The sequence below is a fragment of the Macaca nemestrina genome, chromosome 3 (genome assembly GCF_043159975.1).
Source record: "Macaca nemestrina isolate mMacNem1 chromosome 3, mMacNem.hap1, whole genome shotgun sequence".
In the NCBI taxonomy this organism is placed as follows: domain Eukaryota; kingdom Metazoa; phylum Chordata; class Mammalia; order Primates; family Cercopithecidae; genus Macaca; species Macaca nemestrina.
Genome location: NC_092127.1, coordinates 164,894,698 through 165,183,055, shown reverse-complemented (window position 1 = coordinate 165,183,055; position 288,358 = coordinate 164,894,698). Strand labels below are relative to the sequence as shown.

Sequence of the window (288,358 nt, the reverse complement as noted above, 5' to 3'; positions counted from 1 at the left end):
CACTCTGAGTGAAAAGTGGGCCTTTGTACCAAAAATGGATACATTATTACTTCTTTTCCTCTTCTTAATTGTATGCTTTCCACGCTGTTCTTCAAATGCAACAGACGAGCTGTTCTCTCCAGAAATATAGTCATGCACCACATAACAATATTTTAATCATTAACAAATTACATATATCATGGTGGCCCTATATGATTTTAATGATGTTGCAAAATTTCTATGGCCAAGTGATACTGTGCCCTAGTAGCATTGTAGCACAATGCATTATTTTTTCTATGTTAAGATATGTTTAATAAGATACTTACCATTGTGTTATAATTGCCTACAATATTCTGTCAAGCAAAATGCTGTAAAGTTTTATAAATTAGAGCAACAGGCAGTATCATATATCTTAGGTGTGTGGTAGTCTATACTATGTAGATTTGTGTAAGTGTGCTCTACGATGTTCACATTATGACAAAATTACCTAAAGATGAATTTCTCATAAAGTATTCCTGTTGGTAAATAATACATGACTATACTTGCTTTTCCCTCTGCCTGACATTCCTTTTCTTTATAATTGCATGTCATCTTCCCTCACTGCCTTTCTGCTCAGACAAGATATTATAAGTAGACATAACATCCCAATATGAAAGAAAAATAACCTTCCCCTCGGTGTTCCCTACTGGCTTTTACCTTGCTTTATTTTCGTTTGTAATACTTATCACCATCAGCGATTTACTTACTGTACTATTATCTGTTTAATTTACCCTTGCACTCCAATAGAATGTAAGCCCCTTGATGGCAGCTATTTCAGATGTCTTGTTCATTTCTATATTCCTGGAAGGATAGCTGGCACATGGTAAAGGCTCACTAAATATTTTTAAATACAGTTTTGTCATCATTGTTGAGCTCCTTTGTAGGCTCTACCTGTTACTTTAGAAGTATATCCTTCAATTGCAAGTGGTAAGAATAGAGTCTTGTTGCATGTTGAAATGAATAAAACCTTGTGTTAAATAGAAAATTTTGAAAGCTAAATGAATGGCCCTATACTAATATATAGGGGAAAAGAGAACACACTTTCTGCAATTTGGTAGCGACTCTTTTAGAGAATTTCTTTAGAAACCTGAACTAATGTACTATAATGAGTACTTGTACATTACAATTATACAAACAGATTGGTAATTTATATCCTCTTTGTGATTCATGAATAGATCATTTAATTCCTTAGGAGCATTATAGCATTTCAAGTTTTCATGCTCAATAAATCTATCGAGATTGCTACCTTTCCTATTCAAATGGAAAAGTATTATCTTGTTTTTTCATCCAAAATTATTTTTTCTAGGAATAAATTATATTAGGCTAGTTGCAGAGTTTTGTTAAATTTCCAAGTCTCTCACTGATAAAAGACTTTTCATAGAAGACATAATTTTATGCAAAGCACAAAAGTTATATAACACTCAATTATCATACTATGTGTCTCTATTATACAGTGATAACATTCACCTTAACTCTATCTAATATACATAATTGCCAGATGATTTTTCTACTTGTGTCTTATGAAATTCAACAAAACAAAGTTATTACTTTTGCTAGTGTGAAAACTGGTTTAGAAAAAATGTTTTGAATGAAAGATAACATCTTAAGGGTGGTATGACAATTCCAAACTATATATACTTACTGTGTTTATTTATATTTTCTAAAATTTTATTTAAACCATCTACAAAAGGAAAGAGTAATAAAAAAATAAAGATTTGCTATTTTTATAAAATTGTAATTATATATATTTATTTTTCCTTTTTTTTTTTTTTTTTTTTTTTGAGATGGAGTCTTGCTCTGTTGCCCAGGCTGGAGTGCAGTGGCTCAATCTCGACTCGCTGAAACTACTGCCTCCCAGGTTCACACCTTTCTCCTGCCTCAGCCTCCCGAGTAGCTAGGACTACAGGCACCTGCCACCTCACCCAGCTAATTTTTTGTATTTTTAGTAGAGATGGGGTTTCACCGTGTTAGCCAGGATGGTCTCAATCTCCTGACCTCCTTATCCACCCGCCTCAAGCTCCCAAAGTGCTGGGATTACAGGTGTGAGCCACCGTGCCCAGCCTTATAGTTAATAAGTTAATCATGTAGGTAGAAATATTTGCTGCATTGAAACTAAACTATTTTATTAGGTATTTTGATGAGCATTCACAGTAATTAATATTAATACTATCAATAGATTGGTAAAAGTATACAATTATATATATTATATGCATGTTGCATGGTAAGTACCTGCCTGATAAATTATATTTACCATGATTTTGAATGAGGAGTGCCATCTGGCCCTGTTTAATTTCTAACAACCCTTTTACCTTAAAATTCTTGGGTAAAAATTCCTTCTTTAGGACATTACAACTTCCTTGTAGACTTTGCCTAGGAGTAAGGGCACAAACCTAATTTCTCTCAGCATCTACAAAGCTATTTTGAAAATTTCCATCTACTTAGTTATCTTGTAAGTGGTTGTTGAAACTTTTGTTTGGAAACCATGTCGTTTCATAGACTCTTTGCTTTTTCAAATCTTTCTTTTCATCTTGTTCTCAAATATCTATGCCAACACTGCTCTCCACTTCTCTAGAGAATTTAGGATTTGAAAACCAAGGACATGAAAAGATTCTCTATTTATTTTACTGTTTAAACATTTTCAACCTTGTTTGGGGCCAGATGTCTTAGAAAATAGAACTGAAAGCTAAAGCACATGTGCTAATGTTTTAGTGGCGAGTGTAATTCCAGGAAAGCAAAAGTGAATGAAATGAGGTGTAAGTCAGGGAAAGAAAACAAATACAAGGGGAGATCACAGCTTTTTACAAGTGTAGTCATTTTGGAACTACAGCATCTCTGAACTGTTGGAAGAATGAGGTTTAGGGCAAGGTAAAGCATTTATTTATTGGTTACCTTCTGCTCTCATTTGCCAAGTGTAGCCCCACTTCTCAGTTGCGAGTTGCTTTATCTGCTTCCATCAACAGCCACTGGGGAAGCCAAACCCTAGCCCTACATTTGACCTTCTGAGAAGGTCAGTGGGGAGGGACAGGAGCACCCTGACTATGACCACATTTGGGAGGGTGGAGGTGTCCTCATGGCCTGCTGTGGCTGAACAGAGATAATGCAGAGTCTTGCAGAGTCTGCCTGTAGCAGAACAAATCACGAAGGCCCAGAGAGAAGTCAGATCTTGATGATCAAAGTAGGTGCCTAAGACATACTAGAAACATCCCCCTGGACAATGCACATCAAAATGTCCAGCTGCTGGAATGCTGGAAAATCCAAGTAAGGGAGAAAGAATATTATCTATGAAAAAAAATTAACAGAAATTAATAAATTTTACAAACTACTGCCAGAGTTTGTATACAATATGACCCAAAGAGAGGCCAACATATACAAATAGTCACTACATAGTAATTACTATTCATTATTACATTTATTATGATTATTTTTTCAAAATAAAGCCTTACAGTAGGATAACAAAAAATGTCCACTTTTTAAAATGTTAAACACCTGAACGTTTGGAATAGTTCTTATGTTCCTAGAAGTATAGTAGAAAGCAAAGTGTTTAAAAAATAGAAGTTGAAATCAGGAAAAGAAAAAAAAAGATTTAAACCACAGTTGAACTCCTTTTCTTATAGTGGAAAAATACACTGCAATGTATATCTAACACAGGATGACTTGCAGTATCTGGCATTCTAGGAATATAGAAGAAACAAGTATATCTGTCAGTAAAACTTCAATAATGCTTCATGCATTATTACAAGTGTAGTCATTTTGAAACTACAACACCTCTGAACTGTTGGAAGAAAGGGGTTTAGGGTAAAGCATTTATTTATTGGTTACCTTCTGCTCTCATTTGCAAAGTGTAGCCCCATCCCTCAGTTGTGAGCTGGTTTATCTGCTCCCATTAGCAGCCACTGGGGAAGCCAAACCCTAGCCCTGCATTTGGCCTTCTAAGAAGGCATGGAGGGACCAGAGCACCCTGACAATGACCACAGTTGGAGGAGTGGAGAATGTTTCCTCATGGCCTGCTATGGCTGAACAGAGACAAGGCAGGGTTATGCATAGTCCACCTGTTATTATTTTAAAATCATCAGTCACCTATCAGCTTCATTAAAATACCTGCTAAGACATCGGAACAGCCTTTTTGAGCCAGTCCTGTGGTTATAAATATCTGAAAATGTTCAAAGTCTTGATTAAGGTGCCACAATATCTCCGGCCGTCAGAATGCCTGTAAAGGTTCCAGAAGTGAGCAAGACAGTTGCTACTTCTTAAGGTAACAAAGCATGGCTTCAGTAATTCCATCTGTTGCACGTGGAGAATCAGATAATAATTTTGATCTGTAAAGCAATTAACTTGATCTCACATTCCTCATTCCACATTATAATCATAGTCTTTTGTTAGAAAAGAAAACTGAAAAATAGGCTTTTGTCTTCAACGGAAAAGTGAATGTAAACCTTATGAGGAGCCTAAAATAATGTTGTCAGAACATTTCTAGATAAACAGTTGTGTAAGAAAACTATATTTATTTTGTATAGCAAAGAAATAACAGGCTGAAGATGTGCTAACTTTTAAAATGTCTAGTTTCTTTCATTTCCCTATTAGCTCACCACCTTATGAAATAGAATGTGAGCATGACGGTTGTGGCTATCTAGGTACGTATCCTTAGTCAATCCTCCTACCTCCCCACCAAAGGTAGCCAAAATATACTAATATACTAAATTTTTTGTTTGCCATTACTTTTCTTGGTTTTATTAACATCTAATATACAACAGTATTCCTAAGTCACCTATAGTTTAGTAGAGTGCATATAATTTTTCTAAAAATGCATCATATGTATGCATCTTTTTGTTTTACTTTTCCTTACTTTTAAGTTTCTAAGATGTATCCATGTTACATTGCATAGCTATAGTTTATTTCTTTACACTGCTCTATATACTGTGTGTTTAATTTTGTATGCATTATTTTCAACAATATCCTAATTATATAATTTTTCTTATCACAATTAATACCCATTACTTCTGAACTTATCAGATGCTATGTAGTTGAGAAGAACAACTCTGCCAAACTGCAGTGGCACTTTTCTAGATATAATGGCTCACTGGAAACCTTTAGCTTGTATTAGATGGGCCTTGCTCTGGTGTGTGCCATTGTTCATAGGTAAGAAAGTTTAAGTTAATACTCCATAAATAAAGCAACTTCTTATTGTTATCGATCCAATAAATTACTGGATATTATAGTAACAGAATATTATTCTATTCTATTATAGCAACAGAATATCTGAGACTGGTTAAATTTATCATGAACATAAATTTATTTAACTTGTGGTTCTGGAGTATGGAAAGTCCAAAAGCATGTCGCTAGCTCTTGGGACAAGCTCACAATATCCTTATGTTGTGTCATCTCATAACAGTAGGCAGAAAGTCAAGAAAGTATGTGTGAGAGAGGCACCAGTAGCCAGGCTTGCTTTATAATAACACACTCTCTTGATAACTAATCTACTCCCATGACAATGACATTAATCCATTTATGAAGTCTTATCATTCATGATGCAAATACCACTTATTAGGTTTCACTACCAACATTGTTGCATTGGGTATTGTTTCCAACATGTAAATTTTAGGGGATACATTCGAAAAACAGCAGAATGTGTAGGAGATCTTTGCTTAACCTATTTCTATCACACAGTTCTATCCACATAACAGCACTAAAATGCTTCTTGAGTTAATTACCTAAACTTCAAACTGTGTATCAATAGAAATAAAATGTAGGATTCTTCAGAGATACATAGCTTTGGACTATATTCATCAATTCTACCAGTTAAAGAGAATTAAACTTCAGATTCAATATGAAATTTCAAATTACTTCACATTCATTGACTATAAGAAAGCATTGGATCTGTTGTTTCCTGACTTTTTAATGATTGTCATTCCGATTGGCATGAGATGGTGTCTCATTGTGGTTTTGATTTGCATTTCTCTAATGACCAGTGCTGATGAGTGCTTTTTCATATGTTTGTTGGCTGCATAAACGTCTTCTTTTGAGAAGTGTCTGTTCATATACTTTGCCCACTTTTTAGTGGGGTTGTTTTTCTCTTGTAAATTTGTAAAGTTCTTTGTAGATTCTGAATATTAGCCCTTTGTCAGATGGATAGATTGCAAAATATTCTCCCATTCTATAGATTGCGTGTTTACACTGATGATAATTTCTTTTGCTGTGAAGAATCTCTTTATAGTTTAATTATATTCCATTTGCAAATTCTGTTGCCATTGCTTTTGGTGTTTTAGACATGAAGTCTTTGCCCATGCTACTATAAAGACACATGAACAAGTATGTTTATTGCAGCACTATTGGCAATAGCAAAGACTTGGAGCCAAACCAGATATCCATTAGTGATAGACTGGATAAAGAAAATGTGGCACATATACACCATGGGATAGTATACAGCCATAAAAGGGATGAGTTCATGTCCTTTGTAGGGATATGGATGAAGCTAGAAACCATCATTCTCATCAATCACAAGAGCAGAAAACCAAACACCACATCTTCTCACTCATAAGTGGGAGTTGAACAGGGAGAACACATGGAAACTGGGATGGGAACATCACACACCAGGGCCTGTCAGAGGTTGGGGGTCTAGGGATGGGATAGCATTAGGAGAAATACCTAAGCTAGGTGATGGGTTGATGGGTGTAGCAAGCCACCACGGCATGGGTATACCTAGGTAACAAAACAGCATGTTCTGCACATGTACCCCAGAACTTAAAGTATAATAAAACCAACAAATAAATAAAATAAGCACCAAAAAAACAAAAGAAAAAAAAAAAGCATTTGAAACAAGAAAGCAAAAAATATCTTCAAGGCAGTAAAAAAATAGTAATTAATCAAATTTGCTCAAATTTCAGAAAGGGATTACAATATTATAACGGAAATTTCAATGTTCAAATATTCATTATATTTAGCCACATCCAGAAAATAAGTCTGGAGAAAATATACTTGCCTTATATAAGGGCAAACATCAATCTGTGAAAGGGCAATGTAGTTAAAATTAATGATAGCTACCAAGTAAAGATGCTTGTCATACAATTCAAATATTTTAACTACTAAAAATTATAAAAATACTGTATAGAAAAGTGTAATAAATTATACACTGTTATTAAGGTATAAATAAAGTTAACAAAGTATAAAATAAATTAACATATTTTTAGAGAAAGACACATGCACTATTTTTTAAAAAAATCATGGTATTTAATACATCCAGTAAATATTATTTAAATTATTTGCCATCAGCCAGTTTCTAAATACTGTGAGATATCTATGGTCATTCAGAATGGTGCACAGAGCATGATGCAAAACAATTTTTCCACTGACATTCATCTTTGCTGCTGATGTGAGTCTATGGTATTTAGATGTTCTGAGATTGTCCTATATGCAGCCTTTTGTTCTGTGAATATATGTATGTGCATATCTGTGTGTTTTTAACTTTTAACTGTGTCTTAAGTAGACAACATCTGTTAGCATGGAAGACAGGCTGTATAAATCAAAAGAGAGGTTATTTGCTTTATTAACACAGTAATTTGATCACAGATATTATCCCCATTTTTTATTCCCATGTTTTACATTTAAGAATTGCTCAAACATGTCAGTTAATCATTCATTTAAATAACATCTTTAAATGTATTGGATGTCCACTCTGCCAGCAATTGTCCTAAGATCAAGGAACATAGTTAATACACAATTCACGTTTCGTAGCTCCTTTTTCACATTTTTCTTACTTTCAAGGCTTTTTTTCTCCTCTCTGTATGTACTTTAGATAGTAATTCACGTAAGTTTTTAGATATCCTAATTAAGTTTACAGTATTATCCTTAATCTTAAACAAAATATGTCAATGAATAGAAACTAAATTTGCATTGTTTCACTAATCTTCTTAACACTGGATACTAATAATTCCAATAGAAAAACACACATTAGGTTGGTGCAGAAGTAGTTGAGGTTTTTACCATTGAAAGTAATGGCAGTATTTTACACATTATTTAGTAGAGCTTTGTCTCTATCTTTAAGGCTGTGTATTTAAATCCATGGCTTTTGTGTTGGCAAAATGACTCATGAGTTTTAAGATTTTAAAGTATCTGATGAAATGGGCAATATCATTGTAATATTCCAATTAACTTAAAAAACTGAAATTCTAAAATAAAAAAAATTGAGAAAGTCATGTTATATCAATGACAAGAGTCAAATGAATTATTGAATGACACTGTATTATCTACTTGTTTTGAAGAAACTCCAGGAGCTGAGAATAAATACCCAGCAGAGAGTAAAAGGGACTACTGAATCACTGACAGCAGAAAATAAAATTACCCCAAAGACATTAGATAGAGCATCAGACCCTGGCAGCTGTAGGCTTCTGGGTAATACAGAATGGATGACTGGTTAAAATCTTATAACATAGACTTTTTCTGAAAGAAGACAGAGAAAAGGCTAAGTCTGAACTCATTTAAAAGAGAAAGTAGCTACTGGGAAATATCTTGTTTTCTTTGCATATTTTTGCGAATTTTGGCGGAACTTAATTTGGAGTTCTGCCAAATTTGGAGATTTTGTTATTCGCTTTCCAGTAACTAGGACAACTGTACACTGTTTAAAAACAAATATCTGTAGGAAAGAAGCACATGAAAAAATGGAAACTTATTTGTTATATACTTAAATTTTGTGCAGTTATTTGCATATTTATGAGCACCATGGGTTTCTGAAATGAGGAAGGGCTTTTCATTGGAAAAAGAAGAAAATTCAGAGTCAGGATAATTGTGGGCAAAGAGTATAATTTGCTCTCTGAAATTAAAATTTTTAAAATTGAAATGCTTACTGAAATTGCATGTAAAAGTTCTAATTGTGGAAAACAAAGAGGAATTGTTAAAAATTTAGTATATGTACATAAAATAAAGGCAAAAAGAAACTATATTATATTTTAATGGCAAAATATTCTGTCTTAGGCATACCTTGATAGAATATTAGCAACATATAAAAAATACTTGTTGGATAAATCCCCAAATGTGTTAGATATAATGCAGATTAAAGTAAATTCATGAAGCAAAATCTCATAAAAACAATAAAAAGTGGCCGGGCGCGGTGGCTCAAGCCTGTAATCCCAGCACTTTGGGAGGCCGAGACGGGCGGATCACGAGGTCAGGAGATCGAGACCATCCTGGCTAACACGGTGAAACCCTGTCTCTACTAAAAAATACAAAAAACTAGCCGGGTGAGGTGGCGGGCGCCTGTAGTCCCAGCTACTCAGGAGGCTGAGGCAGGAGAATGGCGTGAACCCGGGAGGCGGAGCTTGCAGTGAGCTGAGATCCGGCCACAGCACTCCAGCCTGGGTGACAGAGCGAGACTCCGTCTCAAAAAAAAAAAAAAAAACAAAAAAAAAACAATAAAAAGTTTATATTTTCTAAAGTAATGGTGCCAATTCAGTAACTAAAAACTAAAAAAGTCATCATAATATATTCATTTTTTGAACCTGGTATTTAGACTTATGGACTTTACAGAAAAACACAGAAACACATATACAAAAAGTTTCGTCTCTTCTTTACATCTTTTAATTATCAAACTTTCTGCCTGATGTTGAGATAAAATTTTTTTAGAAGTTCATCTTTTATGAGGTTTGTCAAGATTGTCGATAAATACAGACAAAATCTTGACAATTTTCAATACCTTGACTTTTTATTTATAGCTTTGAAGATATGCTATATCATGTATCAGAAGGTACAATCATTGATTTGAGACAATTTTTTTTTAATGTAAGAATTTAATGCTCTAAATTTTCCTTTTTTTAAATTATACTTTAAGTCCTAGGGTACATGTGCACAACGTGCAGGTTTGTTACATATGTATACTTGTGCCATGCTGGTGTGCTGCATACATCAACTCCTCAGCACCCATCAACTCGCCATTTACATCAGGCATAACTCCCAATGCCATCCCTCCACCCAACCCCCTCCTCATAATAGGCCCCGATGTGTGATGTTCCCCTTCCTGTATCCAAGTGATCTCATTGCTCAATTCCCACCTATGAGTGAGAACATGTGGTGTTTGATTTTCTGTTCTTGCGATAGTTTGCTGAGAATGATGGTTTACAGCTGCATCTATGTCCCTACAAAGGACACAAATTCATCCTTCTTTATGGCTGCATAGTATTCCATGGTGTATATGTGCCACATTTTCTTAATCCAGTCTGTCACTGACAGAGATTTGGGTTGATTCCAAGTCTTTGCTATTGCGAATAGTGCTGCAATAAACATACGTGTGCATGTGTCTTTATAGCAGCATGATTTATAATCCTTCGGGTACATACCTAGTAATGGGATGGCTGGGTCATATGGCATTTCTATTTCTACATCCTTGAGGAATTGCCATACTGTTTTCCACAACGGTTGAACAAGTTTACAATCCCACCAACAGTGTAAAAGTGTTCCTATTTCTCCACATCGTCTCTAGCACCTGTTGTTTCCTGACTTTTTAATGATTACCATTCTAACTGGTGTGAGATGGTATCTCATTGTGGTTTTGATTTGCGTTTCTCTGATGGCCAGTGATGATGAGCATTTTTTCATGTATCTATTGGCTGTATGCCTGTCTTCTTTTGAGAAATGTCTGTTCATATCCTTTGCCCACTTTTTGATGGGGTTGTTTGTTTTTTTCTCATAAATTCGCTTGAGTTCTTTGTAGGTTCTGGATATTAGCCCTTTGTCAGATGAGTAGATTGCAAAAATTTTCTCCCATTCTGTAGGTTGCCTGATGCTCTAAATTTTTCTTGTAAACATTCCTTTAGAAGCATTTCATACATATTAATATTTTTATTTATTTTTATATGTTTTCTAGTATCTATTTTGGCTTCCACGTTAACTTATTTAGAAAAGTGGTGTGTAATTTTCAATTATTTTGAGATGTTTCAGACATCCTTATGTTATTTAATTTTAATTGAATTATGTTGTGGTCTAAGAAAACACTTTGTAAGATGTTGATTCTTCTGTACTAGTTTCCAATCACCATTTGTATTATGGTAAAGGATATGGTGTATCTCAGTGAAGGTGCTGCAAGAACTTGCAAAGAATATACTGTCAGTTTAGTTCAGCGTGTTCTATCAGTCAATGTTAATTAGCTCAAGGTGGTGAATAATGTCAGTGTCTCAACATTTTTACTGATCATTTGTCTATTTTTCCCCTTCTAATAATGAGAGAAATGTATCCTTTGAATATTTACACCTTTTATTCTTATGCTGTTTTTTGTGACTGTTTTCTTTTATTAATTTGAAATATCATCCCATGTCATTGGTAATATTATGTTTTCTGAGTCGATTTTTCATGAAATTTCAATTTTATTTAGCAATTTCATTTAGCTATTTCAGTTTTCTTTTGATTAGGATGAGTGTGTTATATCTTTCCACATTTTTTTCTTTATCCCAAATATGTTAATACTTTAAGTAAGATTCTTAAGTCAAGCCTGTATTTGAGAGGTTTTTATTTAATTCAATCAAGTGCTTTCTGTCTTTCATTGAGGTGCTTTCAACATCTATATTTAATGTAATTATACATATGACAGATTTAAATCTACCATTTTTATTATATTCTATTTTTGCTATTTCTTATTTATTTTTTCTGTTGTCTGCTTTTTAATGGAGAAAATTTTATAATTCAATTTTATATTTATTATTGACTTGTATTTATATCCCTAATTTTAAAGTGATTGTTCGGGATTTACATTCTAATGGTTTTGAATTGTCTCAGTACTATTTGGAATAACATTATAATATAACTTCTTACTTCTAGCAGAAACCTTTTACTAATATTTCAATTTATTTTCTCTATTTTTTTTCCTTTGGTATGTGTGCCACTGTGATTATCAGCACAGCAAATTAAATCTATCAATATATTACATGAGTAACACATCATGAGCAAATGATGCTCATCCTGGAATTACAAGGTTGGTTCAACATTCAAAAACTAATCATTTAATTTCCCATTATCAACAGACTAAAAAAAATCATAACATTATTTTAATAGACACATACATGTGTTTAACAAAATACAATATCTAATTATAATAAAAACTCAGAAAGCTAAGAAACAGCATCAAACAAAAACCTGCAACTCATATCATACTTAATGGTAAAAGATTGAATTATTTCCTTCTAAAACTAGGAAAATCTGAAGATAAAACTCTATTCACATCTCCTATTAAACATGATACTTGGTGTTATCTTGTAATACCCTCAACTCTTCATTCTACTAAATTGAATTTATCTTGATTTGATTCATTTTTCCTTCTCACATCATGATTGCATTCCAACAAAATAATTTTTTTCTAAACTTTCACTTTGATTTTCTCTCTGCAGATAGAACATACATTCTCACATACGATTATCTATCTAAACATTTAAATTTTCAGTCAGTTATTTGCTGCTGGGTGTTTCTGCGGCATTGTTTTTATTGCTGGAAACAATATTATAAAGGCTTCTTATGAGAAAATATAGTCATTTTCAAGTTTCTATTTAGGTGTCACCTTCTCATCAAAAATTTCTGTTGACCAATATCCTAGGTCTCTATCTCGAGGAGGCAGAGGGAGATGGTTTAGTGGGAAGGATATTTATTAGAGAAACAAAATTTGTGGAAGGAAGGAAAAGGAAGCGAGCTTGGCCAGAGAGAGAAGTTGAGCTGCAGTGCTGCCTTGGTTCACTCCACAGGGAGCTCTGGAGCTAAAATTGCAAATCAGAGTTGCACTGCATCAATTGAAAACTTTTAGGTTTTTATGTCCCCTATATTATCCCATTTATGCAATATTCTCCAAACACAAAAACAATTGGGGCAGAAAACATTCAGTCATAGTCAGGTGCTTGGGTTGGGAGATAGGCAGGAGATTAACAAAAAAGTTGCATTAAATAAGTTTTTGAGGTAATGGAAACCTTTTATATCTTGGTTGTGTGATATACTATATATTTGTCAAAATCATCAAATTGTACATCTAAGTCAAATTAATTTCCGGGTAGCTAAATTATTTCTCAATCCACCAGACAAAAAAATAAAATTGAATGAGTTTTAATGACAATATTAAAATTAGTAGACAAACATCTGGCATATCTAACGAAGACTGAAGAGAGAAAATTCAAGTATATAGCATTTATAATTAAAAACCTATGAAATAGATTTTTTAACACAAGTCACACAAATTTGATAATTCTTTAAAATTTATTCTTAAAAGTATATATACACATATTTCTGTGTGTGTGCACATGTGTGTGACTTCATAAAACTATTAGAAACTATCAAAGATAATAGCAGGAAAAAGTAAAATCTGAATAAATACAGTAAAAAATGCTGTCAAAAACTACTTTCACTAAAGATTTCACTGATGATTTACTTTTAAAGAAGAGATACCTTCTATGGTCTTGTTGCTTAGACTTTAATGTACATTTATACTGTTGGATAATTTGGAAAATGCAGATTCTTCATCACTACATCTTGAATATGGTTGAAGAATCTATGTTTTAATAAATGCCCAGATTACTTCAATGTTACTTGTGTTTTAATTTTCTTTCAGTAGCAAAATCCTATGATACTTAAAGTGCTTTATATCTAGAAAATGATAATGTTTGTAAGAATTTTAAAAAGTATCATCACAAGATGAAGCTAAAATCTTAGGAAATTAATTTAGTCAGTAAGTTACCAAAAAGAACATACATGTAGACACACACACACACACACACACACACATAAAAGTGCACGTGAGAATTTTTAAAATCAAATTTCCAAAACTGTTGTAAACGTAGCAGCAAAAATAGTAAAGTCTGCTTGAAGAAAACCAGCAAAGCTTAAACTGTTAAAAATTAAATGTCTGAAAAGATTCCTTTTTTATTTGTGGTTGGAAAACTCAATCTTGTTAAGTAGTATCTGTAATGTTATAAAATGATACAAACATCGTCTGGAAGCCTAAAAAATATGGGAATTGAAAGTCTTAAAAAAAGGGAAAACCTGTAGAGCTTCAATTGAAGATAACATTTTTAACATTGTAAAAGTGACAACAAATAGAAGACAAATCAATGTACTGAGAAGATAATCCAGAAACAAAATTGTAGTGGTAAAAACTTAGAAAGTGTCTTCTCATGTCAATGGTAAAAAAAAAAAATCCAGCTCTATATGTTAATATAAATGAATAACTACATCTAAGAACAATGTCTGGCTGGGTGGTGGCTCTTGCCTGCAATCCCCGCACTTTTGGAACCCAAGACAGGTGGATGGCTTCAGCTCAGAAATTTGCAACCAGCCTGGGCAACATGATAAAACAAAAACAAAAACAAAAACAAAAACAAAAACAAAACAATAAAATTTAGCTGGGTGTGGTGGCATGGACCTGTAATCTCAGCTGAGGTGAGAGGATCCTTTAAGCCCAGGAGGCAGAGGTTGCAGTGAGCTGAGATCTTGCCACGACACTCCAACCTAGGTGACAAAGATCCAGTCTAAGAAGAACCAAAAAAAAAAACAAAAAACAAAAAAAAACAAAGACTGCAGGTAAACTTACACAAGTTCTTTGCTGTGAACCTCCAGAGTTGCTATTTCTATTACCATCTATTTAAATGGTTTTCTCTCTAACTGTAGAATGTCCAGCGTGACTGTGCCTACATTATAAATTACAATAAACTACAAATCTTTTACAAACTAAATACGGATTTGTGATAAAACCACAAAAATCCTGAGAAGATTTTCTGGAGCAAATTCTCTGGTTTACATCATCATGAAAAATGGAAGAGTGAATTAGAAGAAATTTTAACATCAGAAACTTACCAGAGATAATCATTAAAAGTTCAGACACTGTAGAAAGCAGTTTGGAGATTTCTCAAAGAACGTATGAGAACTGCTGTTCACCCCAGCAATCTCATTACTGGGTATGTATCCAAAGGAATATAAATTATTCTACCATGATAACACATGCATGCACATGTTCACTGCAGCACTATTGACAATTGCAAATACATTGGAATCAACCTAGATGCCCATCAATGGTGGTCTGGAAAAAAAAAATGTGGGGGGTGTGTGTGTATATATATAGCCATATATATATGCGCATATATATATATGCATATATATGCAGCCGTAAAATAATGAAGTTATGTTCTTTGCAGCCACCTCGGTAGTCCTGGAGGCCATTGTCCTAAGTGAATTAATATAGGAACAGAAAAGCAAGTACTGCATGTTCTTGCTTATAAGTGGGAGCTAAACACTGAGTAAACCAGGATGCAAAGGAAAGAACAACACACACTGGGGCCTACTTGAGGATAGAGGGAGAGGACCAAAAATATACCAATTCGGTACAATGCTCATTACCTGGGTAACAAAATAGCCTGTACACCAAATTCCTATGACACGTAATTTACCCATGTAACGAACCTATACGAGTACCCCCGAACTTAAAATAGAAGTTGGAAAGATAAAAAAAAGTCTTAAAACAAAGTAATAAGGATAATAACAACAAAAAATTAAGTGGACAATGTCAAGTCTTGCTTATTTTAAAATCCTTACCCTGGTAGCATCAATGTACAGCCTTTACTGTAAGGTACATGAATTAATGTTTTGTACTTCGGTAAACAGTCTATATTTTTAGATCTCTGGTTCACTGATCTGAGTTACTAAGTTAGTTGTGACTGGTGTAGATTGATGATGTTATTTATTCTCTAAGTGAATTGTAAACCAAATGTATGTCTTATGAAAAACAGTGTGTTATGTATGTATATGTACCAATTTTTTTATCTGTGAGCCTGTGTAGTTTATCAAACCAATCTTCAAATTTGAGATTTCTAAATACCAGAGGCTTGAGAGTTTTGTTTGACCCTCTTCATGCACTCAAAAATCCCTATATATATTTGCTCAGTAAATATCTACCCATGTCCCTAGAAAAACACAATTATTTACTCCAAAGATATATTCTATGTAATAGTTATATAGCATAAATAAGTCTAGAGATCAAATGTACATCACGAAGACTGCAGTTAGTAATGTTGTATTGTATACTGGAAATTTGCAAATAATAATTTTAGGTGTTTTCATCACACACAAACACAAACACACAAACACAAAAGGTAATTGTGTGAGGGCATGGATATGTTAATTTGCTTGACTGTAGTAATCATAATTGTTAGGCAGGAATCTAGACCCAGCATGGCGGTATCACCAAGCACGGCAGGCCATTTGTTAGGACTCCCCGCCCTTCACTTCCTGCTAAGACTCTCAGCGCGCGAAAAGAGCCCGCGCCCGCCAAAAAAAAACCCCTGCTCTGCGCAAGCTCCTGGACACTTTATTCCTCAGAAACCGAAATCTACAAACCCCACCTACCTCGCTGTATAAAAGGCCCCCCATACCCGCCCCAAGGGCGACCTCCTCGGCCCTTCCCCTAGAGGACCGGTGAACCTCGCCTTAAGCCCAATAAAGGCTACCTCTGTTCTCCTCTGCCTTGTGTCTTCTTGCTGGGCTCCCCATTTACATTACAATAATCACTTTACTATGTATATTTATCTCAAAACCTTATGTTGCACATCTTAAATTTATATAATTAGAGAAAAGGTTTTACAGTCATATAATCTCAGTTATTCATGTTTTGATTAATAGGATCACATTTTTATCATTTTACATATTCATCAATAAAAAAATAAAAGCATTGTTCTGATCATTAAAAGAAGACATCTGTGTCTAGCTGAGAGTTTATTGATATTTAAAAATATTTCCTGTATTACCTAATTTATAATGTTGCATACATAAAACTGATATTTAAAAACAAGATTTCTGATTGCATTACTTTTGTAATCAGAAAAGAAAATAAAGCGATGGTTTCCTCCTGTTTATTAAGAGCCATTAGGATAATGTGTTAGTTATCTACTGCTTCTTAACAAATTGTCCCACAATCTAGCATCTTAAAACAATATACATTCACGTAGTTTCAGTTGGGTGAATATTTGTCTGTGTCTGGCTCAGTGTCTTGAGAGAATAGTTAGTATGTTGATGTCATCTGAAGGCTTAACTAGGGCTGAAGGGTCTGTTTCTAAACGTGCTCACTGAAATGCTTGGCAAGTTAATACTGGTTGCTGGTAGGAGGCACCGTTCCTTGCCATGTGAACTTTTTTATAAGGCTGTTCAAGTTTGCTTATGGGTTGACTTTTAATTTTACTCAGAGCTAGTGATCCAAGAGAAAGCAAGGTGGAAGCATCAATGTCTTTTAACACCTAACCTGGGAAGTCACAGTTCATCATTTCTACAATATCCTATTTTACGTAAAAGTGAACCTTACTTAGTATGGGACAGAACTCCACAATGATGTGGATCCTAGGAGGAAGGACTCAGTGCGGGGATATGGAGGCTGGCTACTCTTTGAAAAACTTTGCTTACCACACTGATTTTATCCCTTAAAAATATAAAATACTATGAGCAATGCAAATATTTCATGTACCCATTTCCATGAAACAACATGAATAACAAACTTGTCTTACAATTTGTAAAACTGTTTTTCAATATCAGCAGTATTTTATACTAAAATATTTATTATTTTTCAATGCCGTATGTCATTAGCTATTTACCTCATAAACCATCTTATTTACTAACAATGTTTAAAATAGGTCAATTAAAGAAGATTAGCAAAACACCAGACAAAAAAAGAAAAGGAAATATTAGCAAAAAAGTATCCAGTCTCCCTTAAATGCAACTCTTCATACTAATGATCTGAGAAATGGCAAAGCGATAAAGTCAGGGATATCATTGGCCAATATTTTCTAATGACAGCTTGTGAAATTAGGATTAATACAAATAATAATAATAGCATGGGAATTACAGTGTGGAAAATTAAAAATGTAAAAGCTTCTTGATGTAACTGCGAATTACTTTAATATATGCAAATTATTTTAGTTTGAGATTTCACATTTTATAAAACATAACATTTTTTACAAACTTTCAGAATTTACTAGGTTATTAAAATGTAAATTGGACTTTTATTTTAGAAAAGAGAAGGTGAAGATGGATCCACCTGTTGTGTACTCTGCTCATAACCTGGGCGATGGCATCCTTCATACTCCAAACCTCAGCATCACACAATATACTCATATAACAGACCTGCAGCTATACCTACTGAATCTAAAATAAAAGTTGAAATTATTAAAACATAATAATAAAATAAACTTAGATGGTGAAGTCACGTGACATCTCACGGTTCAATCAACCATATAGTTTTATGAGAAAATAAGAGTTTTCATCATTCTAATTCCCCCATTCTAAGTCTTATTCCAAGCAAGGTGGCAGATTTAACTAATACCTAGGACGATAAAACATTTTATGATTAAGTTTAAACCCAATACTTTTTAGTATTTTTTTTTTTTTTACTAATGAATTTTTACCAATGAATTTCACTGAGAAACAGAAATCCTGCTCATTGAGTTAAGATAATAATCAATTATTAAATATAGTTTTAGGTCTAATTCTTTCAAACTGGTTATATCTCTAGGTTAAAAAAAAAAAAAAAAGAACTCGGATGTGAATTCTCCTAAGGAAAAACGAATAACTGAACCATTCCTTAGGACAGTACTTTCAAAATATAGGACATACTATCTTGATAATACATAAGATAAAACTGAGTAAAATGTAATTTAATAAATACAATTAAGTATTTGCTAATTTATGTTGATGGCAATGACTTATTTAATATTTTATGGCAGTTATATATTTTCTATAAAACTTTGTAGGGGTAAAAAAATGAAACAATTTATACAAAATACTTAATAATTGGAACAGTCATATGTGAATACAGTACAAAAACAGCTTCAATTTTGAAAATAGAATTTTAAGACTTAGCTATTACAGTGTGTAGGTTTTCTTTTGGACATTTAGTGATGATGTGCTCACCCCAATATGGAACCACAGACACCCCAGGAAAAAAAAAAAAGACTATATTAAATTGATTGTAAATTATTGCAATAGAAAATTTGAACTAGGGATGTCTGATAGGTCAGTTATGGCAATAAAGCTCTTCAGTATTCAGTATCAGCTGTCAATGATTTTCTCTTCCTCCTGTCACTCATGCTCATGGATGTTACTTGCTCATTGATGACCCTGTAATGTTTAAATTATGAAGTCAAGACAAGGATTCTGTGGAGTAGGCTAGCTGTTGGAGTAAAACTCACAGGCTGGCTTGCATGATATGAGTACCCTGAGATGGCCCAGTTCCGGTTCCAGTAAAAGTTCTTGAAGAGAAATTGAAGAACTCAAAAGCTAAATATATTCATATGCAAATATCAATCAATCATAGAAACAAAAAGAAGCACTTAAGAAAGCAAGAAACTGAGATGAAAATAATTTTCCTTCTTGGAACCAACAGTCCAGTTTGGCTACTCAAACAGAATTTTGTGGCTCAGGTCCACACATGAGTTTATAGTTTTAGACTTTATGAATTTGCAGCCTTCATGATTCATAGGCAAGGCACGTGGAAGATTCATGTGTCAAGCTTCCATCCAACCTGCATCTTTGCAGTGTGACACGAAGCAATTCTCCTTCATTCAAAAAAAAAAAAAAAAAAAAAAAATGGTGGATTTGATACTATGTTCCTGGCATTTTGTTATGTCCAAAGTTTAAATTGAGGGAGAAGTTGTCTTTGTGGAAATTTAGAGAATAATGATAGGTTTATAAAACGGAATTTAAAAATGCAGTAAGGTTGGGAGAAACCATGAACCAGATAAACACAGCATGATACTGAAAGCATGAAGAAGCCAACCAATGTCTCATATTTTTTAAACTAATTATATTTTGATATTTCGAGCCACAGAAAATTACACTGAATACATAAAATACCACCCAAACCTTGCAAATCCTAATTTAATATTATAATGGATTTGTCAAACTTCATTTTATTTGCATAAAATAGTACTGAAAAACCCTAAGACCCCTTTGAATTGAGAAAGAATATACAAAAACGTGCACTGATCCCACTTTTAATGTCTATGGAAGAAGTCATGATGTGTCACTCAGCTCCACCTTTAAGAAAGGACATGTGAATGTTGATGAGATTGCCATTGTCAGACAGCTGGGATCCAGCTGTCAGTCACTTTAGGGATTGCCTAACCTTCAAGAGCCACATTGTCCAAGGTCAGTCTCCTCCCAGGGCAGCTGATATCCAATGACTGATTGAGGTGGCCATAAAAGCGATGAGACATTTTGAAGTAATGCAATATGATTCTGATTGACCATTTAAGCTATGGAGCTCCCTTTAGTGTCAGCTAAGGCAGACATCAGGACAGCATCATAGATCAACTTCTCAATCTCCTTGGTTATGCTTCCATCCCCTCTCTTCCAAAGGCATTGACTTCAATTAATACTGTCAATATCATTTAGCCCCCTAAACTCCACCACATTGTGTTTTTCTCCTTGAAAGCAACCTGTAACAAGGGTCAACAACATTTTTCCTACATCTTCATTTCATTAATTATATTTTACTAGTTGATCTCAATTAATTAATCATTAGAATTTAGCATTTTCCAATATTAATGGGAAAGGACATATATATAATTTTAAACAAAATTTAAGTATAAAATATAGTCAAGTGTCTACCTAGCCATATACAAAGGGATTCAGTGTTATGAAATATTAAAGTTTAAAAATATACTAGTTCCTCTGTTTCTGGCTTTCCAAAAAGTGTTAATTTGGTTATTTGTTTATGCTTGTTCATTTAAAGTGAATTATAAAACCAACCACCTATTCTACAATTAACAGATTATTTTAAGCATATTGAGATACCTTTGAAAAATGGCTTATCTTCTTCTATTACATAATAGACAAACAAACGAATGAATGAGATGTAGAAGCTCTACCATTGCTTTTATCTTAGTTATAAACTTCATATTATAAAATCAGTAATCACTCTGATGGGTAAGTAGTAACCTGAAAGAACCTCATTGTTTCTCTTTCAGACCTCTCGGCAAATGAGTCTTGCTATCAAAATACACTTTATATCTGCTTTCTCACAATACTTAGTAATTTAAATTCCATGAGGACCCCTAGGTACATTTTGAAAGCATGGATCTTTTTAAAGGCTATTATTATGTGACATGCAGCCATATCACCTCAAATTATTAGATTGTCTGTATCCTTGTATTCTTCTAACAGTTTAAATAAACCATCCAGTTAATGATATATTCAAATGTAAGTGTTAAATAAAAATGACAAATTGTGTGGAAGACAACATTTTCCTCAAATTAAATACACTAACCAAATAGAGGTAATCCTGACCTCCACAACAGAAATACAATTGTTTTGGCAGCTATGACCTCAAGCCTTGATAGATGTTTTTGCCCTCTAGATATAGATTTTGAATTATATTTTCTGATTTTCCTTTATGTTCAGTTTCTATCCTAATCCAAGTCCAAGTCCTCCAATCTTAAAACTAGCTATGTATAAACTTTTAATAGATGAATTTTAACATAATTTTTGTAATACCAACATTATCCAGTGTAAACCACTTCAATTGTAGGTTTAAGAATATTTTTAATGGCATCCTTTAGTTTTTTCCCACGCTCATTCTTGTCCATCTTTCAAAACTAAGCACATTTTCTAATTCATCCTAATTTTATCACATCCTCCTTCCAAGAATCAGGTACAGATATTTCATCACAAGTTAAAAATCTCTCTTCTCTTACTAGCTCTCTGACATTTGCAAATCTGTTACAAAATCTCTTCTGTCAAAAGGGGAAGAACAATCAATCTAGTTTTATCCTCCTTCAAACATCATTTTCACTCTTTCTTATTATAGCTAAATATCTCAAAATAATAAATTACAAATGCTATTCCCAGTTACTTTCTTTTAATCTTTCTATATTATGATTTCAAAGCCACTAAACTAAATATTTAAAGCAAAAAATAACCTTTTAATTTTCAAATTCACTGGCATCATTCAAGTTTTAATTGTGTCTATTAATTGAGCTTCATTTGGTTCAAAGTCTCTATTGTCCGTCACTTTCAGGCTTGCTTCTGTTCTATGGTATTTTACTGGCTCTTTACCTGTCACACCAAACAAACTACAAATGCAGAATTCAGTTTTAAAAGTTATCCCTCAGATATAACAAACAGTTGTTGCAAAATATCATGCAATTTATTTTACCAGTCAATTATTAAATTTCTATGCCTCAAGTATTACTTATATCATCCAAAACTTAAATGTTGAAATATTTTAAACTTTGTCTTCCAACTGTATAAACCATTTATTTTCATTTAAATGTAAATATTTTAGTTACTGAGCTAAAATTATCAGTTGTATGTGATAATATTATCTTCCCAGCCCAATGTTGATCCAAATCTCCCAATTTCAAAAAAGGTGCTAGTCACATTCAAGCAGCCCAATGATTCTCTGTTTTAATTCATATATTTTATTCTTATTTCTGTTTCACCTATTTAAACATAAATTATTATGAATGACAAAATGGATGAAAACAGAATAGTAGAAAAAAATATGTACATCATCATGATTCAACAATCAATATTTTCTCTATATTTCATATTGAGAAACAAACCAGATGTGAGTATATGTGTGTATATATATGTATGTGTGTGTCTATATACACACATTTACACACATATATGTATATATACACATGTGTGAGTGTGTGTGTATATATATACACATATATATGTATATACTGGCTTTGTTTCTCAATATGAAATATTGATTATTGGGTTTGATTTTGTCTTTTCTGGAATATTTTTTTAAAAATGTAAGACACTGTGCCATTACATGTGTAATTACTCCAGTAAATATCAAATAGGGAGATTTTATTTCTAATATTCACACCAATTTACATTTGTTGCATTCTATATCAAACATGTAATTATTTTAAACATATATAAAGCATTAAAATCAAATTTTATTCTCATAAACTCATGTTGTTATTTTATAATCTACTTTAAAAATTATTCTTTCCCATTTGTTATTTTATATTTCCTATTACATGTGTTATATTTACTTACAGTGAGAGCTACAGCTATTAAAATAAAGAAGTCAGTTTTACTTTTCCTTTCTGAAAATAATTTTATATGTATCCAAATGACATTATTACCTATCAGTAAAAATACCACAAACATTCAAACGTTTGTATAAATGCACTGAAGATTTTTATTGCAACTAAAATGGAGAGACTGGAGTGGAATTACTTTTTACCCAGTAGCAATTAAAAATTTGAAAGAAATATATTCAACAATCATTTTAGTCATTGAACGTCAGGAAATACAGAATAAGGATTCATGAAAGCAGAGAAGTATACGAGGTCAGCCCTAAGATTACCCAGTTATAGGCTAAATGGCTTACTAGTCTTGTTAAGCTGAAAAGATGATTTGGAAGTTTGGCAAGACCGGAAAGTCTAGGAAAGGCAGCGTGTCAGATTTGGAAAGCTTCACATAGAGAGCTCCTGAGATCTGCAAGGGTTCCCTTTGAATCTTCAGCTGAGGACTGGTTGGCATATGAGTGAGAAAACAAAACAAAACAAAACAAAAAACAAGAAATAAACTTCCCAAGGAAATGACATTACAAAGGTTATTATAGCCATATTTCATAAACCAAGATGGTAAAGCTAGACCTTGTCAAGCAGATACACAGAAGATGGAATAAAAACTCAAATAAAACTCTAACAGTGAAAACTACAATATCAGAGATAAAAATGAATTAAATGGAATTAAAAACAGATTAGACTCTGTAAATGAACATTAGTTCACTGAAAGCATAGCAATAAACATTTTTCAATGTGAAACAAATGAAAATAGAGACATAAAAAATAAAAAAAAGTCAAATCTGTAGGACAATTTTAGACAATCTAATATTTGAATAATTTGAGTTCCAGAAGGAGAGATGAGAGTGAAAAATACCAGAAGAAATAATAGTTAAAATTTGCCATGTTGGCAAAATTGGTACAAAATTTCGTAAAAAATATAAACCCAGTGTTCCAAGAAGCTCAACAGAATCTAAGTATAATAAAATGCAAAATAGAGCACCACTCGTATCAAAATGCTATTTGTTAAAATCAGTGATAAAGAGACATTTTGAATCCTCAAAAAATTATGTGTTACATACAGAAGAACAAAGAGAATGACAGACATTTCTCACTAGAAAAATTCAAGGCAGAAGAATGCAATTTTTAAGAAATATTTATTTAAAAGGCAAGAAATAAGAAAACTGTCAACATAGAATTCTTTATTCAGTGTGAAAAATCTTTCAAAAATAAATGTAAGATAAAATTGTTTAGACATACAAAAGACAATGGAAATATCACCAGTAGGAATGCAATGAAGGAATATAAAATGAAGTATTTTCAGGAGTAGAAAAAAGTTAATCTATGATAATCTGGACCTACAGAAAGTAATGAAGATGTTTGGAACTAGCAAAGTTGTAGGTGAATATAAAATGCTTTTTATAAAAAAATTGATTACTATTTGAGCAAAATGATAGTAATGTACTATGTGGTTTTAATATATGTATAGGTAACAAATGACAACAATAGCAGAGGAAGAAATTATAATTAATCATTCTGCTGTAAATGATTATAGTTGACACAATGATGTATATTGTTGTTTAAAGTTAGACTGCAAAGAATGCTCTATACAATTAACACTAAATCAAGTGCTTTTTAAATATTTAGAGATAATCTCAAAGGAGGTTAAAACTGAAGAAAATTGCTCAATAAAATAGATACAAATTAGGAAAAAGGAACAAAGTTACAAAATAAAAAACAAGCAGAAAGATGGTTTATAGCTAATCACATAAATATTCACATTAATGTATGTTGTCAAAACATCAAAATCAAGCCTGTTCATATTTGATAAGAAACATAAGGTTAACTCTATGTTGCCTTCAGAAATCCTACATTAATATAAATACACAAATAGGTTACAGTAAATCAGTGAGTAAATATATGCCATACTAAAACTAATCAAAGAAAACTGAAAGGGCTATGTTAACATCAAATAAAGTAGATTTAAGAGCAAAAACATTATCTGGAAAAAAAGAGTCATTTATACTGGCGAAAGATTTAATTCATAAGAAGAATATGAACATCCTTAATATTTATGCTCTTATATACCAGTGTTTTACAATATTTGAAGCAAAAACTAATAGAAATGAAGTAGGAAGTAAACAAATCAACAGTCTTAGTCAGTGATCTGTTGGTAATTGATTTTAAAAAGTGGTAAAAAAGTTAGTAAAATGTGGATATTTTGAATAACACTATCAGCTAAATATGCCTAATTGACATTTTTGGAATATTCAATCCAACAATAACAGAATGCATATTGAAGTCACATGTAAATGGCACATTAACCAGAAGAAGTAAAACAAAAAATTTTCAAAATAATATTCAGACTGGAAAATCCAAACAAATAATTACTTTTTAGAAAGCACAAAATAATCTTTAGTGAAAGAAAGCATCTAAGTGTCTGTTGAAAAGGGCCAGGAAGTGGCATAAACTATTACATGTGGTAGATATATTCATTATTTACATTGTTTTGTTTTTTAGAAGAGCTATATGTACACATATCTATATAAAATATAGATGTATATAAAATAGCTGTATATTCAAAGCTTGTATAATTGAATACTTTTCATACAATCAATTTGGCATACATAAATTCTGCTGTGAAAGCCTTTAAAATTAAAATCAACTGTATATGGAATATATTGTAAGTGGTGTGGATATATATTTTAAATTATACAATTTTGGCATTTCTTCTCTCAAGGTAGTTTTCTTTTTTTTTTTTTTTTGCTGATATGGAGAAAGTTTTTTTGTTTGTTTGTTTGTTTTTTTATTTTTATACTTTAAGTTCTAGGGTACATGTGCATAACATGCAGGTTTGTTACATATGTATACTTGTGCCATGTTGGTGTGCTGCTCCCATCAACTCGTCAGCACCCATCAACTCGTCATTTACATCAGGTATAACTCCCAGTGCAATCCCTCCCCCCGCCCCCCTACCCCCTCCCCATGATAGGCCCCGGTGTGTGATGTTCCCCTTCCCAAGTCCAAGTGATCTCATTGTTCAGTTCCCAACTATGAGTGAGAACATGCAGTGTTTGGTTTTCTGTTCTTGTGATAGTGTGCTAAGAATGATGGTTTCCAGCTGCATCCATGTCCCTACAAAGGACACAAACTCATCCTTTTTTATGGTTGCATAGTATTCCATGGTGTATATGTGCCACATTTTCTTAATCCAGTCTGTCACTGATGGACAGTTGGGTTGATTCCAAGTCTTTGCTATTGTGAATAGTGCCGCAATAAACATACGTGTGCATGTGTCTTTATAGCAGCATGATTTATAATCCTTTGGGTATATACCCAGTAATGGGATGGCTGGGTCATATGGTACATCTAGTTCTAGATCCTTGAGGAATCGCCATACTGTTTTCCATAATGGTTGAACTAGTTTATAATCCCACCAACAGTGTAAAAGTGTTCCTATTTCTCCATATCCTCTCCAGCACCTGTTGTTTCCTGACTTTTTAATGATCGCCATTCTAACTGGTGTGAGATGGTATCTCATTGTGGTTTTGATTTGCATTTCTCTTATGGCCAGTGATAATGAGCATTTTTTCATGTGTCTGTTGGCTGTATGAACGTCTTCTTCTGAGAAATGTCTGTTCATATCCTTTGCCCACTTTTTGATGGGGTTGTTTGTTTTTTTCTTGTAAATTCGTTTGAGTTCTTTGTAGGTTCTGGATATTAGCCCTTTGTCAGATGAGTAGATTGCAAAAATTTTCTCCCATTCTGTAGGTTGCCTGTTCACTCTGATGGTAGTTTCTTTTGCTGTGCAGAAGCTCTTTAGTTTAATGAGATCCCATTTGTCAATTTTGGCTTTTGCTGCCATTGCTTTTGGTGTTTTAGACATGAAGTCCTTGCCCATGCCTATGTCCTGAATGGTACTACCTAGGTTTTCTTCTAGGGTTTTTATGGTATTACATCTAATATTTAAGTCTCTAATCCATCTTGAATTAATTTTTGTATAAGGAGTAAGGAAAGGATCCAGTTTCAGCTTTCTACTTCTGGCTAGCCAATTTTCCCAGCACCATTTATTAAATAGGGAATCCTTTCCCCAATTCTTGTTTCTCTCAGGTTTTTCAAAGATCAAATGGCTGTAGATGTGTGGTATTATTTCTGAGGACTCTGTTCTGTTCCATTGGTCTATATCTCTGTTTTGGTACCAGTACCATGCTGTTTTGGTTACTGTAGCCTTGTAGTATAGTTTGAAGTCAGGTAGCGTGATGCCTCCAGCTTTGTTCTTTTGACTTAGGATTGTCTTGGCAATGTGGGCTCTTTTTTGGTTCCATATGAACTTTAAAGCATTTTTTTTCCAATTCTGTGAAGAAACTCATTGGTAGCTTGATGGGGATGGCATTGAATCTATAAATTACCTTGGGCAGTATGGCCATTTTCACGATATTGATTCTTCCTATCCATGAGCATGGTATGTTCTTCCATTTGTTTGTGTCCTCTTTTATTTCACTGAGCAGTGGTTTGTAGTTCTCCTTGAAGAGGTCCTTTACATCTCTCAAGGGAAATTTTCTATATCCCTTTCCCTATTATTCAGATAGTCTCTTGGTTGCTTCAACCTTCTGTGTATGGTACAAACAATATTTTGTGACTTATTATATCATGTAAGGCCAATGGTATTTAGATTTTCTTTCTGTCTCTTTTGGCATCTGATTGAGTTTTAATCAGCCTTTCTTGGAAAAACCACACTCATAATGCATTTGTAGATTTGAATTTGTGTCTTCCATCTTTAATATATTTGCAGGCCGGGTGCGGTGGCTCAAGCCTGTAATCCCAGCACTTTGGTAGGCCAAGACGGGCGGATCACGAGGTCAGGAGATCCAGACCATCCTGGCTAACACGGTGAAACCCCGTCTCTACTAAAAAATACAAAAAACTAGCCGGGCGATGTGGCGGGTTCCTGTAGTCCCAGCTACTCGGGAGGCTGAGGCAGGAGAATGGCATAAACCCCGGAGGCAGAGCTTGCAGTGAGCTGAGATTCCGCCACTGCACTCCAGCCTGGGTGACAGAGCAAGACTCTATCTCAAAAAAAAAAAAAATATATATATATATATATATATATATATATTTGCAAAGCAATCTGATATAAAATCCTTCTATCTTTTAAAGTTTCCCTCTAATGAGTACACTTTCTGTAACAAATAATTTAAGAGAATATTGTCAATAATTCACCATTAATAGCTCTTTGTAATTATCCATCTTAGTTTTCATAAAAAAAAAACTCATTTTACATCAGCATTAAAAATATCAGATAGGAAATAAAACCAGATGATTACAATAACAGCTACAATTGGCATAGATATGCTTAAGAACAAATGTGGATCAACATTAGTGAGTTTACAACCCAATTGTTGTAGCAGATGTGTGAATATATGCAAGACTAACCAGTGCTGATTAGTCAGCAAGCCTTTTTTCAGCATACTTTCTTTTTTCTGTATACTTTTCCTGAGGAAATGGACAGCATTGGTTTCTGACTACTTAGTTAATTTTTAATCAAGTAAGATATTTTCTTACTATTATTGATGGTATTAAAATATCAAATAGATGGTTGTGGCAAATGTCCTTTAAGTCTTTCTAGTAATGTATTTTATACACGTATTCAAACAAAATTCAATTTATTATTGATGAATGCATTCCAATATCACTGTTTCATAAGAAATTATATGAAGTTAGACATTAATGTGGCTTTTTATTATAAAATAATAAAATACTGCTATTGTTTAATTGAACAGAATCAGCAATGAAGCAAAAAAGGGCAATGGATAATTGCATTTAATAAATTGATTTGATTTAGTAGTTCATGATTTTTAAAGCTTTTTAGTTTCAAGGATACGACAATATAAAATGCATGTTCAACTTCTATAAAGTGCTATTTTGCTCTGAATGAGATAATAAATCATATTTCTACTTCGGGTAATAATTTTTTTTGTTTTTTTCTCATAAAATATGAAATAATAGAGTAAAACTCATTGATAATCAGACTATCATTTTCAGTTTGGCAATCTTATTTTCTGTGGAATAATGTAAAGAGAAATGGGTACTACTCAAATATATCCACTCTACAAAATAAGGAGATTATCCCCAAACTGTAACAGTTTACCTTTTTTTTTTTTTTTTCATTTGATTGGCCTTCATTTTCACATTTTGTCATCTTTAAACTTTTAGTCCTTTGAAGAATTCTGAGAGTGGAAAATAAATGAAAGGATTTTTCAAAGAAGGAAGTTCTTGAGTCTTGCTCTTTTCCCCAGGAGGGAGTGCAGTGGCGTGATCTCGGCTCACTGCAACTTCCTCCTCCCAGGTTCAAGCAATTCTCCTGCCTCAGCCTCCTGAGTAGCTGGGATTACAGGCGCCCGCCACCACGCCAAGCTAATATTTGTATTTTTAGTAGAGATGGGGTTTCATCATATTGGTCAGGCTGGTCTCGAACCCCTGACCTCGTGATCCACCCACCTCGGCCTCCCAAAGTGCTGGGATTACAGGCATGAGTCACCGCGCCCGGCCAGTTTACCTTTTAAAATGAGGAAGGTAATTATCTTACTAATTTCAAAAACAATAAAATAGTCTAAATCATTTATTTCCCCTGCAATGAACAAATGTATAAAGTAATGCAGCATGTGTGTTTGTGCATGTGTGTGTGTCTGTGTGTGTGTGAGATAGAGGCAGAGACAGAGAGACAGAAACAGAGATTCAATATATTAGAGAAGCACATGTTACGCCAGTACAATTTTTTAATGTCAGTCATTTATAATAATGCAATTTTGGATTTGAAAGATAAATGAAGACTATATATTCAAACTTACTTGTTTTCAATAAGAAACTGAGGTTGCCCGTGATGAGTAATCAAAACTAGAAGGTGTATCCTAAGTAACAAAATGAGATTTTGAAAGTTGGTACATTGTTTATTCTAAAGGGATACAAGTTTCAAATAATGAGTAACTCAAGGCAGTGAAATGAGGAATTGATACAGGTTTTGTAGAGGGAAGAGAGTCCTTCCTTTCAGTTAACCCAAATGTCCAGGGCCAGACCTCTCCAGTTCAAATTTTGGTTGGTTTTGGTGTTTGTCTTTTATAGTCATAAAGAGAGTAAGTATGAGGAAAGAAAGGGGCTGTCTTAAAAGGTACAGCAAGGTCTTCTAACCAATTATTTTGACCTAGTCATTCAAATTTCAGACCTTTAGAATATTTAAACAAAAATACAAGATTACAAGTATTTGAAAACAAGTTTAGCTTTGATTCAAAATAAAAATATAATTGTGCTTAACCTTTCAGGGTTGGAATGTACTTAATTTCCACAGATGAGTTTGTGCTATGAAACCTATTTGAGAAAAAAAATATTTTTGGTGAGTCGTTTCGGCTTTTTTGTGTTGATCAATACAATGATTTTATGTAAAATTACTTTTTGGTGTTCAGCTTTCCATGACATTTTAAAACATCCATAAAAACAGTAACCAGACCTTTGCATAAAATAAACAACTTGGCAAAATTTTCTAGAAGGGACATTGAGTTAAATCACCTGCACCCACCCATCACTTGGTTTCACCCAAACTTTCTGAAGGTGTCAGGTCACAATCATCACTGTTGAGTGCTATGGTATATCTCTATTATTCTTAGAGTTCTATGATTATTTTCCATGAATGTGATTTACAAATTTCAGACTCCCCTTCTAAGAATGTACCATGATTTAAATTTTAAAGAATTTACTAACACAAGCATAAATTCTAATACTAACTCAATTTTTTTGAGTTGTTAAAGTGTACCATTGCAACAAGCTCTGAAAACATTAAGCAGTATCTATTTAAGCTTTATAACAAAACCATGAGGTATTTATCATTTTACAGGTGAGGACATTCTGTCTCAGCATAGTTAAGTAATCTGATTTGTATCAACTAAATTAGTATCCCTCACTGCCGCCATCCATCTTCCACATCCTTTTTTAATAGTAACCATGATTATCATTACAGTAGGCCCTCACTTAACATGTGGAAAAGTTCTTGAAAACTGTGACTTTAAGTGAAACAATGTATGATAAAACCATTCTTCTTTACATCAATGTTTTAACCATATGACATTGAATGAAACAATGTTATTTGTGGACCTGTTCTACGTTGTTTCACTTCAAGTTGCTATTTACAAGAACTTTTTCGCAACATTAAGTGAGGACTTATTGTATACAGTTTACATGTACATGTGTTTATGCATACATATAGATATGCAGGTATGAAGGCGTGCATCCTTCCTTCTCTTTCTGAACATTTGAGCAGAACCAATAGAATCATCATTGCATACAGCCATGCATTAATATGTTGGTAAGCTGGATTTGTTATATAAAGAACTTGCAATGAAGTGCTAAGTATACAAACTGGTAAACAAATACCTATTTACATTATAATCTCTATAGCTTGTTATATTTTAATTTCTATCTAGAAATTCATTGTGAAACTCAATAATTTGAAGCTTTATGCTCACCCTGCCCTTCTCGTCTGCTGGTGAAAATTCTGCAGTGAGAAAATATTAGTTTTCTTTATCTTCTAGCAATGAAGAGTTTTTTATTTATTTTTAATGTCATATTATAACAATCTCATATTTATTCTGTGTAACTCATATCCTGCTCTTGATATTTTTACTTTATGTAATGGTCATGAGGGTTTATTTTGGTTATTATATCCCCAGTCCTTATTGCAATGCCTGTATCATAGCAGATACTTGGATTTCGTTGATAGACTAACTGACTGACTCTATGCACCTTTGCTTATACCTCTTTTTTCTTTTTCCAGTCTGGGAAAAAAATCACTTGTCTCTTATACTCTTATATTCTCAAGTAATTTGTGTGTGTGTATATATGTGTGTGTGTGTGTGTATGTGTGTATATATAGTTTCCAAGAATATGTGTATGAATATATTATATTTGTGTGCATTCATATAGGTGTCTATACATAGAAGTGTGTGTGTGTACACAATACATATACATATGCTTATTTTTAAAATTTGAAATAGGAATAAATAGGCCCAAGGATAATAACACATGCAACATTGCAAGTTCAGAAACTTAATCAGACTAGTTAACACATTTCACCACATTAGAGCCATATATGTCCTATGCCTAATTATTTTCTTTTCCATTCTGTTTAACTCGTGGCAAAACCAGCCAAAGTAAGAGTACTCAGGGAGTCCATTCTTTGTTTCTGATTTGATGCACACACACCACGGAGTAAATTAAATTATTTTTAATTTGTCTATCTATCTATGTATCTATCTCTAGCCAGTTATCTAACTTAGTATATATTTGTCAAATCATGTTGTTTTACGTTGGTTCTGCATCTCCATCCAAATCTCATGTCAAATTGTAATCCCCAGGTGTTGGAGGAGGGTCCTGGTGCGTGGTGACTGAATCAAGGGGGCAGACTTCCCCCTTGCTATTGAGTTGCATTAGTTCCTTACCTATTTTGCCTATTAACCCATTATCAGAGATTGGTTCACAGAGTTTTTTCCCATTATGTAGGTTGTCTTTTCTCTCTCTTAATTTGTGCAAAATATTTTTAATTTCTTAATCCATTTGTTAATTTTGGCTTTTTCTGCTTGTGGTTTTGGTGATATATCCAAAAATACATTGCCAAAACCAATGTCACAAACATTTCCCCTATGTTTTATTCTAGTTTTTTAATGGTGTCAGATATAACACTTAAATCTTTATGTTGAATTAATTATTGTATATATAGTGTGAGATATTGGTTCAATTACATTTTTCTGCATGTGGATATCTTGTTTTGTAAGTACCATTTATTGAAAAGACTGTTATTCTCCCATTGTGTCTTTTAATATCTTTTGTTTTGAGGGTAGATCTAAAATGTTCTTTACACACACACACACACACACACAATGTGAAACAAGAGATATCTTAAGTGATGTTTAACAATTCATACTGATGTCAAATCAAATTGTACAACTCATATATATGTTAAAGTTATATATCTATTTATATGTTGTGAACATATGCTAAATGTATATATCTGTATGTTTCATACATATTTGATTATCAATTGTACCTCAGTGAAGTTGGAAAAATTAAAAATAAGTAAAAATAAAATAACAATTCAATAGAAACTTTCACAAACAAAATGAACAGATATTTCAGGGAAAACACCTAAAATTTGCACAAATCTTCTTATCATGGGAAAATGTTCTGAACCTCAATTAAAGAAAAATATATATAAATTAAAATTATACTACACTACTGTTTACCACCTATCATATTGGCAACAATTCAAAGTTCTGAAGTTCCAGAAAAATAAACTACTTGATATTATATGTTAATATTTCAAACATAGGGAAATATTTACTCAGTAGCTGTACTTACACAATTTTTTAGTACCAAAATACTCACATAGAAGTAAAATGCTCTATGCATGAAATTACTTTTATTTCATTGTTTTTAAAGTCTGGGAAAAATCTTAATGTTTATCAGTAGATTAATTGTTTAAAATATTTATTTATACACATGTAATTAAACATGATATGCATCTCTAAAAATCAATAAAAATATAAATTATTCACATTAGAGAATTAAATTCTCCTACAAATAGGTGTAGGTATGAAAATTATATATTATCTATCTATAGGTAACTCAAAACCTCTCAACAAATCACAAAGCTTTTTTCAAAATTAAAATACATCTAGATTAGCATTTGAGTAAAGATTAAATAAATGCACAGTGCAAATAATGCATTGAATAATTCTAAATATTTATTAATTCAAAATATGAAAGCAAATAAAATACAAAAATTAAAGCATAAAGAAAATATGAATTGAATGTTAAATAACAAGGGAGTTAAAGTCTTTCAAACTTTAATTTATAATAATAAAAATACTAATTATTTCAACTACATTTGAAGAGAGAAGCAGTTTCATGTTAATGGAAAATGGGTAAAAAGAAAAAAAAACTCAGAGGAAAACGAAAAACAAATAATTTTGGGTGATGTGTAATGTGTAAAAAAATGGCAAATCATAAAATATAAAGAACTTGTCAAAAATAAGAGGGAAAAATGAAAGGGAAAAATAGAATACAAACAAAAACCTGAGCATAATAAGTAAACAAACACTTTATAGAAAAAAAGTAAATATAAATCAGCTAAAAATATTAAATACTAAGCATATTGATATTAAGAGAAAGGTAAATTTTAGTACACTGAGAAACAACTGTCAAATGGATTAAAATAAAAGGGCTGCCAATCTTTAGAACATGTTAAAATTCTACATAATATACTTATAAATAAAGATAAGTGAAAATCAAATCACAACACTTATCTAAAACTGAAACAAATAAACCTAACTGCATGCTATAATTAGTAGAATAAATAACACAAAATTAATGAGTATTTTTATTAATTTGACTGTATAAAAATAACTTCTGTAACAAAAATTGAACAAAATAAAATGCAATCAGGGTACCTGGCAAGATGGCCAAATAGAAACAGCTCCAGTCTGCAGCTCTCAGTGAGATCAACACAGAAGGTGGGTGATTTCTTCATATGCAACTGAGGTACCCAGTTCATCTCATTGGGACCAGTTAGACAGTGGGTGCAGCCCAGGGAGGGTGAGCCAAAGCAGGGTGGGGCATTGCCTCACCCAGGAAGCACAAAGGGTTGGGAAACTCCCTCCCCTAAACATGGGAAGCTGTGAGGGACTGTGCTGTGAGGAACGGTGCACTCCAGCCCAGATACTACACTTTTCCCAAGGGCTTCACAACCCACAGACCTGGAGATTCCCTCGGGTGCCTACGCTACCAGAGCCCTGGGTTTCAAGCACAAAACTTGGTAGCCATTTGGGCAGACACCAAGCTAGCTGCAGGAGTTTTTTTTTTTTTTTTTTTGCATACCCCATTGGTGCCTAGAGTGCCAGTGAGACACAACCCTTCACTCCCCTGCAAAGGGGGCTGAAGCCAGGGAGCCAAGTGATCTAGCTCAGCGGATCACACCCCCACAGAGCCCAGCAAGCTAAGGTCCACTGGCCTGAAATTTTTGCTGCCAGCACAGCAGTCTGAAGTCAGCCTGGGAGGGGTGTACATCATTACTGAGGCTTGAGTAAGCAGTTTTCCCCTCATAGTGTAAACAAAGCCACCAGGAAGTTTGAACTGGGTGGAGCCCACCACAGCTCAGCAAAGTCACTGTAGCCAGACTGTGTCTCTAGATTCCTCCTCACTGGGCAGAGCATCTCTGAAAGAAAAGAAACAGCCCTAGTCAGGGGCTTATAGATAAAACTCCCATCTTTCTGGGACAGAGCCCCTGGGGGAAGGGGTGGCTGTGGGCACAGCTTCAACAGGCTTAAATGTTCCTGCCTGCCAGCTCTGAGGAAAGCAATGAATCTCCCAGCACAGTGCTCGAGATCTGCTAAGGGACAGACTGCCTCATCAAGTGGGTACCTGACTCCTATACCTCCTCACTGGGAGATACCTCCCAGCAGGGGTGGACAGATAACTCATACAGGAGAGCTCTGGCTGGCATCTCGTGGGTGGGCCTCTGGGATGAAGCTTCCAGAGGAAGGAACGGCAGCAATCTTTGCTGTTCTACAGCCTCTGCTGGTGAAAACGAGGCAAACAGGATCTGGAGTGGACCTCTAGCAACCTCCAGCAGACCTGTAGCAGAGGGGCCTGTTCGAGGGAAAACAAGCAAACAGAAAGGAATAGCATCAACATCAACCAAAGAACAGCCCCCAAAAATCCCCATCCGAACATCACCTACGTCAAAGATCAAAGGTAGATAAATCCACGAAGATGAGGAAAAACCAGTGCAAAAAGGTGAAGATTCGCAAAACCAGAATGCCTCTTCTCCAAAGGATCACACTTCCTCACCAGCAGGGGAATAAAACTGGACAAACAATGAGTTTGGCAAATTGACAGAGGTAGGCTTCAGAAGGTGGGTAATAACAAACTCTTCTGAGCTAAAGGAGCATGTCCTAATCCAATACAAGGATGTCAAGAACTTTGAAAAAAAGGTTAAAGGAATTGCTAACAAGAATAACCAGTTTAGAGAAGAATATGAATGACCTAATGAGCTGAAAAGCACAGTAAAAGAACTTCATGAAGCATACACAATTATCAATAGCCAAATCAATCAAGTGGAAGAAAGGATATCAGTAATTAAAGATCAGCTTAATGAAATAAACGGTGAAGTAAGATTAGGGAAAAAAGAATTAAAAGGAATGAACAAAGCCTCCGAGAAATATGGGACTATGTGAAAAGACCAGACCTACATTTGATTGGTGTACCTGAAAGTGACAGGGAAAATGGAATCAAGCTAAGAAACACTCTTCAGGATATTATCCAGGAACTTCACCAATCTAACATGAGAGGCCAACATTCAAATTCAAGAAATACAGAGAACACCACAAAGGCACTCCTCGAGAAGAGCAACCCCAAGACACATAATTGTAAGATTCACTAAGGTCAAAATGAAGGAAAAAATGTTAAGGGCAACCATAGAAAAAGGTTGGGTTACCCACAGGGGAAGCCCCTCAGACTAACAGCGGATCTGTCAGCAGAAACCCTACTAGCCAGAAGAGAGTGGGGACCAATATTCAACATTCTTAAAGAAAATAATTTTCAACCCAGAATTCAATATCTAGCCAAACTAAGCTTCATAATTGAAGAAGAAATAAAATCCTTTAAGACAAGCAAATGCTGAGACATTTTGACACCACCAGGCCTACCTTACAAGAGATCCTGAAGGAAGTAATAAATATGGAAAGGAAAAACTGGTCCCAGCCACCGCAAAAACATACTAAATTGTAAAGACCATCGACACTTTGAAGAAACTGTATCAACTAACGGGCAGAATAACCAGCTAGCATCATAATGATAGGATCAAATTCACACATAACAATATTAACCTTAAATGTAAATGGGCTAAATGCCCCAATTAAAACACACAGACTAGCAAATTGGATAAAGAGTCAATACCCATCAGTGTGCTGTATTCAGGAAACCCATCTCCCATGCAAAGACACATAGGCTCAAAATAAAGGGATGGAGGAATATTTACCAAGCAAATGCAAAGCAAAAAATAAATAAATAAATAAATAAATAAATAAATAAATAAATATAAAAACAAAACAAAACAAAACAAAATGAAACACCAGGAGTTGCAATCCTAGTCTCTGATAAAACAGACTTTAAACCAACAAAGACCAAAAAAGACAAAGAAAGGCATTACAAAATGGTAAAGAGATAAATGCAACAAGAAGAGCTATTTTTGATATAGGTGCACCTAATACAAGAGCACTCAGATTCATATAGCAAGCTCTGAGGAACCTACAAAGAGACTTAGACTCCCACACAATAATAATGGGAGATTTTAACACCCCACTGCCAATATGAGACAGGTCAATGAGACAGAAAATTAACAAGGATATTCAGTACTTGAACTCAGCTCTGGACCAAGCAGACCTAGTAAACATCTACAGAATTCTGCACTCCAAATCAACAGAATATATATTCTTCTCAGCACCACATCCCACTTATTCTAAAACTCACCACATAAATGGAAGTAAAACACTCTTCAGCAAATGCAAAAAAAAAAAAAAAGATATGATAACAAACAGTCTCTCATACCACAGTACAATCAAATTAGAACTCAGGATTAAGAAACTCACTCAAAACTGCACAACTACATGGAAACTGAACAACCTGCTCCTGACTGACTACTGGGTAAATAACTAAATGAAGGAAGAAATAAATAAGTTATTTGAAACATTGAGAACAAAGACAACATGACAAATCTTTGGGACACAGCCAATGCAGTGTTTAGAGGGAAATTTATAGCACTAAATGCCCACAGGGGAAAGTGGGAAAGATGTAAACTTGACACCCTCACATCACAATTGAAAGAACTAGAGAAGCAAAAATAAACAAATTCAAAAGCTAGCAGAAGACAAGAAATAACAAGATCAAAGCACAGCTAAAGGAGATAGAGACAAGAAAAACCCTTCAAAAAATCAATGAATCCAGGAGCTGGTTTTTGAAAAACCGTATCATATTTTGAAAATAGATAGACTGCTAGCCAGACTAATAAAGAAGAATAGAAAGAAGAAATAGAAACAATAAAAAATGATAAATGAGATATTACCAGCGATCCCACAGAAATACAAACTACCATCAGAGATTACTATAAACACCTCTACACAAATAAACTAGAAAATCTATAAATGGATAAATTCCTGGACACATACACCCTCCTAAGACTAAACCAGGAAGAAGTCAAATCCTTGAATTGATCAATAACAAGTTCTGAAATTGAGGCAATAATTAATAGCCTACCAACCAAGAAAAGTGCAAGACCAGATGGATTCACAGACGAATTCTACTAGAGGTACAAAGAGGAGCCAGTACCATTCCTTCTGAAACTATTCCAACAATAGAAAAAGAGGGAATCCTCCTTAATTCATTTTATGAAGCCAGCATCATCCTGATACCAAAACCTGGCAGATACACAACAAAAAAGAAAAATTCAGGCCATATCCCTAATGAATATCAATGTGAAAATCCTCAATAAAATCATGGCAAACCAAATCCAGCAGCACATCAGAAAGCTTATCCACCACAATAAAGTCGGCTTCATCCCTGAGATGAAAGGTTGGTTCAACATGCACAAATCAGTAAATGTAATCTATCACATAAACAGAACCAACTACAAAAACCACATAATTATCTAAATAGATGCAGAAAAGGCCCTTGATAAAATTCAACCCCCTTTCATACTAAAAACTCTCAATAAACTAGGTATTGATGGAACCTGTCTCAAAATAATAAGAGCAATTTATGACAAAGCCACAGCCAATATCATACCTAATGGGAAAAAGCTGAAAGCATTCCCTTTGAAAACTAGCACAAGACAAGGATGCCCTCTCTCACCACTCCTATTCGACAGAGTATTGGAAGTTCTGGCCAGGGCAATCAGACAAGACAAAAAAATAAAATAAAATAAAATAAAGCTTATACAAATAGGAAGAGAGGAAGCAATTTGTAGATTCAATGCTGTCCCCATCAAGCTACCATTGACTTTCTTCACAGAATTAGAAAGAAACTGCTGCAAATTTCTTATGGAACCAAAAAAACAGCCCATAGAACCAAGAGAATCCTAAACAACAACAACAACAACAAAGGCTGGAGGCATCATGCTACCTAACTTCAAGCTATACTACAAGGCTACAGTAAACAAAATAGCATGGTACTGGTACCAAAACAGATACATAGACCAATGTAACAGAAAATAACCACAAAATAACACCACACATCTACAACTATCTGATCTTTGACAAACCTGACAAAAACGAGCAATGGCAAAAGGATTCCCTAATTAATAAATGGTGTTGTGAAAACTGGCTAGCCATATGCACAAAATGGAACTGGACTTCTTCCTTACACCTGATAAAACAATTAACTCAAGATGTATTAAAGACTTAAACATAAGACCTAAAACTATAAAAACCCTAGAAGAAAACCTAGGCAATACCATTCAGGACAGAGGCATGGGCAAAAGCTTCGTGACTAAAACATCAAAAGCAACGGCAATAAAAGCCAAAATTGACAAATGGTATCTAATTAAACTAAAGAGCTCCTGCACATTAAAAGAAACTATCATCAGAGTGAACAGACAACCTACAGAGTGGGAGAAAATTTTTGCAATCTATCCATCTGACAAAGGGCTAATATCCAGGATCTACAAGGAATTTAAACAAATTTACAAGAATAAAACAAATAACCCCATTAAAAGTGGGCAAAGCATATGAACAGACACTTCTCCGAAGAAGACATTTATGTGGCCAACAAACATATGAAAATAAAGCTCATCATCAATGGTCATTAGAGAAATGCAAATCAAAACCACAGTGAGATACCATCTCACACCAGTTAGAATGGTGATCATTAAATGTCAGGAAACAACAGATACTGGAGAAGATGTGGAGAAATAGAAACACTTTTACACTGTTGGTGGGAGTGTAGGTTAGTTCAACCATTGTGGAAGACAGTGTGGTGATTCCTCCAGGACCTAGAATCAGAAATACCATTTGGCCCAGCAATCCCATTTCTGGGTATATACCCAAAGGTTTCTAAATCATTCTACTATAAAGACACATGCACATGTATGTTTGTTGCAGCACTATGCACAATAGCAAAGACTTAGAACCAACCCAAATTTTCATCGGTGTTAGACTGGATAAAGAAAATGTGGCATATATACACCATGAAATGCTATGCAGCCATAAAAAAGATGAGTTCGTGTCCTTTGCAGGGACATAGATGAAGCTAGAAACCATCATTCTCAGCAAACTAACACAGGAACAGAAAACTAACACCACACGCTCTCACTCATAAGTGGGAGTTGAACAGTGTGAACACATGAACACAGGGAGGGGAACATCACACAAAAGGGGCCTGTTGTGGGGGTGGGGGGCTGGGAGAGGGATTATTAGGAGAAATGCCTAATGTAGATGACGAGTTGATGGGTGCAGCAAACCATATGGCATGTGTATACTTATGTAACAAACCTGAACGTTCTGCACATGTATTTCAGAACTGAAAGTATAATAATAAAAAAATGCAATCCACGTTCCAATCAATAATAGTGAATATATAGATAGCCACCAACTGATCCTATGTAAAGATTATCATAAAGAAAATGCATGGAAGAGTGACTTTTAAAAATAAGCACTTTTATGGAGAAATAAATTTAAACTAGTTAGGATAAATAAATTTTAAAAGATATAATTTCACAGTCATGATATTGGCAAAAAATATAGTTTTAATATATGCACTACTGCCTACATGAAACCTTATATAATATGGTAGATGTGTCAAGTAGTAAAAATGCTTGGGAAAAATTGGAAAATATTTAGTAAATGTAAGGCATACCCCAAGTTAGCCTTTTATTTTATTTTTTTTGAGAGAGACAGTCTCGCTCTTTTTGCCCAGGCTGGAGTGCAATGGCATGATCTCGGCTCACTGCAACATCCACCTCCAGGTTCATTCAAATCTCCTCCCTCAGCCTCCCTAGTAGCTGAGATTATAGGTGCCCAACACCACGCTCAGCTAATTTTTGTATATTTAATAGAGACGGGGTTTCACCATGTTGGCCAGGCTGGTTTAGAACTCCTGACCTCAGGTGATCCACCCATCTCAGCCTCCCAAAGTGTTATGATTACAGGTGTGAGCCACCACACCTGGCCAGTTAGCTCTTGAATATACATACGTTTGGCCATACACTATAGAATGACTTAATGAAAACACAAGAGTGACAAAAACTTATTGCCTACAAGGAGGAACATGGAGGTATAAAATGTGACTTCTCATACATTAAAATACTCTATATCATACTTTGGAATAAACTAAGCAAATCTACATAATTCAATGTAAAACTATCTTAAAACACGATATTGACTTTTAACAAAGAGACATTGAATGGTGCAGGGCCTATAATATGTTTATATAAATTAAAAATGAACACATAAAAACTATTTTTAGCTATGAAACTATAATAACTGTCTAAACCTTGGGTAGTAACTTCTAGTGAGGGAAGTAGAACAGTTAGATAATGGTGTCTGGTAGAGATATAATGGAGCTGAAATGCTATCTGTAATATTTAATTCATTTAAAAAGATCTTAAGGATGCATGATAATATATTAAGATTTTAATATAGGGTTTATGTGTGCATGTGTGTTCAGCATATTATTTTATGCTATTTTAGAAGATGTAATAAAAATAAAGATAACTTAAATTTTCATTGACATTTCTGGGAAGATAGAGTCTGGAAGTGCTTTATGGAGATGTCTGAATAAAATACCCACTAAACTTAGAGGGTGAATTTCAAATTAATTATTAAAAGCAACAGGAGCTGATAAATGAGATGAATTTTAAATATTTTATGGTACCATGCAATTTTGTTACCTTGTGGTTCCAAGCTCTTTGATGTGTTGTGAAAGCTGTTTCTTGTACTACTATCAAATATTTAGTTATTTTTAAATGACAATTTTCCAGACCTTTAAAATGTTTTTCTCATCTTAAATATTATGGGCTTCAATATCCTTGTGAAAATTAGTGCAAACCTAAATTATAAATCTTTACAAGAAACTACCTTATTTGGCTTTTATTTCATTCTTTTTTGATATGTTGTTGCAAATGGTAGAGTCTCCTCTTTTTTCTTTTAGGCTGAATAATATTTCCTTGTAGGTATATACCACATTTCTTCAACCATTCATCCATTGATGAATATTTATGTTGTTTCCCTATCTCTTCAATTGTCAGTAATACAGTAATGACCATGAGAGGGCAGATATCCCTATGAGGTGATGATTTTTATTTCTTTTGAACAAAATTTTTATTTCCAGAGGGGTTGCTGGGTTACATGGTAGTTCCATTTTTAATTTTTTGGTGGAACCTCCATACTGTTTTCATAATAGTTGTACCAATTTACATACCTATCAAAAATGTTCTAGGGTTTTCTTTTCTGCTGACTCTCAACAATTGATATTTCTTGTTTTTGAAGTAATAGCCATCCTAACAGATGTGTGGTGATATATCATTACAGTTTTGACTTATAGTTCTCCAATGATTGAGAGAACCTTTTCATATAAGTGTTGGTAATTGCATGTCTTCTTTCAGGAAATGCCTATTTAAGTCATTTGCCCATTTTTAAATTGAGTTTTTTTGTTTAATTAATCAATTAATTGCTATTGAGTTGTACAACTTCTTTATATATTTTGAATATTAACCACTTATCAGACATATGGTTAACAAATATTTTCTCCCAATACATAAACTTCATTTCATTCTGTTATTTGTTTACTTTCTTGTGGAGAGCTTTATAGCTTGATGTAACTCCATTTGATTATTTTTTCTGTTATCTGAGCTTTAGGTATCACGTCCAAAAAAATCATTGACAAAGTCAATGTCAAGAAAATTTTCTCTGATGTTTACTTGTAGAAATATATGGTTTCAGGCCTTATGTATAGGTCTTCAAATTATTTTGAGTTGACATTTGTGGCATTAGATAAAGATCCACCTTTATTCTTCTGCATGTGGATGTCCAGTATACTAATGTCATTTATTGAAAAAGATTATCCTTTCCCCATGTGTTTTCTTGGTGTCCTTGTCAAAAATTAGTTGACTGTACATGCATGGATTTATTTGGGGGCTCTCTATCCTGTTCCATTGGTCTATGTGTTTGTTTTTATGCCAGTATTATACTGTTTTGATTATTACAGCTTTATAATAACATTTAAAATTAGGAAGTCTGATGCCTGCAACTATTTCTTTTTTTTCCAGTTTGCTCTCTGGCTATTTGAAATCTCTTGAGGCTTTACACAAATTTTAGAATTTTGTCTATTTCACTGAACAAGTTCATTAGAATTTTGATTGGGATTCCATTGAATCTGTATATTGCTTTGGGTAATATAGATATTTTAACAATTATTTCAATCCATAAACATAGGAATCTTCTCATTTATTTGTGTCCATTTCAATTTATTTCACTGGTATTTTATATTTTTCAATGTACAGATATTTTACCTTTTGGATAAATTCATTTTTAAGAATTTTAGTCTTTTGAGGCCATTATAAGTGGCATCGTTGGTTGATTTCAGTATTTTACAGTGATTTTTTTCTGTTATTGATATAACAATAAATGCAACTGATTTTTGTATGTTGATTTTGCATACTGCAACTTTACTGAAATCGTTTAATAATTATAAATGTTTTTGTGTATTCTTTAGGGTTTTCTACGTGTAAAATCATGTGATTTGCAAATAGATATAATTGTATTTCTGCCTTTACATTTTGTCTGATCTTTCCCCTTCCCTCCCTCCCTCCTTCCTTCCTTCCTTCCTTCCTTCCTTCCTTCCTTCCTTCCTTCCTTCCTTCCTTCCTTCCTTCCTTCCTTCCTTCCTCTTTTTCTTTCTCTCTCTCTCTCTCTCTCTTTTTTTTTCTGATTATGTTTGCTATTACTTCCAGTACTATGTAGAGCAGAACTGGTGAGAATGGGCATCTTTGCTTTGTACTACTAAATATCAGAGAAAAGGTGTTCAGTTTTACCTTTATGGGAGTACAAAGCTGTGAAATTTTTATAAATGCCATTTATCGTGATTGAGAAAATTTACTTCTATACTTAAATTGTTGAGAGTTTTTAACAAAAAATCATGCTGACATTTGTCAAATGATTTTTCTGTATCTCTTCAGATGATCATGTGATTTGTATCTTTTATTCTGTTAATGTGGAGTATCACATTGATTGATTTACACGTTAATACAACCTTGCATCACAGGAATAAATTCCAATTGGTCATAATATATAATCACTTTAATGTTTTGTTGAATCAGTTTGCTAGAATTTAATGGAAGGTTTTTGCAAATCTTTTTTTCAGAGATATTGGGCTGTAATCTTTTTCCTTTGTGGTGTGTTTGTTTGACTTTGATATCAAATTGATGCTTGCTTCGTAACATGAGTTTAGAAGTGATTCTTTCTCTTCTATTTATTTGGAGAGCTTAAGCAGGACTAGTACTCATTTTGTAAATGTTTGGTAGAATTCACCAGTGAAGTCATCTGATGCTAGATTTTTAAAATGTTGTTCGGAGGTTTTTAATTGTTTCACCATCTTTATTTGTTGTCTTTTCAGGCTTTCTACTTTTCACTCATTTAATCTTGTTAAGTTGTATGTTTCCAGAAATGTATCCATTTCCTCTAGTTTATTCAATTTGTTGGGATATAATTGTTTGTATTAGTCCTCTATGTTCCTTTTTATTTCTGAGGCTTCCATTATAATGTGCCTTCCTTCATTTATGACTCTATTTATTTAATTTTTTTCTCTCAATCTAGATAAGGGTTTGTCACATTTGTTTCATCTTAAAAATAATTGAGGTTTTTTTTTTTCAGTTTTTCTATTCTCTATTTGATTTATTTCTACCCTAATCTTTATTATTATCTTTACTCTCATAACGTTGGGTTTCATTTGTTTTTTGTTTTGTTTTGCTTTTTTTTTTTTTTTTTTATCTTCTTGGGGTATAATATTATGTTGTTTATTTCAGATCTGTCTTATTTTTTAATGCAGACATTTAGCACCATAAACTTCCCTCTTAGAACTGCTTTTGCTGTATCCCATAAGATATGAAATGCTGTGTTTCTATTTTCAGTTGTCTTAAGATATTTTGAGCTTCTTTTTTGATTTTTGACCTACTGACAATTCAGAAACATGTTGTTTAATTTCTACATAGTTGTTCATTTAGTAGTATTCCTTCTATCATTGATTTTCAGTTTCATACCACTGTGGTCAGAAAAGATACTTGGTATGATTTCAATCTTCTTAAATTGTAAGACATGTGTGGTGTCCTAATATATGGTTTATCCTGAGGAAGTAAGTGTCTTGTAGGCAAGATATTGTTAGATTATGGTTTTTATTTATTCAGCCATTCTATCACGTTTGAGTAGATAATTTAATCCATTTATATTCAAGGTAATTATTGATGAGTAAGGTTTAATACTGTCATTTTGTTTATTGTTTATTTGTAGAAACTTCCTTTCTCCTCTTTTTCTATACTAGTATGCTTTGATTACTTTCTCTCTTATTGTATTAGTTCACTTTCAGGCTACTGATAAAGACATAAATGAGACTGGTCAGTTTACAAAAGAAAGAGGTTACATGGACTTACAGTTCCATTTGGCTGGGAGGCCTCACAATCATGGTGGAAGACAAGGAGGAGCAAGTCACATCTTACATAGATGGCAGGAGGCAAAGAGAGAGACCACGTGCAGAGAAACTCTTGTTTTTAAAACCATCAGATCTTGTGAGTCCCACTCACTATAATGAAAACAATATGGGAAAGACCCACCCCCATGATTCAATCATTTCTCACTGGGTCCCTCCCACAACACATAAGAATTAGTGGAGCTACAAGATAGATTTGGGTGGGGACACAGAGCCAAATCATATAGGTTATGATGAGGACTACATAACACATGATGTAAATATAACAGTGTATTTCAACTTAATAGCAATTTTGATTTTACACTAAAATTCTACACTTCAAATCTTCCTTCCTTTCATCCTTTATTACATTAAACTTAAAATCTTTTTTTGATGTAACAACTTAAAATCTTTTTATATTATGTAGCCATTAAGGAAATGTTGTATCTTTTGTTACTTGTAATGCATTTGTCTTTTAGTCTTTATTCTGTGGTTTAAAATGATTTGCACATCACTATTACAATATTATTCTAAACTGAAGAATATATTTTCCTCTACTAGTGAATTTCATACTGTCATATTTTTCATGTTAGTAATTCACATTATTTCATTTCAACTCGAAGAACTCCCTTAAATATTTCTTGTAAGGCAAGTCTAGGACTGATAAACTCCCTTATCTTTTTTTTTTTGTTGTTGTTGTTGTCTAGGACAGTCTTTATTTCTCTTTTGTTTTTAAAGGACTACTTTGTCAGGTAAAGTATTCTTATTTTAAATATATTTTTTTTTCTTTCAAGGCTTTGTGTATACATTAGTCCCTCCTTATCTGTGGTTTCGCTTTTTGTGGTTTCAGTTATATGTAGTCAACTGTAGTCAGAAAATATTAAATGGAAAATTCCAGAAATAAACAATACATAATTTTTAAATGGCACACCATTCTGAGTAATGTGATAAAATCTTGCCCTGTTGCACTCTGTCCCATCCTGAATGTGAATCATCACTTCGTTCAGTGGATTCATCCTCTATACACCACCCATCTTCTAGTCACTTAGTAGCCATCTCAGTTATCAAGACAGACTGTCACAATATTGCAGTGCTTGTATTTGAGTATCACAAATTTTACTTAATAATGACCTAAAAGTGCAATAGTGGTCATGCTAGAAGTGGTATATGCCAAAGAGAAGCCATAAAATGCTGCTAAGTGAAAAGATGAGAGTTCTCCACTTAGTAAAAAAATAATAATAATGTTATGTTGGAAGTTGCAAAAATCTATGATAAAAAAATGTATGTTCTATCCGTTAAATTTTGAAGAAGGAAAAAATATTGTGCTAGTTTTGTTTTCCCACCTGAAACTGCAAAGTTGCAGCCACAGGAAATAAGTGCTTAGTTTGTTAAGATGAAAAGGGCCTTAAATGTGTTAACAGAATAAAAGGATATTTTGAGAGAGAGGGACCACATTATGTAACTTTTATTACAATATGTTATTATATCTTTTCAATTTTATTATTAGCTATTGTTAATCTATTGCTGTGCCTAATTTATAAATTAAACTTTATTATAGGTATGGATGTATGGACAAAAGATAGTATATGTATAGTTTCATACTATTTGGAGCTTTAGGTATTCACTGAAGGGTCTTAGAACATATTCCCTATAGATAAGAGGGAAGTACTGTATCATTCCATTCACTCTGAGCCTGTAAGTTTCTCCTCTGAAATCCACTGACTGCTTTACAGAGATTCCAAAGTACGTAAAATACTGGATTTTCGTTGTCTAATTTTCTTGATATTAGACAGTTTAATTATAATGTGCCTCAGAACAGAAATCTTTGAATTGATGCTGCTTAGAAATATTTATACTTCATAGATATGAATATCCATATGTCTCCTAAGATTTGGAAAGTTTTCAGCCATTATTTTTTGATGCATGCTTTCTGCTTCTTTCTCATGCCATTCTCCTTTTGGAACTACGATAATGCATAATGGGCTCACTTACTGGTGTCCTGTAAGTCCTACAGGCTTTCTTCATTTGTTTTCTCTTTTCTCCCCTGAGTGGGTAATTTCAAAACTTGTTATGTTTGCGATTATTTTCCTTCTGCTTGATCAAGTCTACTGTTGAAGATCTCTATTGCATTTTTTTTTTCATTTTACTTAGTATATTCTTCAGCTCTAGGATTCCCATTGGGTTCTTATTTGACACTTCTATCTGTTTGCTAAACTTCTTGTTTTATTCATGTAGTGTGTTTCTGATTTCATTTAGTTTATTTGTGTGCTGTTGTATCTGAGTGAGCTTTTTCAAAATAATTATTTTTAATTTATTTATAGACAATTTATAGATATGCATTTTTGAGGAGTTAAGTACTAGATAATTATTGTGTTACTTTGGTAATGTATTTTCTTGATTTTTTGTGTTTCTTGTTGCTTTGTGTCTGTTCATTTGATGAAGTAGTCACCCTTTTCAGACTTTACAGACTGATTTCAGTGGGAAATAATTTTAGCTGTAAGTGAATGTCATGACAATGGTTGAGTAGAGCATAGTGACTCCAGTTCTGGGGAGCAGAGCAATGTAGGCTCTGCAGCTTCTGCAGCTGAGGTCAGTTTTCGTAAAAACTGCAGGGACTTTGTAGCCAAGGCTACAATTATTTCTGGTGGTAGCAATGGTAATATGGGTTGTTGACGTCTTCAGGTGCCTTCTTCTTGACAGGGAGAAGTCCAAGCCACACGGACTCCTCTTAGCACTAGTTCTGGGATGATCTGCAGGTAGCTTCAGAGGTACCATGTTCTACAGCATAGGCACTTATATCAGCTGCAGAGCCTGTTTCCTAGGCTCAGGGTCTCTCACAACTACTGTAGCACCTGAATCCTGGGATGTGGGCATACTCATTGATGCATGGACATGTACAATTCATCCATGAATTCATGTTCTGAGACTCTGAGGCAGGCCCTGGTGTCTCAGCCCCACTGGTTAGAGTCCAGAAAGTTATAGCAGTGGTCAGACTTCAGGGGGCAGGATACAGCAGTAGCATGGCCCTAGGGGTTAAGAGATAGTCTGGTGGTTTAGGCTTCAGAGGAAGACAGCAGGGGCAACTTAGTTGCCAGAGATGTATGAGTGCAACTGTGCTGAGGCCCTGAAGGGCAGGAGGCAGCCCTTGGATCCCTGAGGTGCTGCAACATTCTGGTCATTCAGACTCTGGTGGGTATGATGCCACAGCAGTGAGGCCCTAAGGTTGGTGGGCTATCATAGCTACTTGGGCCTTAGGGTCAATATGGCTCCACAGCAGCGCAGCCCTGGGATTGTGACACAGAGGTAATTTGAGCCCCAGTAGGCAGGGCCTTGCACAGTGGTGATTTCATTCCCTAGGATATCAGACACCACAGCAACTTAGGCCACAGCGGGAGAATGAAGTGGCAGTAAGGCCCTAGGAATGTTGAGGCACAGCTGTGGCTCAGTTTCCGTGGTGTGAGATACAGCATGATTAAGCCCCCAGTAATAGCAGGGAACAGCTGTGACTCTGCCTTTGAGGGTTGTGGCTCTAAGGTTAATATGACTTTGTAGCAGTTCAGTTTCAGAAAGGGTGAAACCGCAACTCAGGCCCTGGAGGGTGGGGCACTGCTCAGCAGCAATTCTGGTCCCTGGGTAAGTGGGGCACTAGAGACCTGAGTAGCAGGGGTGCAGTGTAGCAATTATATCAGTTCCTGGGAATGCTGATGCTGCAGCAGCTCGGCCTCCCTGGATGGGGCAGCACAACACAGTGAGGACTCCCGTCCTGGGACTACAGGCTCCATTGCAACTCAGGCTCCAGAAAGGGAAGGGCATGTATTGACCCACGACCATAGGAGGGGGTACAGTAGCTACTCATGCCAGGGATATCATGCATCCCAGGCAGGTAGGGTGGAGTGTAGTGGCAGCGAGGCCCCAGAGATGCAAAAGTGCAAAAACTACCCTGGTCTGGGGAGTGGGGCACAGCACAGTACATCAGCAGCACTAGTCTTTCTAGCATACTCTGGAAAGCTCTCTCAGTTGGGCTCAGTGCTCTTGAAGATGTAGGAGTTCCCAGTGGCAAAAGGCTACAGGTATTCTCAGTGGGAGTTTGGATCATAATCTTGAAAGACATAATACCGAACGCCATATTCTCTGATGTCGAAATCTGGAAAAGTCGTAGTCCCTAAAGAGCAAAGTCTTTAAATTATAAATCTCTAATGTCTAATAGCTTGAAAATCATAATCACAAGATAGTTACATCATGTTAGGCTGGACTAATAGTACCTTGTTTCTATCTTTATGCAGAGGAAAATGAATTTCAATTGAATCCCCAAAATATAACAACAGATTTGGAATTAAGTGCTATCAAGTCTTCTAAAAGTAAATTTCAAAGTGTTACAAATAAAGATCATTTTTTCCATTTATTCTGATGCGTTTGGTAGAAAATTCAGATAAATGGCTTAGTCATGTGATATGGAAACTTCAGATTAAAAATTCATCATTTGCCTGCATTGACATTCCTCTCAGCTGATGACAATTTAGGAGCTCTTAATAATTTAAAGGTGCATTTGCCTGAAGAAGCCACTGAAGTTACTGTTTTGTAACTAATTTTGTACATGGTAGGATAAGAAGACACTCAGGCAATGGTGTTTGCTGTTAGATCACCATATTGCTTCCATCAAATTTGTGCTCTTCATATGCATGGAGTGTGGATTTCTGCATACCCCAAACAACAAGGAACCATGGCACATAAGAAGGAAAAATTTGATAGGAAGGGTCATGTCAGTGTATATTACATCATAGAAGAACTGAAAAAATAGCAATGTCACACAGAAAATTAATGTAAACATATGTTCTGAGGAGAGCCATGTCTTAAGCAAATAAAGCAGGTATTCATCATGATGAATGCAAGACTTCAATATATAGTTAATGATCATGAAAGCTGTCCTTTTCTTATGTATTATCTCTGTAATACACATTTTTACATGACAAATTTTCTTTTTAGTTTCTTTTTTTAGTTTTTTAAAAAATATTTTATATTGTCAACATTATTTTTTGCCATTTACTATGCTCTGTGGTTTATATTTTTGTCATTTCTCATAGTAAAGGTATGAATCATATAAAGACTTTTACAGAGTTCTAATACATTTTACGTATTTTTTTACAAGGTGATTTTATAAAAGTGTATTATCACAATGTTTACTTTGTGAACATGTATTTTGCATGTACGTAAAGACATTGAAACTTCCTCGATTAGCTGAAGAGGTTTTTGTTGTATATCTGCTTTTGTGAAGTATAAAATTTTAAAAAATCTTGGGTCTTTGGGCAATTGGTGTGGTGATGCAGTGACCTATCATGGATTTTTATCAATCTTTTCAAAATACTTAGATTGCCCATCACTGTATTTCAACATTTCAGATGACTGCAATTATAAAGATGGGTGCACACAACCAGCAACCATAGTAATATTTGTTTATACACTTTGAATTTTGACTTATTTCTTTATTAATATGGCTTGTCTACTCATAACTGTTATACCCATATAACTGTCATTGGTATACCTAAATGTTTATGCAAGAATATATATGTTATTTTGCTTATTTTATTATGGATATGGTTTGGCTCTGTGTTCCCACCAAAATCTCATCTTAAATTGTAATCCCCATGTGTCAGGGTAGAGATCTGGTAGGTAGGTGAATGGATTATGGTGGCGATTTCTTCCATGTTGTATTCGTGATAGTAAGTGAGATCTCATGGGATCTGATGGTTTAAAAGTGTGGCACTTCCCCCATTGCTATCTCTCTCCTGCTACCATGTAAGATGTGTGTTTCTTCCCCTTTGCCTTCCACCATGATTGTAAGTTTACTGAGGTCTTCCCAGCCTTGCAAAACTGTGAGTCAATTAAACCTCTTTTCTTTTTAAATTGGTCAGTCACAGGTAGTTTTTTGTAGCAGTGTGAAAATGGACTAATACACTTGTGTAAAGTGGCCTATGCTCTCCTGTGTTTTAAGTTTCCTGTTGTAAAAACAAAAAATATCTTTAAATATTTTTTCTTAATTACATTTTCCAGAATTATGTTTTCAATAATTTGATCATTTGAGATTGTGATTTTTAGGGTTTTAGACTTCAGGGAGTTGAATCTTTTAGCATTTCAATATTTGGGATTATGATGCCCCTATATTTTATAAGCACACAACATTTGGCATTGTGTGCTTTGGAAATTATGATTAGTTCCCCCACAGTGGTGGTGAGGGCTACTAAGGCCCTCTTGCTTACCTTTTTCTTGGATGAGTGAATCTTTCTCGGATTCCTGTTGATCCCGACTGGAGAGTGGAGTGTTTGCTGCAGACAAAAGGTTTCTTACTCTTCTATTTGGTCAGCCTTTGTTTCTATGCTCCATGGCATTTCTGCTATTTTTTTGGTGTACTCTGGAGCCCTCTGTTATATTCCACAGTTACATTCATCAGCATGTAGTTGTTTCTTTATTGTTTTTGTTGTTCTTATGTGAGAGATAAGCATGGGCACCTGCTAGTCTGCCATCTTGTTGATTTCACTGGTTATTTGTTAATGATTGTTTCTCAGGTCATTCTAAGTGACAGAGCAACACCCTCAGGGTAGCTCTTGCAGTACAAAGGAAACATTCTAAAAAAAAAATGTGCTATTAAGTAACCATATTCCAGAGTAAAGTGTAATATTCTAATTTGTGATTATAAAACTTTTTTTAATTTGTAGAATTGAGTTCCTTCTCTATGTGAATAATCAGTTGTATATAGAACAAAATTTACATCTGAAAATATAGCGATTACATTCATTGTGTAGAAAATATTAGCAAAACACTGAGCAAAAATAGTATCAATTTTTATTCAAATCACAATTGTTCAGATAACACATTATTTGGTAGATATTTTGAAAGCTGTATTCATTGCCTGATAATCAGGTGCAATAATGTAAAGATTACTTTCTGACATTATAATTTATTATTTATATAAAGAATATTATTATGTTCCAGTCAAATTTTATAAAATTGGTTAGGCTTTTTAGGTTGTGTTATACAACACATTATTTTCTTCCCATAAGATACTAAAAACCTTTCAATTGCATATTTTTGTATAGAATATCTGATTTTCAAGGTAGAATATGAGATGCCTATTTACTTATGTACAGTCATTTTTCAGGGCACTTCATCATGTTCGTTTCATCTGGATTCAATTCACGTGTTGATGACTGATTTTGTGAGCAATCCTTGTTAGTGGTAATGTTTTTCAGCAAGTCATAGAAACTGCTAGCTGCTGCTCCCTGAAATTCACATCCTTTGCTTTATACAGCTAGATTACATTTCTCTGCCTTTCTTGTTATTTGTCACTTGATTCTAGTCAATAGATTATAGATGCAAAATTGACACTATGTTCATAAAAACTTCCTATAACCACACCTCCATGAGCTTTCCTCCCCCTTCTCTTGACAGCTAGAATGAGAAATATGTCCAGAGTAAACCCCAGTGCAAAATTAAGAGCTTTGTATTGAAGAAGTATATGAGTTTTGTAATTTCAACTTGAACAACTTTGGTGAGAAGGGTTTGTCTCCATCTATCACAAAAAAATGTTGTTCAGAAACATTGGAATACAGCAAATACAATTATTAAAGAGTCTAAGTTTTGGTCGGGCCCCATGGCTTACGTCTGTAATCCCAGCACTTTGGGAGGCCGAGGTGGGAGGATCACTTGAGGTCAGGAGTTCGAGGCCAGCTTGGCCAACAAGGTGAAGCCCCATCACTACTAAAATACAAAAATTAGCCTGATGTGGTGGTGGACACCTATAATCCCAGATACTCAGGAGGCTGAGGCAGGAGAATCACTTGAACCCAGGAGGAGGAGGTTGCAGTGAACTGAGATCTTGCCACTGTGTTCCAGCCCAGACAACAGAGCAAGACTCTGTCTCAAAAAAACCAAAAATTCTAAGGTCTAATACAGGACTTGATTATGAGGGGCATGCTGATATATTTAAGCCACATTGTCATTAGACCTGTGACATATATACGTGTTTGTGTGTGTGTGTGCGCGCGCGCATATATATATGTACTTCATTGCTTTAATTAACATGGGGCACTTTTCTTTCCATTATTCAGTTAAAGTGGATCTTAGGTGATATTTTACTTTATATGAACCTACAACTCAAAGAAAAGTAGCTTCAGCACCATTCACTGTTATGTATAGTTTCTTTGAGGAAATAATTTTGTGCATAATAATTTTTGAATATTAAAATATTAGTTTATCTACCATTGCTATGGTTTTGTCACAGCAGTGTGCAACAGAGGTGGAAGAGGCAAAAATGATGTCTTACAATACCATCTGGATCAGAAATACAGCATTTATTTAGTATAATTAAGCATTCCCATTCAAGTATTAAATATCATAACACAACCAAATGAAATCCAACAATACTACTGAATACATCTAATTGCTATATCTAAATAGAATATGTGAGGTTTTTTTGATTACATTTTTTCAACAGAGTATAGATTTGCTGTTACAAATACCATATTGGTAGGCAGATGTAAAAACTCTTTCTGTACAAGGTCCTTAAAAAGTACAATCAAAGCATTATTTGGATAATGACTTAAGAGTGGCAGGGTTGCTAATCATATCTATTTTACATGTATCCAATTACTGCAATAATAAATGTAAGATTTGATGTGCAGATCCAAATAACAGTTCTTGGTATGGTAATAGTAATTTTAATTTTTGATGTTTAATCAGATGTTTACAGGAATATAGTCATTTAATATTTGTATTGTTTATACAGATATGTAATTTCTTCTCATTTTTACTCATTCCGTGATCTGCAGTTAAGCATATTTAATCATCACTGCCGTAATTCTTTTCTATTGTATGGATTACATTATATGCTTTGAGCATAAAGCAAGAGAAAATAATGGAGCTTTCAAATAGTTATGCCTCTTGTCTCCAATGAATGTAAGATAATTGCATTAAGAAAGGAAGCAAACTGTTGTGCTTTTGCCAACAGGAAATGGTTATCATTGTCCAACAAAGAATAAAATAAACTATGTAGATAAAGTCTCTGCCTTGATCCAACATAAATCATGGAAAACGAACACATTTATCCTGCCTTTGAAAATGGATAATGGATTCCTTGTTTGAATTAACATGAACTGGAAACAGTTTAAACTGTATTGTTGTATCATATAATTATGGCAAAATAAGAATCTCTTGTCAAGAACACAAGTTATTCTTAACTTCTTTGAGACAGGAACAATCTCACGGCCAGGAAATAGATCTGAGGAAAATAACCAGACAGATAAAACATGCATAAATTAGGTAGTGACATATAGGCACACACACAACCACACTTTAATTCATATAGATATTAATAAATATAAAATAGACTTATAAAAAAATTTTATTTATTTACACAAATATTTAGTATATACATATTTTATATAGGGCATTGAGCTAATTTATTTGCATATATTATTTATGAATTAAAGGTATTTAGTTTAATCAGCAAATGTGTTACATTTATTTATTTATTTATTTATTTATTTAGATGGAGTCTCGCTCTGTCACCCAGGCTGGAGTGCAGTGGCCGGATCTCAGCTCACTGCAAGCTCCGCCTCCCAGGTTTATGCCTTTCTCCTGCCTCAGCCTCCCGAGTAGCTGGGACTACAGGTGCCCGCCACCGCGCCCGGCTAGTTTTTTGTATTTTTTAGTAGAGACGGGGTTTCACTGTGTTCACCAGGGTGGTCTCGATCTCCTGACCTTGTGATCTGCCCGTCTCGACCTCCCAAAGTGCTGGGATTACAGGCTTGAGCCACCACGCTGGGCCTACATTTATTTTATATTTTTATATTTGCTTTATGCGTTTATTTACTTAGTCTCAGGAATAAGGACTAATATATTTTACCAATGTGGCACACTGATATATTTTACCAATGATTTAGGTGGTTTTAGTAACCAACTCAGTTGGCCAGCTGATGCATGACAAAGGAAGAAGTTAACTCAAGTTTCTGTAAGCATTCAACATATGTTTGTGAACATTTTTGTGTAATGTAGAGGTCAGAATATAGTCTGAGAACACATGCAAGCTTACATAGTGCTTATTACATGAAGGAAAACCCATTCTCTTGAAATTTCATACATCAGTTCAGTAAAATATTGTTGTAAAATTAAAATCTTCAAAATTTTCAAATTTGATTAAATATCTTTTAACACTAATCTAACCTTTAATGAGAGCTAAGCTTTAACTAGAGTTATATGCTTCCTTTACTAGGTTTAAAGAAGTAACAAACGAATTTTACAAATATATTTATATTACAAATATTTTTATGTCTGCCTATGATTGAATGGTGTTTTAAAATATATGTATATATTTATTGTCTCTCTGCATTGTACTTTCATTCCACCATACTCCATTCAAGAAAGTAGTTATTTCTGTAAGATGTTGGTTCAGGCAAGGTCATATGTCTAAAAGCAAAATTTCATACAAAATATTCTATTTTCTCAACACCTAAGACTCTGAGGAAAGTCATTGTATTGCAGAAGGCATGGCAAGTAGTGGCAATTTTCTTGGAACAAGCAGAACAGTTTGAAAGCAGATAAGATGTGTGTAATTGGTCAGAGTTCTCTAGAGGGACAGAACTAATAGGATAGATATATATATAAGGGTAGTTTATTAAGAAGTATTGACTCACACCATCACAAGGTAAGGCCTCACAATAGACTGTCTGCAAGCTGAGGAGCATGGAAGCCAGTCCCAATACCAAAACCTCAAAAGTAGGGAAGCCAACAGTGCAGCCTTCACTCTGTGGTTGAAGGCCCGAGAGCCCTTGACAAACCACTGGTGTAGGTCCGAAAGCTGAAGAACTTGGAGTCTGATGTTCGAGGGCAAGAAGTATCTAACATGGAAAAAGATGAAGGCCAGAAAACTCAGCAAGTCGGTTTATCCCACCTTCTTTTGTTTGCTTTATTCTAGCTGCACTGGCAGCTGATTAGATGGTGCCCACTCAGATTGAGGGTGGGTCTGCCTCTCCCAGTACACCAACTCAAATGTTAATCTCCTTTGACAACATCCTCACAGACACACCCAGGAGCAATACTTTGCATCCTTCAATCTGACCAAGTCGACCCTCAGTATTAATCATCACAGTGTGTTTTACTCCAGTAATAGAGATTGGGCCAGTTTGGAAGAGAGGAAAAAGAGCTGTGAGAGCTTTGTATTGATACTTTGCTCTGCCTTAACAATGTAGTAAAACTCCAAAGAGGAATAGCTACTTGATGCATATAGACAAATGGTATTCTAAACAGTTTTTTAAAAATTTCCTCATGAAAGCATGGCTCTAGCACTGCAATAACCACTAGATTTCTAGGGGATGGAGAGAGGCTCCACATCAAATTTTTTACTAACCCCATTAAATGAGAACTAAAAGTATAATTAAATTGGTTTTTTAATGGGTTATATTTCTTGCATATGTAAGTACTTAACACTGTGTACCTATATCTATATTCCTACATTTATACATCTACACACATCTGTTCCTGTCACTAAATTTTCTAAGAAAGTCTAAATTTTGAATCTATACATATTTTATACATATAATTTCCTAATATCAGTTAATTAGTAGTTATGGTTATCTTTACATGTATATGTCAAATTTAAAAAATAGTTTTATATATGATATATATTTATATGTATATATTTCCATATATTTATGTTTTATATATGATAAATATTTATATTTATATATGGAAATATTTGTACATGAGGCCTAAATTCGAAAAATATTTTTACATAGTGTCATATATTCACCTACATTCTCACTTGTTTTTTACTTCAATTGTTCACAATATTATGAAAAATAATATTTTAGCAATAGTATGTTTTATGTTTTTATTTTTTTAAAAAAACATTTTAAGTTCAGGGATACACTTGTAGGTTTTTCATATAGGTAAATTAGTGTCATGAAGGTGTGTTGTACAGATTATTTCATGACCCAGGTACTAAGCCTACTACCCAATTGTTATTTTTTCCCCTCCTCTCTCTCTTTGCACCCTTTACCTTAAGGTGGGCCGCTACATCCTGCTGAAGCTGACAGGGGTACATCCCACCACACTGCAGCTACATTTGCTACTGGCATATGTGAATGAGGATGGATCCCACTGCTACCACCCTATGAAGTGCTGGCACCATCCCTTGGAATCTTGTGACCAGCAGTCCAGGAACACGTCAGCCCTTCTGGTGCAGCAGGTCCCTAACCTCAAGAAGCCAAAGAACAAAGCAGGAACTTAATATCAGTCCCCCAGAGTTAGATAGAGTATGTAGTCCAGGAGTCCTGAGCTTGGCTCCCTAACATCTTCCTGAAATGAAGCCAGCTGACTAAACCCACCTTATACTGAAATCAAACTCTCAAGGTCATCATATAGGAAAAAATAAATAAATAAATAAATAATAATAAAAAATTAAAAACAAAGACAGCAACTTGAAAGATGGATGGAATATCAGCCCACAAAGTTGAGAAAAAACCAGCACCAGAACTCTATCAACTTAAAAAGCCATAATGTGTTATTTCCTCCAAATGACCACAGTAGTTCTCCAGCAAGGTTCTTAACCCAGCTGAGGTGTCTGAAATGACAAGAATAGAACTCAGAATATAGATAGGAACAAAGATCATGGAGATTCAAGAGAACATTGAAACTTAATCTAAAGAAGCTAAGAATCACAATACAATGATGCAGGAGTGAACAGATAAAATAGTCAGTACAGAGAAGAGTGTAACTGACCAGATAGAGGTGAAAAACTTACTATAAAAATTTTATAATGAAATTGCAAGTATTAACATAAGAATGGACCAAGCTGAGGAAAGAACCTCAGACCTTGAAGAACAGCTTTCAGAAATAAGACAATCAGAGAAGAATTAATAAAACAATATTAAAAGAAATGAAGAAAACTTCTGTTAAATATGGGATTATGTAAATAGACAAAATCTATGACTCGTTGGTATCTCTGAAAGAGATGGGTAGAATAGAAACAACCTGAAAAACACATTTTAAGATACCATCTATGAGAGTTTCCCCAACTTAGCTAGAGAGGCCAACATTCAATTCAGGAAAAGCAAAGAACCCCTGCAAAATACTTCACAATAAAGTCATCCCCAAGACACATAATCATTAGATTCTTCAAGATCAAAGTGAATGAAACATGTTAAGGGCAGTTAGAGAGAAAGGACAGATCACCTACAAAGGGAAGCCCATTAGACTAAAAGTGGACCTCTCAGCAGAAACTCTACAAGACGGAAGAGATTCAACATTATTAAAGAAGAGAAATCCCAACCAAGAATTTCATATCCAGCCAAACTAAACTTCTTAAGAAAAGGGGACATAAGATTCTTCTCAGACAAGCAAATGTTAAGGGAATTTGTTACCACTGCAACCATACAAACAAGCTTATATAATAAGCAGTTAACATGATGACAGGATCAAATCCATACATATCAATACTAACTTTGAATGTAAATGGGTTAAATGTCCCAATTAAAAGGCACAGAGTGGCAAGCTTGATAAAGAAGCAAGACCCAATGGTATGCAGTCTGCAAGAGACCAATTTCACATGCAATGACATCTATAGGCTCAAAGTAAAGGGATGGAGAAAAATCTACCAAGCAAATGGCAAAGAGAAAACAGCAGGAGTTGTAATTCTAATTTAAGACAAACCAAACTTTAAACCAATGAAGATGAAAAAGACAAAGAAGGATATTGCATAATGGTAAAGTGTTCAATATAAATAATAATTTATTGACTATTGTTTTTCCCGTCATAGGCATTGACTATATTACAATATTGTTATAAAATGATTCTTTATAATATCAGAAAAATGAGCAAGTTCATATTGATTTAATGTTTTTACTTGGTATCTGAACACTTGTTTTATTCAATAGTCATTTGACTATCTTTTACCTGCCTCAGAAAATTCTACATGTTAGATATATGTTACAAAACAAAGCCCCTGTTCTCTAAGAGCTTATGAGTGGGGATGGGATAGAGAAAGCAAGGAATGTAGATCATTAACAAATAGACAAAATAACATTCCATGTGGTTACAAGTGCCTTGAAAGAGAATAAAGCATGATAAGGAGAGACAATGGCAATGAGGGGCTCTGTTTTGCATGTGATGTTTGGGACAAAATATTTCTGTTGAAAGGTAATATGTGAGTACAACCTATCATGATATAGTAAAACAAATCCTAGAAAAATAAATATGTAAAAAAGTGAAGAGTAGTTAGAAAATAATTGGAGAAATTAATTTTCTATCACTAAAATTTTTCTCAATAATTGAAGGCTGCATGGCTCATACAATTTAATACGTTAATTTTTTGTTTCATTTTAAAGCCTGATCTGATAATGATCATCAGATCAAATGAGCCATACGTCCTCCTTTATTCTTTTACCACAGGAAAGATCTTTGTCAATTAAATCAAAGAAACAAAATTTTAGAGATATAGCAAAAAACAGTAATTTTCCCCAAAGAAATATCACTTTTGAAGAAAAACAATATAACAATATTTGTAGGATATCCTCCACTTTAATATATTGTGCTTTCTGTTTGAAGGTATAAAAATATGGAAAGTGTTTAAATCTCATTTTAATAGGTGTCTTTGGTATTTGATGCAGTAATTTGTAACTGTAGCCTATAATTTATTATTTCATTAACTACAAAGACAGAAGATAGAGTTGTGATTTGGAAGTCCTTGATATTGTTTATCTTTTTTCCAGTAGATAAACTAAATGTAGCAAGAAGTCCACAGCTTTATAGTATGAAATTGAAGGTTGTTCTGTGAAGTTCCAGTGACCTTTCTTACAGAAATCTATCAGGATGAAAAAGAAATGCTTCTATTTTAAAAAATATACGAAGTTGACTAAATAAACATTTCTTTGAAATAAAAGGAAAGGATTATATGATAAATTTAATATTTAAACATTTATAACAGCTTTTCTTTCTATATAAAAACAAAACAAAGAAATAAATTCCTAATCTTAAAATATTTTCACCTTTTACTGGTTATTTGCTGGTGAATAAATTTATGCTTTGGAAAATGATTTTTCCACTCTGCCATTATCTTTTCACTGCAAGTTTACCCATATAGGATATTTGCCAGGAAATTCCAGGGTTATCTCAGGCATTGAAGATTCCTTACCTTCTCTACATGAAGATATCTATGTGAAGATTCTGTATGTGGCTTATAATGAACAGAAATTAAAAAAAAAAAAAAAATCATGCCCCAGAAAATCTCTCATATACTTAACAAAATTCTACCTAAAGTTGTATAAGTTGGTTCCAATGCTTTAGGAGAAACTCGTTGAGTTGTAATATTATCTGAAAATGTGTAAAGATTTGAATAGGCATAATTAGCAATGCTGCTAACGTCTAAGGAACTTAAACCATCTGTCTGTTACCAAGTGCTTTGATATGCTCTCATTGCATTAGATGAGAGTACGAGGAAAGACCGGCTCAATCAAATCTGACATTTTACACTATGCTTGTTTTATGAAAGTTGTTAGAAACAATAATGCTCATATTTATTCAGTGAATGTGACATGTATTTTGTGAGCACTTACTTGGCAGATGGTAATGTACTTAGCAAAATAATCCCAAAGAAATATAAGATAAGGTTACTGATAGGCAGGTGCTTACAGCTGAATTAAATATTCTGAATATTTTGAATATACTGATGTGCATTTTTACAAATGAGATATAATGTACTTTCAAACAGTTTTTGCCATTTAACACAATTTTATCCCATATAATGACAAAATTAAAAATAATTTTAAGTTTACTAAGTACCATCTAAAAGTTAGACTCTGGTCTAGATGCTTAGAAGACCTAAAAAAAAAAAAACCAAAAAACAAAAAAGAAAGATCCCTAAATTTATAGAGCTTACATGCTAGCGGAAGAGACAGAATAAGTAATGAATAAATCTTACAATGCATTAGAAGTCATGCTTATTGCAAGGAGACAGAGATCAGAAAAGGAAAGAACAAGATTTCTGTGGGAGGCGATAAGTAATTTAATATTGAGTGATAACAGTTATGTCTCTTTGAGAACTTAGTTGTGCAAATACTTGAAAAAGGTAAAATAGCCATGTGGATGTCTAGGGAAACAGTGTTCTAGAAAAAGAAATCCAACAGTACAACTGTTCTGAGGCTCAAGAATATCTCCGATGTTTAAGGAATTGAAAATAGGACAGTAGGTGTGGATGGGAGTTAAAATGTGTGGTGGGGGGATAGTGAATGAGATTGAAGAGCTAATAAGGGATTCAGATCATGCCAGCATTACCAAAGGACTTTGTTTCTGACACTGAATTAATTGTGGATCCCAGGGTTTTGTGGAGTAACATGATCTCACTTGCATTTAAAATGATCACTGTGATTGTTGAAGTAAATTCCCACAGCACTGTCTATGGGCACTATACAGGTTATAAACATTCTTTCACATTAGATTTTAGAATTTGTCTTTAAAAATAATTATGAAGACCTAATTTATAGGATATTGAGGACTGAATTTCATACTTTACCTCCCCAGAGTGTCTGCTGGTGCCAGACATGTAGGTAGAAATTCAGAAAACTATAGTTAAGTACAAAATAATCCTTTCATCTAACAAATATTTTTTAAATTTCCCATAACAACCTGGTACTAAAGATACAACACTGAACAAAAAAACACAAATGCTGTTGACTTCAATATGCTTTGCATTTCCAGGTAATTCATACATCCAGTGAATATATACAGTCAGCCCAATATCTAGATGATAAATAAACTTGCTTTTACTAAATTATTCTTACCATAATATTCTTATTCTAGTGTTAGGAAACCAGCACCCAAACATAAGAGTTCTGAGGAAAAAACAGGCAGATGAGACTGTTCACATTACAAAATTCAACAACAGTAATAGTTGCTCATTGAAGCCTTTTTTCATCTATACAGCTGACTCAGCCGTCACTTGGTTATGCAGTGTATAGCAAAACCTCCCTTCCTTGCTAATTTGCCCTTGTGTAGGCTTTTGGTTAGCTCCCCGTGCTTGTATTCTTAGGAATGGGGAACAGTCTCATCTTTGAATCCTTCATTGTTCTGCTCCAGCAAACTGAAAAAAAAAGTAATTATTTAAGATGTGATTACATATCTGAAATTTTTTCCCATATAATTTTGAAAGTAATTAAAAATGTAGATAATAAAGTATTTGCAAGTATTAGAAGCTAATTTTTGAACTTCAAATCTCCCCATCAGTAAAAATGACATAATAATAAGTTACTTTGCAAATTACTGTAAGAATTTTTAAAGATAAAGGTGTGGTAGTTCCCTGATTAAACTCAGTTTGCATCTTATTAATTAATTATAGGTATTATTTTACCCCCAGTTGTAATTTAAATTACAAAAAGGTTAAGGGGCCTAGGTATTATAAAGTAAGCTACCTCCATGAACTGAATTTACCAATTTTTCAGCTTTTATAATGTGCAGAATGAAATGTAAATTAATGATTCCCAACTCAACTCATAAACCCTACTTCAACAATCCAGTGTATATCTCAAAAGCTTTCCCAATAGCAAAATACAATTTTAATTAGTTCACATAATTCTAACGCAGATTTTATGTAAATATATATATATATAAATTTGCTCAAAATATTTTTAATGAATAAGCATAAGACGAATGAAATCCAATGGACAATATAACATGTATATAATAAGTATGCAACAAATATATTTTATTTTCTAGAATTTTTATTTTCTAGATGATGCCAGAGCTAACATCAACCACTTAAGGATCCATCGGTATAAAGCACATGTGAAGGCAAAAAGGCAGATTTCAGTGAAAACTTAAAGTGGTTTTAGAAAAAGATAACATTGAATTAATAATTAACTAATTCTTTTTAAAAGGGCCTGATTTGGCAGGTTTGAAAAGCAGATGGCTCATCGAGACTGACAGAAGCTTATTAAGATCTGAAAAAAGTGATTTTTCTCTATTGGTTTTGTGGTGCCAGCACAGTTTAAACCATAAGAGAAGTCTAGTTTGTTGTAAATGATGGTGCATTATTACTGATGAGAAAATTAACTGTTTTACTTTTCACAAAAATATTTTAAAATTATTTATAGTATTTACTTTAGAAATAAATATAATTGCTGCAAAGTGCAAAGTCCTTACCAAAGAGTGAATTCAGGATTTTTCTTGGTCTGTGGCCAACCTGAACTCCCTCCTTTCAGTAAGTGATGCACAGTTGTCCTGTGGTACGCACAGAGATTGGTTCTAGGACCCCCACGTATACCAAAATCAGTGCATAATCAAGATATTCAACCACCCCGTGGAACTCGTGTATACTAAAAGTCAACCATTCTCATATACATCAGTTTCAAATCCCATGAATACTATATTTTGATCCACTTTTTGTTGAAAAAAAAAATCTATGTTTAAGAGGACCCAGGCAGTTCAAACTTAGGTGTTGCCTTGCGCCCACCAGAAATTGTGAGAAGCTCATTATTTTGTGAGCCCTTTTGAAATCTGAAGAAATTATATCCAACATTTAGAGACGTTAATTGGTCCAAACTACCAAATAATTGACATAGGGTCCATGCAATATTTTCTTTACAAAATTTTCTAGAGTGCCAAATTCTACTGTTTTGGATTATACTGAGTATAAATCACTTCCATCAGTTGTTCTTACTTTGAGGAAAAAAAAAAATAGTTGGCGTTATAGTTTCTCCTACAGAACTCCACAAGGAAGCACTAACTAAAGCGAGCTCATATATTCAGGAACAGGGCAAGTACAGTAGGAAGGAAGATTGGATCACGTTCTATCTTCTGACACTCTGACCCTGATATAGTGAAACAGGCATGATCAACAAAGATTTTCGTTAATAGATACAAGTACTAAAACAACTGAAAATAATAATTTTGAAAGCTGTTGCAGAACAATGTATCAATAGAAGGACAGCTCTCTGGCTTTTTGGCTAAGTATCTGTTAAGAGAATTCTTTGAAAGGAAAAACATTGACTCATTGGTAATAGCCATGTGGTTATGGAGCTAAACATAGGGAAGCAGAGGTACTGCAATATGGCAGCAGGAGCTGTGGGAATTGCTGTGTTCCTAGCACACTAAGAGTTTTTTGGACTATGTGTATACTTAAAAATATGTTTCTCAAGGTGGTTTGACTGAGTGTCTGGAATACAGGGGTAGCTTTTTATGAGTTATGGACGTAAAAATAAGATGCATTAGATGATTGGGCATGGGAAGCCAGATACCATGTAGATATGAGATGACTGCCCTTAACAGTTAACAAAGCCGAGGCTCACAGTTTTGATTCCAAAACTCACCTGCTTTAGAGACTAAGACTCCCCACCAGTGAAATTTCTGAAGGGCAGCACCTTGAATTGTCGTGTTATATGAATTACTTTCAATTTACGTCCATGGCACCAGATGAGTTTAAAGAGCACTGTCCAATAAAAAAATTAAACAAAACAAAACAAAACAAAACTTTTCTCACTTTGTTTTTGTGGTTCCTGTAGATAAAATAATGTTGAATGGCTAGGAGCAAGTAATATATTTGTTTGTTCTTTGTCAGTTTGTAACTCCTTCTTAGATCTCTGAGCAAATGCTTATACAGACTCCACAGGTTAGGAGCACAAAATGCCATTTTATAAAATATTCCTTTTCTGTCCTTTTAGATTTCCACAGCAGTGGATTAAATGAAAAATTGGACTGGGCGGTCAAAGCAATTTTCAAATAAAATGAGTGGACTTTGCCTGGGCTATGAACGGTTGACTCTTGAATTAGAAAAATGTGTAAAGACGGACTGTGGAATGAAAGCTTACGAAGTGTGCAGTATTACATGAAGATGTTAGAAAGATGTTATAGAAATACCTTGTCTGTGACATAGTATGCTCTCAGAAAAACACTTACCAAATCACCTTCTGAACAACCATGGCTCTTTGTTTTATTTTGCCTAATATGCATTGAATTGACTTCTGTGAGAAACAAGAGACACAAAACACTGAAGAAATCGAACAATTGGTGGGATAAAAATAGAGTAGTAAACTAATTATATAGTGAGTATGGTTATAATAAGCATATGGTTGTTCAATGCATGAACATTCATGAACGGATGATTTTCAGGATATCAATGTAGAAAATCTAGATGATGATATAAAGCATTGCATAAGGCCCTTTGTATTGGTTTAACAGCCTGGTCTGAGAAGGTCGTTTCGAAAAAAATCACCTGTGTAATTTTATTGGTTAGCAGTTAAGCACAGAGAAGCATGGCTGACATCAATGATGAACCCTTATAATTTAATCAGTTCTTTTTTTGTTGGTGTTTTTAATCCTTTAATTCCCACCTCGTGTTCATAATTTCCTAAGTGTTTGTGGATTGCCAGAGCAAAACTTTCCATGAAGGGGGGAAAAAAAAGTATCTAGTATATCTTTAAAAAAAAAAAAAAAAAACTCTGGGCACCTTTCTGTGGTTGTTTGCCGGCCTTTCTTCACCGTTCAGTGCATTTTCATTAACACTCACCACACACTCACAGGCAGCCATCTGTGTCCCTGTCTTTAAGAAGTTCTATCCTACAAACCTTTCCTCATGACACTGCTGCCTATTACATAAATCACAGAGACACTCAACTCCTTGGAATCAAATCAGAAACTCACAAAGCTGACTGCTGTCAGGACTCATAAGGAGCGCAATTAATACATGTATTATTTAGGAGTAGAGCAGTTTTCATTCCAAAAACTCATGCAAAATTGGAGTGTTAGAGTGAATGTCATAGTAACTAAGCTAAAAGTGTCTTTTCATCTTCGGGTTCACCCATTTGACAGTCATTACGTTTTCTGCTTCATCTCGGTTTCTGTCAGCTCTGCTACTGGCAGACACATAATTCATTCATTCAATCAACAAAGATCCATTTAGTGCCAATTATTTGTGTCATGAACAAGACAAATCTTTGCCATCATGGAGTTTATGTTCTAGATTTTTAAATTGACTTTGTGGCTGACGTCACAAATGTAGTGGCATTTATAAAATTAAAAAGGAAATAGATATTAATAATTATTGTGTTAAAGAGAAAAGAAATTTTAAAAACAGTCAAACTGACAGCATCAGCAGATATAAAATACAATATGATCCAATATAAGCCAAAGTAAAGTTTAATAAATATTTGTTTTTGTAGAATTACCTTTATTATTTTCAAAAAAAGTAAGTGAAGAAGAAGAAACAGCAACTAACCATGAAAAACTATGGTACAAAATTCATTTAAATTATATATATTGTGAATGCACATATTATTTAGTTTAAGTTAAAGCAATATTTACGGTGCATGGGGACAGACTGCAAATAATGCTGAAAGAACTTGGCTTTAAGGTTTAAATTTTAAATCTTTTTAAAAAATGCTAAAATGACCATCTGGTCTTTTAAAGATAAATGTATTAACTGTATGAATTTATTTCACACAATTCTATAATCTAATTTTATAAGAAAGCATAATACAAATTTGGAACAAGGCAGGCTTATTAAAGCTTCTCTGTATTCAACAGTAAAGGATTTTGCCTTAAAAATAAATGTAAGAAAAAAATCAGAGTATTTACTATATCTATTATTAATCATAATGTGGTCTGTATTGAATTATGGAATTTATTCTAGAGTAAACTAGAATCAAATATATCTTGGTAAATGTATGCTTATAGTCAACCAACTGTCCCATAAATATGACAATTTATTTTGAACAACTGAATTACCATTATTTAAATAATTAGGTATATGTATAATGTTAGCTATTGTTTTAGCATCAAATGTGAAACTTTTACGTTCTATGGTTCATTAAATTCATACAACTCTGCATAGTATTATTAGCACCATTTCATGAGTCAGAAAACTGAGATTAACGACATTTAGATAACTAGTTTATGGTTACATGGCTAGCAAAAGGCACACTCAAAACATAACCCTAGGCTTTAGAACTTCAGAACATTACTCTTTACACTGCATATTCTATAACAGAATATAAAGTTTTTGGCTTGTTTTCATTTTTAATTGGGTTCATAAGCCAATAGCTTTAAACATCATAAAAAAAAGCTGTAGAAAATTTATTCAACCAAGAGCTCCACAAGAATTAAAAGAGACATGCATTTCATAGGGTAGAGGTTGATATAATTAGTTAATGGGTACAACTATGCTTAATTCTGGTGAGATAACAACAGATTATTTTACCAAGTTTTAGGGAGTAAGTTTTGAAAAGGACTTTGGTAGAATAGGATAATCTAGACAAAAGTGATCAAAATTCTAGATCAGGTCAGTTTAACAAAATGTTAGAAAACTGAGGAAACAAATGGAAACTTGAACACTGAGGTGTAATCTGATATATATATATATATATATGCATTTGTATATTTATTTTATATAAATATATTTCATATATACTTCACATGACATATATATTTCAAAAATAAATTGAAAGCTTATATAAATGACGTCTTGAGACATACAACATAGCACTATAGAAGACCTCTTCCTGAAACAAATCTAATCCCTTCTCCCAATTTGTTAATGTGAATCACTGTATAATATACAATTGTATAAATATGCCACAATTTATTTGACTGTTATGAACAAAGCTGCTATAGTCATCATCCTTATGCATACTTAGTTGTAAAAGTACATTCCATTTTAAGGTATATTTTTAGGAGTGGACCAGAGGTTATAAACATCTTCATGTTTTCTAAGTATTTCCAAATTACCTAAGACTCTTGTATCAGTATGTATTCCTACCAGCAAAATAAGAACATTGTCAGTTTTTCCACATTCTTCTTAGACTTTTTACTCTTGACCAATATGATGGATATATAGTAGTGTCTAATAGTAAGTTTTCATTTATATTTCCAGTTATCTAGTTAAGATAAACAATTTTTATATTTGAGGAGGCAGTTGAATCACCCTTCCTGTGAAGGGTGTGTTCAAATCTCTTGACATTTTAGTACAGTGTTGTCTTTATTTATTTATTTATTTATTTATTTATTTTTAAATTTTAAAAGATCCTTTTACATTCTGAGTGAACTTTTTGCTTTGCTGGCCTTCTCCGTTTTATTTTTGTATGTGTTTTTTTGTTTCAAACTTTCCACATTTATTTTTATAATTCGCTTTGTGTTTTGTTTGGTTTAGTTTTAAAATCAACTATCATATCTTTAGCTTCTAGAATATCTATCTGGTCCTTTTATAAAAATTTGACTTTGACATCATTTTTAGTTTTCAGTTTTCTGTTAATATTTTCATACCATAAATTTATTATTTTGTGTATAGTAAGTATATTCTGCTTTATAATCTGTGTCAGATCATTTTTATATCTTAATTCTATTGCCTCTACTAGATTTTACTAATAGCATCTTCTTTCCATAAGAACCTTATTTCCCTTGGCTGGGTCTAAGACGTATAGGAAACAATTTTGTTGTTGTTGTTAGAAATCACTATGACCTACAGTCATGCTTTCACCCTCCTGAAATATTTTTTTTTTCTTTTGCACCTGGGACTCTACTTTGCAATCACATTATAAGTTCAACACTTGACTTCCTCCGATTACACAGAAATCAAGCTAGACTGTGTGGATTTCTTTACTTTTGCATCTGGTTCTACTTTTGGGGTCTCCACTTAAATTTGGGTTAAGCCAAAGTCCTCAAATTTGATTGCTTCTGAATTTTGAGGTTTGCCTCTGAAGAATCTATCAAAGGCACAGATCAGTGTGCCCCAGGTGGTTCTTCAGGATGGACAAGTGCTCTCACAGCAAAAGTAGCTTTTAGGGCATGAACCTCTAAGTTCTTATCGTTTTCTGTCTCTTGGCCCAATAATGCTTCACTTATTTTTAACATGTAGCATTTTTAAATTTAAATTTTTTTTTCTCTATTTTTGGTACCTTTTAAATTGTCCTCAGCAAGAGGTGTTGCACTAAATATTTAAATCACCATTACTGGAAGCAGCAGCCAACACACATCAAAACATTTGCTTTTTTTTTTTCCACACCTTGTCAGCTTTGTGCCTCATATAGTCCAGGCATCTTCTTTAATTAGTTTGGAAAACTCCGACTTATGCTTGAAAACACAGCTCAAGAATTTTCATTTAAGATGTTCATGGATTGCTCATTCTCCACGATTTTATTGACATGCCTACGAAATCGTGACTAACTGCCTATTGTTTATAATCCTTCCCTTCATATAAACACTTATTTCCTATATGTATAATTGTCATCGAAATTATGCTTTGTTGTATTTTTTGTTGATTTTTGTTGTTTGTTGCATGTGTATCTGTCTATATTTTGTTTGTCTTGTGGAAAGTGAGGTTCTTGAGGTCTGGGACTGTGAAAACTAAGTCCAACTTATTCTTTTTTTTTGTTTTTTCTTTTTCTTTCTTTTTTTTTTTTTTTTCCGAGAAGGAGTCTTGCTCTGTCGCCCAGGCTGGAGTGCAGTGGCGCCATCTCTGCTCACTGCAAGCTCCGCCTCCCGGGTTTACGCCATTCTCCTGCCTCAGCCTCCCTAGTAGCTGGGACTACAGGCGCCCGCCACCACACCCGACTAATTTTTTGCATTTTTAGTAGAGACGGGGTTTCACCGTGTTAGCCAGGATGGTCTCAATCTCCTGACCTCGTGATCCACCTGCCTAGGCCTCCCAAAATGCTGGGATTGCAGGCGTGAGCCACTGCGCCCGGCCCAATTTATTCTTTAGAGCTCAAATTATTTATCAGTTGCACAGGGAGTCAGTCATTTATTTTCAAGCCCCAGTTAGTTATGTCTCTTTGTTCTTGGTTAGAGTTTTCCTTGTTATAGAAACTTGCAGTCTGTATTTGGACTTCAGAGCCTTTAAAATTCTTTTTTGAGGTCTTGTTTTGTTTTGTTTTTGTTTTTGAGGCGGAGTGTTGCTCTGTTGCCCGGGCTGGAGTGCAATGGCGGGATCTCGGCTATTGCAGCCTTCCCTCCTGTGTTCAAGTGATTCTCCTGCCTCAGCCTCCCGAGTAGCTGGGACTGCCACACCCAGCTAATTTTTCGTATTTTTAGTAGAGACGGAGTTTCACTAAAAACCCCTCCCAGAGATCTTTGTATGGCTTTATATTTGATATCATTCAAAAATCTATTCAAAGCTGATTTCCTTAGAGAGGTTTTTTTTTGGACACTCAGTTAAAAGGCCCTCCTCAGTCACTGCTATCCTTGTTATCTGCTTTATTTCAAAATATGCATCACTATTTTAAAAACTGCATTTTTTGTTTTCACACTTGGCTTTTCTATTATATGTTCCTCCCATGAAAATGATTCTTTATCAGGGCTGGGAAGTAGCTTTTCACATCTTCCATTTTTATTCCCAGTATCTAGAATTTTGCTTAACTAGAATTGTGCTCAACCCACACCAGGCATTCATTAAATGAATGAATGGTTTGACTCCCTCACTAGACTCTCAACTTCCTGAAGATAAGAAGTGCCTGCTAGGTTCTATTTTATCCTCAATGGCTATTATATTGTAGTCACTCAACATGTTATTGATAAGAAATATACTAGAAACAAAGGTTTAAGACTATTAAAAATTATATAGGTTCAATATTATGAAACTTCCTCACGTTGGTACTGTTCAGAAGTTTAAAAATTTATTTTGTATTAATTTAAAAAATAATAACAGACCTTAATTTAAATGAAAATATCAGATGTTAAAGTGATGGAAAATCATAAAAGTAAACTGTTTCTCACAGTGAGAATTACCTAGGGATTTTTGCTAGAAGCAAAATTTTCGAAGGTCAGACATCTAAAGGCTTAGAAGTAGAAGTAAGAGTATGAGTGATGCTTCAGAGGCTTCCTTTTGTATTTGGCAAACATCTTCATTTACATCTTTCTTATTTTTCAATTCTTTTGACAAACGCTTCAGAGGGCTACTGGTGGCAATAACCTTGACAGACTCAAGAAGAAATTTTATAATGAAAAAAGTTCAAATTGATAAAGACATTTTGAGAAAAAATAAATTCAAAGAAGGAATATATACGTAAATGTGATATTTAATAAGGACTTATTTTTTATAGTCCTTTACAATGCTTTTTTTTTTTTTCTTTTCCCCGAGATTTAGTCTTGCTCTGTCACCCAGGCTGGAGTGCATTGGTGTGATCTCGGATCACTGCAACCTCCATCTCCCAGATTTAAGCAAATCTTCTGCCTCAGCCTCCCAAGTAGCTGGAATTACAGGTGTGCACCACCATGTCTGGCTAATTTTTGTATTTTTGGTAGAGATGGGGTTTCAACATGTTGGCAAACCTGGTCTTGAACTCCTGACCTCATGATCCGCCCACCTCAGCCTTCCAAAGTGCTGGGATTACAGATGTGAGTCACTGCGCCCAGCCTACAGTGGCTTTTATATAGTCGCTTTACCGTTTTCAGATAGTCTGAAACATTACAAAAAAGAAGCAAATAAACCACAATAAAAATCCCAGGGCAGAGGGGGGAATTTATTAGCTAAAAATTGCATATGTTCACAAGGTGCACATATCCAGAGTACAATCAGAAGCTTCCAGTAATAGAACAATAGTAAATATCTGATACAAACTGATATTATTATGCCAATCGAATCATTAGTGGATATTTCATCATAACTCCTTGTCTTTTGAATCAAGCAAGTCTTTGGGTGCTGCTGCTATCTTACAGAACTCCTATGACTGCCTTTTATTTTTCCACCTGGGATGTGTCATTCATTCCATTCTTTCCTCTACAAAGCCAGCTGATCAAAGCATTGATTCCTGATAGTAGTCACTTCCCTGCAATACATTTTAGCACCCCACATTTTGATGACTCTAATCATCCTCTATCCTTCCAGAACTGTGACGACATTAAAATGTTGAGACAGTCTGCTTTGCTTGTGTTGGGACCTTATGGAAATAGGAAAATAAAGTAGATGACTTTGCAGAGTGTTTTGTTATTTTTAAAGATGTACGTATCATAATGTACTCATATTTGAAAGAGTAACAGCACATTCTGACTTTTAGAGGAAGCTGTAGGACGTGGATATTGAATAATACACTGAGATTTGGCTCCTATGTAGACCTTACCATTCCTCTAGTGTTGTGGTAATTTTTCTCACCAGTGGAACCAGGAAAAACCTTAGTCATTAGGCACAAAGAAAGCTCGAGATGCATGCATCCTTTAAAACTCAAAATTATCACTGACCTCTGGTTTCTGAAATTTCATCACTTTACTTACTGACTTACCTTGACCTGTCTCTGAAATCAGGATACCTGGAATCCCCTGTCTTAACAACAGAAATCACCTGATAGTTTGCTAATTGTAACTCCCATGAAGTTTCTTAAGTTTTTATGCCATACACCCAAATCTTCTTTGCATCCTCAGCTCAGTTTCTTATGATTTCAAAACGAAGATAGAGTTCTCACTAATGACACACCCAGTAATCTATTGTGTAATTCAAAGTACTTGGAACTAGAGTGTCATAATGAAAAGAGTTTCTTTATGATGCGAGTGATCAAACTGCCGCTGAAAAACTGATCAGACCTCTTGCATCTTAACCTCATAACCTCTAAAGAACCTAAGTAACCTCTTTACTCATGTTAGGAAGTGATACACTGAGAAAAGAATGAAGAGTAATATTGGTATTGAGTGGGTGAAAAAAAATCCTGTTGTTACAAAGAAAAATTTGTGAAGCAGTATCGTCGGCTAGAAATAATCTTTTATAAAATGATGTTGTAATCATTTCTTGAGGGCTTACAAATGCATGACACTTAGCCTTGCATTCATCATCTTATTTAACTTCCAAAACATTCCTCTCATTTAGAAATAATCATTGTTCCTATTTTACTGATGAGGATTTTCAGGCTTAAAAAGGTTAAATAACTTGTACTAAATAACACAGTTAGTAAGATCTTAAGCCAAGGTATTGATATCATAGACTGAACACTTAAACATAATTCTAAGCTACGTCCCCAAGCCCTTAAAGGCATTGTAGAACTAATTTTAAATATTCTTTTGAACAAATGAGAAGAAAAACAGACATTTCTATGTGGTATCTTCCTAACAGAGGAATTGTAGCTCATATTCTGTTTTCCTAAATCTCAGTTTTCTCGTCTGCAAAATATAGACTATGATCTCACAATATACTTACAGTTTTTTTGGTTAAAGTGAAATTTATTAGCATAAGCAATGCATTAGAAAAAAAGTGTGGTTTATGAAAACACCTCATTTAATGATGTAGCATTAACATTACTAGAAATAAAGAAAATATATATAATACTTCAATATATTAATAGATGATATAAATGCTTTCCCTTACTTTCTGTCTCATTTGCCATTTTCAAATTTGATGTATTCAAATGTGCTTTCTCTACCACTGGGAAGCTATTGTGTGTTTTTGTCAGAATTGTTTATAATAAATTATTGTCATGAATTACTTACAATGTAGTGATGATCATAGAGAGCTTTGAAAATGTTAATAATGTTGTCTTAACCAGTTAGGGTTTTCAGGTGTTAATAAGAAGCACTGACTGGCAAACCAATCTGAGAACCACTCACAGAAATAACAAATTAGTCAGATACTGGGTTGCTCATAGACTCAAGGGATGGACTGAAGGACTAGGCTTAGAAAATGGGTAGAGACTATGATTTTTTTTTTTTAAATTCCAACACTTGGGCAAAATAAATTCCAGGGTTTTCTCTTCAGGAAATAGAGGGCATTGTCTAGCAGGATCTCTGGGGATTATCTGATTCTATAGGGTGCTTGCTATTGACAAGGCTATTTACAACGCTGCAGCGATAGAAGTTATAAAAACTGATTGCAATGCAAATAATTCCTGTTAATGATAATGCTATTAAATTATTTCCACTAGAAAACATAAATTTCTTCAAGTCAAATTTTCATGTGAACCAATTTTAACATCTTACTGGTTATCTCATTAAAGAGTTGAATAAAACTTCTTGACACGAGTATTTTATATTTTTATGATAAATATGCATTTATAATTTGGGAAAACCAAATACATTTTAGCATAACCATAGAATGAAGTCATAATCCTCACCAATTTTATCACAGAAGTCACCTTAATAGCACAGCAGTGCTAATACTTTTGGGGAAAATGATAGAAAAAGGTAGAATATTAGCATGTGATTGTTATCTATTGCCAATTTGCACTATACACTGTTTAAAAAGAGAAAAAAAAAAACTTGAATTATAATTAGCAAACAGAAAATAAAATAGTGCTTAGAGGAATACTCTCACCCTGTAGCCTCTCAATGTAAATTGATTGAGAGTGTCCCATCATTTGGTTCCCTGTATATTTAGGCAAGTCATAAATTTTTGCCACTTAAATTTAAGTTGATTCTCCAGTACTGTCGCAAAGGTTTTTCCTTAAGTATTATTTCCCAGGAAAAGGAATTTTGTACATTAAAATAAGCTGATTTTAAGGGTGTTACTGTCCCATTGCAGCTTTTTTTTTTTTTTTTTTTTTTTCCTGTTACTTTAAAGCAGCATGAGTAAAACATGAGGCTCTTAGGCTAAACAAAAAATTAGAGAATCATTAGTATTCAAGAGTTCCAGCAGTCAAGATCATTGGCTTTATTAGCACACGGCAATTAGAAATGGAAAATAAGTTAGAGTTCTACTAATTTTTGTACAAATTGAAACCCACTTCAAATTAATTAAAAACTGATATAGTAAACAAATTCTTAAAACAATCCAGTGTCCCCACATTTCCTTCAGTAGTAATGTGTCTGTGAAAACAGGATCACCCCAAGGGAAGACATCATCTACCTTACTTCTCAGCTGTGGCATTCAAGTATCGGGGGAAGAATGAATCCTCAGCAGTCAGAGTCAGGGTCGCCATATTGTCCGGCTAATGGGCAAAAATTCTATGCTACTCCTTACTAAAATAACTTAAGAATTACTATAAACTACTCTTTTTAGGTATTTTTGGTGGTCCCTTTTTCTGAATAAATATTGTATGTTTTTTCCTTATATCTCTTCTGCAATTTTATCTGGGCATATTAGAGGCAGACAGACTGTCTTTTATTTTACAGGTACGCAGATGATAAGGAAGGACAGTTGTCCATATGGGGAGAAACAAGCTTCATTGTGATTTTATCTTGATACAAACTGGAGATGACATTGTGTATGTTGTGACTATCTTCTTTTCCTGGGAAGACAGCATGTAGAGATTTTGGCTACTAAAGAGGAACTGGCAGATATTGATAGACATCAGGCCAATATTCTTCCCCTTATCCTTAATATTAGAACCCAATGGGAGATTGGCAACAGACAGTCCTAAAACAAGAGCAAATGTTTTCCTGACTCCTTGTGGTTAGATCATGGCCTTATGACACAGCATTAATCAATAAAATATATCTTTCTCTGATATCTTTATCTTTCTTCCAGAAATCTGGGCTTAGTTAAAATTCTAGCAGCCATTTTTGCAGTCATAAGTAAAAGGCCATAAAAATCCCCAAGACATTTTACTTGATTTCCTTAAGTGTCTGAAGCAACATCAGAAATTATTCTCTCCAATCCTTAAATTAGAAAATATAGTTAAACCACTCTAGTCAGTTTATCTTGCATGCAGCAAAATGCAAATCCTAACTGAAATACCTATTTTCAAACCAATGATCTCCTGAAAGGCAAGCGAAAAGATATTTTATTCCCTGAATAAGTTAAGGAAGAAAAATCTGAGCATTTAACTGTACCAAACAAAACTCATCAAGCTGTCTTCTAATTCATTTGTCTCCAAATGTCCCAACACACAGTTCCTCCTGTCCATTCCAAGTTTTGAGCTTCCTAGGATTCCATATGGTATCATAGCTTATCATGTATTTAAGACCTTGTGAACTAATATCTTGTTTTTTTCTGTCTCAAAGTTCACTGTCTAGTTCAGCTACCACTGTGTAGTTCAATTACCATTTTCCTCAAAGGTGTTGACTCTTCTTATTCGATTATTGTTTTCTCTCTCATATTCTCTGTCCTTGTGGATTTGTATGTTATTTACCCTCATCCACCCTTTACAGCCATTATGTAATCAGATATAATAGTTTCTTGGAAAATGTTTAAAATTCCTGCCTAATCATCAGAGGACTGAAAGTCAATGATTTTTTAGCAAACCTTTAAAGATGTTCGGTTATCTCCTCATTTCAGAAAATCCCCATAGCAGCATGAGTTCTTCTCACTCATTTTTGACTATAAGCTTCTTTGCTCCAAAAGTCTAGCAAAGAGTTCTTTCAGTTAAATTTTTCTCTGACAATTAAATATTAAGTCAATTGATGTAGCTTTTTGCACATTTGCCGTAAAATACATGAATAAAAAATAAAACTTTTCTATTTATAGATTTATAAGTAAAGCTTTATTTCTTGAGGTCTTTAAAAATTTCAAATACAGTAATTATCTTAAAATGATACCATCACAAACATCTATAATGTCACATCCCAACCTTTGACTTTGGCTATACCTGTGGTGATGGTACCATGGGAAATTACACTTACTTCACACTAGTAGTTTCTCAACTCTTATTTCTCATCTTAGGACTTCTCCAAAACATAAGTTTGTGAAGGCTAACCTAAGCACTGCCCAGTAGTACAAGGAGTTAATATCCTCTGAGGACAAATCCCAGTAAATAGAAGATAGGAACCATTGATAAATGTGTCAGCATCCATATCTTCATGGAGATAACGTTGGGAAGCTATTCAGAAGATTCCAATGAAGCATGCCCCCATTGTTTTCCCATTACAATAAAATAAATAATGTACGTCTATGATTGATTTGCTTCTTCTCTGTCACACTCTTCCTAGTTTCTCACATTTTCTACCTTAAATAATTTCCCAAATAAGTTATCCCTACTCAAATCCTTGTCCAAGTCTTTGGTGTCAAGAGAAACCAAGCCAAAAGAGGTATCGATAACCTTATATCTAGGTCTAAAGGTGCTTTTGGAGCCACTGCTGTCCAGATTCTCATAAACAAAGGGACTCTACTTATCAGAAGGCTATAAATAAACTGCAAATGGAGGGTATAAAATCATAAAGGAGAAAACTTTATATTTTACTCAGGTTTAATAACATTTATTGATTATTTAAAATGTTAATATATGTATAAGACACTGTATAAGATTGGTATAAGACACTGTAACAATATAAGAAATGAGTTGTATAGTCCTTTGGGGAACACTGAACAGAATGTCTCGGAACTATCTCATTCATTGTTCAATCAAAATATTTGATGTATCTTAACCTAAGGATAGAATTTTAGAGTCTAGACGGGATAATGGAAAAATGATCAAAATTCATATACTCTTATATTTATATTTTTGTTGTAAACTTAAAGTGCAATTGCAGGTGTAATATGGTAAAAATAATGATCATTAAGAGTATAATAATACTTTCATATTATACTGGATATTGAAAAGAATCCAGAAAACACACAGTTAATTGGTACTTAAATTCCCGAAGAGCTAAAGAATCGTGTAGTGACATGTACTGAATCAACAGCATCATAATAAAACATATTATCTGTGTGGTTAATGGATATTTCCATGAATATATGCTAGCAGGTCAGCCGATACAGAATGATATTAGGAAGGAAAATTACTCCCAGTTGTGTTTAATAAAATGAGAGAAAGAATTGTCAAATGACACTAATAATAATAATAATCCTACAGCAGGCTACATAATTCCATAATAATTACAAGTATTAATCTCACCATAATAATTACAAGTATTAATCTCATTTTCTTCACTGATTATGAATCTCCTATCTTTTCAATGTAATGGGGGTGGCAGATTGTCTGCAATGAATTGTGAAAACCCAGCAATGACTTTGGCAGTGAAGGCCTCTCATCAATTTTGATAAATTAAAATGATTTTGGATTTTGGTTAGCTCTTAGTCTTGAGTAGATTCATCAACTTTATTTTTGCACATGTCTTATATAAAAAAAAGAACCATTGTAAATTCTTGTTGTCATTTCATGGAGCCAAAATAATTATAGTGATAATAAAGGGCAGTTGACAGCATTAGAGCAGGTAACTATCTTCAAGTACTGGAATTAGAAATAAAATTCCAAAATTTTATATAACCTTGCTTTTTTGATAGAAAAGAAATTATAATATTGCTTACATTGTAGATTCCTGCTATTACGTAGTTATTTTTAGCATGTCTATTGTATAATATTCTTTTTTGTGTGTGGGTAACTAATTCACTTAGAGATCAAAGATTCACTTAGAGATCAAGTGGGTTGCAAAACCACTTTTACTGGTGGATTAGGTTTATAATTAAAAATAGCTGAAAAAGGGAAGGAAAATATTTCACATGAAAACAAACTTAAGTTTGACCAAAATGTTTACTCACTATAATGGTGATTCTTAAGGTACAGAAAAACTTTTTGAAATATAGTTATCAATTGGTATAAGTCTAGTTAGCTATTTTTCATATTTGTCTAGTGTAAAATGTGTCTTGACATTCTGGTTCAATCCATTATATCAGGTCATCTGTGAATTTTTATTATTATATTGATAGCGCAGTATATCTCAAGGTCATGACACTTTAGAAATAACGTATGAGGTACATTTTCAAAAGCATTACACATATGTAAAGCCAAGATACAAAAAAAGGTGGATGCCTATGGTAGAATATGTACTCAATGAATGGATAGAAGCTCAGAGCTTTGAGTGAGGTCTGTGACTGTTATTCAAGACTAGATCAATCAGTGGCTTCTGACATAAATAATCTGTATTGAAATCATCACTAAGTTAATCAGTACGATGTAAATCTGAGAAGGCCAGACAAATTCTAGCCATCTTAGCTCAGTGAACAAATGGGATAAATTTTAGTTTGGTCAGTTTTTGACCTGATTTCTAACCATTTTACATTAGTGAGAACCTTCCTGAGATAAGGGTTCTTAAAGACATAGCCCTTTGGGTACAAAAGTTCAATATATGATTGTTTTAATTTATAGACTATTATATAGCACATGTAAGTTATACCACATTTACTGATGCATATATGTAAACATATGATAATATTTAGGTTATTATTTTACGCTTTAATTATAATATTTCAAAAGTTGTAGAATATGTAATATATACTTTTTCTAGATATGTTAGAGATAAGCTAAACCTCACAGAATCTGTTTCTTTGATGATAATTTTTATTGTCTAGATTTCAGGGCTTATTTCCTGCATGTCAACCTTATTCCTTAGTGGTGAAAACAATTTTTAACATGCTAAGAATTACGAAAAGAATGAAAATACAATTATTTTAATGAAGAAAAGGATTTTTCTAGATTGCATCTTTAAGTGACTAGTACTCACTAAATTTGTAACAACAAAAAAGTCAAAGATTTTTATAACTAGAGACATTAGGCAAAATAACTTTTCCAGCACTTTTCTTTGATTCATATCATATTTATTTTGTTTTTTCTACTCCTTCTCTGCCATTCATAGAGAAAAGATATTCAGCCTTAAGAGAGCTTTTAAAACCAAGAGTGGATTAATGAATTGTCAAATGGAAAATAATCAGTACTTGTGCTAAGTCTTATGTTTTTAGCTTCTTTCTTTTCCCCTGGCTCCACACATTCTCTTGCCAAAATCAACTGACCTTGTCCTAGGCTTACACACAGATCAACCTTGTTTTCTACTTTGTGAAAATAAATAGAATGAAATTAATTAATCAGATAATTATTGCAAGTTAATTCATTACATAGTTAATGAATTATTCAATAAGAAATAAATCACGCAAACTCCACCACTACAAAGTTAAATACAGATTGCTTGAACACTGGTGTTCAAACAGGTAGATATATATATACAGAAAAACGTTTCAAACGGAAGTCCTGTGGTTTAAATATTTATTTCCTCCAAAACTCCTGTTGAAATTTAAGTGCCATTTTAACAGTACTAAGTGGCGAGAACTTCAGGAGGTTGTTAGGCCACGAGGGCCCTATTCTCAGGAGTGGGATTGATGCCATTACAAAAGAGTGAATTCAGTCCCCTCCTGCCCTCTCTCTCCCCACTTCACCTTCCACAGTGTAATGAAACAGAAAGAATTTTTTACCAGATATTGGGTTATTGTAAACCACGAAAGTCACCAAATTTCTTTGTCAATTATGTTTCTAACTGTATCCAACCGGACATTTTGTTATTTACAGACAACTGTTATTTTGTTTTAATTCTCTTCAAAACATGGTTTATATTCAGGCTGTGAAACCTTAACAAGTGCTCTCAAATGCAGGTTTCTCACAATAGCAACAACACAACAAAACATACAGAACTCATGAAAAGCTAAAATGTTTGTAAATATCAAGCAAAACAAAAGTTAATAAAATTGGCTAAACTAATAAAAAAAATGAGTTTTTACCTCTTGCTTAGAACACTGCTAATCTTTTTCTTATTTTTCATTAAAGAAAATGTCTTAAACTAGATACAGCCTGTAACAACTAAGTATACTCCTAAAAATAGAATCTAAATAGTGTTTGTTTCTCTCTGCCTAGTTCCTCTACAATTTAAAAACTAGTTGTAAGTATTCTTAAATTACAACGATATAGTTGCTTGCATCAGTGCAATAGAAATTTATTTTCTTTTGTAACAGAACACAACTGGAAAAACTGGTTATTTTACCAAGGCTTTAACTGGAATGGTGTGCTCGCCTTTAAGAAACCGAACTTGACTTATAAAGCAAGAAAACCCTTGGAAAACTGGCCTCATATTTTGTGTACACAGTCCCTGTACAGGGTTTCTGATCTGTGGTGAGTGAAGAATGTCACTTTCTAACAGGCCAGGAACCTCAAGTCATCTTAACACCTCAAGAGGAGAGGAATTCACCCAACTCATAGGTATTTTATGGTACAAACCCATGGCTGGACTTGACTTTAACAAGTCTTATCTCAAATTCCTTCCATATAAGGAAGTTCCATCAAAGCCGATTTAAAAGGCCTCTGTAGCAAATCGTTATTCTTGTTTCACTGTATACAGATCATTAAGCAAAGTATAATAAAGCAAACCAGTCCTACCATGTTTGTCTTTTAATACAAACAGGAAACTGAAGAGTGAAAATTATGTCGCAAAAACTATAGCACAATTGTTTTAAATTTTAGTCTGGCCTAATATTTTTCAATTTTTATTATTTTCTACAGTTTAAATTATATCTGTTACAGAAGTCAACTTCTGGATACATCACACTCAAGTCAAAGCCTAAAGAGCAGAGAATGCAACCCCTAACAGCCCAGACAAACATCCTATCAATGTAAAAAAATAAAATAAAGGCCGCGTGCAGTGGCTCACGCCTGTAGTCCCAGCACTTTGGAAGGCTGAGGTGGGTGGATCATGAGGTCAGGAGTTCGAGACCAGCCTGGCCAACATAGTGAAAACCCATCTCTACTAAAAAAAAAAAAAAAACAACACACACACACACACAAATTAGTTGATCATGGTGGCAGGTGTCTGTAATCCCCGCTGCTTGGGAGGCTGAGACAGGAGAATCGCTTGAGTCTGGGAGGCAGAAGTTGCAGTGAGCCAAGATTGCACCACTGCACTCCAGCCTGAGTGACAGAGCAAGACTCAGTCTCAAAAAATACATACATACATAAATATACAAAATAAAATAAAGTAAAATAAATCTTAAGCTGAAAAATCCTAAAAGTAACTAAGTAAAAATTACTCATCTTACTCAGTCTTAATTCTACTTCACCAAATACTTTTTGTTTTTTCTACCTTTCCTTTCAAGCCAAATATTAAAAGCTTTTTTATTAATGGAAATTATTTCCTATGCCACCCTTGGGGGAATTGCTTTACTCACTCTACTATTTGCAGTAGGACTATATATTATTGTAGCACCCTCAGGGTGGAATATCGGACAGAGAATGTCAATTACTGTAGCATTTTGTTTAATTATTATCCTCAGAGCAGGAATTACAGTTACTAACAAAAAAATATAACACTTGGGTCTTTCTGAACATGTGTCTCTGCCTGTGATTGGAAAAAAAAAAAAATAATAATAATAATGTTGCTTCTGTCTCAACCAATCGGGCCTAATAATAAATGCTGCTAAAAAGCCTAGCACTAATGTTTTTACCCTGCTTAATTAAACTTAAAAAAACCAACAACAAAATTTAACTACAGAATCATGGCCATCTCGCAGACAACTACCCAACAACATCTACAGACCTTGTTGTTCCTGCAGACAACGCCAAGAATATGAAACTCTCCACCCTCACTCTCAGCAGCAAGTAGCCAGAAAGAACACGTCACCCCTTGTCCTTTTATAACTATAGGGCCTGCAATGACAGAGCAAGAGCACCATCATCTCAGACAAACACCGCCACTTTAAGTTCCAGCTCCCTTTCTAGCCTCATGGATTTCAAGGAAATCACTTCTAACTACAAGCAGCCAGAAAGAGCAGGCAGTAAAACACAGATAAGGCAGCTCAGCACAGAGGGAGGTGGGGGGAACCTCTCTTGGGTAACTGCCAAACTTCACCCTCATACAATGGGCGCCAGTAAAACGGTGGGCCTTAATAACAACATTCCTTTCCCTTCAGGTGCACTAAGATAGGGAAACTAAAAGCAAACTCTGGGAATATGCCTGCAGCTGCAGGAAGATGAATGGAAACAGACACACAACTCTTCCTCCCAGATAAGCACAACAAAGAGACACAGACACAGTCCGAGCCTCTAACAGACTCTCCCACCCTGAATCCTTAAAAATTCTTAGTCTGTAAGAGAGTGTGCCTCTGACCTAACTGGGCCAGAAGGAGCCTCTCAGGCTCGTTTTCTCCAAAATAAATCTGTCTTGATTGGCAAGCCGCCTTTCATGTTTCTTTCCTCTTTCTTTAATTCTTACACCAGATGTTGGCATGTTGATATTGGACTCCCTATCCTCCAGAACCATAAGCAAATACATTTCTGTTTGTCATCAATTACCCAGTCTGTGGTATCCTGTTGTAGCAGCACAAACCAAACTAAGGTAGTAAGAGTGTACTAATACTTTTCTATATTTACTGAATCCTAACACTCCTTTGTTACTTCCCCTTTTGCAAAGTAACCTCTCCCACTTTACAGAACAAAGGCATTCCCCTCACCTGGCATGTTATTATAGCATATTGCCTCGTGTATAAAAACTTCCAGGCAACCAAACAAAAAGGTAACAGGAAATATTATTTTCAATGAAGACTATTTTTATGGTGAATCAAAGCACAGCAAACCCCACTGAGGCAACTAGTCTTTCTCTACATAAGCATGGTGTTAGAAATGGGGTAGTTTGGCCTGATAGAATATTGTTAAATTGACTATTTAAAGAATACAAGCAAGGAGATACTTTACATCTGCAATTTTCTAAAATTTTTCAAGTAATATATGGCCCTTAGAGAATGTTGTGAGAACAAAACAAAGAAAGCATTGATTAAAACAAGTGATATTGGCTGGCCGCGGTGGCTCACGCCTGTAATCCCAGCAATTTGGGAGGCCGAGGTGGGAGGACCACCTGAGGTCAGGAGTTTGAGGTCAGCCTGGCCAACATGGTGAAACCCCATCTCTATTAAAAATACAAAAATTAGCCGGGCATGGTAGCGGGCACTTGTGATCTCAGCTACTCAGGAGGCTGAGACAGGAGAATCTCTTGGACCCGGGAGGAAGAGGTTGCGGTGAGCCGAGATTGCGCCACTGCACTCTATTTTGGGCAACAAAGAGCAAAACTCCATCTCAACAAAACAAAACAAAAAAGTAATATTTTTTCCACAAATTTAAACATGAGAAATTTTTCTTAGCTATGTTCTTCTCATAAACTGCCGAAATGAAACGCATCTCAAGCAGCAAAAGTAATTCTGGTTAGTGACACTGACACAATTATATGTAACTGAAAAAGTTTTCAAAAGTATCATATTTTTAAAATATATATGGTGGATATAGACATGACTAAATATTTTATACATTTTATTTTATGTGTAGTATATTTATTATTTACCAAGGTACTTAAAAATATGTAATCCAATCAAATTATAACACATTTTTATAATTACAACCTATTCTCTTCTTGATTTATTTCTCTTCTTGATTTATTTCTCTTCTTGATTTATCTCTGTTTACTATATGCTATCTTCTAATTTAAAAATCTCTCTATTCTCATATTAGTTGCTAAAGATATTTATTGAAAATAATGTAGGGCTTTGTCTTTCATAACGAGATAGAAAAAAATATATCATAAGGTATAATGAAATTAATGGAGTTATATCTAAATATTTACATATGAAGCTTAATGTTTTTTTCAGGCAGAATACCAGGCACACTCATGCCAACGCATTTCCTAAAGGGATAGCATCTTTTCTATGCTAATTATCTTTTCATAAGTATCTTATAATTTTAGCTACGTATTTTTTGAAATTAAGTAGTAAGAAATAACATATAGACTTGTCCTTTTATAAAACTTATTTCTACATTAGACCTAGATTGTGTTATTTGTGATTTGAATGTTACTAATAATACTAATTAAAATATATATTCTAAAATATGTTTTTGATTGTGTTTATATTTATTTCCATGTATAGAAACAGCTTTATCTACTTCAAATATGAAGACCCTTTCTGTTTGATGGAAAGCAAATCAGATTTAACCACTTGGTACAAGATTGGGCATTGATTATGCTGATGAATTAATATGATAGATACATTCATTACTAGACTGGATAAGATAAATATATACACATACAATGTTGGGACAAAAATATATGTAAAACCCAAGGAAGACAGACATATATTCTCCAGAAAAAAAAAAAGTTGAAATGGATAGGTTGAAACAAACTTAAACAAATTCACAACTCTTTATGATAAAAGTGGGCAAGGAAATTGTCATGGACTGAAACAAAAATGACAGCATAACCACTAGTCTTGCTAGAACATTTTGTAACATGAAATTAACAAAGACCATAGTTCTACTCAGTATGTCTGAGTTCTTTTTTAGGCAATTGATATTTTTTTCTCAGACAGGGTCTTACTCCCATCACCCAGTCTGGCGTGCAATGGTACGATCGATCACAGCTCACTGAAGCCTAGACTTCCTAGCCTCAAGTGATCCTTCCACCTCAGCCTCCAGAGAATCTGAAACTACAAATATGTGCCACTATGCCTGGCTGAATTATTATTTTTTTGTATGTTTTTGTAGAGATGGGGTTTCTCCATGTTGCCCAGGCTGGTCCTGGACTCAAGCCATCCTCTCACCTTGGCATCCTAAAGTACTGGGATTACAGGCACAAAACATTGTGCCCAGCCAGTCAATTGATTTTGTAGTTTTCTATCTCTAACAAAAAAGAAAAAGCCAGTAGATTTTTCAGTGAGTACATCATTTTGATGATATATCACTATTTTATGTCTAAATTATAATCTGGGAGGAGTTTAGAAAATCCAATATATTTTCTTTAATATTCCCCACCTACTTATAAAAATGAAACTCACTGCTAGACTTCATTATGAACCTTATCTAATTTTAACAGTAATGTAATAATCAACTAATTACAAAAATGACCCTCTTAATCTCATTGAAAGATTGTGTTCCAATAAATTGTATTTATTGTTTAATAATTATTGACACATAGTATACTTTTATTTTTAATCAAGTATTAATAACATAATGTATATAATAATTCAATACAGTTGAATTTTTGTTCCTAATTAGATCTTTTATTATAAGATTATTATAAATTTCTCTCTATATATTTATATACCTATTTATCTATCTATCCATCTATCTATCTATCTACATACCTATTTTCAGTCCAAAAGTATAGTGTCATCAATAAAGTTTTTCATAGCACAAAAATATAATAAACTAGAACAAATTCTGTGGTATAAGTGAAATGGTAATACATTTTAAAAAGAAAACTAATGATATAAAATTGCCTACTGTTAAAGAGTCTGCTTGCGTATATTTTAAATGAGTAATGTTGTCCATAAATCGCTAAGGTAAAATAATAATTTAGTAGTTTTGTTTCTAAATGTTAATATCTACAACACCATGAAAACTATTCCTTTGAAACAAATGTAGAGACTCTTCCTTATGCCAGGCACTGGACTGTGAGCAAGTCATAGCAAAAATCAAAACAAAACGTAAACTTTCAATCAGCTTTTATTCTGGTGGTAGATAGGATGACCATTTACAAGATGTGGATCAAGCATTACAACAGAGTTACATAAAAAAAGTTTTATGGCAGTGTGGAAGAGGAAAGAAGTAATATTGTCACAGGTTATTGTAACAATATTATTGCTATGGTTATTTAAGATTGTATATGCTATTTTATTTGTACAATAGATCATGTAATTATGGATGTGATAAGGTGGTGTTGGGCAACTTTAAGATTATGATGGTATTTTCTAACTGTGTGACAAATATTAGTCTTAGAGTTTGGTGACACTTTTATATATTATTCTATTTGCTGATGACAAGTTTACTTTAATAAAACATATTTATCTAAGGAATATGATACATGAAGTATTTAATAGAGTAATAGAAATATAAAAATTACAGGAAATGTATTATGTTCTATAGAATTATATTACTCTACGTAGGCTAGAGTTGTGAAATTCTGCATGACTGTCTTCAAAGGAAACTGATCATTTGCTCTCTCCTCTGTCTCTTTCCCCCTTCCATTGTGCTGGAAAGAGTCCATATACTTGGTGAGACAGTTTTAACCGTGTAAATAAAGCCTACATTCTACAGGATAATGAAGTAAGTTAGAAGTAGTCTGAATGCAAAATGACCTAAAGGAGTAGGACCGTATGGCCGTCCTGTAATATTCAGGTATCTCTAGACTACCACAAAGGAAATGGATATCTGTATTGTTTAAGTCACTGCATTTTGAATCTCTTCCTTATAGTAACATAGACTGTGATAGATTCCTTTCAGCCTACTGATATATGGAGATTAGAAAAATATTTCAATTTAGAATGGGAAAAAATCAAGTTAATCAATGTGGAAGAATTCCATAACAAGAAAGCCTCATGCATGTCGCATTGCAAAATTCAGCTTTGTGCATCAAAAGAACCACACATTGTTTCTATTCTTGAATGTATTTTTTTTCTCAAGATAGTATAGAAAAGGTAGATGGCATATTTATAAACTTTCAGGAATGCAGTTACAAAGCATTTGTCCAAAAGAGATGACTTCTGTCATCACTATTTTACTGAGAAATTCTATATCATCAAAGCCCTATCATTTTGGTGACATATGACACTAATAAAGCATCATGATAACCATGATGATGTATATGTGAGTCATAATACATCATCACAATGGTATCTCTGAAATGATTTATCAGAATTGTACATCACTATGGTGACATTGCACTGATGTTGAAGTACCAGCAAGAATACATCTCCGAGACTTAAAATCCTTATTGTAATAATAAATGTTTTATTTTTACAAATTTATTCTTATGAGAAATGAACTGTTATAGTATGTCAGCTTGAGTGAAAAAGAATGAAATAAATTCAAAATATTAAATCTATATATTTGACTTCCATGGAACAGTAACTATTTATATACAGAAACATTTAAGTCCCAGAATTACATGAACTTATTCCTCTGTCTGAGGATACTTTACTGCCATTATTCAATAAATATAAATAAAAATTTATCTCAGACTTCCAACTTTTTTTTTCTTTTTTTCCTACTTTAGTAAGCTGATATTTGTTGAGAATGATGATGTGAACACAGGTTGCAGGTTCAGCTTTGTTCTTGATAACCACTGAAAACATTGTGTCTGAACATTAAAACACATATATCCAAATGAGATTATCAGCCCCAAGTGACAAGGGAATGTCTGTGTTCTCCTGGTTCTCTGAGAGCTTAAAAATAAAGCAAGCATGAAACAGAAAATTCATCTTATTAATTTAGGGCAGATTTGGCACCTCACAGACGGTCAAATTAAATTTGTCAAATTGCTGAAATCCATGCTCTTCTTATAGTGGTAGGTAGGATCTTGCTGGTCCCTGGAATGCTGTGCAGTGTGATTGTCAGACTTTAATCTGTGGTGGACTAGGAAGGAGATATACTAACTGGTGCACTGTTGCACCATTTCTAGCTTTTGAGTGGTACAGAGAAAATAGTAACTTCAAGAACTGAGGAATTAAGTGTTTGTTAACAAGTACCATTGATAGGCCAATAAGAGAACATGTCAGGCTCAAATTGATCACTCAGAAATGAAAGGAAAGAGTGTGAGTCTCCTTGGCAGTTTTTACAGATACAGATTATTTCCTAAACCCAGAGGACAGACAGATTTGAAGACCAGGCACAAAACTTAGATCTCATCCTGTTAAAACTGACAATCCTGAGTCCAGATTGGCAAATGTCACACAGTCAAAATGTAAACAGTTGGTGACACCAATAGCAATTCATTATACAGCAGATACAGGACATAGAAGGTTGGGTTTGAGAAGATTGAGAGGGTACAAGTAAGCTGTGTGAAAAGTTGGCTCAGATTCCCTCGATACCTTGTACCTCACACCTATGCCTCTACAAACGGTTCTTTATGAACAGCTGACAGAGATAGAAAAGGCCAGACTTGTTTCAAGGAAGGGTTGGATAAGTTTGTGGGTGTAAGGTGAAAACGTACTGTTACCATTACAGCCTCACTTACTGGGAGGCCTAAATGATAGTGGTGATGAGCAATCTTCATATTGGGCAGAGCTCTGGGCACAGTTCTTGGACATCCACTCTATTTGGAAAGACACATTACCCAATACAGAGCTTTATTTGAAAGTGTGGGCAGTGGTAAATGCCTTTGATTATTATACAGAATGCTGAGAAGGACAAATTTAAGGAGACCCAAAGGAAAGACATGTTACTGGACTTACAACATTAGGCACAAAGTGTGAGAATATTTTAATTACACATTAATACCCACAAGAGAGCATTTAGTAAACAAAAGCTTAAAAAATGGGCAAGATAACTCACCTAAAAGATGTTATCCAACCAGTTTCTGATATTATTGCTTGAATATTAACTTATTCAAAGAGTACTTGGACCCAACAGAAAAGGCTCCTTCGCACTCAGTCTCATCCAATCACTGCCACTGTAGTGTCCAACCTGTCTTCACAATGAACAACACTTAGGTCCAACTATGACACATTACCTTGAGGACAGAAAAATAATGAAATAAAAATAAAATACACTAGATGCCAAGTTGATTACATCAGACCCCATCTTTCATGGAAAGGGCAGTGCTTCATTCTGACTGTAGCCGGCATACTTTTTCAGGTAAGAGTTTCTCCTTTCCAGTCATAGTGTCTCATCCAACAACATTTTCTGAGAATTTTCAGTGTCTGATTTACTGGCATAGAATCTCACATAGCAGCTTTCCAGACCAAGGCTATGGGCACATAATTATGAGACCCACAGATTGTACCACATATAGTACCATCCAGAAACTTCTTCCTGATAGAATGCCTAATAAGGACTATAATAACCTCCTAAAGGCACAGCTAAGGTGCCAACTTGAAAATGAGGTTCTGAGGGAACAGGTTGCTATTCATTAGAATGTAGAATGCACCAAGCATTATTATCTCATGCTGTTGCCCTAATAGGAAGACACATGGGTACAGAAACCAATGACTAGAGGTAGTTTCAAGGTAGAAGGTAGAAGTGACCCTGCTAACAAGCCCTTCCAAAGACCTAATTGTGGATATATGCTTTTGCCCATTACACTTTAGACTTTGTGGGAATAGTGGTACTAGGTCTCAGAAGAGGGCTTATTTTATTCAGAGACTCTAAAGAATACCATTAAACATAAAACTGTAGCTGCATCCTGGCCATGTAGGCCTACTCATGTGGGTACATTGGTAGGGGAAGAAAGATACACCGTACTTCTAGAATTTTTACAAATAAGGAAACCTCATCATAATAACAAGGTAGAATAACTACTATAAATGGGGCAGGGAGAAATAACTTTGGTACTCAAGTGACCTACTGAGTCATTCCTTGGTACTTCCTTGATCAGAGGTCAAATAAAGTGAGGGTAAAAGCTAGTGAGATTTCTGAGGCTGAGTAATCCAGGCAAGAGGTGAATGTATTCTTTTCCTACAGGAGATAGCAAACATTCTAATGAATAGCAACTGGTTCCCTCAGAACCTCATTTTCAAGTTGGCACCTTAACTGTGCCTTAAGGAGGTTATGATAGGGCTTATCAGGTGTTCTATCAGGAACAAGCTTCTGGATGGTACTATATGTGGTACAGTCTGTGGATCTCATAGTTATGTGCCCATGGCCTTGGTCTGGAAAGCTGCTATGTGAGATTCTACACCAGTAAATCAGATGATTAGACAAAGAAAGCAGAAAAGAAGAAGAAGAATTAGATGATATAATATTTTTGTGGTAAGTGAATAGTAGATGATATTAATACCATCCATTACTAAATATAGAAGGACATTTTTAATACTCTATGATAATTGTTTTAAAAATGTACCATTATAAATGAATTTTATCTACCACATCAAAGTTCAGCTAGTATTCTTATGTTCCATCTTTATTTCTGACAATGAGTTGATGTGATTCAACATATATCTGTGCAATCTACAAAGATATGACCACCAGACTCAAGCCCAGTATGTCCAAAAGACTTTTAAAAAATTAACCTTTGTCCTGATAAAACTCTTCAAAATCTAAAGCATTTTTAATAAATGAAGTAAAGTTAATACAGTAATAGAAAAAAACAAGTTTTTAGAAGTATCAGTTTGTATTTGTTATTGGACAACTTTAAGTATCTGCAAATCTTCCATTTGGACATATCCAACAGATTTTTTTAGAAATAAGGGTTCGTTTGTCAAGAAAGAGTATGAGATAGCTATGAATATGGTCAAAATTTATTTTGGTAGGCCTTTTCTCTATCAGAAAGATTAACTTATCTATGTAGATAGCATATACAAATACATACTTGGGATTGAAAAGTATTTCATAGTAGCAAAACTTGGAATTGCCATGAAATCTAAGAAAATAGGTCAGGCACAGTGACTCATACCTGCGATCCCAGCACTTTGGGAGGCTGAGACAGGTTGGTATCTGGAGCCTATGAATTCCAGACAAGACTGGGAAACAGGGAGACCGTGTCTCTACAAAAAATGCAAAAATTAGCCAGGCATTGTGGTGCCCAGTGGTAGTCCCTGCTACTTTGTAGGCTGAGGTGGGAGGATTGCTTGAGCCCAAGAGGAGGTCGAGACTGCAGTGAGCTGTGATCATTGTGCCACTGTACTGCCTCCTGGGTGACAGAGCAAGATTTCATCTCAAAAAAAAAAAAAAAAAAAAAAAAAAAAACCTGATTGAGAACTTTATCCTCAGAATGATTTCAGTGAGCCTACTGGGATGCCCTTGAACTTTATACGGTTTTCAAATAAATATTTGAAAAGCTTGTTTATATTTCAGCAAGTTTAACTGAGGCAGCTAAAAGCAGAGACACTGGAAAGAAAGGTGTCTAAAAGTATATTTTTTAACAGTGTGCGCTCCATATCCAGGCAACCACTGCGTGATTAGTAATGCCTCTTAATAGGTACTTGGCGGAGAGGTACAATGTGGCAAAGGATCTTAAGTTTAATATATCTTACATGTGTGCGTTATATTAAGAAGTTATGTAAATATTTATTCATTAAAAAATCAATCAATGAACATCTAAATTGATTGACTGGAGTCCTGCCCTCAGGGAAATTTTAGACTGCAATACTACTTAAGGAAATAAATATTAGGTAAAAAGGCCAGGAGAAAAAAGTATTGGAATTGCTTTTGGTGTACTAAGATCAAATTTTTAAGAATTAATGAAAAATCCAAAGCAGTAAATTAAATAAATTAAGGTTAAAAAGTAGAGAAGATATGTGAGAGCATGTGTAAATAGGATGAACTCATAGATGAACTATTTTTGAGTTTTTCCTAAAATTATAAGTGATAGAAAGTGATTTAGTTTATCCATAAAAGCACAATTAACACTTCATTTTTCATATCACTGCACATTTTATCTGACTTTTCATGTTGGGACCTTAGCCACTTGTGGAAGAAAAAGCCATAGAAAATAATGATTAAAGACTTGAGTAGTCATGCTTTTGAAAACATGTTAATTTCATATTTTTCTTTTTAGAATTTTTTCTTTGAACTTATTTATCCTTATGTAAATTTCTTATCCTAGAATAATTTACAAACACATAACATTTTATAGCTAGAAATTAACTTTAAAAACAACTTTCCTAACCTATTATTTTAATGGCTTCAATTATTGCAGTGTTAGCAGCAATCTTGGAAGAATGTTATTTGATATTTAAGAGACTAATTTTTTAGTGTTATTCTTATTAGGATATGTAAAAGATAGTATTATATTAGAAATCGTCTCTGGAAGTGGTACAGAATTTACGGAAAGAGGACAGATGAGAACCTCAAGGTCAAAATTCAGGTGTTACTAAGAACAGAGTTTTTCGAAGCTTTCTTAGCTCCTCAGTCGAGTCCAAAGATGTTCCAGACTTGTAAAAAGGCATCACAAAGGACAAAAAGAGGTTATTGCTTCATCATTTATAGATATTGAGGATCATTTCATGCTAATGCTGTTTTAGTTATATATTATGTAAGTCCAAATAACAGTGACTTGTATTCACATTTGTTTTCATATATCAGAAAAAATCTATTCTCTATATATTAGTTTATATTCACATATATGTAGTTATATGCATATATGGTTATACTTTTTGTAAGCAGAGTTTTGAATTATATGAATTATTCATTTACAACTAAATAATGGAGAATTAAATTTTATGTACAAGAATATGAAGTCACATCCACCAAGGCTGATGGGAAAATATAAAAATAGTATTTCAAGCTGCGCATAGCATCACATTTGAATATCAAACAAATACATTGACATTGCTGTACAAATTACAGTGAATCTAAATTGCTTTACCGAGTATAGATGACACTGTCACCTCAGTAACAAGCTTGTAAGTTATATATAAGAAATCCACATTAGATTTTCCAGTTTTTATTTCTCAATATTCCTGGTTGCAGAAAAAAATAGTTATTTTATTTAAAACACTCTACTGTAGAATATTGCTCACTCATATTTGTGTGTCTGTGTGAATTTGTATATCTCAAAATGATCTTACAATTCCTGCAGTGCTAATTCAAGAAAAAAATATTTACACTATTTACAAATGGTTTAAAAAATGCTCTGCCTTTATAAATTTTCTTCTTGAAATAGACAATCAATGACTTTTTTGCTAGGTACTAACTGAAACCTACTAACCTATACTTTTGTGATTAAAGTCTTATATACCTGTTTCCTTTTAGGGAAAGCAGCAACAACAGTATGTGGGGTTACTGATTTAAACATATTTTTTAGTGATAATTTTGTCCATTGATTTTTCAACTGTTGTCATAAAACTAAATGTTATACTTTCACATACAGTAAATATAATTAATTTTGTATCTAAACTCATGTCATAAAACTTTGAAGAGTAAAAGTTTTTTTTTTTTTTTTGTTTGTTTTTTAATTGAGTGCAGAGGAAATGCCAGTCTCCTGGTAACTTAACTGTAACTGAAAGAGAATGAAAAATTGGAAGACACAGAGAGGGAGGGAATTTAAAAAATAAAATTATAGTTAATGTAGTAGAAATGGCATTATATTTGAAATAAATTTCCAATTGTATGTTAATGATTCTATTTGTGTACTAAGGAAAATGAAATGTAATAAACAAAATTTATTTTTTAGTTCTTACAAGGGAAAGTAATAAATAGAACCTACATTGCACATGATGTAGAAAAACAAACTTTTTTTCCATATAATATTGTATTAAGTGGCTAACAGTTTAGTTTTATTTCAGAGTAAAATTAAGTATCATTTTGGACATTTAAGGTTTAAATGAAATATTTATTATTAACAAACTGAAATCCCAGAATGTGTGAGGTTCCCCAATGGAGTAAAATTGTGAGATGTGCTCACTATGGGGTAATTTTTTGTTTCTAAATTCAGGCTCATCATCCTCCAAATGTGTTCTGTTAAAAGAAAGGAATAGGAGTAGTTTGAAGACAAATATTTCAAAAACTGTCAAATTATTACTTTTTCAAAAATCAGAGATTCTTCTGCATGTTAATAAAATGTATTCTATCATTTGTCTACAAGGAAACGAATATTAAAGTGATAAACGCTTCCAAGTTACAAAATGACCATCCGATGCTAATATAACAATGATTCTCCTTAAAATGTTCTATTAAATATTACTCAATAACAGCTATCCCATACTTGTTATATATATAATCAAACCAAAATAGAAAATTATATTTTAATTCATTGATTTGTTCAGAAAATATAGTTGTTGTAAAAGAGTTAATCTTTTAAAACCTAGCTAGTTTTGAAATGTAATTGCAAATAATGCCCAAGTAATCTAAAATCTCTTCCTAAATTCACTCCTTTTTTTTTCAGAAAGGTTATCTGTACTGTAGTTAAAACATTTAAATCATAATTTGATTTAAAATAAATTATAATAACAGTTTTCAGAAAATACATTTCAATACTTTTAATACATTGTTTCTGTTTTAATCCTCAGCCTTAATTTTTTGTCCTTGAATTCTGTGTCACAAAGTTGAGAGGATGTAGATACCGATTAATATAATCTGGATTCTAATTCCTCCCAGATAGTACTGCGTCTGACTCACTGTATTAACTCTTCTTGGAAACGTGCAGTGATTATTTTCTTCCAAAAATAAAGTCAAGGTTAGTGAAACCCTGATATCTGTATGGATTTTATTTCTGAAATATTATACACTTTTATGGCATAAAACTTGTATTTCATATGGAAGAGCTGCAACGCAAATTATCCATAGCCAGCAATGAAAAATTTAATTTTAGATAAAGAATACATAGAGTGGAATGGCCCTAACTCCTTTGTCCTCAGAAAAAACTTTACAGTAAATTATGGCATCAAATGGAGTCCTGAGGTTTATTCTTTCACTTTAAATGCTTATTTCTTGATATTAGGTTTCAGAAGAGATATAAAAGTAGAATATGTTACTTTTATAATATAAGCTCTAGTAGGCAGGGAGGACATCTATGCTAAAGATTGTGTTTTTATGATCTAAGAGCTTAATTTAACATGTACACTTTACAATAATTATGCAAAATAAATATAATAGTTCAGTTTGCAAGATAAATTTACTGAGTGATGGTAACATTAAAGCTAGGTTGCACATTAAAAGGTTCTCTAAGAAAAATATTTCATTAAGTGTTTATTTCATTTCTCACTGCAAGGCCTCTAATTAATAAAAAATTATCAAGTCATTGTTAATGTAATTGATTTACACTTGATATTTGAGGACTAATATTAATTAAGTTATTATTCAAAATAACCAAATTATTTGCATACTGAAAGATTTAGCTGATCATTGATCTATTTTGATAACATTTTTTGAGGTATGCTTTTTTTTTTACATAACTCATTGATCCTCTGCATTTCTGTCCTCTGCCTACACAATAAACCGTAGTAAATTTTTTTTTTTTCCCCAGGGAAAATTTTGCATTTAGTTGAAGCATTATTTTAACTATTGAGTTAAAGTTTTTCTAAGAACTTAGAGCATTTGCTATAGTTTTACCTAACGGACCACAAATTTAGAATACTTTGTTGAATGAAAACTTATTTTTGTTCTAAAAAATTTAACCGGGACTCTGTCAGAAAATTCAGGATATGTAGTCGACAAGCTAAGGATGACAGAAATATGAAAGTGAATCTGCTTTACAGATGCTCATAAAATTCATATGCACACAATTTACTGCATATTTTTGTCTCAGTGCTGTACCTTTAAACATTTCCAATTTAATGATTAATTTCAAGAGTTAATTAATCAGTATTGTTAGTTTTTAGACTCAGACTTTTATATTTCTTCTCAAATTTCAAAACGGAAGGAGAAAAAATGTTGTCACATATAAATCCAGGATATACTTTATCTGGCCACAATTTCATTCAATATTCATGAGCTTCCAGTACCTGTTTATTGTCATGTTCATAATTGCAACTAGTCTCAAAATTCACCACTGCTAACAATTATTACAAGAAGTAAGATAATAAATATATTCATCAAGTTGAGATTAATAAGCACCTGGAAGTCCACAGAAGTTGCCCCAGAGCCCAGAAATGCCTGAATATGTATTTATTTTTACTTTTCTATAATTTTAATAAGATATGTGTATCTCATACATATCATTATATCTATCTTTGACTATCTAGCTGATTATCATAAAATATTACAGTGAGGTATTTACTGTGCGTGTGTTTCTCATAACTTTTTAAGTGTTTTCTTTTTTTGTTTCTACTCACTTACCACAGAGTATTGTTTAAATTAAGTTGAATTAATGAGAAATGTTATTAACTTTATACTGTACAAAGGCATTTTTACCAGGCAAAGACCAAATATTGTCCTGGCACCTTGAAGGAATTGAGATTTTCATTGAGATTTTAGTGAAAACAGAGAAAGTTAAGCAATAATTGAGCAAACACAGAGAACTATAAACATGTTCAGGCTACAGAAGTCAGAACTATATCCACGGTTTGAATACTATTTTATTTCAGCAGAAGAGCACATTAATAAAATAGTTTTAAAATATATTTTATTGTTTTTATTGTGTTGTTCATTTTTAATTGAAAAATTTGCACGTTTTGATTAAATGGTACATATATTAGAAGTTTATTTCTATTTTTGCATACATGTTTAAGTAATACTACAATGCTTCCAACCTGAACACACAAAATTGTGTTTTGCTTTAAAAGCAAATAATATGTAAATGTGAGAAAAATATTTTTTATATCAAAAAGAAAGGGGAAATTTGTAATATTTTAATGTAACAAGTATTTTCAATGATATGTATTTTTATATTGAATATCAGGCGTTATATTTTTTTCTGTTACAAATATGACAATGTTTTTTGATTATTTTAGGCTTAATTTTTTACATATTAAAATATAAATTATTTTATAACTTATTTGTAGGATTTTTCTTTAAAAATCCACATCTAATTCTTTTATAAGCATACTCAATGTTTTTCCTCTATTCAGATTTCAAAAGGAGAGTATGTAAATAATACAGCTTAAAATAAAGAAATGAAAACATTTAATACATAATGACCTTTGATTTAACCTTACGTTAAACTGATTAAACCTGGTATTAAAATTGAAATCCTTACAAATCCTGAACAATAGTGTTGAGCTTAGAGTTTAATTTTTTCATATATTTTTAATGCATTATGTTTCATTTCAGTTGTCTATTAAAATCCAGAGGTAGTAAAGATAGAAAAATACTGAGATTCATTTAAAATTTTTTTCTGACCTCAGGCAAATAGAGTTCATTTTAATGAAATTAATTTAATGAAAATAAAGTAGATATGACTGTTTGATAGTAAGAGCTACACAATCAATATGGTTTCCCAAGCCTGATAAATGACTTCTGGATGTAATAAGGCTGCTAAATATCATGCTACTACTCTATTAAGCATTATTGGAAAGTTTAAAGTGAAAGGAGTTCATTTATTTAAAATTAATGTATATAATCTTGTGCTTTTCTCCATTTCAGAATAAATTCATTAATCAAACACAGTGGAGAAGAGCAAAAAAAAAATAATAATAATTAAAATAAATCCAAAGAACTAGATAGAATAATAATGAAGGGGGCTAACTCATATTTCTAACATAAATAATTACAAATGATTTGAAGGTACATTGAGGGTTTTTTTTTCCTAATATATAATAAAGCAGAAATAAGTTACATTTTTCAATTCAAAACAGAGAAAGGAACCTCACATTTACCTAATACTTGTGTGCCTGGCTGGTCCATACATGAATACATATCAAGGAAGGTTCTTGTTGGATTAAATGATCAAAAACCTGCAAAGTCGTGGAACAACTCTGCCTAACACACAGTTATTTTAAGTTTTAGTACTTCCTCTTCTTCTCATTTTCTTCCTCCAGCCCAATAGTGACCTTGCACACAGCATATGTTCTTATTTAGTATCGTATACACAAATAATATGGATATTTTATGCAGAGCTACATTTTACAAATGCATGGGTTTTGAAAGTTATGAATACTGGATCACCTGAATACCTGTACAAAATCATCCTGAAAGCAGGATGGGGGAAAAAGTAAACAATGATTTATCCCTAAAGAGATTAAGATCATAGAATTAATTACGTGACCATATTTCCCTGTCAGTTCTTTTTAAATGATTGGGAATTTTTTTCATAGTTGAGAATTCTTTTATGACATGAAAATTATACTTATTTGAGAGTGTAGTCTACATGTTGAATTGATTAATGGTCTTAGAAAAATCCAACAGGTTTTGATAAAATGACAGTACAATATGAAGAAAAAGCATCACGGTAAGTCAGTAAGGCATCAGACAATTTCAGGTATAGGGAAGAAGTACTTGATTGTGTGTCAAGAATTTGTAGTAGAAGATAAAGTTAAAAATGTAAGTAATACACATTTTGCTCAGAATCGTGTCTTGCTGAACTGATTTAACTTCTTAATTTCTGATCTTCTTTTGTTTCTCCATTAAGCACTTTTCCTAATTTCCTGTTTAACTCATAGACTGCCTCTTAATGTAAATTTCAGATTTTGTTGGAAGGACACTATAATACAGAGTAGGAAGGTCCTGAATATGTAAATACATAGTTACAAAGTAATGTGATAACCAGAGAGAGGTGAGGACAGAGTGTCCTGAGTGGTCCAGGCGAGGTAAATGGTTGATTTAGAAGGCAAACATGGTAAAAACAAAAATAAAATTTAAACAATGAAACATGAACACTTTCTTGGCTTCTAATAGTCAAATCAATAGAAAGATGTCATGGATATATAAAAGAGAAATAAAGAAAAACAGCCTGTGAAGAAGGAAAATAGATACATTTTTCTTTAGTGTGTTGCATCAAATATTGAGAAGGATGATAACTTTTTTCACTCTCATTTTCTAATGCATACACAATTTCATTACTTGCTTTTCCCCATATTATTGATATGTGACTACCCTAGACTTAGTAGCTTAAACAGCAACTATTTCATTGTGGTCGGGGTTAGGAAAAATGAAGCTCAGCTGGGCTCTTTTCATTTGGGGCATTGTAACCCGAGGAGAATTTCCTTGTAGCCCTCTCAGGGCATGCAACAAGGGTGTGGCTCACATCTTTGATGCCTGGGGTCTCAAACCCCTAGGGGGAACATGCAGATGGGCAGGTCTTGGGGAGTCTTTTTGAGTTCTGAACCCACAGCAGTGTCTATCCTTAAGTGTTTACAGCTCCCAAAGTCCCAGTGGGCGTGTCTTACAGTGTGCTTTTTCAGCTTAGCCATCTGCAGATGGCTTGTGTTAATCAGCTCAATTAGATCCTCTGCCTTATTGTAAGGACAGAGGGCTTTCTGTATCCAGGATTCTTGCCCTAGTGTACCAGAAAAATCAGATCACACGTGGGCTTGGAGAATGAAGGCAAGGTTTTATTGAGTGATGGAGGTAGCTCTCAGAAGATGGATGGCAAGCCAGAAGAAGGACGGAGTGGGAAGGTGGTCTTCCCCTGGAGTTGGGCCACTCTGTGGCTGGGCTCACCTCTGACCACTGTTGGCCAAATTTTCCTTGGTGTCCATGTCTTTCCACCGTCGATGGCCTGCCGGGGTCTGTTGGTGTCTTCTTCTGCCTGTGTGTTCCTGTCGACGTCCAGCTGCTTGTGGGCATGGCAGGCAGAGTGGTTTTGGAAAATGCAACATTTGGGTGCGAATACAGTACTGTCTGTCCTCACGTAGGTTCCTGGGCCCAGGCCTGAGTGTGGAGCCCTTGCCGGGGACCCTGTCCTTCTCTACCCAGCATTTCCCTGTCCCTTTCCTTATCATCAGCATCATGCAGTTTCGTCAGGTGAAAGCTATTGTTTGCTTTATGCAGTAGTCACCAGAGATGAGTAATATTGCTTTGTAATCAAGAGTGCTGAGCTTTCATCTTCCATTATTTTTCAAAAGTTTCCAAATGTCTGTTTATACGTGTATCTCATTGTCTAGACAAAGTTTCTAGAAGTGGATAACAAATCTTATTCATTTTTTAAAAATTCTCAGAGTTCTAGCATAACACAAGGAACTGCTTAATAAAATGCCTACAAGAGCCAGGCTGAAAACAAAGTTAATGGCCTACAGAGAGCTTCATAAATAGCATAGATCTTGGTGTTGGGGAATGTGTGTAAGATAATTTTGTTCACTTTTCTGCACAGCAATAAAAATGTCTTGAGTATGAATACACTCAGAATAAAGCCTCCACTCTGTCACTATCTGGGGACAACTAACCAAGCAACCAAATAAGCGTTTCAAAACATTTTCTGGAATGCTTGGTCCTGTTCAAGAAAACCAAACTCAACTAAACTGTGAAATGATTTAAGAGAAATGAAAATATGATAGTAAAAACCATCATTTGACCACAAAAGGAAATTTTCTATTCGTGTGATGGAATGCAGCATAGCATAAACAGGGTTGCTTAAGAGATGAAACTTGTTCTCAGACCTGGTGAGATCCTGTGCCCTAAGCTGCCTCGTGATTGTACTGCACCTGCAGCCAATGAAATCCAAGAATATAAAGACCAGAACTCTGCAAAAGGGAGCATGGTGTATGAACAGAAAGGCCAGAAAATGAGCATGTCTATGAGCATATTTTATTAATAACTTTAAAATTGCTTTTGTTAATTGCTAATAAACTGAGTGAAAATTTCCAGGGTGAAATTTCAATGTTTCCACAGAACAGGAGAAAGGGAGTAGTAGGGACAAGACAGGGAATTGTGGAAAACTTTTGCCCCAGAAGGCCAGAGATATTTGTGGGTGGCTAGTTATTACCACTGGGGTGAGGGGGGTGAAGCTTTTCCAGTTTTGTTAGGTCTATCCTTATGATTAGTTTCAAGTCCTTTAGTTCATAAAAATATTGTAACTTTGAAGTGCTCTCTCATAAACTATTATTTTAATGTGTATGTGTAAATATTTTTGCCTAGGATAGGGTAAGAGTTCAATAATTATGTGTTGTTTATATGAATCATATTAGGAAAAATATATTGTGATTTCACATTTTCCAAATTAAATACAAAATAAAATGCTAACTTAAAAATATTTCATAATCTCAGTCATTCTTCTAAAGTAATAATTTTAGAGTGCTCTTGATCCTGTGTACTACATTGAAATTAGAACACACAAAATGATACAATAGACAGGAAAAACAAAGGGTCACAGAACACCCTCTGATATGTGTATAGGGCTCTCATTGAGCTCAGAGAAAAGCAGTCTCTAGTGACACTGCAAATTTCTTTTTAAAAGGTGGCTTGCACTGTCAGGTGTAGTAGTTGAGAAATCTTTGTAATCTTGTTTGATGTTGAATCCAAGGGCAAAGTACTAACTTTGTTGCCCAGAGCCGGCCCTGTTATATGAATAGGATGCTTCTATTTCGAGGTCTGTCCCTCAGGGAATTTGTGAGAGAACGCTCCAAGATGATTCCTTAATAATCTAGCTAAATGGGCCGGGTGCAGTGGCTCACCCCTGTAATCCCAGCACTTTGGGAGGCCGAGGTGGGTGGATCACGAGGTGAGGAAATTGAGATCACCCTGGCTAACACAGTGAAACCCCATAGCTACTAAAAATATTTACAAAAAAAAAAAAAAAATTAGCCGGGCGAGGTGGCGGGCACCTGTAGTCCCAGCTACTCGGGAGGCTGAGGCAGGAGAATGGCAAGAACCCAAGAGGTGGAGCTTGTAGTGAGCTGAGATCGCCCCACTGCACTCCAGCCTGGGCGACAGAGCGAGACTCCATCTCAAAATAAATAAATAAATAAATAAATAAATAAATACAATCTAGCTAAATGAAGAAATTAAGAATGATATGTTATTTGGATGATTATTGATATAGGACATTCAACTTAATTAGAATAAACTCTGTAAATTAGCATTTACAAAATTTAAATGGAGTTGGAGAACGAAAAGCCTTTGTGGAAGTCTAGAATAGAATTCAATAACAAGACCTTAAGAGATTGACGTGTAAAGTCCTCGTAAATTTTATACAAGCTTCTGAGGAAAATGAGTGGTATGAATTTGTCACAGATTATTTGAGTATAAATGAGATCTGGATCAAAATCTAATAATGAAAACCAAATAAGTTAAGGAAAACAAATCAATGTTTTTTTAATGATATGAATCAGGCTCTTCAATATAAGCTTTTATAAAATGCATTTTTTAAAACTACAAAATCTGTCAAATTTGAAATGAAATAGTCAACTTTTCTTTATCAAATATTACATTATTAGAAGGGATCCAGTCCGGGCATCGTGGCTCTAGCCTGTAATCTCAGCACTTTGGGAGGCCGAGGCAGGTGGATCACCTGAGGTCCTGAGTTTGAGACCAGCTTGACCAACACAGAGAAACCCCGATTCTAATAAAAGTACAAAATAAGCTAGGTGTGGTGGCGCATGCCTGTAATCCCAGCTACTTGGGAGACTGAGGCAGGAGAATTGCTGGAACCCAAGAGGCAGAAGTTGCGGTGAGCCGAGATCACGCCATTGTACTCCAGCCTGGGCAACAAGAGTGAAACTCTGTCTTAAAAAAAAAAAGAAGGCCCCTTCCAGATATTAAAAAAAAAAAAAAAAAAAAGGTTGTTTGCATATATTTCAACAAGGCGTCTCATCGCTACCATGAAACAATTGTTTTCTTTTTATCATCCCATGTCTTGTCTATGAGGAGTTATCTATATCTAAATATCTGCAAGATTTTAAAAAAGTACAATACATCGAGGGCATCATGTAAAGATAAAAAGCAAATGGTTGATGTAGACAAATATGAAAAAGCAGTAAGGTTAAGAAAAAAATACTGTATATTTTACAGTGTCAAACATACAGTCTGTTCAATAAATAATACGACATGTGAAATCTACAATGTCAACTAGAGATGGAGGCTGGGGATATTACAGATTGACATTACTGTAATTAAGGAATAAAAAAATAGCAACATTTCAGGACATAACAAAGTACACCATCTGGGCCTGCCAACTATAAATATTAAATATGGAAAAAGAAAGGACAAACAAAGCTAATATAAGCATCATGCCATTTTGCAAATTCATAAAGAATCAAAGGAAATCAAAGAATCATTATAGCCCTCTAAATGCTTCTACGGGTAATTTGTTGATAAAAGGAGTTGGCAGCACTTCATAATTTACAAAGGAAGATAGAAGACAGATGTCAGAAGCAGATGCACACTTCCCAGAAAGGAGAAGAAGGAATGCTAAAGCAAATCAGGATCATTTGCAAAACACAGATAAAATAAACAGGAAAAAAACAACTGAAAAAGGACTAGTTTCACAGAGTTGACCTAATCATTCTATTAAATTGATACTGATCTTTAGGTCATAACTTCTTAAGTTTGGAAGTGGCATAAATTGAATAGACAAGTTATTGATATTCTACTATTTGCCCAGCACTGTGCCAGACCAAGAAGACATACTGAGATAAAGAAGACAACTAGCTGAAGAGATCTCAAAAGGATATATGCTGTGAAGTGTAAAGGTGTTCCCACAGTCAGAGTGTTTGGATTTTTCACAAGATAGTAGAAAGTGAGTGATTCTTCTACTATCAGTTATTCACCAATTCAACCATTCATCATCCATCTATCTAAAAATATTTGAGAGCCAATTCTAATGATAGCCTCAAATACAATGTAGTTGAGGGTATTTTAGAGGTCAAATAGAGAGATACGATAAAAGGATAATTATTTCAAATTAGAGCTCTATTAGATTTGAAAAAACATTGGATTTGAGTCAGTATTTAGAAGCACGAATTCAAATTTGACTTGTCTGAATTCATGAGTACTTCAAAGTAAGAATAAGATGAGTACAATTATACTTCCTATTTTCCTTGACTGTAACTTTAATATTTTAATATATATTAAAATTTAATGTCAACTTTATTTTAATATTAATATGTAAATATTTAATTAATATACGTGCATATACATGTACACATATCTATATATTCATGAATGTATATTACATACAGGTGTATCTGTATATTATACATATTAAAATCTATATTAAATTATTAATATTGCTATCATAATAATTGAATATCAATATTTAATCTAATCAAATATCAAATATTAATGTTAATATTTAATTTAATGTAATTTGAAGACTATTTAATATTTAATCTCAGTTAAATGAAATAATACATTATGATAATAATGATAGCTATGTTACTATAAATTATTAATGTAATTATATATAATACAATTAATCAGTATAGTAGAATTATATTAATTATATAAATTATTAAAAATAAATTGTCTATAAATTATTAATTATGTTGATAATTTAATATAGATTTTAATATATATTTGTGAGTATGCATAATATACAGATACAGCTGTACATATATATAAATTCATGTATATAGAGATATGTGTACATGCATATGCACTTACATTTATCTGTGTAATATATGTTTTACATTTATGTGTTTAAGATAATTTTAACTATAAAAATCTTTTCTTTTTCTTTTTTGAGACGGAGTCTTGGTCTGTCACCCAGGCTGGAGTGCAGTAGCGCTATCTCGGCTCACTGCAACCTCCGCCTCCCAGGTTCACACCATTCTCCTGCCTCAGCCTCCCGAGTAGCTGAAACTACAGGTGCCCGCTAGCACACCTGGGTAATTCTAATTTTTTGTGTTTTCAGTAGAGAAGGGGTTTCACTGTGTTAGCCAGGATGGTCTCGATCTCCTGACCCCGTGATCTGCCTGCCTCGGCCTCCCAAAGTGCTGGGATTACAGGCGTGAGCCACCACGCCTGGCCCTAAAAAATCTTTAAGTTTAGATTCAGTGATAGAATTGTCCAGACACACGTATGTATGAAGATGATTTTCAGCTGAAAAAGCATCTGAGACTCTGTACTAGAATCTATCACAACGTAATCCTATAGGTAATATCATACATGTTTGTGTATTTATAGAATTATTTTGCTCCTGTACCTCTTGTCTTCAGTCACGTACTCCAAGGTAGTAGGCAGTAAGATTGAGAATTATTTTAACAACTGGTAGTATTGATCAAAAATGTCCTCCCTGCTTCTTCTCACTGGCCTCAATGATCTTTATCTTTTATGACCAGCTGTTCAGGTCCAATCTATTCCACTTAGTCCTTTCTGGAAAGACAGGTTCAAAGAGATCCTCTTATTTCTTTGAACTTGCAAAATATTTAATGTCAATTTTGTCCTTGCTAAAGTAATATTCTGAAAAACCTAAGTGGCTTAAAGGAAAATAACTGTATTGAAAAACAGCAGTTGACTCTATTCAGCAAATGTGTTTTTAGTTTACTGCCCAGTTTTTTTTTTTTTTTTTTTTTTTTTTTTTTTTTTTTTTAGACAGAGGTTTATTGGAAGCATACTCCAAACTAAACAGAAGCCAAAACAACTAGATATTATTACTTCTTTTCACGTCTGCTCACAGTTTTACTTGCAGGTATGCACATGTCAACGTGTGCCAGCACATATAGATACACAGGTATCTTCATATATAAACACATGCACTCACACACCCAAGTCAACTTTTTTTTTTTTTTTTTTTTTTGAGACGGAGTCTCGTTCTGTCGCCCAGGCTGGAGTGCAGTGGCGGGATCTCAGCTCACTGCAAGCTCCGCCTCCCGGGTTTATGCCATTCTCCTGCCTCAGCCTCCCGAGTAGCTGGGACTACATTAGCTGGGACTACAGGCACCTGCCACCTCGCCCGGCTAGTTTTTGTGTATTTTTTAGTAGAGACGGGGTTTCACCCTGTTAGCCAGGATGGTCTTGATCCCCTGACCTCGTGATCCACCCGTCTCGGCCTTCCAAAGTGCTGGGATTACAGGCTTGAGCCACTGCGCCCGGCCCCAAGTCAACTTTTTTACATCATAATAGTTCATGGATGTGGTTTTTGACACAGAAATGGCATAGCTGGAAACTCGTGTTTTCCTCTAACTATAAATACATTAGCCACTATGTTAAAATATTTTTTTTTTCTGTCGTCAGTGAAAATTCTGATTAAAAAAGGAAGATAGTAACATGCATAAGTTGTATCCCTACAAGGGATACATCTGTCTGTGCTTGGGGTAGTCATGGAGCTGATTAATAGTTGGAGCCTGGCAATTAGAACTTTTTTGAGTCTGCTAGACGGAGCTGGAAATATACTTCGCTAAGAGGAGCAGTGAAGTAAGTTGTTTACAGACGTGCTCTGTGTAGCTGAAGTAGTATTTAACTTAAGCAAGTGGCTTCAAGTGAGACATTAAAGAAATGGTGCTACAGAATCAACTACAACATTACTTTTAAGACAGTCATTTTTTCCAGATACTTAAATGTGTTAAGTGTCACTGGGTGCTACATCAGTAATCTGGGAGAGTAGAAGAGCAGTAACAATTTGTGAAACATATTGGGGATCATTTCCTTTCCATTTTGAGTTAAAAGGAGTAATTTGAGAAACATGTAAAGACTAGGAAACTGGCTGTTGTGAACAGAGTAAGCAACAGTAAGTTTATTCTAAGCTTTTACTGATCATACAAAAATATTCGGCATGGATAAATATCTGACATAAATAGTTCCTATTTGTTTTTCTAAAATCATTAAAAAAAAATTAAGCCTGCCTCCACTACCTCACATAGATCGACTCAAAGCTCCAACTCTTCCTGTCTGCCACCTCTGCACGCTCCTCCAGATACTTTCTGCATCCACACTACCACCTTCCAATTCTGCCTCTGAAAGAGAGGCCTACAAAACAGGAAATTGCCACTCCTATTTCCAGGTGAGGTTATAATATAAAGGCGCAAATTCCCTGATTGCTTACCCTGTTATGAGAATTTTGGAAGGAGGAAAATGGTGGTGATAAGGTTTGGGCATCAGAATTCAAACTCTTTTAGAAAAGTTATTGTCAATATCATCAGCAACCATGTTGGGCTTTGGGTATATAATGGGAACAGCACGTATCCATATTTGAAGTCTGTGCCCATATCCCTTGTTTAATTCTGATCCCATGGGAAGATTCGTTCTGAATCCCTAATAATCAGCCAACACTTTCCGAAGTCGGACTTTGCCTAAACTACAAGACGTAATTATAGTTAATGCTTTGATGATGTAGTTCAGAAGCAACAATGTATGAATGACAACATGATTGCTCAAAGATATAATTCTTTGATATGATTTAGTTGACATAAACAGAGTGTAACCACAGGAATGACAAAATAATTGACACGTTATTTTAAAAACGTGAATTATTATGTTGACTTGGATGACAATTAAAAGCTGATTCTAAATTCAAAGACTCGAGAGTGAAAATTACTTCAAGGATGTAAAAAGTCATTTCATGTCTGCATGTGTTTGCAAATATAAGTACTATATGTAACTTTTTATTGTTTATTAATCAAAATTTTATATTTTGTATTTTCTCAACACTCAACAGGTACTGTTGTTTGTTTCTTTTGGATATGAGAGGATCAAAGTCAACAGTAATTTTTTCTTTTTTTTATAATCAAGTACATGGCCAATCATAGGCTCGCTGCAATTATTAGGTTATTGAAATAAGTAATTAATTTTACATTTCTAAACCTATATTTGTTAACCCTCTGAATTACTTTAATTATAATAGGAATTTCATAATTATGTCAATCAAAAATTTTAGTGGTCTTAAAATAGCATGCATAACTACAATGATTACAATCCCAGTTCAGGCTGTGAAATTTTAAAGTTTGTACAGCCCCCTTCCAATTAAGCAAAACAGTATTTAACTTTTATTTTATTAGTTGAATGTCAGAATACATTTTTGTTGGTTTATTCCCTAAAATCAAACATATCCCCAAAGGAATGCCTGAATTATATATAATATGTTTGAGATTACAGAGATAGATGGGTAGATAGATAGATGAGAGATAGGTAGATATATAGACGGAAATAATTAATTCTAAAAGCTCTGACATCACCGTATAAATCAAAAGGCTATGCCAGACTTTCTAAGAACAATTTTAAATAAGAATTCCCAAAGGTATTGAACAGTATTGTTATATTATTCCAATCAGCATTTTATCTCGGCTTTGAAAGAGACTATGGCCTGTATTTGGATGTGTGAGATTACTACCCTGGAATTTGAAGAAAGGATTAACCTAAATGGGAGACAGAAAATAGTTGAGTGATTCATACAGAAATGTGGTTCTGAAGAGCAGACACTTAGAGAACTCTCACCAGCAATGAGGAACATCAGTGACCAAGATCTTAATCCAAGAAAATATCTGCACCAGAGTGCTCAGTTCCAACATATAGAAAGGATTAGGAAACATCAAATTCTTAGAGGACAAGAGAAACAATTTATTTTAGAATCATAAAACCTGGAATTCGAAGAAAGGTAGGGAAAAGGTCAGGTTTAGGTTTCTTAGTAATAAATACATATTAATTATCAAAAATCTTATAATTTTATATTATGAAATATTCCTATGATAGAGTAAATAGAAAGATGTTAATGCCATTCACTTCCAAGATTAAATTACCATCCAATTTGAGAAGTGTTTTGCATATTTAGCATACATCATTTTGGAAAAATAGAAGAGTTTAATGTCTAATTGTGTTCCTGCTTCTTTTTTCAAAATCACTCTAGCTATTCTTTTTATTTTTACTTTTTGTCTTCTGCTTTTTTTTTTTTTTTTTTTCCTGATACAGGATCTCACTTTGTCACCCCAGCTGGAGTGTAGCAGTATGATCATGTCTCACTGCAGCTTTAATCTCCTGGGCTCAAACAATCCTTCTGCATCAACCTCCTGAGTAGCTGAAATGACAGGTGTGTGCCACCACACCCAGCTTTTATATACGTGTGTGTGTATGTGTGTGTTTTATAGAGATGGGATCTGGCTATGTTACCTAGGCTGGTCTGGTCTGGAACTCCTGGGCTCAAACGATTCTGTCACCTTGAACTCCCAAAGTGTTGGGCTTACAGGCATGAGCCACCATACCTGGCCCACTCTAGTTATTCTCAACCGTATACTCCTATCTGTAAATTTTGAGAATATCCTATCAGTTTATTTATGAAATCACTTTGATTACTTTGAAATTGACCTCACTATAATGCTGATGCCTTGAAAATATACAGCTTTCCCTGTGTTTCGGTCTACTTTTATTTCTTTAAAAGAAGACATACTTTTCTTCAAAATATGTTACATATTGTTATTTGTTGTTTCTAGGTGATTTTTTTGGTTAGTTTGGTTTCGTTTTGGCTGGTTTTGGTTTTTCTTTTATTTGTATGTTTTGATATCATCACTTACATTGAATATCCTGTTTTTCTTTTAATGTATTATATATTTTGTTTTTTTATTCATTTTTCTTGAGTTTTATTGATCATTGATCTGCTATTCACTTTTTGAAATATATATACTCTTTTGATATTCTTTTAACAGCAACCCTTTAATTTTTAGTATGCACACTTGATATCACAAAGTTATGTAACCAACATCTCTATCTCCCTTAGAAAAAATAGAGACAGTTATAAAAAATACAGGAATTTTTAAAAGTTTCAATACAATTTTCTTTTTCTCTGCTATGTTACCTGAAGTTTGAGATTCATTATGTCTCCAAATTTAAACAGAACTTTCTGTTTTTATTCACTTATTGAGTATATTACCAATAATCTACCTTGTTTTTGTTTTTCTAACTTTCTTCTTGCATTTCTACTGTTTCTTCTAGATTAATACACTTTAGTAGTTTATTTGGTGGGAACTCACAAGTGATAGTCAGCCACTCTTTAATTCAAAATATTGTTATACCAGCCTGGCAACATGGTGAAATCCTGTCTCTACCATAAATACAAATTTAGCCAGGAATGGTGGTGCACACTTGTAATTCCAGCTACTTGGGAGGCTGAGGTGGGAGGATCGCTTGAGCCTGGGAAGCGGAAGTTGCAATGATATGAGATCATGCCACTGCATTCCAGCCTGGGTGCTAAAGTGAGACCTTGTCTCAAAAAAAAAAAAAAAAAATCATATATATATATATGATTTTTCTTCTAACATATGTATTATTATCTATAGTTACTGATAAGATAATTTATTTGTCTTTGGTAATATGCTTTTTATTTTTAAAAGATATCTTGCCTCAGACTCAGCAAACAACTTTCATATAAAGTCTCATATTCTTTTCTTGCTATCGAGAAAATTATAAACCATTATAACTTTTAATAGTGCCTCTTTCCTCTTCTATCCTTCTGGCATTCTTAATAAATCAAAGCCTTCTAGGCACTTAGCTTTATGCAAGGTGTTTAATTTAGACACTATCTTTCCTGTGTCTGAGATAGCTTCTCCTGGCCCAGCTGCTATGAGACTTCAGTTTCAGTATCATGTATCACAGCTCAAATAGATTGGTCTCACTTGAGTATTTTTTATGTTTATTATTCTCTATGCAGATAGTTTTACATTTAAAATTAAAATTGTTTTATTCTATGCTATTTTTTATATATTTTTGGTGAGAATAGGGCCAATTCTAGTCAAGTCCTTTTGCAATATAAAGTGTTTATTCATGTGTTTTCTAAAATGTGAATTTTGAAAAGATATACAATATTTGGATTCCTTTTAAATGAGAAAAGACAAAAAAATCAAAACATACAAAACCTGAGAATGTATTACTTCTGCCCATATAGCTTATTTTCAGCTCAGTTAAGTTTAGAGATTTGTCGGCTTTTCTCTCTAGTATCCTTAGTAAGATTGACTGTGTTTTCTCTTTTTAAATACCCTTTGACCGAACTCTTTAGGAAGGACAAGGCAACTTCTTAAAATTCTGCTTAGGTTCTCAGGAAATGTCATTCATTTGGCAGGGATCCCAATGTGTAGCACAGCTTGATTCCCTGCACAGTCCCCAAAACAGCTAGGCCTGACACTACGAAGCTCTTTCAATGACAGGCATTCATTCATCTGAACTTATTCTGAACTCAGAGAATACACTTAAAACAACAACAACAACAACAAAATTACTTTGAGAGGCACATTCTGAGGTTTTTGCAACTAAGTATTTCCTCTTTAAGTCTTTTTATCCTGTAGAATGGTTTTAAGGGCAGTCCTTTTCTTTATATTTTAGCAGGAACCCTGAAATGTTCCAGTGAAAAAGATTTTAAAACATTTTTAGCAGTGTTCTTGCTTTAGAGTTGGCATTTGTCTTTGTTTAATTGTAAAGTAAAACTTAAAGTTCACTCTTATTTAACTTCCACTTAGGAAAAGAAAAGACAAAAGTAAAAATGACATGGAGTAAATTTTAATGACTGGATTTTATTTACACAGAAATATTCTGGGTCCTTTTAAATTTTCACATAAGAAGATTTCAAATCAAATCCAAATTATACAATTATGAACTGTAAAAGATACATTACATATGTTAATCAACATGATATTATACTCTTAATTTGTTCATAGATTTTAATTTACTGCAAAAATCTTACCTTATATAGAAAAAGCACCACTTTAGAAACATGGGCTCTGCAGTCAGATAGCCCAGGTTGAAATGCTGGATTTACGTTTACTACCTGAGAAAATATAAGAAAATTACTTAACTTTTTTGTGCCTCCTGGTCCTCCATTTTGTAACAAGAAGAAAAATAGCACTTAACTCAGAGTAATTGTGAAGAATGAATAAATTAGTATACAATGTTTGGAATTGTGATTGATGCTCAGTGAGTACACACTAATTTTTACTGTTAATTGGTGATAATATCTGTAGGCTTCATTTATCCACAAAGTCTACGATTTCAACAAATGTTGCTTTCTTCAATGTATCTCTTTTTGCAAGGTTAGATTTCAATTTACAGAAAGGTTAGTTTATATATGAAATTTCGTATTTCTTATTTAGAAAACTCTGTAGTCTTTTTTGTTGGTTATGGATGTTCCTTTCTATTTTATAATCCTACAATTTTATATAATCTATATTATATCTTAATTCAGTCCAGTTACTGGGCAAATGTCCCACTTTACTTCAAGGTATATAAGGCAGGAGAAATTCTTAGGCGAAATCAGCTATCTATCTTCAATGCCTGTTTAATAGTTTAAAAAAGTCATTTGACACCCAATTTTGCCTTACATAGCTTTTTTCCTATTGTAGATCTAATGCCTTTTCATAATAGTCTAAATTGCCATGCATATGCCATGTACATTCTCCAGTCATGATACGGACATCCATCGCATTTGAACATTTTATTGGTTGGCTTAACCAAAGTTGTTTTGCCACTGTTCAGTTATTTTGCCATAAAATATTTTATATAATGATGAAAAATTATATCTGTAAAGTGATTGTAACCATATTAAAAATAAGCATCCTCACTGTAAAAAATTAACAAAATTTGGTAGATTTCTTTCTAACTACTGTAGCACACCTACATACACAGGGACAGTACATATTTATAATAATCTATCCACATAATAGATTGTTTTCCATATAATAATATAGTATCAACCTGTCTGTAGATCATTCATTGTTTAGTATCATTATTTGCAATGTTTCTTAGTATTCTATCATATGTTTATGTTTATAAATATCTAAATAAAAATTAGCTCTAGTTGGACATTCATATTGCTCCAAAATGTACACTGTATAAATTATATAGTGCTTTAAAGGAGAAACTTTAAGTTTTGTATAAATAAATCTTTATACACATATTAAACTCTTTTGTCTTTTTAAAATTCTTGAATATAAAGTTTAATGCATTCGTTTTTGTTTCCTATTAATAGACATCTTATCCAATAAGCTTGCTCCAGATAAAAGTTTTGGGGCACAACTAGCAGATTTCTTTTAGGGATCTTCACATATTCTGCTATGCCTTTGATGAAAGCATATCAGATTCATTGAGGAAAATTTCAAAAGTACAGAAGATGTAAATTCCACACCAATATACATTTGATGTATATTTCCACTATTTTTTCAATACCTAGATCCATCTGATTTTATGTTATGGATTATTTTAGGACTCTAAATATTCCCTAATTTAAAATTTTACATCTAATTTTAATTATTTACACATAGAAATTATTTAAATTATTTTCTGGTAAATTAGTCAATGCATAGTTGGTAGGCAGTATTTTCATAGGTGATGTGTTACATACTTTAAAACATCCTTTGAGTAAATTCCTAGATATGGAATTGCTTGTAACACATTTTTAAGATGTTGAATCATAATGAAAAGATTCTTTCTGGAAACATGCCGGCTTCTAAGTCCAACATATGAATATGTATATCCTTAATAATTAGAAATTTAATATTTTAAAACTTCTCAAATTCATAGATAACAACCACTAATTAAAATTTTACTTATATTTATTTGTATTTATTTGCCTACTAATGAAGCAAACAACTTTGTATATATTTTTAGTCTCTTATATTTCTTCTCTCTTTACTTGCTAGTTTATATTGTTTGTTCCATTTTATCTATTCTGTCACTCGTTTAACTGTTGTGAAATGCTGTTTCCATGTTGATGACTTTCACTGAATATTTATGTGATTCAAAGACTTTTCCAGATTACTCTTAACTTTTATATTTCCTTTGTGGGATCTTAATTTTTTAATATAAGAAAACAATTTACATTTTACATAGTAAAATGTATTAATATCTTATAAAACTTTACAAATATATTTCATAATGATACTATTCAGCACCAGATATTTTATAGTATATAGATATCAGGTATTCATATGTGTATAATTTTAGTTCTATAATATTAATATTTTTCATCTCTGGCTTAATATACTTAATAGTGTAAGATAGAAATGTAACTTTATTTTCTGAAGATATAAAGAAGCCCTTTATTCATCTAACTTTTAGACAACCAAAGGGAAAAAGAAGACTTTAAGTGGAGTTATATTAAATACACTTATACATTTAAAGGTAATTGACATATTTACAATACTAACATGAATGCCTCAGGATAAATTTTAAAATCTCTTGGTTCATGATATCTTTTTTGTTCTTCATAAATTTGCAGTGAATAAGTACTTAATTCATTTAATTTTAAAATGATTTTTCTCTATAGTTCACCACAAACTTTGAATAATTTGTACTATGTTTAATTTATTTTTCTTTATAATGAAATAACACAGTGGCAGTGCTGAGAATGAATCCAGGCTTTCTAACTCCAGAAGTCATGCATTTAACAGCATACGAAATTGTTGGCATATAAAATACCTTTGTTTCTTTGTGAGAATTTGTGTGTATGTGTGCAAGTGTACTTGTGTGCTTACATGTATTTATTTTTTACCAAGTGTAATTAGTTTTTCATTCCATTAAATGTATAGTTTATTAATTGGATTACTTCTACCTATAGACAGTCGATGTATCATTTGCAAACATTTCCAATAATTACACTTTGTTGACTCTTCTATTCATTATTTCCCCTTTATTAGTGTTTCTTTTGCAGTTTTTTTTGAAGATATTTTTATGTTGGATGCTAGTTTATCGTGTTTTTATTCTTGCTAAAGTAGTTATTTAAGACAATAAATTTCACTTTAATTATTGATTGATCTTTACCCCACCAGAATTTGTACATTATTTTTAGATCTTTCATTGAGGGTAAATTTTCTTAGTGGGCAAAGGGCCTGGTGGTATATATGGATTTTTTTGTGTGTGGAAAGAGAACAGGAGCCTGAGCTTCTCTTCTATGGATTCACGGGCCATGTATACCTGGTTGACTGGGAGACTGCTCAGAAAGAAAAAAGAATGAAAAATTAGTGACAGTAGATAGAGTAGGTAAGAGTGTGAAGATGTTTATATCGTTCTTGAATGCTCTTTAGAAGACATCACTCCAATGGAGACAAAATAAACAGTTGAATACAACCCTTCAAATGTCAATCGGAAGCTTTATCAAGTCATCTCTGTGCTTGCTTAATGATTCAAGTACAATGTGTTCATGGTGTCAGAGAATGAGGCTACGGATCCATTCAAAAACATAAAATTTTATCTCACTGAAAAGATATATGACGGTAAATCAGCAAATAGAAAGATGCTCCATATCATAAGCCATCAGGAAAATTAAAAGTAAAATGACATTAAGATGCTACCACATACCTATTAGTATGAACCATGAATACTTTGCCCCTATTAGTCTGTAGCAGCATCTCATTTCTGGCCAAAATTCAGAACATTGACAACACCGAATACTGGTGAGAATGTAAATCAACAGAAACTCTCAAATTTTGCTGGTGGGAATGCAATAGTGGTATAGCCACTTTGTAAGGCAGTTTGGTAGTTTCTTACAAAAATAAAAATGCACTAACCATATGATTTAGAAATTCCACTTCCTAATATTTAACCAAAAGAGTTGAAATTTTATGGCCACACAAAAAGCTACATGTGTTTACACCAACCAAAACTTAGAGGCAACCAACATGTTCTTCAGTAGGTGCATGGATAAATAAAGTGTATACATCTAGGGAATAGAATATTATATAGCAGTAAAAAGAAGTAATAAGCTACCAAGCCATGAGATGATATGGAGGATCCTGAAATGCATATGAATAAGTGAAAGAAGCCAGTCTGAAGGGGTATATGGTGTATAATTTTAAATGTAGACATTTTAGAAAAGGGAGAACTCAGGAAACAAAAAATATATAGTGGTTATTAGAGGTTAGGTGAAAAAGAAGGATAAATAGGAGAAGCACAAGAATTTTATGTCAGTGAAAATAATTTGTATGCTAAAATGGTAAATGCATGTCATTATATATTTGTCTAAACCCAAAAAATATGGATGAACCCTAATATAAAATATAGGTTCTGGATAATAAAGGTGTGTTAATGTAGATTTATCAATTGTAACAAATATATATTCTGATGGGGGATGTTGATAATGAATGAGGCTACGCATTTGTAGAGAGGGTACGGATCAGCTCTGTTCCTTTTGCATTGTGAACCTAAAACTGTTCTAAAATACAGAGTCCTAAAAAATAAAATCCAAATTATAAAAGAAACATGGAATTTCTCCCACCAAGGTTAATCTGGCTGATTTCACTACTGAACAGGCTATGTGCCAATATCAGGGGTTAACCTGGACCCCTAGTATGGCATAAGAAGAATCTGTTAGCAGGGAGCAGGTGTGTTAAACCCTATACTTTTCATTATAGAGAGGGGAACAATTTCTCTCTTCAAAGTTAGATTCATATTCCAGGCACAAATGTGTTTCCTATGACCAGTACCATTAGTTGAGAACTTGCAGAAGAATATCCTTTGCTTGGTATCTAACAGTATTTCTTCTGCACAGAGAAGAAATTGCATACAACCTACACTATAAAATAAATTCCATGAAATCACTAGTATACCATTTGTTCTGTCTCCTGGAATTAGTTGGTTTCATAAAATGGTTGAATGACTCAATCATGGGAAATACCATTATAAGAGACTGAAGTGAATTTCTGCAGTAGGTGATATGTACTTGAAACCGGCAGCCAAAATATAAGGCTTTATTCCCATATCCAGTAATAAAGGACTCAGGACCTCGGTAAAGATGTGAGACATCCCTCCCATGACTGTATGCAATGACTAGAGGAGAAATTTTATTTCCTTTGCCCATGACCCTGGGTTCAGTGTGTTTGGAGATCATAGATCCCAAGAGAGAAATGTTTCCACGAAGAGACACACAAGTGATTTAATAAATATGAAAGCTGAAACAACTCCTGGCCATTTTGGTCTCTTAATGCTGATAAAGCAGCAAACAAAGGAGGGAGATGCTATGCTAACAGTCTGATTTATTCTGCTTATCAAGGGAAAATTTGGTATTGTTACTCAATGGGAGCAAAAAGGTCTATGTGTGGACCCCAGTGAATTCACTGGGGCATCTCTTAGTTATCCATGCACAATACTCATCAATGGAAAGCTCCTTTAACCTACTGAAGACAGTACCACCAAGGACTCAGATCCTGAAGGAATAGAGCATTTGTTCACCTTAACAGCAAAACATCCACCCCTTTGAGGCACTGACAAAGTGTAAACGAACATGCAATGAGTTGTAAAAGAGATCTATGGATATCAATGTAGGCACCATGATCAGTTATAGCAGGGATAATTATAGCTGTTATGCTATGCAAGAAATATTTTCCCAGCCCTTCCTCAATTGGCCAAATGGGAGTGAAAGAAGGGTACATTACTAAGATTTTAGGAACTGGACGAGAGTGGAGAATACCAGAGAGGTCAAGTTATTTTTTCTCCAGGCCTCTCTTTGACAGGTAGCAAACATTTGCCTGAATCACTCTAGTCAAAGCTACAGTTCCTATCAGTCAGCCCTGCTCTCTATACATTTAAATGGAGTTTTCTACTTTTACTCCTTCCCTCTTAATTTCAGTAGTGGTCCTCAGCTAAGGCTAGCCATAGAGTATTGCATAATCTTTTGTTTTCTCTTAACTCTGCCCGTATTCCTCTCAATTTTCTCCTTTTTCTGTGCCATTTGTCATCTGCTAGGACCTGGACACATAAAATAATCAACTCTTAATGATGAAGTAATTAACACAAACAATTAAAGTAGACAATGTCTAAAAAGTCAATGATTTAACAAAATAAAGATGAAAATTTGAATAAAGGAAAGGTCCAGAAAGTATTAAATAAGTTAGTTTTATGTTATCAAGTACTAAACTGTATATGAGATTTTGATATTTTGTCTTTCAGTTCCTAGGGATTTTTGGCATTGAATTAAGATTAAATAGTATTTGTTAATATTAAAACTGCTTCTTATGCATTCAAATATACTGTTTTACATATAGCTCAGTATTAATACATAAGAAAGAACAACTGTTAACCACAGAGTTAAAAAATTGTAGCTCGTATCAACTATAAATATTATGTAAGTAAACTCAATTGCAAAGGAGAATAACAGCATTCTCTAATGGCAAACTTAAAATTTAATTTCTAATTTTTACTATCTCACTATATTTTGCCATAAACATACTCCTGGGTTAGTGTTCTTTAAGTCATACATGCACACAAAAAAATCTTAAAAGTTTCATTAGAAATACAATTTTTGTTTTAAGAAATATCTGTTATATAACTATGCTAAGTACCAGGAACTGTGCTAGATGCAAATTATGATTATTCACAACTTCCCAAAATGAATTTATAGACCCATGTCCTTGAGGACTCCAGCTCCTGGTTAAAAATCTAAGTGTAAATGTCTGGCCTGACCACAGGCCTGACAAAGACTTTACATGGAAGGCCTCCTGTGGACAAACTGCCATCCCCACATCAGACTCTCTGTGCACATCCAGGACATCACAGACTCTAAAAGGAGCTGCTGTCAAAGAATCGGGCCCCCTGGCCTGTCCTGCTGTTTCACATATTTGAATTCCTAGTCCCTGAGCCTGCATTCCTAGGTCACTTTCTCTTAGGCTTTGTACAAAGGTGCCTCTCAAGATCTCCTTATGGGTAGAGATGCTCTTAGCCCTCCTCCAAGCCCTCACGACAACCCTAGAATCCAGAAAACTGCTGGATCATCTTGTTCTTGCGGCTTCCTCAACAGTGAGATGACCCCAATATTTGTGCTGACCCTTGACTGACACTTCATTCTATCAGGGAAAATGGCACAAGTTAGTCAGCGTATTCTCAGATTTCAGCTTCTTGCCCAAACGACTGCAGGACTGCAGTAAGGGATTAAGAAGCTTAACCCTTTCATTTTTGGCTTGTTGCTTTAATCAGCCCTTCGGACATCTGGCAACCCAGCAAGTTAGCATATACTCTCTCTCTCTTTGCAGCTCAGCTGAGGTGCTGACAGTCCTGAAATTATATCCTTTCTAATGTTATTATTAACTACTTAATTTCTGCTAGGCAGATACTGTAGGATTGAAAGCCAAGTTTTCCCAAAACTTTAACCTTTCAACATGAGTAGAATAACAGAAAACTAATTTGGAATATTTAGAATTAACAAAGAAATATAAGCCAACATGATGTGGGCTAAATAAAAGGGTGGCCAGATCTAGCAGTGTTTGATCACTTTATCTGCAGGGTAAGAAATACATAATCATATTTTCCAAAGAAATCAATTTATTTGCTTCAGTGTTGAAGCTATTGAAATATCTGTAGCTATGCACATTTTTATTTCTTGAATGTAATGTTGCTAGAATAATCAGCTTATTTTCACCTCCATTTAGGAAGCTCTATAAGATAATTCAAACTAATTATAAGGCCACCATACTACGAGAATTGCATTGTATTATTAACATATTTGTATTCATTTATCAGTGATAAATTAGAATTTTGTGAACAGATAACAAAGAAAATAAGAAAAACTCCTTTCCTCCTTTTCTTTTCTTTTTCTTTTTTTTTTTTTTCTTTCTTTCTTTTGTTTTGCTCTTGTTGCCCATGCTGCAGTCCAATGGCATGATCTCGGCTCACTGCAACCTCCGCCTCCTGGTTCAAGTGATTCTCCTGCCTCAGCTTCCCAAGTAGCTGTGATTACAGGCGTGTGACACCACAACCTGCCTGTATTTTTAGTGGAGATGGGTTTTGTATTTTTAGTGGAGATGGGTTTCACCATGTTGGTTAGGCTGGTCTCGAACTCCTGACCTCAAGTGATCCACCTGTTTCAGCCTCCTAAAGTGCTGGGATTACAGGCGTGAGCCACCATGCCCGGTACAAGAAAAACTACTTCTAAAATTAAATATATATACATTCTAAGGCTTTTCTGTTTGTTATTATGTATATTTCTGTGTGCATGATTCACAGAGTCATGAGAAATAGTCATTGGGAGGCCTCATAAAGATTCTCACTGTATGTAGCTTGTATGAAGGAAGAGTACCTTGTAATTCTTTCTTTTAGTTGATACCAGGTAACAACTATAAGGCAGCTATCTCTTCACCTACCTTTTTCTAATTAAATTATTCAAGTACATCTGGGAAATATTAAAATCACCATACCAGAAAAATATTATTACTGAAATTCCTTCTCTAGGTAGCTATGTACTCTTTGGTATGACTAGAACAATACAAAGAACAAAATGAAAATATCATTATTTGATACTTAGCTTGCTCAGAAGGCCATGTTGTGTCTTTAGAGTAAAATATGTTTCAAATTTTCTAACCACCTCTTCCTTAGCTGTCTTAAAGAAGAAAGCAAGAAACATGTCTAACTAATGGAATTCAGTGATCGGTTTAATAATTGGGTCGTGGGAAAAGCAAATTGTCATCTCATTTTTGAAAACGATTGCAAGTTGGCAGTTACCTTCTCTACATTGACTGACTTGCCTTCAGTTTCAGTCTTCGGAGGGTGTCTCATTTCCACCTATCGCTGTCCTCTCTTCCTAAGAGCTCTTAGTATCAAGTACTCTCTGTAATAATTTGAATTATGTTTATGTCATGGGACAGTAACTTCTCAAATTTGCTTAATCCAAATAAAAATTAATTGCTTATAATGGATGGGAAATTAGCAGAGGTATATAAAGCATCAATCAGGATAGAATCTAGGAGTTAGATTATGGACATCTCTGTATATCTTCTCACATGTTCTGCTTATCTGCCTGTTGTTTTCCTAATCAGGTAGACTGTTCTGTGCTGTGCTGGATATGGCAACTATCCATATCCAACACATGGATGTGGTTCTAAGGCTCCACAATGTTCTAAGACAGTTATATTAAGAAAACCTGTGCTTCTTTTCAAATTTTTGTAGCAACATTTCTACAGAGGATCCTGCTTCCCTCAATGATTTTACCTACCCACCATGAACCTCACAATGTTGCTAGGGTTATAAAGAAATTGAGTGATTTGTCCTAAGTTGCTTGTTCTTTAACATACCATAACTCTGCAAACAACTATGGGCAAAAAAAAAAAAAAAAAAGACATATAATAATGTGGCCACTGGAACATTCCCAACAGCCCTGAAAATTGAGTAGTTTACAAAAGTTATGATTGAAAGATCAAACATGTGTCTCCTTTACTGCATTTGTATGATTAAATCCTTTATATAAGATTATGTAATAACATGGACACTTCCCATTGATGTTAATCCCATAGGATGTATAGTCTATAGCTTCTACTTTATAATACAATATATAATTTCAGAATAACAATATGGTAGAGGGTTAAAGACCAGTAATTTCCAAGAAAGCAGGAAGTGCCCGGGAATGTCTGACGACACCTTTTCAATTAATGAAGTGAATGCATTCCTCTATCCCTTACCCCACCCTCTCCTGGTGGCTGGGAAGACAATGTGTTATTTTCATTTGTTCTTCCTTCAGTTTTTATAACTCAGAAGTCTTCATCTTGGATACAGATGTTCTCATTAAGCCATAAAAATTTACTTTCATAAAGAAAAAAATACTATTAGTTCTAGAAAATAATCATTAAAAAGGTAAAAAACGAGGAAGATTCATCAGATAATTTGAACCAATTATAAAGACCTAGGTCTACAAATGGTACTTATAGTTCATAAATTAGATTTTATATACTTCACATTTTGCTATAAACCTTTAAGTAATAAAAAATTTTATGAAGGGATACTAAAGAAAATTGAGAGCAATTGTCTTCAGGAGAAGGGAAGAATATGCTTAATATATAATTCCTATCAAGATAATAGCTCAAACCAAGGGCTCTGAAAGCAGATTAGCTGGCTTTAGACTCAACATTTACTTTCCTAGCTGTGTAATGCAAATAAGTAACTTCAGCGCCTTGAGCCTCACTTTCCTTTTCTATAAAATTTGGATTATAAAAACAACTTAGTGTGTAGGTTATTAAGAACATTAAATGAGTTAACTCATGTACATTTCCAATAGTGAATTCCATGCAAACTTACATATTAGCTACTCAAGTCAATAACAAGGTTGGTGGTGATGTTTACGATGGCATCCCTCCATGAAACCTGCCGAGTTAATGCAAAAGGATAGCCTGAGAGAATCTTCAATTATGTTTTCAGATCTCTCTCTCTTTCAGATCTCACTCAAACCCAATCCACAGAACATAGGAGCCCTTTTAGGTGCTTCAGGAAGTCTAAAAATTTCCTGAAATTTCAAGACTTTTTTTTGTATAAAGGTCTATATGCATATTTATTTTTAAAAATTATTTTAAAAAACAGATACCAAACAATCCATAAGCTATAGTAAGCTTTTTTGTTTCACTTAATTATGCAATTGGCTATAATATTAAGCAGCTCTACTAGGAATAATATGCTATAATAATTACGAGAAAGTGAAATGGGCTTTATTAGTTGTGTTTATTTGGGTAAATCTCTTAACTTATTGATATTTATAAAATAAAATTAACTATATTTTTTATATCTGTGAAAATTGCTAATTTCATATTTACAATAATATATAATAAACCTAAGACACCAATAACTTAATATTTTCTTGAAGGTAAATTAGACCTTTCTAAAGCATACTGTCAAGATATATCTATGTAGCAGTATTTCATTGTCCAAAGTTTAAATGCGTTACTACATTTTCAAAATTTGTCAAACCTCTACCTCCAGGGAATATTTGACTCAATATACATTTTTTTACTGATGTGGCTTACCTTTTAAGTTTTATTTTGTGACCTTAATATGTTGGTTGTAGAATATGGTCGAGAGTAAGGAAGAGTGAGCTGTCGTCATTAATGAAATGTTATGCTTTTATAATTCCATTTCCACTATGTAGATTTTATATTTTGTCTTGCTATATCTTTAAGAGGTAAGATTATACAATAAAAATAAAATACTGATTTCACATACAGTATAACAAATTGGTTTCACTATTTTAATATTGGTTGGACTGAAGAAAAGACTATTTATTGAGCATTTTAAAATTCAACCACAGAATAATCTTAAGATTTAACTTTCACATGCAGAAAGTGCTCTCTCTTTAAAATGTGAAGTCCTACGGTTGTGTGTTTTAATTTGTTTACCTGTTTGTTATTGTTTTTGCACTATGACCTCTCATATTTTCTGGGAATAATTCTTCATAAAACTTCTGGAATATATTATATATGGCATTAAAAATAACAAGCAAATAGTGTATTTCAAGGTGGATGGAAATTTATATCCACAGCTGTTTACGTTCAAGAGATTGCCATATGTCTTTTAAGTTGGAGAATTTTTTTTTTTTTTTTTTGTTGAGATGGAGTCTTGCTCTGTCACCCAGGCTGGAGTGCAGTGGCGCAATCTAGGCTCACTGCAAGCTCCACCTCCCGGGTTTACTTAGGCCATTCTCCTGCCTCAGCCTCCCAAGTCAGTGGGACTACAGGCGTCCGCCACCACACCTGGCTAATTTTTTGTATTTTTAGTAGAGATGGGGTTTCACCGTGTTAGCCATGATGGTCTCAGTCAAGTTGGAGAGATTTTTATGGTAGAGAATGAGGATTTGAGGAGTGGGAGGGCTGTGAAGGGAAGTAAGAAAGATGTTCGGGAAAGAGCCTAGTCATCTGTTTTTTTTTGTGTATTTGTAATCATACAAAGGAAAAATTTAATAAAGATTGAAATAACTCTAAGTTGGTGGCAGAAATTCAGAATGCTCATAAATAACAACAGAAGGAAGAATAAAGGTAAATAGTAGGAAATAAGAAAATGTTCTAGCAGAAAAACTGAAAAATCAAATATATCTTGCTCTAATTCTAATAACGAGTTCTTCAAGAGTTTGCTGAATAGAAGTACTATTTTTTCTCACAGTGTCCATTCCATGTGTTGTTTTCTTTGGCACCTTCCTTGCATTTTATCAATGTTGTATCTCTCTCAAAATTCAAAGTGAGGTGTAACGATCCAAGATATTTGTGCAATCATCCATATTATTCAGATGGTGTCATACCCTTGCTCATAACTTACCAAAGGCTTACATATGACATCATGATAACACCCAGACACTTTCACATTCCCTTTAGGCTGTCTGATATCTTAGCAACTCCCCCTCACTATTTTCACATTACAGTGAATGTTTTGCCATACTTAGAACAGTCTAAACTCTTCCAAAAATTTTCTTCCTTAGGAATATTGCACCTTCTTCTCCTATTGCCTAGAGCACATTCCCTCACAATTTCTATATCTCTTTACATAGGTTTTCTACATCTTTGCTCAAATATCTTCTTCTCAGACTCTTTCTCTTATCCTGCTGTCTAGAACATAACCATCATTGCCCAGTCACAAACTGACAATTCCCTATTTTATTTTTTTCACAACGTATCTCCACAAAGACTATTATAATATTAAAGATATTATAAAATATGTATTGATACACCAGTTATTTTATGTTTCCATCTCCCATTAAAATGCATATTCTATAAGAACAGGAAAATTATTTACTGAGAAAACATAGTTTGTCATCAAATCTACCAAATTTCTCTTTCTCCAATGCTTTGACCAAAATTTTCATTCCCATCCATCTATAGTAATCAAATGTGCTCTTATTTTACTTTATGTTATTTAGAGATAGAATCAAAACTGGAATACAATAATGCTTTATTATTTAAAATATATTTCCTAGCTCTCCCTTCCAAAATAACAATGTGAGGAGCTTAATGAACCCCAGCAACACAACCATAATTGGTTAAAAAAAAAAAAGGTTAAAAACACAAGTTAAAATCTCTAGAAATTTCTTTAAGGATATGAAACAAGTGAAGAAACATTTATTCAGAATAATCTGTTAAATCTGACTAAGGTCAGCAAAGAGTCTATAGAATTTCAGTCATGAATCTCTCTCTCCAAAAACAAATTTTTCTCTTTCACCCTAGTTCTTAGTCAAGGAAGATGTATCACCACAGGAGAGGCAGGCTACTAGCTTTTCTTACCCAATACCAGCTTATTGTTACACGGGCTAAATTGCAGATGAATGTAGCAGTGATGTCAAAGTTTTTTTTTTTTTTTTCTTTTACCCAGTTGATGGCTATTAAGACAAATTCTCTACCCTAAATGTCACAGGCTACAAAGTGAAATAAATATAGTTAAATAAGAAGATTAATATAATAGATACTTATTCCTTCTTTTATGTCTTTAAATTATAAAAATGTATATAAAATAAGAATTGTTACACTGTATTGTTAGATTTGTTTTATATATATAAATATATACATATGTAGTTTGTATACCAAGAATAGTATAAAAAATAACTATACAGGAACAACATTTCTTCATTTCACTAGAATTTAATGTCTTAATTTTTTAGGACTGCCAAAACAAAATACCACAGATTGAGTGTCTTAAGCAATATACATTTATTTTGTCATACTTCTAGAGGCAGGGAGCCCAAGATCAATGTGCCAGTAAGGCTTGTTTATCCTGAGATATCTCTCTTGGCTCGCAGAGGGCTGCACACTCATTGTGTTCTCACATGACCTTTTTTCTGTGTGTGTGCACCTCTGATGCTTCCTGTTTTCTTGTAAGAATTCCAGACATATTAGATTAGAGCCTTACCTTTGTGACCTCATTAAATATACTTACCTCTTTAAACGCCCTATTTCAAAATGTATTCTCATTGGGGACTTCGACTTCAATATATGAATTTTGGGGAGATACAATTCAGCCCATAACAGTATAAGTCAGAAATTAATTCTAAAATGTTATGAGGTACATAGTAAACCATGGAACAATGATTGAAAAAAAAAACAACAACAACAACACACACACACACAAAATACTGTGAAAAAATTATTTAAAAACATTTACCTAACTCAGAAAAAGTAAAAGAGGAAAGCAAACAAAAACAAAAAAGCGACACATTGAAAACAAAAAGTGGAAGACATAAACCATATATCAAATATAACATTAAATGTAAATGGATTAACATTTCAGGAAAAGTCAAAAATTGTTAGAATGGATTAAAAACAGAATCCTGCTACATGCTGTCTAGAAGAGAAACTATTTAGATTCAAACAAACAAATTGGTTTAAAGTAAAATGATAGAAAAAGATGTATCATGTAAAAAATATAAGAAAGGTGAAGTGATTATACTAATACTACACAAAAACAATTGACACTAACTTACTACCAGAGATAAAAAGGGATATTTATAAATTGTGAACATGTTATCCATGATGAAGATATAAAAATGTCAAACCCTCAGCCAATGGAGTTCTCAAATATCTGAAACAAATATATGAACTGTATGAAACTGACAGAAATGAAGAGAGGAACAGAGCCTTCAACAATAATAGTTGGAAACTTCAATAATCTAATTTTAATAATGTGCAGAATTGGGAAAATATCAAAAAGAAAAGACATAAGCAGCACTATAAACCAACTGAAATTAACAGACATTTATGGTATTTTGATATTGCCCAAAAACAGTATATTACACTTTCTTTTCAAGCTCATATGGAACTTACTTCAGAATAGACCATGCGGTACAACTCAGTGAGCTTCAATAAATTTAAAAGAAGTGAAATTATACAATACATGTTCTCGTGCTATAAGGAAATGAAACAAGAAATTAATAATAGAAAGATTATTAGGAAATTCACAAACATGTAAACAAGTTTTAAAAACCACTCTGCTTAATAGATCAAAGAAGAAAATAAAAGGTGAATTAGAATATGCAATAAGATGAATGAAAATAAAAATGCAATATACTAACATTTGTGGAATACAGCTTTAGCAGTGTTTAGAAGATATTTATAAATTTGAATTCCTATATTAAAAAGGAAGAAATATCTTAGATCAATAACCTCAATTATACATTAACATATTTCAGAATGAGATGAAACATTTGTGAATACAATATATCCTAAAGGAATTATGTAAATATAGAATTTAAAAAACACTTAAAATTCAATAATAAATAGACAAATAACCCAAATAGAAATTGGGCACAGAATCTGAGTTAACATTTCTTTAAAAAGAATATACAAGTGACTAATCATATGAAAACGTGCTTATTATTTTTAGTCATTATTTAGGAAATATAAATTATGGTCACAATGAGTTCCCACTTTACACTCGCTGTAATGAAAGAAGAAAAAAAAAACATAACTCACAAGTGTTGGTGAGACTGTGGAGAGACTGAAAGCCTCATAGGCTGCTGTACAATAAGTGGTAAATCACTCTTGGAAAACAATAAAACATTTCCTCCAAAGGTTAAAAATATATAATAGTTATCATATGAACCAGTAATTCCACTCCTCCTAAGCATATGCTTAAGAGTAATGAAGACAAATATCTATGCAATAACTTGTACACGAATGTTTGTGACAAGATTGTTCATAATTAACCCCCAAATGGAAACTACTAAAACACTATCAAATGATGAATTGATAATATGCAGCATATCCATCCAATGGAATATTATTCAGCAATAAAAGTACTGGTACATTATACAATATAGATGAACCTTGGAAACATTATGCCAAGTGAAAGAAGCAAGTGGCAAAACACCATGTATGGTTTAATTCCAATTTTATGAGAGGTCCAGAATAAGCAAATCTATAGAGATAAAAATATAGATTAGTGATTGCCCAGGTAGGGGTTGGCAGTTAAGTGGGGAGTGTTGCCAATGGATACATAGTTTCTTTTTGCATTTATGAAAGAGTTCTAAAATTCACTGGAATTTACACAATTCAGTGTAAATCAAATTTTAAACTTTAAGTAGCTGAATTGTATGGTATATGAATTATAACTCAATGCTGTTGTCTTTTTTTTTAAGCATACTTACTAGCAGAAAGAAAGAAGCGCATCTGAAATATAAATAAATAATCTTACTTATTTTGCTATGAAACACTTACTGATGATTCTGAACAATAAAGCTAAAAGCACATGTACTGTCAGGGTAATTCTCGCTCTTATTATCATGGATGCCTGGTTATTTGAAGCCTGGAGTTATGTTTTATTTTTGTGCCTGAAGACTCCACGAAAGAATATGGAAATCTAGTTCTTTCTATTTCCAGATCTGGTTCTTTCAAAATATACCATCTTTTCTTAAAACAATTTAGGTTAGCAAAGGCACACAAATTAGATAAGTACAATATGCTTTAACCATATGTTCATCTTTTGCAGCTTTGATTTCTGTTTGGATTTTTTAAATTTTCTGGATATTTTGAGCTTTCCTTCCATATTATTTGAATGTTCTAAGAGATTTGTGAGTGAATTCCTAGTATTTTTTATTAAGTATGTAGTTCTGAAGAAGCTAATTAAACATCTGTGAACATTACTTAAGCTATACAAATTATACTAGAAAACTGTATAAACTCTCTTGGAATTAGCATCACAGTGGAATCAATGATTAGAACAAGATGTATGAGTAGGAATACAAATAAACAAATTCAGAAATCTAGAAATGTAGTAACTGCATTATTTTGTTTGAAAATATACCTCTATGTCTATGCATATAAGATTGTCATAATGAACTGAAAGAAGATTTATATCTAATGAAGCTTACAAAAATAGAAACAAGCAGAAGTTTGGTTCTAAGAATCATCTGTAGTATTAATTTGCAGGCTATCTATTTGCATGGTAATGTGGAACTATAAAATAAATGCAAGCTGAAAATGTCGAAAACTATCACAATAATCAATGGAAAATTTATGCTATATAATCAACAATTTTTTTGTCACAATATCAAAATCTCTTTTAACATCTGTTAGAGATGTAAAGAGAAACAAAAAAATAGAAAAAGTGGCATGAATATTTAGTACATTCTTGTTTAAAACATTAAAGTGTTTCAGTTATTTGCAGAAAACTTACCAGGAATAGTTTGAACAGTGATTGTCTTCTTTTTATATTACTTTTAACAAAGTTAACACCATCATTTCTGTGCGTAAATTATTTTACCCTTTTCTAAGCTTATATGGACCATTCACATTTAATCTTTTGCACTTTCAATATGGTGAAATATCTCTGTGAGTCTTTTTAATCTGAAGTGTTTGCTGGTATCACATTCTCTAAGACATCTTCATCTTTTTTGTTACAATCACCTTCTTCATTTATATTGATAAGTTCACTTTCACTATGTTTCCCTATAGGCTCTGAAAAGACAGCAGTATTAACACTCCAGTCTGGTATTTTTTTCTGTAACTCCATTTACATTTTGACTCTAAAATTTCTCTTCCAGTATTATCATTTTTTTCATTTCTTTGCTGCATTTTCATCTTTGCTTTTCAATTACTACTTAAATTATGCATTTTGTAATATGACAAATTTGTATGTACATTGTGAGGCAAAGTATCAGCAAAACTACATGCTTTTCTGTCTGTGAATAGATGAAGTAACAGCTGCAAAGGGAGCAATCTTTACAGACTGTAGAAGTGATATGATTTGTCACTGACCACGATGCATACCTATGATTTATGTAATTAGTGGCTCATTTTTAGATGGAAACAGCAAAACTTTTACTTCATCTAATTACTGACAGAGTAATGTACCATGGTAAATAAAATATGAGCCATATTATTGGAGGACTGCTGTTATTTAACTAGACCGTGCTAACTAAAAGTTGTGCATACCAGAATATTGTAAAGTGAGAACTGCTTGTATCTACATAAACCACTTGTAAACTTTGGGAGAGTTTTAGGAAAATAATTTATATAAGTATAAGCATAGTTCCACATTACTTTTTTTTTGGTATTTGTTGATGATTTCATTTTCACACAAAATAGAAACCAAGGAATAAATCCTACTACTCTCTGGAGAATTCTAGTACACAAGACTGCAAAGTTAGTTTATTCAACTAAACTACTTTGACTGCAACAGACTGCTATTATTTTCTCATTAAATATAAAATATATAAAGAAACAATATTTTATGAATATTATTTAAAACTATTAAATAATTCAGAGTTGACATAATGAATGCTAAATATAATTAAGATAATTCATCACACCATAACACTATGTAGCACAAATTATGTTAAGTGCTTTGTGAAAATTTTCATACTTAATCATCACAAGTCCTCTAAAAGGAGGTATTATCTTTTCAATTATAAAGTTAAGGCAAAGGTAGTTTAAAGTAATTTTACACTTTTACAACTAAAAATGTGAGAATCAACATATGTTCCAACTCAAAATGCATCCACATTATGCACCAAAATTGATACAAATATTGAATTATAGTGAACTTAGATTTAAATGTCATATCCATATTTGCATTTTTATATTTGTTTTATTTCTTGTATCTGCTAATTAATCTATTTACTTAGCAGTATCTCTCTCATTTTCTTTCTCTCTTTCTCTGTTTTTGCTTGTCTTTGTTTAATGAGATCTAGATTTTTGCTACTCAAGGTGTGAACTGCAAACTGAAAGCATGAGTTTCACTTGTGAATGTATTAAAAATACAGTATATTAGATTGTATCCACAACTTACTGAATCAAAACAGAATTTTAACAAGATAACTAGGTTATTTATATGCTCAATCAAACTGGGAAGCAGACATCTAGATTTCCAGCTGCAACTGAGTAATTATTTTGTTCTAATCTTTTAAAAATAATTTTTATTAGCAATTGTCTACCTGAAAATAACCTGGTAAGTAGAAAACGAGCAAAAATTGTAAACTTGCAAGAAAACTTATGATGCTATGCTCCCTTCTCACCTAAAAGGTAACCACTGTGCTGAAAGTTTTCTTTAGCCTTTTTATGCTCTCCATCATATATTTGACAAGTATGTATTCTTAATCAAAGTATTTGTTAGTGTCCCATGTTTCCAAACTTTGTATTAATGAAATCACACTGTTGATATTTTTATTCACTTGCTTTTTCATTCCTCTTCATGTTTCTGAAATTTTTGCCTATTTATTATATGTGTTACTTCATTTTATACCATGGGATTAATTTGATGACATAAATATTCCAAAATTCACTCATCAATTCTCCTGCTAATGCACACAAATTGGTTTTCATTTGAAGCTAGAATAATTCCTTCTGATATGAAACTTCTTGTGTGTGTCTCTGAAGTGTATAACTAAGAGTTGAAATTACTGGGTCATAAGTTATAAACATTAAATGGCTACAAAAGTAAAAAATCCTCTCAGTTTATGCATTTGCCTTACAATAGGCTAGTAACAAACAGCTCACAGACTAGTACAAGTCTCCAGAACACAATTTAAATAGCACTGAATTATAGTGCATTATGTTGAATTTACTTTAAAAAAAAACCACACAAAATATCAGAATTTTTTTCATTCTGAAATTTCTTATTATTCTTTTGTACATAATGCATGAAAACCTATTAGAGCCAATCAGATAGGATAATGAATGTGTGTATGTGTGTGTGTGTGTGTATCACATGAATCAGATACATATAGTAATAGAGCTCTTTTGTGTAGTAAAACATTAAAAAGGATGATGTCCAAATTTTGAAAAGTTGGAAAAGAAGGATCCTCTCACACATTGCTTATAAACAGATATCTCTTTCTAGTTAAAACTGAGCAATGTATATCAAAGTGTATAACCAAAAGGAATTTATTTTGAAATAAGAGTTAGGTGAGTGAAAAGTATATATATTAGTTGCCTGCTCAATAAAAATTTTGAAATGTCTTTATATTTAACTTAACTACACTAAATCTTCAAGTTAATTAAGAAATCACTTCTTAGAAATCTTGAATGTATTAGTAAAATTTTCTGTAAAGTTTAAGAATATGCAAAAAGGAGTGGAGTGCTAAATTCACACTACAGGAGTAGAGGAACTTATTCTACCTGGTATATCTGGGTAATATGCCTGATGTCTGATTACTAAGTCAACGATCTACTTTAGTGAGAATACTTCAAAATCCAAAGTAAGTAATGGATGTACAGAACTGCAAATTTGGGAGAAGTATATTAATTAATAAGATTACTATTAAGTAGTTAATTCAATGAAAATAACTCAAATTTAAACAAACCTAATTGGTAATATCGATGCTTTTCCCCTGAAATCAGAAAGCACCTTGCCAGTAAGAGACTGCTCTTTAAAATTCTCTTAATACTGGACAATTTCCCCAGCCCCATAGACTCCGTGAATTCAACATCTAAGGTGTCAAAGTGCCCTCAAACAGAACATCTGTAATTCAGCCTTTCAAACAGAGTGTCATAAGAACATTAAGACTTATTACACATGGTACTTTATGGCAAGGATGGCCAATGCTAAGGAGGAGAATCTTGAAAGAAAAAGTTTACAAGTCTAGAAGAATTACACCTTTGAAGGCATCATCATTGTTACAGAAAAAGCCATGAAAGCCGTCAAGCCTGAAAAAATAAATTCCTGCTGTAAACTGTGTGCAGATGTTTTGCATGAGCTCAAAGAGTTTTGACAGAGTAAATCAAATAAATCATGAAGGAGATTGTGGACATGGCAAAAAAAAAAAAAAAAAAAAATGGGGGTGAAGGGAAATTTCAAGATATGGATCTTGGGAAAATTCAAGAGCTGATAGACATCACACCAGTGTAATTAACAGAAGACAACTTGAAGATGAGTACCTTCCAACTAGTGCCCAATGATAAGGAAGAAGACAGAGAATAAGCAGTGTCAGAAAACAAATTAACATTGGATAATGTAGCAGGAGAGTTCCATTTATTCAAGACTGCTTTTCGTTTTTTTTTTTTTTTTGGTTTTGTTTTGTTTTGTTTTTTTTGACAGAGTCGCGCTCTGTCGCCCAGGCTGGAGTACAGTGTCACAATCTCCACTCACTGCAAGCTCCGCCTCCTGGGTTCACGCCACTCTCCTGACTCAGCCTGCCGAGTAGCTGGGACTACAGGCGCCCGCCACCACGCCTAGCTAATTTTTTGTATTTTTTTTTAGTAGAGACGGGGTTTCACTGTGTTGGCCAGGATGGTCTCGCTCTCCTGACCTCATGATCCGCCCCCCTCGGCCTCCCAAAGTGCTGGGATTACAGGCGTGACTCACTGCACCAGGCCTGCTTTTCAGTTTTTTTTGTTGTTGTTCTTCTTTTGTTTTCTATGACATGAACATTTATCTGATATCAGCACTGAAACTAGAGCAAACACTGGAGAAAGAATTGGTACCATATAGAAACATTTTAGAGAAATGTAAAAGTAAAAATCCAGACAGAAATGATAATGTATTTCCGTAAAGTTACATTGAGCGTGCTTGCCTCTCTTGCTGCCCCTTTCACCTCTTCCACCTCTTGTGCCTCTGCACTCCTGAGACAGTGAAACCAACTCCGCCTCTTCCTCCTCCTCAGCCTATTCAATGGGATGATGAAGAGTATGAAAACTTGATTCTGACTCATTTGAGCTTAATCACAAATGTATTTTCTCTTCTTTATTAAGTGTTTAATAATATTTTATTTTCCCTAGCTTACTTTAATGTAGGGATACAGTATATAATACATATAGCACAAAAATATGTGTTTGCTTGTTTGTTTGTTTGTTTTTGAGGTAGAATCTCACTCTGTCGCCCAGACTGGAGTGCAATGGCGCAATCTCAGCTCTCTGCAACATCTGGCTGCCGGGTTCAAGTTATTCTTGTGTCTCAGCCTCCTGAGTAACTGGGATTATAGGCACCTGCTACCAGGCCTGGCTAATTTTTGTGTTTTTAGTTGAGACAGTGTTTCACTATGTTGGCCAGGCTGGTCTCAAACTCCTGACCTCAAGTGATCTGCATGCCTCAGCCTCCCAAAGTGGAGGATTGCAGGCATGAGCCACCATGCCCAGCCCAAAATATGTGTTGATAGACTGTTTATGTTATTGGTAAGGTCTCCAGTCAGTATCAAGCTGTTAGTAGTTCAGTTATGGGGTAGTCAAAAGTTATACATAAGGAGAATCGTTTGACATGTGGGGCATTGGAATCCCAACCTCCTGCATTGATCAAGGGTCAATTGTATACACATGGCATATATATAAATTTAACTTAAAATTATCAGCAATATTTGTCTACTGCTTCTATAGCTTATATTTACACTCTTCAATCTTAAAGAATCATGAGGTACAAAGAGATAGTCTTACTTCATCTTGGCTCCCCATGAGACTCCTTAATTATCTGTTTTCACTCATACAGTCCTTTGAATTATTTTAATGATAAGAATACTCCCCAAGAAATCCTAGTAAGTTATTTGGCTTAGAAAATATACAGAGGTTGAGTTGCTCACAATTATCCACATCAATAGCGACTCCAAATTTCTAAAAATCAATCATATCTCACTAAACACAGAAGGAGCTTAATTATAATACTTGACTTTTTTGACAAGAAAAGCATTAAATAAAATTGATAGAACACAGCAGAAAAATGAGCATATTTGAAACATAATTACTCAAACTGAAGCATTGAAAGAAAAATTATAAAAAAGGAAACAAGTTTCAATGTCTTGTGATACACTGTGAAATAATCTAACTGAAGCATAATCTGAGTGTAATTTTTGTGAAGAATAGAAAATATATAATAAAGCATGGATATGTAATCCCTGTGTGTCAGAGGAGGGGCCTGGTAGGAGGTGATTGGCTCATGGGGGTGAATTCCCCCTTGCTGTTCTCGTGGTAGTAAGTTCTTACAGAATCTAATTTTTAAAAATCGTGTGACACCTCTTCCTCCTTCCTGCTCCATCGTGGTAATACGTTTCAGCTTCCGTTCCCCTTCTGCCATGATTGTAAGTTTCCTGAGGCCTCTCTATCATGCTTCCTAGACAGCCTGCAAAACTGTAAGTCAGCTGAACCTCTTTTGTTCATAAACTATCCAATCTCAGGTAGTTTTTTGGAGCACTGTGAGAACAGGCTTTTACAGAAATTTCGTACCGGGAGGATGGGGCACTGCTATAAAGATACCAGAAAATGTAAACACAACTTTGGAACTGGGTAATGGGCAGAGGCTGAAACAGTTTGCAGGGTTCAGAAGTAGACATGAAGTTGTAGGAAAGTGGAACTTCCTAAAGACTTGTTGAATGGTTGTGACCAAAATGCTGATAATGTTATGGACAATAAAGTCCAGGCTGAGGTGGTCACAGATGGAAATGAGAAACTTATTGGGAACTGGAGTAAAGTTCACTCTTTCTATGCTTTAGCAAAGAGATTGGCAGCATTTTGCCCCTGCCCTAGAGAGAGATAATTTAGGGTATCTGGTGGAAGAAATTTCTAACCAGCAAAGCATTTGAGAAGTGACCTGGTTTTTCTAAAAGTGTATGCTCATAAGCATGAAGAACTAGATGGTCTGAAATTGGAACTTATAAAAGAAGGCAGAACATGAAAGCATGGAAAATTTGCAGCCTGATCATGCTGTAGGAAACACAAACACATCTTCTGGGAAGAAATTCAAACTGGCTGCAGAAATTTGCATAAGTAGCAAGAAGCCAAATGTTAATTGCCAAGACAATGGAGAAAATGTCTCCAGGACACTTCAGAGATCTTCATGGCAGCCCCTCCTATCACAGGCCTAGAGTCCTAGAAGGGAAAAGTGGTTTGTGGGCCAGGTCCAGAGCCCCACTGCTATGAGCAGCCTCAGGACATGGTGCCCTGTATCCGATCTACTCCAGCTCTAGCCATTACTAAAAGGGGCCAATTTATAGCTCAGGCCATGGCTTCAAAAGATGCAAGTCCCAAGTTTGGCAGCTTCCATGTGGTATTGGGCCTGCGGTTGTGCATACAGCAAGAGTATGGGAGTCTGCCTAGACTTCAAAGGATGTATGGAAATGCCTTGATGTCCATGCAAAAGTCTGCTGCAAGAGCGGACCACTCATGAAGAACATCAACTAGTGCAGTGCAGCAGGAAAATGTGAGGATGGAGTCCCCACACAGGGTCTACACCGGGACACTGCCTGGTGGAGCTGTGAAAAGAGGGCCACTCTCCTCTAGACTGCAGAATGGTAGATCTACTGATAACTGTTATCCTGCACCTGGAAAAACCTCAGGCACACAATGCCAGTATGTAAAAGCAGTCTCAGGCTGCACCATGCAGAGCCACAGGGCTGAAGCCACCCAAAGCCCTAGGAGCCCGCTCCTTGCATCAGCAAGCCCTTGCATCAGCATGGAGTCAAAGGACATTACTTTGGAGCTTTATTATTACGAGACAATCCTGCTGGGTTTCTGACTTGCTTGGGGCCTGTGGCTCCTTTGTTTTGGTCAATTTCTCCCTTTTTGAATAAGGGCATTTACCCAATGCCTGTACCCCCATTGTATTTTGAAAGTAAAAAACTTTTTTTTTCTTTTTTTTCTTTTACATGCTCAAAGGTGGAAGGGACTTGCCTTGTGTATTAGTCTGTTATCACACTGCTATAAAGATATACCTGAGACTGGGTAATTTATAAATAAAAACGACTTAACTGACTCACAGTCCGCATGCCTGGTGAGGCCTTAGAAAACTTACAATCTTGGCAGAGGGGGAAGCAGGTACTTTTTTCACAATGCGGCAGCAGAGAGAGAGAGCAGGGGAAACCACTACTTATAAAACCATCAGAACTTGTGAGAACTCACTCACTATCACAAGAACGGCATGAGGGAAACATGATCCAATCACCTCCCACAGAGCCCCTCCCTGAACCATGGAGATTATAATTCGGATTACAATTCAAAGTGAGATTCATGTGGGGACAAAGCCAAACTATATCACCTTGTGTCTGATGAGACTTTGGACTTGGACTTTTGAGTTAATGCTCGAATGAGTTAAGGCTTTGAGGGACTGTTGGGAAGGCATGATTATTTTTTGAATGTGAGAAGGACATGAGATTTGGGAGTGGCTGAGGCAGAATGATGTCTTTTGGCTCTGTGTCCCCACCCAAATCATGTTGAATTGTAATCCCCCAGTGTGAGGGGAGGGGCCTGATGGGAAGTGACTGGATCATGGGGGCGGATTTTCTCCTTGCTATTCTCATGATAGTGAGTGAGTTTGCACAAGATCTGATCATTTAAAAGTGTGTGGCACCTCCCCCACCCAACTCCTGCTCTACCGTAGTAAGACATGCTTGCTTCCTCTTTGCCTTCTGCCAGGATTGTTAGTTTCCTGAGGCCTCCCAGTCATGCTCCCTGTATAGCCTGTGGAGCTGTGAGTCAATTAAATCTTGTTTCTTCATAAAGTACCCAGTCTCACATAGTTCTTTACAGTAATGTGAGAATGAACTAATACGCCATATTATCCAGAAATTCTACTTCTAAGTATATACTCAAAAGAATTGAAAACAGGACTCAAACAGGGACTTGTATGTCAACATTCATTGAAACATTATCCACGGTAGTCAAAAAGTAAAAAAACCAAAAAACGAACAAAAAACCCTAACCATCTGTCATCATATTAATGACTCATCAAAATGTGGTTTTTATATGAAAGGGAATATTCACAATCTTAAAAACTGATGGTCTTCTGATAAATTCTACATATGGAGAAACCTTAAATACTTTAAGCTAAGTAAAATAAGCCAGACCCAAAAGAACTTATATTGCATGATTCCACTTATGAATAATATCTAGAATAGGCAAATTCATAGGGGGCGAAATAGGGTAGGTTAGAGATTACCAGAGTCTGAAGGGAGGGGGGATGGGAAATTAATATTGAATTTTTATGAAGTTTCTGTTTGTAGTGATCAAAATGTTTTAGGAATAGAGTTGATGATTTCACAAAGCTGTGAAAGTAATTAATGCTACTGAAGTGTATACTTAAAAGTGGCTATAATGACAAAATTATGTTATATATATTTTACCACATTAAAAAATCAATAAAATATGGCAAAATTACATTTTCAGATGAACAGAATAGTATGATGTGAGATCACACCACATGTGGCCGCTGTAAAACTTCACTGTGTACTCACGAGAGAATACAAGTTAAAAAGGAAGATAGTATCTTAGTACTATGATTCTCAGCAGGGATTATTTGGAAGTCTAGAGATGTTTTTGATTGTCACAACTCAGGTCAGGGTACAAGCGAGATGGCTACTGGAATCTGGTGAGTACAGATCAGGGATGCTGCCAAAATATATAAGAATTATGCAAAAAGAATTATAATGACCCAAATGTCAAGACAGCCTAAAAAGTAATCATCATCCTATAGCAATCTCTTAACCTTACTTTTGAAAACTACTATTCAAATTAAAGTTCAGTACAGTTTAAAGTTTAATAATTTATGGTCCAAAAGGACCTGAAATATTTTTCTTCAATAGAATCTGTAAATCATCAGAGAACCAGTATTTTTTAGAGGAATCCAAAGAGCATGTTTACAATTTAACAGTGTACAGTAATATATGTATTCACTTTCTAATTAAGAGTGTGGTAATAAAGGTCCTGAAATTAAATCTTAAAATTGAAAATAATGTCATATACTCAGCACATAATGAGAATTAAAAAAAAAAAAAAAAAAAACCTCTATGGTTACATCACATTTGATATATAATTAACTCCAGACATCTAACTCACATAGATCACCAAGAGAAAAAGCAAAATTTTCCATGGTCCACTTCAATTTGTCTTTTATACTCTGCAAAGCAAAGGCCCTCTTCAGGCTAACGTACTACACATAAAGCATACAGATAGGTACTTTTCTTATATCGCCTGCGAAGTAAAAATTAGACTAGCTGGTCTAGTATCTTTGTTTAAGACACTGCTGTTTAGTTTAGGACACACACACACAAAATACTCTGTGTTTTTTCTGCTTCTCACGAAGCAAAGCTCAGCATGATTCTCTGCAGAGTTTCACTTTTGTGTCACAAAAGCAAATTCAAAAATGGCTTCCACAAAGCAAATGAGCACTGACTCAGGGAACTTGGAAAGAGGCTTAGAGAGAATGCCAGCTGCTCAGGAGGGAGAGTACATCACCATTATTTATATGTGAGCTCTCCAGATGTGGATTGGATATTGCCAATCTGAAAGAAACTAGACAAATTAGAGTGCATGGAAAAAAAATTGCAAGTTATCTTTCGCTCTGGGAAGGTCTTCCGAATTCACTGTGACAGCAGGGTTCAGCTTGGCAGTCACTTGTCTTCTATTCTTCAGACATACCTAGATGATAGCAATTATCTCTCAGCATCCCCTGAAACCCATGCTTAGTTAGTTGTATCATCACATTCAAGGATACCATGACAAGGGCCGAAACTTTCTTCTCACTTTGATATAATTTTCTGATTTTATATCATGATATTGCTTATAAAGAGTTTCTTTGGTTTTTAGATTTTATTCCCTTGAATTCATTGCAAATCGGACACTTTTTAATACTGAATTCCTATAGGCATACCTATAGGTATTCAGTATTAAATTCCTATAGGTATGCCTATAGGAATTCAGTATTAAAAGTGTCCGATTTGCAATGAATGGCTGCACAGTGAGCAGCTCCTATTGGCTAAATATGATGCTAACTGTTTTTCAAATAATATTCATGGAATCTTCACAGCTTCTCCCAAAATTAGTACTATTGTTACTTTTTTACATAGAGTGAAACAAATGGGTAAACTCTGAGAGGGTTAGGGATTAGAAAATGATACCCCAGCTGGGAGCAGTGGCTCACGCTTGTCATCCCAGCACTTTGGGAAGCCGAGGTGGGCAGATCACTTGAGGCCAGGAGTTCTAGACCATCCTGGCCAACATGGTGAAACCCCGTCTCTACTGAAAATACAAAAGAGCCGGGCGCGGCGGCTCAAGTCTGTAATCCCAGCACTTTGGGAGGCCGAGACGGGCGGATCACGAGGTCAGGAGACTGAGACCATCCTGGCTGACCTGGTGAAACCCCGTCTCTACTAAAAAATACAAAAACCTAGCCAGGCGTGATGGTGCATGCCTGTAGTCCCAGCTACTGGGGAGGCTAAGGCAGGAGAATTGCGTAAACCCGGGAGGTGGAGCTTGCAGTGAGCTGAGATCCCGCCACTGCACTCCAGCCTGGGCGACAGGGCGAGACTCCGTCCCAAAAAAACAAAAAAACAAAAGCAAAAAAATAGCCAGGCGTGGTGGTGGGTGCTACTCGAGAGGCTGAGGCAGGAGAATCCCAGCTACTGAGGAGGCTGAGGCAGGAGAATTGCTTGAATCCAGTAGGCAGAGGTTGCAGTGAAATGAGATCCTAGCACTGCACTCCAGCCTGGGCAACAAGAGCAAAACACCGTCTCAAATAAATAAACAAATAAATAAATGAGAAAAAGCAAAAACAAACAAACAAAAAAACAAAGAAAATGATACCCCAAGTATAGCACTTTGGTGTATTGAATACTTTGAACTAAAGGATGTAAGAAGGCCTCACAAGCAGCCTCAGGACCAAGAGTCTTCCTGTGTCTTGCCCCTCATTTTCCTTGAAACAAGTCATAGAATACAGAACTCCTTTTCTCCAAGGCAGGTCAATGGAAACTAGAAACTTTCTTCCCCAAAGCAAGCCGTGAAGCCTAGAGCTATTACCCAAACCCTCTCCTCTAACTCCTTTCTGTGTAGGAGACAGCCATAATAAATTCTCTTACCTACCATTTACGGTAGTAGGTAGTAAGATGCTCGTTCCAGAGGGATCCTACCCTATCCCCAGAAGGAAAGAATGCTGCACAAAGAGGCTAAGAAGCATCTAAACAGGCCTTACTTGATTCCCCTTCACTCTATCAACATTAGATTGTACACTCTTTTGCCCAATCCCATTTCAACACTGCTGTCCATTTTCCATGAAATCTCAGCATCCAAATGAACAGTTTTCTCTTGGTGTTTTGCTCTTCATTCCTAAAATCTCCAACGTCACATAAAATTTTGATTAAATACATTTTTAGTTACCTTCTCTTTTGTTATAGAACTGTCTGGAGTGAGCCTTACAATCAGTGAGGAAATGTATCATACCTTTCTACCCCTAATACATTAGGAATAAGACAACAACCTATTAGTGATGAAACCCCAGTTAGATTCAGACTTCTTAAAGTCCTATAAATTCATTCCCATTAATTAATAAGTGATATTTTCTCTATATATAAATCCCATTATGTTAACATTAAAGAAATATCTACTTTATTTAAAGTTATGTAAAGAATTTGTTCAGAACCACTGATACTAGCAGCCATAAACAACATAAATGAATACAATGATAAAGAGATAAAATATTGCAAGAAATTACTCAGCATTAGAAAACCATTCAGCCAATATTCTAGGGACTCACAAAACACAACCACTAAATATAGTAAATTCTATATATAGGTATCACTAATCATTAGCTAGAAGTAATCAATAATATATTCTTTACTTTTGGAACAAAGAAAATCAGAAGTCATGTTCTGTGGAACACTGAAATCAGAAGGAAAGTGTAGATGATTGTCCCATAACTGCAAATTTATGACATGTAGCACATATAATAGATGCACAGTTACATAAATCCACAGTTAACAAGCATTTATTATGGAATCTGATAACCTGTTTATTTTACAAATATTTTGCACTCAGTAGTAAGTTACTATATTTTTTGATATCTTGTTTAAAGCTCCATTTCCTAAGGAATCACTGATTTTCTTGTTTCTTATTTTCTTTTTTATTGGTAGAAGGGGATGGGCAAGTAAAATATACATTTAAAACAAAATTGAAGTCATGAGCATACTAGGATTTTCCTGATTTATCAACAAAAATTATCCCTTTTAATTTTTATTATGGATATACAATAGTTGTACATATTTGTGGGGTACATATGGTGTTTTGATACAAGTAAACAATGTGTAATGATCAATGAGAGAAATTTGGAAATCCATCATTTCAAGCATTTATTATTTTTTTGTGTTAGAAGTATTCCCATTCCACTCTTTTGGTTATTTCCAAATATACTATAAATTGTTCTTAACTGTAGTCACCCCATTGTGCTATGAAACACTAGATCATTCTTTAATCAGGTTACAAACCGCCTTTCTTGTCTATGTGTCCTAAAACTATGATTACCCTCACCTCGGGCTTTTTGTTCTAGTCTGTCAAACTTCTCTTAGTAGTAGAAAAATAATTTTTCCCCAAATGTTAATTTGTATAAATCTCTTTTTGAGTGTTTTTGAAAATTCAGCACTTTTTTTAACATTAAAGTGAAAACTTAAAACTCTCAAGCTGATGCTACACTATTAATGTTTTTTTTTTTTAAATACGGTGAATGTAAGTTATTACAAATAGCAGTAAAAACTGTTAGAAATGCAACCTTTTGTCCTAAATATCCTGGTCTACCTGGTAACACAACAGTTTAAGGTTGTTAAGCAGTAAATTTAGATGATTTTTACAGTATTTTTTTTTTTCTTTTTTGAGATGGAGTCTCACTCCGTCATCAGGCTGCAGTACAGTGGCCCAATCTCGTCTCACTGAAACCTTCGCCTCCCGGGTTCAAGCGATTCTCCTGCCTCAGCCTCCCGGGGAGCTGGGACTACAGGCGCTCACAACCATGCCCAACTAATTTTTGTGTTTTTAGTAGATACGGTGTTTCAGTTGGCCAGTATGGTCTTGATCTCTCGACCTCATGATCCGCCTACCTTGCCCTCCCAAAGTGCTAGGATTACAGATGTGATACAGGAGATTTTTAATAGTGCTCATTTAACATCACTATTTTAAAATTTTTATACATTTCAAGGTGATGAGTGTCATGTCATTTTACTAGATGTGGAAAATAACAAGAAATCTATTTAACAAACTGAATATGCAGAAAAAAACAAACAAAAACATATTCAGATAATTTGCAGCCAAGAGTAAGCCTGCTATCAAAAAGACAGACTTCGATTTTACACAAATTTGTAAAAGTGTGGATTTCTAACTAAGACATTAACTTAAATTCAATGGAAAATTATTTTTAAGTAGTTATAAACACAAAAAATAACCCTACCACATCATGAGTAAGTCAATAGAGAAATGGAAAAATAATAGAGTTCCAGTGAAATCAGTTCTTAGATTTGACAGATATAGATATAAAATATCCACTTGTAGTATTTTTTTAATAAAGAATAAAAATAGCTAGAGGATAAAAGAGCATAAAAAGAGGAAAGCATACTTCAAGAATACCATGAAGTACTTTTAGAAGTGTGAAATACAAAGTATTACTAATGTTAACTTAATAGATGTGTTTCATAGCATGTTAGGGAAAACAGAAGAATTGCTGTGCTGGAATACGTAAGTAAAGAAGTTTTCTAGAATTTAACTCAGAAAGATAAGAAGACGGAAAATGAGAGACAGAAATTAAGAGAGATAGAGAATAGAATAAGAAGTACAATATTCAACTTCTGATTTCCAAAACCACAGAAGAGAATTATTGGCCTAGAGAAATTATTTGAGGAGATGATAGCTGATGTAAAAATGTTATCATATCTTAAAACAATATTTGGATACCTCTACTAATACAAATAATCAGTATCAAATGTTATTTACGTTATTTCTCTACTAATCTCTCTGTGTGTTTGTGTATTTCTCTGACTTTAATTCTATCTACAAAAAAAGATTGACATGAACAGTTTAATATTGCAAAATGTGCATCTATGGTGAATACAACACGAATTCCTACATAATATGGAACCAAGTATGCCCCCCAAACAAGGAGACAATGGAATTCTTAGCACTTGGAAAATGATATTAATGGAAGAACTTATACTAATCATATTATTTGATGCATTCATTAAATTGTGTTTTCCCTTAACTAATTGTTTGAACCATTCGGGTCCTCCCTATCCTCAGAAGTACTGTCTGTGTTTTATGTAAGGGTAGTACATGACATTCAGAGCAAGCGATTTTTTTTTTTTTTTCTCTCAAAGACTTAAGAGACATGATAAAGTGATTTCCTGGGACCTGAGCATGGCTAGTCACAGGAGTGGCTCTTCAGTTATGGGTCTTATTTTACCAGCACTGAGGACTGTGTCCTGAGAGAAAAAAGCATTGAGTCTTAAATAACCTATTGCTTTAATAATTGTGATAATGAAGGATTCTCTAAGTGTAGTGCCCTGGGCAGACACCTTTTTTAACTGATCTAAGAGTGGTCAGAATGCAACTGGGGTAAATAATGTAGTATCAAAATGAAGATCAAGTTTATTTCTCATACAGAGGGAGTATGTGCTTTATCTGTAGTGCAAATGTTCTACTTTGTAAACTGTAGTTTATTCACAGGTGTTTATTTTAACATTATGCTTCATAACTTTCAAAGATTATTATTTGTGTAAACATCCCATTCCCCATTTCCACAATTCTCTCATGATCTGTCTTTGTAATCGCTGTTTAAAAATCATATGTTATGTTACTGATACATAGCTCGTATCTGACATTTTTCTGAATATTAAATATTAAAATTACATAATAAAATTACATATAATCATAAAATCACATTAGCACCAAATACTTTCAAAACATGAATTTCTCCTTAATCATTATTGAACAAATTGTCACTCAGATTCTTAATGTTTCAAACTATAAGTGGAATATCACCGTCACAAAGAGCTGTTTTAGAGTTAGACGGCATTAGTTGTTAGTTCTGTTGTATGTATACCAAAACCTCCTTGTCTGTCATATTCAAAAGTTCCTTTTTGGTCTTTTTGAAGTCATGTAATCAATTATATTTCATATTTTTTAACATAAATAAACTATTATACTTCATCATATTATATAAAGAATGTAAATGTAATTTTGACAATTTAATTTTTCCTTCATTATTGAAAGTTTTCCGGTTGGTCTTTATTTCTAAAATTTGCTAATTGAGACTCAATATTCCAAAAGTGAAGTAAATCAGCCCATCAAAATACTGTTTCTTATTTTGTAACCATTAAGAAGTCAACAACTTTTGATGCCAGTTCATCTTCAACTTTTGATTCATTCCTTTTCAACTAGTTAGTAAATAGATGGATAATACAGCAAACTGAAAAAAAGCAAATTATCAACTATATTATATTGGAAAGAGTAAATCATGAGTATAGAGGTTTTGGCACATTAAATTTCATGCTGAGGGTTCTGTTTAAAATTGTTTTATTATTAACATGGTCTTCAATATTAATATTATAATTTAATATTATGTTCTTTCTTGCCTAATTCATGCATTTTTGGCAAATACATGTTTCATTCCAGTCAGTGTAAAATTTATAAAATATTTTGATTATTTCATAACAAAGAAAAGAATTTCATTGTACTAAACTGGGGTTTGCTAGTGAAGTTGAAGTTTTTTATCTAGTATAAATTTTTCCTATTTCATCAACCACTGATGAAAATCAATCTGAGAGACAAATTTTGACATTGGTATTTTGGACCAAGAAATATCAAATGCAATCTAGAGTATGAGAAAAATAAGTTCCTACATGTCTATTTAAATTGACATTCAAAAGGTAACTTCTGTTTTTATAACTGTAGCTTTTCTGAGACGTGACATTACATTCATTTTACAGTATGCTTGGCTAATTTAAGGTGTTAAAATTGAATTTTTAGTCTGTGCTTTTTCTTTTTTTCCACTATAAACATTTTCTTGTATTTGTTTTTATATGTAATCATATTTGAATGTTGAAAATAAAGATTAATGTGGAATTCTATTATGTAATGTACAATTGTATAAGAAATATATTTTATGAATTATATGTTGCATAGAAAACAGTTTCTCTCTAGAATTGCTTCACCTTTAACAAAACAAATATGCAAATACTAAATAAATTTCTCCAAATTAATATTAATGGTGTGTTTTGGTTTTTGCTTTTGTTTTTATTTTTGCTTGTTTGCATTTATTTTCTTTTGCCATGAAGAAATTTCCTCCAGTCTATACTAAGGGAATGGCTGTCACATATTTTCATACAATTAAACTTAAATTTTTAGGGATAAAATGTCTAATAAAATTGACTTTTTAAATAATTTAACCTAACCGTCTATATTAAATTTATTGGCTTAATTCTAAGTAGTTTTCAAGAAGATTTTATAATAAAATTCACTTTTATGTAGAATACTGGCATTCAGAAGAACAATCTTCAGATACTGACTTGTCAGTAGTAACCTGGAGGGTAATCCCTTGTGATCACTACCTTTGCTCCGTTTCTCCATATACTCATCTGTGAAATATATTCTTAACTCAGTGTTTTTTACAGTAAATTCAGACCCTAAATCTCTTTGACTTTAATTAAATATCTCACTTGTCTCTATACTTGTAAGTTGAAATACGTTTTCTTTTACCGTCTACAAATTTAGAAAATATAATTTTCAATATAAATAAGACTGTCAACATTTGAGTTTATTAGGCTTTTAAAGTACATATCAAAAAACTCCAAACTTCCATAAATATAACAGCAAATTAATAAAATACAATTTTACAAATGTTTGCAGTGTTATTATAGGTTAGGCCATAATTTTAGATTTATAGGCAGATTATTTCAAGAACATGTTATTTATATGAAGAGTAAAATCATCGTAAAGTGCATCTGTTTAAAAAAGAAAAGTCTTTACTGTAATAACTAGAATATTGTCTAATTTCTATAAAATAGATTTATAGATAAATCGTTTGCAAATTCGAAAAATATTTTCAAAATGTATTTTGAGAACTTTGTACTCTGTATTAACATATCTTATTATGATACCTAAATTAAATATGTCTTACAAAATACACTTAATTATTGTCGTTTTCCTTATGTACACCCAAAGCATTATAGTTAGCTTTGTATGTGAACACTTTCTGTTCCAGATATCGTCTCTTGTCTCTGTTATTCAATCCACTAGATTCAGCAATATGTATTTCCCTGAAAAATAAAAGAAAGCTGAATGATCACCTTGCAACAGCGTTGTTACTTCACAGCTGAGTAACCTCAGACTCTGTTGTTTGTGTTTCAGGGCAGGTATGAAGAGAGCTTAACTTGATCACATCTCTGAGTTAGGATTTTTATGTTTTTCTAGGGCTAAGTTTCTCTTAGCAGAGCTGTTAGCTGTCATGGAGTAACTGCATTCCTATTATGCTGTCCTTTGAAGCGTGACATCACGACTAAAGATGAAAAGCATATATGGGATTGCAGACACCTGAGATGAATTTTGATGCATTTTTTGAAGCGTGTTGTAATCTCTGGGGACACACGACTACGCCCTGTGAATTACCAGAGGGCCAGTTGCTGCTTTAAAGAGAAAGGAGAATAATTTACTGAAAGGCAAATGCTAAAAATGTCATATAATTGCTTAACATTAATGAATTAAGTTTTAATGGAAATAGCCTAATCACAATATCAGGCATATTATTTAACATAATACCAAAAGTAAATTTTAGCAACCCTCCAATTTCTTTAGTCTAGAAAATTATCTTGTATGTAATCATTCTATAACTAAGCATATATGTACTATATCTTGTAGTTTTTAAGATTGCTTATCTCATGAGATTTTTGTTTGTTTCAAACAACCATGTGTTTTGTAAAACTATACAGGTTAGAATTCTGAAGCTCACTAAAGTCATACAGCTAAATGGTAAATTCAGGATGTGATTTTCTGGGTATACAATAATAATTTATATCCTGGTTTTTAATAGTTACATTTAAACATTTCTGTTTAGCTGTTATATTCTAGAAAATATACAAATAGCTTTAATGGTTTGTTATTAAGTGTTCTCTTGGCGTTTTTTAAGTTTTTCTTTGTTATTTTAAGAAAATGTCTTTTTAATTAGTGTTTCAAGATGTGCTAACAAAAAATGAATATTGAATTATATAATATGTATTTTAATATGACAGAAGATTACTATGAAAATTTTATTTCTGAGATATTAACCTAATATATTAACATGCTCTATGATTATAAAATACTCTGAAATTCCTGGCATACACCTTACCCTGCAGTACATACTATAAAATCTTATAATAAATTATGTGATTTAAATATTTTCCTAATCTTTTATTAGACTGTAGGGGGAAAGAAAATGAATGCAAGGTAGAGACCACTCATTCGAGCATTACTCATAAGAAAAATTTTTGATTTACTTGTTTGTTTTATTTACCAGACAATATGCTGTGTGTTGGGAACAAAATACTGAGGAAAAAGACAAAAACTGAACACTTACTTGCAGTGTAATGCAGGAGGCAGGCATTTTAGTACAGGAGACAGGAATTAAACAAGTGCCTAAGTGAATTAACAATTGCATTAAAGTGAATTAACAATTGCATTAAAGTGAATTAACAATAACATTAAACAATTGCATAACTGAATAATTTCAACTTTGAAAAATGCTGAAATGTACATGCTGATATGAATACTTATATTGGGGGATATTATTTAATTCAGAGATTAAAGAACAATTTTCTGAGGAAGTAGCAGCCTGGCTGAGTTCTGAAGAATAAATAGTAATTTAATAGGAGGTGGGGCTTGAGGAAACACTTTGATACAGCATATACAAAGTTCAAAAGGAGTGCAGTATGTTTAATCATTTTTAAAAGCATATTCAACATACACTAGAAGTATAGAGAGAATGTAAGACAGCAGGTTGTCATACTTTACAATTACTTAATTAAAATCAATTATACCTTATTTAAATCCACATTTTACACAAGAGCAACCAAGACCCCACACATTTAGATAAATTAACCAAAGTAAATACATAATATACAATAAAAAAGGGTCTTGGACTCCAATTAGACTGACTTCAAAGTTTCTATCCAGAAGTGCAACAAAATGCACCAAATAATACAAAAAGCACATACATCCAATTCCTAAGATATTTTTAAAAATTAAATTTTCAGTGTGTTTTTGTTGTTGTTGTTTGTTTTGTTGTTTTGAGATGGAGTTTCACTCTTGTTGCTCAGGCTTGAGTGCAATGGTGTGATCTCGGCTCACTGCAATCTCCACCTCCAGGGTTCAAGAGATTGTCCTGCCTCAGCCTCCCAAGTAGCTGGAAGTGCAGACACCCACCACCACGCCGGGCTAATTTTTGTATTTTTTGTAGAGACAGGATGTTGCCATATTGGCCAGGCTGGTCTCAAACTCCTGACTGCAGGTGATCCACTGGTCTGGGGCTCCCAAAGTGCTGGGATTCCAGGCATAAACAAATGTGCCTGGCCAATTTTCAGAAATTTGAACACAATTAATTTTCCACGTGTTTACTCATGTGGTCATATTGTGTTCTGAATGTATTCCTTCTGGTGTGTTCTTAGTCTCGCTGACTTCCAGAATGAAGGTGCGGACCCTTGCAGTGAGTGTTACAGCTCTTAAAGATGGTGTGTCCAGAGTTTGTTCCTTCAGATGTTCAGATGTGTCCAGACTTCCTTCCGGTGAGTTCTTGGTCTCACTGATTTAAGGAGTGAAGCCACAGACCTTCCTGGTGAGTGTTACAGCTCTTAAAGGTGGCATGTCCGGAGCCGTTTGTTCCTCTCCGTGGGTTGGTGGTCTTGCTGACTTACGGAATGAAGCTACAAACCCTCAAGGTGAGTTTTACAGCTCATGGTTAGTGCGAACCCAAAGAGTAAGCAGCAGCAAGATTTATTGTGAAGACTGAAACAACAAAGCTTTCACAGCGTGGAAGGGGACCAGACGGGGTTGCTGCTGCTGGCTTGGGTGGCCAGCTTTTATTCCCTTATTTGGCCCCCACCCACATCCTGCTGATTGGTCCATTTTACAGAGTGCTGATTGGTCCATTTTACAGAGTGCTGATTGGTCCATTTTTACAGAGTGCTGATTGGTGCATTTACAAACCTTTAGGTAGACACAGAGTGCTGATGGGTGCGTTCTTACAGAGTGCTGATTAGTGCATTTACAATCCTTTAGCTAGATACAGAGCACTGATTGGTGCATTGACAATCCTTTAGCTAGACACAGATTGCTGATTGGTGCATTTACAATCCATTAGCTAGACACAAAAGTTCTCCAAGTCCCCACCCGACCCAGAAGCCCAGCTGGCTTCACCTCTCAATATGTTCTCTTATGTAAGCCAATGACAGAACTTTATTGGCAATACAAAGTGAGACTTGAATTATTTATAGTATCCACTCTGAATAAATTGTTTTCACTTAAAATAGACTCCAGATAAACATCCATTGATTTAAAGTAAAACATAAAATTTTAATCTCCAAAGATAGCCATTACAAATATTCCATATGTCACTTTCTGGAGACAATTATAATTGCATAATTATTAAAACATCTATGGGGACTTATCATTATGCTGAATAATTTGAGGCTGATAGAATTTCTTCACCAGTGACAGTGGTGAAAGTATAGCTGACTGCATTTCAGAGGTACTACAATGCTCTGAAATACTCCTTAATATAGACAATCAAGATTGATATTATTTCAAAAATAGGAATTTTAGGGGAAATTACCATGTGGTCCATTCCAAGATAAAAGAATATGCCGATAATATAAATAGCAAATGCCAACTCTCATAAGAGGTACCAAAATCCTAATTGGCACTGAGTAATATAATTTTAGCATATAAATGACATCTTATATGTAACACTTTGTAAGTATTATATACACTTAATATTACAATTGTCATTCGGTACTGAAGTTAAAATAGAGTCTTTTTATTTCCTTCAAGAAGAAGGAAAAGAAAAAGTGGATCAGAGTCTGAAAGTTGAATTGTCTGATCAAGATTTAAGTACTGCTGTTAAATTACATTGTCAGCCTTGTAATAAATTCTGATTAAGAATTTACACCTTCGTGAACAGATCAGCAGACCTAATTGATTTTGATCTGTTAACCTCAATTTGCAGTTTTAAAAAGGTATAACCTCACCCAGATTTATGGTTTGAAGCTCTTGTGTTTGAATTAATAAATTTTATATCTGATCTCATGTTAAGCAGAAGTTTGGTGTATTACATACAGTTCTCTGTGTTGAAGCTATTTGCCTTAATTCTTGTGTGTTGCATATATTTTCACACATGTACCCATTTATTAATGTCTTAACATTGTAAGCAATACTTTTACATCTTATTTATTATCTATCAACCATCAGTGTCTACTTCCAAGTAATTATGAGGATAACTTATCCTGTGTCTTTATATTCTCACCATCCGCCTAGACTTTGCCTGCAGTGATAGACATATGGTCAGGATGTTCTAATTCAGTTGTTAACATACCATATTGCACATAACAATTTATCATAGAAGCTGTTAGAGACTCTGGGAAAAGCCAACCACAACAATTAGAAAATATCACTTCTAATTATATTTTAAGGTTTTAAAAACCACAGTTTATAGAAATTCATTACTTGAAGATGAGCTCCTTTTCAAAGTAAATGTGGAACCCGGTTGTGGACTGTCTTCTGGTTCTTATTTCATCTACTTTGTTAAATCTTAGCTTGAAATAACTGAAAAATATTTAGGCCACTTAATAAGCAATATGACCCAACATCAGACAGTATGCAAGCAGGCTCAGATTATTTTTATATCATACAAAAACTTGTTGCATTTAAATAGACACTAAGAAAACTTATCAGGATAGCTAGTTAGCCTGAAGCATAACTCTAGCAATGTTTATAAAGGAGAGATTTCCTATTTTAATTAGTATCATGGAGTTATTCTTCACCAGTCATTTCCTTTATAATTACCAATAACTTCACCTCCATCAAAATCTTAATTTCAAGAAATCCAAATTCTAACCAATACCGCCTAATCTTTCAGCTCTCCTTCTACTATTACCCCTAATCCAAAAAGCATATTTAATTGCATCAAGATTTCTAGTTTTGACTACCTGTCATTCCTTGTTTTTCATTTCTTGTATGTGTTTATTTTCATCTTTAGCTACTCTGATTACATGATTCTTTGTATTATCATACTTTTGTATATTCCCTCAAATCTTTGTCCTCCTTTCTCTCCCTCATGTTTGAGACACTGAGATGATTGAGACATTTGCTTTGGAGACAAAATTTGAGGAAGCCTGCAATAACTCATAAACAAGATAAATATTTTCATGCCATAATTAAAAAATTGCACCAAAATTAATTTTAAAAAGCCACCTTAAGTAAAGTATCAAATCATAAATACAGTCAGGATTATTATTTTCTTTTTAATAAAATAATAATTATTTTCTTTTTCTTTTTTTAATTATTATTTTTTCTTTTTATTTAATTATTATTTTTTTTTTTATCTCAGGCACCAGTGTGACTCAGCTAAGCACTACTACTGATCTGCCTACCCAAGTCCTAAATCTGCCATTATCTAAGAATTTGACTTAATTCTGTCCCAATTTCTTAAAAAGTCTTTGTTCTTTTTCTATGGAAAATTCTATTCAAAATGTCATCAAGCCAAACGTGGTGGTTCACGCCTGTAATCATAGCACTTTGGGAGGCCGAGGAAGGTGGATCACTCGAGCTCAGGAGTTTGAGACCAGCCTGGTCAACATGGTGAAACTCCATCTCTACTAAAAATGCAAAAATCATCTGGGCATGGTGCCACGTGCACGTAATCTCAGCTACTCAGGAGGCTGAGGCTGGAGAATTGCTTGAACTCAGGAGGTGAAGGTTGCAGTGAGCCAAGATAGTGCCATAGCACTACTGCACTCCAGACTGGGGGACAGAGATAAATTTTGTCTCCAAACAACAACAACAAAATGTCATCAAACTTGTAAAAGAAAATTGTATCTTTTGTATATTCTAAGTCTATTATTTATTTGAAGTCTATTATTTGAAGTCTGTTACATAATGGGAAACAGCTAGATGTTGGTTGATCTAGAATTGAATTAGATAAACACCTTGCCTGCTTTAGAAAAGTCCACCTAAATGGCCATACATATCTCAGAGACATATATTGTAGTGTTTTAGAGATAAATCATTCTAAATAATGTGTTGATCAATGGAAAAACTGCAGCTCAGAGAGTTTGAATGGCTTCTAATTGTGTACAATGTAGCATAATTTTAACCATATTTTAAATGATCAGTTATTACTCTGCAATTCTGCAATGTTTTGAAGGAAAAAAAAGACTGAAATAACAAGTTTTTTTTTTAATTTCTTGAGATTTTTTCTTTATTTCTTTATTTCAATACATATCTCAGAGATATATGCAGTGTTTTGAAGAAAAAAATAGGAATGGAATAATGAGGCTTATTTTTTTCTTTATTTCTTCAGTTTGAAAAGTTTTTTTTGTTGTTGTTTAAAAATGTTTCAGAGACAGAAGGAAAGCCCCTAAAAACGTGAACAAGTAATTTTCAAAGATAGATTTAACTCATATTAACCTTATGCTAGTTAGAAATAAGAATTTCCAGAGCAAAAATACTAATTGGGAGAAATCTGCCTTCATGTATTAATTTTTAGTATTCGTTTTGTAAAACTGAGATGATAGAGGTTCACAATGTCAAAGAAGCTTTATACAGACATCAGTTTTCTAATAAATGAGTAGGAAATGTTTCAGTTAATCTGATTCTCAAGCTATTTTGAAATCATCAGTAAATCTTAGAAAGCCTTTAAAAGAGGATTTATTTTCAACAACCCCTCAGGTTAAAATGGTTAACAGCTGAATTACCTGCTGTACCTTCGGTGACCTGAAAGTGGAAAGGAAAGAACACAAATGAATAATTTGTAGAAATGAACTTTATTCCCATTAAACACAGAAGGGAAAAAATGAAGAGAAAGCTGGTTACTGACCAGTAGAATTTTTGAATTGAAAATGGTGTTAAGTAAAATTAGGACAGTTTCCATGTGTCAAACACTTTGCTAAGTAATTTGCATTCATTATTTAATTGTAACTCTCACAGTGTGTAATACGTAGAGTCCTAATATCTTCATTTGGCTGATGAATGAGTCAGGGCACTCCAATCTTTCTTTTTCAAAAAAGGCTGCTAAAATTCATCAAGAATATTTCACTTTCTTAACATATCAGGTTAACACATTAGAACATCTGACTATCTTGATCTCTTATTTCTAATTCAATATTTCATTGCCTCAATTTAACTATATATGTGTGTGGAGATAAACAGATAGATGAGAGATAGTAATAAAATACTGAGAAATTGTAGGATTTTAGATACAGTTAACTATAACATATTATGTAAACATGCTTTGAATATATTCTGTATTAGAAATATTACCATTTAATTTTTATTTATAACTAGTTAGACTAATATGAATTTTTATTTTAAAATAAACGTATATTTTTAATTATCTTTTTATGTATGGCTATGCCACATATTATAAAAAGGCTTATAACTAAGTAATCACTTAGTTTGATTTCACATCTCTATTTCATAGATCTTTTAATATACTTCAGTGAAACATTACAATAAATACAGCTTTGTTTTAAAAGATAAGAAAGTGTCTTTTAAATATTATCCTCTATAATAAAGGAATTTTTGCAAGGGCAAAGGGTTAAAAACTGCTACTGGATAATATTTACATCTGTTTGTAAATTTTGCCTTAACCTTTCTACATGAATAAAGATGAATGTAAAACAAGATAATTTAAATTTTAGTTTCTGACCTCAGTAGTAATTTATGTTCAGTTCAGAAAATAAATTTAAAAACATATAAAGAGGATGAAAAAGTATACACAATTTATTCATTCGGTAATCGTTGCTGACACTTTTATTTTTTCTGTAATATTCAAGTGTATGTATATGAGTGTGTATGTTTAAGGATATGAGTGTTTTTAAGTGAATGCGTGTGTGTGTGTAAATATGCCGTGTAGATTTTACAACCTCAGTTCCACATACCAATATAAAATAAAAATCTTCTGTGTCAGTAAATTTTGCATAAACATGTAGTTAATAATGACCTCATCTAATAAAATAAAATTTGAGCAGGACTTTGCTGAGACTGAGAAATGTATTTACTGGTATCTTCCTAAGTATAAAAGAACAAATGGATAAAATTAATAGTGGCCATCATCTATTTTCATTAGTATTTTAAGTAACAAGATGTTTTCCTGGTTTCTTTTGTTTGAGCACTCGTGGTATAAAAAAGTAGCCCTTTATAAAATTGAATATAAAATAAGCCTGGAAAATGCATGACATTTATTTTCTGTCTTATACATTGTTACATTTTTTCAAACTATTCACAGTCAACATGTAGTATATTTGTAATTTTAAAACTTAACACAATATTTAGTAAGATTATATTATTTAGCAAAATTAAAGTAGTTTTGGTTTTTTAAATGGTAGTATTTTTTAGGGAAAAAAGTTAATTTAAAAATCAACAGCCGGGTGTGGTGGCTCACGCCTGTAATCCTAGCACTTTGGGGGGTCGAGGAGGGCAGATTGCCTCAGGTCATAAGTTCAAAATCAGCCTGGCCAACGTGGTGAAACCCTGTCTCTACTAAAAATACAAAAATTGCCGGGCCTGGTGGTGGGCGTCTGCAATCCTAACTACTCGGGAGGTTGAGGCAAGAGAATCGCTTGAATCTGGGAGGCAAGGGTTGCAGTGAGCCAAGATTGTGCCACTGAACTCCAGCCTGGGTGACACAGTGAGACTCCGTCTCAAATAAATAAATAAATAAATAAATAAATAAATAAATAAATAAAATGATTTGATACAGCTATAAAAGGTGGTTTCACCAAAAAGGGCTTAAAAACTGGATTTTGAAGGAAAAAAAAAATTGAAAGTAATTTCCCAGCTTCAGTTTGAGTGTGACATCAGTTACCACCAGCCAATATATTGTGTAGACACATTGAGGACATCTTAAAGAGGAGATATGCTGGAAATAAAATTTATGTCAAGACCTGCTAGAATTCCATTACAGAGTCAAAAAGAAGGAAATTATCTCTAGTTTTGAAGGTGTTATGCACTAGACTAGTGTTTCTCAAATTTTAATGTACTTATTAATCACCTGGTGATCCTACTAATAAGTAGATTCTGATTCATTAACTCTTGAGTGAAATGAGATATTTTGCACTTCTAAGAATACAAATAATGTGCATGTTGCTGGCCTGTGGACTACTCTGAATTGCAGGATTTTCATATATAATATGTTATAGTTAATTTGCAAGATTTTAGGATATAACATAGTCAGCCTCTGTTTATTGGCTATTAGTTGGTACCGTGACAAATTTTTAAAGGATAAATTTAAGGAAAAAAAATGGTTAAATAATTTGTTAAAAATTTCATAGCGATTGTTTTATTTTCCTATTGTTGCTGTAACAATTACCCCAAACTCAGTGTATTAAAAGAACATGAATCTATTATCTTAAAGTTCTAGAGGTCAGAAATCTGAAATGGACTAAAATCAAGATGTTGATGGGTTTGCATTCTTTCTAGAGACTCTAGGGGAAAACCCATTGCTTGTTCTTTTCCAGTTTTTAGATCCTACCCACCCTAATTTGTCATCTCATGGCTGTATTTCTCCTCCTCCAAAGTCAGCAAATTTGGGCTAAGCCCTTCCCAGTTTGTTATCTTTTTGATTCTGTGCTTCAGTCATTTGCTTCTCTGTCTTCGACATATTTCTACCTCCCTTTTCTATTGTTAATTCATTACAATCATATTGGGTCCAACTAGATAATCCAGGTTTGTCTCCCTATTTTAAGGACATCCGATTAGCAATTTTAATTCTGTTTTCAAACTTAATTCCCCTTCGACGTGTGTTATGGGTTGAACTGTGTTTCTCAAAAAGAATATTGAAGGCCTAACCCCTGTATTTGTTCATGTGACCTTATCTGGAAATGGGGTCTTTGCAGATGTAATCAAGTTAAAAGGGAGTCATTAGTGTAGGCTTTAAACCAATATGAGAAGTGACCTCAGAAGAAGAGAAATATTTGGACACAGAGAGACACACAGGAAAATCAGCATGCAATGGAAAAGACAGATATTGGAAAAATGCAGCTGTAACTCAAGGAATGCCAAGTATTGATGTCCTGTCTCAGACGGAACATGGCCTTGCTGATACCTTGGTTTTGAACTTTTATGCTCTGAAATTTCCAGTCTCATTCTCTGTGAGAGAATAAACTTCTATTTTTTTTTTTTTTTTTTTTTTTTGAGACGGAGTCTCACGCTGTTGCCCAGACTGGAGTGCAGTGGCGCGATCTCGGCTCACTGCAAGCTCCGCCTCCCGGTTTCCCGCCATTCTCCTGCCTCAGCCTCCTGAGTAGCTGGGACTACAGGCGCCCGCCACCGCGCCCGGCTAATTTTTTGTATTTTTAGTAGAGACGGGGTTTCACTGTGGTCTCGATCTCCTGACCTTGTGATCCGCCCGCCTCGGCCTCCCAAAGTGCTGGGATTACAGACTTGAGCCACCGCGCCCGGCCTAAACTTCTATTGTTTTAAACCATCTGGCTTGTGACACTTTGTTACCACAGACACAATAAATTAATATAACATATAGCATAACACATTTATAGGTTCTCAGGATTAAGTCAGTCATTTCTGCTGAGCCATCAATCTACTTACAGCAGATAGAAATGACTTTGTAGTTGACTTAAATATGATTGTGTTTTGTATAATATTTTCAGCATAATGCATAGACCAAAAAAGCAATCTTTATTTATTTATTTATTTAAATTAATTAATTTATTTATTTATTTTTGAGGAGTCATCTTGCTCTACCACCCAGGCTGGAGTGCAGTGGTTTGATCTTGGCTCGCTGCAACCTCCGCTTCTCAACTTCAAGCGATTCTCCTGCCTCAGTCTTCTGAGCAGCTGGGATTACAGGTACGTGCCACCACACCGGCTATTTTGTTGTATTTAATTATTTATTTATTTGCTATTTTATTTTATTTTATTTTATTTTATTTTATTTTATTTTATTTTATTTTTTTGAGATGGAGTCTCACTCTGTCGCCCAGGCTGGAATGCAGTGGCATGATCTAGGCTCACTTCAAATTCTGCCTCCGGGGTTCATGCCATTCTCCTGCCTCAGCCTCCTGAGTAGCTGGGACCACAGGTGTCCTCCACCACACCCAGCTAATTTTTTGTATTTTTAGTAGAGACGGGTTTTCATCGTGTTAGCCAGAATGGTCTCGATCTCCTGATCTCATGATCCACCTACCTCAGCCTCCCAAAGTGCTGGAATTACAGGCATGAGCCACCACGCCCCACCAATTTTTTGTATATCTAGTAGAGACTGGATTTCACTGTGTTAGCCAGGATGGTCTCAATCTCCTGACCTCATGATCCACCTGCCTCGGCATCCCAAAGTGTTGGGATTACAGGCATGAGCCACCATGCCTGGCCTAGTCACCTCTTTTGAACACTGTATGTAATAGTAGTTGGTATGGGGAAAAAAAGCCTTATGAATATCAAAATGGAATTGTCTTTAATGGACTGCTAACATCTTACCCAAGTAAGTTGCCTACAACTAATGCTTACATGAGAATTAAAACTAAAATAATATTTACAATTTGTGAAATATTAACTTGTGGGAATATTTCCACTCCTAATGTTTCTTTATTAAGAAGGCATCTCTAGTAGACAGAATTCTCTAGAGGAACAGGACTAATAGAATAGTTTATTAAGTATTAATTTACACAACCACAAGGTCCAATAATAGGCTGTCTGCAAAGCAAGCTTGAGGAGTAAAGAGAGCCAGTCCGAGCCTCAAAACTGAAGAACTTGGAGTCTGATGTTCGTTGGCAGGAAGCGTCCAGCACGAAAACTTTTAAAGATGTAGGCTGGGAGGCTAGGCCAGGCTCTCCTTTTCACATTTTTCTGCCTGCTTTATATTTGCTGGCAACTGATTAGTTGGTGCACATCCAATTAAGGGTAGGTCTGACTTTCCCAGCCCACTGATTCAAATGTTAACGTCCTGTGACAACACCTGCACAGACACATTCAAGGTCAATACTTCATATCCTTCAGTTCAATCAAGTTGACAGTATTAACCATCACAAGAGCACCTCTTGTTGACTTGAATCCATACTCATCTCCTGAGATCATACATAATCTTCAAATAAAGGCAATAATAAAGTCATAATTATGCCTGACATAACTATCCTTCGTACAACCAGAAATGCACCAATCCCCAACCCAAATAATATTACATAAAGTTAACAATACATAAATGCTGATATGAAGTTAATATATCTTATGTCACATGATAAAGAAAATAAAACAAAGATATTTTCTTAGTACAATTATATACTTTTACAAGCATGTTTTTAATAAAAGAAGGAGAAAATACTCATGACAGTTACCCATCTCCCTTTCTGCAGCTGGTCACGTGGTCATAGCTGGTATTGATGACCATCTTCTTTACTAGTAATTCTGTATTCCCTTTGCCTTCAGCAAGCATCTCAGTGGTTCATGGACTTTTTTCCTAGTGGAGTGACCCAAATCTTCATTTGTGAAGAGTCTGGGAAATTTGTAGTCCTTCCTGGATTGGGCTGTTGTAGTTTTCCATTAACCTTAATTACAAGGCATGCTAATACTAACAGCCTAATGGATCTTCTGTATTCTATGCATACTCTTCCTTATAGTGCGGGTCAATCACCCCAGCCAATACTGTACCTCCGTTCTTAGCCTGTTGACTTAAAGGTAGGAAGACCCCAAAGTGTCCAATCTTAACTTCCAGTTTAATTAGATCATTGTTATGTCTTCTGGTGGCAGCGTTCCTCCCTCTGGAACTAAGACCTCTAGGCCAGCAGAGCGTAATGTCACAGGAACAGGAAGCAAAAATTTTGCTAGTGAATTACTAAGGATGATGGTGAGCGATGCCACTTCCACTTCCACCCCTTGATTCCTGGACATGTGAATCCTGGCTATGCAAGAAACAGTACCATATGTTGGATGCTGATTCAGAGCATACACGGCCTTCTGGAGAACTTTTCCCCAGCCCTTTAAAGTACTGTCGCCTAGTTGGCATTGTAATTGTGGCTTTACAAGGTAATTCCACCATTCTATCAATTCAGCGGCTTCAGGATGATGGGGAATATGGTAAGACCAGTGAATTCCATGAGCATGACGCCACTGCCACACTTCGTTAGTGGTAAAGTGAGTGCCTTCATCAGAGGCAATGCTGTGTGGAATACCACGATGGTTGATAAGTCATTCTGTGAGTCCACGGATGGTAGTATTGGCAGTTGCGTTGCATACAGGATAAGCAAACCCATATCTGGAGTAAGTGTCTATTCCAGTGAGGACAAACTTCTGCCCTTTCCATGATGGAAGAGGTTCAGTATAATCAACCTTCCATCAGGTAGGTGGCTGATTACCCTGAGGAATGGTGCCATATTGAGGGCTCAGTGTTTGTCTCTGCTGATGGCAAATTGGGCACTTAGCAGTGACCAAAGCCATATTAGCCTTGGTGAGTGGAAGTCCATGTTGCTGAGGCCATGCATAACCTCCATCCCTGACACCATGGCCACTTTGTTCACTGGACCATTGGGTGATGACAAGGGTGACAGGAAAATGAGTGGTGTCCACAGAACAGGTCGTGCTATACAGTTGATTGTTAAAATCCTCCTCTGCTGAGGTCACCTGTTGGTGAGCACTCATATGGGATACAAATATCTTCACAGTTTTTGACCACTCAGAGAGGTCCATCTACCTACCTCTTCCCCAAATTTCTTTGATACCGATTTTCCAATCATGCTACTTCCAAGTCCCTGACCATCCAGCCAAACCATTGGCTACAGCTCATGAGTCAGTATATAATTGCATATCTACCCATTTCTCCATCCATGCAAAGTGCACAACCAGCTGCACTGTTTGAAGTTCTGCCCAATGGGAAGATTTCCCTTCACGGCTGTCCTTCCGTGATGGAAGGGGCTGTAGTGCTGCAGCTGTCCACTTTTGGGTGGTGCCTACATATCATGCAGAATCATCTGTAAACCAGGCCCTAGTCTTCTTTTCCTCTGTCAAGTGATCATAGGGCACTCCCCACGAGGCCATCAGTGCAGGCTGGGGGAGAGAAGGCAGGGTGGTAGGAGTGGAAACCATAAGCATTTGAGCCACTTCCTCAAGTAACTTACTTGTGCCTTCAGGACCTGCTCAAGCCTGATCACGTATACACCATTTCCATTTGATAATGGAACGCTGTTGTGCACAACCCAGTTTATGGCTAGATGTGTCAGAAAGCACCCAGTTCCTGATAGGCAGTTCAGGTTGCATGGTAACTTGTTGACCCACAGTCAAACGTTCAGTTTCCACCAAATCCCAATAGCAAGCCAAGAGTGGTCTCTCAAAAGGAGAGTGGTTATCTGCAGGAGACGGCAGGGCCTTGCTCCAAAATCCTAGAGACCTCTCCTGTGATTCACCTATGGGGGCCTGCTGAATGCTTCAGCCAGCATCCATGTCTGCCACTGACACCTCAAACACCATTAGATCTTCTAGGTCATATGGTCCAAGTGGTAGAGCAGCTTGCACAGCAGTCTAGACCTGTTGCAGAGCCTTCCCTGGTTCTGGACCCCACTCAAAACTGGTAGCCTTTTGGATCATTTGGTAAATGGGCCAGAGTAGCACCGGGTCTCTAATGGTGCAACATTTTTTTTTTTTTTTCTCATTATGTCCCTTCATTATGTGACAGAAAGATGAACTTATAAAACCCAGTAAATATCTGTAGCTCTTTTTCTCTCTCTTTCTATCTTGCTATAGGCTTAACATGCTGTGTTAGTTGTTCTCAACCATATAGTTAGCTTAGCAGTAAAGTCATCACATAAAAAGCATGCAGTGCCCCATTACTGACAGGGAGTGTATAATGGAATGAATGTTTCCTCTCAAAATTCATATGTTGAGGCCCTAGATTTCAATATGCTCATATTTAGAGGTGAGGCCTTTGGGAAGTAATTAAGTTTAAATTATGCAGTGGGTGGGAAGGGGATGGTGATAGTGGGTTTACTGCTCTTATAAGTAGAGGAAGAGATAATTTTCTCTTTTTCTCTCTCTTTTCCCATGAACACTTACCAAGAAAAGCCCACATGAACACATATGAGAAGGTGGCTGTCTGCAAGGTAGTGAGTGGGTCCTCACCAGACAGCAAATCTGCCAGCCCTTTGATCTTGAACTTCCCAGCCTCTAGAACTGTGAAAAGTAAAATTCTGTTGCTTAAGCCACTCTGCCTCTAGTATTTTGTTATAGGTGCCAGAGCAGCCTAAGACAAACTGGATTAATCAATTTGAAGTTTCTGCTTTCTTTCAAAACAGAAAGAAATTCTTTCCAATATTGTAATAAAGACATATAATTTATAGCTAACTGACTTATTTTTCTTATTATTCAATTGGTTCAACACTCAAGAGATGGAAAGTATTAATTATCGGACCTCTTTATTTCCTAGCTACATTTGCTAAAGGTTTTGGTCAATGATTCCCTTTCTTCATGATTTTATTTTCTGCCATGTTCCTGCCTGAACGTGATGCCCAAGTATTAATGTAGTAATAAAAACAGTTTTTCATCACAACCCACTGGGCAGAAGTTAGTAACTTTCAATGACATTGCTAGTAGATCTTAACATCTACTTGCTAAAATGTCACTATTGATAGTACAGAAATAAAAAGGTAATGGTTGATTTCTTATTATACATATTATTTATATCCTAGTGCTGAAAGAGCTTAAAAACATTAATGAGACTGTTACTTTGACTTCCACATTACTTTATGCTGAATTAAACATTTAAAAATGATATGAAGACTTGTGTGCATGTTGTCATTAGAGTCCATTTACACAGTAGGAAAAAGACTTCACTCTTTCTTGACCTCAATTACAGTGACTTATATTTTTACTTAACTGAGAAAATCTCTCCCATGGCCACACCTTGAACTTTATCACCATAAAGATAGGCTTCATGTTACAAAATAGAAATACATCTTCTTCTTCAAAACGAAACTACTGTATCTTCCCCCTTCCTCATATGCTCACTCCCACTTTACTTGATATTTGTTTGTTTGTTTGCCTAATGAATACCTCTAATCCAGTCATTCTTAAGCTCTGGTGTGTATATGAATCATCTGATCATTTTGTTAAAAAAAATATGATTTAACTCTTCTCTGAGGGATCTTCTATCAGGTGGTATGTTTTGCCACACAAAGCTTTTTAAAATATCCCGTAGGGAGCAAGAGGGAAAAATAGAAACGTTCACTGATTACTCCTCAACCTCCCATAAAGAAACCAAGTCAACAACTATCTACACAGAAAACAACACTTCATAAGAATAAAAAAATTGGGTGAGTAACTCATAGTACCTGGTTTTAACTTTATATTGCTGAAAAAGGCACTGAAGAGATAGGAAAAACAGCCCTGAATTGCCTATGCCATCCCTCCCCGACCACTGGCCTTGAGGGAAGGAACATTGGTGGTAGTCAGGTAGTACTCCTCATTTTCAGAGGTGGTGATGGCTGTGGAGTGAGGCTCTTCGGCCTTTGGAAAATGGTAAGAAGAGTGAGTAGGACTGCATTGTGTGGTTTAAGTGCCAGCTCAGCAATAATACAATAGAATATTAGGTAGACTTCTAAGATTTTTGATTCTGGTCCTTGACTCTCAGATGGCACTTCTGGACTCATCCAGGACCTGGGGGACCTCACCGCCCTAAAGGGAAGGACAAAGGCCTGGCTGTCGTTGACAGCTGTTGATTATAGAGCCCCAGGTCATTGCATGAACATAAGCAGTAGTCAGGGAGTGATTACAGCAGGTCTTGGGCAAGAACCAATGCTGTGCTGACTTCAGGTCTGACCCAGAACCAGCGCAACCACAGTGGTGGTAACCACAGGGGTGCTTGTGTTACTCCACCCTTTACTTTAGGTACTTATCATTACTGGGCTTTAGAGCACCCCCCAATGCAGAAACAGTTTAGATCACAGTACCCAAGTCCTTTCAAATATCTGGAAAGCATTCCCAAGAAGAATGGCTACAATAAATACCTAAATCTTTAATGTCCAGATATCGAATAACATCTACTAGCATCAATACTATACAGCAAAACATGACTTCACTAAATGAACTAAATAAGACACTAGACACCAACCCTGAAGAAAGAGAGATATGTGACCTTTCAGATAGAGAATTAAAAAAAACCTATGTTGAGGAAACAAAAAGAAATCCAAGATGACAGAGAAGGAATTCAGAACCCTATCAGATAAATTTAACAAAGAGCATGAAATAATTAAAAATAATGAAACAAAAATTCTGGAGCTAAAAAATGCAATTGTCATATTGAAGAATGCATTAGAATCCTTTAGTAGCAGAATGTATCAAGCAGAAATAAGAATTGATAAGCTTGAAAACAGCCTACTTTGAAAATAAAAACAGGAGAAAAAAAGAAAAAAAGAACTAAAAAAAAAAAAAAGCATGTCTATAATATCTAGAAAATAGTCTCAAAAGGACAAATCTAAGACCTATTGGCCTTAAAAAGAAGGTAGAGAAAGAGATAAAGTTAGAAAGTTTATTCAAAGGGACAATGACATAGAACTTCAAAAATCTAAAGAAGGATGCCAATATCCAAGTACAAGAAGGTTATAAAATACCTAGCAGATTTAACCCAAAGAAGATTACCTCAAGGCATTTAATAATCAAACTTCCAAAGGTCAAGGATAAAGCAAGGATCCTAAAATAAATATGTAACTGTTGTATATAAACCAGTTGCATCCTAGGTAAAAAAATAAAATGATGAACCAATAAAAAATAATAACTACAACAATGTTTCAAGACCATTGTCAGTACAATAAAATATAAACAGAAAGAACAAAAAGTTAAATGGTGGGAAACAAAGTTAAGGCAAGTTTTTATTACTTTGTTTGTTTGTTTGTTTATGCAAACAGTGTTAAGTTGTTATTAGTTTAAAATAATGGGTTATAAGATAGTACTTGCGAGCTCCATGACAACCTCAAACCAAAAAAAAACCATACAATGGGTATACAAAAAATAAAAGCCAATAAATTAAACCATATCACCAGAGACAATCATCTTCACTAGAGGAAGCCAAGAATAGAATGAAAAAGAAAGAACAATCAAATAACAAAATGGCAGGAGTCAGTCCTTACTTATCAATAACACTAAATGTAAATGGACTAAACTATTCAAGCAAAAGATATAGACTGGCTGAATGAATGAAAACACAAGATCCATTAATCTGTGGCCTACAAGAAACCCACTTCACATATAAAGACATATATAGACTGAAAGTAATGGGATATAAAAATTCATATAAATGGAAACTGAAAAGAGCAGGAGTCACTATACTTATATCAGAAAAAATAGATTTCAAAACAAAACCTACGGTCACTGTATAATGATGAAGGGATCAGTACAACAAGACAATATAACAATTTTTAATATATATGCACCCAACAGTGGAGAATGCAGATATGTAAAGCAAATTATTAAACTAAAGAGATAGATAGGCTCCAGTACAATAATAACTGGAGACTTCAACACCCCACTTTCAGCATTGGTCAGATTATTCAGGCAGAAAATCATCAAAGAAACATCACATTTAAACAGAACTATAAACTAAATGTATCTAATAGACATTTATAGAACATTTCACCCAGAATCTGCAGAATAGACATTCTTTTCCTCAGCACATGAATCATTCTCAAGGACAGACCATAATTTAGGTAACAAGGCAAGTCTTAAAACATTCAAAAAACTTGAAACAGTATCAAGCATGTCTCTGCTCACAATAGAATAAAACTAGAAATTAATAACAAGAGAATTGTTGAAAACTATGTATCTAGCTGGAATTTAAATAATGTTTTCCTGAAAGATCAGTGGGTCAATAAATAAGAGGAAAATTGCAAAATTTATTGAAGCAAATAATAATGAAAACACAACATAACAAAACCTATGGGAGACAGCAAAAGCAAAAGTCAGAGGGAAGTTTATAGCTAAAACTGCCTACATAAAACATGAGGAAAAACTTCAAATAAACAACCTAACAATAAATGTTAAAGTACTAGAAAAGCAAGAGGAAACCAAACCCCAAATTAATAGAAAAAAAGAAATAATACATATCAGAGCAGAAATAAGTGAAATTGAAATAAAAAATACAAAAGATCAATGAAACAAAAGTTTGGTTTTTAGAAAAGTTAAACACACCTGACAAAGCTTTAGCCAGACTAATTGAAAAAAAGAAAGACAAGCCACATAAATAAAATCAGAAATGAAAAAAGGGACATTACAACTAATATGGCAGAAATATAAAAAATCATGAATGGTTACTATGAGCAACTATATGCAAATAAACTGGAAAATCTTGAAGAAATGGACAAATTCCTACATATGTGCAACCTACCAGTGAGAAATTCAAAACCTGAACAGATCAATTACAAATAATGAGATAAAAGTCATAATAAAAAGTTTCCTAGTAAAAAAAGCCCAGAATCTGAAGGCTTCACTGCTGAATTTTACCTAACATTTAAAGAACTAATATCAATCAGACTCAAAGTAGTCTGAAAAATAGAGGAAGAGGGAATATTTTCAAATTCATTCTACGAAGCCAGTGTTACCCTGATACCAAAAGCAAATGCTCATCAAAAAAAGAAAACTACTGGCAAATATATCTGATAAATACTGATGCAAAAATCCTCAGCAAAATACTAACAAACTGAATCCAACAATACGTTAGAAAAATCATTCATCATGACCAAGTGGAATTCACCCCTGGGATGCAAGAATGGTTCCACGTACACAAATTAATCAACATGATATATCATGTCAAGAAAATGAAGGATCAAAACTATATAATCATTTCAATTTATGTTAAAAGAAAGTATTTGACAAAAATCAACATTCCTTCATGATAAAAACCTTCAAAAAATTGGGGATATATCTTATCCCCAGGACCATACCTTAACATAATAAAGGCCATATATAACAAACCCACAGCTAGTATCATACTAAATGGAGAAAATTTAAAACTCTTTCCTCTAAGATCTGGAACATGAAAAGGATGTTCACTGTCACCACTGTTATTCAACATAATACTGGGAGTCCTAGCTAGGGCAATCAGACAAAAGAAAGATATAAAAGCCATCCAAATTGGAAAGGAAGAAGTCAAATTATCATTGATTTCAGGCGATATGATCTTATTTTGGGAAAAAAACTAAAGACTTCACAAGAAAACTATTAAAACTAATAGACAAATTCAACAAACTTCCAGGATACAAAATCAGCATAATAAAACTAGTAGCATTTCTGTATGTCAACAATGAAGAATGAGAAAAAGAAATTTAAAAAGTAATACCATTTACAATAGCCACACATAAAATTTAATACCTAGGAATTAACCACAGAAGTGAAAGATCTCTATAATGAAAACTATAAAACACGGATGAAGGAAATTGAAGAGAACAACAAAAAGTGAAAAAAATGTATATATTCTATGTTTTTGGATTGGAAAAATTATTATTGCTAAAATTTCCATACTACCCAAAGCAATATACAGGTCCAATGCAATCCCTATAAAAATATCAATGACACTCTTCATGGAAATAGAAAAAACAATCTTAAAATTTACATGGAACAACAAAGGACCCCAAATCACCAAAGCAATATTGAGCAAAAAGAACAAAGCTTGAGGTATCACACTATCAGACTTCAAATTATACTACAGAGCTATAGTAACCAAAACATCATGATACTGGAGTAAAAACAGATACATAGACCAGTGGAACAGAATAGAAAACCCAGAAACAAATTCACACACTTAAAGTGGACTCATGATCAACAAAGATACCAATAGTATACAATAGGGCAAAATATAGTTTCTTCAATAAATGGTGCTGGGAAAACTGGATATCTATATGCAGAAGAATGAAACTAGAACTCTATCTTTTATCATATACAAAAATCAAATCAAAAGTGATTAAAGGCTTAAATATGAGAACTCAAACCATGAAAATACCACAAGAAAACTTTGGGGAAAATCTCCAGGACGTTGGTCTGGGAAAAGATTTCTTGAGCAGTACCCCACAAACACAGGAAATCAAAGAAAAAATATAAATGGGATCATATCAAGTTAAAAAGCTTCTGTAAAGCAAAGAATGCAATCAACAAAGTGAAGAGATAATGCACAGAATGGGATAAAATATTTGCAAATGACCCATTTGACAAGAGATTACTAACCAGAATATATAAAAAGCTCAAACAACTCTATAGAAAAAAATAACTAATAATCCAATCAAAATGGCAAACAGGTATTTGAAAAGGTGTCCAACATCATTGATCATCAGAGAAATGCAGATCAAAACTACAACGAGATATCATATCCCAGTTAAAATTGCTTATATCTAAAAGATAGGCAATAAAAAATGCTGACAAGGATGTGGAGTAAAGGGAACCATTGTACACTTTTGGTGGGAATGTAAATTAGTACAACCACTGTGGAGAAAAATTGGGACATTACTCAAAAACTAAAAATAGAGCTATCATATGATCCTGCAATCTCACTGCTGAATATATGACCAAAAGAAATTAAATTAGTATATTGAAGAGATATCTTCACTCCTATGTTTGTTGCATCTCTGATTACAATAGCTAAGATTTGGAAAAAATCTAAGTTTCCAGAAATAGATGCATGGATTAAGAAAATGTGGTACTTATGCACAATGGAGTACTATTCACGATGGAGTACTATTCAGCAATAAAAACAATAATGAGTTCTAGTCATTTGCAGTAAAATGAATAGAACTGAAGGTCTTTCAAGTGAACTGAAGTGAAATAAGCCAGGAACAGAAAGGCAAATATTGCATGTTCTCACTTATTTGTGGGATCTAAAAATCAAAACAATTGAACTTGTGAGCATAGAGAGTAGAACGATCATTATCAGAGACTGAGAAAAGTAGTGGAGTACTGGGGGGAAGGTGGAGATTGTTAATGGATACAAAATATAGAATGAATAAGATCTACTATTTGATAACACAATAGTGTGACTATAGTCAATAATAACTGTACATTCTAAAATAATTTAAAGAGTTTAATTGGATTGTTTGCAACTCAATGTATAAATGCCTGAGGGGATGGATACCCCATTCTTCTTGATGTGCTTATTTCACATTGCATGCCTGTTTGAAAACATCTCATGTGCCCCATAAATATATAAACTTACTACGTACCACCAACAATTACAAATAAAAATAAATTTCAAATAAATTTCAAATAGATTCTATAAAACATCTGAATATGAACATTCTAAGGAATGAAGTGGTACCTTTCCATTCCAAAATACAAAATTAACTCAAAATCATAGACTTACAAATGTAAGACCTAAAACTATGAAATTAAAAATAATTAGGAGCAAATACTTCGTGTGTTCTTGGATATAACACCAAAAGAAGAATAAACAAATTTTAAAAACTACATACATTGAACTTCATCAAATTAAAAAACTTTTGTGCTGCAAATGATACCATCAATAAAGTGAAAAGGTAATCCATAGGCTAGAATATATTTGCAAATCATATATCTGCTAAGAAATTGTATCTAGAATATGTAAATAATTCTTACAACTCAAAAATAAAAAGATAAACACACCAATTTAAAAATTGGAAAAGTTTCTAAAGAGATGTTTCTCTAAAGAAAATATACAAACAGCGAAGAAACATACATCAATAACATGAGATGTTCAACCTTATTAGTCAATGGAGAAATGAAAACCAAAACCACGACGAGTTACCACTTTACACCACTAGGCTGTCTATAATAAAAAAGACTGGTAATAATACATGTTGGTTAAAATGTAGATAAATTGGAACCTCCATTAGTACTTTTCTGTTGTGACTACTTTGGAAGCTCCTCAAAATGTTAAACATAAGAGTTACCACATAACCCAGGAATTTCTTTCCTAGATATACCCAGGATAAACAGAAACACATCCATGCAAAAACTTGTACATGAATATTTATGGCAGTCTTATTTATAATCACTAAGAGGTTGAAACAACCTAAATGCCCACAACTGACAAGTGGATCAATGAAATGTGAGATATCAATTAAAAAAGGATAACATTCAGCAATAAAAAGGAATAAAATACTAACACACATCGCACAACATGGAAAACACAAATGAAAACATTCTAAGGAAGAGATACAAGTATGTTAATTATGTCTTAATAATGTTGCTTTAAAAAAGAAGAAAAGCACCCTCAATAAACAAGACGCAGATGTATATGAACAACACTTTGAGTAACTTTGCTCAAGTTGCTTGATTCGTCTATTTTCTTCTTGGTCTTCAATACATTTTCCTGAGCTTGGAAGAGATGCATTACTCCACCACTTCTTTGTCTCTTCCCAGTGGAGTTCTTTTAACACAAACAAACAAAAAAGCCCTCAGTCACTCAGTAGTGACCAGTTTCCCAATTCTCAGGATTTGTTTCCATTTCTTGATTCCACAGTATTACTGGCAAAAAAAAAAAAAAAAAAAAAAAAAAAACCTACCTCACTACAGACTGCCAATATTTAAAAAAAAAAAAAAAAAAAAAAAAAAAAAGCCTTTGAACTTTTGTAAATATCAAACCACTTAACGGGTTTTATTTAAATCTTTTCTTTAAATATCTCAGTATTATATTTTATCAATTATTGCAAAATTCTAATAATTCCTCAAGTTCCAATCTTCATCACAGTCAGCAAAATGCATTATTTCCTTCTTAATATGATAATTACAGTGATATTAGGCATTTATTTCCCATCTCCAGCTTCATCCCATACCTACAAACCTAAATTAAAGCATAGTTATAACTTTTTTTTTTGTTCAGTAGACACAGAACCTCTGGTTTTGACTTAACCCTTACACTACTCTCTTTCATACTTTTTTTTTTTTTTTTGAGACGGAGTCTCGCTCTATTGCCCAAACTGGAGTAAAAAGTGGCGTGATCTTGATCTCGGCTCACTACAAGCTCCACCTCCCAGGTTCACACCATTCTCCTGCCTCAGCCTCCCGAGTAGCTGGGACTACAGGCACCCACCACCACGCCCGGCTACTTTTTTGCATTTTTAGTAGAAACGGGGTTTCACCGTGTTAGCCAGGATGGTCTCGATCTCCTGACCTTGTGATCCACCTGCCTCCACCTCCCAAAGTGCTGGGATTACAGGCGTGAGCCACCGCACCCGGCTTCATACCCTTTTATAAAATAACTTTGTCAACCTCATTCTCTTAGCCTGTTATCATATACATTTTACCAATATTAGCCTACAAAGGTTCTTATGTTCTTTATCTACTGGCCACAATAAGCAAAGAAAAAAAAAATTTTTAAACTCACTTTTAAAATGTCCCTTCAACCTCACATTAGCAATAATTACATTTGATGCTAATTATTGAAATACCAGTCTTCAGTAGCTTATACACAGAGATCAAGTGCATTTTCTCCCATAACCAGGAGTCTCGATAAAATCATTATAAAATTAACATGTGTTTCATTTATTCTATCATCTGGACAGTTTTTAAAGAGTTTTTTTTTTTTATTCTAATGTCCCTATTATGTTGGCTTTTGCCATCAATATTTGTTGCCTCATCATTACAAGACGGGTCACATACAACCATTTCTACTTTTGCATGCCGGGGATGAAAAGGAATAAAGTGATGAAGGCTGTGTTTAAAAAGCCAAATTTTTTTTCCAGGTTTCTCAAAAAGACATCTGCCTACATATTAAAAGTTAACAGATATTTTTCTATGGCCATCTCCAGATGAAAGATTCTGGGAAGGATAGATATTTTAGCTGGAAACATTGCTGATATATTAGTTTCTATTGCTATATAACTGACTATCATAAACTTAATGGCCAAAACAATATCCATTTATTAGCTCATATCTATTTAGGTCAGAATTCTGGGGGAGCTCAACATGTTTATCTGTTTAGGGTATCACAAGACCAGAATCAGTGTACTGGCCAGGTGGAAATCATATCTCAAGGTTCTGTGGAATAACTGCTTCCAAGCTCATTTTGCTAGCTGCCAAAATCCAGTTCTTTGTCATTATAGGTCTAGTTCCCCATTTCTTCACTAGCTGACGTCTGGTAATGTATCTCAGCCCCTTCAGAAAACCCACATTTCTTCTCGCAAGTGCTCCTCCATCTTTAAATCAGCAATGAAATGTCAAATCTTTCTCACACTTTGAATCTTTCTGACTTCTGCTTCTACTACTGGAGAAAACTCATTGCTTTTAAAGGGTTTATGTGATTACATTAGGCCTACCTAGACGATCTTTCTACCTTAAGGTTGACAATGCCGTATAACACAATCACAGTCACGGGAGAGATCGCTCATCACATTCACAGATTTCACGCATGCTCAAAGAAGAGGGAATTACAGAAGTGTAAAGATATGAGGTCCTTCTTAGAACTTTGTCAACCACAGCTTTCTTGATAAACATCAAAGTTTTGTTATAAAACAGAAGGTGAAAATGGTTACTAGATAAGTAACAAAAAATGCCTGCTATAATCTCCAGATCTGTGTTTAAGTCACTCCTTTCCTATTCAATCACTTAAAAACACCATCTATACTTGCTGACTTCGTTTCTCAAGTAATTTTTTATAATTACCTCCTTGACCCGCCCCAATCTGCCTTCTATCCCATTATACCAATTAATATTCCGTGGAAGGAGTTACTAAAGATCGCCAGGTAGAAAATCCAGGAAGTGGTTTCCAGTCTTTATTTGTTGTTTATTTCTTTAAAAGGTTAGCACTAATAAACGTTTTTCTTGGTGAAATGGTAATCCCTAAATTGATACATTTTTGACTTCATGGTTTATTCCTACCCGAACAGTTTTCTATATTTCTGGGCCAGTTATATAGCATATAATCATGTGGTGACCTAAGAGTGATTACTGTAGAAGCTTAGAATGGTTGATTTATGCACATCGTTTCTCATTCTTCCCGAGAGAGGCAGCAGGAGTGGGAAAGAATGGGGGTTTGCTTCTACCTAGAGCAGAGGATATGGTATCTTGGGTTAAAGGGCCAAAAGTTTTTGTGCTTCTGGCCATGTTTATGTATAGAATGAAGTATCCCACTCAGTTCTATGTCATGACTCTCCTCCATTTATACAGCAAGAAGTGAGCAGTTCTATTGATCCCATACATGCCTAGACTAACTGTGCAGATTCAACAGAAAGATAGACTAGGAAAAGTCAATTACAAAGTGAGCATATAACCAGGAATTATGAGATAATGGATGAAAGTCAGCATCATAAAAGAGGAAAAATTGAAAAGTTGCAGGAAATAGAGTTAATAGATAAACTGAACAGTTACTAAACTGAAAGTGATCATGGAGAAATAACATAATAAATAAAATAAGTATATAATAGACACAGTAAAGCAGCAAATTATGAACTAGAAGACAAAGATGAGGAATATTCTAAGAGCAGGTTATGAAGGCATATGGACATGGAATTTATAAAAAACAAGTTCTAAATTGGAAAAGAACTCTTAGGAGTTGCAATATTTGCCTAATAGAAAGAAAAAGAGACAACAAGAGAGAAAAGTGTAAAGTTAATACTCAATACAAGATGACAATGGCTCAGAAATTAAGGAAAAACTTTACTCTTAGACATTTTGAACACTCAGGAAAGCAGAAAATCCTACATATCTGCAAAGGGGGAGAATTCCAGTTAATCTATGTAGAGACAATAAAAACTGATATATATATTTGTTAATATCTGTCTACCCATCTATCTATGTTATTATCAGCACTGAATGTTATAGAAGACAGTGGAACAATATCTTCAAAGTTATGAAAAAATAATTTAAAGCATATATTCCAATAGGCAGCCAAACTAGATTTAAAAATATATACTAAGATGTACAAGAACACTGTCTGACATAATTTTGCAGGATGTTTTTCAGATAGTTAGAAAAAGTTTTTCTAGGAAAAAAAAAGTATTTCCCCAAGTAAGAATTTCATTTTCAGAATTCAAAGATAAAAATGACTTTCTTGAATTGGACAGAAACGTTGATAGTTATAAAAAAAAAAATTCTTTACATTTGTATACCTCCCTTTGAATAAGGCAGGCACCTCCAATTCTATTCCTGAGTATGCAACACACCATAATAGAATGTGTAATATGTGCAAACAATGTTAAAAATTCAAATGCTAAAATATTAAGAACAATTTATATCTTACTGCTTCTACAGTGCACATCAATGAATATAGTGTTGTTTCTGCTTATTTTCAGTATTAATTAGCATTTAATTTCTAAAAAAAGTTATATATGTTTGTGATAGTTTGAGATACTTTTCACTATGTAAAATCAAATATAGAATTTTAACTCCAAAGAAAATATAAAATATATGACTGTAAAATTTGTTGAGGAGGCCCTAGGAGTTTTGAAAACAAAGATCAATCAAAGTAAAATCAATTTGCAATTATCTGTGTGAGATTTTAGATAATTACCATGGTCCATCCATATATACTCTGTGTGAGACTGGACTCCAAACAGTTTGGGTGGTATTCAATATATCTCTTTCTTGTTTTCTTTCTATTACCCTTAGTATACAATAGGATAATAAAATACTAATTTTTTGGATTTTCTTAGGTGCAAATTAACTGAACCAAATAAAAAAGAAATGTTTTGGCTCAAGCAATTGAGGATTCTAAAAGAGGAGATTTTAGGCTCAGCTAGTCAAAAATTACCAGGAAGCTTTTAGTATGGCTCTCCTAAGATAATTCTCCTGTTCTGGTTCTCAGGCTTAAATAGTCACAGTTTTACACTCCCAGTAGCAACAGCAGGATTTTTTCTGTTAGTGCTAATAGGATTTCTCATACAAATCTCATCATTACACTTTGGATCAAATACATAACCTCAGACCAAACACTGTAGCCAAAGTGATGGCATAACTTCACTGGACAAACTTTGGTCTTATGATAACTCAAATCAGTTGTATTTGCCAAGAAGCAAATATAAGAAAACGAAAACATATGCCCACTAAAAATTGTCAGCCTCTGCCTTCATATGACTTTTTTCCATAATGAACATATGATACCAAATTAATGCATACAAATTATCCATAAAATATAGACTTAATATGTGTGAGGAAGTATCATTGCATTGTGTAAGAGAGACAAATGAAGGAGGACTTTTTCCCATGTATTTCAAGGAAAGGTATACAAACAAAATTGTTTATAAGCCATGATAAACAATTATATATTATCAAATATTAAGCATTTATAATAATTTTCTATTATTTCTATAGCAATTAATCAAGTGCTATAAAAAGCAAAAATCTAAAACATTTTACTTAATATTAGATCACAAATGTGTATTTTACTTTGAATGAGTAACATTTAGCATTTAAACACAATTAACTACATTTAGGCTTCTCAGGTTTTTTGCACATACTAAAAAATACATACTTTGATGGAGAGTGCTATAGACAATATTTGTGCCCTCTCCACCAAATTCATTGTTGAAACCTAATCCTCAATATGATCGTATTTGAAGATGGGAGTCTTTGGAAAATGATTAGCTCATCAGGGCAGAGCCTCATGAATGGGATTAGTATTCTTTTTTTTTTTTTTTTTTTTGAGACAGAGTCTGGCTCTGTTGCCCAGGCTGGAGTGCAGTGGCACGATCTTGGCTCACTGCAAGCTTCGCCTCCCGGGTTCACGCCATTCTTCTGCCTCAGGCTCCTGAGCAGTTGGGACTACAGGTGCCCGCCACCACGCCCAGCTAATTTTTTGTATTTTTAGTAGAGAAGGGGTTTCACGGTGTTAGCCAGGATGGTCTCGATACCCTGACCTCGTGATCCACCCTCCTCGGCCTCCCAAAGTGCTGGGATTAGAGGCGTGAGCCACCGCGCCCGGCCAGGATTAGTACTCTTACAATAAAGACCCAAGAGTACTACTTCATCCCCTTTAGCCATGTGAGCATGCATGAACCAAAATGTAGATCCTCACCAGACACCAAATCTGTTAGCTCCTTGTTGTTGGACATTCCAGCCCTCAGAACTGTGAGACATAAATTTCCATTGTTTATAAGCCATTCATTTTATGATATTCTGTTATAGCAGCCCAAATGGACTACAACAAATTACTAATAAATTGTATTGTTTGTTTCATATGTCATGACTCAGATCCTGCTTCCTTCACAATAGTTCAATATCGTTAATACTATCTAAAGTTTCCTAGGTCAAAATGTTCTCTCTCCTAACCCCACTCTACCAAACTTCAAGCAAATTATGAACAAATTCCTCTATTTGATTAATTTCTATTTGAGTGTCTTATTTTATACAGATATGTGTGAGGGGGCGGGAGGTGATGTCTCTAAAAATTAAAATCTGAAAACCTAGTAGATAGGCACTGTCACACATGTGGTATTACAGCTGGCCTAAGATGGCTTTATATTTTCTTAGCATACATCAGCCACAATGCATTCCACCTATGTGCATATCTTGAATATATGCTTAAATATGAGAAATCAATGAAAAATTACAAATAGCCATCTTAGGCCTATTTGCTTTAGTTTTCTCAAGAATTCTTAATTTACTTTGGCTATAACCTATTTTGTCATGTGCAAGATCCTCTAATTCTGGATGTGGCTTTTATCTTAGGCCCCTTCTGGACTCTTGGATCTGGTAATTGATATGTTTCTCTTTTAATCAATAGCAGTGACCCAGTGATCAATGTACTCTAAAAGTAGTACTAGGATTCCATCATTGACTTATAATACTCTTGGTTGATAGGACTAACCACCTCATGTTAGTAAAAAATTCAGTGACTCTTCTGATGGTCTTAGCAACCAGCTAAATTCTAGGACTGGATATGCCTATATGATAGACATCAGGACATTGACAATATGTCCAGGAGTAACAACTAGGCTCAATTTTAAGAATTAATAAGTGTGTAAAGAAGCTGAAATCCTCTTCAATAAAAAATCTGAAGCCAATTGATTGCATTTTAGTCAACTGTTTATAAAAATTTACAAAAGAAGGACTGAGAGAAAGATTTCACAAGCTTATGCACCATTTTTGTTATGTCAAACTCAAATGGTTTATTACATTGAATTTATAAAAAACATTTTATCTTAAAGACTGTGGTTGGATACAACTTTATGATATATATATCATATATATGATCTTTATGATATATATACCATATATATGATCTTTATGATATATATACACACAAATATAGCAATCAGCATAAATTTAGGTGTTACTTCTAGGATTTACTGACATTACCTTGCAGAATATGCTAATGTGTTGTGCTATCCAGAGTTTCTGCATAGAGAAGGCTTTCATTTCAAAAACTGCTGGAAATGTCACCTACTTTGCTTGACTGCTGAAGGTCCCCAGTAAGCAATGTCCTTAGCTGGAGAGAACTAATATGAAAAATTATCCCCTGATATATTTTGGTTCTGTGTCCCCACCCAAATATCATTTGTAATTGTAATCCCCACATGTAGAGAGAGAGACCTGGTGGGAAGTGATTGGATCATGAGAGTGGTTTACCCCATGCTCTTCTCATGATAGTGAGTGAGTTCTCATGAGATCTGATGGCATAAAAGTGTGGCACTTCCACTTTTGCTCTCTCCTCTGCCACCATGTAAAACATGCCTTGCTTTCCTTTCACCTTCTGTCATGATTTTAAGTTTCCTGAGGCCTCTCCAGCCATGTGGAACTATAAGTAAATTAAACCTCTTTATAAATTACCTAATCTCTGGCAGTATGAAAATGGACTAATATAGAAAATTGGTACCAGGAGTTTGGAGCACTGGTATAAAGACACCAGAAATTGTGGAAGCAACTTTGGAAGTGGGTAAAGAGCAGAGGTTGGATCAGTTTGGAGGGCTCAGAAGAAGACAGAAAGATGTGGGAAAGTCTTAAACTTCTTAGATATTTGTTGAATGGTTTTGACCAAAATGCTGATAGGGATATGAAAAAGGAAGTTCAGGCTGATGTGGTCTCAGATAGAAATGAGAAACTTACTGGGAACTGGAATAAAGGTCACTCGTGTTATGCTTTAGCAAAGAGACTGGCCGCATTTTGCCCCTGCCCTGGAGGTTTGTGAAACTTTGAACTTGAGAGAGACAATTTAGAGTATCCGGCAGAAGAAATTTCTAAGCAGCCAAGCATTCAATATGTGACCTGGCTTTTCCTGAAAGCATATAGTCATATCCATTCATAAAGAGATGGTCTCAAAGTAGAACTTATTTTTAAAAGGGAAGCAGAGCATAAAAGTTTGGAAAAATTTGCAGCCTGATCATGTGGTGGAAAGGAAAAACTCATTTTCTGGGGAGAAATTGAAGGCACCAACTTCGGAAATTTGCATAAGTAACAAGGAGCAGAACGTTAATAGCCAAGAGAATGGAGAAAATGTCTACAGGGCATTTCAGAGATCATGATGGCAACCCATCCTATCACAGGTCTAGAGGCCTAGGAGGAAAACTGGTTTTGTGGGCCAGGCCTAGTCCCCCACTACTTTGTGCAGCCTCGAGACATGGTGCCCTGTTTCCCAACCACTCCAGCTCCAGCTGTGGCTAAAAGGGGCCAAAGTAAAGCTCAGTTCATTGTTTCAGAGGGTTCAAGCCACAAGACTTGGTAGCTTCCCTGTTATTGGGCCTGAGGGTATGCAGAAGATAAGAGTTGAGCTTTGAGAGCCTCCATCTAGATTTCAAAGGATGTATGGAAACACCTGCATGTCTAGGTAGAAGTCTTCTGTGAGGGTGGGGCTTCATGGAAAACCTTAACTACACAGTGTGGAGGGAGAAATGTGATGTTAAGGCCCCTACACAGATTCCCAACTGGGGAACTGCTTAGCGGAGCTGTGAAAAGAAGGTCACTGTCCTCCAGACGTCAGGAAGGTAGATCCACTGACAGCTTGCATCATGCTCCTGGAAAAGCCACAGGCACTCAACACCAGTCTTTGAAAGCAGCCATGGGGCTGTACCCTGCAAAGTCACAGGGGCAGAGTTGCCCAAAACCTTAGGAGGCCACCTGTTGCATTAGCATGCCCTGAATGTGAAACATGGAGTCAAAGGAGATAATTTTGGAGCTTTAAGATGTAATGACTGCCCTGCAGGGTTTCAGACTTGCATGGGGCCTGTAGTCCCTTTGTTCTGACCAATTTACCCCATTTGGAATGGGTGTATTTACCCAATGCCTACGCTGTATCTCGGAAATAAGTAACTTGTTTTTAAGAATCATAGGTGGAAGGGACTTGCCTTGTCTCAAATGAGACTTTGGGCTTGAAATTTGGATTTATGTTGGAATGAGGTAAGGTTTTGAGTGACTGTTGGGAAGGCATGATTGTGATTTGAAAATGTGAAAAGTGGATAAGATATGGGAGGGACCAGGGGCAGAATAATATGGTTTGGCTCTGTGTGCCCACTCAAATGTTATCTAGAATTGTAATCCCCACATGTCACGGGAGGGATCTCGTGAGAGGTGATTGCATCATGTCTGCAATTTCCCCCATGCTGTTCTCAGGATAGTGAGATCTGATGACTTAAAACTGTGGCACTTCCCCTCTGACTCTCTGTCCTGCCACCATGTAAGACATGCCTTGCTTCCCCTTCACCATCCACTCTTCTCAGCCATGTGGAACAGTGAGTCAATTAAATCTCTTTTCATTATAAATTACTCAGTCTCAAGTAGTTTGTTGTAGCAGTGTGAAAATGAGCTAATACATCCTTCTTTCCCAAAACAGCCCATATTCAATGATTGGTTCATGTGGAAATATAAAGGATTGACCAGCTGGTCTTAATTTGGAACACACTGGAAGGATCATTCTAGCTTCAGAATTCTTTATAGGGTTGAAAAAACAATGTTGCAAATGCATTACGTTCAATTTTTGCTTCTGCCACATCCTGCTTCTCTTACTCATTGAAACACATTGTGCCTGAGAGGGTTGCTATAAACTGCATGAAGGCAAACCCTGATCTCCCAGCCTGTGTCTCAGGAGTGCCACGAACAACATATTACTTTGAAGTGTGGATAACAAGAGTGAAAAACAGTGGATCTAATTAATTCATTTAAATGTATTGGGTTTAAAATTCAGATGGCATTAGGTAATATACATTTTTTGCAACATATTTTGTGTCTATGAAAAATAAAGAATTCAAAATAATTTTATTTGCATAGGAAAACATGTATGGAACATAAATGTTACATCAATTTTCAAGGTAGAAATGATCATAAGTTGTTATAATACTAAGAAATCTTTAAGCATTTAGTTTTTTTCCCCTGTCGACTTAAATTGAATGTCTGCCAGAAAATATACTCCTTTTTTTAAAAAAAAATAAGATGTGATTTTCTTTAATTGTGCTGCTTGAGAGCTGCTACAGGAATGCCTAATGAAAGTACCTCATATAATAAAATCAGTTCACTTCAGAGTGCCATCTCTCTTCTTTTTTCTAGGCAGGCACTACTCTTGTGAATCATGAGTTTACATTTCTTTGTAGTTATATTAACATTAACTTACAAAAAACAAAATCTCAAATCATTTAAAAGGCTTTCTGTGGAAAGGTAGCAGTAATTTTCTAAGTTATGTTTAATTTTTTAAATTACTTTAAATTTCCTATATATATTTATATAATTATTTGAGATGCATATATATATATATATATATATGTGTGTGTGTGTCATCAAACGAAAATGCATGTATTCTGCAGTGTGCATTTTCTTGTGTAGAATGTTTGAAAATAATTTTTAAATCATAAAAATAAAATGGACATGCAGATCTATTACTGAGATAAGATTTATTACAACAACTACAACTTTGGTTTGTACTTATTTTACTATGTGTGTTCCTTTCTAAGATGTGAAAGTCCAAAAATATTGAGTTTTTTACCCTTCATAATTATTTGCCACTATAGTTATAGACCATCACTATGGTCTATCAAACAAGCAATGCCATTTAATCAATGTGTGGTCATAAATGTTTGTTAAATTATTAATTTTATACACATGTTAAAGGATGATTGCCTAATGTATTTTTCAGGATTCAAAATAGTAATAATTGGGATTAATAAATGTGTAGATTAAGAAAGATGAAAGATCAAGAGAGAGACAGAGAGAAGAGGAAATAATAAATTCTGGGTTTCTGGCTTGAACTAGAGAGAGGCTGGTTCCATTTACTTATAGTGGAGAAGCATGGGAGTTAATATTAGAGTGTTACAAGTATACAGTTTAGGAATTAGGACTTGTTTAGACAAACTGAATATGAGAAGCCTATTAATTAGTTAGAAATAAATGTTAATAGAAATACAAAATTCTGGGTAAGTGATAAGTTACACTAGAATGCTTTGAGATAAGTTCGACTTCGTGATATTACAAAGTAAGAATCTTTATATAGCCTTCAGTATCTTGATCATTGCCTTGAAAATACAAGTATAATAACTTGTATTAAGCAACATTTTCTTAATGAACCATTAAGAAATCCCAGTAATCATTAACTGCATAATCTTTAAAAATAAATAATGATGTTAAGTGTTATTAAATGCTAAAATTAAGTTAATGTGAAATAATGGTTTTAGAAGTTGCTAGAAAATATCAAACACAGGAGCCACAGGTTACTGAAATTCACATTTGCTTCTATATCTAAATGTATACATAAATTATTTGTCATTCTGTCTTTGGAAAATTCTGTTGTTATTTTTTTTCTAAGTACTTTGCTGCTCTGAACAAATTTCAGATGTTTGTTAGTAAGAAGGCAGGGGAAAAAAATAGAGGGTGGTTAACGATCTGTGTTTACTATAAGAAAAGCAAGAATTGCTCAGTTTAGGCATAAATATAAGTATGTTCAGACACCCTAGATTGAAATTCATATGACTGAGCCATTTCTCTTATGAATATATATACACATAATTCACTTATGAATATATGTGAATATATATATTCTCTAAACATAAATATATATGTTTACTAGGAGTATTTAGAATTCTTACATATATATACACACACACATATATATGTTTACTAGGAGTGTTTATAATTCTCTTATTTGTCCAGCATACTGAGTGTATGCTCTCCTGGCCCATCTTGGCCCATTGTAGGCCTTGGTTTTGGACTCAGAACCAGTTAGAATCAGTCCTCAGTTTAAATACTCAGCTCCCACTACAGCATCTGGATGAAGGGGTATTGTCCCTGGCTGCAGAAAAAGCTACAAAATATATTTTGAATAATTATAGCAATGCCACTAGATTTTAATTATATTTAAAAGCTGATTGAACAATGTAGAATTTTTATTATAAAAGAAGGCAGAAGGAAACTGTAAAAATAAGTAGATTTTATGTATCACCTAAAATATTCCTTTAAACATATGGTAGCTGTGGATTATTTTCACAGTTCACAGATCTGTGAGTATGACAGTAAACGTATTCTTGAGCTCTAAATATCTCAAATGAAAATAGTCATAATTTGAAATAAATAATATCCAGCACTGATTAAAAATGATTTTATTTATCTATTCACAGACTGTCTGCTACTAACATAATTACATTGTATCTTCATAATGATTCTTGGCACTTATATTGAGGTACTGGGGGAGGAAAATTAGAGGCAGCCAGTTGGACTAATAGAGGTAATGAGAAAAAGTCAAAAGGCACACATCAAAAATATCATAAAATGCAAACAAGAAATGGAAAATAAATATTTCCTTGAACATTATAAATTTAAATTGATCAGTTCAATTAATTTCTATTACCTTAAAATCTTTTTTTAATCCATATCACTAATTCCATTTTATGCATTTTTAAAAATCTATGTTTCTTATATTGGTATATAAACTCCATGAAGATACTGCCTCTGGCTCTGTGGTTTATTTCCACCACTTAACTGAATGAATGGACCAAAATAGGAATAATAATGATTGGCAAATAATTATTGGCTAAATGGAAGAAAGAATACACAAGTGAGTGAGTGTCTGCCTTTACTCAAGGGGTCCAGGGAAAACTTAAAAAAGGGAAAAAATTTGAGTTGGATCTATATGGTGTACAAGAAAAGAGAAATTGCAATATGTGGAATATATCTATACACAAAAGTCAAGAACATTAATAATTAAAGTGAGCTAAGGTGTAACACAAGCCATATTAATGGCTGGAAGAAGAAACATGAAGAGACAAGACACTATGTATATAGTGAACCTATCCCATATGAAGCCTCCCTAATACTTCATTAATGACATGGATTAATCAGAATGATTAATAAAAGGAGTGATTTATTTTAATTGTAAAATAAATGAAATGAAGAAACAAGAGAGACATTATTGTTAATTTTAATTTATTTCTACATTAAAATCTAAGTGAAAGGTTAAAATCTTTGGCCAAAGCATAAAAGTTATGGATATTCTATTTTTATGATCAAATTTTAAGAATGCAGATAACATATAAATTGAATGTGGAATCACAGAAAAACACAAAGAACAAAATATTAATAAAGTCATAAAATTCTATTACTCAGAGACTGCATTCCTAATATCCTGACATAGATATTTCCATGTAAATAGCTCTTTGAAATGCCTATCTCTTAGTTATAAACTATTTAACTATTTTTTTAATTTTCTCTATGAAATATACAAACTAATGTTCATAGAAAGATACATTTCATGAATAATAACCTACTTTAAAAAAAAAATCTGGCAATTCTCTGCTGCCATTGGTTGAATGAATGCATACCCAAATCAGCTCTGTTTGTATCAAATATTAGTGCTATTATATCATCATCAAAGTCATTTTGGTGAAATGAACATTTTATAAACCAAGTAAATATGAATGCATAACTGTGCTTTTCTTATGGAAACAAAACTACATACTTTTGAATTGTTAGATAAAAATTATTCACATTTGTAAATTGAAGTGAAGGCACATGAGACATTTGCAAAAGATTAGGAAAAAATGAATTGAAACCTAGACTTCCTGGTCACACTGCTTCAAAAATTCTAAACTAAGACAAACCAAACTTAAAAATTATAGAAGATGAATTATTATTTTAGTTTTAACAGGAAAATTCTTGGAAAGATAATAGACAAATCATATTCCAAGAAAATCGATGACCTTGAGTTAAAGATAGGTTACAAAAATAATGGCGTAAGTTCATCTCTGCACACTTTCCTTCCCGGCAATATTCTATCCAGAAAAAATGATAAACTGAAGTATAATCTGCAACTAACCTCAGACGAAGTTAGCAGTAAATAGTTATCCAGAATGAAAGAGTAATATAAAAATCGCAGAAGCTTGGAACCATGGGAAAAGGGTACATGGGTGAATAATAACGGTTTGTCTAGATACAGTTTGATACCAAAAGAAAGCATTGTACACAGAGTGGAATGAAAAGTATATCAGTTAGAAAATGATAGATTAGGTGAGTTATAGTAAAAATTAACCCCCAAATCTCAGTGGTTTTCAACAACTTAATAAAAAAGTTCAATTTTGTCCTCACTAGATATGCACTAAAGCCAATCTCATGGCAGTAATCATTGCCTATCTTATGACAAAGAGAAGAAAACAAAACAAAACAAAACAAAAACATGGGCAGATTACTTGCTGGATCTTGAAAATTCTACTTAGAAAATAAATGTATCTTTCATCCATATTTCATTGATTAACATATGCAAAGGTAATTATAACATCTGCTGGGAGTGAGAATATGTTCCCTCAGAAATGAACAGGAATTAACTTGTAGATAATTGAGATCTGTAATATAATCTCTATTATTTACAGATTGTCTTTCACCACTTATTTTGTTTGAAATATACACTCAATTATGCTCCTTCAATAAAATAAGCAAAAAACCTGCCCAATCATGTCATCACACTCAAAGATTTGGAATTAGTGGTCATATCTATAACAGGTAAAGTGTGTCTTCCCCTGATACAGACATCCACATACTAAGAAGACAACCAGTTCCCAGTTGCCTCAGGCTCCCTAGAGAGCCCCATTCTCTCCACTTCGGCAGAGTATATTGGTAGAATGGGGACAGGGTAATGACAATAAATACTTCAACACGAGAAGAGAAAGAATGGGAGTTTCACAGATGGTACTGGTCTATAAAAATTCTAAAATCTTGTTAGGAAGACAATGAGGAGGCCCCCTAACTTAGATTGAGGAATTTTCATTGAATGCCTTCCCTGAGACTCATTCCCTGAATCATTTTCCTCCCTGTGCTTAGATGTGTTCTCATGGAATCTTTACTTTTCTATTACTTTCTTCAACTCCGTGTAAAGATACTTAAAGGAAGTGAAGATGAAGGTTAAAACTGAGACACATAAGTAGCGGAAATGAACAAAGTTAAAAGAGATTCAATGGTAGTTTGTAAAGTAGCTAAAGAAGAATCAACATATTTATTTTTTGAAAATTTCAATGAAGAAAAGCATATTATTATATAATTGAATAGAACAAAATTAAGATAGTTTTCAAAGACAAGTCCTAAACTAAAAGCAGTTTTGTCTATCCATACAATCTCTATCCATACTGAGATTGCACACTATGTACTTGGAAAAGTGGAACACTATGTACTTGGAAAATTGAGCAACACTAAGCCAAGTCTCAGCAAGGTTGCTTTATCTCAAAGATACAGATAAAATGTAATGGTCTGATTGGCAAAAATAACACATTAGGAAGAAATATGATGGGTGGACATAAGCTCCTTACTGCTCTTATTATTATATTACCTGAGTTTTCCCTTTCAACTTCAAAATCTGTTGAAACAATCCTCCATAATAAATTGTCATTGCTAGCATAAGCAGTGTGATTTCTGTCTTCCTAACTGATACACTAGACCAAATTTGATTGTTAAACAGTTTGTTTTTCAGGAAATAATGTTTTCTTCACTGTATATGCATGTTTTCTTCACTATTTTTTAAAATTAGACTCTGGTTCATAGAGACATTTTAGGTTAACAGAAAAATTAAGCTGAAGGAAGAGCTTTTCCACATATTCTCTGCCCTCACACATGCATAGCCTCTCCCATTATGAACATAACCCCTTCCCAAGAGTGATACATTGATTATAATTGATGAATACATTGACACATCTTTATTATCTAAAGTCTATAGTTTATATTAGGTCACACTCGTGATTTTGTGTAGTCTATGGGTTTAGACAAGTGTATAATGATATGTATCCACCATTACAGTATCATACAGAGTAGTTTCGTTGCCCTAAGAGTCTCTGTGTTGGCATAGTTTTAGCCCCCTCACTCCTTTAACCACTGCCTGATGTATACAGTTTATTTATTCATTCACCTACTGAAGGACAACTTGGCTACTTCCATGATTTGGCAATTATGAATAAAACTGCCATTAAAAAAAGCTGCCATGTGCAGGTTATTTTGTGGTCACAAATTTTCAGCTCCTTTGAGTAAATGCCAAATAACACAACTGCTAAGTTCTATTGTGTTTGTTTAGTTTTGTAAGAAACCACTAAACTACCTTCCAAAGTTGTAATATCATTTTGCATTCCAGTCAGCAATGAGTAAGTTACGGTTGCTCCATATTCTCACCAGCATTTGATGTTGTTAGTGTTCTGGATTTGGGTCATTCTAATAAGTACGTAGTGATATTTCATTATTGTTTTAATTATGACATATAATGAAGAGTAACTTTTCATATGCTTATTTCCATTTGTATATATTTTTGATGAGATAAGGTCTCTGGCCCATTTTTTAACTGGGTTTTGTGTATGTGTGTGTGTGTTCTTGTTGTTGAATTTTTAATGTTCTTCACATAAATTGGATAGCAGCTTTTTATCTGATATGTCTTTGCAATTATTTTCTCCCAGTCTACAGCTTGTCTTTTTTGCTCTTTTGCAGAGCAGAAAATTTTAATTTTAATAAAATTCAACTTACCAATTCCTACTTTCAGGAAGAATGACTTTGGTGGCATGTAAAAAGTCATCACCAAACCCAAGTTCATCCAGATTTTCTCTTACATTATCTGTCAGGAGTTTTTATAGTTCTGTATTTTGTATTTGGATCTGTGACTTATTTTGAGTTCATTCGTGTGAAGTATATAAGGTTTTTGTCTAGATTCTCTTTTTTTTTTTCCATGTGGGTAACAAGTTGTTCCAGCACTATTTCTTAAAAAGACTATCTTTTCTACATTGTATTGTCTTTGTTTCTTTGTTAAAGATCAGTTGACTGTATTTATGTGGGTCTGTTTCTGAGCTCTCTATTCTATTTTGATAGTCTATTTGTCAATTCTTTAACCAATATCCTTACCCACTGTCTTGATTATTGTAGCTTTATGGCAAGACTTGAAGACCAGCCCTTCCCTTCCCTTCCCTTCCCTTCCCTTCCCTTCCCTTCCTTGCCCTACCCTGCCCTGCCCTGCCTCCCCTCCCCTCCCCTCCTCTCCTCTCCCTTCCCCTCCTCTCCTCTCCCCTCCCCTCCGTTTCCCCCTCCCACTCCTGCCTCCTTCCTTCTTTCCTTCTTCTTTCCTACTTCTTTCCCTCTTTCTTTCTTTCCTTCCTTCCTTCCTTCCTTCCTTCCTTCCTTCCTTCCTTCCTTCCTTCCTTCCTTCCTTCCTTCCTTCGCCTCTCCCTATACATTTTAGAAACAGTCATCAATATCCATAAAACAACATGCAAGGATTTTGACTGGAATTACATTAACCAATTTGAGAAGAGCTGACATCTTGACAATATTGAGCCTTCCTACCCAGGAACATGAAATCTTTCTCCATTTATTTAGTTCTTATTTTGCTTATTTTATCATAGTCTTACTGTTTTCTTGTATAGATATTTTCTTAAATATCTACCTTAATATGTTATTTTTTGGAGAGAGTAATAATGTAAATGGTATTTTTAAAAATTTAAAATTCCACTTGTAAGTTACTGATATATAGAAGTGTAATTTACTTTTTTTGTATTAAACTTTCATCTTGCAAGATTATCTACTGTAATAGATTATTATTTCCAGAGTTTATTTTGTTGATTTTTTGGGAATTTCTATATAGATGGTCATCTCACTTGTGAAGTGAAAACAATTTTATTTTTTCATTTCTTATGTGTATATATTAATTTCCTTTTCTTATTGCATTAGTGAAGACTTCCCATATGATTCTGAAAAACATTTGTGAGAAAAGGATACACTTACTTTTTTCCTGATCTTAGTGGGAAAGCTACTAGTTTCCACTAAGCATGATGCTAGCTGTAAGATTTTTATAGATATAATTTATCAAATTAAGGAAGAGCTCCTCTATTTATAATTTACTGAGAGTTTGTTTAAATCAATAAAATCATTTTATTATGGAATACAATTTTTTTTAAAGGTTGCACATTTATTTTTTATTTATTTAGCTTTTATTATACTTTAAGTTCTAGGGTATATGTGCACAACGTGCAGGTTTGTTACATATGTATACATGTGCCATGTTGGTGTGCTGCACCCATTAACTCGTCATTTACATTAGGTATATCTCCTAATGCTATCCCTCCCCCCTACCCCCTCCCCACAATAGGACCTGGTGTGTGATGCTCCCCTTCCTGTGTCCAAGTGTTCTCATTGTTCAATTCCCACCTATGAGTGAGAACATGCAGTATTTGGTTTTCTTTTCTTGCGATAGTTTGCTGAGAATGATGGTTTGCAGCTGCATCCATGTCCCTCCAAAGGACACAAACTCATCATATTTTTACAGCTGCATAGTTTTCCATGGTGTATATGTGCCACATTTTCTTAATCCAGTCTATCATGGATGGACATTCGGGTTGATTCCAAGTTTTGTTATTGTGAATAGTGCTGCAATAAACATACATGTGCATGTTTCTTTATAGCAGCATGACTTATAATCCTTTGGGTATATCCCCAGTAATGGGATGGCTGGGTCAAATGGTATTTCTAGTTCTAGATCCTTGAGGAATCACCACACTGTCTTCCTATAAGGCAATGATGGCCTTATAAAACGAGTTAGGAAGTATTATCTCTGATTCTAAATGTGAAAGAAAATGTAGAGAACTGGCAATATTTCTTCCTTAAATGTTTACCAGAATTTACAACTGAACATGTCTGGGCCTGAACCTTTTCATTTTTAGAGGTTATTACTTATTGACTTATTTACTTAACAAATATAGGTTTATTCAGATTGCCTATTTCTTCTTATATGAGTTATGGTAGATTGTGTCTATCAAGGTATTTTTTCATTTTGTCTAAATTATAAAATTTGTAGGCTTGAAGTTATTCATAGTTTTCTATTATTTTCTTGTCAATGTCCATGTGATCCGTAGTGATGTTCCCTTTAACATTCCCGACTTTTTAAATGTATTTCTTTCTCTTTCCTTAGTTAGCCTGTTTATAGGTTTTACTAATTGTATTAATCTTTCCAAATAGCCAATTTCTAATTTGTTGGTTTTCTCCATTGATATCTTATTTTCAGTTTCTTTAATTTCTGTCCTAATATTTATTATTTATTTTATTATGCTTTCTTTGCACTTAATTTCTCTTTATATCTAATTTCCCAAGGTGGAAGGTGAAAATATTGATTTTATAACAGGTTTGCTTTTGTAATACACAGAAGTAGGTGATATAAATTTCCCTATAACCACTGCTTTTACTGCTTCCAAAAATTTTGATACGTTTTCTCTTTTTTCTTTTCTTTTCTTTTTTTTTTTTTTTTTGAGAAAGAGTCTTACTCTGTCGCCCAGGCTGGAGTGTAATGGCACAATCTCAGCTCGCTGAAACCTCCGGCTCCCAGGTTCACGCCATCCTCCTGCCTCAGCCTCCCGAGTAACAGGGACTACACGCGCCCGCCACTGCGCCCAGCTAATTTTTTGTATTTTTAGTAGAGACGGTTTTTCACAGTGTTGGCCAGGATGGTGTCTATCTCCTGACCTCGTGATCTGCCCGCCTCGGCCTCCCAAAGTGCTGGGATTACAGGCATGAGCTACCACGCCCGGCCGATACATTTTCTTTCCATGTTTATTTAGTTCAAAATATGTTTAAAATATCTATTGAGATTTCTTCATTGAAATGTGTAATTTAGAAGTATGTTGTTTAATTTCCAAATATTGTGAGAGTTTGTAGCCCTTTTTCTATTAATAATTTCTAATGTAATTTCATTGTAGTCTGAGAGCAGATATATAATTTCTATTTCTTAAATGTATTAATACAAGGTGTGTTTTATGTATTAGAATGTGATCAATTTGGTGAATGTTCCATGTGACCTTAAGAAGAATATGTGTTCTGCTATTGATTGTTGAATAAAATAGTCTATAGATGACAGTTATATCTAGTTGATGGATGGTGTTTTTGAGTTAAACCCTATCCTTACCGATTTTTTTTTTTCCGATGGATAGAGGTGCATTAAAATCTCCAACTATTATGGGGGATTCATCTATTTCTCCTTTTAGTTTTATCACTTTTATTCTCACATATTTTCATGCTCTGTTATTACATATAGGTATGTTAAACTTTCTTATGTCTTCTTGAAAAAAATGATATTTTTATCATTACATAATGCCCCACTTAATTCGTGATAATTTTCCTTGTTCTGAAATGGGCTCTGTTTGAAATCCTTGTATCTGCACTCTGCTTTATTTTGATTAGTGTTATCATGGTATATTATTCTCCATTTATATACTTTTAATCTATATGTGTTTTTATATTTAAAATGGATTTCTAGAAGACAATATATAGTTGGTTATTGTTTCTGATCCACTCTAATAATCACTTTTAATGGGTGCATTTAGACCATTGATGTTCAAAGAAGCTATTTATAGAGTTGGATTGTCTGCCATATTTGCTAGTGTTTTCTTTTGTTGCTCTTGTTCTTGGTTTCTATTTCTTTTCTTGGTTTCTATTTTTATCTTCCATTCCTTTCTGTCTTTTATGTTTTTAACTGCGGAATTATGTGTTTGCATTTTCTTTCCTTTATGAGCTTATTAGTCATATTAGTTATCTTTTTTACACTTTTTTTTGTGGTTGCTCTAAAGTTTGCAATATACATTTATAAGAAACCCAAATTCACTTTCGAGTAATGCTGTATCACTTCATAGGTAGTGTGAATACGTTATAATAACAAAAATTCCTAAGTAATTCCTCCCTCCCGTATCATGTTTCATTGCTGTAATTTAATTTAATTTTACATAGCACACACGTGCATATGTGTATAAGTATAATATATATATATAATATATATGATATATAATTATATGATATATAAGTATAATATATAATCAGATATATTGTTGCTATTATTACTTTGAACCAACTTTTGCTGTTACCTCAGTTAAAAATAAGAAAAATAAAGGTTTTCATTTTACCCACATCTATTTCTGCTCCAATGCTCTTCATTTTTAAATGTAGATCCAAGTTTCTGACCATCGTCATTTTCCCTTTCTCTAAAGAATTTCTGTTAATATTTCTTACAAGACTGGTCTCTTAATTTGTGTTGGTTGTAGAAAGTCTACTTCTCTTTCACTTTTGTGACATAATTTGGCTGAAAATATAATTCTAGGTTGGTGGGTTTCTTTTCTATCCCAACATTGAAAAAAATTTCACTCCATTGTTTTCTTTCTTGCTACATGGTTACTAAGGATAAAACAAATGTAATTCTTACCTTTGCTCCTTCGTATACAAGGTATTTGGTTTATCCTTTCAGTTGTGGCTTCTTTCAATATTTTTTCTTTATCTTTGATTTCTCTCTAGTTTACCAATGCTGTGCCTAGCTGTAATTTCGTGACATTGATCCTGCTTGGTGTTCTCTGAGATTTCTGGATCTGTGGTTTAGTGTCTGACATTAATTTGGTGAAATTCTCAGTCATCATTGTTTAAAATACTTCTATTCTCTACACATTCCCTTTTACTTCTGGAATTCCCATTATGAGTAAGGTACATCTTTTTGTAATCGTACCACAGTTGTTGAATGTTCTCTTCTTTTCGAGAAAATATTTTCCTCTGCTTTTCAGTTTTGGCAACTTCTCTCTAGCTGAGAGATTCTTTCCTCAGCCATTAATAAGTCCATCATCCAGTCTATCAGCAAGTCTTTCAAGGATATTCATCATTTCTGTAGTGGTTTTGATTTCTAGCATTGCTTTTTGGTTCTGATATTTTTTAGAATTTTTAACCTCTCTACTTACATTGTCCATCTTTTCTTGAATATTGTCTACTTTATCCAATAGTTGTTAACATTTGAATTATAATTATTTTAAATTTCTGGTCTAATAATTCCAATATCCTTCCCATATCTGAGTCTGTTTTTGATTCTTTCTCTGTCTCTTCAAATTGTGTCTTTTGTCTTTTCTATGTCTTTTATTTTTTTTTTTTTTCTTGATAGCCAGACATGATATACTGGGTCAAAGGAACTGATGTAATAGGCCTTTAGAAAAGTTATGGTAAGATGTAAAGGGAAGAGAACCATTCTATAGTCCTATAATTAGGTCTCATCTTTTAGTGAATTTGTACCTCTGGATTGTAAGTTTCTCACATGGTTTTTTAATTTTTCTTTACCCTTTTTGATTGGACAGGATGGCTAAAGTGGGTTGGAGTTGGGCATTTTCCTTCTAGGTTAGTTAGACTCTGATTAAATGCCAGCAGTTTAAGCTTGGTTAAATCGTTTATTGGCGAGGGCAGATTCTTATTAAGAATAGGATGCTCTGCCATATCAAAAAGAGTTTCATCACCCCTCTCCCTACCATGGCACAAGTAGATGATTTTTTCTTTTTTTTTCATGTATTCAATGCAAGAATCAAATTGAGCTCTTGGAGGAAAAACTCACAAATTATTCATAGCCCCAAATGATTAGGTCCTTTTGGAGTTTTTATTCTTCAGGCTTGCTCATGCTGAGCTTCCAACAATTCGTTATTCTAGTTCAGATTCCTCTACTTTGGCACTGGTTCCTACAGTGTTTTGTGCTCATGGATTTCTATTCCAACAAGCTCTGATTCTCTGCATTTGCCTGTTGATCTATCCAATTTGGGGGACAGTGCTTTTTCTATGATGCTATTTCTCTGATTAAAGAGCATTCTTAATTTGTTAGTTTTTTTTTTTTTCAGATTATTACTTGCTATTAGGACAAAACAGTGACTTCTAGAATTCTATATGCCAAACTAGAAATCAAAAGTCTACATAGTTTCTAAGAGTTCAACATGTTGAATATTCACTGTGCTTCCCATTCAAAATGCAATGCAAAAAAATTGTAATCATTTCCTTGTACCTGAGAGCAAGTATTTACACCAATTTAACTAATCCCTTATTCCAGTTTGCGGGACAGTACATAACATGTAGTGCATGCTCTAAGATTTGTTGACAATTTTATTTTCAAGGTTCACTTGAAAATTCCAAGTGAAAGTGAAAGTGAAAAAAAGTAAGAGAATGTGATTTTAAATGTAAAATTCTTAAAATTATTTCATGCAAATTTTGTATTTTACAAATGCAGAAAAAGATGTCTGTATGGCAATATTTATTCACCTGGATATTAGTATATGTTCATAGATTTTTCCTGAGGACAGTTTTTGTTTATTCTACTTTAAGTTCCAGGAGACATGTGCAGAATGTGCAGGTTTTTAACACAGGTTTACATGTGCCATGGTGGTTTGTTGCACCTGTCCTTGATAGGTACTGATGACAGTTTTATTGGGTTTTCAAATAGTTCCGTCATCCATAAAGTTTAAGAGTAATGCCATGGAGTCTAAGTATCTTCCTGTCAATTCTAAGACCGCTAATAGAAGAACAAAGAATGGCTCTCTAAACCTTAGACTGAAAGTCCTCTAATCATTTGGGGTCACCTATGCTTTTACACATATTACTATTCTCACGTGAAACTGGCTACTATACTCCGGTTATTCCAGTCTTTCCTTTATATCAACAGTATTTGTTGCTTACCTCTGTTATAAAACTCATTACTTTATAATTTTCTTAATGTAGTTCCCACACAAATATATCTCTGGTAATTTAATACAGTATTTGGTGCCATGTCTAGATATATCAGGGACTTAACATTTTCTGCTGAATGAACGCATTAAATGCAGATAAAGCAGGAGCTGCACTTAAGTAACATGAGAAAGTACTTAAACATGTCTAAACATTTTAAACATAATAAAGATTCTGGAATTAGAAAAATATAGTCATAGAAATCATAGTAAGTAAATTGAGTTGCTCAAGAAGAGGACCGAGAAGTTAATAGTGTGATGGGCTGTTGGGGTCATAACATCTGTGAAAGGAAAAGGAGAAAACAGATGGAATGATCAGGTCATAATGGTGATCTGGTTAACTGTCTCTTCGTAGGGCTGCGAAAGCCTCAGACTGTGGTGTAGACTGGATTAGGTGTCTTCCAACCCACTGCATTTGTACAAGATGTCCTTTCTTGAAGGGAAATTTAAACAGCATTTCTCTTATTGTAATGTAAGATATCACAATATTGTGTGTATATCGAGTATACAAAACCACAGTATATTCTATAAAAATATCCTTTAAAGTTGTACTAAGTACCAAAATTTCTAAAAGTTGTTAATCACCAGTTATTAAAAATCCATTGTTATACTATAACTCATCTTACCACAGTCATAAAGTGTCATAAACAGCTAGTGGTAAAAAATTTAAAGATGTTTTGGGTTATTTTCTTTCAATGAGTCTTTTCTTTTCCTGGAGTTATGTATGTCACCTTGATAATATTTTCACATGCTTTTTCCATAGTGAACTTACCAAATAAGAATCCTGGAAGGTAGAGGAAATTAAAACTCCAACCTACAACCTGGTTCAGCAGGACATCAGAGAACCAGTAGGATAGTGGCAATTTAGTTTCAGACCTACCAGCTGAAAATCAGTGGCATATAACTGTCAGCACATCACAAGAAAAATGAATACAATCGACCGTCACTTAATTTTATTTTCATTTTTCTATCAACACCACCTACTCCCTTTCCATTATTATCTGAAATGATAGAAATGAAAGTCCCTGTTGTTTTCATAAACCTAAGACACTCTACAACAATTTTTTTAAAATATACTAACACAAGAGCAATAGACTAACCAGATCATAGGGGTTTTGATTATTCTTGATCATAGATCAGTCAATAGTTGAAATCAAACTACAAGTCAGTCAATAATTAATCACTGAATATACTCTAAAGTAGATACTCTGCCTATGTCTCAGTTTACATTAAAATCAGTGTGTAATTGACCCATCAGTAACTCAGATTTTAAAAGAAACACTAAATAAACAAAAGATATATGTTGATATTTTTAGATTCTCCCTACCTCAAGGGATATGTAATATTAAAAGTCTGCCTTTAAATTTAATACCCAGCAAGTCTCAGTCTTCTAGAACCATATAGGAGGGAAAAATCCTCTACTTCTGCCCACCTTCAAATACTCCAAAGAGTTCTTTCCTTTACTCAACAAATCTTTATGGAGTCTCCAAGATAAGCCAACTATCGTGGAAGGTGCTGGACATGTATTGTTGAATAAAAATAAGCATGATTCATGCCCCCTTGGAGCTTTCCATATTTTGGTGTAATATGCACTTATTAAATAATCACATTAATGCATATTTGCAAAAATGACAAATAGAGATATAGCAGTGACACAAAACTAAAGGCATCTTTGCTATGAAAAATTAAAATATTTATTAATGTAAGAAACATATGTTTATTGAGCCTCTCTCTGTGTGACACTATGTTAATCATTAGAAATCAGCAGTTAACAACAGATAAAAATTTTCTGCCCTTCTGGAGCTTTTGTATCAGTAGTGGAAAAACAACAAATAAATAGGAAAATACATATATTGCAAATATTGGTGATTGTTCTAAAGGAAAATAAAACAGAGTAAGACAACTCATGAGTCACAGTTGTTAGATGATTTTCTTGAGAGAAAAAGGCATATGTTCCTTGGCATCCCCAACTTTGCTCTTATATTTCAGACCCTCAAATCCTTAATAACAGTTCAATTTCATCTGAATCTGCTAATGCACTTTTTTGATATATCCTTTGAATAATGGACTTGACTCCATTCATTTTAGATTTTACATTAACATAATTTTGAATAATCTGTTTGGTTTCAGCACTTTTGCATACTTTTGGCACAATTTCTATTTATATTTTGAGACCTAGTGTAAACAATTATATAAAGTATCTTTACTGTCTAAGCAAGTTTACTATAACAGGATAAAGGCAGATCTGATGACAAAAAATAAAATATAAATAAATACACAAATAAAATCTCAAAATTCAGTAGCTAAGGAAGGTAGAAGTTTATTTTATTTTCATGTAACAGTATCTGATGAGTAGATAATCTCTGGTCAGGATAGTAGGTTGTTCTGCCACTTACAACAACTGGCTGCCAACATTGATTATCTTCATTTGCACTTAGCATGAGCAACAGGCAATGTGTGGGAATGCAGGACAATTATACTTTAAAAGATACAACAGAGGTCATCTCTCATATTACATCAGTGTAAACCTTATGACAATTTATTGCCTCATATTCCTATTAAAAAAAGGAGAATGGGTTTGATTGAACAAAGTAATATTCACCATAGTGAGAAATTTAGAATTTAGTTTTCCAATGTTCAAATAGAATGGAATGGATATAAAATTTGAGAGTGCCAAACCCAAGTATTTGATCTGATCACTCTGAAAATAGTATACATTGTATAGTTATGAAAAGAAATATAGAATTAGCATAAGTTATTGTGATGGTATATAGAAGCTGAGGGAGTTCAGGAAGAAAGATTTAAAGCTGTATGAATTAGCAGGTTAAAATTATGAGGGTTATCCTATAGATGCCGGAATCCTAGTCCATTGGTTCTCAAACATTCTGTGTGCAAGATCTTTATATACTCTTAAATATTATTGAGGATCCTCAATAGCCTTTGTGTATTTGGCTAGATCTACTGACACATACTATGTTGTAATGTAAAATTGAAAATTTTAAAATATATTAATGTAGAAGTGGGAATAATAGACTCACTCCTTGTTCGCACACTTTCTGGAAAAGCCTGTTTTTGCCAAAACAAAACTAAGTGAGAAAGTGGCATTGTTTTATTTTATTATTTATTTACTTTTTGAGACAGAGTCTCACTGTGTCACCCAGGCTGGAGTGCAATGGCACAATCTGAGCTCACTGCAGTCTCTGTCTCCCAGGCTGAAACAATTCTCCTACCTCAGCCTTCTGAGTAGCTGGGATCACAAGGATGTGCCACCACACCGGCTTTTTTGTTGTTGTTTTATTTTTTATTTATGCAGGTTAAGCTTACTGGAAAATTCAACACTAAGTAGTTTATATCAAAAGAGAAATAAGTATTTTCATGCCTCGAGTATTGGAGGGGTAAATTTGTTGTTGTTGTTGTATTTTTAGGAGACATGGGGTTTCTTCACGTTGGCCAGGCTGACCTTGAACTCTTGCTCTAAAGTGATCAGCCTACCTCAGCCTCCCAAAATGCTGTAATTACAGGCATGCACCACTGCGCCTGGCTGGCTTTATTGTTCATTTTTACAAATTCTTTTTTTCTGACTTAGAAGATAGTTAGTTGCTTTCCCATGACTTTTGCCTGCATTTCATTCCTCAGAATAGCATACATTACATTGCCTCTGGCAAACTCCACTGCACACTTGTGAGACACTACAATTGAAAGGTAGATCCTATGTTTATATTACTATGAAAAAAGTTTGATCTACTGGACTCTTTGAAGTGTCTCATCATCTTCCCCCAAAAGTCCCTGGACCACACATTAAGAAACATTGTCCTAGCCCATAGCAGCTATTAACTTTTTGCTGCATCACTAGGAAAACTAAGTAACTGTGTTTCTTTCTTTCATTCTTATATTTCTATACCCGATTGAATATAGTACATCTTCTCCATTGAAGATCAAGATGAATAATTTTTTAAAAATATTAATTCAATAATGTTACTTTTCATCTTCAATCCTTTCGGTGATCTCCCATTTCTATTATGACACAGACCAAATAGCTACTTGAATCTGTCTCATAAGCCAGAAACTGCACAATAATTATCCTCCAGATTTATGGCACTGTAATAATTTAAAACATTATGTAACAGCTTTTGATTTGATAGACCTTTAATAGCTAATTAAAAAGTGTTTATAGATATTCTGTTTCTATTTCTCAATTTTAATACCGGTACTTCTCAAATTTACCCCTCCAATACTTAAGGCACGAAAATACTTATTTCTATTTTAATATAAACTACTTAGTGTTGAATTTTCCAGTAAGCTTAACCTGCATAAATAAAAAATAAAACACACTTGTTATTAAAACAATTTCAATACATTCTTGCCACATATTACCAAGTAATTATGAGATACTGTGTTTGACACTGCTGCGAGTTACTGGTCACTGTTGCAGATTGAGTACTATTCCTCAGCCACAAAACAAAAACTGCTATATCCAAAATGCTAGTAATATCAGAAATATCACTATAACGAAAAGTTTAGAAAGATTAAATGAAAAAATATACCTCCATAGAAAATGAAAATGATGATCATGGCTGGAAGTCAAGTAATACATTCAAAGATAAATTATTCAAGTCAACAAATTACTATCTATTTAATATTATTGCTAAAAGAGCCATGAACTTCAGTCTAAAAAAAGTCAAGTTGAGCAACCCATAAAGCAGAAGAGTCTGTCCTCAGGATTCTCTTTGGAGAGTATACTAGTGTACAGTGCATCAAAATATCCAAATTTGAAAACCATAATGCCACATCAAGAAACAAGGAATAGAAATATTGTTTATATATTTGGCCATAAAAGTTGCTTGAAAGAAAAAGGAGCATATGTCCTCAATTGTGGTTCCATAAAGCTAATTGTACTGGCATTCTTGAAAGAATAATATGACAATGCTTTTATATAATTTTGTTGAACATATAAATTTTGTTTATATTTTTAACTTAAATTGAATGTTGTTCTATACAACTTTTAAGTATTATCATGAGAAGTATTTCCCTCTGAACAAGTTAGAAATATTATTTATAAAAATAATATAAATAATATTTAAATCTGCTTACTGGAAATCTTTATGCAATGTCAGTTTATTGAACTCCTATATATCTACCAGCAATATGGTATGCTCTATAGATACTAAACTAAAGGTACCAGTTTTTCTTAGACTTAGTATAGTCCAGTGATACAAGAAATGCACACTTTGTTATTGTTGTACTTATTATAATAAATTGGTTCTATATACTGGAAATGTTATTACATTTCATTAATTAAATTGAAACACATTCTTTGAATCTTTATAACATAGATCAACAAAAATAAAATATTACATGGTTTTTCACATAAAAACTTCCTGAAATAATCCAATTGACATTCCACAAGTGTCAGTGTCTCTACAATTGAATGTTGTGCTACTCAGATCTTTGAATTAGATGTGAAATATCTCTAAGCAGATATAAAATACTTTATCAAAATTAGTACATTATCTATTTTGATGTCTGTAGTATCTTTAATGATGTCCCCTATATCATTCCAGACACTGGAAATTTGTGTCTGCTTTTCATGATCAATCAAGCAAGAGTATTATTAATTTTATTGATATTCTCAAAGTATCAACTTCTGGTTTCATTGATTTGTCTATATTGTTATTTTGTTTTATATTTGATTATTTCTGTTTTTTATTTTTTTTCCTTTATTTTGCTTGCTTTAGGCTAATTCACTTTTTATCATTTTTTAAGATGAATAATTTTTTAAAAATATGAATTCAATAATGTTACTTTTCATCTTCAATCCTTAAATTCAGCAATTTAAGATTCTTATTTTTTTCTAACATAAAAGTAGAAAGCTATATAGTTTTATTTTAGTGATGGTTTAGTTGCAACACATATATTTGGATATCTGAGGCTGATTTTTTGTCACTCAGTTTAAAATACACTACTTTCCAGTTTCAATTTTGATGTTTTAAATTTCTTTAACAGACATAGAAAGATGTAGTTTATTCCTCGTTGACTGAGCTCTGGTAGTTTGTAGCTTTTAAGTACATTGTCCATTTTATCTATGTTATCAAATATACGATCATGTCTTAGTTATTATCACTGTAAAGCAAATTCCGTTTAAACTTAGCAATTAAAAAACAACAAACGGGCCGGGCGCGGTGGCTCAAGCCTGTAATCCCAGCACTTTGGGAGGCCGAGACGGGTGGATCACAAGGTCAGGAGATCGAGACCATCCTGGCTAACCCGGTGAAACCCCGTCTCTACTAAAAAATACAAAAAACTAGCCGGGCGAGGTGGCAGGCGCCTGTAGTCCCAGCTACTCGGGAGGCTGAGGCAGGAGAATGGCGTGAACCCGGGAGGCGGAGCTTGCAGTGAGCTGAGATCCGGCCACTGCACTCCAGCCTGGGTGACAGAGCGAGACCCCGTCTCAAAACAAACAAACAAAAAAAAAAACAACAACAACAACAACAAACGGTATCTCATAGAATTTCTGAGGAACAGGAATCCAAGAGCTGCTTAAGTGGGTAGTTGGGGCTCAGAGTCTTTCATGAGACTATAATCAAACTGTCAGATAAAGCTGCAATCATTTCAAAGCTCAAATGCGGCTGAAGAAGCTCCTTCCAGGCTTATTCAGAGAATCATTACAGACTTCAGTTTCTTTTGACTGTTGTTCAAAATCCTCTGTCTCTCACTGCGTGGGCCTTTCCAAAGCCTGCCTAACTCTCCTCAAGACCTGGTGGTTGGCCTAGCCTGAAAGAGAGAGAGTGAGACCTCAAAAGACACATGTACAGTTTTCCATAATCCAATCTCAGATGCGATATGCCATTGCTTCTGCCATATGCTATTGGACACCCGGATCAACCGTGGATTGCAATAGGTGTCTTTGACGTATTATATACTTAGTATCAATATTGTTCCATTTCATGTAGACTGCTAGAACATGATATGTCTTCCTTCAGCCTGAAGATCTCATTTGAACATTTTTCTTTAGCATTCAGATTTACTGGGGATACATTTATCTTTGAATTATCAGAAAATATGTTTGCTTTACTTTCTCTTTAAAGAATAATATCTTGTCAGGTATTGATTTCTAGATTGGCAGTGATTTTGTTGTTATTGCTTGTTAGTTTTTCTTTTAGCACTTTAAAAATCCTATTTGTCATCTGACCTTCACTGTTTCTGAGGAGTTATCATTTGTATCACTGTTCTCTTTGTAATGCAACTTTTTTCTTCTGGCCACATTTAAGCTTTTCTCTTTACTCTTGGTTTATAAGGTAAACTATAATATGTGCTTTGTCAATGTTACCCCATTTAGATTTCACTGACTATAAAATGCATTAATGTTTTCTACCAATATAGGAATTTTTCAGTCAACATTTTTTTCTTCAAATGTTAGATTAGGCCAAACTTTATTGATCTGTTTTCCTCCAACTTATGTTTTGCTATCAAATCTATCCATAAATACTCATTTCAGATATATACTACTTACTTCTTGAATTTATACTGGTTTCTAATTTGTTTATTTATATTTGCTTTATTGTTTTCTGAAATTCCCCATCTGTTCACTCCTATTATCTTTCCTTCAGAGTTTTAAACGTGTTTAAAATACCTATTTTAAATTCTTTAATCATTAATTTCAATATTTACGTTCCCATAGGGTCTGTATCAATTTAACTAAAAAATTATTTTTATGTCACATTTTTCTGCTTCTTCACATGACTCATAAATTTTGTTTCATGATGCATATTTTAAAAACTGCTTTATTGAGGTATGATTGACATATGAAAAAATTGTACACATTTAACATTTACAACTTGATGAGTTTGGAGATAAGCATATACCTCTGAAACCTGAAAATATGCATGATATATCGAATAGCTTTAAACTCACATTGAATAGTATTGAATTTTCTTCTGGCAGGCAGCTTAATTAATAGTAGATCTTCTTGATCATTTTAGGTTTATTATTTGTTAGAGCTGATGCATTTTTTATGTTCTCTTGGTCTTCAAGCATATTATTTACTATAGAGTACAGGTCTGATGACTTATCCTTTCTGAAGTCTCAGCTAAGTGACCGAGTGCTTTGGTGGAGTTTGCCTACCATGATTGAGCCAGAATTCCAACATTTTCCTGTTCTGCTGACTGTGTTGTGTCTCTATTCTGCTCTCAGTGCTGCAGCAGCTATTCTGCTATACTTTATGAAAATTCACCTTGCATATGCCGCATCAATCATGGACCAGGGCCGTGCAGACTTCTAAGTCCTCATTTTGCTCGTTTTTTTTTTTTTTCTTTTCTGCCTCATCAGTTCAAGCTACGTAAGCAGCACAGAATTCTGATTTCTGCCTTCTCTACTAAGTGAAAGCACTTGGTTTTGCTTGCACTCCACTTTCCCCTAGAATGTGACTCCAGGCAGAAAGCCAGGGAAAATGTGAATCTCACGTTACATTTTTCCCTTCTGTCAAGAACTGCAGTCCTTCACTGGCTGTTGTTTAATATCTGAAAAGAGTATCTCCTATATATTGTGTTTTACAATTGTTTACGGTGAAGGGATAGTCTAATATAAGTTATTTTACCACGGTCTAAATTGTCCTCTATGTATTACTTGTTGAAAGAATAAATTCATGAAAATTTAGAATTTATAAATGAATGTAATAAAATTTTCATACATATTGTTGATTGATTGAACATAACATGCATAGCTAGGTGTAACCTATTGCGTACATAGTTGTACAAAGGTTCTGAAATCATTAATCAAGTTGACTTATGGTATATGATTTGGCTACTTTCCCTATTTTTCCTATAGATTCTTCCTGTCCCAAAAGGTTCACATAGTCATACGTATCAATAAGTTATTGTAATTTGGTAGCTATGTAACAACTTCCAATAAAAGATTATTACCTCCAAACTTGAATTCTGTTTAGAAAACACACTAAAAGATAGATGTTGTTGCCGGCATGGTGGCTTACACCTGTAATCCCAGCACTTTGGGAGGCCAAGGCAGGTGGATCACAGGGTCAGGAGTTTGAGACAAGCCGGGCCAACATGGTGAAATCCCGTCTCTACTGAAAATACAAAAAATGTAGCTGGGCGTTGTGGTGCACGCCTGTAATCCCAGCTACTTGGGAGGCTGAGGCAGCGGAATTGCTTGAACCCAGGAAGTGGAGGTTGCAGTGAGCCAAGATTGCACCACTGTACTCCAGCCTGGACAACAGAGCAAAACTGTCTCCCCCACCAAAAACAAAACAAAACAAAACAAAACAAAACAAAACAAAAAGATAGAGGTTGTTTTATAATAAGTGTATTGAAATTCAGTAATAGCAATTACATGCTCCATTCATTTTAACCATTTCAAGATTCCATTATTTAATTAAGGAATATAAAAATAGTTTAATTTTGCATTCCATTAAAAACATGTTTACTGTTTAACATAATAAGATACAATAATTGTAGTTCAACTAATTATACGTGATCTTTTTTGTAAATAAAACATAATTCTAATAATAGTATTTGAAATTAATCTTTTTTTTTTTCTATTTCTCCAGTTAATTCTAGCTTGTGCAAGTAAAATTTAGGCACCACGATGAGATCTAGAAAAACGTAAAAATGGACATTAAATGTGAGACCTAATTAATAATTAAGCTACACAAGGGGAAACAAGACAATTTATTCTGACAGGCAATATTACCTATCTCCCAGATCACCTTGTCCTGTCAGAAGAACCTTCATCCCAATGAATTTATTTCAAACGCATTGCTTTTGAAATAACAGCAGGGATTTCTGGGCTCCTCAGCATCTCTTGTTTACCATCTAGTGTCATGCTTAATGATCAACATTAAAGTTATTGCTTCCAAACCACCTTAATTAGGGTTGCAAAGCTTTAAAAAGTTCCTTTCAAAAGCTCAGATCATCAAATTAGATTGCCCTCATATATTCTGATTATATAATGAGGTTCTTGTAGTGAAACATCATAATCACATTTCTAATCAGACATCCTGCAGTTCCTTTGTAAGGTAAATTTTCCTACCCGCAGTACTTCCTGTGAGTGCACTGAGTCCTTGGCTCTCCGGGTCATAGTTGATTGAACCAGACACAAGTAAGTAATGCAGAGCCTGTGTCTATGGGATGGCCTACCTCAAGATGCTGTGCCCAAACCGAGGTAATCTCGTATAATAAGATTTTCCTTCAACTCTCTTAATTAGGGATTAGAGAGTGTTGTTTGGTATAAGAGGTCTTACACTTTTTTTTAAAAAGTAAATATTCCCTATTAAAGTAAAACAGACACACAAAAAAGCACATGAATTATGTACACAGCTTGATAAAGTTACAAAAAGTGAACCAACCATAAGTTGCCTTGTGATATTTCCTGGTCAGTAACAACTCAGCAAGGTAACCATTATGCCAACTTCTAAAATTGTAAATTATCAAAAATTATTTTTGTTCCTAAAAGTGTTCTTTAAAAATAGAGTTATGTATTACTTATTTGTTTGAACCTGACTTGCTTTGCTCAAAATGTTAATACGATGCTGGCAAGATTCATCTAAGTTGTTGACTGTACTAATGGTATAGTTTTATTTATTTAATTTACACCATTTCACTTTATGGGCACTCCAAAATTCATAATTTTTGATGAACTTAATGTACATTTATAGTTGTGATGGTTACACAGTGCTGCTACAGAAATTCTAATATGTGTCTTTTGATAGGTAATCTAATGGATATAGAAGTCTGATAGAATTTCTACTTCATAGGTTATATATACCTATTCAGCTAGAGTAATTACTGCCTGAATTAGTTTTTTTTATTGATGCTATAATAAATTGTCATACACTTAGCCGTTCAAGATAACATATGTTTGTTTATTTATTTATTTATTTATTTATTTTTTCTCTTAGTGTTTAGGAGATCAAAGTCTAAAATCAAGATGCTGGTGAGGCTGCATTCCTTCTGGAGGTTTCAGGGGAGAACTGTTTCCTTGTCTTTCTCACCATCTAAAAGGTGTCTGCGTTCTATGGCTCATGGACTTTTAATATCACTCCAACTTGTTGGTCCCATTATCACATATACTACCATCTCCGATCCCACTGCCTTCCTCTTTCAAAGATTCTTGTGATTACACTGGGCTTACCCAGATAATCTGAGATCATCTCCCCATCTCAAAGTCGTTAACCTGATCACATTTGCAAAGTCCCATTTGCCATGTAAGGTAACATATCAAATATTCTGAGGATTAGGACACTATTCTGCCAACAACAATGATGAAGGAAATATGAGTAGGAATACTAGATCTTAGGTTGCAATGATTTTGAAGACTTTGAATATAGGCACTAGAAGCACTGACTTGCTGTGGCCTGGACTTCCATGGTTCTTTTGTTGAAATACTAAAAGGTAAGAATCATTGATAGCCATCTTAGAATCATTCTACCACTATTTACATGTGTATGAATGTGTTCTCTTTTGTGTGTGTGTGTGTGTGTGTGTGTATGTGTGTGTGAGATATGGTTAGTGCAAAAGTTGCTGTGGTCTTTGCCATTAAAAGTAATGCAAAAACCACAAATACTTTTGCATCAGCCTAATAGTTGTTTTCGGTAGGTCTCATAAATGTCTTAGAATAAATTTCTTACAATGGCTGGGCACGGTGGCTCAAGCCTGTAATCCCAGCACTTTGGGAGGCTGAGGTAGGTGGATCACTCAAGGTCAGGAGTTCGAGACCAGCCTGGCCAACATGGTGAAACCCTGTCTCTACCATAAACACCAAAAATTAGCCAGGTGTGGTGGCGCGTGCCTGTAATCCCAGCTACTCGGGAGGCTGAGGTGGGAGAATCTCTTGAACTTGGAAGGCGGAGGTTGCAGTGAGCCGAGATTGTACCACTACACTCCAGCCTGGTTGAGAGAACAAGACTCCATTAAAATAATAAAATAAAATAAATTTCTTACAGTGACTGAATTTACATCCCATGAACTAAGAGGTATAAACTAAGACCAAATAACATAGATAAAGACTATAAGATTGATTAAGCCATTTTCAGAAATAATGTATTAGTAGATGTAAATCTCCAAAGTGTAAAGATGTCTCTTAATTATTACATTTAGTTCTCAGGTTCATGACTGTTTACTCTAAAATTCCCTTTTGTGAATAGAAAGTTTACCATTATAATAAAATTATACTGCAAAGCAATTAATCAAAATACATAGCCTTGGGAAACTCTGAGGTGCAGGAAATTTTTAAAAAGTAACATAAAGTTTATGCTTATTTTTAAAATGCAGATTTAATCTTTGCTAAAGTATTCCTTGCCCTATGGATATGTTTAGCATACTCAAAAACCTAACTTAGGTTCATTAATTTTATATTGGCAACATGTCATTGCACTTTGTCTCCTAATTTGATTTGCTTTAGATATTTTTAGTGAATTGAATTCCAGACTAAAGATAGTCAGCTATTAGTATATGTAGTTAGTAGGGCAAATGTAGGCCAGGATGAAGGTATTTGCTGTATTAAACCATATACATTTCGTTTTGAATAGCAAGTTAAATAACCCATTTCACTATCATCCCACAGATGTTATGTCATGGTTCACTTAATTTGCACAAAACTATTTCCTTATATTTTTGGAAAATAAAAGAAAATTGTGGTTATCCCTTTCATCAGTTATATTCAGTGTTTTGTATCTGAGAATTATTGTGTCTTAAGGAATTCATTTGTACTACATCATTCCAAGAAAAAGCCATGCTTCTTTTGAGTTTCTGGCTTACTATCTGAAGGAATTCTTTCTGTTCTAATTCTGTAGTAAAAAATACTGAAATGAGCTCTCAAGCAGTTATATATTAAAGCTTCTCACATTTTACTACATTAATTGCCACATTAAAGTGTGGTATTGATCTAACATTTTATATACTGATACTGAATGAATTCAATTAGCACATTTAAGAAATATCTGTGAGTTTTTAAATAAAAGTTATGTTTCATTGTCTTTTTCGAGTATTAACATAACCCAGGTCTATTTAAGATCTATTTTAGTGCAGTTCACCAAATGTTAAGTGGAACAAATACTTCATTTTGCAATCTGTTTTAAAAAGAAGCTTCTACTCCAGTACTTCTATTAGAGGGGTTTGGGGTAAATTGAACAAGGTTTTGAAAGACAATAACACCATTATTCATCAATTTCCAATTTTTATTCCCTTCTGTAAACATAGAGTTCTGGTTTCCACTTTCAGAATGGCTCAGTAAGTTCTTAGCAGGCCACTACTCTCGTAGATAACTGTAGTATAAATGCTGGAAAAATATAACAAACTACCTACAGGCTTTGGAATATAATCAAAAGAGACAGATTCTAGAAAAGGGTAGAAACATGAAGGGATCATCATGTAGTATACTCTCCACATTTCTATTTTTTGTTTTCTTTTGCTATGTCTGTGAACATACTGCAGTTATCCTCTGTTGTGTGGCCACAACTTTGATGACTCACAGTCTTTTTGAAATGAAGAGGAATAGAACAGAAATTAGGGCAACCACTTCCATCAGAATGTATGGTGAGAACCCTAGAAAAGAGAGAGGAGAGGAAGAAAAACCTCTCTGTAGAAACTTTATACAAATATCTGACTGAACCTAGTGCCATCTTTGCAAATGGAAAACAACCCATCTAAAATAAAAATAAATGACTGAACAAAGATATGAGTTTCTGCAGAAAATATTTTTCCGGTTTATGTACAACCAAGTTAATTGCCTGTTAAAACAAAAGTGTCAACGCTCCTGGGAGAAAAATAGAGTATAATCTAAAGTTTCTACAACATCACATTCAGGATACAAGCAAATATTACTTAACATGTGAAGAGCCAGGGAAATGTAACTCATTTTCAAGATAAAAGAGAATAATGGCAATCAATCTTTATATTTTAGAATTATCAGAAAATGGAATTCAAAACAGCTGTATAATTATTCTCAGTGAGACAAAGAAAAATGCTCTTATAATCAGTGAGAAGATAGGTAACATTGACAAAAAAAACTTGAAAACATAAAAGTATATGAAAATTCTAAAACTGAAAGTTGTAATATAGCTTAAATATAAACAACACTGGATAGGCTTAATAGCAGAACGGAAATGAAGAAATAATCAGCAAACTTGATGACAGTTCAATAAAAACAAAGGATAAAAGATTGGAAATAAATGGAGCAGCAGCAAGCTGTAGAACAACATAAAAAAATCCAATATGTGTGTAATCTGAGTTCCACAGAAAGAGAAAAAGAGAATGGGTCAGAAAAGAAATGTTAACCCCAAATTTTCAAAATGTTAGAGAATCATAAGTCTATATGTTTAAGAAGGTTAGAAAACATCAAGAAGCATAAATGTGAAGGAAATCATGCTCAGGTCCATTATACTAAAAAAAAATACTGGAAAGCAAAGACAAATTAAAAATCTTGAGCTTATCCAAAGAAAGATTACATTATAAACTGGAGAAGCACTATTCTAACAAGAGCCGATTTCTCATCAGTAACAATAGAGGCCAGAAAATGATGAGGAAACATCTTTAAAGTATTGAGAGAAATAAATTCAAATCTCATGATTGTATGCCTGGCAGAAAAAATATCCTTTAAGAATGGAAATAAATAAAAGTATTTTCAGGTAAACGAAAACAAGAATTTGTGGCCAGGAGATTTGCAATGTAAAATATACTGAAAACTGTTTTTCAGGTTGAAGGAAAATGATGTTGGTGGGAAACTTTGATATTCATGAAGGAATAAGTAGCATCAGCTCTGAGAAAGAGCATGTAAATTAAAAATACATTTTCCTCTGGATTTCTTTATAATATCTATGTTGATATAGAACAACGAATATAATATTTTCATTGATATTTGACATTATATCCTAACCATAAAGAAGAGTTTGGATTGGGGCAGGGATAGTAAATGAACCTTTATAGTTTCAAGTTCACTTATATTTTAAGAAAACTGAGAAAATTTAAAAATATATTTAGTAATCTCTAGATTAAAACTAATGTAAATAGGTACAGTTAAAAGGCCAATAAATAAAGTTTACATTAAAATATAGTCACATAATTTGAAAAATGAAATAAGAAACTAATTTCTTAAAAAATGACAGAACACAAACTGAAAGATCTAAATCTAAAAATTTCTGCAATTATACTAGTGTTATTCGACTCAGTATTCAAATTAAAAGACAAGAGTTTTTCAAAATAGGTGAAAGAACAAAAAAATGTATATTTCAGCCTTGTTTGAAATTGTATAAAATTCTGGCAAATTCTGTACCAAAAAAAATGTGAACAGATATAATGTCGATAACTCTGAACTGAGGCAGTAAGATCAGTTATCCAGGTTTTTGCCTCTCCTGCCAAGGAGATAGTGGAGAAAACCCAAGAAAGAAATGCTGAACTCACTCAGCTTGGATTGTTAAGTCTCTGCATGGGGGAATTGCTCTCAAGACTTGCACAGATCCAGAGCAGAATTTACAAAAGCAATAGGTAACCATTTGCTTTGCTTCATATTGTTCGTTAGCATAGTGTAGCATAGTCTAGATTATTCTAATCAAGAGAAATCCAAGTAATCTTGCTACTTATAAATTAACAGCTTTGTTTATGTAATATATGAGTATTTATTATGAGTTTGTCAATTACGATATTTGAATTATGGGACTGCTAGTACTGGCTACATGTATAACTTGCAGAAGAGTAAAATCTCAGGAACATATGACATCTAATTAATATTAAAATATACTTATTACAAAGTATTTAAAGGTTTGCCATGTTACAAAAGAGACAACAGTAACATAAAAATTAGTAAGTTAAGAGCCATATATACATATATATGATTTTTTAATGTGCCTTACTGGTTTAAATCCATGTATCTACAAATATTTGGGATCTTAATTTTTACAGTTTTAAACTGGATGTATCTTCTTGAAAGACCATTTTTTTTCCAAAATCATAAATTCTTAAAGTGATGATTATCTACTGAATGGAAAGATTGTTGGTAGAGTATGAAGTATGAGCATGCTTGAAGTATGAGCATTTATGCTATAAGAATGAAAGCAACATTAAAATGGATTACATATAACAGAAATGAAGATACGTATGGGCTAAATATTATGTTAGAGTTCAAAACAGTACACACTACATAGTAATAGTATTAAAATTGCTTTTCAGAGAATAATGAAAAAAGTGAAAAGAAAGAAGACATAATATAGTATTTTTATAATAAAGTTACAAAGATGTGTTATAGCAAAGTTAAAGAAATGGAAACCCTAAAGTTATAGTAATTTATTTACACTACAAATTCAAATAATATATCTGAACAAAATGAATAGAAAGCAACTGAGAGGAAAATGTTTAAATTGATAATAAAGAAATAGAAGAAAAACTTCAATATAATTTTGTTCTTTCTCAATTTCTTCATTTCTTGAACAAACTGATTTAAACAAAATGTATGTAAAATAGCTACTTAAAATTAATGAATGCATTCTATAATAAATTCCTTAAAATTGTTAATTCCTAAAGCAGTTAAGACTGTTTATAAGTACAGTTCTAAACGGGAATAATAAGGTATATTTTGTTTACACAAAAATTACCTTTACCTTAAAAGAAATAATACAACGGGAGGCCAGGCGCAGTAGCTCATGCCTGTAATCTCAGCACTTTGGGAGGCGGGCAGATCACGAGGTCAGGAGATGGAGACCATCCTGGCTAACACGGTGAAACCCTGTCTCTACTAAAAATACGAAAAATTAGCCGGGCGAGGTGGCGGGCGCCTGTAGTCCCAGCTACTCGGGAGGCTGAGGCAGGAGAATGGCATGAACCCGGGAGGCGGAGCTTGCAGTGATCCCTCGGCTGCACTCCAGCCTGGACTACAGAGTGAGATTCCATCTCAAAACAAACAAACAAACAAACAAGCAAACAAACAAACAATACAACAGGAAATGATACTCTCCTTTGTCCTATTCATCATCTCTTGTCAAAGATTCTCTTCTATCATATCTGATTGTTATGCTGGTTAATATAGTTTTTGTTTCTTCCCTCAAATTTTTATTGTATTTCCCCTCTTCAGTGCATTAGATCATTATCCTCAACAGTCTTGTGTCTCCACTATCCAATAAAAAATTGTAGACAGCAGGAAACTTGTAAGATTGTGCATATTTAAGGAGTCCAACCAGCTAGAAATGTTACTTAGCAGAATCAAACAGTAACCAGTTTTTTTAGAAAAACTAAAGCACAGTGTATTTGCAATTAATTCGCCATTCCTATATGTTTGACTGAGTAAAAAGGTGAAGGATTTGATGTTCAAAATGTGCTAGTCTAGCATTTTAAAATTATTCCTCTTGGTTTTTGATGCTTCGCGGTATTCTTGTTCTCACTAATTCAATTTTTCCTGCTTGATAAAATATTTGAAGTTGCCAGTCGTGCATATCATTACACTGTTTGGTGTGCACAGTGAATGGTGACCTTAATTATTGCCTTTCTTTGTGTATTTTCAGTAAAAGATCTCATGAGCCCTAAGATGCTTTAACAACATTGCTACCTCCTTCTAAAATATATCTGACATTGTCATTAGTCATTAAGAGAAGCCTGAGCTGTTAACCTACTTTGTCTTTTCACTGGACATCAAATGTTGAAGATTACAAGACAATTTTTTTTTTCCTCTCCATCAGATGCCTGGTTACTATGTTAAGGAACATTGGATTTTGCACTGAAAATGTAATTTTGAAATAATTAGCCATAGGCTTTCGTTTTTCTTCATTGCTTTGCCCTATTGAGTCTCTACAATTTGAAAAAAAAATTAATTTTCTTACAATTTTTATTATTTGTCTTTCATGAGAATATGTAGCATTCAAAATGCTCGGAGCCAAAGGGAACTGAAAAATGTTAAGTGTAATTAGAGTGTCTTCACTGAGTGTTGTTTCTGTCCAACACCAAAGTATGATTTGTTTCCTGTGCTGTCAGCTCATGACTTTTCAATGTCAGAAAGACTGCTAAATGAGGTCAGACATGCTTCCTGTTTCTGAACTCAATCTTGAGGAAGCTGCTGAATATGTGATAATGTAACACACAGACTTCAAACTTAGATCCATAAATCTTAGCAGTTCGGTAAAGAATATTTGGTCAGTGGGCTTGCAGCATCTGACAGCTAAGGATTGCTCTATTGGTCCCAGTGGCAACTCTCTCTGGTATGTTGTGGTTTGCTAACATGGAAATACAGGGTCAAAATCCTTAAACACAGGAGGAATATGTTTAAACCCCATTTTGTACTCTCATATAGTTTAGGATAGTGCAGGTACTATACTACATAATTGACCCTCTCTATGTATGTTCTGCTGTATATGCATATGTATATATACTGTTGTATGTGTTCTGCTGAAGCAAATAGAGTAATGCAAATTAAACTGAAGTACACCAGTTGCAGAGTTGTGATATAAATCTAAACATATTGCTCTTTCTCACACACATACAAAGGAAATTATTTTGCTTCATCTTCATAATGACTATAGTCTGTGTTTGATCTAATTACTTATGATATGATTACAGCACTTCAACAGCCTAATTCAGTGAAATAAGTTGACATCAGTTATTTGCTATCATGTAAATTCATATAAATGTAATAGTTGACTACTTTAAATGTTAAATTATTTGTATTGATATTATGTAAATATAGCCTTATAAGAATGCATCAGATGGTTGAAGAAAGTTTAAAGAGAACATACAAGTTAATGAAGTTCGATCAATAAGTTATAGTCATTAACATCCTATAAATTATATATATATTTATTTTATAGTTCAGTACATTATATATGTATGTGTGTGCATATGTATATATATCAAGTCACCATGTTTTCTTATATTCAATATTAAGTACTGTTCTGATAGCAAAAACCATTTTTACTGCAGTTTAATGTTCTTACATTCTAAATAATGAATTAGATGTACATATTTTATATTATTTTACCCTTGCATATATACATTTCAGTTAAAATAATCATTAAGCACTAGCACATAAAAAGGACAGTGTTAATGCACATATTGGAACATTAATTGGGGATCACATATTTTGGATTGTTTTTTAAAATGACGGTTAGAAATATTTTTCCCATTAGTACCATAAAACTTTCTCAAAAATTACGAACATCGATTTCTTACAGGCTATTGCTGGAAGATCTCTTCCATTGGAAAGTCACCCAAAACGTGTAGGTATATGTTTGAATTTCACTTAATAGATGTCATTCTTAAAGTAAAATCTAAACATTTAATTACATTATACTTCCTTAATATATGCAAATATTTATCTGCCCTTTCTTAAAATTTCTATAATTCTGTGCATATAATTAATTTATTTTATGGTAAAGCTGATGCCAATTAGCCTATGTGTATGTTAGGTACTGACTCTATTAAGTCAAGGAGTGAAAACAGGCGAAGAGAGTATAAATAGAAGGTCCTTTAACCTACATAAAATAACACAAGTCATTGGGAAGGGTACACATCTCCTAGAACAACATTAGAAATAATTAACATCTCTCAGTGGAGCTGTACAATAGCAATAAACGCAATCATTCACTTTACTGAAAATACTTGTGTGAAACAAATATTCATCATGTATGTATATTTTAGATCAGAGTGATCTAACCAATGAAACTAATTTATTTTGTTAAAAGCCTCTTTGATTTACTCTGTGGTTGTGGAAGGATGGAAGTCATTCAAATGGAAATGCTCAAAGGGTGAAGAAATCTAATAATGTGTCATAAATATAATAAAAAAGGTAAATTTAATCAGGCCAGGTGCAGTGGCTCACACCTGTGATATCAGCCCTTTGGGAGGTGGAGACAGAAGGACTACTCTAGGCCAGGAGCTTGAGACCTGCCTGGGCAACAAAGTAAGACAACACCTGTACAGAAAAATTTAAAAATTAGCTGGGAGTGTTGGCACGTGTCTGTAGTCCCAGCTACTTGGGAGACTGAGGTGACAGGATCATTTGAACCCAGGAATTTGAGACTGCAGTGAGCTATGATTGTGCCACTGCACTCCAGCCTGGGTGACAGAGTGAGACTTTATCTCCAAAAATTAAACAAAAGAAAGAAAAACAAAGGTCGAGGGAAGGAAGGAAGGCTATTAAGACCAGTCTGTTGCTGCCTGAATTATTGATAATCTGATGATATCATTTTAAGCTTTTCAGAAATTCCCGTATTTGTGGACATTGGTGATACATTGTTCATACTTCCAAACATAACATTTGAAATTAATTTTAAAAATAACTGAAATCACATTTTATATCTATCAGACAGAAAAAGTCTGATTGAAAGTAAAGCTTTAATTTAAAAATTTCAAGCAGCTTTTATTTCCTTCTAGCACTGAATAGTTTGTTACTCTGAAATTCTTGTTTGTTTGCTTCTTGTTTTTTGGATTTATAAGCAGAAACCAAGATTGAATTGCTTAAGGGAAAAAATGGGTGCAATAGAAAAATATTTTTTATGTCATTGGGAGTTAAAGAAATAGTGGAATAACCAAGGTTTCTGAAAAAAGGGACTAGAGTTTATTCTAAGATTTTAGCGTGAAGATAACATTTAGTAACAGAATGAAAAATTGACAAGTTATCTGTTTCTCTGCCTCCATATTTTAGAACTGTTTGGAGAGAAAATTTTGTTTGTCCATTTCAGATCAGTTGTCTGTGTCAGGATCATTATCTATCATCAGATGAGTAGGCACATACTATGTAGAAATGGCCCAGTAAAGATTTTCTACTGCATTTTAAGGTTTTTTTCCAGAGAAAGGGCCATCACTGTGAAGCAGGCATCTACCCCAAGGCATACTGAGTAAAGATAATGGTTCCTGCCTAATTTATTTTTCTAGGTCACTGTGCTCCCTCTGTGAATCGCAGCCTGAGCCTTTGTTCTGTCTTCAACTTCTTGATTCGTCCACTTTCCACATCTGGTATCTAACAAAAACCTGTTTCCTTCTTCAGAGCTTCTGCAGAGAGCCACTTGATTCATTGGGGGTGGGAAGCTCGGAGATGGGAATTAGTGTTGCTCTGAGCTCATCTCTCACATACCCTTTCTTATATGAATAGAGCATTTGCATTTTAAGCCAATCTCTTTCCTATATTTTATTTATCACAGTATAATTTTACCTGTAATACAAATATAACAATGATTATATTTTCCTTTCAGTAAGTGGCTGTAGAAATCACATACTATTATTCCTAGCAGTTTACCCTGCATTATAACTTTAGCTTATCACAGTGCTTACCTGCAATAATATCCCCTTCCATGAAAAAAAAAAAATTATTCTCTTGTGCTCAATTTTCTCTTTTCTGTGCAAACTCTCTTTTATGTTCTTTGACAATGTTTTATCATTGTGCTACTCTCTCTCCTTTCCTAACCAGCTTCAGATGCTTGAAAATGATGTGAGTTCTCTCCTTTCTAGTTGACTCTTTCCAGCCTCCTTTTTTTCTTTTTTCTATATATGTAATTTTATTTTATCTTAATTTCATTTTTTTATATTGGTTTTGATTGTCACATAATAATTGTACATATTTATGGGGTATATTGTGGTGTTTCCATACATATAATGATATATAGTGATCAATCACAGTAATTAGTATATCTATCAGCTTATTCATTTATCAGATTTCTGTGTTAGGAACATTCAGCATCTTCCTTCTAGCTGTTTGAAACTATATAATGTTTGAGAGTTAACTATAATCATTCTACGGTGATGTAGAAAACTAGAACTTACTCCTCCTGTCCAACTGTGACTTGTATACTTTAACAAATCTCTCTCTATTCTTCCCTTTTCCCATCCATCTCAGCCTCTAGTATCTTCTACTCTATGTTATACTTCTATGAGATCAACTTTTTTTTAAGCTTCCTAATATGGGCGAGAACATCTGGTGTTTAACTTTCTGTTCCTGGTTTATTTCACTTAACATAATGTACACCAGTTCTATCCACCCTACCATGAATGACAAATGACAGGATCTTATTCTTTTATATGGCCAAATAGTATTCAATTGTGTGTGTGTGTGTGCGTGTGTGTGTGTATGACATTTAAAATTCATTCATCTGTTGTTGGACCTGTAGGTTGATTCTATATCTTGGCTACTATGAATAGTGCTGCAACAAATATTGCCGTGCAGATGTCTCTTTGATATACTGAAGACCTGAACAGACCAATGACAAGTAATGAGATTTAAAAAGTAAGACAAAGCTTTCCAACAAAGAAAAGTCAAGGATTAGATGGCTTTGCCACTGTAATTCACTGAATCTTTAAAGGGCAACTAATACTGATTTTTCTCAAACTATTCTAAAAAACTGAAGCAGAGACTATTCTTTCTAACTCATTCTACAAAGCCAGCATACTACTGATACCAAAACCAAAAAAGGACACAGTAAAAAGAGAAAACTACAGGCCAATATCCCTGATGGATGTAGATGCAAAAATCCCCAACAAATACTAGAAAACTGTATCCAACAACACATCACAAAGATAATACAGTGTGACCATGTTGGATTTATCCCAGAAATGCAAGTATGGTTCAGCAATATGCAAATCAATAAATATCATACATCACATCAACAGAACAAGGAATAAAAACCATATGATCATTTCAAAATATTCAGAGAAAGCATTTGAAAAAATTCAACATATGTTTATGATAAAAACCCTTAATAAATAAAGTATAGAAGGAAAGTAACTTAACATAATAAAGGCCATATATTATTGTTGGCCCATATTATTGTAGACCCAAACCCATAGCTAACATAATACTGAGTTGGGAAAAATCTAAAAGCTTTTCCTTTAAGAACAGAGAAAAAAAAGAATGTCCACTTTCACCACCCTTATTTAGCATAATACTGTAAGTTATAGAAACAACTAGGCAAGAAGAAGAAATAGCAAATCCAAAGATGAAAAGAGGAAGTGAAATTGTCTCTGTTTCCGAATGACATGATTTTATATATAGAAAAAACCTAAAGACTCTACCAAAAAACTTCTAGAACCAATAAGTGAATTCAGTATAGTTGCAGGACACAAAATTAATATACAAAAATCGGTAGTGTTTCTATACATTTATAAGAAACTAGTGGGAAAACAGTCAAAACGGCAATCCCTTTTACAATGTATATTTAAAAAATAAAGGCCAAGTACTGTGACTCATTACTGTAATCCAAGCACTTTAAGAGACCCAAGAGTTTGAGACCAGCCTGGGCAGCTAAATTAAATCCCATCTCTACAAAAAATACACACACACACACACACACACACACACACACACACACACACACACACACATTAGCCGGGTGTGGTGGCATGAGATTATGGTGCCAGCTACTTGAGAGACTGAGATGGAAGGATTGCTTGAGCTTGGAAGGCAGAGTTTATAGTAAGTTGAAATCTCATCATTGCACTCCAGCCTGGGAGCAAAGCCCTGTCTCAAAAAAAAAAAAAAAAAAAAGAAAAAAAGAAAAGAAAAGAAAAGAAAAAATAAATAGGAGATGAAAGACCTCTACAAGGAAAACTATACAGCACTGATGAAAGAAATTGAAGAGGATGCAAACAAATGGAATGGCACCCCATGCTCATAGGCCAGAAGACTTAATAAATATTGTTAAAGTAAACCTACTTCCCAAAATAATCTACAAATTCAACATAATCCTAGTAAAAATACCAATGATATTCCTCACAGAAACAGAATTAAGAATCCTAAAATTTGTATTGCACTACAAAGGATCCCTAATCACCAAAGCAATTTTGAGCAAAAAGAATAAAGCTTGAGGCATCATGCTACCAGACTTCAACATATATCACAAAGCTGTAGTAACCAAAACAGAATGGTACTGGTATAAAAACAGACATATAGACCAATGGAACAGAATAGAGAACCAGAAATTAATCGACATATCTACAGCCAATTGATTTTCATAAAGAGTAGCAAGAACACTTTTTAGGGAACTGATAGTCTTCTAAACAAATGATGCTGGGAAAACTAGAAATCCATATTCAGAAACATGAAACTAAACCTCCGCTTCTCACCCGCTACAAAGTCAACCCAAAATGGATGAAAGATCTAATTCTAAAATCCGAAATGATAAATCTACTAGAAAAAAATGGAGAAATGCTTCAGGACATTATTCTGAGAGAATATTTTTTTGAATAAGGAATCAAAAGCAAAAGTATATAAATAAGATTATATCAAACTACAGGTCTTCTGCAAAGCCAAGGACACAACATTGTGAAAAGACACCCTACAAATAGAAAATATATTTGCAAACTACTCATCCAACAGTTCATTAATATGATGAGGAACTCAAATATTTCAACAGCAAAATATTACCAAACAATTTGATTTAAAAAACGGGCAAATGATCAAATCAGATATTTCTCAAAAGAACATATACAAATGTCCAACAAATATATGTAAAAAAGTTAAACATCCCTAATCATCAGGGAAATGCAAATCAAAACCATAATGAGGTATCATCTTATTCCAATTAGAATGGCTATCATCAAAAAGAAAAAAAAAACACAGGAAATGCTGGAGAGAATACAGAGAAAAGAGAACTCATACACTGTTAGTGAGAATGTAAACTAGTAGAACCACCCTGAGGAACAGTATATTCTTCAAAAAACTACAAATAAAACTACCATATAGTCCAGCAATTCCACCACTGGGCATTTATCCAAAGGAAAGTAGTTCTTTTTTATTTTTTTATTTTTAACACCCCCCACATTTTCTGGATTTTTTAAGGGGAAGGACTATGGCAAGCAATAATATCTAAAATCATTTTTATTGATGCTCAATAAGTTAAAAAAATGCTCAGGCTTCATGTAATTGCTATATTCTGAACATTGAAATTGTGTCATACACTCTAAATAAAACTGGTTTATCGGACAAGATTTAATCATTTTACCATGGAAATCAGAGTTTATTAAGTAGTAACAAATGTTACATTTATTTATTTTGAAATGAATGTTGAAAATACAAACCTGTCACATAAATTGCATTAATTTACAAGTATTAAATTTAATGTTATTTTTTGGTTTTAGAGATAATAATAATGTTCCAGTTGCATTAGTAATTAGAAATATACTCCATTGAAATGTAATTCAACTGACTGAAAAAATGCATAAATGTTTTTCTAATTAATCTTTTTATATCTTAATTTGGTAAAATGCATCCCTTTTAATATTCTAAATAGAACACTGTTTAGATAATAAAATAAATTTAAAAATTGGATTTGTCCTTCATCGATGTTAAATTATTTTTATATCAATATAGAAACAGAAATCTAAGATGTGTTTGTGTGCGTGTGTGTGCATCACATGTTAGTGTAACTATTTACACTGGTAGACTGGGGTCTTCAGGTTCTGATTTGCCACCTCGAGTTTCCACAGAGATTGATTGCCTTAAGCATTGGACTTATTTACCAGTTTCCAGGAAGTGCATTTTCTTTCCAAACATTCCTGTTCTTTAGGAAACCAACCTTCTCCTGAGAAAAATTATCTTTCTAACTTTTCATTCAGTCATTAAAATGGTACATAGCTTACTACCTCACTGTCTTAAATCATGGAATTATTTCATGAACTCTCAGATTCTGTTTCATGTTGTTCCATAGACATTCTGTGATGATGAAAATGTCACATATCTGCAATTTCCAATACTGTAGCTAGGAACCAGATGTGAATATTTTTAAGGTGGCTAGTATGACTGGAGAAACTGAAATTTAAATTTATTTTTTCTATATTAAATTAAATAGCTATATGTGACTAATGGTTACATTATCAGATAATGAAGTTCATGTTGACTCTTACAAAATTCTTCGGCCTCCTCATATTCAATTCTTTCACTTCTATTCTGTATCAGTTACTGATTCAAAGACTTATGTCCTGCACTTAATAACACCTCAGAAATCTTAAAGGAGTGTGACATGGTTTCCTTATCTCTCTTCCATCCATTATTTAACACTGGCATGCAAACAAAATGTATTTAAAACTACAGGTATTTATCTTTTCCCCAAATTTAAGCTATTAGAAGATAAAATTATAATAATAACTTTAAAGTATAAATATAGAAGTTCCTTTTAGTGTATGAAGTGGACTAAAAATATTGAGTTAGGTTCTGTGAGGTTTATAGAAGATTTATACTTGCTGACCTAAATGTGTGATGGTGGAAAAGAGGGTCCCTATTTCAAAACCAAGGTATCCCCATCCTCATTTCAGTTGCAGAGACCTAGAAGATTAACCCTGCCAATGATTTTTCAATGCCCTAAATTGTAAAAGGCTGAAGAAATTTGGGTATTCAAGCTTCATGGTGAGACATGTATCAAAGGAATGAGGTTTAAACTATGTCTTCAAATGAAATTCAGACAAAAAGTAGGTTGAAATCTCCCAAATATTCAACTGGTCTATGTGCGCCTCTGCATATGGAGTCCAACAACAGCAGTATTTTGGAGGAAATTCCACCTTCTGATGTTAATTTTATTGACTACAGCTAGATTAGCAATACCAAGTCTAAAGGGTAAAGTTTTTAATCACCTCCAACCCCCAGCACCAGTACAGAGCGGGTAATGTACTTATTCCTCTGCATTTTTTGGGTCTGCAGTAATATGATCAGATCACTGCTTCTTACACTGTACTTTCCCACTCTTTACTGATTATATCTTTGCTTGTCTACCTTCCCCACCAAATGTTGTCAGGGGTTCTTAGTAATAGGATTTCTAAGTCAGAGTCCCCAAGAAACAGACTCAGAGACTGGTATTTGCAAGCAGGAATTTTACCGAAGAGTGTTGTTTGAGAAAAAAAAAAGAAAAAAAAAGAAAAAACAAAAAACGCCTGAAGAAATCATGCAAACAAAAACACCTGAGAGTAATGAAAGTAGAACTGGACAGAAGAAAAAGTTAAAATGCAATAGCTGTTGCAACCAAGACTTAAGCTCATCCCAAGGAGAACCTCTGAAGCTGGGATGTCTTTTCTAAGAAATTCCGATTGAGACAAGATGTTGGGATTCTGTACTTTGTAAAGAACAAGTCACTGGATGCAGGCTGCCTTTGAAGAGAAAATTATTTTGGGCAAGAAATCTATTTTCCACTGAAGAAAATGTCTGGGAATAAATTCATTGAGCAGTCAGCAGGCAATGTGCCCAATAGATAGGGGAATGTGTGTCCTTTCCTAAAGGGGGATTCAGGCAAAGCACTGCAGCTTGTCCAGAGTGTGTCTCCCTAGAATCCACCATTTGGATCAACTTGTTTTCTATAATGTTTATTCCATCTTGGACCATCTCCATTCAGTTTTTTTGTGTCTTTTTCTGAGAAAACTTATTTGTCTATTAATGAGTAGAACTAACTACTATCCCTGCCTTTGCAGCTGGTCTCAGGGTCACAAGAGAAACTAATCCTCTTCCTTCTCTGCTAACCATTTTAATTTCTCACACTCAGCAAGGACCTCAGCTGGGCTGAGTGGCTTATCAGATATGATGACCCAGATCCTCATCTCTGAGTCATTTGAACCATGGCTCATCTCAATCTCAACCTCCTCAGACCATGGCGAATATGCTTGTTAATTCACCGTCAAAATTAATCAAGGGAGGACAAAGAGATCCTTTAGTAATCACCTTGGTACCAAAGGTTTTATTTCCTATACCACTGTATAACAGCAGCTCTCCCTCATCATGATGATCAGGATCAATTACCCCTTCCATACTGATCTTGGCAATAATTAGCACAAAATATCAAGTGGCAGCTGGTGTCCTTTGATGAACACTTACCTTCCCTGGGAACCTGAATCTCTAGATCTACAGAATGGAGAGTTGTGGAGACAGGAAGCACAGCTTGCCCAATTGAGTCCTAGGAGTAATTGTAAGCAGGGCCACTCCAACTTCTGCTGCCAGAACCCATGTAATCTACCTTTTTGGGACACATCACTATATAATGGTTATTGTCTTAGTTTATAAAGAAGTAAAGCACCCTATATTCACACAAAACCATCTCTAAATTAGTGTCTCAGTTATTCCTTTAAATGTCATTCTATCATCCTCTGAAGATGAGGGTTTTTGGGTAGTGCAGTAAATAATATTATCAGTGATTCACATGTGTCTTCTGCTGAACCTCCTTCACTGTAAACACACTAATGTGTCAAATGCAATGGTATATTGATTCCTGTGTCAGTCATTCAACCCCTATATAAGTTCTCAGATAATGGTGCTGGCTGAGGGCTGCAGACAGAAGAAAATCTGTAAGTGGACTTTGTATTGAGTCCCATCCAGACTGCTGCCTTTTTGAGGATGAATGGCATCAGTGTATAGTAAACATGTAGCCAAATAGCTATCTGGTTTCCAACGGAGATAGTACCTTATCAGGATTCAATGTAAGTCTGTGCTGCTGACAATTTATACATTGGGCTGGGGCAGTGCTTAAATCAGCCTATGTTGATACATATGCTGCTAGGGACATGAACACCTCCATCCCTGACACCCTGGCTACCCTCTTCACACTAACCTTGCGCTAACATTAAGTGGCCAATGATACAATCTAGTAGACGTCAACTTGCTATGTTATTAATTGTTCTCCATTATTTAGTGGCCCCACAGTTTATGTTAATAGAAAAGATAATCATTTCCACACCTTGTGCCCTTTTCTATACTTATGTCCCATGACTCTTCCCTACAATCCTTTTCTGCTGATCTTCCAGCCTTTCTCTTTCTAGACCCTGATCAGCCAATGCCCATTAACCATTTATAGTCATTGATTAAATCTTGCCTATAAATCTGTAGACAGTCTTACCTCAGACTACCTCTCTTTCCAATGAAAAGATAACTGGCTGTATGACTTGATAGTCTGTCTTTGATTGGATATATATTTACCACTATTTTTCAGGGCCACCCCTGAGTATTGATTCAGTGCACCTAGAGTCCACTTTTTGGTCTCCTAAATTACCAAATTGACCCATATATGGACCAAGATTAACCTTTTTCTTTTTCTCTCAACAGGTTGTAAAGGACTCTATGCAACCATATGTTTGAGCTGAGGTGCAACAGTGATGAGGACTTTGGGGTCTAGGATCTTTTATCATACAGCTTGCTTGCACCCTTTGGGCTATTCATGCCTAAGCCTGCATGTACAACTTCCATCTTTTTATAAATTACTGTTGGTCCCTTAGTTGTGGGCATGTGGTCATTTGTCACAAGGACAAGTGACCCAATGTGAGGCCACAAATACATATTTTTTAAAATTTTCTGTAACCCTCTGGTGTATACAAACAATAGAATAGTATTAAGCCTGAAATGGGAATTAAATTTTGACACATGCTACAACATAGATGAACCTTGAAGACATTATGCTAAAATAAGCCAGAGACAAAAGACAAAGAGCATATGATTTCACTTTTATGATTGCACTCATAGTAGTAAAAAATCTTAGAAAGAGTAAGATGGTGGTAACCAGGAGGTTGGAGGAGGGACAAATTGGGAATCACTGTTTAATGGTTACATAATTTTAATTTGAGAAGATGAAGTAGTACTGGGTAGGGATAGTAATAATGATTCCACAAAAATACAAATATATTTATTATCAGTGAACTATACACATAAAATATTAAAAATGGTTTCATGTTATAGATATTATTTACCTCATTAAAAATATATATTTTAAATACAAAAAAAGTTAAAATATTCCTGTTTTCATCTCTTTTGGTTACTTAATTAAATAGCTGTATGACACCATACGGGAGGTCTGGGCAAATCATTTCCATTACAGGCTTCCTGTGACATTGCTGGATCTTTCTTGTTGGGGACCAGGACTGACTTACAGTCCATTGATTTTGAAGATATGGGCTTATTTATTTTATTATATGCATAGAGTTATACAATTCTTACTTGGGTTTAAGGATGTTATTTTTATTTAAGTATCTCCGAGGATCTGTCTGGTCAACTTGCTTAGCTGCCACTCCCACCTCTTCACGCATTATGATAATTGTAGACACTGTCTTCTGGTGGTCAAGAACTGCCACCTGATCACAAATATTTTCAGATTCCATTATTTTCATTGTAATTAAAGAGCTCTCTATTCTAAGTTAGTTACATAGTTTGGTCATGTAATCCTTGTAAAACAGCAATGAGGTAAGAACTGGTGTCCCCATGTTATGGCTGAGGACACTGAGGCACAGAGAGTTTATATGGCATTTGTATAATACAGTAAGATATTATTAGTTAAGAGTACATCCTTGACAAATGCCCTGATAAATACTCATCGGGATCATTATGAAAAAAAATAAAGAAATGTAAAATGCATGATATCTCAGATGGAAATTTCATTCCCTTTTAAAAAAATGTAATCCATATGGATCTATTTGCATCATTGTTGATACCTGATATTCAGGATATAATTTTAAGATAAATGCTAAGACTCATTTCTGTGAAACAAAGGCCAGAAGGTATTCAGCTAGATTTACTTTTTTCTTTAAAAAGCTTTGTTTTACTAAGTAAAACCTTTGACTTTCAAGTGACAACAGAGCTTTAAAATGCTTTAAAGTGGTTATGAAGAGCAAGAAAGCAACTTCCCCAATTGACTCATAAGACCTTACCCACGGATGTAATCTCATTTGTGGTTCACCTTGCTGCTTGTTGTTGTGCTTTTATAGTCTAAAATCCCATAAAACAGAACCTCAGAAAATAAATGACAGATTTACTTAAATATAAATGAGTGAGTAGTTATGATATCAACCAGATATGCTTAACGATATGTCTGGAGAGGCAAGTATCAAACAGGTCAAAGGGACTATTCATTCTATATAACAGATAAATTTTATATCTATCTACATATAGATAGAATATATAATATATAACAATATATGTAAATATACCTTTACCCTTTGAAACAAAACCTCAATAGTTATTTATTTATTTTTATATGTAATGACTGTAGTAATCAGTTTATTATACAGATTAATCATTCTTGAATGTACAAGCTCCAGAGGAGCAATTGGGTCTTTAAATATACACAAGTATTTCCATCAAATTAATTTTCACCATTATGTCCAAATAGACCTAAGCAGTTAAAAATATAAGAAAAATAAGAGCTATTAGCTATGTATTAACTGAGAAACCACATACAAACCAAAGAATATGGAAGAGAGAAAGAAGGGCTGAAAGGCCAAAGGTTGAAGGGGTAGGGAAATGTAAAAGAGTTGGGAACAAAGCCCGTCACACTTGATGTACTAATAGCTCCAATCCATTTAAATGTTGACCAGTTAAACTTAGACCTTAAAATGCAGGATGTGGATAGAATTTCATCTGGTTGGTCATAACTTTCACCTAAGACGTAGCTCCTTCGGAATAAAATGAATACAGACACAGCTTCATGTTCTTTACCTTGCTTTTCATAACTCTTTTGAGTTTAAATGGATTCCACTTAAAAATAATATCCTACAGGGGAGTGGAGCCTTTTCTTTCCCATCCAAGCACACACCATACCCACCAACCCCCTCATACTTTACTGTTACCCAATTTTAAGTCAATAAGAAAAGCTTTTAGTCTCACACCTAGGTAATGCCTGCAGATCTGGCTGGTCACACACACACTTCTCTGCTAGGAGGCAATGTTGGTGCAGAAGTACAGTATTTCTAGTTTGTTGTTCCAAATATGTACAACACGCAGCACTGCTGTATCAAGTAAACATGTGCACAGGGGAAGATGAGGCGTGAGCTCATAGAAAGCAGTCAAATGGAAATCAAAAGGACTTTCTCTTTCAGAGTTCCCCTATCTTTATTTGTAGAGGTTAATTCCTCTTTCATAGTTCCCCTATCTTTATTTGTAGAGGTTATCCAATAATTTCTTTAATTACATCGCATACTTCTGAGTCCATTCCCGAGCTATTCTGTTGTACTTTTCTCTATCTGTTTTGTAGATCCGAGCAATCTCAGGCACTAAAGGATCATCTGGATTGGGATCACACAACAGAGAACAGATGGACAAGAGTACTTTTGAAATAGTGCTGGAGGCCGGGCGCGGTGGCTCACGCCTGTAATCCCAGCACTTTGGGAGACCGAGGAGGGCAAGGTCAGGAGATTGTGACCATCCTGGTTAACACGGTGAAACCCCGTCTCTACTAAAAATACAAAAAAATTAGCCTGGCGTGGTGGCAGGTGCCTGTGGTCCCAGCTACTCGGGAGGCTGAGGCAGGAGAATGGTGTGAACCCGGGAGGCGGAGCTTGCAGTGAGCCGAGATCCGGCCACTGCACTCCAGCCTGCAGCCTGGGCGACAGAGCGAGATTCCATCTCAAAAACAAACAAACAAACAAACAAAAAACAGTGCTGGAGACCACTGTGACCGTAGAATATCAAGACAAATGCTGCCATTACTGTTAATATTTGGATGATAAATTCTTGTAAATGCAACCTTAGGTGGTTTGAAGGGGTATTCTGTTGGGAAATGAATTGTCAAGAAAAATACTCCACCCTGATAGGGACTGTCATTTGGCCCCATTATTGTAACTTGCCAGTGGAACATATCTTCTCCAACAAGACCTGCTGAACACTGTGCTGGAAGGTCCCATGCCAGATCATTCAATTCCTTGTGGATTCTCTTCAGAGCCATGGTGGGAGGCAGGTGGCGGCGGCGGCCCTCGGGGCGGGTAAGGGGGCGAAGAAGGGACAGCCAAAGGGCTAGGGAGCCTGAGGCCGGAGAAGACGGAGAGTTGAGAAAAGCGGATCTGGCGGGACGGGCTGAGGGCCGGGGCCCACTCAGCTCCTGCACCTGCCGCAGCGGTCCAATAGTTATTTTTACACACACACACACACACACACACACACACACACACACACACACACACATCAGTGTATGACAGTTTGTTTCTATAATATTATAGAAACATTATAAATAATAAATTGAAGACATCTGTGTATGTGAGAATAATGTGGTCAAAGGACAATTAAGATAATACAATTTTATTTTAGTGAGATTATAAGGAAAATTAATGTGAGATGTATTCCAATCTATTTACCTACACTCAGTCAAATGTTGATTATTTTCAGCTCTCTTAAAATGTATTTTGTATCTTGTTCATTGAATAGTCTTGTTAACAAGTTGTTAAATATAAAGGTGTGCCGTATTTAAATACAAATGAATTGTTTCATTCAATTTTTTATATTGTGCATATTTTAAAAAATCTATTTCTAACAAATGCCTACTTAAAGTTACTGAATTGATTTAGAATTTTAAAAATTTAATTTGTTGGTGTGATGTATGCACAAAATAAAAATTCCTTTTACAGTTACAAAATTCAGCTTGTAGTTACGGATTATTTTATAAAACACATTTCATTTTATACAGAAAAATAAGAAAAATATGTAATTGGAGGATCATTTATCTTGAGACTTCTAGATATGTCCGAGACTGACGCAAACATAGAAACAATACATACGAATTACATTTATTTGACAAATGAAGATTCAGAAGAAATTTTAGGATGTTATAATGTAGACAGTAAATGGCAATTTTATTAATTCCTCAGAAATGCACATCATCATGTAATTTTTTTTCATAATTTACAGGGCAACTGTAATTGAATGATAAAAATCAGTGATTCATAAACCCTAAGAGCTACACAAACAATGTGGTATCCTTCATTTATCCTTGTCCTTCAGTAGATAAGAAAACTAGGACCAAGAGAGTCAAATGAATTTCCTACAATTACAAAGTTTCTTAGTGGCAAATTAAAGAAATGAGTGGTGAAGTTCTGAATCAGAAAAATATTTATTGTACTAAATTTTCTTATTTAGAAAAAAATCACACACATTTAAAATATATATTTACCTTCTTTCTACTATATACAAGTATATACAAGCACTTCCCTAGGTAGTGCTATTTGATTGGTCAGCTTCATCAAAAGAGGAGAGAGAAATACTATTATTCTGTGGATGAGTTTGTAACAAAGCGGGGATGCAGCATGCTTGTAATTATATCACTAGTCTCTCCTATACATCCGCACAGGTTATTAGATGATACAGATTCATCACTAACAGTAAACATTCTTTGTCTTACTATCCTCCTTAAAAAGGAAATATAAAGAAAGAGGAAACACTACTGGTAGAGCTGCTCTTACTCCAAAGAAAAGATTCTCCTTGCTGTTTTGGGGGGGACTCATTGCCACTGGCTCCCTCTAGAAAGATCTGAGATTGCATAATATGAGGAGTCAGAGGAAAATGCAATAAGGAAATCTTTCCTTCATATATAGTGTTTGGAGGCTGCCTAAACATTCTCTTAGAACACTGCTTATGACTATAATCAGTTTGTTCATCTGCCCTACCCTGGTATATTCTTGGAGGCTTCTAATACTGTATCATATAATCTCCTTTTTCTTCTGCCTCATATCTTCTTTCTGTGCTTTCATTTCAGAGACAATGTAAGTACAGCAGATGCTGGAGTATCAATTATGTGCCTTAATTATTTGAATGGCACCCTCAGCCTCTTCCCTTCATCCTAAGTTATTAATAAACAGTATCTGATTTAATACCTAGGGAAGTGCTATTTCATTCTTACATTGAGGGTGCTCAAAAGAAATATAATCTGAACCACAAATATAAACTATGATATAATTTTAAAATGTGTAGTATTTACATTAAACATGGAAACAGGTGAAGATTTTGCTAATTCATTTTAACATATTTCTAAAATATTATCATTTGAACACTTAATCACTATAAAATTATTAACCATGTTTTACATTATTTTGCTGAGTTTTCAAACCCAGTGGGGATTGTCCACTTACTACACATCTCAATGAAGACTAGCCAATTTTCAAGTGCTCAATAGACACCTGTGGCTAGAGGCTATCAGAGGGGACAGCACAGGTTTATCCCTGTCAGTTCCCAGCTCCAGGAACATGGAAATGGGACTCCAAACTGTGCCTGATAGTGGGTTCAGGGTTGTATCTCCCACTCACCCTACCTCAACTTAATGTAGAAGTTTAAATAAATCTCATACAAAAATCCTCCAGGCATAACTTGTTATAAATACTCAGCTTTTACCTATGAGTCATTGCATTCCCTTGAGTTTATTTTTTATTTTTTATTTGTTTATTATACTTTAAGTTCTAGGGTACATGTGCACAACGTGCAGGTTTGTTACATATGTATACATGTGCCATGTTGATGTGCTGCACCCATGAACTCGTCATTTACATTAGGTCTATCTCCTAATGCTATCCGTCCCACTACCCTCTCCCCACAATAGACCCCGGTGTGTGATGTTCCCCTTCCTGTGTCCAAGTGATCAGGTGCTGGAGAGGATGTGGAGAAATAGGAACACTTTTACACTGTTGGTGGGACTGTAAACTAGTTCAACCACTGTGGAAAACAGTGTGGCAATTCCTCAAGGATCTAGAACTGGAAATACCATTTGACCTAGCCATCCCATTACTGGGTATATACCCAAAGGATTATAAATCATGCTACTATAAAGACACATGCACACGTATGTTTATTGTGGCACTATTCACAATAGCATAGACTTGGAATCAACCCAAATGTCCACCAGTGACAGACTGGATTAAGAAAATGTGGCACATATACACCATGGAATGCTATGCAGCCATAAAAAAAAGGATGAGTTTGTGTCCTTTGTAGGGACATGGATGCAGCTGGAAACCATCATTCTCAGCAAACTATCGCAAGAACAGAAAATCAAACACCACGTGTTCTCACTTGTAGGTGGGAATTGAACAATGAGTTTATTTTTTAAATTTTATTTTAATTTATGAAGTTTCTGTGAAGAATAACATACATACAGAAAGGTGAGCAAATGCGAAGTATGTAGTTCAAAGAATTGTTACAAAATAAACAAACATATACCTATGTATCCAATACCTGGGTCAAGAAATATTAGCATAAGAAGAACTCACTCTGTGTCACTTCCCAGACCACAGATTTCCTCAAAAATAATGATTATCCTAACTCTCAATACCACATGTTTGATTTGTCTGCTTACCAGCTTTATGTACGTGGAGTCAATAGTAAATACTTGTTTTTTTCTGCTTTTGTCATTCACCATGGTGTTGGTTTTACTTAGTTTTGACTTCTATGAATAGGTTGATGAACTACCAGGACATTGATGCAGTTTGAAAAGGAGAAAAGCTGTGTGTGACAGTCTGAGTGTTGGCATGGTTCTGTCAGATAGGTGTTGCTGAGAGCTGGCTAGTCACTTACAGCTGGGCAACAGCATTGTCTTGTTGAACATAAAGAGTTTCACAAAATACTATCAGACAAAATCTCTCTATGATCATAATGAATCAAGATGAAACCATGTCCATTAATTAATCATTTCTGAACTTAGAAAGCAAAACAAAAGAACACTGACTACACCACAAAAATGACCATACATCCTTCTGCTATTCACGCTAACATGAGTGACTGTTGTTCACCAAGTACAGCTTTAGACTTTATTCCTCTCACCTTTTACATAAAGTCTTTAAGATGCCTAATCATAGAATTATCTTCATATGCTGACAGCACACAATGTAGAGCAAAGCTCTGCTTCCTTGAGTGTTCCCTCAATCACTTACAAAGGCCAAATCCTATCAATCCTTTCTATCACCCTGCTATTGATAGAAACACCAATATTCAATGGTGTGTTGACTTCTTTGCTGCAATAAGTGAAAACAAAATTTAAAAAACTACAACTTTACAGATAAAAGGAGGGCACTGACAATGTTTAAATGATTTTACAGTGTCTACTGTATATATAGACATTATAAGGTTTTGGTCACTGTTTTTATTTCACTATATTGCAATAAGGGAAAATGCATTTGATTGTTACCAGACACTTTGGATGTGGTAAACTTCTATTTATTATAAAGCTGTTTTTGCATTTATTATGAAAAGTATATTGTGACTTTTTCCATTGATTCATCAAATACTGATTAAATACATTTTTATTTAGGGTCATCATCAAATCAGTATTTGATAAACAAACAAAAGAAATTGTGAGAAAATAAATGCTTAGATTGATTATTAGGGAGAGACTGAGCTCCACCATTCGTCTGCTTTTGCTTAGTTCTTCCAGATACCTAGGAATGGTGACCAGGAATGACTATTTTGTGTGTGTGTGCAAAAATCATAAGCGTCATATTCAAACTCTTAAATTTTGACATAATTAAAATCTTTTTCTAACCATTTTTTCCAAAGGGAACTTGTTTGGAAGGTCTATTTCAAAGAAGATTTCACTGATTTATTTACTTTTAAGAAGCCATGGACCCTAAATTCCTGTCCCTCTTGAACAGCAAGATGTGCCAGGTGACTGTCATCTACTCTACAATTACAGCTCCTGTATGATTTGTTAGTCAGTAGTGCGAGGAGATCTGGACCTAAACTTGGCACAAATGGATTGTATGATGGGAGTCCTGGGGAACATTTATGATGCTTGTGCTATTGCAACTACTGTTCTGGGTTTTCTTTTTCCTGTTTCAAACACTGGCCGTGACACTGCCAGAGACAGCCCATGATTTAAGAGTGAAGAATAGTGCTGCTGTTAGAGCTGTGGTGTCTGTGATGAATGGAGGCATAGCAAGCAAGAAGGAAGGAAGATGTGAATTAGGAGGGGAAGGATAGAAAGTGACAGATTTAAAGCTCTCCCCCAAAAACACATCAGCCACTTTACCCTGTACACAATTTTAATTTTTAGAGGTTTTATGAAATGTCAAGCTAAATTTTGTTTGAATTATGGCTTAAGTATAAATCACCTGCTACTTAACAATTACAGTAGCCTGGGAAGAAATTCTTTTCCTACTCTTTTCTTGCATTTCTTAAAATTTTGATTTTTGGTAAAATAGCATGCAATGTATTATTTTTAAGAAAATGTGATGTGAAATATAAAACAACATTGTAAATTTTTTGACTTAGTTAAATAATTTGATACCATATTTTGCTATCATTTAGAAAAACTTTACAAAATGTTGATAAACCAACTATGAAATGGCTTGTGGTATGTAAACAATTAAGCATTTACATGGCATTTTTTGTGTCATCTCCATAGTGGTGGCTGCTATAAGAAACAAACAAAAAGAGCATGATATACATTTACCCCGTTAGAACTTTAAAATATTGTCTCTGATCTAAAATCTGGATACACGAAACAATTGGTAAACAAATGAAAGTCAGCATATAGTATAAACCGATAGGGAACATCTTTATGGGGTTTAGGTATGACCAGAAAGGGGAAGTGCAATGTTAAGTAGCTTCATCATGAATGTTTTATTAACAAGTATGGCTCATCACATAGTGCAAGAGGTTAATTGTAATGACTGCAATTTTTTCTCAAAGCTGTTTTTACCTAGAATTCAGTCATCTCAGGCCATGTGTGCAGGATTGATGGAATAAATCTCTGAGGATGTAATTTGCATGATATATGAGAAATTCCCTAGCAAGGAGTTCTCCAGAATAAAAGAAGATTAGAAGGAAGCTATGCCTGCTTTAAAAACAATACCTCAGGCAGGATGAGGGAGGAAAGATAGTTTTGAATAAGGCTGATCTCCAACCTAGACATCATGGATTTGTACTACTTCATAGGGGGATATGTCTGCAAAAAGTGAATTCTGACATTCCAAAAATCTCTGTGATACATGGGAAGTGCAAAACAGCACTGTCTAGCAGAACGTGTAACAAACAGGGTGGATCACTACAGAGAGTACAGGTGGCTCCCTCTTGCTTCATTAGGAAACATAGAAAAAGCCTTACTCAAATCCACACCTGGGTAACATCTGCAATGTTGACAATTCCGAAGAAGCAATTTCTGCATGGTGGGACATCATTAACATCGATGAGAGATGGTACCAAAGCTGCAGCTCATCACTGTAGCCCATGTGGGAGTGGCAGCAAACAGCAGCGTTGAGGTGGTGGACCTGCACAATACTTACACAATACCTGCATACTACTTGTAGACACTGGATGACAGCAGTAGAAAACAAAGCAAGAGATCAGAGCTTAAGTAGTTAATGAATGAAAAAGTGAATTTTGCAGTTGAAAATACTTTTTAAATAAATATCCTCTGTGTGTGTGTGTGTGTAAGGTTTTTAAAAATAATTTTGGGAGAAAGTTGGAAGATAAGGGCATGGATGTATCACATTGGCAGAAGATGCCAAATCAAGAAAAGTACTGTTTTCAAAGACATAAAGATCCCTTCTCCACCCTCCTAGAATCAAGACCTTGGGGTCAACTGCACAGAAGAGTATGTACATGCAGAAGGGAGAGCCTTTCTGTATATGCGCCAGGCTATCATTGTGCTTTCTGCTCTGAGGAAGAGGATGAGCTAAACAGGAAAATCCTTGGACCACACATGCACTGCATTATTACGAATTCTAATCAGAATGCCTTGTTAGAACCCATCCATTTAATTAAATTTTGTGAGAAAAGACTGGCCTGGGGTTTATAGGTTCCTGGTTCAAGGTGTAACATGCTCGATACAATACCACATGATGAAATTCTAAAAATTTTCTTCAGTTAAACTGTTTCCCACACCTTGTTTTGTGAACCAGACAGTAAGTTTGATGATAAAAGATTTGTATTTGCAGTAGAAGAGTGTTTAGTGCTTAAGAATAAGCTTTAGAACCAAGTCTTAGTTTTCGAGCTTATAAACTATCTTTAGGCAAAACAGTTCGCCTATAAAGACCTCAGTTTCCACATTACAAAAATATGTTGTATAACAATAATAGTAACACTAATACCATATATTTCATGTTGTTGCTGGGGCTTTAAATATGTAATATTTGTAAAGTTCATGAAATAATATTTTACGTACATTATCTGTCTGCTATTAATAAATATTAACTCCAGTTAAGTGCACTTGGAGCTATTTGATACATATTTCCTGCTTATTTAACTTAATGATGAAGAAAATTTTAATGTGGCTTTATAACAATATCATATATTATTAAATTTACCCATAAGCAATATTTATATTTTAGTTTACTTAAGGAAAATATCTTTAAAACACATTTGCTTAAAAACTAAAATATTTATCCATAACCACTAAGTTAAATACCAATGATCATTCTCTACTCTGAAATAATAAAATGTCAAAAATGTATATATTATTTAATCTACCAACTAAAATATATCAGAAATTTAAAAAAAATTCAATTTTAAAATATATAAGCCTCTATATGTTTTAAAATTGAAAGCTACATGGTTTTAAAAATAAGATCTCCACTATTCCAGGATTTCAGTCTCAAAAAGCATCTTGTGGATTACAATGCTCTACAAAAGATTACTCAGATATTCATTCAGGATTTGCCTGAAATCTAAGACAATACATTCAGATTTGATCATTTTTGCTACACATGCATATCTATTGAAGGGATTCACAACAATAGGAAATGTTTATAGTAAGGCAAAGTTCTCTTTTAAGACACTTGAATAAAATAAAGGCTCTACAAAATTAATATTGTCAATTTAGACAGCCACATAAGATGATTTCTTATTTAATTCCTGATATATAAGCATTATTTCAATCAATAATTACTTATTATGACTACTGTGGGAAATCCACTTTGGAAGGTGAAGCAAGAAGATATAAAGGTGACTTAAAATGTTTAAGATCTACAATAGCCAAAATAAAGTGTTGGGTTAAAATGTGCCCACATATGCCCTTAGAATTCATATGTTGAAGCCCTGGACCACAGTCCTTCAGAATGCAACAGTGTTTGGAGATAGAGCCATTCAAGACCTGTTAAGTTAAAATGAGGTTCATAGGATTGGTGTCCTTGTAAGAGGAAGAAATGTGGACACACAGACTCCAAAGACATACATGCAGAGGGAAGACTATGTGCATACTCACTAAGAAGGTGGCCATCTGAAAGGCTAAGAAGGAAGACTCACAAAGAAAAGTAAACCTGATGCTACCTTGATCTTGGACTTCTAGCCTCCAGAACTGTGAGAAAGTAAATGGCTATTATTTAAGCCAACTAGTCCGTGGTATCTTGTTTAGCAGCTCTAGCAAACTAATGCAAAATTACACTATTTTCTAAAATGATTTGGGACTTAGAATCAATAAACTTTCTCACCTCTGATTTCTCATCAGAAACTGTGCTTTATTTGTAGAATATCTCACAATATGTTGCATTTTTCAATGTTATAATTTTTTAATGTATCTATTTTTGTTTTTTTTCCAGAGAGAGTCTTGCTCTATTATTGTTCAAGCTGGAGTGCAGTGGTGTGATCTTGGCTCACTGTAACCTTCACCTACGTGGTTCAAGCAGTTCTCCTGCCTCAGCCTCCCAATTAGCTGGGATTACAGTCACCTGCCAGAATGCCCAACTAATTTTTTTATTTTTAGTAGATATGGGGTTTCACCGTATTGGCCAAGCTGATCTTGAACTCCTCAAGTGATCTGCCCGCCTCAGTCTCCCAAAGTGCTGGGATTACAGACATGAGCCACTGCGCCCCACCTAACCCATGTACTTTCAAAGCTGGTTATGGACAACTCAGGAACAAAATTTGTTATATTAATGTTTGTCCTCTCCACATCTCATGTTGAAATTTGATCCCGAATGTTGAAGGTGGGCCTAATGGAATCATGCAGATGACCCTTCACAAATGGCTTTACGCCTTTATCATGGTAATGAGTGAGTTCTCACCCTTAGTTCCTGTAAGGACTGATTGTTAAAAACAACCTGACACCTCTTTCTCTTTCTCTCATTTCCTTTCTCTCACCATATGATGATGGCTCCCCTTTCCCTTCTGCTATGATTTGGAATTTCCCTGAAGCCCTCACCAGAAACAGATGCTGGCATCAGGCATCTTGTACAGCCTGCAGAATCATGAGCCTAATAAACCTCTGTTTAAATAAATTACCCAGCCCCATGTATTCCTTTGTAGCCATCCAAAACAGACTAATACAATTACACATTTATGTACTTATATGTAGCTTAACTTTGTGTCTCACAGTAAGAGATAAATAACTGCCTCTTCAATGAATGTTTTATTTGGTTACTAGAGAGGAAACTGTGAAAGAGGAATTACATTATGATCTATTAGTAGATTCATCTGTCCATCATCAGTAAGATAATAATTTTAAAAAAGAAAACACCGAAGAAAGACTGAGTCTGGGTATGCATTAAGTTTGAATTTGCGGTATAGTGAATATGAGTTCTTGGTATGACTCATATTCTAAGAAGTGTGAAATGAAAAGCCAAAAGGATAGAAAAACATGTAAAAATAAGAGTCACCAATGTATACATGAATAGTAAAACCATGTAAGTAAATGGCATTTCATAGGAAAAAAAGAGGCATAAGAACAGTACCTTGAGAATCATGCATATTAAAAGATTGAATACAAGAGAAAGTATGAGTGAAGACTTTGAAAAGGAGCATAAAGAAAAGAGCTGGCCAGAAAAATGAAATTCTGTAAAGGAAAAAAAAACACTGAATAAAAAGATAATTAAATATGTCAAATCCTGAAGAGCTAGTAAAGGAAATGAGGACTGAATAAGAATTATGCAGTAAAATGATAATCAGAAACTTAATAGTAAGGCAGATATAAAAGCCTATAAACAAAATAAGAAAGTATGTGTTAGATGCTACTGCTACTCTCTGATATACAGTTCTTTTCTTCCAGGCACATAAATGTCTACCCTCCCCAGCCCCTTACACATTGGTGAGATCAGGTGACTTAATTTAACTAATGAAATGTAAAGAAAATAAAGTGCTACACTTTGACTAAAATGTTTAATTACAACTGAAAGCCACTCTGTGTCTTCTCCTACTGATATCCTAGGGTGAGCTACATGATCCAAAGATGAACTATGAAGAAATTGAAACAGCTAACCTAGTCTGATCTTTCTGGTATTTCCAATGTATGATTAGTAAAATGTAAGATGGGAGTTTGAGAGATAAATAAAATTAAGACAATAAGGGAAAAGGATAAGTGAGTATGTGTTTGAAAAGAGAAAGAGAGAGAATCAATGAAAGAAATAATATCCAGAAAAAATTGGATAAATTCTCAGCTCCTTGGGAAACTGTATAGATAAATCTCATCACAAATTTACTCCAGGCTTGTGGTTATAGGGAAACTGAGGAAGGTTAGTCAAGAGGTGAAGCCACTGGAGCATGAATGAAGGTATCATTAGAATTTTATCTACTGCATTCAGGATTGGTAACAAGATGAATTAACACTGACATGGATGATGGGGGGCAATTACTGGAGTGTTGAGAATCTCTAAACTTATTTAGTAATTCATGCTTTTAAGCCTGAACAAAGTTTAAGAGTAACCTAGGAGGAGGATTGGTTAATTTCATCTGAAGAATATCAGGAAAGGATGAAGACAGGAGACAATATTCTTGTAAGTGTTTCAGATGATAAACAGGAGTTTAACTGGGAGATCTATTATGTGAGGGCATTTCAAAAAGAGTGCACTAACTTGAATGTGATACATCAGCTGGCTTTATAGAATATAGAATGATAATACAAATAAATCTATCAAAAATTAGGAAGGTTACAAATCTCTGCATTTTATATTCCTTGCTTAGTGCTTGGAATTCATGCTAGAGGGAAAAAATTCCTAAGTCCGTTAAACAGTATAGGTGCATAATACTTCCTCTATTTTAAGAAGATTATATCACCAAATGACTAATAAAATTTAAATTCCATTAAAGGTGTCAAAGTCTGCATGTGTTACAGAATTCTATACAATTCAGTTTGCTTATTTTTTCTGTGGAGTTGTAAGAATAATTTATGAAGCACTGTTTTATCCTCAAAAGATGTGTGCTAACATCACAGCTTTAAAACTACCAACTATTTTTCCAGACCTGCCAGGGGCTTATTTAACTTTTATCTTATGAGCTCTTTGGCCCATTTTTCAAAGTAGACGTGAGAAGAACAATTGTTCTCAAATTCTTGTATAAAGGAAAACAGAGATGTCAATTTTTAAAAGGAAGAGATGATTTAATTAAGCTGTAAGACAAAAGGAGCCAAATACTTTGAAAAGCAATGCATAGAATAACCATTCCAATATGTATCATGCTTTAAGTTGCTTTGATGTTTTCTACTAATTAAAGGGATTTAGTCCAGCTACATATTCAAAAATATTTCAATATGGCCATACTTAACCTTTTGATGCTTTGTCTTAGAGCTTATCTTTAAATTTGTAATGTTTATGATTCTTCTTTGTCACTGTTCCAAATTTATCATACCAATTTATTTTGTATACTTCAACTTTGGGCATGGACACAGTGTACCAAACAGTTCTGAGGAGTGATTAATGTAATCACTTCCAATAATCCATCAAGTGAAAAAATACTGCCATTTTCTTAAGAAAATATCCAAAATAAGCTCTATTGCCACGATAAAAGAAAATTACCATTTAGTAAACTCTGATTATAGTTGCTTCTTTATTTTTTATTTTCACACTATCTTGGCATTAACTTAACCATCAATCATCTCCCACCTTTATTACTATTGTGTTTTCTCTTTCGGTTCATTATGGAAATTGTCTCACTGTCGTGATTATTCCATCTCCTCCAAGAAGCTCCTCAAGGAGAAGAATTATTCTTTAATCTCAGTAACTATATTTAATAAGATTGCTATATATTTTATTTGACAAATGTTCGTGAAGGACAATAAAAGGCAAATCAATTTTCTAAGGGCTCTAGGCTGCCTAAATTGAAATAGTAGTAAAAAAAAAAAAAATCATCACCATCAATTATCTCTGCAAATATTACATGAAAAAGTCCTAACATTTTCTTTGTCCTAATGGAGTATGATCTTCAGGAATGGCCTTGGATCATAGGGCTTATTGGATAAATATTAGATAGGACTAGATGAAAGGTATAACTACTAAAATATTGTATATATAGCAAGGCTTTTAACACTATATGGTTTTACACACATTTGATTTTGAAGCATTCATATATAGTAGATAGGACTAACATTATTCTCACTATATTTCAAAGGAAGAATTATCATACTAAAATCTTAAGTTATTTGTCCTAAGGACACTTGACTATTAAATGGCACAGAAATATTAACCCAGGATTCATAGCTCTTTATTTACATTATTTCTATTAAATCACTACATACATTCAAGAGGCAAAGAGATGTACAATTTAAAATATCTGAATTAAATCAGTGAAAGAGAATAAATGTAGAAATGATTTATTAGGACAATGGACAAAATCCCAGAATTAAATTCTCTGAGTAGAATAAAATCACAGAACTACCCTCTCTAAGGACAATTTAAACAAGAGTGAGATATTAAATTTACCAATAAACAAGCAAGGTTATAATACAGAATAAAATTCTACCTATAGTACTATGAAGAACTGAGGAAATTTAACTAATTACTACCAATTAAATTTATGCAAACTATAAGAAATCTTAACTGGCTTACTGTGTACTCATAAAATAAAATAATATGTTGACTTGAAATCATGGTTTAGGGAGAAGAAGGAAACACAAGCATAGTTTGCTGTTATCAAATACACACCTAACCCCTTTCACGGTCTGAATCTTCTTTATAATAAAACACAATACAGAGGTCAAGCCATAAGGGTCAGAAATAACAGTAAAGATAAACACCATTTATTTTCCTGCGAAGAAAATTTGTAGCTAGACTAGTGATGCAGTACTCACATTATGCTGACATACAGGATCTTAAGACTTATGTTGAAAGCTAGGTACACGAAAACGATAATGTGCAATTGTGCATAGTTTTGAAGGATGGCGGTAGCATCAGTGTTACATTGTCCTTGCTAACTAAATCAGTCTTGTTTATTGGAATCTACTTTAGGGACAAATTTTTTGCAGAACACTAAAGTTGAATCTAATGGACGAAGATTTAACGTTGCCTTTGGGAAGCTATTCTACAGGGGCGTCCTTTGAGGTCCCACATTTGTATCAAATTAGTGTCAAGTATGTGCTGCTCTGAAAAAAAAAATTATGTTAACAAAAGCCAGAGAGTTTCTTCACAATTCAACTCTATTTTTTTTCCATTTTTTATTATAAGGTGACAAAATAAAATAGAAGCCTAAAATAAAACAAAACAAAATAAAATATAATAGAAGTTTGAGCATAATAACTGAGAACTGAGATTCAGAAGACTGGATTCAAATCTAAATTCTGCCGATTACTAGTTAAATGCCCATATGCAAGTTACTCACGCTACTTCAGTTTATTAAAAGAGCAAAATATATAAAATCGACACCTCTCATTTTGGCTGGTCATTAAGTAATAGTTAACAAACACCACAAAGTCATGCCTTTAGATTCTCGATGCTGATTTTCCATTTGTGGAAAATTCTGCTATTTGTTTCTCCAAAAATTATACTTCTCTTCTTCATTATGATCAGAACCCTTGATGCAGCATAAGATAGAATAGACCCAATGATCAGCTTCATTGTTTCCCTTTTCAACCAGGGATAATCCCTTGAATAAGTTATAAACAGAAGTAAAGTTTTGTTCTCCTCATTATAGGTAACATTGTTTTTCTATGCTATGTCATTTCATTCAGGCTAGTAAATAGATTTGGTGGATGATGATAGAGTAGCCATCTTGAGACCATAAGGATAGAATTTATTTTTAAGATGTTACACATGTCCAAGTGAAAATTCAAAAGAGCTTGGTTCCTTCCTATCTTCATATTTTTATCCCACCAGTACTAAAATGCTTGTTTCCAAATATCTGTTACAGAACATGAGAAAAATAAACAACTATTTGATAAGGCACTCCATTAAGTATTCTATAAAATGTGTATAAGCACAATCCTTACCCATGTTAGGTTTGATGGATTTATTAATGCACTTTCTTAGCATCATTTCTGCTATGTAAGATCTCATTATATGTAATGTCATAACTATCATAATCTAATTGGATGAATATGGTTCATGTATACATATACTGTGATAACATATTGTACTCCTTAAATATGTACCATTCTTATGTATTGTTAAAACAAATAAAAGATCTTCAAATAATGTATCTATCAACATTATCAGAAACAATAATAGCTACCTGGTACAGAAAATAGATACTATTATATATATTGAGTTTGTCCTAATTCCAAGACACAGTGCTTAAAATGAATGACCACACAATTTTCAATCCCCAAGAATTCCATTTCTAGTCAAAAAGGTACGGAATACAGATATGAAAAGTTAGTGCTATAACTCTCTATTCCATCTTTGCCAAGTTCTCATTCATTCAATGAAAAAAAAATAAAATGAGTTTTTACATTTTTTGACTACATTCCTATCAAAATATGACCCTAGAATAAAACAAAATACTGATAAAGGAAATAGAACAGGACTGTGTTAGTGTTTTGAGCAGAAAGAAGCAACTATTGGAAGGCTTTAAGATGAAGGAGAGATTTGAGTTGAATCTTAATTTAGACTTTTACATCATCAGAAACAGAGACAGTCTAGAAATAAGCTAGTACTCTTCTGAAACTTCTGGTTATGATTAAAACAGGAAAAAGTATTTTTATGACATTTTAAAAATTTAAAGTCAGAACCTGTAAGTGTATAATAAAATATTTATTATCTCAAAACTGTGAATTATATTTTGGTTTTTCCTTAGAACTATTTTGAATGTTTATGCACTAACAGTCAGTCGTGGTAAAAAAGTGTTTTACAACTTTATGTGTTTTAAATTAATCTGGTAAGAGTTGATTTCTAATAATTTTGAGTTTTCTAATTCATAAGCATGGCATACTTCTCTATTTATTTGTGTTATCATTGAATTATTTTTTTCAGTGTGGTAGTTTTTAGCTACCAATATTTAACAAATGTTAGATTTATTTCAAACATTTTATTTTTTATTGATTCTATAAGAAAAACTTTTTATTGCTAATTGTTTATTGATAGAATATAAATCAAATTGATTTTTGTCATATTAACCCTGGCTCTCAAGACCTGGATGCACTGAGTTACTAGTTTTGAAACTTTACACATAATTAAAAAGAAATGTAATGTAGATAGTTGTCACCTGTAAAAAGTTTTTTGGTTTTTCCTTTCCGCTCTGTATATTTCTTTCTTTCTTTCTCTTGCCTCATTGCACTAAATAGGACATCCAGTAATATAATGAATACAAGTGTTGAAAGTGTATGTTCTGTGTTATTGACTTTAGGAGGAATTATTCAGTTTCATCATTAAAATTATGTTAGATGTAGGATTTTGTAGATATACTTTATCAGGTAAGGAATGTTCCCTCAACTAATTTTCCAAGCATTTTTTTCATGAATAGATGTTGAATTTTGTCAAATGCTTTTTTGCGTCTATTTAAATATCTCATGCTATTTGTTTTCTTGGCCACTCAATAGGATTAGTTACATTAACTGATCTTCAGTAATGAAGCATTCTTGAATTATCAGCATAAAAATCAATCTGTTGTTAAATATTTTTTTCTCTTATCTATTGTTAAATTTGATTTGCTAGTATTTTGTTGAGAACTTTTGTAGCTATGTTCTTGATAAAATTTTTTCTGATTTTTGTTTTTGTTTTTGTAACATTTTTGTCCATATTTAGCCTCATAATAATGCTGACCATCTTAATTTGTTAAAAAAAAAAAAATGTCCCAACTCTATGTTCGGAAAGTCATTCTGAAGAAGTGATTTCATTTCTTCTTTAAATCTTTAGGAAAATTCACCAGTTGAAGCCATGGATTCTGGAAATCCCCTTGTTGGATATTTTAAGAATGATTTCAATATTTGTAATAAATATGTTACCATTAGATGTATCTAAATGTACTGAAATTGGTTTTATAACCCTATGTTTCTCAAGGAATTTATCCATTGTACCTAATTTGTAAAATTAATGGATACTGAATTGCTCATACTTCTCCCTTTTTATCCTCTTAAAGATTATAGATTTTTTTGTGATAAAAATTTTAATTAAAATAATAATTTCAAGTGACACAGAGTATGTTAATTAAAATTAATGAAACAAAGGAGCTGGGAAAATATAAAACACTCAGATTTGTAATATAAGCCATTGGAGATATATAGCAGAACTACAATGAGTTTGGAGCCTAGATATAAAAATAGGTAAACTATTCTAAATTACTCCTTAGAAGCAACAGTTTAATGCGGCACCTAGTATAACACTGATCGCCATTTGCTAGTTACTATAAACAGTCTTTTTTAGTTAGACTGAAGCCATCTCTCCTGCTAGACAATTTGCCAGGTTCAATTTGTTTTCTGTGTATCCAAGAAAGACCTTGCAATGCACCATCGATATGTTCTTACTAGCCACCTTCTGGGTTCTCTTCTGAATCTGAGATAATGCCCAGGATAATTAAGAAACACTAGGATTTTTTTATGAACAGTATTTTCCTCTGGATCTCATCAAATGAAAGGGCTGGATATATATGTTACTTCATTACTGCTTAATATTGAGCAACACAGATTTGATTTGACGTTCCAATGAAATGCTTTGATTTGATGTTCCAATGATATGTTTTGATTTGTTGTATCAATGATATGATTATTTTGGAAAGTATTTTATTACTCTGTTCCTTATACTAAACTATTCAAGCTATTTTAATCAATGGACAAAGAGATTTAAGATACAAACATAAATTATTCAGTACAGTTGCTTTGTCTCAGCAGAGTTCAAAAATACCTACATTTTCATTAGAAACTTATGTGTTTATAGTAGTTTGAAGAATCATAGCTCTAGATAAAATTTGAAGTAAAATTCAAAAACTGCAAAATTCAGAGCTCTTTTTTTAGAAATTTCAATTATGATTATTCCGTTTTTAGATGAGTTTATTGAGGTACAGGTAAATTAAATCATTTATTTTCACACAGCCAGATTTTGACAGAACTAGAACCAGATCCTAAGTCTTAAGTATCCCCTTTTATTATTTCTTCTGTTATTCCCAATGCCCTTCAATAGTTATTGCAATGACTGCTGTAGACAGGAAATTCTATGTCTTAGATTTATGATGTTAAGAGAAAATGATAAACATAATAGATATAAATTAAATAACAATGAAAAATTAGTTTTATGCCCTTGGCAAGAAGCACCAAAAGCATGCTGTAATTAATTGCAGCTGTTTTCACATAGCAGCGGAACAGTTTTCCTTTCTTCTCAGGAGTTGCTGAATCAGGCTATGCAGCAAAGTTGATGTATACCTTCTGTGGAAATTAGATGTTTTAGATTCACTGTTCTCAGATGCCAGGATGGATGACAGTATGAGATATAATCCTTTCCTGTGTAATGCAACCTAAACCAACGTACATTCTAGCAGTCATTTGATTTCTCCCCTCTCTAGTGCTATCACATACCAACTGACTCTCCGGGGACTCCATTCATGCTGAGATCGCACTAGCTAGTGATTACACCACTGAATCAGTCTGTAATCAATCTTGCATCCTACTGATCTTTTCTGGAATTTTTCTTTTGATCACCAACTAATGGGAAACACAGCATCGTAAAGAATAATATAGTTTCATCTAATTGTAGCTCCATTAAAAAGGCCTCCGGGTACTCTTGTATTCACCTTTCAATGAAAGTGTTCATAATACACTCAATTTCTAACGTCAAAACAGGTAATTATTATAGAGTTAGCTTGATTTAACTTGAGTATAAATGCATCATTTTCAAAATGTATGAGTTCCCAAAACAAATAGTTTTCTCAGAATAAAATGTGTTTTTTTTTCTCTTCTATTTTCTATTTATAGTTAATACAGACACCCATATGGACTTCATAATTAGAAGATGCCCTCTCTAACTTATAGATTAGTAAAGAAAAGCATATATGACATGATTTAAAGGACATTGACAGTTCTGTTGTCAGTGCATATTTTTAATAGGCAGGGCTAGTGAGGGAAACCTGATAAGGTATCTCAATTTTCAGCCACTTCCAACATGGTATATATGAAGATATATAAAGCAAAAATTTAGAACCATAGAAACTGAAAATAAAATAAGTATTGGAAAAAAGATGGAGGTAAATGCAAGGTAGAAATATATGTTCTTACCACGTTGCCAACAAAATATTTTGAGGAGGTAGCTTAATTGTGACAGAGTTCCCAATTACTTATATTTATATCTGCCTTAGTTTGTGTTTTGTAGAAATGTAGAACCTGAGAAAACAACTGAAATGCATAAGCTCATTTCGGTGTTTGTTCTAAAGAGGTAGGGTGCATATGATGGAACAGGAAGAATAAAAAATGCAACGAAGAGAATAAAATGCAACTTAATTATTAAAAATGTTACTGCTGGGGCAACCGGGTCTCTTCCAATATACTCCAATAAACCCGTGTCTTAGAATCCTCCTTCTGAAGGATGAGCACCCAAGCAAGTATCCATCACTTCCATGTGTTTCAGGTAAGGATGTCCCAGCATATGAATTCCCAGCGCTAATTTGTAGAGGCTGAAAAGAGATAGTGACAAAATCCCTGGGCATAAAATCTGAAAGATAAAACATGGAAGGTGCTTGAGAAGGGATACTACTTCTGTACGTAAATCCTGTCAACCAGAACTGCAAAAGTACAGATGAGCCAAGTGAATGTGGCTCATGGCACCAACAAATTTTTGACAAACTCTATCTGCCAGATTTTAAATTTGTGAATTTGGTTATACCTATTATTGTCTTTGATTCCAAGATTTCTCCACTATTACACAGGGACAATAATAGAGATCATATAATCCAATTTCACAATTGGATTTGGGAAGAATCAAAATGAGATGAGTCTGGAAAGTACTAAGATTAAATGAATACAGAAAAGTGTAAAATTATTTTCTTAGTATAAGTTTGAATGTTGGTAATGGTTATAGCGTTACTATAGTCAACACACTAGAATGAAACTGTAGTGAACTCTACATTTAAATCTTATTTCTGCTATCTATTATATTTATAACAATTTTTGAGACATGACATATACGCCCAAAACTTTACCCTCTTAAAATGTAAACTCATTGGTGTTCATTATATTCAGAGTCGTGCAATTCCTACTACTAACTAATTTTAGAGTATTTCCTTACTCTTAAATAAATCCAGGTACCTGTTATTAATCACTCTTCATTTTCCACTCCTCTCATCTCCTGGCAAATGCTACTGTCTATACAGATTTGCTAATTTTAGACCTTTTATAGTATTGTTCCTATATTTGTTTTATATATACAACATTTTACAACACAATAACAGCTACATATTACAATATGTAATGTTTTGACTGGTTTCTTTCATTTAGCATAGGTTTTCAAGGTTCATCCATTCTGTGGCATGTATCAGTATTTCCTTTTGTGACCAAATAATGTTCCATTGCAAAAAAAAAAAAAAAATTCATTTGGATTACCTAATTTGTAGGTGTAGAATTTCTCATAGTATTCCATTATAATACACTCTATTTATGTAAGGTTATTAGTGATGTATATTCTTTCATTTCGGATTTTATTATTGTATTTTCTTCTTTTTTTTGCCTGGTGTGGCTAAACATTTGCCAGTATTTGCAAATAACCAACTAATTTGTTATTTTATTATATTTTATTTATTTTCTCAAGTAGATATTTATAATAACTCTAATTACATGTATAAAGTTTATATAACATATAATTTTATTTCTTCTGCTTATTTTGTTTTCAGTTTGCTTTTTTCCAAATTTTATGGTAGAAGATTAGAATATTGACGTATTACTTCTTTCGCACATTGCTATAAAGAATTACCTAAGACTGGGTAATTTATAAGAAAATAGATTTAATTGACTCACAGTTCTTCAGGCTGGGGAGAAGAAGCAAGGCTGGGGAGGCCTCAAGAAACTTACAATCATGAGAAAAGGCAAAGAAGAAGGAGGTACATCTTACATGGCTGGAGCAGGAAGAAGAGGGAGAGGTGGTATGTGCCAAACCAGATCTCATGAGTTCTCACTGACTATCACAAGAACAGCAAGGGGGAAATCTGCCCCCATGATCCAATCACCTCCCACGAGGCCTCTCCTCCAACACTGGGGATTTCAATTTGACCGATTTGGGCAGTGACACAGAGCCAAATCATATCATTCCATCCCTGCTCCCTTAAAAATCTCATGTCCTTCTCACATTGCAAAATACAATTATCCCTTCTCAACAGTCCCCCAAGTCTTAACTCATTTCAGCATTAATTCAAAAGTCCACGGTCCATAGTCTCATCTGAGACAAAGCAAGTCCCTTCCACCTATGAGACTATAAAATGTAAGACAAATTAATTACTTCTAAGGTACAATGGGGGTACAGGCATTGGGCAAATACATCCATTCTAAAAAGGAGCTATCAGCCAAGCCACAGGGGTTATAGGACTCATGCAAGTCAGAAACCCAGCATGGCAGTCATTAAATATTAAAGCTCCAAAATAGTTTCCTATGAAACTATGTTTCACATCCAGGCCACACTGATGCAACGGGTGAGCTCCCAAGACTTTGGGCATCTCCGCCCCTGTGGCTCTACAGAATACAGCCTCTTCGGCTACTTTCAGAGGCTGGTGTTGGGTGCCTGCAGCTTTCCTAGGTGTATGGTGTAAGCTGTTGTGGATCTACCATTATGGGATCTGAGAACAATGATTTTATTCCCTAGATTTTCCTTTAATATTTTTATGCAGCCTTTTGTTTGCCCCAGCTGGTATTGCTACCAGTAATGTTAAACAATTTTTGCTAGTTGTTTTCAACAAATACCTTAGGAATAAATCTTTCCTCACCAACTTAGCTCTAACTCAAGTCAAATTAAGAGAAGCCCTCCCTATGAATGCAACTTTTTCAAGGAACTGTCAAATGGGAAAATACGGTCAATTTGGGGAAATAGACCTGTTAGAGATCTCCAAAACTAATCCAACCTTCAGTGCAATGCTACTGATTTTCCCAGATATACTATTTCCAAAAAAGCTTATTGTAAATGCTCCCATAGAGCTGAGGACACAAGAATGAAAATGGGGAAGGTTAAAGCACCACAAAGTTCATCGTTTTTTTTTTTAAGATTTAGCCCTTCATTTTAATAAATATTCATAAGATTATTGCAAGCCTTTAGTTAATTTATAGAATTCTGAAAAAAAAAGTTGTTGTTGACAATTTCTGCCATTTTTTCATTGCTTTTATGGAGGAGCAAATGTTGAAGGTCCTTTTTCTGATATTTTTGATATGCCTCTCCCCATTGCAACTTATTGTTTTTGCGATCATATGGTTTTCATGTATAATGCTGAAACTCAGTTTATAAAAATTAGAATTGTAGCATTTGCTTTATATTTTTCCATTCCATTATAATCATGAAAGAAATACTTGATATTTTTCTGTGCCATAATACAAACAATAGGTATTATATATTATACACCATATGTTATCTGCTTTGCTGGATAATTTATATTTAATATTATTAATTATCCAAAAGATATGCAAGTTAGGTATTTTTCACATTATTTATGAGGGAATTTAGACTCATAGAACACTATGAGTTCCTTGCCAAAAGCCATAACAAAGAACAAAAACAAGCACAAAAACTCATGAGTAGTTACCTGCTTTTTATGACAAGTTACTCTATAAAACATAATGCTAAAAATGTTTGATGATAATTATAATCTGTTGTCTTTTCTCTCTACTATAAAAATGATATTAAGACAATAAGCATTACAGTCAGTAAAGCACAGAGTAAATTTTGCACCGTTAATTTTTATACAAATTTAAATCTACAAAGATCTTATGTCATTTGCAAACTATAGGTAAGATATGCAACCTTGTAAAACGTTCACTAGTGACGAGATGGCGACAGCTTAACTTGGAGCATTGTTATAAATTGCATAATGTATAATGCTTACAATTGTGAATAACAACCATATGGGCTTATAGAAACTTTTTAGAATAGCAATATATTTACATTTAACAAAAAGGCTTAAATTGTTACATTTTTGTCCCAGACTGGTGTTCATTTTGCTAAACAAGATAGGCAAATAGTCTAACGTTTTCTACTTGTAGATGATCAGTATCTCCATTCAGTTCTTGTGGTTCTTTTCATAGCCCGCATCGTTGGAATGATCTGATAATTTTAAAGAACTTTGTTTTATTACATTGTTCTTAACTTCTGTGTTGCCTGAACCAATTCATCGTTACTTAATTAAGCAATCAAGTAGTTATTAAGTACCTATTTTATGCCAAAGAAAACCTGGAAAAGTATAGAATACTTTTTTTTTTTTAATCACATGATAGGTCTTAATACTTTAATGATGGTAAACATATATATCCTCAAACAAGAATTTGTTAAGATAAACCTGTCTCATTCTTTCAACTTTCCTTTATAGAACTTTCTCCAGCCAGCTCATGTTCCTGGTTTCTTCTTCACTTCCTTATTTCTATTTGTCAAAGTCTCTCTTAAAATGTTCGACTCATTACACATTAATTTGTGGAGGATGCCATTAAGCAAGAAAAATTAATTCCTCTCTGTCTAGTCTGTTTTTTATTGCTTCTAACAGAATATCTGAAACTGGGTCACTTATAAAGAAAATAAATTTATTTCTTATAGTCATAGAGGCTCAGAAATCCGAGGTGAAGGGGCCACATTTTGTGAAAACCTTCTTAGTGGTGGGGACTATGCAGAGTCCCAAGGCTGCACAGGACATAACATGCTGAGCATGTCAGCATGTCAGCTTATGCCTCTCTTCTTATTATTGCAAAGCCACTAGTCCCATTCCCATGATAATCCATTAATTCATAAACCCATTAATTGATTAATCTCTTAATACCTTATGACTCGATTACCTCTTAAAGACCCTGCATCTCAATACTGCCACATTGAGAATTAAGTTTCAACATGAGTTTTGGAGGGGACAAACATTCCAATCAAAACACTCTTCAAATACTCTTTTGTTTATTTGTTTTGTGACCTTTTATGTTTGAGAGATATTATTAATGAATTAGATTTTGAACATTTTAAAAGCTCTGAAGTTAGTCTACCTAGGTTAAATCTAATGTCTGTCACTTACTAGTTGTTTGATCTTGGGGAGGTTACTTTATTGCTTGAGCAATTATGTAGAGAACGGAACTCAGTGAAGAGAAGAAAGAGGCAAATAAAGTAGGTATAATATTATGGCAAGAGTCCAAGGAGATAAGACGGGTGACTTAACGAATGTAATGCTTTACTAAGCAGATACTAACGGCCACATTTTCTGCTAAATGCAAATGATATCACATTAGATAAGGCATGATCCTTGTATGCATGTAATTCACTGTCTATGGTAGAAGAAAGATGCATAAAAACTACCTATAAGCCAAGTTGTTAATTGTCATAATATGGGTCCAAGTAAAGTCCTAGAGAACACAAAATTGATTTAATTATTCTATGTGTGTCCTGACCAACACAGTCCAATGAGGATATTATTTTCCATTATCTAGGCAATTAACTTCTATTATGCATCCTAAGATTGTATCGCCTTTGTTAACTACACCTCACTGATGACTTAAATTAAGCAAGAGGAAAGTAGTTGGTTGATTTGTGCTCTTTATATTTTTATTATTTAACTCTGTGATGGCCCTGGATGATTTTTCACTGTATCATTACTTAATACTTTTGACAAATTTGTAGGGTTAATTTAATGCTTTAGATCAAATTTAAGAAGCCATCAACATTAATTCATTACTTCTGAAAATTTCTGAGACTCTTTGGACTTCATTTCCGTAAGTCTCAACATAAAGGGAATAGTAACCAGAATTTAAAGTCAAACAAACATGAATTTGAATCTCTGTTCTGACATTTATGTATTGTCACATATAACATAAGGTTATTTTTTATTATTTAGCAGTTTGTTTTATTATTATGTTATTTGTATTTGAATGATGGTTACTATAGTAGCTTATATGATTTCCAATATTATACAATTGAATTTTTAAAGCATGATTTAAAATAAAAGAGGAAATTTGTCAATTACCATAGAAAATATTTAATATATCATTTTTTTCATGCTGAATATTTGAAATGGATTTCTGATTGTCAGAAACAAATGTTGATGGGCAAATTCACCTATTGAAAGAACAAACAAATATACTGTAAGCTTAATGTAAATTTCTTTTGATATTCTAACTGCAAGAGGTAAAAATTAGCAATTCTATGGGGAAAAAACATATGTTGTTGCTACTGTTAATTTTAAGTGTTGAGAAAAGAATAAATCTTTAGCCCTCCCACTGACTGAATGGACACGCTCTTGCCAAGGAGACTCCAAAAAAACTTCTTAATTCTTGAGTTCCTGGCCATGGCTGGACAAGACGTTAGACATGCCTCAGTATGCCCTTTCCTTATTAACTTTTAACCAGAATTCTTTCCTGAGGAGCAAGCAGAAACCAACTCAAGCAAACAAGAAATGAACAATTCATTCCTTTATTGCCTTTAGCTAAACATATGAGTCCACAGCTTCACCCTCCCTCCCTCTTTTCAGTTTCCAATGTGACAGTTTGCCAGCTCACAGTGCATCCCTTCCTAAGAACTGACAGTCATCTCCAGAAAGGTTCTGTTGAACTCTGGAAGGATGTGAGGTGAAGGTTTTCATGTCCTCTGCTTCACCATTTGTCATCAGAGTGCTGAAATTTCTACCTTCAGATAATTCAAACGACACCATTTTTTGAACGTGTGACCCATGAAGCTTAATGGTGAATACTCGTGTTTCTCCTTTTATACATATTCATTACTCCTCCTATAGCTTATTAAATATGTATATTCATCCACCTCACTCCGCATAAATTCCTGTTCCCTTTGCCTCTCCCTTGAAAGGCTTGTTTCTGGTTTCTGACCTGAGGCTACACTTCTCAGGCTGTCAGAATGGCCACCCTGCAGGCTGCAACACTTTATGAGAAGTAAAGCTCTCCTTTTCAAATGTATGAAGCTCTTGATTCATCAGTTGACAGTGTCATCTTGACAGGTCACAGTTTGCTGTGCCCAGAGTGAAGATTATTTCTTGGTGTATGTGTGAGGATGTTTCCACGTGAGATTAACGTTTGAATTAGTGGACTCAGTAAAGTAGTTTCACCTCTCTGAGTGGAAATCACCAAATCCCATTAGGGTCTATTTAGGACCTAAATAGAACAAAAGGTTGAGGAAGGAGAAATCTACTCCATTTTGTTCTCTCTGCTTGAACTAAGACATTTCATTTCATTTTGTCCTGCTCTCAAACTGGGATTTACATCTTTGGCTTCATGAATTCCCAGGTTTTTGGACTCACACTGAATTACATCACTGGCTTTCCTGCTTCTCCACTTTGCAGACATCATATCATGGAACTCTTGACCGTTGTAACCCAATTTCCATAATAAATATTATCTTACAGGTGTCTATCCATCCCATTTGTTCCATTCCTCCAGAAAACTTAATATAGATTTTGTTACAGAAAGTGGTTCTAGAGGAATAGAATTTGAAGAATGAGTTTTCTAGGTTTTTTTTAAGGAGTTTCTGGAATTAACTATCTAATCTGATTAGGTTTGAGGATGCTAATGACTCTATTTCTATTAATAAAGAGGACTAATAATTTGTGGTGTGAACTGTTTATAGAGTTATGCAAAATATCTGCATTGGATACTCCCTATCAATCACTTATAAGAAGCAAGTAGTTAAATGACTCTCTATATGATACTTCAAACATATTGGCAAACTAATAAATATAAAGGCACAGGTTGGCAGCTTCTAATGTTGCTGGACAAAGTGATGACAGAAAAGATACAAAAAATCAGTATTCGAAGTGATGGATTTGTTAAGTAGCTTGTGTTAATTATTTCACAATGTAAACATATATTAAACATCACAGTGTAGCCCATAAATACAATTATGATTTGTCACTTAAAAATAAAATTTAAAGAAGAAAAAGATTAGCTTAGGGATTTGAATTTCCAGCTCAAGCACGGCATACATGCTCTAATTTCTCCTATTTTTCTCTCTGTAGCAGCAGTGTGAAAATTACTAAAAACCAAATGACCAACCTCATCCTGAAACTGGATGAATTAAAATGCAAGTTTAAATCTCAGCCTCAAGGTGTCCACTGTTAAAGTAAGAACATTTATTGGGAAAGAACGGGGCGATGTAAACTGGAATGGGGAAGTGTGGAAAGATCCTGATGAAGCTGGAGCTATTGAGCTTCTCAATTCTTGTAAGTTTTCTTTAGCAGTATAAGAGATCTCCCCACACTCAGCAGAAGTGTTCTCCATATCTCAGGGGCAGTGTCATCCCCACACCCAGAGATGTCTGCTTCTCCGCTCACAGTGGTATCAGCCTTTCCATATCCATCTGAGGGGATTAACACTGCATTTCCTGAGGAAACTGTATTGGCCTCCATTAATAAAGGTGCCGTGTAAAACAATATTGATTCTTCTCAGGACCCACCATCACTACCCCTATTTTCTTCTAGATCTATAACTAGGCTCATGATTCAGCAGGCCTTTAAAAGGGAGATATAATTGTGATCCACGAGATGTGTCACACTCCAAACGAACTACTTGAGTTTGCTAATGTATACAGACAGAAATCTGGAAAACATGTATGACAAAGCAACTAAGGATGTGAGATAATGGTGAAAGGAACAATAAAGTTGGATCAGGCTGTATTTATTGACATAAGCTCAATAAGAAGAGCTTCTGAATTTAGTGTTGCAGCTTGGGGCCTTAGAAAGAGCTGTAATCATTTAGTTGGTTGGTTGCCTGAAACGTGGACCAAAAGATGGACTATCATGAGTGAGCCGGAAATGACAGACATGCCTTGGATTCATGTGCAGAAAGAGATTCAATGAGTTAGGGGGATTTGACTATTACAGTGGATTTGTCATTTGTTATTTTAGAAATACTCATCACACAGGGAGTCCAGAAGTCTGTGAGGAATATTTTTATAGGCCAAACCTCACAGTAGGAATGTCGGTCATTCCTACTGGGAAACCTAAATGCAATGGGAATAATTGGATCCCAGGATGACAAGGGCCAAGTGGTGAAACTTAACTGCTAAAGGAAAGATTGGCATAGTTACCATAATGGAGAGCAAAATCAAAGCAGTAAACATTAGGATTCTGGAGTAAGGTATGGAATTTTCTGCAGAAAACTACTGTCCTTTTGAATGACAGCTCTTGGCTTGCTACTGGGTCTTATAGAGAATGAACATTTAACTGTGGGCCATCAAGTTAAAGTTACCATGTAACTTGATCTCTTTATTATAAACTAGCAATTACCTGACCCACTAAGCCATAAAGTTGAGGATGCACAGTAACACTTCATCATCAAAGTGGTATATATATGATCTGACCCACACAGGTACTGAAAACACAAGTAATTTAAATAAAGAAATTGCACAAATACCTACAGTTCCCCCTCCTATTATACTGCCTTCTCTATCCCAGTCTCTACCTATGGCCTCATGGAGAGGTCCCTACAATCAGCTAATGGAGGAAAAGGAAACTCAGGTCTGGTTTACAGAGATTTCTGAATGATATGCAGGCACCATTCAAAAGTGGACAGTGGCAGCACTACAATTCTTCTCTGGAACATCCATGAAGGATACTAGTAAAGAAAAATACTCCCAGCGGTCAGAATTTTGAACAGTGCACCTAGTTGTTAACTTCTCTTGGAAGGAAAAATAGCCAGATGTTCAACTAGTTATATAATGATTCATGGGCTGTGAACAATGGTTGGCTGTAAGGTTCAGAACTTGGAGAAAACATGATTGGAAAATGAGTGACAAAGAAATTTAAGAAAGAGGTTTGTGAGTAGACCTCACTGGAAAACATAAATACACACACACACACACACACACACACACACACACACACACGGAAACTAAAAAAAAAATTAAATAAAGACTCATGAAGATATTTGCATCCCATGTGAATTCTCTCCAAGTAATGCTTCTTTATCAGTGCAAGATTTCAATTATCAAATGGATAGACTGATACATCCTGTGAATATGAGTCTCTTTCCACAGCCACTCCTGTTATCTCCCAATGGGCTCATTAACAAAATGGCCTTGCTGGCAGGGATGAAGTTTATGCATGAGATCAGAAACATAAACTCCCACTAACCAAGCCAATCTGCTCGCAAGACAGACTAACACTGAGCCTGAGGCCCCCATATGGAAGCAATCAGCCAGCTACCTGGTAGCAAGTTGATTACATTTAACCACTTCAATCAAAAAAAAAAAAAAAAAAAAAAGTAGCGGTGGGGGCCAGTGTTTTGTTCTTTCTGAAATGGACACTCTGGATACAGACTTTTCTCCTCTGTGTGTAATGCTTTTACAAAAGCTATCATCTGTGGACTAACAAAATGACTTATTTAACATTATGGTGTTTCATACAGCATTGCTTCTGAACAAGAAATGCCTCTACTAAAAGAAGTGTGGTAACCAGCTTATCCTGATGGAATTTACTAGGCTTACCATGTTCCCCACCATCCTGAAGCAGTTGGCTAAATAAAAAGTACAATGGACTTTTGAAGACTCAGATACAGCACCAACTAGGTGACAATACCTTGCAGGGCTGGGCAAGGATCTCCAATATGTTGTATGTGATAGGAATCAGCATTCATTATATGATGCTAGTCCCCTGATGGCAAGGACTTACAGGTCTAAGTATCAAGGACTGGAAATGGAGGCCGGGAGCGGTGACTCATGCCTGTAATCCCAGCACTTTGGGAGGCAAGGCAGGTGGATCGCCAGATGTCATGAGCTTGAGATCATCCTGGCCAAGATGGTGAAAGCTTGTCTCTACTAAAAATACTAAAAATACAAAAAATTAGCTGGGCATGGTGATGGGTGCCTGTAATCCCGGCTACTACAAAGGCTGAGGCAGGAGAATTGCTTGAACCCTGGAAGCGGAGGTTGCAGTGAGCCGAGGTCGCACCATTGCACTCCAGCCTGGCAACAAGAGTGAAATTCCATCGCAAAAAAAAAAAAAAAAAAGCACTGGAAGTGGGAGCAGCACTATTTGCTGTTACTCCTAGTGATGTAACAGTGACCTACATGGTGACCTTAAGCGCTTTGCTGACCTAGAGGTTTTAGTTTCAGAGGAAGGAATGCTCCCACCAGAGGACACAACAACAATTTCATTAAACTGGAAGGTAGGTCTACCACCCAGTCACTTTGGGCTCCCCCCGCCTCTGAGTCAGCAGGCTTAGAAGGGTGTTACAGTGTTGGCTGCGATAATGGGTTCTGACTACAGAGGTGAAATTAGATGACTTCTGTGCTATAGAGGTAAGAAAAATATGTCTAGCATACATGAGATCCTTAGGGCAGCTTGTGGTAGTACTGTGCCTTATGATTAAGGTAAATAAAAAAACTACAACAACCCAATGAAGGCAGGATTACTAATGGCCCAGACGCCTCAGGAATAAAGATTTGGGTCATCCAAGAGGGTGAAGAGCAATAACCAGCTTAGGTACTTGCTGAAGGCAAAAGTATAGGTAATACACTGGGTAGTGGAAGAAGAGAGTTATATATATCAGTCATAACCTCTTGACAAGTTAGGGAAATAAAGACTGTAGTTTTAATGAGTATTTCCTCCTAGTTTTGCTATGAATATGTTTGTGTGTGTATAATACACACACACACTCACACACACATACACACACAAATATTCTGCTGGTTCTATTCTCTGGAGACTCCTGACTAACACAATTGTTTGCTCTTTGGGAGTTTCAATTTCTTCATCTGTTAATTAGGTAATACCAGCTTAATTAATGGATCAAATTAAATTTATTATGTAAGGGCTCTACACATGTTATTTATTATACCTAAAGCCTTACTATTGGGAAATCTGAAAAAAGAAAATTAGTTTTTGATGTCACTTCTTAGTAATTCTTTCATAAAAACAATTACATATTAAAGGCTCATGAGTTATAGCATATTCAGAGCATACTTATTGTTTTATTTACCTGTAAACATCTTTAAGAAACTGTATTTATTTATTTATTTACTATTTATTATTATTATTATACTTTAAGTTCTAGGGTACATGTGCATAACGTGCAGGTTTGTTACATATGTATACTTGTGCCATGTTGGTGTGCTGCACCCATCAACTCGTCAGCACCCATCAACTCGTCATTTACATCAGGTATAACTCCCAGTGCAATCCCTCCCCCCTCCCCCTCCCCATGATAGGCCCCGGTGTGTGATGTCCCCCTTCCCGAGTCCAAGTGATCTCATTGTTCAGTTCCCACCTATGAGTGAGAACATGCGGTGTTTGGTTTTCTGTTCTTGTGATAGTTTGCTAAGAGCTTCTGCACAGCAAAAGAAACTGTATTTCTTAGCTCCACCATCCCCAAACTATCCACACATCCACCATCCACATGTTTATAATCACAATTGCCATGGTGGGGTAATGTGACCACAGCTCACAGTTGATTGACTAAGTCCAGGATTTCTGGTTCAAACTGATCCTATAAAAGTGCCTTCCTAGTGGTTATAATTATGGATCTAGGATTCAGGAGCTGAGTTATGTTAATGACAGTATTCCTGAAAGACAATATAACATCTACTGCTTAATTTGTAATTCTCCTCCTTGTACGCCCCAGGATAGTTCAATGTTATTTTAATAATATTCCCTACCTTCACAGCACCAGAACTTCTTGTCATTCATTTGTTTTGCTTAGGCAAACTGAAGAGAGTCCTGCTATTAAAAAACAGATAAATATTAAAATAGATATACTAGGCAATTGGCTTTTTGTCTTTCCACTCATGTATAACTTTGAGAAGCAGTTAGTTAGAGCTTGAGAGCACAGCTCTGGCATCAGGCCTCTTGGTTTACTTCCCATCTTGATCACAAAATTGCTATACGACCTTGGACAACTCACTTAATCTTTTTTCTTTATGTTCTTCCTGTCAGTAATAGATATAATAACTTTATGTAATGCATGGGACTTTATGAGAATTAGAATACAATCAACCTGTTGCAGACACCTACAGAAGTAGAAAGGGCACCACTGCCCCAATTTATTTCAGGTGCCAAGGCTGATGATGGTACACATGCACTAAGAAAGGAAGAGTGCTTATTACTCACAAAATGTTGCTTTCCAGGGAAAATAGAGTGGATTCCACCACAGGACAAATAAGAGATTGATAGAGCAAGAAAAAGAGATGGCTTAGACTTTACTGTGGTTAGGAGGGATAACTTGGGTAAGAGTTTCTATGCATAGATAGGCTATGACTTACACAACCTACATAGGCTTACATAGCCTGTGTGTGCATAGTTTAAATTTCCTACTAACTCCCAAAAAAGGGAACACTTGCTTTTCTTATCAACTTGCCCAAGATGTGGGGTAGAAGGGAAGGGGCAAGTTGTAGAGCTCACAAACCCTCAGCTTGCAAACATGGAAAATAAATTTGGAGGTTTTCTTTTTTTGTTTTTTTTTTTTGAGATGAAGTTTTGCTCTTGTCCCCCAGGCTCGAGTGCAATGGATTGATTTTGGCTCACTGCAACTTCCACCTCGCAGGTACAAGTGATTCTCTTGCCTCAGCCTCCTGAGTAGCTGGGATTACAGGTGTCTGCCACCACACCTGGTTAATTTTTGTATTTTTAGTAGAGACAGGGTTTCACCATATTGACCAGGGTGGTCTCGAACTCCTGACCTCAGGTGATCCACTTTCCTCGGGCTCCCAAATATTGCAGTTTTTAATGCAATTCACTCCTTATGTTTGACAGAAGACTGAGATGTATCATGTTTTATTTAATTGAATTTTTATCTCATTTAAGTAAGCCACTATAGCACTCTTTAAGACAAGTAGTGTGAGTCCACTAAAAGAAGTAAATTCTCTTGAATGTCTTGTTTATGACTAGCATTGTATATTTTTTAAGTGAAATGTGTGTCTTAGTCAATATCAATGCCCCATTTTGGTGAGGCTTTGCTTGTGTATTTAGTATGCATAGAGATGTATGTGACTTTGATTTATATCTGAGATAAATATGAGGTATGTGATTTCCAGAAGTTCTTTATCCCAAAGGGGTCAACTTGGATAAGTAATCATTGTTGCCACTGTTGGATAGATCAGATGGCCAGACCAATGGCAGTATCCTAAAAGCCTAAAAATGTGCGGATTTTTGGCCATGTATCCAGTGTTAAAATGATTACTACTCACATTGTCAGTCATTTGTTCACACTTGAATCATGTTCTAGTTAAAAGATGAAAATTGCTAACTCTTCAGTAAGCTCCATCACATGCGATTATTGAAATACTGTCCATAAATTATTAACACTTCTTTTTCTGTTCACTCAGTTGATTCCAAGAAGCTCACTAGGTATTTGGTATGTCCAGGAGGGGGTGAATCCTTCAGTATCATGACATCTATCAAGAGACCGAGGAATGGGCAGGCCATATTCTCCTGCAGATGTGTTATGCCAAAGGGTTAAGGTTTGGCTCTATTTTGTAGGTATCATTTCCATTTTAACAAGGAGGTCTTAGTGGCTGTGAGTGAGGATGCTGCCTCCATGGCCCAAGGCATAACGAGAAGTTGTGTACCAAGGGTGAGGGATAGTACCCATGAGAGCTTCTAGTTCCAGAAGAGTCCATTGTTTGACCAGCAATCAGTATAATGACAGGTAGTGTAGAGCTGAGCAAGACAGTTTTCTGCACCAGAAGTTCATGGGCATTTATCACCATCATGAATGACTGAAAAACTATAGGGGAAATAATGGGAGGTTGCTAAAGCCTCTATTCCTAAGGAACATCTGGAGGCATTAATGGGGAGTACTTATTATATTGCAACTTGGTCAGATTATAGAGACTTTTGTCATTGGAGGCCCCATTGAAGGTGGGCTTATTTTTGAGTAACAGCATTATACGCTTAAGTAAAATTTGTAAACAAGGAACATGCCGCTTCCAGAATCCAAAAAGGCATAAAAGGTGTTGGTTTTTCTTTAATGTTGTGGGTACTGACAGGATCAATAGCTGTTTGTTGACAGTGTCAGGGATGCAGTGACCCTTGGTTGAGCAAACAATTTTCAAGAATTAAACTGAAGTAGTAAGGCCATTTATTGTTTGTAGTATGTATGTGACAATGGCCAGTCCCCTTTATTTGAACTCATTTGTAAGTATCTGTATATTCTTAATGAGTGTATCAAATGAATCTCCTTGGAGGAGGATGTAATCAATATAAAGTCATACCTGTGCTCTAGGAGAAAATTGAATGTAATTAAGATGTGGTGCAAAGATTATGTGTGATGGCAGGAATTGAGATAACCCATGGGTAGCAGGGTAAAGGTGTATTGAGTCTTTTAGAAGTTGAAGGAAAATGACAGCTGAGGGGCTGAACAGAAACAAACACTGAACAGAACATACTAGCCAAATCCATAACTGTGAAGTATCACTGATTGATTGGATAGAGTCAGTAATTTAAATAATATTGGGCACGAGGGCCTTAATGGGTGGGGTACAGCATTAAGGTTGTGGCAATGCATTATGAGACACAAATCTTTCTTTCTGTGTTGAAGAACAAGCCAAATTTGATTTGATTGGTAGATGGAAAAGCAGTGTGCAAAATTACCTCTTCTCTGCATAGATCTTGTATAATGAGTTTGAATCCTTGGAGACATATTTTTAACTTATATTGAGCTGTATTTACCATCTAATCAGAGGTGAAAGGCCATGAATGTCCTTTCTGTCAAGCTAGTTATAAGTGCCAGAAGCATAATTTAATTTCAAATTATTAATCTTTGGGTAGTTTATGCCTATTGCAGGATGTTATAGGGAAATAGGCTCTACGGCTATGGAGAATTTAGGCAAGGCAATTGTGTTAGTCTATTCTCATGTTGCTAGTCAAGACATACCCAAGACTAGGTAATATATAAAGAAAAATAAGTTTAACGGACTCACAGTTCCACATGGCTGAGGAGGCCTCACAATCATGGTGGAAGGCAAAAGACACATCTTACATGGTGGCAGGCAATAGAGAGTGACACCTAAGCTAAAGGGGAAATCTCTTATAAAACCACCAGATCTCATGAGACTTATTCACTACCATGAGAACATTATGGGGGAAACCACCCCCAGGATGCAATTATCTCCCACTGGATGCCACCACAATGTGTGGGAATTACGGGAGCTACAATTCAAGTTCAGACTTGGGTGGGGACACAGCCAAGCCATATCAGCAATTGTTCTGATGTTTAAATTGTAAAGCATATCTGATTTTGTCCTCTCTTGTATGTTTACTAACTCTTCTAAGAGCATAGCAGGTACCTAGTTTAGATTTAGTGCAATATGCAAGTTTAACTCTAATTTGAGACCTAGTGTCTACCAAGTCTATGAAAGTTTGCCAATTGCTACACTTCAGCAGATGTTAAAGTTAATTTTGAACCTGTAAAGTCAATCAGCACCCACTTATTTTTTTTTCATAAATTATTTTAGCAACTATTTGAATTGTGGACCTTTATTTTATGTTTTGTTCCCTCCTGTATCCAAGTGGTTTTGTTTTTCTTTGCTTTGTTGGTGTCTGCATATTCTTTGAGTGGTTTCTCCTCCATAATCATATCTATAAGTTTCTCTCTTTAGAGTATCTTAAACCAGTGTCATCAGGATTTGGGACCTGCTTCATTACAATGGTTTCTTTACAGAGTTTAAATATCTCAGGCTTATTTTGGGTTTAAATTAACGTCTTGGTTATACACTGGAGTGCATTAATTACTTCTCCCTAAAGTTCTATAGATCAGGATCATTTAGTAACAGAGGTATAGGGCAAACAGCAGCAAAGTTATTTTGAAAGATCCAAGTGAGTCACCTGGTTTTAGGAGGATGGACCTTAACAGGCCACATGATGTATTCTTACTTCACATGAGACCACCCAGTGTAACTTTACATCACACAAGATATTAGACTTTCCCTTATTACTCTATACATTGGGAGCCAGCACCTGATTTAGACACAAACCCATGACCATAGGCAGATAATTGTTTTCCTGAGCCTAGCATCTATCCCTGATTTTGTTGGAATTAAGACAAACAATTAAACCCGAGATGCACAGATATGTTCAGGCAGAGACATAGGACACAAAGTCACTTTAAAGTGGATCTCCAACTCATATTCTGTTCCTAAACATCAGTTAATGAAACTTCTGATATAGTCAAATCTATAACAGAAGCTCAGTAGAATCCAGCAAATGCAGCACAAGGAAGCAAGAGCAAGGTTTCCAGCAGACAGTACCTCAAAGCTCAAGTTTACCAGCAGACAGCAACATAGCTCAAAGAGCAAGTTGACTAGCAGGCAGCAGAGTAAATTAGTAAGCTAAAGCAAAAGAAGAAAGACCCTCAGTAGTGGTGATCATTACCCAGGTATTCTGTTAATAATGCCAATGATTGAAGTCACCCCACAGGAACAAAATGGGTACTCTACTCAAAATTTAGATAAGATGTTGATCTGATGACACCACACATACACAAAGAGGGTATGAGAAAGTGTTTATGAGGCTTTCTAGGAACAGGAGAGTAAGCTACTAAGCAAATCTGAAAATGACTTGGGAGAAAAAGATAAGAGACTGCATTGTCTCTTTTTGTGGCTTAGGGACTCAAGCTTGGATAAGAATTCACCAAGCATAGAGAGAATATGGCATGTGTACTTTGAACTCTTCTTTGGTGCCAAAGTAGTCAGCACTTGGGACTTTTTATCCATTTTCTCAAACGCAGGTTGCAAAGGGAGAAGTAATGGAGGGACTTGAAAGCTATCAGTAGTCAAATATCAAAATTGGAGTCAAATTGTTTATTACACAAACATATTAGTTTTCAGTGAAAGTTAAGTGATCTTATTATCCTTAAAGTGTTGAATTCCATGTTATATTTGTCACTCTATAATCACAAGTTGTCTGCTGAACTTCCAGGCATTACACACCCATTCTTAGCAGAAGGAATGGGGAAAGGACATAAGTTGCCACATTTTCATCTGCTACTTTTATGAAGAACAAACTTTCCCAAGAACTCTTAACATAGCTTTTTCTCTTGATATCATTGACTAAAACAGAATGAAATGACCATCCCTAGTTCTAAAAAAAACTAAGAAAGTTAATATTTATAACATTGAACCCAGTGGGGAGAGGAGGACATTCTTGGAAAAGAAGAGGGTGATGGGTATTGGTAGGTAGCTGACTATGACAGTAATGCTATTTGTATATCTTCTGCAAAATAGGTTTGCATAGTAGTTACCAACAGTTGTAAGCACTGAAAATTGTTTTACTGCAGCACACATCCCTGCTCCTGGAAGTTGACATCCATCACATACAAATTGCTGAGGAACTGGTGATAATTGCTGCTTTAACAACATTGTGTCTTGTCTTATCCATGTGGAGGAAGGGGAGGGGCCGGGGGAAGAAGTACTTATTACACTGGGAATTCACTGAAATTTCCCCTTACCTTTCTGTTTGAGTGACATAGATGAACATGCAATCTTCTGCAGACTATTATTTCGTTGGTTACATATGTAGCTTGTCTTTTTAACGGATGGAAATGAGCGGGCTTGACCCTGAATAGTAATCATTACCTTATTTCTGACTCCACGTCAGATATAAATTATCTTTCCCACCCATTTCCAAAAGTCATTATAAAAAATTTTGAAAAGTACATTTTCATCCAGTTACATAAGCAAATAAGAAGGGAGGAGAGGAGCAGTACATGTGTTAAAGAACCAGAATAAAAGCTATTCACGTTAGGATATCACAATTGTGTATCTCAATGCCTTTCCTTTCATACTTAAGAAACATAATGCCTTTGAAAATGAAAAGAAAAAATCAAAGCTATTAAACACATGTTCTTTTCTCTATGCCTCTGCATTGATTAATACCCTGAGCTCACACAGCTGTAAAGTTATACTGATGTCCTCTTTAGATCATGCCTCACATTACTTTACTCAGAAAAGGAGAGAAAGGCTTGTCAAGTAAAAGAGTAAATGAGATATCTCATTTACATTGAAATATAGAGAGTATCAAAGAAAAAGGATGCTTCTTGTTCACCAAGTGCACTTCTTAACTCATAATATACTGATGATATAATGGAGCTGGACATGTCACAATCATTTGCATCTTGCTCTCTATAGTGTCTTCCTATGCCTCTTATTTCAAAACCAAATGAAAAACTGGATTTTTATTCACTCTGGAAATTACTAGACCCTAACGTGTTGTTGTTTTTGATATCCTGAGATCAAAATCTGGCTTCTTGATTTGGATAATTTTATCGTGTTAGAGTATCCACATGATTTCAAAAAAACCTTGTAAATAAAATACCCCAAATTCACTATACAATAAAAGTGTTTTATCACCTATCCTCCTCATAAGAAGTACAGAGGTAGTCAATTACATTCAATCAGACATTCTTTACTACTTGACTTCAAGCATTAGTCACTACAGGCTATTGGATATTTGAGCAATTTATTTAAATTAGTATTTCTTTTTGATCACATGAAACAATCTGAATCTTTTAAAGTATTGTAAAAACACCACAAATAAATATGTTAGACTCCCTTCTTGTCACGTTCTAAATTAAAAAAAAACAAAAAACAAAAAACAAAAAAACCAACCTTGATCATTTATATCCCTGATAAATGAGACCTATAATGTTATTTCACTTAATAACTAAATACAGAAAATAACAATTTTCTCAGTTGGCTAGACATTTTAACAATAGCACTGAAGGCTCCTGGAGAGTGACATCAGAAAAATGCTGGAATAGCAGGCTCCAGTGCTCATTCCCTCAAAGAAACACCAATTTGAACAACTATCCATACACAATAATACTTTTTTTTTTTTTTTTTTGAGACGGAGTCTCACTCTGTCGCCCAGGCTGGAGTGCAGTGGCCCGATCTTGGCTCACTGCAAGCTCTACCTCCGGGGTTCACACCATTCTCCTGCCTCGGCCTCCGAGTAGCTAGGACTACAGGCGCGCACCACCACGCCTGGCTAATGCTTTGTAGTTTTAGTAGAGATGGGGTTTCACCGTGTTAGCCAGGATGGTCTCGATCTGCTGACCTCGTGATCCGCCCATCTCAGCCTCCCAAACTGCTGGGATTACAGTCGTGAGCCACCGCGCCCAGCCCCCTAATACTTTCAAAAGAACTAAGAAACACAGGTGAGAGATTACTGAACTTAGGTGGAGGATAGATATAAGAAAAAAGACATTTAAGAGGTTAAAAAAAGAGTCTCACATTACCTGTGTCACCCTTCTCCAAAGTTTAACAATGCAATGCAGAGAGAGATAGTCTTTGCACGAGGGAAGCAGAGCGAAGGGACCGCTGGACTTCTCTGCAGACCCCGGCGTTAGATCTGCTTCCGTAAACCTTGGTGCGGAGACTGACCCCTACGGCCCCAGGCTCCATCTCAAGCACTGTAGCCCTAGGGTTGAGACACATTTCAGAACCAGACTGGCTTCATAGCCCTGGGCTTCAAGTATACCCCTACAAATCCACTTTCCTGGGCCACCCCATTGGACCCTGGCACCAGACTGAGCTTTGTGCACCTAAGACTCTGACCCACCCTGGTGTACCAAGTTTCCAGGCCTGCCTCTGCAGATTCAGGAAAGACCCAGATACTAGGCCCATGGTACCACTAATCAAGGTATGAGTCCAGCCCATTCAAGGACTGCAGCATCAAGCCCAGTAATTGTCTTAAAGAAGCTCAGTGAGCTGCAAGAGTGCACAGATAGACAATGAAACAATATCAGGAAAGTAATCCATGAAGGATATTATAAGTTCAACAAACATGTAGAAACCACAAAAAGAATCAAACAGAACATTTTGGAGCTGAGGAACACAATGACTGAACTGAAAAATTCCTTAGGGAATTTCAATAAAAATCTCTATCAGGCAGAAGAAAGAATCAGCAAGTTAGAAAATAGGTCATTTGAAATTTTCCAGTTAGAAAAACAAAAATTAAAAAGAATAAAAAAGAGTAAATAAAGCCTGTGGAGTTTATGGGACATCATCAAGCAAATCAACATACATATATGCAAACCCCTGAAGGAGCAGAGGAAAAGTGGAAGAGAGTTTGTTTTAAAAAATAATGACAGGAAAATTTTCAAAGAAATAAACATCCTGATCCATGAAGCCAAAGAACACCAAATAGATTAAAAATAAAGAGATCTTCATCCAGACACATTATTATCAAATATTCATAAGTCAAAGATGAAGAGAAAACTTTGAAAACAGTAAGAGAAAAGTGACTCATTACATAAAAGGAAACTACCATAAGATTATCAAAGGGTTTTTCAGAAATCTTGCAAGCCAGGAGATAGTGAAATAATATACTCAAAGTCCAGAAAGAAAAAAAAAAAAAAAAACCTACCAACCAAAAATATTATGCTGAGAAAAATTTTCCTTCAGAAATGAATGTAAGATAAAAAATGTCACCAAACAAATAAAAACTGAGGAAGTTTATGACCACTAGACCAGTTTTACAAGATGCTTAAGGAAATTTTTCAAGTTGAAATAAAAGGATCCTAACTAATGATAAAAACATTTGAAATTCTCAAATACACTATAAAATTTTAGTTTATATTTTTATTATATAATGATATAATAAAATTCAGAGTACTTTCATACTATAAAAGTGGTATATAAATATCAACTTTTAACTGTAGTAGAAAAGGTAAGAGACAAAAGCTTTAACAATGACTATAGACACAATTATTCTTAAATGAATACACAATAACAAATACTTAAGTTGTTAGTTCAAAACGAAAAAAGTAGGGGAGAAAAAGTTAAGGTATAGAGTTTTTTAATGCAGTAAAAGTGAAACAATTATATCTTTAAAACAGACCATTATAACTACAAGATATTTTATGTAAGCACCATTCCATTATAACCACAAAGAACACACTTGTAATAGATATACAAATATATAAGGAAAGTATTTGAAGCATATCACTACAAAAATTCATCAAATAACAAAGAAATCCAGGGAGAGAGAAAGCAACTACAAAATAGAAAAAAAAAGTGTGAATAAGTTCTTTTCTATAAATAATTACTTTAAATATAAATGTATTAAATTATCTAATCAAATGACAAAGAATGTCTGAATAGATAAGAAAGAAACAAACCAAACAAAATGAGAATCAACTATATACTTCCCACTTACTTCAGCTTTCAGAACACAAATAGACTGAAAGTAGAAGAATAAAAAAAGTTTTGTTTTTTTTTTTTTCATGAAAATAGAAACCAAGAGAGAGCAAGGTGCTATTCTCACAGCGCACAAAATAAACATTAAATCTAACACTGTCTCAAGATATTGAGCATCATTATCTAATGAGAAAGGAGTCAATTTATCAGGAGAATATGACAACTGTAAATATATACACACCAAACATCAGAGCACCTACATGTATAAAGTATATATTTACAGAATTCAAGGGAGAAATAGATAGCAATTCAAAAATGGTAGGGTACTTTGATACTCCACTTTCAACAATCAACAGATCATCCAGACAGAAAATCAATAATGAAATAACAGACTTTAATGACACTATAGATTACATCATCCTAACAGACATTCCAACCAATAGCAGAACATACATTTCTATCAAACACACACACTCTTCAAGACAAATCATATGTCAGGCCACAAAACGCATCTTAACAAATTTAAAAGGTTGAAAATATTTTAAGTGTCTTTTCTGACCACAATGATATGACACTAGAAATTGATAAAAAAAGAAATTGGAAAATTCACTAATCAATGATAATTAACACCCTCCTAAACAATCAATGCACTAAATAATGAAAATGTATATAAAGAAACTTGAGACAAATTAACGTTTAAAATATATCAAAACTTATAGGATGCAACAAAAGCAGCTTTAGAAGAGTTTATAGTGATAAATGCCTACATAAAGAAAAAAAAGAACCTCAAATAAAAAATTTAATTTTACACCCAAAGAACTAGAAAATAAGAACAAAGTCCAAAGTTAGTAGAAGGAAGTCAATTATAAAGACAAGAGCACAAATGAATAAAATAGAGATAAACATGCATAAAAGAGCAATAAAATTGAGATTCCTTTTGAAAATAATAATAAATTTACATTTAGCCAGACTGTAAAAATAGAAAAAATCGTATAAACAAAATTATAAATGCAAGAGGGGACAATTTAACTGATAAATACAAAGGATCATTAGAGACTGCTCAGAACAATCATACACTAAGAAATTGGATAACCTAGAAGAGATAGATAAATTTCTAAAAATATGCAACCTACCAAGACTGAATCATGAAGAAATAGAAAATTTGAACAGGCCTATAATGAATAAATAGTAAATAATAAATAGTAACTAAAAGCATCACATCAATAAAAAGCCCAGGACCTGGTAGCTACAATTCTGTATCCTGCCAAGCATTTTCTTAAAATATTAATGCCAATCATTTCTTTAAACTCTTCCAAAAAATTGAAGAAGAGACAATACTTCTTAACTCATTTTATGAGAACAATATTACCATAATACCAAAGGTAGACCAGGGCACTACAAAAAAAAAAAAAAAAAAAAAAAGAATTACAGGAAAATATCTGTGAAGAATACAGATTCACAAATCCTCACCAAAATACTAGCAAACCAAATTCACCAGCAATTTAATATGACAATACACCATGATCAAATAGAATTTATTCCTGGGATACAAGATTGCTTCCACAGACACATATCAATCAATGTTATATACCGCATCAACAGAATGAAGAACAAAATTTATATAATTCTCTTCATAAATGCAGAAAATTATTTGACAAAATTTGACATGCTTTCATGATAAAAATTCCCAACAAATTGTAGTTGTACACTGTAAATATATATATTTTTTATTTGACAATTAGACTTCAACAAAGCTGGAAATTTTACAATAAAATTTAATTTAAATAAAAACAATAGCACTGATATAGATAAATATTTCCAGAATCAGTAAAGAACATTCTTTATACAGGGTTACCACAAGCATGATAAGACAGGAAATTCACAAGATTATGTCTGAATGTCTAAGTGTCCTTCTGCACCTCTTTCTCTTACACTGCTGGATTCACTCCTGCTTGCTGGGATTGGAGTGAACTAATTCTCTTCCTGCTGTTTCTAGGTCAAGCTAGTATGTCCCTGCCTAGATTCTACACACGTAGACATTTCAGCAGTTAATTACTTCTCCTGCTGAGTGTTCTTCAAGGACCTGCACCACTGCATGTCACACTATTAGATTACCATGATAAAGGAAGTGCTAATTTAATTCACTATTGCAGAAAATAAACCTAAGTAGAAGAAACGCCACAAGAAAAAAAAAAAAAAAAACCTCTAGTAAAAAAGTGATTTAGTTTGGAAGCTTTTAGTTCAAATCAACCTATAGACAACATTAATTGTGTGGCACGGTTTTTCTTCAGAGTACCAGAAATAATATTAAAAATTTTCTAAACTTGTTAATATTGAGAAACATTAGAGATATAGACCAATGGAACAGAACAGAGCCCTCAGAAATAATACCATACATCTACAGCCATCTGATCTTTGACAAACCTGACAAAAAAAAAAAAAGAAAGAAATGGGGAAAGGATTCCCTATTTAATAAATGGTGCTGGGAAAATTGGCTAGCCATAAGTAGAAAGCTGAAACTGGATCCTTTCCTTACTGCTTGTACGAAAATTAATTCAAGATTGATTAGAGACGTAAATGTTAAAACCATAAAAGACTAAAACCATAAAAACCTTTGAAGAAAACCTAGGTAATACCATTCAGGACATAGGCCTGGGCAAGGACTTCATGTCTAAAACACCAAAAGCAATGGCAACAAAAGGCAAAATTGACAAATGGGATCTCATTAAACTAAAGAGCTTCTGCACAGCAAAAGAAACTGCCATCAGAGTGAACAGGCAACCTACAGAATGGGAGAAAATTTTTGCAATCTACTCATCTGACAAAGGGCTAATATCCAGAACCTATAAAGAACTCAATCAAATTTACAAGAAAAAAACAAACAACCCCATCAAAAAGTGGGCAAGGGATATGAACGGCCACTACAGCCAACAGACACATGAAAAAATGCTCATCATCACTCACCATCAGAGAAATGCAAATCAAAACCACAATGAGATATCATCTCACACCGGTTAGAATGGCAATCATTAAAAAATCAGAAAAAACAGGTGCTGAAGAGGATGTGGAGAAATAGGAATACTTTTACACTGTGGGTGGGACTGTAAACTAGTTCAACCATTGAGGAAGACAGTGTGGTGATTCCTCAAGGATCTAGAACTAGAAATACCATTTGACCCAGCCATCCCATTACTGGGGATATACCCAAAGGATTATAAGTCATGCTGCTATAAAGACACATGCACACGTATATTTATTGCGGCACTATTCACAATAGCAAAGACCTGGAATCAACCCAAATGTCCATCAGTGACAGACTGGATTAAGAAAATGTGGCACATATACACCATGGAATACTATGCAGCCATAAAAAACGGATGAGTTTGTGTCCTTTGTAGGCATATGGATGCAGCTGGAAACCATCATTCTCAGCAAACTACTCCAAGAAGAGAAAACCAAATACCACATGTTCTCACTCATAGATGGGAATTGAGCAATGAGATCACTTGGACACAGGAAGGGGATCATCACACACTGGGTCCTATTGTGGGGAGGTGGGGGGGGAAGGGATAGCATTAGGAGATATATCTAATGTAAATGACGAGTTAATGGGTGCAGCACACCAACATGGCACATGTATACATATGTAACAAACCTGCACGTTGTGCACATGTACCCTAGAACTTAAAGTATAATAATTAAAAAAAGAATACTATTAATTCTCAAAATTAAAATTGCAAATGTCAGAATCCAAATGAAGTAACTTGTATGAAGCTCGAAACAAAAATAAAAAATGAATAAATAAAGCCAGGAATTTAAGTAGGGAGAACACTTGTGCACATATCCTATGATAAAAACTATTACCAAGACTGTCTAAAGGGTTTTTGTGCACATACACCTGTACCAAAAACGTTTGCTAAGGACTTTCCAAACTGTGGCTTGCTACATGAGTCACGAGGACAACTAGCCAGATGCACAAGAACCCTTGCCTGACTTACTGTCTCCTGTAATAGACTAGCACCAACTCCTGTGATAAGCCGCTTTAACCAATGTCCTCTTTGTCTCAAAACAACTCTTTGGAGATGCCTATGGCCCCAATTCCTTGCATCTCCCAGATTTGCAAATCTCCTGGATGCTATCGCATAAACTCACTATCTTTGGAGAATCTCTGTTCATTTAGATTGACATTTTAAAACTTCTTCACTTCTTGTTAAAAATTTTTGACTAACGGCCGGACACAGTGGCTCATGCCTGTAATCCCAGCATTTTGGGAGGCTGCGGAGGACGGATCACGAGGTCAGGAAATCAAGACGATCCTGGCTAACACGGTGAAATTCCTTCTCTACTAAAAATACAAAAACAAAATTAGCTGGGCATGGTGGCACGCGCCTGTAGTCCAAGCTACTCGGGAGGCTGAGGTGGGAGGATGGTGTGAACCTGGGAGGTGGAGCTTGCAGTGAGCAGAGATCATGCCACTGCACTCCAGCCTGGGTGACAGAGTGAAACTCTATCTCAAAAAAAAACCTCCAACCTGGGTGACAGAGCAAAACTCTATCTCAAAAAAAAAAAAAAAAAAAAGTAACTTATCTCCATATTTTATAATGTTTTATAATCAATTTTACTTTAACCATTTACTTTGGCTGATTCATCGATGTACAACTTTCTGAACTTTAAAGTGATATCTGCTTCTTTGCATGAGCAAAGTTTATGGTAAAAAGTCTAAACTTACTACCTCCACTTCTTTAACTTTATTCACTTCTCATTGTGTAATTACATCTTTAGTCTCACTAGCTGCATCTCTAAAACAATTGTTTTAAATACCAAAATGGCAGAGCTACTGTAATGATAAATATGTCAAAAACACTTAGAAAGAGACTTTCTTCAAATTTTTAAAATCAGATTAATAAATTACATTCTTACTTTGTACTCACTACCTTGTCAGGAAAAAATATATATAGACAAAATTGTATATTTTTTAAAAGTTAACTTTACTGTTGGTTAGATACTTAGTGAAAGCGGCTTTAAGTATTTGGCCAAAATACCTAATGTATTTTTGTTCATTTTGTGGTGCTATAACAGATTACCACATAGTAGGTAATTCATAAAGAAAATACATGTATTTCTTACAGTTCTGAAGGCTGGGAAGTTCAAGGCTAAGAGGCCTGAAATGCAGAAGCGCAAGAGAGTACAAGGAATCAGGAGAAAAACAGCGGACTGCATTTGTTTCTATAACAAACCCATTCCCTCCCATTCTGGAAGTTGCCTGTTCAGTGTGATGAGACTTTTTGTTGTTGTTTGCTATGCAGAAGCTCTTTAGTTTAATTAGATTCCATTTGTCAATGTTGGCTTTTGTTGCAGTTGCTTTTGGTGTTTTTGTCATGAACTCTTTGCCTATGCCTATGTCCTGAGTGGTATTGCTAGGTTTTCTTTAAGGCTTTTTATGGTTTTAGGTCTTATGTATAAATATTTAATCCATCTTGAATTAATTTTTGTTTTTAGGTGTAAATAAATTTTTGTTTTTAGGTAATTTTTGTGTAAGGCATAAGGAAGGGGTCATTTTAGTTTTTTGCATATGGCTAGTGAGTTTTCTCAACACATTTATTAAATAGGGAATCCTTTCCTCATTGCTTGTTTTTGTCAGGTTTGTCAAACATCAGATGGTTGTAGATGTATGGCATTATTTTTGAGGCCTCTGTTCTGCTCCATTGCTCTATATATCTGTATTGGTACCAGTACCATGCTGTTTTGGTTACTGTAGCCTTGTTAGTATAGTTTGAAGTTAGGAAGTGTGATGTCTCCAGCTTTGTTCTTTTTGCTTAGGATTTATCTTGGCTATACAGACTATGTTTTGGTTCCATATAAAATTTAAAGTAGTTTTTTTTTTCTAATTCTTGAAGAAAGTCAATGGTAACTTGATGGGGATAGCATTGAATCTCTAAGTTACTTTGGGCAGTATGGTCACTTTCATGATATTGATCTTCCAATCCATGAGCATGGAATGTTTTTCCATTTGTTTGTGTCTTCTCTTATTTCCCTGAGCAGTGGTTTGTAGTTTTCCCTTAAGAGGTCCTTCATATCACTTATATGATCCAGAATCTACAATGAACTTAATTAATTTTACAAGAAAAAAAATCCCACCAAAAAGTAGGTGAAGGATACGAACAGACACTTTTCAAAAGAAGACATTTATGCAGCCAACAAACATATGAAAAAGAAGCTCATCATCATTGGTCATTAGAGAAATGCAAATCAAAACCACAATGAGATACCATCTCAGATCAGTTAAAATGGTGATCATTAAAAAATCAGGAAACAACAGGTGCTGGAGAGGATGTGGAAAAATAGAAATAATTTTACACCTTTGGTTGGAGTGTAAATTAGTTCAACCATTGTGGAAGACAGTATGGCAATTCCTCAAGGATCTGGAACTAGAAATACCATTTGACCCAGCAATCCCATTACTGGGTGTATACCCAAAGGATTGTAAATCATTCTACTATAAAGACACATCCACACATATGTTTATTGCGGCACTGTTCACAATAGCAAAGACTTGGAACCAACCCAAATGCTGATCAATGTTAGACTGGATAAAGAAAATATGGTACGTATACACCATGGAATACTAGGCTGCCATAAAAAAGAATGAGTTCATGTCCTTTGCAGGGATATGGATGAAGCTGGAAACTATCATTCTCAACAAACTAACACAAGAATAGAAAAGCAAATACCCCATGTTCTTACTCATAAGTGGGAGTTGAACAATGAGAACATATGGGCACAGGGAGGGGAATATCACACACTGGGCCTGTCTGGGGTCAGGGGCAAGGGGAGAGATAAACTAATGTAGATGAAATTAGGAGAAATACCTAATGTAGATGACAGGTTGATGGGTTTAGCAAACCACCATGGCACATGTACATCTATGTAACAAACCTGCACATGTATCCCAGAACTTAAAGTATGATAAGGAAAAAAAAAACATTTTTAAGTCCATTCTCACAATGACTAACCTACTCACATGTTTTCTATTTTTTTAAACACCGCATGACTGTGGATAGAGATGAATTCTAGTTTGATTTACCCTTACCCATAAGTACCACTGGAAGGAATGTAAATGGATAAAGATACTTATGATATAAACATCTCTTGATGCCTATTATACAACTTCAAAAACTACGTTTGTTTCTTCTCCAAATTCTGTTTGATTTTCTTGACATTATCAGTTTTCGTACCCAACCAGTTCATCACTACTCACCGTCCTCAGGTTTCCTTTTATCTAATTTTTTCTTTCCGTCATTCTCTTTCATCCTCTCAGAAATAAAATCCTTATACTTTATAGCATCCATCCTTCACCCAAAAACACACCCTTAACTGTGCCTTCTGATAAGTGGTGTATGTTGTATCTACTTCATCTAAGAATTCCATTAGGATCAGTTACAAATTACCTCAACTTAACCTGTTCAAAGGAAAACCATGCAGAAGTTAAAAGTTGTAAAGTCATCCATCATGACTTCAGTGGATGACATGCAAGGTGGGCAACCACTTACACATGCAAATAGAAATATTATGATAATATATTACCCCACAGGCCCTTAATGCATGTGACTCTATGTTCTTAATTTTCTAACCAATAAAACATATCCAGATTTCCTTGCACTATCTTTTCTCATTTCTTTGAATGTTTAGCTTCCCTTCTTATTGCTCTTAGGTATAAAAATTACCAACTACATGCCAGTTCAACATAACGTAGTGAGGTAAAAATCACAAAGAAGGAATAACATCTTAAAAGGAGAGAGATTAGAGGGAAGATAAAGCAGTCTTTAAAAGACTGCTAATAGTAAAATTTAAACAAGCTCTGGATTCCCTGAAAGCATTATTTTGAGGAAAATTTGGTAAGAATATATTCCAAGAACTTTATTATGTTATGTTAGACTATTTTTCTTCCTGGTAGTGGAAATCAAAGTAAAATGCTACCTTTTTAAAAAAGGTTTTTGCTCAGCTTTAATGAAAATGAAACCCATTACATTAGTTTGACTATTTCTATATTTATAAAAGCCAGAGGCAAAATTCCAAATGATATTTTGTAAAAAAAAAAAAAAATGCAACACACATAATATTTTTGTTTTAAGATAATATTCCTGCTTGGAATCATGGATGGGATGTGCTCTAATAACAATTGTATTGCTTGCTGTAATTGTCTCAAGGCTTGGTAACTTATTTATTTGCTAATCATTTATTTCAAATAATTTTACTGGTCTAATTATATCAACAGAATTAAAGATGTCAGAATTGTAGTCTATTTAAATGAAGTAAACTAAGGTAGACCTTGGCCAAATTGCCCCCTCACTGAAGTTACCATGTCTTTAAGAAATTAAAATAACTTCTCTCAGAAGACTGATCGCATAAAAACAGGAAACTTACCAAGTGATTTAATAAGAAATAAGACACCTGAAAATAAGGCCAGGCACAAAAACAACAGTAAAAAAATCAGTTCAAGGACAAATTCATTAGAGAGATAAGTAACTTAGGAAAGACTTTTCTTCTAAACAGGAAAGATTTTTGTTATAAAACCCCATTATTTTATCATTAGGAGACTGAGCTACCAGGATTAAGCTCCCACCTTCAAAAGACACAGCTGTGATTCAGAGGTCAAAGTGAAAGCAGGTAAATGAGTAATATCACATTTGACTTAATTAACAAATGTCTTGCCCATGTGTCTCTGCTTTCTGTATTTTAAGCCCAGACTAGGGGCTGAATCACCCCCAACTTGGAGGGCCAGGATGAGTTAAAGAGATAGATAGAGTGATAAATACACAGACAAATACCTATTAATCTAGACACCTTTCCAAATAGAGGAAACTAGCCTAAAGAAATTGTCTATAAAGTCAGTTCAAATGCCAAGAGATCTGACATCGATGATGTAGCACCATTGATATTCTACAGAACTGAAATAACACCAACATTCATGCCAAACTAATAACATAAATTAGCATCAGGAGTATTGACATTAATAGGTTAAAGAAAGAGAAATACAAACATCAATAAGTCCAGCAAACACTTGATCGTTAATGGATGTTCCTTCAGCAGCACCATTCTTTAATCAAAAGGACATGGATATATAAAACCTTGTGGAACTGGTCATTCTGGAGAAGATAACACCACTCAAGCTACTATCCAGCACTTTCAGACTTGGATGGCATTCAACATGCAATATCTTTTCTCCTCATCTGTCACTTTTTCTGAGGTGGTTATCATTTTTGGGGTTTTCTTAAGAAGCTCATAGTTGCTCTTTTTGTATCCTACATGGTGTTCATTTTCTTAAGTAATTCTTTTCTATATTGTCCTTTGAAAACTTATTTGTAAGGGACTCCATTTCTGCACAAAACATGAGTTAATCTAAAATAAAATCATTGATTGTAAATGAAAGTGGTAATAACATATATGAGCTTCAAACTTTATCAGAAGTCTTCTATAATTCACTATTTATTAAACCTATAGCAAATATCTGTTGAAAGCCAATTGTCCTAAATGGAATTGAATGCTATGAACATGAATGCAAGCAAGATAAAATCACTTCCCTCAAGGATTTTATCATGGAAAAAATGATGTAAACAGGCAAATATGATTTATAAATATGAGAGAATAAATCTAATAGTGTTTATATCAACTAAGCAGGTTAGAGGATGGAGGATTTAAAAGATGGGATTGCTACTTCTCAAGGCAAAAATAGACTATAATATGCTTTACTAGTATGTTCTACCAATTTTGATAATTGCATACTATTTGTCTCAGGCTGCTATCATTGAATATCATAGACTAGAGGATATATGAACAATAGAAATGTATTTCTCACAACTCCAGAGCTGGGATGTCCAACAATAAGATACAAACAGATACAATGTCTCTTGAGGGCCTATTTTGGTTCATAGGCAACAACTTCTCACTGTGTCCTCTCATGGAGGAAAAGGCCCGGGTCTCTTGCCTCTTTTGTCAAGGCACTGAACCCATTCTTAAAGTCTCTGCCCTCATGTCCTAATTTCCTCCCAAAGGCCCTGCCTGCTAATATCATCACCTTCAAGCTTTAGATTTCAACATATACACTTTGGGGCAATCAAAACTTCGAAAGCATAGCAATATTATTCAGTTTTCAAATCATTTGAAGAGATACAATCTCATTTTTATACAATGAATGTGTCCTAACCAGGATTAGTTTATAGACAGTGGAGAACTAGTGCTGGCTAATGGCCGTAAAGTAGAAGTTTTACCTATAAAAATAAAACGATTGTATTGTTAAAAGACTTTAAAGTTTATTTTAAATGGTCTTTGCAATATTATAAAATGTAAAGTTTTAGAAAGTGAGAAAATAACAATCACAAAGATTTCTGAGGATGACTAGCTACTAGAGAATTGTCAGCCATTGTTCTTTGATTTCAGTTTTATTTCCTTTCATGATGAGAAATTATAATGAATCACCACCAATCAGCACACCTGATTATGGATTTCATCTGTACAGCCTATAAAAAGCACCTGCTTCCTGGGCAAGTACTAGACAGCTGTGCGCATGACTGGAACTAAGTAGCCTTGCACCAGCAACAAAGACTTTGGAAATCTCTCATCCTGACACCTCTCTATCTGAAAACTAGTTCTTAAATGGCACCTTCATTATGTTCCACACAAGTTAACTATCAACATCAATATGTGTGTCTGTGTGTATTTTGGTTATGTTTTAAATTTTATTTTATGATTTGGTTTTATCTTTATTTAAATTTACCTCTAGGGTATTTGTAATATTTTTCAAAGCTTAAGATTACTGAAGCTCTTAATTCAGACTAGATGTGGTTTTCAAAATGTAATAGATTCTCCTCTACTGGGCAGATTCTTATGCCAAGCCACCTTAGATAAAATTGGGGTATTTGGGTTCACCCTGCATATGTTTGACATAGAAAAATCCCTAAATATCATTGTCTTGGCTTGGGTATAATCTTCTTATGATATCTGTGTAGGTATAAAAAGTTGGTTTGCTTAATATAACAGAAATAAGCCACATCACCTTTCACAAGGCATACACAATTTCAGCTATATTCCTCAGCGTGGAGACAGTGAAATTGCGGAAACACTAAGGCAAGATCATCTCTGGGCTAATACCTTTAAGTATTGCTATTCCACAAAAGATTTGAATTGAATTGCATGGGTAACTAAATATCCTCTAAAAATATCTTTTTTCTAATATTTTGTTTATAAACATGACAGCTGACTTGGAATACATATGTATTTAAATTTTTAATTTGCTTAACAAAGACTTCATATTATAGAACATAGAGTAATTTTTTTTTTCCCAAAAATGCAGTCCTCTTATTTCAAGGATGCTGCTATTGATTACTTTAGTATCAATAAGTGAGTGTGACCTAAAGGAACAACAAGGGGCCAACAGATCATTTTGCTTTATGCACACATAAAGATTTTACAATAAGAATTAAAATAAAGGAAGGTGTTTCAGTGAGGATGCATTAACTTTTAGTATATCCAAATAAAGTATGTTTTTTGGAGAGGGAGTAGGGGGTTGTCATAAACAACACATTCAGGCTAAAATTCATTACTACATTCTTTCTTTTTATCTTTTTATTTGGGGCGTCGGGGGTGGAATCTCACTCGTCATCCAGGTTAGAGTGCAGTGGCACTGTCTCCACTCACTGAAACCTCTGCCTCCTAGGCTCAAGCCCCGACTCAGCCTCTTAAGTAGTGGGACCAAAGGCGCATGCGATCATGCCTTGCTAATTTTTTCTAGAGACAGGGTTTCGCTAAGTTGCCCAGGCTGATCTTGAACTTCTGAGCTCAGGCAATCCCCACACCTCGACCTCCCAAAGTGCTGGGATTATAGGTGTGAGCCACCATGCCAGGCCCATACCAAATTATTTCAATGTTTAGAAATTAATTTTGTCATCTGAAAGGCCCACTTGTATGTTTTTTCCTCTGGAGTACTGATAATAATAATGAACTTCAACATAACGAGGTAAAAATAGTCTATCTATCTACCTATCTATCTATCTATCTGTCTATCTATAGATAGCCCATGATGATTGTTTTATTGAAAGGTGATGAAAATGGAGAGGCTTAAGATAAATGAGAAGTGGTGGTCACATTAGATATGTAAGAAATAAAATTCACAAGTACTAAAATGACTTAATAACTAGAACAGGGATAGCTATTGACAGTCTGCTACAATTATCACATTGACTGTCTTTGCCAACTGAATTTATCATTTTACTACCTTCCTCATTCACTTGAAGATTTTTCTTGGAAAAACTAAGAAATACTATCTATATTTGGAAAACATGTTTGTAAGAGCATTCGTGATCTTAATGAAATCCAAGAGCCATTAAATAAAAGTTAAATATTTTACCCAAAATATAGTTAAAATATTTGTAAATACTATAGAATTTGAAGTGCCATTATTAACATCTTAATCCTTAAGTAATAATCTAAAATATTTCTTCTTTGTAACTACAAAGTGCTAGGTAAATAATATAAACTATACTTTTATTCGCAGATGTAACATCTTTGCTCCCTTTATGCAAATACAAAGTTTCAAGAGTGGTAGGCAAACCTAATTAAATATATCTGAATGTATAAACTTGTGTTGTTTAATCAATGCTGTAACTTGTTAAATAAGAGGTTTTGATTTACTTTTTAGAGTTAATTCTATAATTTTCTTTCTTCTAATAATATTTGCCAGTTTCTGGTACAACAATAAACACTAACGGCAGCAGTAGATATTCTTGTTTACTTGTTTACTTGTTGGTTTAATGGTGGTACAAACCCTGCCTCGTAAGTTTAGTATAAAATACAATGAAACAATATAAATCTCCTTCCAGGATCTATGGTACTTTTTGAGCACTTCAACACTTGGTAAGTGTTATTACTATTTTGTACAAAAATATATATTAAAAATATGAGTTACTACATTTTCAGAATTTCTCTCCTCTTACTTCAGGAGCATTTTCCTATCTCATGTGTTTCTTGTGGATCTATGAGGCACAGTACTTACCCCAGGATCCCCACAAACACAGGCATGGGAAGATCACGAGGACGTCAATAAATAAATCTCCGCATATGGAGTAATTGATCTAAATGTTGGGAAATAATATGAACACATTCATTCAATGTTTTTATTTGACTGTTATGTAGACATTTGGAAATATTAATTTCATTTACAACCATAACCCCTGATTCTTCTCCATGTAATAACATATTCACAGGCTCCAGTGATTCAGATGTGGACATGTTTGAAGGAGCATTTATTCTGCCTACCACAGAAACTCCATTTTTATCACATGAAGTCAATTCTAGTTGTTCCTCATCCACTAACTAGTAGTGTGGCCAAAAACAAATAATTTAGTCTTTTTGAATATTTGTATTCATTGAGAAAGTGAATGTTTTGTTTGATAAAGTCTGCCTTGATTCATTGATACAAATTTAGTGACTGCCTTTTTAAAGCCATTGACTTAAGCAATAAATATAGTTTTATATTTGTAAAACATGTCCTCATTAATATCCTGCCTCTCAAACAATTAAAATATAATAGTGACGCATATAATCAGTTTATTTTAAGAATTTTACTTCTCAATAGTATAAAAAGCCAGCAATGCATTGGAAATAAAACTAGATTCTGCTTTGTTCCAATAATCTACCACTTCAAGTTAAGGAAATAATTCGAAATGTTGGAAAAAATGTTCATCATGTGCTTATACATGTTGGTTGGAGTGTAAATTAGTTCAACCAATGTGGAAGAGAGTGTGGCGACTTCTCAAAGACCTAAAGACAAAACTACCATTTGACTGTGCAATCCTATTATTGGGTATATACCCAAAGGATTATAGATTCTTCTACTGTAAAGACACATACATGTCAATGTTGTCAATGTTGACTGCGGCACTATTCATAATAGCAAAGACAGGGAATTAAACTAAGTGCCCATCAGTGATAAACCTGTTATATATAAAAACGTGGTATATATACACCATAGAATACCATGCAGCCATAAAAAAGAATGAGATCATGTCCTTTGCAGGGATATAGATGGAGCTTGAGGCCATTATACTTAGCAAACTAATTCAGGAACAGAAAACCAAATACTACATGTTCTCACTTATAAGTGGAGGCTAAATTATGAGAACACATGGACACAGAGAGGGGAACAACACACACTGGGGTGTATCAGAGCATGGAAGGCAGGAGGAGGGAGAGGATCAGGAAAAATAACTAATGGGTACTAGGCTTGATACTTGGATGATAAAATAATATGTACAATAAACCCCCATGACACAAGTTTACCTGTACAACAAACTTGCACATGTACCCCCAAACTTAAATTAATAGCTAAGAAAGAAATATGTGGCCTTTATCATATTTTGAAGATTATTCAATATCTCATGAGTTTTCTGTTTGTTTGTTTGTTTGTTTGAAACGGAGTCTTGCTCTGTCACCCAGGCTGGAGTGCAGTGGCACACGATCTCTGCTCACTGCAAGCTCTGCCTCCCGGGTTCACCCCATTCTCCTGCCTCAGCCTCCTAAGTAGCTGGGACTACATGCGCCAGCCACGTCGTCCAGCTAATTTTTTTGTATTTTTTTTAGTAGAGACGGGGTTTGACTGTGTTAGCCAGGATGGTCTCGATCTCCTGACCTCGTGGTCCGCCTGTCTCGGTCTCCCAAAGTGCTGGGATTACAGGCGTGACCACTGCGCCTGGCCTCTCATGAGGTTTTTCTAAAGAAAGATGCAAATCTTTTGTATAGTTTTGTTTGTTTTAAAATACTCTAAAAGCACAAAAGGACTCAAATACAACTAGTTAATAAACAATTTTTCTTTGTGATATCTCATATGATTTTCATTTATTTTTTCCTCTTTAATTTGTCTGTATTTTTCCTATTCTAACAATGAGATCATTGTTAATAAACATATTTTAAAGTAATTTTTAAAATTAAAAGATTTGGGGTTACACAATAATGGAATTAGTAAAAAGTTTAATTGCTAACATATCTCAACAGATAAGAATACCTTATCCAGAAATAACTGGAGACACTTTTGTTAATGCAACTTTTTTTTTTTTGAGACGGAGTCTTGCTCTGTCGCCCAGGCTGGTGTACAGTGGCATGATCTCGGCTCACTGCAAGCTCCGCCTCCTGGGTTCACTCCATTCTCCTGCCTCAGCCTCACGAGTAGCTGGGACTACAGGCACCCGCCACCACACCCGACTAATTTTTTAGATTTTCAGTAGAGACGGGGTTTCACGTGTGTTAGCCAGGATGGTCTCGATCTCCTGACCACCTCGGCCTCCCACCTCGGCCTCCCAAATTGTCGGGATTACAGGTGTGAGCCACTGCACCTGGCCAATGCAACGTTTTTATCTATCTCTCTCATTATCCAGAACTTCAAAACCTTTGTAATTATGAATTCAGACTTCTAACAGTTTTGAACCACATCTCCACAACTTGATTATGTCATTACTCTAAACACAAGTCTTGATCCCATAGTGTGTGCAGTTCAATGATCCTGGAAGTTTTTATTCACCATTCACTTTCTGTCTTAATGTTGTGCTCTACAGAATTTAGGTTCTGTGGTCCATCATTTCTATCACTTTCCTGCCAATATACTAAATGTCCTTGTCCAATTAAATTAAATTTTCATTATGCTCCTTTAGCTAGCACTAAATTCTGATTGAGTCAAATTCTGAACTTCCACAGCTCCATCAAGCCTGCTGAATAATGCAAGATAAAAGAATCACATATGTAAGTCATGTTAGTACCACTATATTTTCAAGAACATTGGCCCCAATTTTAGCTTGCAAATCTGTAGACCAATGGGACAATGTTTCCCTAAAAAAAATCTGCTTTCATTTCTCACAGAAATAATTAGAAATATATCTACTTTCTTAAAATATCTGACCAGGACCCTTCTTACCCACTCACAATTAGTAAACTACGTTACCTCTTCCTACCTGGATACAATTAAAGCCAATATGTGGAAGATAGGAACAGTTTTCTGAACTGAGGTTTTTTGTTTTGCCAATAGGCAGATATAAAGATATACACACACATAAATGCACACATGTGCATTCTATCTTTCAACTATTTTTTGAAATACATTTTCCAGGAATGATCTCTTTCTAGTTCTTTTCTATATTATAATTTCATATTTTTTTATTCCTTTAGTAAAATTATTTTTGGAATTTTATAGTTAAGAAATTACAGTCATGCATTGCTTAATTATGGAACTATGTTTTAAGAAATGTCTTAGGAGGCTGAGGCAGGAGAATGGCGGGAACCCGGGAGGCGGAGCTTGCAGTGAGCCGAGATCGCGCCACTGCACTCCAGCCTGGGCAACAGCGTGAGACTCCGTCTCAAAAAAAAAAAAAAAAAAAAAGAAATGTCTCATTGGGCATTTTTTTGTTTTGTGAACATCACAGATTGGATTTACACAACTAGAGTATAGCCCACTATACACCTAGGCTTTGTGATGTAGCCTATTACTTCTAGCCTATAAACATATACAGTATGTTACTGTACTAAATACTGTAGACAGCTGTAATATAATGGTAAGCTTTTGGGTATCTAAACCTATAAATGTTTCAGTAAAAATACAATATTATAATTTTGTGGGACTACCATCATATATGCATATATGTGGTCTGTTATTGACCAAAAAATCCTTGGGTGGCACATGATGATATTCATATCTGCTTACCCTGATATTGAGCTTTATATATAAAGAATCCAAATGTAAGAAAAGTGCAGAATTCAACATACCCCCATTTCTTCAAAAACTTCCATCAACAATAATACACATCTTATTTCAACTGTTTAACCTACCCTTTATTTTTGGTGCAATATCTTAAAGCAGATACAGGGCTTGATGACATTTCACCATCACACATTCCAATGTGTATTGAATAATGGATTTAAATAATGACAATACCATTATCACATTTAATGCAATTGACAAAAATACCTGAATATCATCTAACACCCAGTACTTTGTCAACTTTCTCTAATTGTATTATAAAATTAGTTGATCTATTAAAATTAGAAATTAAATAATATGCAATCATTTTATTTGGTTGTTATATCTCCTATGTCTTACTTATCCTAGAACAGTCTTCTCCCTCTCATTCTCCTTTTTCACACTGCCATTTACTTTTTGAATAAATGAGGTAAATTTTATTAAAATGACTGATATTCTGGATTTGACTAATTCATTTCTGAAGGTATTTTATTTCTCATTCTTATTTTCACCATACTTAGTTTTGGAGGCAAAGGTATCTCATAGGTAGGCTGTGTATTTTACATTGCTTTGCAACATGAAACACATAACTCTGTCTCATTTTTAGTTTTCAGTGGAAAATGTCTCACTTTTGCTCTAAACACTTCTCAAAAATGTTCTGAGCACTATATCCCAAATGGTAGAGATCCACTGGCTTATGAAATGCAAGTAATATTACTCTTTAAGATATTTACTTAAAATTGATATAATAAGGCTTTTTATTAACATCTTTGATATGGCTTGGCTGTGTCCCCACCCAAATATCATCCTGAATTCCCACGTGTTGTGTGAGGGACTCTATAGGAGGTAATTGAATCATGGGGGCAGGACATTCCTGTGCTGTTCTCATAATAGTGAGGTCTGTGGATTTTTAAGGGGGAGTTTCCCTGCACAAGCTCTCTTCTCTTGCCTGCCACAATGTAAGAAGTGACTTTCACCTTCCACCATGATTGTGAGGCCTCCGCAGCCAGGTGGAACTGTGAGTTCATTAAACCTCTTTCTTTTGTAAATCACCCAGTTTTGGGTATGTCTTTATCAAAAGTGTGAAAATGGACTAATACAGTAAATTGGTACCAGTAGAGTGTGGTGAGTGCAGTGCTGCTGAAAAGATAAAAAAAAAAAAAATGTGGAAGCAACTTTGGGACTGGGTTACAGGTGGGGGTTGGAACAGTTTGGAGGGCTCAGGAAAAAAAAAAAAAGGGGGGGGGCAGGAAACTGTGGGAAAGTTTGGAATTCCCCAGAGACTTTTTGAATGGCTTTGCCCAAAATGCTGCTAGTGATAAGGAAAATAAAATCCAGGCTGAGGTGGTCTCAGATGGAGATGAGGAATTTGTTGGGAACAGGAGCGAAGATGACTCCTCTTATGTTTTAGCAAAGAGACTGGCGGCACTTGTCCCTGCCCTAGAGATTTGTGGAACTTTGAATTTGAGAGAGATGATTTTGGGTATGTGGCAGAAGAAATGTCTAAGCAGCAAAGCATTCAAGATGTGACTTGGGTGCTGTTAAAGGCATTTAGTTTCATAAGGTAAAAAGAGCCTAAATGTTTAGAAAATTTGCAGCCTGAAAATGCAATAGAAAATCCCAATTTGGAGAAGAAATTCAAGCTGGCTGTAGAAATTTACATAAGGAACTAGGAGTTGAATGTTAATCCCCAAGACAATGGGAAAAATGTCTCCAGGGCATGTCAGAGGTATCATAGCAGACCCTCCCATCACAGGCCCAAAGGCCTGGGAGAAAAAATTGGTTTCATGGGTCAGGCTCAGGGTCCCCATGTCATGCCCTGCCTCCCAGCCACTCCAGTCCTGGCTGAAAGGTGCCAGTGTAGAGCTTGGGCCATGGCTTCAGAGGGTGCAAGCCCAAAGCCTTGGCAGCTTCTACATGGTGTTGAGCCTGAAAGTGCACAGAAGTCAAGAATTGGAGTTTGGGAACCTCTGCCTGGATTTCAGAGGATGTATGGAAATGCCTGGATGCCCAGTCTGAAGTTTGCTGCAGGGGCTGGGCCCTCTTGGAGAACCTCTGCTAGGGCAATGCAGAAGGGAAATATGAGGTTGGAGCCCCCACACAGAGTCCCTACTGGGGCACCACCTAGTGGTGCTGTGAGAAGAGGGCCACTGTCCTCCAGAACCAAGCATCATAGATCCACCAACAGCTTCCACTGTGCACCTGGAAAAGCTGCAGACTCTCAAGTAGCTGGGAGGGAGGCTGTACCATGCAAAGCCACAGAGGTGGAGCTGTCCAAGACCATGGGACCCACCGCATGCATCTGCATGACGTGGATGTCAGAAATGGAGTCATAGGAGATCATTTTGCAGCTTGAAGATTTGACTGCCCCACTGGGTTTCAGACTAGCATGGGACCTGTAGCCCCTTTGTTTTAGCCAATTTCTGCCATTTGGAATGGGTGTATTTACCCAATGCTTGTGCTCCCATGGTACTTAGGAAGTAACTAACTTGCTTTTGATTTTACAGGCTCATAGGTGGAAGAGATTTGCCTTGTCACAGATGAGACTTTGGACTGTCAATTTTTGAGTTAATGCTGAATTGAATGAAGACTTTGGGAGACTGTTGGGAAGGTATGATTGGTTTTGAAATATAAGGACATGATATTTTGGAAGAGTCAGGGATGGAATAATATTGTTTGGCTCTGTCCCCACCTAAATCTCATCTTGAATTCTCACATGTTGTGGAAGGGACCTGTAGGAGGGAGGAGGGAGGAGGTAATTGAATCATGGGGGCAGGTCTTTCCTGTGCTGTTCTTCTGATAGTGAATAAGTCTCACAAGGTCTGATAGTTTTATAAGGGAGAGTTTCTCTGTGCAAGCTCTCTTCTCATCTGCCGCCATGATTGTAAATCCTCCCAAGCCATGTGGAACTGAGTCCATTAAACCTCTTTCTTAAGTAAGTTGACTGGTCTTGGGTTTATCTTTATCAATAGCATGAAAACGGACTAATACTATTGTTAGGTTTTTCAGACTAATTACCTTGTACTTTATTTTTGTGTTATGTTCCCAGTTAAAAACAATAAGGGTTTGCATTTTCATCTTTTCTGTAACATCATACCTTTTGAAAAATTGTTTTGATTTTCATTTGGAAGACTTAGCTATTTCAACATTTAACTTTTTAGCTAAATATTCAAACTAGATTTCAAAGTTAATTTTTTTGTTTAAATGATTTATTTAAACAAAATTATCTATTTTTTAAATATATCTTTATTATTTCCTCATTTCTGACACAAATAGTTTTATACCACTGAGTCTTTGAAAAGACCCCACAATCGACAAAATAAAACATCTTTTTATTTTCCATTTGTCAGCTTCCTGAAATTCTTGGCAACTGCAGTATTTTACAAAAATAAGTGTTCCGGGTAATCAAGATATTCCTCCTGTGTTTCTAGTATTAACCCCCTTCAAACAAACAAAAGCAGAAACCAATAAACACTTACATAAAACCAGTAGAAGTGGATCATTTCTCAGTACTTTTCTTTGCCTTAGTTTTGAGGTAACCTCAGCTAACCTAAGTTCCAGTTACTGACCAGACCAAAAAATGATAGGGCATGTGTATAACTGGTGAGAAATTTCCATATGTATTCTACTAATTAAGAATATGCATATGTCTTAGTCAGTTTGGGTTGCTATGACAAAAATACCATAGATAGTGCAAGAAGTAAGCTACGCACAATACAATTTTAGAGAGTCTCTGAGCAAACAACTAGTCATTAATCAGGCAGCTCCAAACCAGAAGTGGTTCATGAGTTCCATCAAGGGAACACATGGGGAAGGCTTTTATGATATTTAACACAAGCATGAAAGTTAAGCAAAGAAAATATTTAACTGATTATAGTTATACTATTGCCTTATTTTATCTATGCCATTGGAAATTCCCTAGTTATGTAATTATGCTTGTTGGTTGCTTCTGATTGGTTGACCTTAATGTTTATGTTTTGTTTTATTTTGTTTTGTTTTTCCATTACAGGCATTTACAAGAAAAATATCAAGTTAAGTTTTGCTTATGTTTGAAAATCAAGTAAAGCTGAGGTCACATATGAGGCCTAACTGGCTTTGTCTGTTCGGGAATTTCCGACCTGGTCTCTATTGTAACTTAATTTAAGAACTGGGTCACTTAAGCAACAAGTTAATATTTCACAGTTCTGGAGTCTTGGAAGTCCAAGGTGAAGGTGCCAGCAGATCCAGTCAGTGTCTTGTGAGGACATAATTCCTCGTTTGCTGATGGTCATTTTCTTATTGTATCTTTATGTGGCAGAAAGAAGAGAGAAAATGTGTTAATATGCTCTTGTATTGCTACTAAAAAATAACCTGAGGTAGGATAATCTATAAAGAAAATATATTTTATTTTGGCTCACAGTTCTGGTATCAGTGTAAATGCAGGGTAAATGTATCTCACATCTGGTATCGGTGTAAATGCCTCCTGATATCCAATATACTGTTTCCTAATTATGTACATCTTTTACAACTTTCATCCATATGTCTTTTGAGGTTATTAAAACTAAGATATGGATTAGGGAAGCATATTGCCTTAAACATAAAAG

At 34.2% G+C, this 288,358-nt stretch overlaps 1 protein-coding gene and 1 long non-coding RNA gene across 3 annotated transcripts; one reads left to right on the top strand and one right to left on the bottom strand.

Annotated features, from left to right (window-relative positions):
* The first annotated feature begins 91,034 nt into the window (after positions 1-91,034).
* On the top strand, positions 91,035-213,298 carry LOC105487782 (uncharacterized). Of its 2 annotated transcripts, XR_011621387.1 has the most exons (6): positions 91,035-91,171; positions 95,371-95,537; positions 109,517-109,634; positions 157,904-158,022; positions 204,934-205,426; positions 213,181-213,298. It is a non-coding gene; the product is annotated as an uncharacterized lncRNA (long non-coding RNA). The 2 variants fall into 2 exon arrangements; XR_011621388.1 differs by lacking the exons at positions 157,904-158,022; positions 204,934-205,426; positions 213,181-213,298 and adding an exon at positions 120,164-120,452.
* Positions 213,299-225,808: 12,510 nt separating this feature from the next.
* LOC105487777 (ubiquitin-conjugating enzyme E2 D2-like) lies at positions 225,809-226,634 on the bottom strand. Its single transcript, XM_011751406.2, has 2 exons — positions 226,331-226,634; positions 225,809-226,014 (listed from the first exon to the last, which is right to left on the bottom strand). The coding sequence occupies exons 1-2, from the start codon at positions 226,615-226,617 to the stop codon at positions 225,861-225,863; spliced, it is 441 nt and encodes a 146-aa protein (XP_011749708.1). The 5' UTR covers positions 226,618-226,634; the 3' UTR covers positions 225,809-225,860.
* Between the last annotated feature and the right edge of the window lie 61,724 nt (positions 226,635-288,358).

Bases quoted from the DNA above. Each gene is read 5' to 3' on its own strand.
- LOC105487777 (XM_011751406.2), bottom strand. From the start codon at position 226,617: ATGGCTCTGAAGAGAATCCACAAGGAATTGAATGATCTGGCATGGGAC. The intron at 226,015-226,330 runs GTTTTTTGTTTG...CCCGGCCTCCAG, and splicing joins TCACAGTGGTCTCCAGCACT to CACTATTTCAAAAGTACTCT.